Source organism: Leucoraja erinacea, chromosome 8, assembly GCF_028641065.1.
Source record: "Leucoraja erinacea ecotype New England chromosome 8, Leri_hhj_1, whole genome shotgun sequence".
NCBI classification, from domain to species: domain Eukaryota; kingdom Metazoa; phylum Chordata; class Chondrichthyes; order Rajiformes; family Rajidae; genus Leucoraja; species Leucoraja erinaceus.
In genome coordinates this window covers 68,714,910-68,938,058 of record NC_073384.1, presented here as the reverse complement: position 1 = coordinate 68,938,058, position 223,149 = coordinate 68,714,910, and the positions used below count along the sequence as shown (strand labels likewise).

The 223,149-nt window shown below is 45.8% G+C and overlaps 2 protein-coding genes across 3 annotated transcripts; one reads left to right on the top strand and one right to left on the bottom strand.

Annotated features, from left to right (window-relative positions):
* The first annotated feature begins 2,231 nt into the window (after window positions 1-2,231).
* ttc27 (tetratricopeptide repeat domain 27) lies at window positions 2,232-156,479 on the top strand. 2 transcript variants are annotated; one of them, XM_055639932.1, is made up of 20 exons: window positions 2,232-2,437; window positions 11,341-11,515; window positions 13,381-13,501; window positions 18,721-18,861; window positions 30,880-30,982; window positions 34,661-34,825; window positions 51,656-51,789; window positions 57,522-57,634; window positions 69,617-69,683; window positions 99,709-99,822; window positions 107,728-107,823; window positions 107,975-108,097; window positions 115,311-115,538; window positions 119,120-119,218; window positions 124,632-124,684; window positions 136,442-136,607; window positions 144,558-144,755; window positions 148,784-148,895; window positions 150,688-150,772; window positions 156,243-156,479. In XM_055639932.1, the coding sequence occupies exons 1-19, from the start codon at window positions 2,257-2,259 to the stop codon at window positions 150,726-150,728; spliced, it is 2,430 nt and encodes an 809-aa protein (XP_055495907.1). In that variant the 5' UTR covers window positions 2,232-2,256; the 3' UTR covers window positions 150,729-150,772; window positions 156,243-156,479. The 2 variants fall into 2 exon arrangements, with proteins under 2 accessions (XP_055495907.1, XP_055495906.1); XM_055639931.1 differs by having other exon boundaries at window positions 2,233-2,437; window positions 150,672-150,772.
* Window positions 156,480-185,821: 29,342 nt separating this feature from the next.
* preb (prolactin regulatory element binding) lies at window positions 185,822-206,191 on the bottom strand. The gene is made up of 9 exons (XM_055639930.1): window positions 205,924-206,191; window positions 203,557-203,761; window positions 203,197-203,414; window positions 202,347-202,427; window positions 194,771-194,895; window positions 190,907-191,080; window positions 189,378-189,450; window positions 187,189-187,348; window positions 185,822-186,227 (listed from the first exon to the last, which is right to left on the bottom strand). The coding sequence occupies exons 1-9, from the start codon at window positions 206,053-206,055 to the stop codon at window positions 186,133-186,135; spliced, it is 1,263 nt and encodes a 420-aa protein (XP_055495905.1). The 5' UTR covers window positions 206,056-206,191; the 3' UTR covers window positions 185,822-186,132.
* Between the last annotated feature and the right edge of the window lie 16,958 nt (window positions 206,192-223,149).

Below are 223,149 nucleotides of genomic sequence, written 5' to 3'. Positions count from 1 at the left end.
ACATTATTACTCTGGGCTATGTCATGGTTTGACTTTCATCCCCCACTACAATCAGTCTGCAGAAGGGTCCTGACCTAAATATTGCCTATCCACGTTCTCCAGAGATGCTGCCTGACTCGCTGAGTTACTCCAGCTCTTGTTTTTTGTTTCTCTGGAATCAAAAACATGTTCTTCTATAAGAAATACCAAATGCTGGAGTAACTCAGCAGGTCAGGCGTCATCGTTCGAAAGATAGATAGATGATGTTTTGGGTTGGGATCCTTCTTCCTGTCCAGAAATATCGCCTACCCATGCAACTCCAGCACCCACTGGCTTTCTTTGTAAACCAGCATCTACGGTCTGAAGAATGATCCCATCTGGAAATGTCACCTATCCATGTTCTCCACAGATGCTGCCGACCCGCTGAGTTACTCCAGCTCTCAGTGTGTGTTATCAGCTGTTCCTTGTTTCTCCATTTTACTGCCTGCTTTGAAGTTCCCTTGTGTGTGACCCTTTCTCACAGCTCCCTCTGTGACTCCTGCTGCTTTCCCGCGATATGACCGCTCTGACCAGACTCGCTACCACAGACAATGCTTGCATGTGCCTCCATATTGTACCTCGTGGCTCTCAACTCCGGTTCCAGGACCCCCAATTTGGATACAACCGGGAATTCAAGAACCTGTCATCAATCCAGCACTTCCCACAATAAGTCCCCTGCCCTGCGTTCTACACTCTTGCCACACGGCTGTACCTGTGGCCACTTCCTCCGTCTCACTCAGACCCGCAATGGATCTCAACTTCACTTTATTCCCCACCGGGTGTACGCTTTCAAGACGAAAGTCATCACCTGAAACGTCACCTATCCATGTTCTCCAGACACTGCTTGCCCGCTTGGATTTGCTCCAGCACTGTTTCTTTTTGGTAAACCAGCAACTGCAGTTCCTTGCTTCTGCATGATTTTCTAAACTTGTGAATAACGCCATGTTGGAGACTGAGGAAGGTAAATACAGTAAACACTCGTTATAATAGAAACATAGAAAATAGGTGCAGGAGGAGGCCATTCAGCTCTTCGAGCCAGCACCACCATTCATTGTGATCATGGCTGATCGTCCCCAATCAATAACCCATGCCTGCCTTCTCCACATATCCCTTGATTCCACTAGCCCCTAGAGCTCTAACTCTCTTTTAAATCCACCCAGTGACTTGGCCTCCACTGCCCTCTGTGGCAGGGAATTCCACAAATTCACAACTCTCTGGGTGAAAATGTTTTTTCTCACCTCAGTCTTAAATGGCCTCCCCTTTATTCTCAGACTGTGGCCCCTGATTCTGGACTCGCCCAACATTGGGAACATTTTTCCTGCATCTAGCTTGTCTAGTCCTTTTATAATTTTATATGTTTCTATAAGATCCCCCTCGTCCTTCTAAACTCTAGTGAATACAAGCCTAGTCTTTTCAATCTTTCCTCATATGACAGTCCCGCCATCCCTGTTATAATGGACCACGTGGAGGGAGGGATGGTGTCTGTCTATTATAACTAAGTAAGGGATTATCATTGTAGGGCAACATGGATAGATGATGTTTTGAGTCCAGACCCTTGGTCAGGAATTGGGCCTGGAATTCAGGTGAGTTGACGGTCCCGGAGGAGAGGCGAGGATTGGCGGAGTGTGGGTGAGGGGCGGGGGGTGGAGTGTGGGTGATGGAGGGGCACTGTCGGTGAGGGTTGGTGGGGGGTTGGGGAGTGTGGGTGAGGGGGGTGCGGGCGAGGGTGGGAGGAGTGTGGGGGAGGAGGGTGTGGATGAGGGGAGTGGGGGGTGGGGATGGGGGGGGCGAGGAGTGTGGGTGAGGGGTGTGGGTGAGGGAGGGGGGGGGGTTGTGGGGACTGTGGGTGAGGGGGGGTGTGGGGGGCGAGGGTGGGAGGAGTGTGGATGAGGGGAGCGTGGGTGGGAGTGTCGGTGAGGGTTGGTGGGGGGTTGGTGGGTGTGGTTGAGGGGAGTGGGGGAGGTGGGTCGTCTGGTTTTGAGGGGGCCGTGGAGAGCCAGTGTGGTGTCGGCAGCCAGTGACACTCTGCCAGCCTCTCCACGCTCCTCTGCCTTGCATTGCCCCTATTCCTACTTTGCTATCACTTCTCCTCTCCATTGCATTACTCATATTTCTCTCTCCTCTCTCTAGCATCGCGCCAGCTCTCAGTCCCTCCCCTCCCCTCTCTGTCTGTGTCACTCTCTGCAGCAGCAGCAGCCGCGGTTGGTCGGGGCCGCCAGTAGACGCCGCTGCTGTACGATGACGATGGCGACCGCGCTGCCGGGACCACATGGAGCCGCCCCGGGACCAGCAGCTGCTGCACCGGGACCGGGACCAGGACCAGGACCGTGCGGGCTGGAGATGGAGCTGGAGCTGCTGCTGCTGCGGGGAGTCCGGGCTGGGCCGGCGGCGGGCCGGGGAGAGGAGCAGCGCGGAGCAGGTACAGGCTGGGCCGGGCTGGGGATTGCGGGGCGGCCGCGCCGGCACGGCACTGGGTCCTGCACTGGCACCGGGACTGGCACTGGCACCGGCACTGGCACTGGCACTGGGTCCTGCACTGGCCTGGGACCCGCACTGGGTCCTGCACTGGCACTGGGACCTGCACTGGCACTGGGTCCGGCACTGGCACCGGGACCGGCACTGGCACCTGGGACCTGCACTGGCACCTGCACTGGCACTGGCACTGGGACCTGCACTGGCACCGGGGCACTGGCACTGGGTCCTGCACTGGCACTGGGACCTGCACTGGCACCGGCACTGGCACTGGGACCGGCACTGGCACCGGCTCCTGCACTGGCACCGGCACTGGGACCCGCACTGGCACTGGGACCTGCACTGGCACCGGGACCTGCACTGGCACTGGGACCGGCACTAGGTCCTGCACTGGCACTGGGTCCTGCACTGGCACTGGGTCCTGCACTGGCACTGGGACCGGCACTGGGTCCTGCACTGGCACAGGGTCCTACACTGGCACCGGCACTGGGACCAGCACTGGGACTGGCACTGGCACTGGGACCAGCACTGGCACTGCGCCGCTGGCCCGGGTTCTGCTCCATCTGACCTCCACCAGCTGCTAAACAGCACCAGTGCAGGCGGGCATTGCTGGGCAACATGCAACCCTAAACCAATGCAACATATCTCCCCACATCTCAAACCTCTCTAGTCACCGGGGTAGTCACAAAAATGCCCTCCTCCCTCCCTCCCTCCTCACCTCCTCACCCTCATCCTCTTGCCCTCACACCTTCTCACCCCCTCACCATGGTGAGATAGGAGCTCACCAGTAGCAGTGGTGGGTCAGCATGGTCTCTGCTGGGACCACTCACATAAATACCTTGGCTGCAGGAATAGGGGCAGAGACTGGGTATTTATTTCCTGTTGAGTGATTCTCCAGCTACACAGCAAACACATCTAGATTATGCTAGTGCGGAGTGTGCTGGATTAGGCCCCATTTCACTGGCTACAACAACTTTCAACAAACTTGGCCACCATCAAGAGAATCAATTGATTGTCTTTCTATCCACCATGACTGACCTACATTGATTGCAGTGTGTACAAGGAACAACACATTGCAATTATTCACCCAGGCCACTGCAATACCACCACACAAACCCCCCATAAGGATGGCACAGCAGTAGAGTTGCTGCCTCACAGCGCTAGAGACCAGGGTTCAATCCTGACTAAGGCTGCTGTCTGTAAGGAGTTTGTACGTTCTCCCTGCAACCACGTGGGTTTCTCCAGGTGCTCCAGTTTCCACGTACACTCCAAAGACGTACAGGTTTGTAGACTAATTGGCTTGGTATAATTGTAAATTGCCTTTAGAGTGTGTTGGATAGTGCTAGTTTGTGGGGATCGCTGGTTGGCGATGACACGGTGGGCCGAAGGGCCTGTTTCCATGCTGTATCATTAAACTACAGCATTGAGGGCAAGGGCTACATGCACATCTTCAGCTGCACTTTCAAGGTGCCTCCTTGACTTGGAAGTTTAGTTTAGAAATATGGCGTGGAAACAGGCCCTTCGGCCCATCGAGTCTGCGATCTGCATCACTCACCCATTCTCACCAGTTCTGTGTGATCGCACTTTCTCATTCACTCCCTACACCGACAATTTTACAGAGAGCCGGCCAATTATCCTGCAAACCCGCACGTCTTTGGGATGTAGGAGGAAACCGGGGCACTTGGACGAAACCTACGTGGTCACAGGAAGAACGTGCAAACTCCAAACAGACAGCACCCAAAGTCAGGACTTAACCCACGTCTCTGGCACTGTGAGGCAGCAGCTCTAACAGCTACACCACTGACATCCCTTCTTCATTGCGGGGTTTTGTATTCTGGATTTCCGTAGGAGTTTCTTCACCTGAAGGACTACAGTGGTTCATAAACAAGGGTCACCACCACATTCTCAAACACAGTAGGGATGGATAGTGTTGAGATTAAATCAACAATTGGAGAGATTTGGACAATGAGGCAGGTTGGTCAATGTCCTCAGGATACAGATCACTTGGGAATGTGGGCAAAGAAACAGTAGATGGTGGTTCATTCGGGCAATTGTGTGCTGTTATATTTTGAGAAGCCAAAGGATTCTCAGGAGCATTGATGCACAGAGGGATCTTGGAATGCAAATGCAGAGCTCCCAGAAAATGGCCACACACACAAGTAGGTGTGGTAGTAGAGAAGGCATACATGTTGTCATTGGTCGAGATATTGACCATAAAAGTTAGTAAGGCATGTTGCGGCTTTGTAAGACATTAGTTCGGCCACATTTGTAATATTGTGTGCTGTTCTGGTCGCCCCATTGCAGGCAGGATGTGGAGGCTTTGGAAAGGGTGCAGAAGACATTCGCATTCTCCACCCACTGTGTAAATAAACTTGCCCCGCACATCTCCTTTAAACTTTGCCCCTCTCACCTTAAAGCATCGCTCTCTGGTGTTTGATGGTTCTTTCCAGGGAAAAAGATTCTAAATGTCTAATCTATCTATGCCTCTCTTAATAGTATATACTTTAGATTCTATATATCAGGTCTCCCCGCAACCTCCGCCGTTCCTTTTGAGACGGCACGGTGGCGCAGCGGTAGAGTTGCTGCCTCACGGCGCCAGAGACCCGGGTTCAATCCTGCCTACGGGTGCTGTCTGTACGGAGTTTGCACTTTCTCCCTGTGACCGCGTGGGTTTTCCCCGTGTGCTCCGGCTTCCTCCCACAACCCAAAGACGTACAGGTCTGTAAATTAATTTGGCTTTGGCAATAATTTTAAATTATTCCTCGTACGTACGACAGTGTTAGTGTGTCGGGAAACGCTGGTCGGCACATTCAACCGGAAGGCCTGTTTCTGCTCTGTGTTTCTAAACTAAACTGAACTAAAACAAATCAAATCTGTCCCTCTTCCTGTAGCTAACCACCCCTTAAAACAGGCATCGTTCTGGTAAACCTCCTTGGTACCCGTTCCAAAGCCTTCACATCCTTCATGTAATGTGGGTGAACAGAACTGCACACATTCCAGAAGATTAAGATGTACGGTTTTGCGACAACTTGCTCATATAGATACTGAACGGGCTGCTTTGTAGAAGACAGACAGTTGAGGTGGAAGGAAGATATTCTGCCTTGTGTTCTGTGACCACTGCGTCAGAGGCTTAAGACTGTGAATTTTTAAAATCATGAAATTGTAGATTGGCATTTGAGGGAAATTGTCATGTAGTATTAAAACGCTTTTGTGCTATTTGAGTCATGGAAAGCTATGGGATGGATCTGTGTGTAGCTGATCAGCATTCCAGTGGTCGCTGCTGGAGGGAATACTCCAAAGCCTCTTCATCCAAGTCCATCCCAATTTAACACTTTAATATAATGATATGACTCAAACATTTATAGAATTCAGTTGAGTGCATAGAATGCCTACGTTATGTATGGAATGCATTGTCATAGAGTCGTATAGCAAAGAAACAGCTCCTTCAGCCCAACTTGTGATGCTGCCCAAGATGTCCCATCTACACTAGTTCCACTTGCCTACGTTAGGCCCATATACTTCTGAACCTTTCCAAAACATGTACCTGTGTCGGTGTCACTTTCTTCCAGTGATGGGTAGGCACGGTTGGTGCCAGTAACCTGAGTGGGGGTGACACCATGACATCTGGTGGATGTGCTCGCCCTGATAAAGGTGTTTGTGATGCAGAGTTTATTTTGTGTATATAATTCGGGGCGGCACAGTGGTGCAGCGATGGAGTTGCTACCTTACCACACCAGAGACCCGGGTTCGCTCCTAACTACAGGTGCTGTCTGTACGGAGTTTGTACGTTCTCCCTGTGACTGCGTGGCTTTTCTCTGGGTGCTCTGGTTTCCTCCCAAACTCCAAAGATCCACAAACCTGACTGTCCCGGTAGACCCATTGTCTCTGCCTGTTCGTGCCCTACCGAACTCATTTCCAAATACCTTGACTCCATCCTACTCCCCTTGGTTAAATCCATCCCAACCTATGTTCAAGACACCTCAGACACTCTACGTCGTCTCCGCGCATTCCATTCTCTAGGCCCTCACCCTCTCATCTTCACCATTGACGTACAGTCACTCTACACCTCCATCCCCCACCAAGATGGTCTCAAAGCCCTCCGGTTGAAGTCCTTGACCGGAGAAGCAACCTATACCCGTCCACTGACACTCTCCTCTGCCTAGCGGAGCTGGTCCTTACCCTCAATAACTTCTCGTTTGACTCCTCCCATTTCCTCCAAATACAAGGTGTAGCATGGGCCCCAGCTACGCCTGCCTCTTTGTCGGTTACGTCGAGCAATCCTTGTTCAATACGTACCAGGGCCCCATCCCCGACCTCTACCTCCGCTACATCGACGACTGCTTTGGTGCCACCTCCTGCACCCACACACAACTGACTGACTTCATCCACTTCACCACTAACTTCCATCCGGCACTCAAATACACCTGGACCATTTCCGACACTTCCCTACCATTCCTTGACCTCACCATCTCCATCGCAGGTGATAGACTTCTGACCGACATCCACTATAAACCCACTGACTCCCATGGCTATCTGGACTACACGTCTTCCCACCCTGCTTCCTGTAAGGACTCCATCCCCTACTCCCAATTCACCGTCTACACCGTATCTGGTCCCAGGATGAGGTGTTCCACACCAGGGCATCTGAAATGTCCTCATTCTTCAGGGAACGGGGGTTCCCCTCCTCCACCATAGATGAGGCTCGCACCAGGGTCTCTTCCATACCCCGCAACACTGCTCTCTCTCCCCATCCCCCCCACTCACAACAAGGGCAGAGTCTCCCTAATCCTCACCTTTCACCCCACCAGCCGTCACATACAACAAGTAATCCTCTGTCAGTTTCGCCACCTCCAACGTGACCCCACCACTCGCCACATCTTCCCATCTCCCCCATGTCTGCCTTCCGCAAAGACTGCTCCCTCCATAACTCCCTTGTCAATTCTTCCCTTCCCTCCCGTACCACCCCCTCCCCGGGCACTTTCCCTTGCAACCGCAAGAGATGCAACATTTGTCCCTTTACCTCCCCCCTCGACTCCATTCAAGGACCCAAGCAGTCGTTCCAGGTGCGACAGAGGTTTACCTGCATCTCCTCCAACCTCATCTATTGCATCCGCTGCTCTAGATGTCAGCAGATCTATATCGGTGAGACCAAGCGGAGGTTGGGCGATCGTTTCGCCGAACACCTCCGCTCGGTCCGCAATAACCAACCCGACCTCCCTATGGCTCAGCACTTCAACTCCCCCTCCCACTCCGTATCCGACCTCTCTGTCCTGGGTCTCCTCCATGGCCACAGCGAGCAACACCGGAAATTGGAGGAACAGCGCCTTATATTCCGCTTGGGGAGTCTGCATCTTGGGGGCATGAACATTGAATTCTCCCAATTTTGTTAGCCCTTGCTGTCTCCTCCCCTTCCTCAGCCCTCCTGCTGTCTCCTCCCATCCCCCCGCCCTCGGGCTCCTCCTCCTTTTCCTTTCTTCTCCCCGCCCCCCCACCCCCCCATCAGTCTGAACAAGGGTTTCGGCCCGAAGCGTGGCCTTGCATCACCCGGCGCGGCGTTAATGGCCGCGGGACAATTGCCATCGCCCGCTGGGGGGGCTTTGACTCTGACATCGGGAGGGGAATGGGGAGTGCAGGGGAGAGATATGTTTTTTTGCCTTCCATCACAGCGAGGAGGAGATGCGCTGTGATGAACCCAACCCACAAGGTGGTGGGATCTTGCTTGACCCATAGCTGGGATCTGCTAGATGGACGCCAGGATGGGCCGACACTTTGCTTGTCTGGAGGGCAACTATCTCCTCCGACAGTCCCACTCAGTGTTGCCCGGGACCAAAGGCGGTCCCAGTTACCATGTGTTGCCACGAGAGGACATTGCGGGAGTCATGAGGACGCAGAGGTTGTAAACTGACATGGGGGGGGCTCACATTGTCAGCAGATTTGCCAGCCAGCCGGTTGTGTCTGCATTACCACCAGCACACTAGACCCATGCTTCGCTCACCCTGTGGCTCACACAACCCATAGATAAATACTATAGATACAAATCTTCATTGTATTAATCTGTGGGATATCTGATCAGCAGATTTGCCAGCCAGCCGGCTGTGACTGCATTACCACCAGCACACTAGACCCATGCTTCACTCACCCTGTGCCTCACACAACCCATAGATAAATACTATAGATACAAATCTTCATTGTATTAATCTGTGGGATATCTGATCTGTGTGGATAGCGTGCAGTACCAAACTTGTCACTGCACGTCGGGAAATGCCGCTGCGGGCGACCAGAAGTTCAGACAAGATAAAGGCCAGATAAAGTCCAGGTAAGTCCTGAGTCGGTGCTTCCCCACCGGAGACCGCGGCTTCAGGTTGGCGCAGGCTGCAGCAGGGAGCACCGCAGAGCCAGCGGTCGAAGCTCCCCCCCCAGGGATCCTCGATGAGGGACCCCGCTCCTGATGGTAAGTCCCCGCTGCGCCCGCGGTAGAAGTTGGCCGCGGGCTGGCGGTCGGAGCTTCTTCTCCTCCCGGGTCCCCAATGAGGGATCCCAGGCTACGGACAGCGCGCCAGCTGGAACTCTGCAGACCGCGGCTTCAGCGGGCCAGCGAACGGAGCGCTCCCCTCCTGCGATCCCCGGCGAGGGCTCGCCCGCTCCACGCCGAGAGTCCACGCTGCGCCCACAGCTGAAGCCCCGGGCACGTCTCTGGGAAAGGCAGCACCGATCCTCGATGTTAGGCCACGAGGGAGGCGACATGGAAAAAGTTACCTCCCCACACAAGACACCCAGAGACACATCAAAAACACACAGTAGGACAAACTGAACTGATTTTAAATTTCAGGTTGATAGGCTTTGTGTTACTGATATATTCATAGCATTTGTGGAAAAGGTGGGTTGCACCTTTGGTGGGTCACAAATCAGTCATGATCTCATGAAATGGAAGAACAGGGTGACACGGTGGCGCAGCAGTAGAGTTGCTGCCTTACAGCACTTACTGTGCCAGAAGGTTCGATCCTGACAATAGGTGCTGTCTGTACAGGGTTTGTACGTTCTCCCCGTGACCTGTGTGGGTTTTCTCCGAGATCTTTGGTTTCCTCCCACACTCCAGAGGGAAGTGAATCAAAGAGTTTGTGGCCAGGGTGAGAGGGGTCAGAGATGATCTTGCCCGCTCGCTTCCTGGCCCTTGCAGTGTACAGTTCATCAATGGAGGGAAGGTTGCAGCCAATAACCTTCTCTGCTGATCGGACGATTCGCTGCAGCCTCCAGGTGTTGTGCTTGGTGGCTGAGCCGAACCAGACCATGATGGAGAAGGTGAGAACAGACTCTACGATGGCCGTGTAGAATTGGACCATCATTGCCTGTGGCAGATTGTGTTTCCTCAGCTGCCGCAGGAAGTACATCCTCTGTTGGGCCTTTTTGTCTGTGGAGTTGATGGTGGCCTACCATCTTTAAGGTCCTTGGAGATGATGGTTTCAATGAACGTAAATTACTCCACAGATGTGACTGTGGTGTTGTTGATGGTGAGTGGGGTAGGGGAGGGGGAGCTCTCCTAATGTCGACAATCAATTTCACTGTCTTAAGAACATTGAGCTCCAGGTTGTTGCAACGGCACCAGGATAATCAAGAATCTATCGACAGTATCTCTGCCTTAAAAATATCCAAGTAATTCCACAGATTCACCACCCAGTGAAGCTTGGTGCAACGTTCTGGTGCATCCCATTGAAACTAAATGGCACAGCTAGGTGGTTGGGTGCATAACCGATCCAATGGTTGTGATAGATACAAAAAGCTGGAGTAACCCAGCGGGTCAGGCAGCATCTCTGGAGAAAAGGAATAGGTGACATTTTGAGTTGAGACCCTTCTTCGGACAGGAGGAGAATGAAGAAGGGTCACCTATTCCTTTTCTTCAAAGATTATGTCTGAATGTCTGTGTTACTTCAACTTTTTTGTGTCTATCTTTAGTTTAAGCCAGCGTCTGCAGTTCCTTCCTCCACCAATGGCTGGATGCTTGTCAAGTTGACTGGTTTTCTCTTGAACATTATTGACCTTTTGTTGTGGCTTTAACCCGTTCAGACAGGTGATGAGTTATTCCACCATGTTCTTCATTGATAGTGAAGCTACTTCTAGGGGTAAGGAGATGAATCATTCACCACCTTCCTGACACTTAGTACATGGACAACACTGATAATATTTCCCACCAACTCAAGGACCAGAAGGAAAAGAAGCAGCTTGGGGTTGTGTCCTGATCCTTGTCCATTGATAACTGCATCCACTGTTCTATCTGTGCACAAACATAGGAAAATGCACCTGTGTGTGGGGTGGGGAAGATGAGTTTAGTTTAGTTTAGAGATACAGCACGGAAACAGGCCCTTCGGCCTATCGAGTGCATGCCGACCAGCGATCCCTGCACATTAACACTACCCTACGCACACCAGGGACAATTTACACTTGTACCAAGCCAATTAACCTACAAACCTGTACGTCTTTGGAGTGTGGGAGAAAACCGGAGCTCCCGGAGAAAAGCCACGTAGGTCACGGGGAGAACGTGCAAACTCCGTACAGACAGCACCCGTAGTCAGGGTCAAATCCGGGGCTGTGGCGCTGTGAGGCAGCAGCTCTACCACTGCGCCAAATGAAATTAAACTCGGCTACAATACTTCCTCAGTTCTTGCCACCTAGGCTGATCTGAGCAAGGTGCTTCAGTAAATGCCAAGCATATGTCATTGTGGGACAGGGCGAGAGAGGGTGTGAAAGTTTGTGACATTCCATATACGTATAAAATGCATGCATCCTGTAGCATCCAGATTACTGAGCTCACTACCTGTCTAACCTGAGTAGTCACAGTTGTTGTTCCACTTGCAGACTGCAACATCATGCTGCACCAATTCTTCGAGGGAAACTTTGAAAGAATACTGTTGAATCCTAAGATTCAGGACATTTTCTCTGCTCAAATGAGTGATGAAGAAATTATTGATCATTATTTGGAAAATCAGATCCTAGCATATCTCAGTGGGCGTTCAGAAGATCAAAGTGAGAGGTGAGTCTAATATCAAATGTTCAATGTTTTTCATATCAATTTAACCAATATCATTGTTTTATAATGATAATTATAGCGTAGAAGATCCCCTTGTGGTACATTTTAACGCTTGCCTATATCTAATTAGTCCCTCAATTGTAAATTCTTCCCCTTCCTGACATTTCTTACTCAAACGATCTAATTAAAAACATTTGGAATGCCATTCTCCTGATCTAACAGAGAAACCTTTTTCTTAAGCAATTGCTCGTGAACAAGGATAACTTGTTTCAGTTGAAGATCTTTGCATTTGTAAGGGCCAAGAATGACTTTGCAGCAGGTGGGACAGGTCATATGGTCTTGAGTGATAGGAGCAGAATTAGCGTCATCCTTGCCACCTCCACTCTATACAAGCCTTTCACTATTCGGTAAGATTCAATAAGGTCCCCCTTCATTCTTCTAAACTCCAACGAGTACAGGCCCTACGCCTTCAAATGCTAATCCGTACTAATCAAGAACCTATCTGTCAGTAGGTGATTGCTTGGGTGGGTGGGTGGGTGGGTGGTTTGAGAGTTGTGCGCTCCCTCTGCTCTGCGCTATTGTACGCTTTTGTCAATTGGTATTAGGATGAGGATTAAGATTCTCTATGCCATCCCATTATGTCATTTGTGCTATTTCAGATGTTTGCCAGTTAAAGTATTCATCAGTTTCTTGATTCATCTAAAAAACATAGAAACATAGACAATAGGTGCAGGATGAGGCCATTCAGCCCTTCAAGCCAGCACCGCCATTCATTGTGATCATGGCTGATCATCCACAATCAGTACCTCGTTCCTGCATTCTCCCCATACCCCTTGATCCCGCTAGCCCCTAGAGCTCTATCTAACTTTTTTTTAAATTAATCCAGTGAATTGGCCTCCACTGCCCTCTGTGGCAGAGAATTCCACAAATTCACAACTCTCTGGGTGAAAAAGGTTTTTCTCACCTCAGTCTTAAATGGCCTCCCCTTTATTCTTAGACTGTGGTCCCTGGTTCTGGACTCGCCCAACATTGGGAACATTTTTCCTGCACCTTCAGCCCTTTCAGCTTCCCAAGCACCTTGTCCCTAGTAATAGCCACTCCACTAACTTCCACCCCCTGACTCTCTTGAATTTCAGGCACGTTGCTGGTGTCTTCCACTGTGAAGACATGATAAAAGTTATCCAATTCCTCTAAGCCATTTCTTTTTCCAGCCTATAGTTCTGGCCTATAGTTTCCAACCTAGCTTGTCCAGTCCTTTTATAATTTTATACGCTTCTATAAGATCACCTCTCATCCTTCTAAATTCCAGTGAATATGCTTGTCTTATGCTGACAGAAATGACCAAAGCTCTATGTAGAATATAGATCTATGTATGTATTAGACAGCACACCGCCATTTTGCATTTGGGACAGTGAATTCAAATTTAGTACTAAGTACCCCTTTCCTTCCCTCTGTCTACATTGATAGGGTGAGTTTTCCAGCCTGAACTTCTTGGCACCAAATGCACTATTCCAACTATTCATTAATTGAGAGGATAGTTTAAACATTTTTTTTTTAAATTATTATTTATTTATTTCGAACAGAATAAAAGAATAAAAAGCAAGTGTGAAACAGCATACAAAAAACAAAACAAGAATATTTATAAAGTGTCATAAACAATATCTATAAATAAATGAAATTGTATGTTCAAATACCTTCGTTCATCTGGATTATTGATTCTTTGCTTTTCACTAAAACACTGAGAATTAAATGAAAGTGGCACTTCCATAATTCAAGATTGATCATTTAAAACATTCAAGCATCTCGACAGGAAAGATCTAAACGTTGGGATGACACAGACTTAACTCACTGTCCTCCTCTCATTGCAGGCAGCTGGTGGTGTTGCTCCTGGGCATTGGAAGCCTACAGCTGTTTGTGCAGAGTAACTGGACTGGACCTCCCGTTCCGTTGCAAGTAGAGGAGATTTTACCTGCGTTATCGACTGGCAAGGTAAGGGGGCATGTACGCAAATCATCTGAAGAAGGGTCTCAACCCCAAACGTCACCCGTTCCTTCTCTCCAGAGACGCTGCCTGTCCCGCTGAGTTACTCCAGTATTTTGTGTCTTAACTGGCCATTAGTTGCACATTCATATTTATCATAAGATTTGATATCAGTCACACATGAATACATAGGTCTTTTTAATCACTGCAAAAACCGGGCAATGTGAACTATAAAAAGCCATACGCATAGATCAGGAAGAAGGAAACATTACTTTTACATAGTCGACATAGGGCGCAGACACAGGCCCTTCGGCCCAACTTCCCCATACAGACCAACATGTCCCATCTACACTAGTCCCACCATTCTGCTTTTGGCCCCATATCCCTCTAAACCTATCCTAACCATGTGTAATTAGGAACTGCAGATGCTGGTTTAAACTAAAGATAGACACAAAAAGCTGGTGTAACTCAGCGGGACGGGCAGCATCTCTGGAGAGAGGGAATGGGCGACGTTTCGGGGTGTTAGGGGTAAGGGAAACGAGAGATATAGATGGTGATGTGGAGAGATAAAGAACAATGAATGAAAGATATGCAAAAACGTAACGATGATAAAGGAAACAGGCCATTGTTAGCTGTGTTGCTGGGTGAGAACAAGTAAGATGCTGGAGAATCGAAGGTTACAGAGAAAAGCTGGAGAAACTCAGCGGGTGCAGCAGCATCTATGGAGCGAAGGAAATAGGCAACGTTTCGGGCCGAAACCCTTCTTCAGACTGATCAGGGGTGGGGGTGGGTGGGGACAAGAAAGGGAAAAGGAGGAGTAGCCGGAAGGCTGGAGGGTGGGAGGAGACAGCAGGGGAGCTGAGGAAGGGGAGGAGACAGCAAGGACTAACAGAATTGGGAGAAGTCGATGTTCATGCCCCCGGGGTGCAGACTCCCCAAACGGAATATGAGGTGCTGTTCCTCCAATTTCCGGTGCTGCTCGCTGTGGCCATGGAGGAGACCCAGGACAGAGAGGTCGGAGACGGAGTGGGAGGGGGAGTTGAAGTGCTGAGCCACCGGGAGGTCAGCTAGGTTATTGCGGACCGAGCGGAGGTGTTCGGCGAAACGATCGCCCAACCTCCGCTTGGTCTCACCGATATAGATCTGCTGACATCTAGAGCAGCGGACGCAATAGATGAGGTTGGAAGAGATGCAGGTAAACCTCTGTCGCACCTGGAACGATTGCTTGGGTCCCTGAAAGGAGTTGAGGGGGGAGGTAAAGGGACAAGTGTTGCATCTGCTGCGGCCGCAAGGGAAAGTGCCCGGGGAGGGGGTGGACCGAGAGGGAAGGGAAGAATTGACAAGGGAGTTATGGAGGGAGCGGTCTTTGCGGAAGGCAGATATGGGGGGAGATGGGAAGATGTGGCCAGTAGTGGGGTCACGTTGGAGGTGGCGAAACTGACGGAGGATTATTTTTTGTATGTGATGGCTGGTGGGGTGAAAGGTGAGGACTAGGGGGACTCGGCCCTTGTTGCGAGTGCGGGGATGGGGAGAGAGAGCAGTGTTGCGGGGTATGGAAGAGACCCTGGTGCGAGCCTCATTTATGGTGGAGGAGGGGAACCCCCGTTCCCTGAATAGTGAGGACATTTCAGATGTCCTGGTGTGGAACGCCTCATCCGTGGAGCAGATACGGCGTAGACGGAGGAATTGGGAGTAGGGGATGGAGTCCTTACAGGAAGCAGGGTGGGAAGAAGTGTAGTCCAGATAGCCATGGGAGTCAGTGGGTTTATAGTGTATGTCGGTTAGAAGTCTATCACCTGCAATGGAGATAGTGAGGTCAAGGAATGGTAGGGAAGTGTCGGAGATGGTCCAGGTGTATTTCAGTGCCGGGTGGAAATTAGTTTTTTTTTGGCTGTGGTATCGAGTCTGGGTAAGAATGTGGTCGTACAGTTGGAGGGCAGGAGGGCTGTTTGTTGGGTGAAGCTGGTGCGACTTGGGTGGGGGAGGGATAGAGAGAGAGGGAATGCCGGGGCTACCTGAAGTGAGAGAAATCAATATTCATACCACTGGGCTGTAAGCTGCCCGAGTGAAATATGAGATGCTGTTCCTCCAATTTGTGTTTAGCCTCACTCTGGCAATGGAGGAGATCGATGACCGAAAGGTCAGTGTAGGAATGGGAAGGAGAATTAAAGTGTCTAGTAATCAGGTAGGTTCAGGTGGGCTGAGTGAAGTTGTTCCGTGAAACGATCGCCCAGTCTACGTTTGGTCTCACCGATGTATAAGAGTCCACATCTTGAACAAGGGATACAGTAGATGAGGTTGGAGAAGGTGCAAGTAAACCTCTGCCGAACCTGAAAGGACTGTCGGGATCCCTGGACACAGTCGAGGGAGGAGGACGAACGACAGGTGTTGCATCTCCTGCGGTTATATATAACTCTCGTTTCCCTTATCCCTAACCAGTGTGAAGAAGGGTCTCGACCCAAAACGTCACCCATTCCTTCTCTCCAGAGATGCTTCCTGTCCCGCTGAGTTACTCCAGCTTTTTGTGTCTATCTTCGGAAAAAAATGGGAGGGGGGGAAATGATAGCTCTGGCAGATAGCATTAAGCATAAACCCAAGAGTTTTTATAAGTAAAGGGAAATATCGAAACCCAAGAGAGAGTGGGACGCCTCAGGAATCAAAGCGGGACCTCTGTGTGGAGCCACAGGAGATGGGCAAGGTCCTCAATAAGTAATTCTCTCCTGTGTTTGCCGTGGAGAAAGACAGGAAAACTGGGGAACTTGGGGCAGTCAATGGAAGTGTCTTGAGAGCAGTCAGTGTAACATTTCAGAGAATCATTTATTTGAACTGATCATTTTGGATCAATTTGTACTCGCTAATTACATGTGGAAAAACCTTTCTTGCCGGTCGATCCAGAGTATGTCAGTTGATATAAAAAATACAGAAAGTAGAGGATACACAGCAGGTGAGGCAGCATCTGTGGGGAGAGAGTGTGAGGGGAACGACAGCAATCACAGCAAATCTGGTGGCCAAATGTCACAATACTGCATCATCTGATCTGATCATTTGCAGCAGACTTTAAATCAATACTTGATATGTCCCAGACATTACAGCAAAGCATCTTGCTAATCCTAGCGGCATCATCTGTCTTAACAACTCAAATGTAAAATTAGAATTGTTTCTGTCCTCTTGAAGTAACCATAAGAATGAAAGAAGAGCCACATAAACAATCGTTCCCAAATGCAACCCAAATCCACATACGTGTTTTGCAATCAATCAATCAATCAATCAATCAAATCAACCTTTATTGTCATCTTGCAAGCAACAGTTGTACAGTGCAAAATGAAAAGACGTTTCCCAGTGAATAGCGGAGCATCGCACATGAAATTTAAAACACTTCACACATAATAACACTAAAAAACAATCCAGTCCCTGATGGAACAGTATAAATAGTTAAAAGCAGGTAAAAACACAATGTTAAAATACAATAAACCAATCATAAAAAATGTCCGGGGCCGCTGATTTGAGTGGCCAGTGCCAGTTATTAAAGTGTCCGTGCCAGCCGCAGAATCAAGTCAAGTGACTGTGAGTGCAGAGTGACTGTTTAGCAGCCTCACAGCCTGTGGTAGGAAGCTGTTTAGCAGTCTTGTAGTCCGGGCTTTGATGCTTCGATATCTCTTGCCTGATGGCAGGAGATCCAGGTGTATGTGGAGGGGGTGCAGTTTGTCCTTAGCAATTCTCTGAGCTTTCTTCAGACAGCGGCTCTGGAACAGTTCTTGTACCGAGGGTAGGGAGACGCCAATGATCCTCTCTGCTCCCCTCACTACCCTCTGCAGAGCCTTCCTGTCCGAACAGTTGCAGGTGGAGTACCACGTATTTATGCAGTACGTGAGTACAGACTCCACCGTGCCCCTGTAGAAAGTCCTGAGGATGTTGGTGGGGAGTGAGGCCTGTTTTAGTTTCCTCAGGAAGTGCAGTCACTGATGGGCCCGTTTGACTAGAAGCATCTAAAAGCAAACACATAAAGTATATTGCGTGTTTATAAATCTTCTTCTAAATTTTGAGTACAATGAGGAACAAGATACTTGGTATGTAGTCCTTGCCCTGCAAAAAAACACAAGGATTGCTTTGGTAGACACAAAATGCTGGAGAAACACAGGGGGTGAGGCAGCATCTATGGGGAAAAGGAATTCCTTCTCTCCATAGATGCTGCCTCACCCGCTGAGTTTCTCCAGCATTTTGTGTCTACATACGATTTTACCAGCATCTGCAGTTCTTTCTTAAACAAGGATTGCTTTGTCCATTCACATTGCTAACATTGTAAGATTGCAGGATTTCATGATTTAATTTTCTGCTCCTGCCTGTCATTGTGTAGATGAAGCTATAACCATTAGCACAGTGCCCATTTTATTTTGTCACGATCTCTAAATTGTGAGCATTACTTGCAATGGCCACATTTAATGTTAAATGCAGATGATACTTGAGAGAATGAAAGAGGGCTATTTTGTGAATTGTTGGTTTCTGTATCAGTCAACATTATCAACAATACAAAGTTAACTATACTGGTACATTTTAGACTTGACCATTTAGACTCTGGAATAAGTAAGAATAGATAGGATTGCATCTGAATGTAATAGTTATTTTGCTGTAGAATCTGCGGACTGATGCCTGAAAAACAGAGGATTTAAACACAAGACGTTGCAGATGCTGGTTTACAAAATAAGACACAAAGTGCTGGAGTAACTCAGCGAGTCAAGCAGCATCTCTCATTTCTGGAGAACCTGGCTAGGTGATGTTTTTGGTGGGTAGCCATCTTCAAACTGTGGCATAGAGTTGAGAAAGAATTCCCAGCTGAGCAATGCTTTAAAGATGGTCACAAATTAGGGTGGCATGGTGGCGCAGCAGTAGAGCTACTGACTCACAGCGCCAGAGACCCGGGTTCTTGAATACCGGTGCTTGTATGTACGGGGTTTGTACGTTCTCCCCATGACCTGCGTGAGTTTTTTCTGGGATCTTCGGTTTCCTCCCACACTCCAAAGACGTACGGGTTTGTAGGTTAATTGGCTTGGTATCATTCTAAATTGTGCCTAGTGTGCAGGGATCACTGGTCGGCACAGACTTGATGGGCCAAAGGGCCTGTTTCCGCTCTGTATCTCTAAACTAAACTAAATTGAACTAAAAAAAAATTCAGGTGGAGGGATGTCAGAAAAGGTAAACGTGATTAGTAAATTTTTGTTGTTTCATTTCAGCCTCAAAACATACAAGCCACTTTGTTGAATAGCTTGATTTTGGACGGGGAATCAATTTACCACCTCCTCCACAACCCCATCCTGCTGATGTTAGCCAGGACAATTCTGGTGAACTGCAGGGATAAACTGAATCTTTTCCAGGTAAGAGTTCACCTGCCCTTGATGTTCCTGTGTTTCAGATTAACATACGATTCATACAAATAACAAGCTTGCTTGATCCATTGTACTTTTATTCAGGAATAAAACTGGTGGTCCAGTTCCAACAGTCTCGGCGTTTACTCTTGAACATAATTGTTTAGTTTCCATTATGCTATTAATTATGTTTGAATTTTCCAAAAACTGATTTTGAGTGATTTGGTAAATCGTAGTTCACTATTGTACATTTGCAAAGCACTGATTGTCTAAGTATGAACTCTCATGTTACCTGTATGACATAAGGATGAATTTAACAAAGGATAAATTCAGGGTGAATTTGTGGAGCAGAGGAATCTAGGAGTGCAGGTGCATAGCTCCCTGAAGGTGGAGTTGCTGGTGGATCGGGGTTCAAAAAGGCTTTTGGTACATAGACCTTCATCAGCCAGAGTATTGATATCGAAGTTAGGAGGTAGCGGAGTCAAAGGTTATGGGGAGAAGGCAGGAACGGGGTACTGATTGTGGATGATCTGCCACGGTGCTGGCTTGAAGGGCTGAATGGCTTACTTCTGCATCTGTTATCTATTATAGAGATGTATAAGATCATGGGAGGAATAGATCGGGTAGATGCACAGTGTCTTACCCAGAGTAGGTGAATCGAGGACCGACATACGTTTAAGGTGAAGAGGAAAAGATTTAATAGGAATCTGAGGGGCAACTTTTTCACACATAGGGTGGTGGGTGTATGGAATACGATACGATACGATATTACTTTATTGTCAGAACAAAGTCTGAAATTTGTTTTCCATCGCAGCAGCTCCATTTACAGCATCACATAAAAGAGACTTGGAAAGTCATGCATTAAGACATCAAGACAAGATCCAATATACATACATTCAACACAACATTACAATAACAGAAGACAACATTTGAGGCCCATCAGCGTGCATTTGATCTGGGATTAAGCGGCATATTTAGTTCGAAGATTGACTGGTGCACAAAAGAGTGCTTCAGTCTAACCTTATTAAACTTTGGAACCCTATATCTCCGGTTTGATGGTAACAAATTGTACTCACTGTTCAGAACGTGGTTTGGGTCAGAAACATAGAAACATAGTAAATTGGTGCAGGAGTAGGCCATTCGGCCCTTCGAGCCCTGCACCGCCATTCAATATGATCATGGCTGATCATCCAACTCAGTATCCTGTACCTGCCTTCTCTCCATACCCCTGATCCCTTTAGCCACAAGGGCCACATCTAACTCCCTCTTAAATATAGCTGATGAACTGGGCTCAATACCTTCTGTGGCAGAGTTCCAGACATTAGGATCGAGATGAGAAAAACATTTTTCACACATAGAGTGGTGCTCTCTATGTGAAAAATGTTTTTCTCATTTCGGTCCTAAAGGATTTCCCCTTTATCCTTAAACTGTGACCCCTTGTCCTGGACTTCCCCAACATCGGGAACAACTACCTTCTATGGCAGAGAATTCCAGAGATTCACCACTCTCTGTGTGAAAAATGTTTTCCTCATCTCGGTCCTAAAAGACTTCCTCCTTATCCTTAAACTGTGACCCCTTGTTCTGGACTTCCCCAACATCGGGAACAATATTCCTGCATCTAGATTGTCCAACCCCTTAAGAATTTTGTAAGTTTCTATAAGATCCCCCCTCAATCTTCTAAATTCTAGCGAGTACGAGCCGAGTCTATCCAGTCTTTCTTCATATGGAAGTCCTGACATCACAGGAATCAGTCTGATGAACCTTCTCTGTACTCCCTCTGGCAAGAATGTCTTTCCTCAAATTTGGAGACCAAAACTGTACACAATACTCCAGGTGTGGTCTCACCAATGCCTTGTACAACTGCAGTAGAACCTCCCTGCTCCTATACTCAAATCCTTTTGCTATGAATGCTAACATACCATTCACTTTCTTCACTGCCTGCTGCACCTGCATGCCTACTTTCAATGACTGGTGTACCATGACACCCGGGCCTCATTGCATCTCCCCTTTTCCTAATCGGCCACCATTTAGTCTACTTTCCTGTTTTTGCCACCAAAGTGGATAATCTCACATTTATCCACATTATACTGCATCTGCCATGCATTTGCCCACTCACCCAACCTATCCAAGTCACCTTGCAGCCTCCTAGCATCCTCCTCACAGCTAACACTGCCCTCCAGCTTTGTGTCATCCACAAACTTGGAGATGTTGCATTCAATTCCCTAGTGCAAATCATTAAAAGTTATTGTAAATAGCTGAGGTCCCAGCACTGAGCCTTGCGGCACCCCACTAGTCACTGCCTGCCATTCTGAAAAGGACCCGTTTAGAAGAAATATTGTTGGCCATCCTTAGTATGTTTTTATGGTAGGATGATTCATATAATTTCATACAACAAGCTGCCAGAGGAGGTAGTTGAGGCAGGGACTATCCCAACATTTAAACCTCTACAGATGCGCTGTAGAAAGCATTTTATCGCGATGCATCACAGCATGGTTTGGGAACGGCTCCATCCAAGACTGCAAGAAATTACAGAGTTGTGGACGAAGTTGCTAGCATGCAAACCAACCTCTCTTCCATGAACTCCATCTACACCTCACACTGCCTTGGCAAGCCCAGCAGACTGGTCTCACCCTGGCCACTCCATCGTCTCCCCTCTCCCATCAGGCAAAGGGCAGATAAGATTGAAAATACACACCTCCACATTCAAGGACAAGTCAACTGAACCTTCCTCCCACCAGCTAGAATGCTGTCTATTTACCTTTCCAGCAGTCCATGGTGCATTAGAGACACGGGAGGGGTGTAATTAGTGGGTCAGAGGAGTGAGTGATATGTGACCTCTGTTGGACCGGCAAAACGGATCATCTGGCAAGGCTCTGGAACGATGGGTACCAGAATATCGGTGGTGGACCTGTATTATATTCACTTTTGGTCACATGAAGGATGTCATTAAGCTAGAAAGAGTACAGAGAAGATTTACGAGGATGTTGCCAGGCTCCAGGGTTGAGCTATAGGGTGAAATTGGGCAGGCTAGGACTTTGTTCCTTGGAGTGCAGGAGGCTAATGAGTGATCATATGGACGAGTATAACATCATGAAGGGAATTGATAGGGTGAATGCGTAGAGTCTATTACCCAGGGTAATGGAATCAAGAACCAGATGACATAGGTTTAAGGTGAGAGGGGAAAGATTTAATAGAAACTTGAGGGGCAACATTTTTACTCAGAGGGTGATGTGTATATGGAATGAGCAGCCAGGGGAAGTAGTTGAGGCAGGTACAATAACGACATTCAAAAGACACTTGTACAAGGATAGGAAAGGTTTAGAGGGATAAGGGTCAAATGCGGGTCAACTGGGACATGCTTAGATGTTGCTTCTTGGTTGCCATGGACCAAGGTGGGTTGAAGGGCCTTTCTCTGTGCTGTGTGACTCAATCACACCAGTGTTGAGGTTCATGGTTGTTATATTCCGGACGGCAAAATGAATAACAACTTACATGCAGGTTGCCTGGATCACGAGAGAGAGGTTTATTACCCAACATTCCCTGCTTATATACAACACCAACTCATTAACATATACATGAATATGCATGAATACAGTACACTGCTCTCCTTTTTTTACATATTAAATCTAAGTAGACAGTTACAATTTTGTTGTTGTGATACTTGATTTAAACCAGTATTTATGAAATCTTAAATGATAAACATAATATATTTAATTTACACATTTTCATTTTACTTATACAGTAAATTACTTAACTTACAAACCTATCCTGACTACTGGTTTACGGATCCTGCCTGATCGTCTAACAGTAACAGGTGTAACAGGTTTAGGTGTTGACTCAACTGTAGGCTTGTTTGGCTCTGTTTTAGTACCCTGACTTTGACCAGAGGAATCTGTTTCTTTGTCTGCACTGACTGAACTTTGTGTTACAATCACAACTCACTTTCAGATAAAGACTCAGGGATAAGGACTTCATGCTCAGTGTTTGGTTCATCTTTGGCTGGAATCATTTGATTAACATGAACACTTTTGATTCTATCTCCAACTTCAACTAAGTATCTTTTTGTTCCACACACTTCCACTATTTTCCCAATATCCCATTTGTCTCGACTGGACTTGTTGGGAGGACTGAGAACACGAACCTGCTCATCTGGCTTGAAGTACCTCTCCTTTTTGTGGGAGTCAAAATGGCGTTTTTGACAACTGTTTTTGCTCAACTCTCAAGGCCAAATTGGGTTAAACTACACTTAAGGGCCTGTCCCACTTACGTGTCCTTGGCATGCAAATTACGCGACCTCGTGGTAGCGTTGAGCCGCGACGGTCCCGCGAAGGTTGCCCGTGATTTCATGCGTACGCACAGCTGTCTGGAGCGCGTGACGTTATTTGAAGATGGACTCAAAGCTGGAGTAACTCAGCGGGACCGGCAGTATCTCTGGAGAGAAGAAATGGGTGATGTTTTGGGTCGAGACTCTTCTTCAGTCTGAAAAGAAGGGTCTTGACCCGAAACGTAACCCATTGCTTCTCTCCAGAGATGCTGCCGGTCCCGCTGAGTTACTCCACCATTTTGTGTCTATCTTCAATTTTCTTGGCCCCGCTCTTTTTTTTTCTTTTTTTCTTTTCTTTTTTTCTTTTTTTTATGAAACTACTTTTATTCAAAAAAATTAAAATAAACATAGAGTATTAACACAATCAAAGACTGCCTATGTTGACAGTTTACAAACAAACGATCATCAAATTAATATAACATCAACTTTATCAACAAAACACTCGACCTCCAACGGCGACCAGCATTCACGGAAGGCCTCCAAAGTCCCCATGGACACCGCCTGTTCCCTCTCCAGGGACAGGCGGGCACGGACGTAGACCCGGAAGAAGCTCAAGCAATTTAAAAAACACTTGAACAAAATTATCAGATTAAAATATTAACATTTTTATCTATAATATATTCAACCTCCTGTGGTGACCAGCGTTCACAGAATGCCTCCACAGTCCCCATGGACACCGCGTGCTCCTTTTCTAGGAACACGCGAGCTCGGACCTAACCCCGGAAAAGGGGCAGGCGCTGAGGCATTTTGTGTCTATCTTCAATTTTCTTGACCCCGCTCTGGGAGTAGAAGTGGGGGCGGATCCGGACCGCAACGGCCGTGAGCCCCAGGCCAAGTTTGGCGATCATTTGCCTGCTTCTGCTGCTGTTGGAGGTGAGACGTTGCGTCGTGCCAGGGTCTTGGGCCCGTCCCACTTTGGCCGTCAGTTACGCGACAGGCCGTTGGTGCGCGAAGATTTCGTTCGCTACAAAAATTTCAGAGCCCCGTGCGATGTCGCGCACAACTCCATACCGCTCCGCGCTTCTCAGTAGGACCGGCCCCACACGGCCATACGATGCCCGTGCGCCTGCTCACATGATAATTTATGGCGTTGATTATGGAAAGGCTTCAGCTCTGAGTTCAGAACTGAGTTCAATCCACTATCGATTTCAGTCCAACCATTCAATGTCTGTTCATAGACCCACTTCAGCACAGTGTCTTTCTTTGTTTCTGCTGCAATTTCTGTTGCAGTCACTGGAAAGTCTTCATCTACAACTTGCAGTGTGTAGATTGAGTTCTCACTTCCCACGTCAGAGTTCTCATGGGACAACCGGGACAACGCATCTGCAACTGCGTTGTACTTGGAGCTTCTGTACTCCACCTTGTAGTCATACTGGGAGAGCAAAACTGCCCAGCGCTGCATCCTTGATGCCGCCATGGAAGGTATAGCTGACTTGGGACCAAGTATCACTAGTAGTGGCTTGTGATCAGTCACCAGGGTGAATGGTCTGCCGAGAAGAAACTGATGGAATTTCATGATTCCGAACACGATGCTGAGTGCTTCCTTTTCTATCTCTGCGTAGTTGCTTTCAATCGATGACAGAGTGCAGGATGCAAAAGCAATAGGCTTTTCCTGTCCGTCATTCATTATGTGGGTGATCACTGCACCTACAGTAAGTTTCATCTTGCGTGTCGTATCGTAGTGAACAAGGACTTTGTCACTTGTCAAGCTTTCCTTGCAGATGTCATATGCACGTTGCTGTTCCTTTCCCCACGTCCATTTCACATTTTTTTGTAGCAGATGATGTAGTGGCTTTAGCACAGTTGCTAAACCTGGAAGGAATCGTGCATAAAACTGCACCATCCCAAGGAATGATCGTAGCTCTGACACATTGTTGGGTTTTGGAGCATTCACAATTGCTTCAACTTTCGCCTTCACAGGGTGAAGTCCGTTGGCGTCTACTTTGAGTCCAAGGTAGACCACCTCTGACTGTGCAAATGCACATTTACTTTGTCGCAGTTTGACTGTGGCAGTTCAGTCGTGTGAGAACTTGCTCGAGGATTTCCAGATGTTCTACCATGCCCTCTGTGAATATCAGTAGGTCATCCTGGTTGCACACACAGTGCGGAATGCATTGTAATATTTGGTCCATTTTCGGGGAAGATTTTCGGGGAGGATTGCACACCATAGGGCAGCTTTGTATATAAATACAAGCCCTTATGTGTGTTGATAGTAAAGTACCGCTGACTTTCCTTATCGACATTGAGTTGGGCGTAAGAGTGAGACAAATCCAGTTTAGTGAAGATTCTTGCTCCGGTAAGTTCTGCGTACAGATGTTGCGAGGTTGGTAACGGATATTGTTTGTCATCAACAGCTTGATTGATTGTGACTTTGTAATCACCACATAGTCGAACAGTTTTGTCGGCCTTGGGTACGGCCACAATTGGTGTGGCCCAGTTACTCTGGTCTGTCTTCACGAGTACTCCTGTCGAGTTCTTCCTCCACTTGTTGCTTTAGTGCATATGGTACAGATCTTGGTCGACAATACACAGATCTCACATCTTGCTTAAGTCGAACGCTGTTAGTCCCTGTCAGAAAAAATGTTTGCATGTTTGCTTATGACGTTTTCAAGACGTGATTTGGACAAATCGACACTGAAAATGTTCTTCCAGTCTAACTCTATTCTACTCTGCCAAGCCTTTCCAAGGAGGGTTGGTTTATTTCTGTAGCTGGCCACTATGATGGGCAGTGTTACTGACTGACCATTATGCTGAACTTTGTAGTTCATTTGTCCGCATTTCTCCAAAACTTCGCCCGAGTAGGTTCTCAGCTTGACCTTACTCTCAAACAATGGTGTCTGTGGGAACTTTGTTTCGTACAGCTCTCTGCTCATGACCGAACAATCTGCTGCCGTGTCAATGCATATATCAATTAACTGTTCATTTATCAATAGTTTAGTTTGAAAGTCCTTGCCTTGGCTGGTTGTAGGCTTATCGATGTTGGTTGCATAAATGGTGTACAACCCAAGTTCATTTACATCTGGGTTCATCTCCAGGTGGTGAACTCCTCTCTGGTGTTGTCGCATGTTTCCCGCAGATTGTTGGTTTCCTGTTTTAAGCTTGGCCTGACATGCTGAGGCGATATGGCCTTTCTTCTGGCACTTGGCCATTTTGAACTGACAAAATTGGGTTGCGTGATTACCGTTGCAATGCTAACAACTGGCTGAACTTGGCTCCCTGCCATACTGTGGTTTTGGTTTAGCGCCTCTTGGTTTGGCCATAGGCACTGCCTTGTAACTGTAAACGGCCACTGCAGTCTGTGGTGGATGAAACTCGCGAGCATTCTTTGATGCCATCTCCATTGTGGTAGCAATCTTGCAGGGCCGGATTTAGATGAAGAGAGACCCTAAGCTATTTCACTTGTGAGGTGCCCCCCCCCTCCCAATCCCCCACCCCCATGACTAGAGGACCATGACTACCCCACAGTGACAATGTGACACTTTTAGATCCTACTGTATGTTGTCATTAAGCAGTTGGTTTTAAAATACATATTGGATTCACCGCGATGCGTTACCTGGATCGCCTTTTGAAGCTCGGGAGTGTTGGGCCTGCTGCTTCAACATCATGGAGCTGTGGTTTGCGGAGCTCCCACCCTCGGGCCGCGCTGATTTTAATATCGCGGAGCCCTGGGAACCCTTTGCCGAGGGCCGCCAGCGTGAATCTCCACCCAGCTCAGCCTGTGGACTTCGGGAGCCGCGATCTCCGGTAGGAAGTGGCCGATTCGGAAGTCCAAGCCGCTGAGAATGTTCTCCCATTCCGACGTCGGATGATGACCCCCAAATGTCATTGTACCAATGGCCATGAGGGGGGGTCCAAGAGGAGGGGGTCCGTTGGAGACGGGGAAAGGGATCATCAATGGGGGCGAGGACTCCTTCCCATGGAAGAACGCTGTGAGGCGGATGCGATGGAAGAAGAGCTCCAAATTGTGGTGTGTGCGGAACTCATTGAGGTGGGGATGGAGGGGGACAAATGTGAGGCCTCTGCTGAGGACAGACCGTTCAGTATCTGAGAGGGGAAGGTCAGGGGGGGATGGTGAACACACGGCAGGGATGGGGGTTGGGGCCGGAGGAAGGCAGGGTGAGTGGACTGAGGCCGAGGCGGTGTCTGGTTGGTGGGTGGTCAGGGAGGAGGGGGGTAGAGGACTGTAGTGTGGATGGGGAAGAGCTGGGGTCACATGGTTTGAGTGGAATGGGGACAACCCAATGGAACAGCCACTGAGGTTACCAGGGTTGGGGGGGATTGGCACTAGGACCCAGCGCAGTCAAACCCAGGGGAGTTGGAGTCTGCAGCGTGGAAATTTCAGGCCCGGTGCTGAGTCCAGGCTGCAGGTAAGGCAAGGCTGTGGGCTGCTGGAGGACGGTGGAGTGGCCAGGGTCAGCGGGCAAAGAGAAGGAGGTCCCGGTGGGCGTGTGTTCGGTGGGGCGGCGAGGTTTGACTGGTTCGGTGAGGCAGCGAGGTGTGCAGACCCTCCTCGAGGCCCTAAACTTAATCTTGTCTAGATTAGACGTAAATCCGGCCCTGCAATCTTGCATGCATTCTTGAATGTAAGATCTGGAGTGTTCATGAGTTTGGACTGAATTTGTTCATCCACTAGACCACAAACAAATCTGTCACGTGGTGCATGTCCGAGAAAGATTCCAAAGTTACAGTGTAAAGTTAAGTTTGTCAAGGCAACAATTTACTCATTGATTGTCCCATTTTGCTTCTGGTTTCTAGTGCCATACTTATAGCTTTCTGCAATTTCCAGAGACTTTGGGTTGAAGTGCTCCTCCAACTTCTTCATAATGTCATTGAATGGCACGTCTTTTGCCATTATGGGTGCAAGGAGATTCACGAGTGTGCCGTAAACTTCAGGACCGATCTCTGTGAGCAGAATCTCTTTCATGCTTTTGCAACCGGCCTTATTTGTTTCAGTCACTACCTCTCCTTCACCACTAATCTCCATTATGTTGTTTGCCGTGAAAAACATGTTTGCTCTCTCCATATAGGAGCTGAACGGCTCTTTTCTCTTGTCAAAAGTGCCAAGGTTTCCGATGTAGCCCGTGGACGTTGCCATCGTGTCATTCTCTTTTTTTTTAAAGTCCGTTCAAAAACCCCGAATTCCTGCTTGTTCTGGTGTAGCAATTCACCTAAAACTTAGCTGTACAAAGGCTATTCAGCTTAACGAACTTGACAAAAAAACTGTCGAAAATGTTATACAATCCCAAGGACGACATTTTGCCACGTAGACACAACATAGAGATAGCCTGACAAACTCTCGATGTTTTAATCTACAGTCCCCTGCATTGAAAGATCTGCAGCCTATCATGTCCAGCTCTCAAACAACTGAGACACAACTCTGTATTACTGTTTAAAATGTTAAACAATATTGCATGTTGCAAAACAGTCTTGCACTGGTAATTAAAAGATGAGTTCACAAACCCAATTTTGTTATATTCCGGATGACAGAATAACTAACAATTTACACGCAGGTTGCCTGGATCACAAGAGAGAGATTTATTACCCAACATTCCCTGCTTATATATAACACCAATTCATTAACATATACATGAATATGCATGAATCATTACAATGGTCAATAAATATGTACGATTACTGGAATAATTGCAGAGCAGAAACCGGGTCGGGTCGGGGGGGAGTTCCCCCCGCCACGGGTGCCATGTAATCCCGTGCTACCTGCTTCATGGTTTGATAGTTGGCGACTAAACCGTCTCCCCCACCTGGTTTGCCAGGTGCGGAGGGGGCTGTGGACCCCCAGTAGGACCAAAAACAAGACCTGTCAAAGGGCGGATGAGCTCCTAGCGAGCCAACGGCCATCCACACTTCAGTAGAAGTTGCGATCACTGTCGTACACAGCATTGTAAGGAATGATGATAGAGCACACACACCAAAATCCTACACTTCCAGCGGCGGAAGTCCACAGGAACTGGAGACAGAGATGTGTGGTGCGTCCGTCACCGTTCCCGTCGGAAACCAGCACCACTGCGTCGCTAATGTTTTCAACGATGATGAATGAATGAAGAAATGTAATTGTGATCCAAGTCCAAAGCAGATTTAAACTTTTGATCTGAAGAGAGACACAAAAAGCTGGTGTAACTCACTCAGCATCTCTGGAGACAAGGAGTAGGTGACGTTTCGGGTCGAGACTTTTGACCTAATTAGCACCTTTTACTGACTCCAGGTATCTCCTATTTTGAATTATGTAGGAAGGAACTGCAGCTGCTGGTTTAGACCAAAGATAGACACAAAATGCTGGAGTTATTCAGCGGGACATGCAGCATCACTGGAAGAGGGAATGGGTGACACCCTTCTTCAGACTGAAACCTTCAGTCCTTTCATGCCCATCGGTATGAAGAAGGGTCTGGACCTGAAACATCAACCATTCCTTCTCTCCAGAGATGCTGCCTGTCCCGCTGAGTCACTCCAGCATTTTGTGTCTATTTTGAAGCACTCGATTAAAGTGGTGAAGATAGCTTAATGTGAGCATTTGGCTGGGGCATGATCTGTGCTTGCTTCACGTGCTGTTGTTATGTGCCATGTCTATATTTCTATCATTACTGCCACTTGCGGAAGGGTTGCCTCTGCTGCATTACTTCATTTCAGTTCAATTACACTTTAATTTGATTTAATAAAAACTTTTTTTTAATTCACAGCTTTGGCTTTTCAGAATCAAAGCAAGTAATCAACAAGAATGTAAATAGTCGTGGATGACTAAATTAAAAAAACATTAGTTAAATGTTATCCTTGACATTACTACACTCAGTTTTCCCTACTTCTGAATATGAATTACACCCAGATAATGTGTTACAATGATCAACCAAGACAATTCAATATTTCAGCAAAGTTAGATTATTGTGATATTCCTGGCGCCAAAACGTGTGTTGCACAGCAGGTTAGATGCTGTCGTCTCATCTGAGGGACAAGGATTCATATCCACCCCAAATGGATGGGATGGAGAATTCCTCTGTGTACAGTTTTGGGAGTACAAGAACAAATGAGGTCCAATCTTCTTAGTCTAGTTCCATATTTTAATGTCGTTTAGAGAATCAGCATGGAAACAGGCCCTTTGGCCCACCGAGTCCGCGCCGACCAGTGATCCCAGCACATTAAGACTTCCCTACACACACAAGGGACAATTTTACATGTATACGTTCATACCAAGCCAATTAACCCACAAATCTGTACGTCTTTGGAGTGTGGGAGGAAACCCACGCAGGTCATTGGGAGAACGTGCAAACTCCGTACAGACAGCACCCGTGGTCAGCATGGAACCCGGGTCTCTGGTGCTGTGAGGCAGCAACTCTACTGCTGAGCCACCTGTATATGTGTTATATGATGCTGCATTAAAGCAAAGTGTAGGTACCCATACATTTAGGAAAAGGTTTGATCACTTTGTTGTTGAGAAGATACTTGCACTCATCAGAGAGTTCAGTAAGAGATAAGCTGTTCAATAAGAGATAAGATGTCATTATTTAAGTGTGGAAGTGAAGGACAGAGGAGTAATTTGTGTCCTGTATGACTCTATCACCTGCATGGAAGATTGCTGACTTGTGGATATGTAGAATCTAATGATTTGTAGTCTTGCCATGATGGAATGACTGGACTAAATGTTTGTAAAGGTGAAATAACTGTTTTGAAAAGAATCCATCTTTCTTGCTCTGCAGATGTTGCCGTGGTGGACAATGCGATGTGTAAACATTCACCAGCAGTTGCTGGCAGAGCGCTCCTCTCAACTCTTCACCATCGTTCAATGCTGTGTTGACAAAGGTACAGATTCCCTGCAATTACATATGTCAGAAAAATCCACATTATTAGTATGCAAAAGGAGGAGGGATATGATTTAAAATAAGAAGGGTCCCAACCGGAAATGTCACCCATCCTTTTTCTCCAGAGATGCTGCCTGATCCACTGAGTTACTCCAGCACTTTGTGACTCGCTTCAGTATAAACCAGCATCTGCAGTTCCTTCAAAACACTTGCCTTTATTTTCTTGAAGTAAAAGTTCACATGACATTTAACATTGCTCCTTCTGGGTTCCATTATACTTTAGCAGAAGACTAAATGAGTAATGCTGATTTTCATTTCCAATTTGATATTCACATCGTTTTGCTGTCATATGATCTAGTGTTGTAGAGCAGAGGGATCTAGGAGTGCAGGTGCGTGGTTCCTTCAAGGTGGAGTCGCAGGTAGATCGGGTAGTCAAAAAGGCCTTTGGCACATTGGCCTTCATCAGTCTGAGTATTGAGTATAGAAGTTGGGAGGTCATGTTGCAGTTGTGTAAGACGTTGGTGGGGCTGCATTTAGAGTATTGTGTTCTGTTCTGGGCACCATGTTATAGGAAAGATGTTGTCAAGCTGGTTCAGAGAAGATTTACAAGGATGTTGCAAGGACTAGAGGGTGTGAGCTATGGGGAGAGGTTGAGTTGGCTGGGTCTCTATTCTTTGGAGTGCAGAAGGATTAGAGGGTGATCTTATAGAGTGAAGTGATCAGAAAGTTGTGCAGAAAGGAACAGCCGATGCTGGTTTGAACCAAAGATGGATCCGGAGAGCTGGAGTAACTCAGCAGGGCAGGCAGCATCGCTGAAGAAAAGGAATAGGTGATGTTTCAGGTTGAGACCCTTCTTCAGACTGAGAGTCGGGAAAGGGAAACGAGAGATATAGACGGTGATGTAGAGAGATACAGAATAATGAAAGAAAGATATGCAAATAAAGTAACAATGAAACAAGCCATTGTTCACTGTGGCCTAGGTGAAAATGAGTTACAGATAATGAGACTCAACAAGACGGCTTTGAAGCTAGTACAACAACATGGCTGGGGGAGGAACGGAGAGAAAGAGGACCAGTCACAGCCTCAGAAAGAAAGGAGGTTCCTTTAGGAAGGAGAGAAGGAAAGCTGAGAAATTGTAAGGGTAAAAAGACCCTAATTGGAGTTATTTACAGGCCCCCAAACAGTAGCCAGGATAGAGGATACAAGTTACATCAAGAGATACAATTGGCATGTAAGAAAGGCAATGGTGCCGTGGTCATGGGAGATGTCAAATTCCAGATACTGGGAAAATCAGGTTGGTACTGGATCCCAAGAAAGGGAATTTGTAGAGTGTCTCCGAGATGGTTTCTTGGAGCAGTTTGTAGTGGAGCCTAACAGGGAAAAGGCAATTCTAGATTTAGTGTCGTGTAATGAACCGGATTTGATGAGGGAACTCGAGGTAAAGGAACCATTAGGAGGTAGTGACCACAATATGATAAGTTTTAATCTGCAATTTGAGAGGGAGAAGGTGAAATCGGATGTGTCGGTATTACAGCTGAGCAAAGGGGACTACAGAGGCATGAGGGAGGAGTTGGCCAAAGTTGACTGGAAAGGCACCCTAGCTGGGATGACGGTGGAACAGCAATGGCAGGAATTTCTGGGAATAACCCGGAAGATGCAAGATCTTTTCAGTCCAAAGACGAAGAAAGATTCTAGGGGGAGAAAGAGGTGACCGTGGCTGACAAGGGAAGTCAACGACTGTATAAAACTAAAAGAGAAGGCATATAACATAGCAGATTAGTGGGAAGCCAGAGGATTAGGAAACTTTTAAAGAACAACAGAAGGTAACTAAACCGGCAATACGGGGAGAAAAGATGAAATATACACAAAGATAAGCCAGCCAATAATATAAAAGAGGATAGCAAGAGTTTCTTCAGTTATATAATCAGTTTTCCGGAAGTGGCGGCGCTGGGAACGGCTGCGGCTCGCCTGCAGTCCGTTTGTCTGTGGTGGATGTTAATTTGTGTTTATTGTTGTTATTATTGTATCATTGTATGTATGACTGCAGGCACAAAATTTCGTTCAGACCGTAAGGTCTGAATGACAATAAAGGAAATTCATTCAATTCATATAAAGAGCAAGAAAGAGGCAAGAGTGGGCGTTGGGCCACTGGAGAATGATGCAGGAGAAGTGATAATGGGGAATAAAGAAATGGCAGAGGAGTTGAATAACTTTTTAGCATCAGTCTTCACAGTGGAAGACACCAGCAACGTGCCTGAAATTCAAGAGTCAGGGGGTGGAAGTTAGTGGAGTGGCTATTACTAGAGAGAAGCTGCTTGGGAAGCTGAAGATGGATAAGTCACCTGGACCAGATGGACTGCACCCTAGGGTTCTGAAAGATGTGGCTTTAGAGATTGTGGACGCATTGATAGTGATATTTCAAGAATCACTAGAGACAGGAGTGGTTCCAGACCATTGGAAAATTGCCAATATTAGCCCGCTGCACAAGAAGGGAGCAAAGCAGAATAGTGGGAACTATAGGCCGGTTAGTCTGACCTTAGTGGTTGGAAAGATTTTAGAGTCCATTATAAAGGATGAGGGTACGACGTACTGAGAAGTTCATGATGAAATAGGCCAAAGTCAGCATGGTTTTGTGAAGGGGAGATCTTGCCTGACAAATTTGCTGGAAATCTTTGAAGAAGAAATAGTAGGACAGACAAAAGAGAGTCAGTAGATGTTGTATATCTAGATTTTCAGAAGGCCTTTGATACGGTGCCACAAGTGAGGCTGCTAAGGAAGATGAGAGCCCACGGTATCAAAGGGCAGATACTAGCATGGATAGCAGGTTGGCTGGATGGCAGAAGGCAAAGAGTGGCAATAAAGGGGGCTTTCTCTGGTTGGCTGCCAGTGACTAGTGGAGTTCCGCAGGGCTCGGTGCTGGGGCCGCCACTCTTCACGTTGTATATTAATGATTTGTACGAGGGGATTGAAAGCCTTGTGGCCAAGTTTGCGGATGATACGAAAATAGGTGGAGGGGCAGGTAGTGTAGAGAAAGCAGGGACTCTGCAGAAGTACTTGGACATGTTTGGAGAGTGGGCAGAGAAGTGGCAGATGGAATACAGTGTAGCAAAGTGTGGAGTCATGCATTTTGGTACTAGGAATAAAGGCGTAGGCTATTTTGTAAATGGGGAGAGAATCCAAAAATTGGAGTTGCAAAGAAACTTGAGATTGCCAGCGCAGGATTCCTGTGAATAATTTGAAGCATCTTTCAGTGCCAGAGACTGCTCACAGAGTGCAGGAGGATGAGGGGGGATCTTATAGAGGTGTATAAAATCATGAGAGGAATAGATCAGGTAGCTGCACAGAGTATCTTGCCCATAGTAGGTGAATCGAGGACCAGAGGACATAGGTTTATGGTGAAGGGGAAAAGATTTAGTAGCAATGTGAGGGGTAACTTTTTCACGCAAAGGCGGGTGTATGGAACAAGCTGCCAGAGGAGGTAGTTGAGGCTGGGACTATCCCAACCTTTAAGAAACAGTTAGACAGGTACATGGATAGGACAGGTTTGGAGGGATATGGACCAAGTGCAGGCAGGTGGGACTAATGTAGCTGGGACATGTTGGGCGGTGTGGGCAAGTTGGGACTGTTTCCACACTGTATCACTCTATCTCTATTTGTTATTTATTCAATTTATTTTCAGTGCAATCAAATAAGACCTTTCTCTGCTCTGCGGAATGTGGAAATTTAGCTATTCAGTTCCACCTGGAGTGCGGATATGCGCTGCTGTACTACTATGACTATACAAGGGCCAAGGAGAATTTCTCTGCAGCCCAGAAAATGGCAAGACTCTCTACAACTGTGACAGGTAGGTCACATTCTCAAATGCTACATTTTGGAGTTCTTTTCATTCTGTAACTAATTAACTGAAGAGACACAAATCCAGCGACGAGTGTTGTCACAAAATAATATGAGAAGAAATGAGTTTACTGTGAATGTTAATGAGGGCGGCACAGTGCCACGTCAATGATAGTTTATTCAGTGTTCACGGTGGCGCAGCGGTAGAGTTGCTGCCTTACTGCGCCAGAGACCCGGCTTTGATCGCTGGTCGGTGCGGACCCAGAGGGCCGAATGGCCTGTTTCCGCGTAGTATCTCTAATCTAAACTAAAGACGGTAGTTAGACAAATAAAGCTGGAGTAACTCAGCAGGTCAGACAGCATCTCTGGGGAAAAGGAATACCTGACGTTTCGTGTCGAGATCCTTCTTCAGACTGAGAGTAAGGGAAAGGGAAACAGGAGATATAGACGGTGAGATAGAGATATAGAACAAACTAGACCAATGGCAGACCCATCTTCTCCCCCAACGCACCCGTCCCCTCCAGGTGGCCCCCACGGGAGGCGTGGGGGGCAGAGAGGGAGCGGAGGGGGGGGGGGGGGGGAGAGAGGGAGGGGGGTAGAGTTTGAGGGGGTGTCATCACAGAGGAGTGGTTCCCGAATGCAATACTTCCTCGCTCCCGGCTGGTGGGTCGCGGCTCCCGACTGCAGTTTGCAGACTCCAGGCGGCAGGGCCAGTGTACGGGGGCGGGGGGGGGGGGGAGGGGTGGGGGGGGGGGGGGGGGGGGGGGGTGGGGGCAGAGAGGGAGGAGAGGAGAGGGAGGGGGGAGAGAGGGGGGGGAGGGAGGGAGGGGAGAGAGAGAGAGGGGAGGGAGGGGGAGGAGAGAGGGAGGGGGAGGGAGGGGAGGAGAGAGAGAGGAGGAGAGAGAGAGGGGGGAAGGGGAGAGGAGAGGAAGAGGGAAGAGGAGGGGGAAAGAGAGGGGGGGGGGAGGGGGAGAGGGAGAGGGGGGGGGGGAGGGAGAGAGAGAGAGAGAGAGAAGAGAGAGGAGAGAGAGGACAGGACAGGGAGGAATTGAGGACAGGGAGGAGACCAGAGGAGGTGCTGAGAGGGAGGAGAGGAGAGAGGAGAGAGAAAAGAGAGGAGAGGGGAGAGGGGGAGAGGGGGGGAGAGATGGAATAGAGAGATAGAAAGATGGATAGATGGATAGAGACAGAGAGATAGATGGATGGATGGATGGATGGATGTAGAGAGAGAGGGAGAGAGGGAGGAGAGGGGGGGGAGAGAGGGAGAGAGAGGAGATATGGAGTGAATATATTTTTTACATATATATCTCTATAGATTCCAATTTATTAAAGAGAGGAGAGAGGGAGGGATGATAGTGAGAGGGAAAGAGAGAGAGGAGAGGAGAGAAGAGAAGAGAGGAGAAAGAGAGAGGGAGAGAGAGAGAGAGAGACAGAGAGGGGAGAGAGGAGAGACAGAGAGAGGCAGGGAGAGACAAATAAATAGAGGATGCAGAGAAACAGCAAGAGAGAGAGAAAGAGGGAGAGACAGACAGAGAGGGAGAGAAAGAGAGAGAATGGGGGGAGAGAAGGAGAGGGAGGGAGAGAGAGGAGAGAGAGAGGGAGAGAGGAGAGAGGGGAAGGAAGAGGGAGAGGGAGAGAGGAGAGAGGGGAGAGAGAAGGGAGAAGAGAGAGGGGAGAAGAGAGAGGAGAGGAGGAAGGGGAGAGGAGAGGGAAGAGGGGGAAGAGAAAGAGGAGAGAGGAGGAAGAAGAAGGGGGAGAGAGAGAAGAGGGGGGGGGGAGAAGAGAGGGGGAAGAGAAGAGAAGAGAAAGAGAGAGAGAGAGGGGGAGGGGGGGAGAGAGAGAGAGAGAGAGGGAGGGAGAGGAAGAAAGAGGGGAGAGAAGAAGAAGGAGGAGGAAGGAGGAGGAAGAGAGGGAGAGAGCAGAGAGAGAGAGAGAAGAGAGAAGAGAAGAGAGGGAGAGGAAGGAGAGAGAGAGAGAGAGAGAGAGAGGGGGAGGAGAGAGAGAGGAGAGAGGAGAGAGAGAAGAGGAGAGAAAGAGGAGAGGGGGGAGGGAGAAGGGAGAGGGGGAGAGAGAGGGAGAGAGGGGAGGAGAGAGGAGAGAGAGAGGAGAGAGAAGAGAGGGAGGGAGAGGAAAGAGGAGAGAGGAGAAAGGGAGGAGAAAGAGAGAGAGGAGAAGAGAGAAGGAGAAGAGAGAGAGAGGAAGAGGGAGGGGAGAAGAGGGAGAGAAGAAAGGGGAGGGAAGAGAGAGGAGGAAAGAAGGAAGAGAGGAGGGAAGAGAGAGAGGGGGAGAGAGGAAAAGAGAGAGGCAGAGGTAAAGGAGAGAGCGGAGGAGATAGAGGAGAGAGAGAGAGAGAAGAGAGGAAGAGGGAGGGGAGAGGGGGAGAGACAGAGAGAGAGAAGGAGAGTGAGAGAAAGAGAGAGAGAGAAAGAGAGAGAGAGAGAAAGAGAGAGAGAAAAGAGAAGAGAGAAGAGGAGAAGAGGGAGAGGAGAGAGAGGGAGGGAGGGAAGGAGAGAAGGAGAGAGGGGGGGAAAGAAAGGAGAGAGAGAGGGGAGGGGAGAGAGGGAGCAGAGAGGGAGAAGAGAGAGAGAGGAGGAGGAGAGAGGAGGAGAGAGGAGCAGAGAGAGAGGAGAGGAGAGGAGAGAGAGGAGAGGAGAGGGGGAGAGGGAGAGAGGGAGAGGAGAGGGGGGGGGGAGAGAGAGGGAGAGAGAGAGAGAGAGAGAGAGAGAGAGAGAGAGAGAGAGAGAGAGAGAGAGAGAGAGAGGAGAGAGAGAAGAGAAGGAGAGAGAGAGAGGGAGAGAGAGAGAGAGAGGGAAGAGAGAGAGAGGAGAGAGAGAGAGAGGGAGAGAGAGAGAGAGAGGAGAAGAGAGAGAGAGAGAGAGAGAGAGGAAGGGAGGAGAGGGAGGAGGGGAGAGAGAGAAGGAGGAGAGAGAGGAGGGAGAGAGAGGGAGAGGAGAGGAGAGGGAGAAGGAAGAGAGAGAGGGAGGGAGAGAGAGGAGAGGAGAGAGAGAGAAAAGAGAGAAGAGGAGAGAAAGAGAGAGGAGAGAGAGAGAGAGAAGAGAGAGAGGGGGGAGAGGGAGGCAAGAGAGAGGAAGAGGGAAAGAGAGAGGAGGGGGAGAGGGAGAGAGAGGAAAGGAGAGGAGGAGAGAAGAGAGAGAGGGGGAGGGAGAGAGGAGGAGAGGAGGGGAGAGGAGAGAGGGAGAGAGAGGAGAGGAGGGAGAGGGGAAAGGGAAGAGGAGAGGAGAGGAGAGAAGAGAGGGAGGGAGAGGGAGGAGGAAGAGAGAGAGGGGAGGAGAGAAAGAGAGAGAGGGAGAGAGGAGAGGGGGAAGAGAGAGAGAAGGGGGAGGGGAGAGAGAGGAGAGAGAGGAGAGAGAGAGAGAGAAGAGAGAAGTGGAGAGAGAGAGAGAGGGGGGAGAGGAGGGGAGAGAGAGGGAGGAGAGGGAAGGAGAGGAGAGAAGAGGAGAGGAGAGAAGAGGAGAGGAGAGAGAGAGAAAGGAGAAAGGAGGAGGAAGAGGAGAGAGAGAGAGGGGAAAGAGGGAGATAGAGGGCAGGAGGGGGGAGAGGGGGAGGGAGGGAGAGAGAGGGGGAGGAGAGAGAGGAGAGGAGAGAGGGAGAGGGGGGAAAGGAGAGAGGAGAGGAGAGGAGAGGAGAGGAGAGAGAGAGAAGAGAGGAGAGAGGGAAGGGGGAGAGAGGGAGGAAGAGGGAGAGGGAAGAGGAGAGAAGGGGAGAGGAGAGAGAGAGAGAGGAGAGAGGAGGAGAAGGAGAGGGGAGGAGAGAGGGAAGAGAGAGAGGGGAGGAAGGAGAAAAAGGAGAGGAAAGGAGAGAGAAGAGGAGAGAGAGAGAAGGAGGAGAGGAAGAGAGAGAGGAGAGGGAGGAGAGGAGAGGAGAGATAGATAGATAGAGGAGATAGATAGATAGATAGATAGATAGATAGGAGGAGAGAGGAGATAGATAGATAGATAGATAGATAGATAGATAGAGAAAGGAGGAGAGGGAGAGAGAGGGGGAGATAGAGAGAGGGGAGAGTGGGAGAGAGAGGGGAGGGAGAGAGGAGAAAGAAGAGAGAGAGAAGAGAGAAAGAGCGAGAAAGGAAGACAGAAAGAGAGAGAAAGAGAAAGAGCGAGAGGAGATACAGAGAGAGAGAGAAGGGGAGAGAGAGAGAGAGAAGGGGAGAGAGAGAAAGAGAGAGAGAGAGAGGGAGAAGACAGAGTAAAAGAGAGGCTGAAAATGAGAGAGGGTGAGTGCAGTGAGAAAGAGATAGAGAGGGAGACGGACAGACAGAAAGAGAGAAAGATAGGGACACAAAGCCAGACAGACAGAGAGAGATTAGGGAGAGAGGGAGAGGGAGAGAGGGAGAGAGAGAGGGAGAGAGAGAAGAAGGAGAGAGAGGGTGTGGGGGGGGGGAGAGGAGGGACGAGAGAGAGAGTAGGGGTGGGAAGTGAGAGGAAGGGGAGAGGGAGAGGAGTGTGGGGAGAGAGAGAGTGTGTGGGGAGAGATAGGGAGGAGGGGAGAGAGAGGTGAGGGAGAAAGGGAGAGAGAGAAGGGGAGAGAGAGGGGAGAGAAGAGAGAGAGGGGGGGGGAAGAGAGAGAGGGAGGAGAGCAGAGAGGGAGAGAGGGAGGAGAGAGGGAGAGAGAGAGAGAGAGGAGGGGGAGAGAGAGGGAGAGGGGGGGAGAGAGAGGGGGAGAGAGAGGGAGGAGAGAGGGGAGGAGAGAGAGAGAGGGCAGAGAGGAGAGGGGAGGAGGGAGGAATCCAAGATCAAAGTTTTAATAGTTGTATGATAAATGAAAGATATGCAAAAAAAGTAACGCTGATAACGGAAATAGACCATTGTTAGCTGTGGCCTAGGTGAAAACGACAATGAGATTCAACAAGATGACTTGGGTGGGGGATGGGTGGAGAGAGGGGGATGAAGGTTGGTAATCTTTGGAATTCTCTACTCAAGGTGACTGGACTTTGTTTGAGACAGATGAATAGATTTTTGGATGTTAATGAGTCCAGGGATAGGGGGTGATGCAGGGAAATGATGTAATAAGATCATAAGTGACAGGAGCAGGATTAGGCCATTCGGCCCATCAAATCTACTCTGCCATTCAATCATGACTGATCTATCTCTGTCTCTCAACTCCATTCTCCTGTCTTCTCCCCATAAACTCTGACACCCGTACTAATCAAGAATCTATATATCTGTGCCTTAAATATATCCACTGACTAGGCCTCCACAGCCTTCTGTGGCAAAGAATTCCACAGATTCACCACCCTCTGACTAAAGAAATTCCTCCTCATCTCCTTCTTAAAAGAAAGTCATTTAATTCTGAGGCTATAACCTCTAGTCCTAGACACTCCCACTAGTGGAAACATCACCTCCACATTCACTCTATCCAAGCCGTTCATTATTCTATATGTTTCAATGAGGTCCACCCTCATCCTTCTAAACTCCAGTGAGTACAGGCCCAGTGCCGACAAACGCTCATCATATGCTAACCCACTCATTCCTGGGATCATTCTTGTAAACCTCCTCTGGACCCTCTCCAGAGCCAGCACATCCTTCCTCAGATATGGTGCCCAGAATTGCTCAAAATATTCCAAATGCGGCCTGACTAGCGCCTTATAAAGCCTCAGCATTATCCCTGTTTTTGTATACAAGCCCTCTTGAAACAAATGCTAGCATTGAGTTTGCTTTCATTACCACTGATTCAATTTGCAGATTAACTTTTTAGGAATCCTGCACCAGCAATCCCAAGTCCCTTTGCACCTCCGATTTCTGGATCCTCTCCCCATTAAGAAAATAATCTACGCCTTCGTTCCTACTACCAAAACACATGACTCCACACTTTGCTACACTGTATTCCATCTGCCACTTCTCTGCCCACTCTCCCAACCTGTCCAAGTCCTTCTGCAGAGTCCCTGCTTTTTCTACACTACCTGTCCCTCCACATATTTTTGTATCATTCGCAAACTTGGCCACAAAATTAGAACAGACAAGGGAGAAACATTAACACTGCCTAAAGATATTAATGATAGATTTCTACAATACTACCAAAAATTGTATTCATCTAAAATTTAAAAGAATATCAGAACAAAGTTTAACACTCACAACAAACCAAAGAAATTTCCTCGACTACAGTATAATAATCGGGAAAAAATTAATATTAAAATTTTGGAAAGGACCTACAACCCCCACAATTAAAATGTGGATTGCGGAAATGTCGGAGACCCTATACTTAGAAAGAATTAGACTCGTCTTAATGGCCAAAGAAGATCTTTTCGATAAAATCTGGGCTCCATTCATTAACTATCTGAAGGGATAGATTGGCACAGCACGATGACCCAACTGAAACTTGAACTCAGGATCAGATGAAAAGCTATACTTTCTACGAACCTATCTCCATTGACGTATTACAGGTAACCCATTCCACCTCTTCCGTTTTTCTGTGTTTTTTTTTATTTGTAACTTTCTACCCTCTCTTTCTCTCTCTTTCTATAAAAAATAAAAACACTAGAAGCAGAAGTAATTGATAATTGAAAATTTTAATAATGTATGACTGATGTATATGAAAAGTCTTTTTACTATAATATGTAACTATACTTTATAATATGTCTACTTCTAATAAAAATATTATAAACTAAAAAAAATAAAAAAAATTAAAAACTTGGCCACAACGCCTTCAATCCCCTCGTACAAATCATTAATATACAACGTGAAGAGTAGCGGCCCCAGCACCGAGCCCTGGAGAACTCCGCTAGTCACTGGCAGCCAACCAGAAAAAGCCCCCTTTATTGCCACTCTTTGCCTTCTGCCATCCAGCCAACCTGCTATCCATGCTAGTATCTGCCTTTTGATACCGTGGGCTCTCAACCTCTTTAGCAGCCTCACGTGTGGCACCTTATCAAAAGCCTTCTGAAAATCTAGATATACAACATCTACTGACTCTCCTTTGTCTGTCCTGCTATTTACTTCCTCAAAGAATTCCAGCAAATTTATCAGGCAAGATCTCCCCTTCACAAAGCTATGCTGACTTCTGCCTATTTCATCATGAACTTCTCAGTACGTCGTAACCTCATCCTTTATAATGGACTCTAAAATGTTACCAACCACTGAAGTCAGACTAACCGGCCTATAGTTCCCACTATTCTGCTTTGCTCCCTTCTTGTGCAGCGGGGTAATATTGGCAATTTTCCAATGGTCTGGAACCACCCCTGACTTTAGTGATTCTTGAAATATCATTATCAATGCGTCCACAATCTCTAAAGCCACCTCTTTCAGAACCCTAGGGTGCAGTCCATCTGGTCCAGGTGACTTCTCCACCTTCAGCTCTTTCAGCTTCTCAAGCACCTTCTCCCTAGTAATAGTCACTCCACTAACTTCCACCCCCTGACTCTCTTGAATTTCAGGCATGTTGCTGGTGTCTTCCACTGTGAAGACTGATGCAAAAAAGTTATTCAACTCCTCTGCCATTTCTTTATTCCCCATTATCACTTCTCCTGCATCATTCTCCAGCGGCCCAACGTCCACTCTTGCCTCTTTCTTGCTCTTTATATAACTGAAGATACTCTTGCTATCCTCTTTTATATTATTGGCTGGTTTACCTTCGTATTTCATCTTTTGAATTGAATTGAATGAATTGAATTGAATTAAATTCCTTTATTGTCATTCAAACAAGTTTGAATGAAATTGCGTACCATGCAGTCATGACAGAAAAAAAGCAACAAAACACACAATGAACACAATTTCATGCAAACATCCATCACAGTGAATCTCCAGGCACCTCCTCACTGTGATAGAAGGCAAAAATTCTTATCTCTTCCTTGCTTGTTCTCCCGCTGCATCGCGGTGATCTATGTTGCAGCCTCTGCCGGGCGATGGTAAATCCCGCGGCCGATTTTAAGCTCCACGAACGGGCCGATTATAAGCTCCACGAACAGGCTGATTCAAACTGCGCGACTCAGGGCGGACGAAGTTGCCGCCGTGGGAGCTCCCGAAAATCGGACACCAACCAGGGACCTGCGAGCTCCCGATGTTGCCGTGCACAGGGCCCCGAAGCTCCGAAGTCGTGTCGCAGCCACAGCGCCACCACAGCCTCCGAAGTCAGCCAGCCCCGCGATGGTGAGTCCCCAGGCTCTGCCACCAGAGCCCCCAAGGTCGATTCCAGTTGGAGGCCCCCAGCTCCACGATATTAGACCTCAGCGCAGACGGAGATACGACAAGGGAAAGGTCGCATCCCCGTTGAAGGAAGAGATGAAAAAAATGTCCCCCCCCCCCCCCCCCCAACATATACACAACTAAAAATAGACTAAAACATACATCAACAAGATAAAAAGAAAACAAAAAAGAAAGACAGACAGGCTGCAGGCAAGCCGCAGCTGCTTGGGCAGCGCCGCCACTTCCCGATATTGTCCCCATATTGTCTTTTTAGTTAGCCTCTGTTGTTCTTTAAAAGCTTCCCAATCCTCTGGCTTCCCACTAATCTTTGCTATGTTATACGCCTTCTCTTTTAGTTTTATACTGTCCCTGACTTCCCTTGTCACCCACAGTCAACTCATTCTCCCCCCCTAGAATCTTTCTTCCTCTTTGGAATGAAAAAATCCTGCATCTTCTGAATTGTTCCCAGAAATTCCTGCCATTGCTGTTCCATCGTCACCCCTGCTAGTGTCCCTTTCCAGTCAACTTTGGCCAGCTCCTTCCTCATGCCTCGGCAGTATCCTTTGCTCAACTGCAATACCGACACATCCGATATCACCTTCTCCCGCTCAAAATGCAAGTGTTATCATATTGTGGTCGCTACCTCCTATTGGTTCCTTCACCTTGAGTTCCCTTATCAACTCGGGTTCATTACACAATGAACAATGTCGGGGTTGGGGTAAAAGCTATCATCTTCTGAACATAGCAGAGACTAGCAACTGAATGGCCCATCCCTGCTATTTCTTGGATGCTCATGTTATACATTTGCACTGGAGTGCAGCTGTTTAGTTTGGTGATACAGCACGGAAACAGGCCGTTCGGCCCACCGGGTCCGCTCCGACCAACGATCCCCGCACATTAACAGTATCCTACACCCACTAGGGACAATTTTTACATTTGCCAAGCCAATTAACCTACAAACCTGCACGTCTTTGGAATGTGGGAAGAAACCGAAGAACTCGGAGAAAACCAAGGCAGGTCACGGGGAAAACGTACAAACTCCGTACAGACAACACCCGTAGTCGGGATGGAACCCGGGTCTCCGGCGCTGCATTCGCCGTAAGGCAGCAACTCTACCGCTGCGCCACCGTGACTGCCCTATTTTCGACATCACCCGATACAGCAAGTTACAATGTCAGAGTGTGCCCTTGAAAAATCAGTGACAGTCAGCAAAAATAGCTTACGGTTACATCACCAGATATTCCAAATGAACGATAATCAGTATTGAGTAAATGTGGAAGGCAACTGTCCCACAACTGCACACATTCACCGTGTTGTATTCTGTCTTTAGATGTCACACTTACGAATGTACTCTGCTCATTAAAGGTTGAAAATGCTGAGTTAGTGGAAAAATAGCTATTAAGGTTGCCAATCATTTCAAAATAAAATTAATTCAAAATATATTTCCATCCTGCTAAATATTTTAATTTCCTCTTTACTTCAGAGATATCAAATCTGGTCTATTCTCTGAATTATTCTTAACATGTTTTTGCTCACTCACTGATTATTTGGTGTTCCAGTTCTAGAGGGTACTGCTGGAAGTTAATGGCAGGGATGTGAACTTTTAGCAGAACCTCTGCTTTTCTAGTTATTAAATTCTGACTTCCCTTGTCAGCCATTGCAGCCACTTTGAGCAACACAGTGGGCTGGGTATATCTGGCCTCACTGTGCAGATCCATTTCTTCCTGGCCTTTTAGGCACAACATGCTGGAGTAACTCAGCAGGACAGGCAGCATCTCTGGAGAGAAGGAATGAGTAACGTTTCGGGTCGAGACCCTTCATCAGTCTCGACCCGAAACATCGCCCATTCCTTCTCTCCAGAGATGCTGTCTGTCCCGCTGAGTTACTCCAGCATTTTGTGTCTATCTTTGATGTAAACCGGCATCTGCTGTTCCTTCCCACACAATTCTTCATGGCCTTTTTCCAGGCTTGCTGTCTCACTATAAGCTTGTATCCTGAGAATATTCCCAGGAATATGCATGGAGACTGGTAGCACTGTGGAGGATCTGGGTGAAAGGGGAAAGGGGGGAGGATAAAAGGGAAATATGGGAAATATCTCTCGTTACTCATCTCCCATTCCCGAGTCCCATCTTTCCCTTATATTCCCCTCTTTCTTCCCTGCCCCCTTCCATTCATGCCCCTCTCTCTGCTTTATTTCAGTCCTCCTTTCTTTAACTGGCATTCCTTTGTTTCCTTTTCACCTCTCACCTTTGTCACCTACTTCAGTTTTCTGCGATTTAAATCCCCCTCATGTATCCAACTATGACTTGTGTAGGAACCAAAGATAGAAATCAAAATCTGGAATAACTCAGCAGCTCATGCAGCATCTCTGACGTTTTGGTGACGTTTTGGGTCGGGTATGAAGCAAGGTCTCGACCAAAAATAGGTACTAGCATGGATAGCAGGTTGGCTGGATGGCAGAAGGCAAAGAGTGGCAATAAAGGGGGCTTTTTCTGGTTGGCTGCCAGTGACTAGCGGAGTTCCGCAGGGCTCGGTGCTGGGGCCGCTACTCTTCACGTTGTATATTAATGATTTGGACGAGGGGATTGAAGGCTTTGTGGCCAAGTTTGCGGATGATACGAAAATAGGTGGAGGGGCAGGTAGTGTAGAGAAAGCAGGGACTCTGCAGAAGGACTTGGACAGGTTGGGAGAGTGGGCAGAGAAGTGGCAGATGGAATACAGTGTAGCAAAGTGTAGAGTCATGCATTTTGGTAGTAGGAATTAAGGCGTAGGCTATTTTGTAAATGGGGAGAGAATCCAAAAATCGGAGTTGCAAAGAAACTTGAGATTGCCAGCGCAGGATTCCCAAATGGTTAATCTGCAAATCAAATCAGTAGTAAAGAAAGCAAACGCATTTATTTCAAGAGGGCTTGTATACAAAAACAGGGATGTAATGCTGAGGCTCTATAAGGCGCTGGTCAGGCCACATTTGGAATATTGTGAGCAATTTTGGGCACCATATCTGAGGAAGGGTGTGCAGGGTCCAGAGGAGGTTTACAAGAATGATCCCAGTAATGAGTGGGTCAATCTATGATGAGCATTTGACGGCACTGGGCTTGTACTCACTGGAGTTTAGATGAAGAGGGGGGACCTCATTGAAACATACAGAATATTGATACACTTGGATACTGTGGATGTGGATAGTAGTTTCCACTAGTGGGAGAGTCTAGGACCAGAGGTCACAGCCTCAGAATTAATGGACGTTCTTTTGGGAAGGAGATGAGGAGGAATTTCTTTAGTCAGAGGGTGGTGAATCTGTGGAATTCTTTGCCACAGAAGGCTATGGAGGCCGTCAGTGGATATATTTAAGGCAGAGATAGATAGATTCTTGATTGATACGGGTGTCGGTTATGGGGAGATGGCAGGAGAATGGGTTTAGGAGGGAGAGATAGATCAGCCATGATTGAATGGTGGAGTAGACTTGATGGGCCGAATGGCCTCAATCTACTCCTATTCCTTATGAACTTGTGACTTGTCAGGTATTGCTCCACCTCCACTTCTCATTTCCATTTTTTTCTCCCCTATTCAGTCTGAAGAAAGATCCCAACCCGAAACATCGCCTATCTATTCCCTCCACAGACGCTGATCCTGTATGTTCCTCTGTATTTCATTTTGTTGCTCCAGCAGGGATGAACTGGAGTTGTGACATCCTGGCTTGTGGCTTGTGACATCTCTTGTGACTGGCTTGTGACATCCAACACTATCATCGTAGGTTTAAACCAGTTCTATCAGAGTCCATTAATGCCAACTGTTACCTGATGTCAAGGGAGGTCACTCTCACCTCATCTCCAGAGGTGTTTGAACCAGAGCTGTGATGAGGTTTAGAGCCAGATAGATCTGGTGAAACCCAAACTGAACAGCTTATTAGTGAGTACGTGCCACTTGATGGCATTCGACCAGATCTTCCATTTTGATGGTGATTGTAAATAGGTGGAGATGAACTGGATTTATTTTTGTAAATTGTATGTATGGTATCTTCATTATTGAGTCGATGGTGGTGTTGTAATTGTATTGGAGCAACTTGAATAGAGGCCCAGATAGTTTCTGGGGGCAGGTCTTCAGTTCCACCGCTGGGCTGTTGACTGCTTCTGGACCATTTGCTATGTCCTGTCATCTCAGCCTTGCCTCCATACTCCTTGAGGTGAATCAAAGTTGGTGTAGACTGGTGGTGCAGCGGTAGAGTTGCTGCCTCACAGCGCAAGAGACCCGGGTTCAATCCTGACTCCGGGTGCTGTCTGTGCGGAGTTTGTACGTTCCTCCCGTGACCTGCGTGGGTTTTCTCCGAGATCTTCGGTTTCCTCTCGCACTCCAAAGACGTACAGGTTTGTAGGTTACTTGGCTTGGTGTAAATGTAAAATTGTCCCTAGTGTGTGTAGGATAGTATTAATGTGCGGGGATGGCTGGTCAGTGCAGACTCGGTGGGCTGAAGGGCCTGTTTCCTCGCTGTATCTCTATACCTAAACTGGTTTATTTAAGGTGGGGATCTCAGCAGAAAGCTGAGATGGAAGTTTTTTCTCTCGCACTGGGTTCCATTACTGTTGAGAATGGGATGTCCTTGGAGCCATCGCCTCCCATTCGCTGCATTGATTGTCCACCTAATGTGCTCACCCAGCGGCGTTTCAGATCTAATTTGTGAGAGGTTGCTCTGCTCTTTCTATTGTACCTTGCTGTTGCTTTTTGGATTGATGTGTGGCATCTTCAGCAGGCCGGCCTCTCATTATATGTAGGTGTGACTGGTTCTGCCCCCACAAGGCCTCCTCACTCGGCATGTAATGTAATCATACTTCACTGAGGGGTAAACATAGAACGTTGAATGTGGAAAACAATTTGTCCAACCTCTCTTTTATGGCGAGGCCTTCAGTCCAGGCAGTGTTCTGGCAAATGCCATCTGCTCACTCCCCTTAGTGGAAGGTCACACTTCAGAACCGCTCCAATCTTCACACGTTCTGAATCTTCAGTCATTCAGGATGTGAGAATCTAGAATTACTCGCTAGAATTTAGAAGGTTGAGGGGGGATCTTATAGAAACGTACAAAATTCTTAAGGGGTTGGACAGGCATATAGATGCAGGAAGATTGTTGCCCGATGTTGGGGAAGTCCAGAACTAGGGGTCACAGTTTAAGGATAAGGGGGAAATCTTTTAGGACCGAGATGAAAAAAACCTTTTTCACACAGAGAGTGGTGAATCTGGAATTCTCTGCCGCAGAAGGTAGCTGAGGCCAGTTCATTGGCTATATTTAAGAGGGAGTTAGATGTGGCCCTTGTGGCTAAAGGGATCAGGGGGTATGGAGAGAAGGCAGGGAAGGGATACTGAGTTGGATGATCAGACATGATCATATTGAATGGCGGTACAGGCTCGAAGGGCCGAATGGCCTACTCCTGCACCTAGTTTCTATGTTTCTAGTCGGAATGCATAAGCATGTTAATGCCACTTTGGCCAACTCTGTGCCACAATTATGAATTTGACGGGAACAATTGAATATGGAATATGACTAAAACTGCAATACATTCTTTGAAGTAATTGATAACATCATTATTTTAGTACCTTTGCTGGGCATGACTCTCCAAACTTCATTCCTTCTTTTTTAGTTTAGTTTAGAGATACAGCGTGGAAACAGGCCCACCAAGTCCACGCCAACCAGCGATCTCCGCACACTAACATTGTCCAACATACACTAGGGACAATTAGACAAGACAATAGGTGCAGGTGTAGGCCATTCGGCCCTTCGAGACAGCACCGACATTCAATGTGATCATGGTTGATCATCCCCAATCAGTACCCTGTTCCTGCCTTCTCCCCATATCCCCTGACTCCGCTATCGTTAAGAGCCCTATCTTCCTCTCTCTTGAAAGTATACAGAGAACTGGCCTCCACTGCCCTCTGAGGCAGAGAATTCCACACTCACAACTCTCTGTGAGAAAAAGTGTTTCCTCATCTCCATTCTAAATGGCTTACTCCTTATTCTTAAACTGTGGCCCTTGGTTCTGGACTCCCCCAAAATCGGGAACATGTTTCCTTCCTCTAGCGTGTCCAAACCCTTAATCTATCTATCTATATTACTATAATTCTGATCTTGACCACTTCCTGTTCTGTATATTGATTTTAGAAAAAACTCTGCCACTTACGGCTGTGATTTTTGACCATCTTACACAGAGTTACCCTCCGCTGTGCAGGACAAGAGGATTTTTCCCATCGATTAAAAATAAAGGAGTTATTAGTGTTTAAAAAATGTTGAGATTCTCTCTCCTGAAGGCCACGCCAAGAAGTGTTGAGTGCCTCAGTCAGTCTCTGCAAGATGGGGGAGCGAGAGGGTCACGTCTCTCAGTCTGAGCTGTGAATAACACTGAACACATGTCTACTAAACTGTGAGTGTGGTTTTACTGACCTTGAGTGCCCTTAATGTGGTTTGAAAATGAAAATGTGGTTGGTTTGAAATAAAGCACAACAAATGGTTGGTGGTGGTTGGTTTGAAATAAAGCACGGCAAATGGTTAGTGGTGGTTGGTTTGAAATGGTAAATGATTAAAAGTCTAAACTTGACAACTTCCTGTTTGCACTGTATATTGATTTTAGATAAAACGCTACCACTTACGGCTGCGATTTTTGGCCATCTTACTCAGTCCCCCACGGCTCATCAGGTGCAGAAGATTCTCCTCATCAATGAAAAGTAAAAGTGTTATTAGTGTTTAAATAATATTGAGAATCTCTCTCCTGTCAATCACGCCATGAAGGCCACGTCCCTTCCAGTGGGAGGGGGGAGGGATTATAAAACGTGGAAGTGTGGGTGTGGCTCAGTCTCTGTAAGATGGGGGAGGGAGAGGTCACGACTGTGAGCTGTGAATCAACTGAACACACTGAATGTCTACTGAATTGTGAGTGTGGTGTTTATGTGGTGTTTTGTGTAGTTTTATGGTGGTTTCACCTTACTTGAAATGGTATGAAACTGCATTTGAATGTGGTGGCCTTGCACTCAGCTTGCAGTGGTATGAAACTGCACTTGAATTTGGTTGTCTTGCACTCAGCTTGAAGTGGTATGAAACTGCACTTGAATTTGGTGGCCTTGCACCCTGCTTGAAATGGAATTTCAAGGAATAGCCGTGAGTCAACTGCCAGCCCACCAGCCGTGAGTGAGCTGCCAACCCACCAGGCCTGAGTGACTGAGCTGCTGCTCCAAGAATCCAATTGGCCCACAATGTCCATACTAGCCCTCTGGAGACCAGTCCCTTCAGCCCACAACACCCATACTAGCGCTCCAGAAAGCCCCCACCCCCCACTTACCACCAATATTGGAATTGGTGGAGAGGTGGAATATTGCGTTGGGGGACCAGCCCTCCCATGTGAACATGGGACCCAACTGGTCCCACTTAGTCTAGTAATCTTATATGTTTCAATAAGATCTCCTCTCATCCTTCTAAACTCCAGAGTATACAAGCCCAGTCGCTTTTAGTGTTTCTTTTACATTTTATATTGATACCAAGCCAATTAACGTATAAACATGTACGTCTTTCAACCGTGGGAGGAAACCCGAAGATCTCGGAGAAAACCAATGCAGGTCACGTGGAGAACATGCACAACTCTGTACAGCAACACCCATAGTCAGGATCGAACCCGGGTCTCTGTCGCTGTAAGATAGATAGATAGATATAATTTATTGCCACACAACCAGGGTCGGTGGAAATTTGGGTTGTCAGCAGCAGTACAATAATAAAGAACGCACAACCACAGTAAAACTGTAACACAAACATCCACCACAGCAATCATCACTGTGGTGGAAGGCGCAAAATGTGGCCAGTCCTCCTCCATTTCCCCCCCGTGGACAGGACCAGACTCCAGAGTCAGTCCAGGATCGGCTCTTCCTCACCGGAGACCGCGGCTTTAAGATGGTGTAGGCCGATCGGTCGAGATTTAAAGACTCCACCGCAGCCAGAAGCACCGTAGACTGCAGGGCCGGCGATCGAAGCTCCCTCCAGTGGTGATGGTGAGTCCATGCCGGCCCCGCGGTAGAAGTTGGCCGCAGGCCGGCAGCGATGGCTTCTTCTTCCCCCGGGTCCCCCACGAGGGATCCCGGGCTGTAGACGCCGCACCAGCTGGAGCTCTGCAGACCGCGACTTCAGGCTGCCGGCTGCCCCGGGCCAGCGAAACGGAGCACTCCCCTCCGGCGAGCCCCAGCGAGGGCTCACCCGCTCCACGCCGAGTCCACGCTGCGCCTGCCGCTGAAGCCCCGGGCGCGTCTCAGGGAAAGGCAGCGCCGATCCTTGATGTTAGGCCACGGGGGAGGCGACCTGGAAAAACTCGCCTCTCCATGGAGGAGGCGACCGAAGCGGTTTCCCCCTTACCCCCCCACACCACCCCCCACACAAAACACACGAAGGAACATTAAATACATACTTTAAAACATACTAAAAAATAAAAAAAGGTTGAAAAAAACTAACGCGCTGCTGACATGGCTGCTGCCAGAGCAGCGCCCCCTACACAAGGAGAAACATGATGTTGAGCAACTGTCAAGGCAAAGGCAGCAACTGTCTCTTTACACCACCGTGTCGCACAATAGATCTTAAATTCAGTGAGTATAATATCCTGTTTTTCCATCCACTGTAGTTTCTGAAAGCCTGCCAGCCTCGATGATCAACACTAAATGTAAACTCAGACTTGCTTGTGTTTAAGGTGCCTTGGGGAAGCGTACCCGATTCCAGGACAGATACTTGGCTCAGCTTATCTTGGATGTCCGGCGGGAAGGTGATGCCCTTTGTCAAACTGATCTCACGCTAACACCAACGCCTTTGGAAAACTTGCCGAAGGTAACTCCAGAATGAAATGACACTTTAAAAGTAGCATTCCTTTGATTCACTTCAATGTTTATAATAAACGTGTCCTGCTCAAAGTTGGTTCAAATGAGTATTTGCTCATGCCTGATTTTAACATGTGGTGCTGGTAGAGTATGGCACGACTCTTGCCCACTGTCTGTCTGTATAATCCTAGTCACCTTCCTCCTGTAGCCACAGATCAGCAGCTGGAGGGAGTCTTTGTGTAGCAATGTTACAACATTTTGAGATTTAAAAAATCAAGTCTGCAATTTATCCCATCAGATAAAACACAACAATAAGTTTAATTTGACACCTAATTCACTTCCATATCTTCAGTATTAAAAATGTTATGGCCATTTTCATACTCGGAAATTAACATCTTGTTGCCTATTGATTTTCCATTGACTTAACACAAAAGCTGTGATCAAGGACAGTGAAATGGCCATAACTTTATTAAAAATTAAGAGAACTGAAAGAAAATTTCAGTTATTATAGATTGAAGCATTCTGAAACAAATATTAAACAATCTTACTTGGATGACCTGAAATTAAAGCAAATAATTAGTTAGTTACCCAATTGTAGCTAATTCCAAACTTCAATTACTAGATCTAAACATCTATCCATTTCTTAAGAAAATATTAACATTTTTAAATAGCCTAAGTGTCCAAATAACATTCACAAAGAATTCACAATAAAACATGATTTTTAAATCTCATTTACATTAATTTATAGGCCAAATGGAAGCAATTTAGTGTTCAATTGCTGTAAATTAATGGCCATTTAAATCAGCTTTCGAGTGGGATCCTGTGGAACTCTGTGGAACGCGCTGGTTTGGAACGTACCCATTGCGGTTTGGAACGTACCGATTGTACCCCATATGCCCAGAAAAATACTGCAGGATTTAATGGCCCCCCAAATTAGCTCCTCGCAACATAAAATTTTGTATAAAGGGATCTTAAGAAGCGCTTTTTAATGTAAAAATAAACAACCTACCTTGCGTTGTTCCCTGCATGAGATCCGTCCCGTTGTCGGCGGTCGCGGGTTTAGAGGATGATTTTTAATCTACTATAACAATTAAATTAACCAATTAAGTTTAAAAATAGCTGCAGCGAACGAACCTCGCAGCGATTTTTCGTCAGCAACTAAGTAGGCTGAACAACCTCAATTTGAATAGCCGAGAGAAAATCGCGTTTTAAACCCGCCCCCCCTCTCGAAGGCGTCAAAATCGCGCACACGGGCGCGATCTGCAGCGCTGCTGAAGGTAGGTTTTGCAACATACCTACTTTGTAGGCAAGGTTGAATAAAAAGATGCATCACAGCTTGGTTTGGGAACAGCTCCATCCAAGACTGCAAGAAATTACAGCAAAATTGTGGCCGCAGCCCAGACCATCACACACCGTGGGGGCACAAAACTGCAACAATATTCCAAATGAGGCCTTACCAGCGCTTTATAGAGTCTGAAGAAGGGTCTCGACCCAAAACATCACCTATCCTTTTTTTCCAAAGACGTTGTCTGAACTGCTCAGTTACTCCAGCACTTTGTGTCTATCCTCAGCATTACACCCTTGGATATTCTAGTCCTTTCGAAATAAATGCTAGCATTGCGTTTGCCTTCCTTACCGCAGCCTCAACCTGCAAATTTATGTACATGCACTTCCGATATCAGAATCCTCTCCCCATTTAGAAAGTAGTCTGTGCCATTATTCCTACGACCAAAGTGCATGACTGTACACTTTGCTACACCCCACTTCTTTGCCCACTCTCCCAGCCTGTCCAAGTCCTGTTTCCTCAACACTAACTGCCCCATCACCTATCTTCATCTCATCCGCAAACATCCAGGTGGCTCCGTCAACAATGGCAGCCTCGCCTTCAGTCTGCCTGTCTTTTTGTCTTTTTTGTTATTTTAGTGTGTTTTAAAAAGTTTGTGTTAATGTTCTTTGGTTTGTTTTATGTGAGGGGGGGGGGAGGGGGGATTTTTTTTCAATCTGCTACCTTGGCGGAGATGCGATTGTTTTCCGGCTTGTATCTCTGCGGCCTAACATCATGGAGCTGGCGGCCTTACTCAAGGCTGACTGAGCCTCTGCGCCATGGACTTACCATTGGAGCCTGCGATCCCTTGCCTGGGATCTACGCTAAAACCGCAGCCTGCGGATTTCAACATCGAGGAGCTTGCAGTCTTGGGCAGAGACTGATGTTGGGCAGCTCCAAAGTCGCAGAAGGTTCGATCTGCCCTGACTCCGGAGTCCGATCGCCCGGAGCTGACAATAGACAATAGGTGCAGGAGTAGGCCATTTGGCCCTTCGAGCCAGCACCGCCATTCAATGTGATCATGGCTGATCATCCCCAATCAGTCCCTGTTCCTGCCTTCTCCCCATATCCCCTGACTCCGCTATTTTTAAGAGCTCTATCTAGCTCTTTCTTGAAAGCATCCAGAGAACCCGCCTCCACCGACCTCTGAGGCAGAGAATTCCACAGACTCACCACTCTCTGTGAGAAAAAGTGTTTCCTCATCTCCGTTGTAAATGGCTTACTCCTTATTCTTAAACTGTGGCCCCTGGTTCTGGACTCCCCCAACATCGGGAACATGTTTCCTGCCTCTAGCGTGTCCAAGCCCTTAACAATCTTCCTGAGATCCCCTCGATGCGGGAGCTTGATCGCCCTGATGCGGAGGGCTCGCCCGCCGGTTGCTGGAGCCAAGATCACCGCGACAACGGAAAGTTCGAGTGCCCCGACCGCGGGAGAACAAAAAAGGGAAGAAGATTGAACTTTTTTTTGCCTTTCATCACAGTGAGGAATGTGGGGTAGTCGCTGGGGTGGATGTTCATGTTAAAATATATTTTGTGTGTTCTGTTGCTTTTTATTGATACAACTGTAAATTTCAAAGATGGTTATAAAAAATTACAGCAGGATCTTGATCAGTAAGGTGGGTGGGCAGAGAAACAGTTAATGGTTTAATGCAGTTTGGAATAGAATAGAATGCCTTTTATTGTCATTCAAACAGCTCTCTCTCTCCTCCTCTCCCTCTCCCTCTCTCTCTCTTCCTCTCCCTCTCCCTCTCCCTCTCCCCCCCCTCTCTCTTCCCCCCTCCCGCCCATTCTATGCCGATGACTTATGAAGTAACGAAGAAGGTTGACAAGGCTGTAAACGTTGCCTCGTATAATTCAGCAGGAACTTCTTGAAAGTTAGATGACATGGGATCCAGGATGATACAGGATTGGTTTAGTTTAGTTTAGAGATACAGCACGGAAACAGGCCCTTCGGCCCACCGGGTCCGCGCCAACCAGCGATCTCTGCATATTAACACTATCCTACACACACTAGGGTCAATTTGTACATTTGCCAAGCTAATTTACCTAAAAAAACCTGTACGTATTTAGAGTGTGGGAGGAAACCAGAGATCTCGGAGAAAACCCACGCGTTCACAGGAGCACGTACAAACTCCGTATAGACAGCACCCGTAGTCTGGATCAAACACATGCGCCATGTGGTTCATCTCACTAACTTGGATGAAAATGCGTAAGGTGTGTTTGTAGACACAAGGAACTGCAGACAGACACAAAATGCTGGAGTAACTCAGCGGGACAGGCAGCATCTGTGAAGAGAAGGAAGGAATGGGTGACGTTTCGGGTCGAGACCCTTCTTCAGACTGAAGGAACTGCAGATGCTGGAATCTTGCACAGAACATGGTGTGCTCCAGCATTTTGTGGTTGTTAAGCCTGCAGATGACACTAAAGTGTGTGGTAGACTTCACTAAGGCCTCAGTCCTGGGATTGTCTTCTGTTTGGGTCATGCTGCTGTAGAAATACTGTTATTAAATGTTGAAAGGGTGCAGATATGTTGCTAGGGACGAGTCACTGAGCTTTAGGGAAAGGATGAGCAGGCAAGGAGTTTTCTCCTTGGAGTGCGGGAGGCTGAGATGTGATCTAATAGAGGTGTGTATAATCATGAGGGGAATAGATAGGATGCATGCCCAGGGGTTTTATAACATTTTTATAACCTTATGGAGTTTACTAATCTTGTTTTTAAAATGTCAGTATGGCTTCAAGAGTCCATAGACCAGGTTAGAAAGAAAGTTACAGCACATAAAACCCTGGTTGATGGAAATTAAATTGCAGTCCATGGGAATAATGTGAAGTTGCTGAGAGCTTTGGCAGAAGGAAGTCAGTCCACAGCAACAGCAAAGTAGGACATCAGCACAAACGTTGTTGTCGGTTCAAAGAATAAAATCCGTCTGATACTTTCCATGACTGGGGGTTAAGACACATGAACTGCAGACTAGACCACAAAATGTGGAGTTATCACGTCAGCTGGACATTCCAGCATCTTCTGTGAAGAGAAGGCAAGGAATTTGGTGGACGTTCGGTCAGAAAGGAGGGATAGATATGTTGCGAGGGACGATCACTGAGCGTTAGGGAAGGATGAGCAAGGCAAGCGTTTTCTCCTCGTCAGTGCGGGAGGCGATGACATTGGATCGTAATAGCAGGTGTGTATCAATCACTGAGGGGCATAGATAGGATGCATGCCGGGTTTTATATACATTTTTATAAACTTATAGGAGTTTTCTAATCTTGGTTTGTAAAAACTGTCAGTAGGGCTCCACGTTTATTAGTCAGAGGGAAGAGGAGAAAGGGGGAAGAGAGAAAAACAGAATCAAAGTGTTTCTAAAGTATCAACTTTTATCACCCTGTTTCAAAGGCAAGTCATTGAACACAATTTGAACGATGTAGTTTTGGTTAAGGAAGTAGATTTTAACGAGTCTCTTAAACGAGGAAGGTTATGGAGAGTGAGAGAAGATGTAGAGAGAAGAGAGGGAGAGAAGAATAGATTATATGGCCTCACTAGATGATGGATGATAGCTGATAGGCGATGTGAGGATTCTCAAGAGACGAGTATTTACGGAGTGCTGACAGTGATTTTATGGCTGAAGGAAATTAAAGAATTGTGAGACAAAGAATGTTTCTGAATGCAGAGTCAAGCCAGCAAATACCAGGACAGCGGTAGAGTTGCTGTCTTACAGCGCTTACAGCACCAGAGACCTGGGTTCAATCACGACTACGGGTGCTGCCTGTACGGAGTTTGTACGTGGGTTTTCCCCGAGATCTTCGGTTTCCCCCCACACTCCAAAGTCGTACAGCTTTGTAGTTCAATTGGCTGGGTATAGGTGTAAATTGGTGCTAGTGTGTGTGGGATAGTGTTAGCGTGTGGAGATCGCTGGTCGGCGTGGACTCGATGGGACCAAAGGGCCTGTTTCTGCACTGTACCTCTAAACTAAACTAAGCTAAAAAAGATAAAGGATGAATGGGACATTATGTGAATTAGAACTCGTGCTTCAGAGTTTTCGATAAACTCAGGTTTCTAGAGATTCAGAGTGAGGATGCAAGCGCACTGGAATGGTCAAGTCTGGAACAACAAGGATAGATAACGTTTGCAGTAATGGGGAGCTGAGAGAAGGCCAGCAAACAGCAACATTATCGTTCACTCTGCTCTTGCACACTAGTGGTCATGATGTCAGCGCAGATGTGTGCCCTATATTACACCATCTTTGCGAATTTTCTGTTTAAATCTTAGACACTTGTCCGAGAGATGGATGAACCAGTGATGAGGGAACAAAGGTTTTCGTTGATATTAAACTCTTTTGGTACCAATATGGAATAGATAAATAACTCAAATAATGCAGACGACATACATTCCTCACTGAGACGACATTTTCCTTAATTTGCCAACAGGATCTCGATTTGAGTGATGACACTTTGCTGAATTCAATTGAACTGGTGGATCGAGTGGAGGACGAGGCATTGGATCTGAGCGCAGTAGAGCTGGCTGTAATCCTGGCTATCTGGTGAGCATTTTTGGATCAGTCAGTGGATTTTTCCACGTATGCTCCTGTTCTATTTAGGCCCAGAATTTGCTGATTTGCAGAAAGGGTAGCACATTGGGACGACAGATGGCACAATGGGCTAAGTGTTCGGCTGGCGACCGGAAGGTAGCCGGTTCGAATCCCGCTTGGAGTGCATACTGTCGTTGTGTCCTTGGGGCAAGACACTTCACCCACCTTTGCCTGTGTGTAAATGTAATGTAATTATGTGAAGCACTTTGGGGTCAATGCAAGTTGACTAAAAATGTGCTATATAAATAAGATTATTATTATTATTATTGGTAAACTGCTGGTAAGGGATAACACCGATACTCCTCCACATGAACTCCATGCCTCTCAAACTCTCATTAAACCAGTTCATCCCTGGGCAAGGAAATCTCCTCCCAATTACCACTCACTATCCTCACTCAGCCGGTGAGACAGTGTTCCTCCTGATTGAAAACTTGTGAGAAGAACTTAAAGTATCTGTGACACTGAATGTATTTCTGTCTTCATCACCAATAGTGACAGTGTTTAGTTTATTGTCACGTGTAAAGGGACAGTGAAAAGCTTTTGTTGCATGCTATCCAGTCAGCAGAAAGACAATACATGATTACAAGCAAGCCATTTGCAATGTATGGATACATGATAAGGGAATAATGTTTAGTGCAAGGTAAAGACAGTAAAGTCCGAACAAGGATAGTCCAAGGGTCACCAATGAGGTAGATAGCAGTTCAGGACTGCCCTCTGGTTGTGGTAGGATGATTCATTTGCCTGATAACAGCTGGGAAGAAACTGTCCTTGAATCTGGAGGTGACTGACTGAGCTGGCCATGACCTGAGGTTGTTACTTGCCACAGTGGTTGAGGGGGTAGTGACAAAACAATGAGGGATGATATTTTTGACCTTGTCCTTGCTTGATTACGGATCTATTATCAGAATTGACCATTGCACAGTCCTTGTGAAGACGATCACTTTCCCTCTATAGTGCCAACCATCATGTTGTGTGGCACTATTTTGTGTCTATTGTCGAATTAAACCAGCATCTGGAGTTCCTTCCTACACATGTTGTGGCACTAGTTTAGTTTAGTTTAGAGAGACCCTTCGGCCCACCAAACCCAAACCCACCAGTGATCCTCGCACACTAAAGGGCCTGTCCCACTTACGCGACCTTGGCTCGCAAATTACGTGACCTCGTGATCGCTTGAGGTGTACGGGCACCGTATGGCCGCGCGGGGCTCCAAACTTCTGTTGTGCGGGGCTCCGAAATTCTGTTGTGTGGGGCTGGTCCCGATATCGCACGGGGCTCCGAAATTCTGTCAGTGGCCGAAATCTTCGCGCGCCAACGGCCTGTCGGAACGCAGGCGCATTGCGGTCGTACGCAGCGTCTTGATGGCGTCCGCCTAGCGCGTGGCGTTGCGCGATGACGTCACCGCCCGGTGTGGCGTCACGTGATGACGTCACTGCCCGACGCCATTCGCGCCCAAATTCAGTCGGCCTGCCTCCTGCCCAGCTGATTGGTCAGCAGGACGCAAATTACGTCACGCGCGAACTTCGCGTTAACTCCGCTTCCGTTTGGTCGCGCCAAACGCACGCAATCGCATGCAAGTGGGACAGGCCCTTAACACTATCCAACACAAGGGACAATTTTTACATTTATACCATGCCAATTAACCTACAAACCTGGACGTGATCGCTTTAGCTGTGCTAAATGGGTTAGAACAAATTGAATAATAATAATATTTATTTATATAGCACTTTTAAACAAAATCACTTTGAACCAAAGTGCATTACAGAGGTTGATTAAACTAATTGAATAGATTAAATGTCAATAAATGCATACAAAATAAAAAAAAGAAAAAGAAAAAAAGACACAGAACAGTACACTATAGAAATCAACAAGAAACGTCCCCCCACAGCAGAATTCACTGTGAGGGAAGGCACTAAAAATATCCAGTTCTCCTCCTCATAGTCCACCCGAGGTCGGGGTCTATATGTGGCCTCCTCAGCCAACCCGGTGTTTTCAGGCCCTCTTGCCGCGAAGCTGGATCATCGGCGTCGGGTGAACATCCTTCAGCGGCCTGGACTGAAGCGGCCGCTTCCTCCCCGAAGACTGCAATGTCCAAAGTTCTCAGGCCGCGCCGGCCGGACCTCCGACTCTGGCGATCTCGGATCCCAGGCTCCGCGGTGTTGTAAATCCAGTGCTGCCCGCCCGCGGCTGGACGCTCTGTAGCCGCAGCTCAACGATGTCGCAGTCGGCGGTCACAGTGCCCCGGAGCTTACCGCAAGGCGACCCGGTAAGGCATCGCCCGCTCCGTGTTGGTGTCCCAGCATCTGCACCGCCGGCGAAGCTGTAGTCCCGGCAGGAAACGCCGCTCCAGCGCTGCTCCAGCTTGATGGTAGGCCGCACAGAGAGGACGAAGATGCGGTTCGGAGGAAAACCGCATCTCCGACCAGGTAGTACTGGGATTAAAATAGTTTCCCCCTTCCCCTCCCCCCACCCACCACATAAAAGAAGACCTCCAATAAACATTTTGTTCTGACAGGACTAAAAATAAAAATAAAAAAGGGTGAAAGGACAGACTGCAGGCGGAGCAGCCATACACAAATGAATGGCTCAATGGCATCAATGGTGATGTTTCCGTTGCAATCGAGTGAGCAGAGCAGAAAGGCATTTCATCAGCAGCACGAAGCCAACCTTGACATGAGTCTCAACTGCATGCAATAGATGGAGGTAAACGAGCCAACAGGTCGATCAGATTGCAATCCTGCGCTATCTGGTCATAAGAGGCGGTGGATGATGGGGGCTGAGAGGAAGGGGCTGTAGAACACTTCCATTCTCAACAACTGTGGAGACCAACCATGTGAATGTCAACGACAAAGCTGAATAGTGTGTGGGAGCCGATGAGTTTATGACCTCTCTCGGCTTCTACTTTCACTGAAGCCATTCTTCACCAAATCTGATTCACTCCACTTTGGTAACACAAAATAGCTGTGAGCACTGGATATAGCAAAGTGTGAGATTGGACAACATCCCAACTATAGTATTGCTGCACATCCATCTGCATTTATCCGCTATAGTTGAAGCACCAGCATCCAGCCAAGCCTATGGAAAATTGCTCATTTCACAACAAAAGCAGACTGATCCAGTAAAACTCATCTCTGACCAAGGAATCCATCCCAGTTGATGGGATAACTCCCAGATATCAGTGAAATGATGGATGGTGTCACTAGCGATGCCAAACAACACTGAGTCTACAATAACTAGTGTTTGTGCAAATGAAGATAGTGTTGTTGGTGGAGATGAGACATCCCAGAATGTCAAAGATAGACACAAAAAGCTGGAGTAACACGGTGGGTCAGACAGCATCTCTGATGTCACCTATTCCTTTTCTCCAGCGATGTTGTCTGTCCTGCTGAGTTACTCCAGCTTTTTGTGTCTATCTTCTATTTAAACCAGCATCTGCAGTTCCTTCCCACATATCCCATAGAATATCATTGCAGGAATACCACAGGGCAGTGTAAAAGGCCCCGCCATCTTAAGCTGCTTTATCAATGACCACCTTCCATAATAAAGACAGAATTGAGGGCTATTTACTGATAAATGCACAATGTTCACTTCCACAGTAAAGCAAGCAGTTCTTGCAATACAGCAACTTCCAGACCACATTCAGGGCAGGGCTGAGAAGTAGCAAGTAACTGCAATGCCATTAATGGATGGAGCAATCGCCATCTATCCTTGACATTAAATCATAATACCATTGCCGAGTCCTACAACATCAGGATAGAGTGGATGTTGAGAGGATGGTTCCACCAGTGGAAGAGTCTAGGACCTGAAGTCACAGCCTCAGAATTAAAGGACGTTCCTTGAGGAAGAAGATGAGGGGGAAATTTCTTTAGTCGGAGGGTGGTGAATCTGTGGAATTCATTGCCACAGAAGGCTGTGGAGGCCAAGTCAGTTGATATTTTTAAGGCAGAGATAGATAGATTATTGATTAGTACAGGTGTCAAGGGTTTATGGGGAGAAGGCAGGAGAATGGGGTTAGGAGGGAGAGACAGATCAGCCACGATTGAATGGAGGAGTAGATTCAATGGGCCGAATGGTCTAATTCTGCTCCTAGAACTTCTGAACATAAATAATCTGAGCTATTTTTGACCAGATACTGAACGAGCCAAATAAATACTGTAAATGCAAGAGCGGGTCAAGTTGGGTATCCGATGCAAGACATCCAGTTTGTGGTCCTATTAAGCCTTTCCACCATCTCCAAGCCACGGGTCAAGTGGGGTGATGGAACACTGCGGAGTCTTGTCAAATGCTTTACTGAAGTCCATATTATACAACATCTACAGTTCTGCCCTCATCAACCTCTTTGGTCACATCTTGAGCTCAATCAGATTTGTGAGACACGACCTCCCACGTATAAAACCATGCTGACGATCCGTAATCAGCACTTGTCCATCTAAGTGCCTGTATATCCTATCCCTCAGAATACTCTGAGAATCAAAAATGTTGTGAATTTTATAACTGCCTATTTATGCAATGATATCCTGTAAAAAGCAGGGCATGAACAGTTTGTGACGTTGTACATCGTAGAAAGTAGCAATGTTACAAAATTTTGAGATTTTAAAAATCAAGTCTGCAATTTATCCCATCAGATAAAGCATAACAATAAGTTTAATTTGACACCAAATTCACTTTCATATCTCAAGTATTAAAAAAGTTATGGCCATTTTCATACTCGGAAATTAGCATCTTGTTCCCTATTGATTTTCAATGGACATTACAAAAAAGCTGTGATCTTGGATTGTCAAAAGCCCATTTCTTAAGGAAAGATTAACATTTTTAAATAGCCTAAGTGTCCAAAGATTATTCACAAATAATTCACAATATAACATGATTTTTATATCTAATTTACATTAATTTATAGGCCAAATGGAAGGAATTTAGTGTTCAATTGCTGTAAATAAATGCCCATTTAAATCGGCTTTCTAGTGGGTTCATGTGAACGCGCTGGTTTAGAACGTTGACAGCGCGCTGGATTAGTGCCCTCAAATGCCGAGAAAAATACTGCGGGATATAAAAAGCCCAAAATGAACTACTCGCTATAGATAACTTGATATATAGGGTTATATATATATGCCCCATTTAATGTAAAAATAAGGTACATACCTTTAATTGTTTGCTTTATAAAACCCTGGGGCTGCGAGAGGTTGCGGAATGAGACAGTAATTTTAAACTATTAATAACTATATTATCGAGGCCTATAAAACTAATAATACCTTTTGCGACCGGGTCTTGCAGCGATTTTTCGTTAATGATTTACTAGGCTGAACATCTGCGATTAGTACAGCCTAGTAAAAATCGCGTTTTAAACCCGCCCCCTCCAAACAGTGCCAAAATCGCGGACCTGGCTGTGGGCAGATTCCCAATGGCGATTCAGGTAGGTTTTGTTACATACCTATAGAAAGGATCTTTAAACCCACTGGACCTGTGCCAGCCACAAAGAACCAATTTATACTAATCCCATTTTACACTTGGATTTCTGGGTCAGAACAGCTCAAGCACTAATCAAAACACTACTAAAATGTGTGACTACTTGCCTCCATCGCTCCCACAGGTTTCAACCCTAAACCATCTCCACATGTTGTTTAACTCCCATGTCAAGACCAGTCATGTCTAGTTGAGATTATTTTCAAATGCACAAGTACAGTGAGGAATAGGCACAATGAAAATCTTGCTTGCACCATCATCATAGGCATATAGACTCAGACAGACTCAAAAATATAAATCACATGTAAATTAAACATAAATCATACATCACTTCTGCAAGGCAGTAAAAAGAAAATGACTGAGAAAGAACAAGATATCAGTAGAAAACAATGAGTACAAAACAAAGCAACAGCAAAAACATGACATGATAGGACAAGGACTGCTCCGTGGTGTTCCGTTGCTGAAATAGGATTAGGGTTGTGAGGATAGACACGAAATGCTGGAGTAACTCAGCAGGACAGGCAGCATCTCTGGAGAGAAGGAATGGGTGACGTTTCTGGTCGAGACCCTTCTTCAGACTGATGTCAGGGGAGGGGGTGGGCAGAAATAGAATGTAGTCGGAGACAGTAAGACTGGTGGGTGAACTGGGAAGGGGGAGGGGATGGAGAGAGAGGGAAAGCAAGGTCTACTTGAAGATAGAGGTCAGGGTTGTGAGGGCTGGTTCCAAAACCTGATTCGTAGAGTCAAGGAGGGTTCACTAGAGCAAATCGAGAGGGTGGGAACCAGAGGAGGAGGTCAGAAATTGGATGTAGTGCTGTGAAGGTAGAGGTTGGGACCACAGTCTCAATGGAAAGACAGGCAGGAAGAGGTGAAGGACTATGGTGACTCTGATGGGCTGCCGTGTGTTTATTTCAGTGCAAGGAGTATTGTGGAGAACGCAGATGATCTTAGAGTGGGGCTCGATGCTGGGACAGTGATGCTGTGGCCATTGTGGAAATGTGGTTGTGAGAGGAACTCGACCGGCAGCTCAGTGTTCTGGGGTTTTGATGTTTCAGATGTGACCAAGAAGGGGAACAACAGAGGTGGGGGAGTTGCGCTACTGACCAGAGAGACTGTCACAGAGGCAGTCAGAGAGGCCACACTGGAGGCCTTGTCCGCTGAGGCTGTGTGGGTCGAGCTTAGATATAAGAATGGTGCGAGCACTCGAAGGGATTGTACTAGAGGCCCCCATTATGTGAATAATTGTCTCTTGTGGCATGGTGGCAATGCATGTCCGTTGGTTTGTGCTTTATTTGTTGTCAACAACTTCAGAAGCAAACAGCTAATGGAGACAAAAGTGTGCTGAGAGATATCTGAGAATTAGGTTTTGCATGAAATGTAAGGGTACAGTCAACCCTCATTATAACAGACCATTGGGGGGAAGAGGTTGTCACCTTGTCGTGGTGGAGAAGCTTGTGTGGTCCTGAGATCCTGGGAGCGATGTCGACTGGAGCTATGCTCCTGGTAGGGCCACCCATGGCGGTAAGGTCGAGGGGGAGGTCTCTGACAAAGAGCAATCCAACCAAGACCTCAACGGTGCAACAGGCGGAGGACGATGGCTGACCTTAATGGAGCGTCACAACGGCTGGGAAGACGGATGGAGGCTGCAGCAGAAAAGGGTCTCCGGTCGTCTTGGACTCCATGCCACTGGATCCTGACCCAGATCTGTAAAGGATAGTGTGGTGGCTGTCTGTGCACCAGTCTCCCCACGTTAAACAAAGTCACGCACTGGCGTCCTCCCGTTTCGAGTGACTGTCGATGATGATGATGAGGCGAAGGGGGGGGATGATGTCCGTTGTTGCTGATTGGACTTTATATCCGAGTAAGGTATTATTGTAAACAAAGATGGTGTTTACTATACAAAAGGACACAAAGTGCTGGAGTAAACCAGCGGGCAGCACCACTGAAGAGCATGGATGGGTGACGTTGGGACCCTTCTTCTGATTCAGTCTGCTGATTTACTGCAACACTTTGTGTCCTTTCACCTTAAAAGTATGCACTGAGGCCACTGGTCTGCACCAGAGAGCCCTTCCTCACCCACCGCACGGCCCGGTGACACAGCCCGTTGTTGCGGCTCACATTGTCGCCCCTGGGGGCCGGGCTTTCTTCAGGCCGTTGCCACCGCTAGGACGCACCAGGTCATGGGTGCGGGGCAATCCCGTCTCACCAGCTGCCGATTACGAGGTGAAGTCTGTCGACAGCTTCACGGGAGGAGGGGGAGGTGATGACGGGGGGGGTGAGCTCGCGGTAACTGAGTGCGTCCTGTCCGTGGCGGTGGCCTGAACAAAAGAGCTGTCCCCCAGAGGCTACAACGTGAGCCACAAAAACAATCGGGTCAACGGACCGTGCAGCGGGTGAAGAAGGGCTCGCTGGGGCACCTCGTGAGCCAGGGGTGACGTTGGAAGCCGTGACTTCATGCGGCCGGGGAGATGATGTAAACCTTGGGGAGGGTCGGCAGGTCTGTCTGCTATAACCATCATCCATAAGAGCAGGGAGGTTCTACTGCAGTTGTACAGGGTCTTGGTGAGACCACAGCTGGAGTATTGCATACAGCTTTGGTCTCCTAATCTGAGGAAAGACATTCTTGCCATAGAGGGAGTACAGAGAAGGTTCACCAGACTGATTCCTGGAATGGCAGGACTTTCATATGAAGAAAGACTGGATAGACTCAGCTTGTACACGCTAGAATTTAGAAGATTGAGGGGGGATCTTATAGAAACTTACAAAATTCTTAAGGGGTTGGACAGGCTGGATGCAGGAAGATTATTCCCGATGTTAGGGATGTCCAGAACAAGGGGTCACAGTTTAAGGATAAGGGGGAAATCTTTTAGAACCGAGATGAGATGATCATTTTTCACACAGAGAGTGGTGAATCTCTGGAACTCTCTGCCACATAAGGTAGTTGAGGGCAGTTCATTGGCTATATCTAAGAGGGAGTTAGATGTGGCCCTTGTAGCTAAAGGGATCAGGGGGTATGGAGAGAAGGCAGGTACAGGATACTGAGTTGGATGATCAGCCATGATCATATTGAATGGCGGTGCAGGCTCGAAGGGCCGAATGGCCTACTCCTGCACCTATTTTCTATGTTTCTATTATAAAAGGCCCCCTTAAAACATGGGTTTACTGTATTGTTTCACCATTTAATACATTCAGGATTTACAATCTACTTAAGAGAATTAATTTAAAGCATTGGTTTTTCTCCCTTCTGTTGTCAATAAAGGGACAAAATTGAGCTCATGGGATAATATCTGAGAATTTCATTAGTAGAAATAAGTTGCTCACTACGTCTTTCAAAAAAATATTGGCCCATTTGTCAACCCCCCGCCCCCCTTCACTGGGTCTGGCACGTTCAACGCGGGCTCCATCGTCCTATGCTCCGTTTGTCACTGGCCCCTGCCTCCTCCCGTGTGTGTCCGGTTGCCTCTGTTCCCATCTAGCCTCCTCCACTCCAGCCTTCTGACAGAGCCATACGAGCTCTGGGCGGGTTCGGCCGTCCCGCCGAGCCTTGTAGATGGCACCGAGACTGCGGCGCCTCAATAAAGGGCCCCCGACCGCGATCCTGGTCCACAGCCATGGCTCGGCGGGAAGCCTTCTGCCCACCCCATCCATTCACTAACACCAGTAATCCTCAGCCCATCTGCCACTGTAAAAACGTGCAAGATCTGAGCATGTTCCTGCTGCAATCTTTGATAGCCATTTACTCCATCTACAATGCACTTTTGTATCATCTGAAAACTTGCTAATCTTGCATTGTACATTCTCATCCAAATCATTGATGTAGATGACAAACAGTAACGGGCCCGCACTAAATCCTGAGGCGTGTACACCACTAGTCACAGGCCTCCAGTCCGAGAAGCAACCTTCCACCATCACCCTCTGCTTCCTTCCATGGAGCCAATTTGCTATCCAGTCGGTTGGCTCACCATGGATCCCATGCAGTCTAACCTTCCATGTTAGGCCCAACCTTCTAACATGTGCAGTTTTATCAAATGCTTTGCTGTGGATCAACTATGTCTTTATCCTCATCAATCTTTTTTTGTTACTTCTTCAAAAAAAGTGACCAGATTTGTAAGACACGATCTACCACGAACAAAGCCTTGTTGACTTTCCCTAATCAGCCCCTGTCCATCTAAATGCATGTATATCTGGGCACCACATTACTGACATTTGTGTGCTGCATGTAGTTCTCGTATCATAAGAAGATAAGATCATCTTATCATAATTATCATATGGTAAGATCCCAGAACATTCAGCCATGATCAGGTTTCATGTTCCATCAAATTTTCATTGCAGTAAGAAAATTGATGCAATATACTGACCCATATGAAACATACAGACATTCTTATACAATCAGTTACAATCAGTTATTTTAGTTTAATTTAGAGATACAGCATGGAAACAGGCCCTTCGCCCCAGCGAGTCCAGGACAACCATCGATCACCCGTTCACACCAGTTCATTGTTCGCCCACTTCAACTCCATACACAAGAGGAACAATTTACAGAGGCCAAGTTACCTACAAACGCGAATGTGGGAGGAAACCCGCATAGACAGGGTGAACATGCAAACTCCACACAGACAGTATGCCATCACAGGGTTGAACCCGGGACTCTGGCGCGGTGAGGCAGCAGCTCTACCAGCTGTGCCTCTCCTGCCAGCCATGGTGTACTGAAAATGAGACATTAGTGGAAAATCTCACCGGATTTCTCGTTCAGTGTGCTTGATGTGAAGTATCCTTCAGGAAACAAAATGCCATGGAGTAGCAATGTTACAAAATTTTGAGATTTAAAAAATCAAGTCTGCATCAGATAAAGCATAACAATAAGTTTAATGTGACACCAAATTCACTTTCATATCTCAAGTATTAAAAAAGTTATGACCATTTTCATACTCGGAAATTAGCATCTTGTTCCCTATTGATTTTCAATGGACATTACAAAAAAGCTGTGATCTTGGATAGTCAAAAGCACATTTCTTAAGGAAAGATTAACATTTTTAAATAGCCTAAGTGTCCAAAGATTATTCACAAATAATTCACAATATAACATGATTTTTATATCTAATTTACATTAATTTATAGGCCAAATGGAAGGAATTTAGTGTTCAATTGCTGTAAATAAATGCCCATTTAAATCGGTTTCTGTGAACGCGCTGGTTTAGAACGTTCAAATCGCGCTGGATTTGTGCCCTCAAATGCCGAGAAAAATACTGCGGGATATAAAAAGCCCAAAATGAGCTACTCGCTATAGAAAATTTTAATTATAGGGTTATATACATGCCCCATTTAATGTAAAAATAAGGTACATACCTTTAATTGTTTGCTTTATAAAACCCTGGGGCTGCGAGAGGTTGCGAACTGAACGAGAGCTTTTAAAATTATTATATCTACTATTCGAGGCCTATAAAACTAATAATAGCTTTTGGGACCGGGTCTTGCAGCGATTCTCCGTTAATGATTTACTAGGCTGAACATCTGCGATTGGAACAGCCTAGTAAAAATCGGGTTTTAAACCCGCCCCCTCCAAACAGCTCCAAAATCACACACAAGGGGTGGGGCAGATGCTCAGCCACGATTCAGGTAGGTTTTGTAACATACCTACATGGAGCAGGTCAGTACAATGGCCATGTTGTCCATTCCAGAGCTGCTTCCTGGGCAGATTCCAGTTGACAATGTCTGGCTGCCACATGAAGCAATTGTTACTGCATTGTAGATTCTGCAGCATCTGACCCGTTCTCTGGTAGATCTGTCCAAACATCTAGCTTCCCAACTAGTTTCCATTCAGAAATGGAAGTGCATTAACTGTAGTAAAAAGATTCATAGCCGACCAGGTAGAATTTCTCCCCTCTCCCCCCTCCCTCTCTCCAGGTATTTTATCTTTATCAACCACCATAACCCACATATCCCTTGTAGCAGCTGTTGGACAGATGTGTTGCAAGAAGGTTTGGGGTCGTCTTAACCATTGTCTCCCTGCAGTTTTGCCTCGTGTAAGAGCAAATGGTGCAGAGACATTATATATGAGACAATAAATGCTATCTAGAGCATAATGAAAACCCCATAGAATGTGTTCGGTTTTAAACTGGGCCTATTTTAGCCTAGCTATAATAAGCTGAAAATCTGTCGGAAGAACTGCAGATGCTGGTTTAAATCGAAGGTAGACACAAAATGCTGGAGTAACTCAGCGGGACAGGCAGCAAATAAGCTTGACTTGAATATTTTCTTCATTTTGCTCTTTTCATTTTAGATTTCTAGCATTTACAATTTTATTTTTTGCTATTTGATTGCTGAAAATCTCAAAATAAAGCTGAGGCTAGATTTCCTTCAGATGGTTTTCAGAAGAAATATTTTTTTGCATGTAACTTTTTGTCAAATTGTTCGTTTCGGTGGGTGAACTTATCATTAAATGTTGTGTAAGTGCAAACTAAAATGTTGTCTCAACAGTGTGGATTTTCAGAAGAACAGCCCTGTTCATAAGCTGACTGAAGAGGAGCTATTGGCATTCGTCTCTGTAAGTGCAGTACTCGTTTGTTTTTTTCCTTTATTGCTGCATGCCCTTTTCACGTGAGATTCAGACTGGCCAAACACTGGGTGAAACATTTACAGTTTAGTTTTGTTTAGAGATACAGCCTGGAAACGGGGCCTTCGACCCATGCCGACCAGCGATCCCCACACACTAACACTAATCCTAAACACACTAGGGACAATTTACAATTTTTTTTTACCAAAGCCAATTAAACCTGCACGTCTTTGGAGTGTGGGAGGAAGCCGGAGCAGCCGGAGAAAATCCACGCAGGTCACGGGGAGAACGTACAAGCTCCGTACAGACAGCACTCGTGGTTAGGATTGAACCTGGGTCTCTGGCGCTGTGAGGCAGCATCTCTGTCGCTGTGCCACCGTGCCGCCCCTATCCTTCTCCATGTTCGATCGATACCCTAATTTAGTAGAGTTGGTCAAATCTGAAAAATGTACACCAACTATAAATGTGGTCATTGCACAGATGAAAACAGGATAAACAAGTATAGTTTTATTGAAGTTTATGCAGACATTATAAACTGACACAGACTGTGTGTGGCGTTATGGGTTTGAATGTGGCTAGTTTTTTTTTAAAGCAATCGGGGGGTCTCAAAACTTTGTTAACCTGTTCACTGCCAAGATTTGTTTTCACTTGTATACTCTGTCCCGAGGCTACTTAGGGGTGCCACTGAACAAGTTAAACAAAGGCTTTGCTCTTCAGTAAGATCGTGTTAAAAGGGCACTCTTTAAGAAAGGAGGTGAGGAGGAAGTTCTTTAGTCAGAGGTTAGTTAATGTGTGGAACTCATTGCCACAGAGGGCTGTGGAGGCCAAGTCAGTGGATATTTTTAAGGCAGAGATAGACAGATTCTTGATTAGAACGGGTGCCAAGGATTATGGGGAGAAGATAGGAAGATGGGATTAGGAGGCAGAGATCAGCCATGATGGAATGGCGGAGTGGACTTGATGGGCCGAATGGCCTAATTCTACTCTTATAATTTATGTTTATTTCCACAACTTTTTTCGTTTAGTTTCGGGATGCAGCTTGGAAACAGGTCCTTCGGCCCACCGAGTCCCCGCTGAGCAACGATCACCTGCCCACTAGTTCTGTCTCACACACTGGGGACAATTTATATGTTAATTAACCTACAGATCTGTCTGTCTTTAGAGTGTGGGAGGAAACCAGAGCACCTGGAGAATTCCACGTGGTCTCAGGCAGAACGTACAAACTCCGTGCAGATATCAACCTTAGTGAGGATTGAACCCGGGTTTCTGGTGCTGTAAGGCAGCAACTCTACTGCTGTGCCACTGTGTTATAATTGTTCCTTATCTGTTGTTAGTGGTTATCTTGGCAGACTACTTCTATCCTGCTAAACAAACATTGGTTGCATGTTCTGGGCAGCATCTGATGACCCCCATCTCAAGGTCTCATGGATCATATAGTACTGTGGATGAAGTTGCTTTTTTTTAATTTATTTTTTAAATATTTTATTTTATTAGAAGTAAGTACAGTCATATGGCACCAAAAGTGCCTAATATATATTTTCATAATACATTTTATGTACAACTTTTTTTTTGTTACATTGAAAAAAGAATAGCATAAGAAAAAGAAGTTAGATAGTAAAGGATAGAAAGATGTGAAATATATAGTGTGTGAAGAAAGAAAACGAGTAAATGAATAAAGTTGAGAGAGAAAATAGAGAAAATAAAATAAAATAAAAAAGAAAAGGAGATCATTATTTATAATCTTGACCAACCCTCGTCCAGTCCTGAAACAGTTATGTTTTACAATTGTGTTGCACCATATTATTCCAAAAAAACAACGAATGGAGACCAACTCGTTATGAATTGGTCTGATTTATCCATTAGGAGGAATCGCATTTCCTCAAGATAAGCGGTGTCCAACATACTTGCAATCCACATTTTAAGCGTTGGTATTGATGTACCCTTCCAAAATTTAAGTATTAATTTTTTTGCTATTATTAAACCGTAGTTAAGGAATAGATTTTGAGATGTGTTCAATTTATTCCCATCTTCCATTACACCAAATATAATCATTTCAGTATTAGGTTCCATTCTTGTCTTGAATAATTTTGTAAATATTTCAAAAATATAATTCCAAAATCTATAAAGTTTTATGCAGGAAACTAAGGAGTGTGTTATAGTTGCCTTTTGGGCTAGACATTTATCACAAGTGGCGGATATATTTGGATAACATTTGTTCAATCTTGTCTTTGAATAATATAATCTATGTACAATTTTAAATTGAATTAGATTATGTCTTACATTAATTGAACATTTGTGAATATATATCAGGTATTTTCCCCATTTAACCTTCGTAATTTTTATCATTAGTTCCCGTTCCCACTCTTCTCTAAGTACCTCTGTCGATGGTAGGTCTATATTTAGAATACTATTATATAAATATGATATTAATTTTTGTGAGTCAGCTTCAATATTCATTGCTTCTTCCAATAAGTCAGGAGTTACTTTTTGATATCCTTGTATATATTTTTTCACGGTCGCAAATCTGAAGATATTTAAAATATTGATTGTTTTTCAATTTAAATTTTAATTGTAGTTGTTGGAATGATAGTAGGTTTCCCATTTCGTACATATCCCCGATCCTTCTAATTCCGAGACTTTCCCATTGGTTATATGTCTTATCAATAAGAGATGGTTTAAATAAAGGGTTATTCGCTATTGGCATTAACAGTGATAGATTTCTTAATTTTAAAGATAATTTTATTTGTTTCCAAATTCTTATTGTACCATATATAATTGGGTTCTTGTTATATATTGTGTTATTCAGTTTTTTGGGGGAAAAGAGGATCGTTCCTATATTACAAGGATGGCAATCCTCCTTCTTAACAGGTGTGGGACCAGCATTCTGGCAGGCAGGTTTGCCACTGCTACATGGGTGGCTTTAAACTGAATAAGGGGGGTGGGGTGTCGAATGGGATAGTGGAGGATGGAGTTAAAGGGAAAGGGTTTCTTAAATGTGTGAGCGTAGAGACCGAGGGGTGTAAAATGAGGGTAGAAGCAATAGGTAGCAAGGTGAAAAGTAAAAGTGGCAGGCAGACAAAACCCGGGCAAACATCAAAAAGGGCCACTTTTCAACATAATTGTATAAGGGGTAACAGTGTTGTAAAAACAAGCCTGAAGGCTTTGTGTCTCAATGCAAGGAGCATTCGTACTAAGGTGGATGTGCAGATAGCTATGATATAGTTGGGATCACGGAGACATGGCTCCAGGGTGACCAAGGCTGGGAGCTGAACATCCAGGGATATTCAATATTCAGGAGGGATAGAGAGAAAGGAAAAGGAGGTGGGGTAGCATTACTGATTAGAGAGGAGATTAATGCAATGGAAAGGAAGGACATTAGTTTGGAGGATGTGGAATCGGTATGGGTAGAGCTGCAAAACACTACTAAGGGGCAGAAAACGCTGGTGGGTGTTGTGTACAGGCTACCTAACAGTGGTAGTGAAGTTAGAGATGGTATCAAACAGGAAATTAGAAATGCGTGCGACAAAGGCAAAACAGTTATAATGGGTGACTTCAATCTACATATAGATTGGGTGAATCAAATTGGCAGGGGTGCTGAGGAAGAGGATTTCTTGGAATGTATGCGGGATAGTTATCTAAATCAACATGTAGAGGAACCAACGAGAGAGCAGGCTATTTTAGACTGGGTATTGAGTAATGAGGAAGGGTTAGTTAGCAATCTTGTTGTACGTGCCCCCTTGGGCAAGAGTGACCATAATATGGTTGAGTTCTTCATTAGGATGGAGAGTGACATTGTTAATTCAGAAACAATGGTTCTGAGCTTAAAGAAAGGTAACTTTGAGGGTATGGGACGTGAATTGGCCAAGATTGACTGGCAATTAATTCTAAAAGGGTTGACGGTGGATATGCAATGGAAGACATTTAAAGACTGCATGGATGAACTACAAAAATTGTTCATCCTAGTTTGGCAAAAGAATAAATCAGGGAAGGTAGTACATCCGTGGATAACAAGGGAAATCAGGGATAGTATCAAAGCGAAGGATGATGCGTACAAATTAGCCAGAAAAAGCAGCATACCGGAGGACTGGGAGAACAAGGATATGGTGGACCAATTGAATAACTACTTTGGTTCCGTCTTCACTAAGGAAGACATAAATAACTTGCCGGAAATAGCAGGGGACCGCGGGTCAAAGGAGTTGGAGGAATTGAGTGAAATCCAAGTTAGTCGGGAAGTGATGTTGGGTAAATTGAATGGATTAAAGGCCGATAAATCCCCAGGGCCAGATAGGCTGCATCCCAGACTACTTAAGGAAGTAGCTCCCGAAATAGTGGATGTATTAGTAATAATCTTTCAAAACTCTTTAGATTCTGGAGTAGTTCCTGAGGATTGGCGGGTAGCAAACGTAACTCCACTTTTTAAGAAGGGAGGGAGAGAGAAAACGGGGAATTACAGACCAGTTAGTCTAACATCGGTAGTGGGGAAACTGCTAGTTATTAAAGATGGGATAGCAGCACATTTGGAAAGTAGTGAAATCATTGGACAAAGTCAGCATGGATTTACGAAAGGTAAATCATGTCTGACGAATCTTATAGAATTTTTCGAGGATGTAACTAGTAGCGTGGATAGGGGAGAACCAGTGGATGTGGTGTATCTGGACTTCCAGAAGGCTTTTGACAAGGTCCCACATAAGAGATTAGTATACAAACTTAAAGCACACGGCATTGGGGGTTCAGTATTGATGTGGATAGAGAACTCGCTGGCAAACAGGAAGCAAAGAGTAGGAGTAAACGGGTCCTTTTCACAATGGCAGGCAGTGACTAGTGGGGTACCGCAAGGCTCAGTGCTGGGACCCCAGCTATTTACAATATATATTAATGATCTGGATGAGGGAATTGAAGGCAATATCTCCAAGTTTGCGGATGACACTAAGCGGGGGGGGCAGTGTTAGCTGTGAGGAGGATGCTAGGAGACTGCAAGGTGACTTGGATAGGCTGGGTGAGTGGGCAAATGTTTGGCAGATGCAGTATAATGTGGATAAATGTGAGGTTATCCATTTTGGTGGCAAAAACGGGAAAGCAGACTATTATCTAAATGGTGGCCGATTGGGAAAGGGGGAGATGCAGTGAGACCTGGGTGTCATGGTACACCTGTCATTGAAGGTAGGCATGCAGGTGCAGCAGGCAGTAAAGAAAGCGAATGGTATGTTAGCTTTCATTGCAAAAGGATTTGAGTATAGGAGCAGGGAGGTTCTACTGCAGTTGTACAGGGTCTTGGTGAGACCACATTGCGTACAGTTTTGGTCTCCAAATCTGAGGAAGGACATTATTGCTATAGAGGGAGTGCAGAGAAGGTTCACCAGACTGATTCCTGGGATGTCAGGACTATCTTATGAAGAAAGACTGGATAGACTTGGTTTATACTCTCTAGAATTTAGGAGATTGAGAGGGGATCTTATAGAAACTTACAAAATTCTTAAGGGGTTGGACAGGCTAGATGCAGGAAGATTGTTCCTGATGTTGGGGAAGTCCAGGACAAGGGGTCACAGCTTAAGGATAAGGGGGAAATCCTTTAAAACCGAGAAGAACTTTTTTTCACACAGAGAGTGGTGAATCTCTGGAACTCTCTGCCACAGAGGGTAGTTGAGGCCAGTTCATTGGCTAAATTTAAGAGGGAGTTGGATGTGGCCCTTGTGGCTAAGGGGATCAGGGGGTATGGAGAGAAGGCAGGTACGGGATACTGAGTTGAATGATCAGCCATGATCATATTGAATGGCGGTGGAGGCTCGAAGGGCCGAATGGCTTACTCCTGCACCTAATGTCTATGTTTCTATGTTTCTCCATTTTTATCCATTCTGTCTGTTGGGTAGAACTATCCAACCAATAAATCATATTCTTAATATGCACTACCCAGTAATAATACATAAAATTCGGAAGTGAAAGTCCCCCGACCTCTTTTGGTTTACATAAGTGTTTTTTTGTGATTCTATGTGATCTATAGTCCCAAATATAATTTGTAATGTTAGAGTCTAATTTAAAAATATATATTTTGGTATATATACCGGTATAGACTGAAATAGGTATAGTAATTGTGGTAGGAAGATCATTTTTATTGCATTTATTCTACCTAATAATGATAAGGGAAGTGTTTTCCAAAATTTAATCAGCGTATTAAGTTTATTTAATAAAGGTATGAAATTAGCGTTAAATAATGCTTTATATTTTCTAGTAATCTGAATACCCAAATATTTAAATTTTTCTGTTGCGATTTTAAAGGGGAACTTCAATAAGTGTGTAGGTTCTTGAGGTTTTAATGTCATGATTTCACTTTTGTTCCAGTTTATTCTATATCCAGAAAAAGACCCAAATTCCTCTATTAAGTTTAATAAATTTGGTATACTCGTTTGTGACTTTGTAATATATAAAAGTATATCATCTGCATATAATGAGATTTTATTCTTTGAGTCCCTGGTATTATAGCCCTGAATATTCGGATGAATTCTTATACTTTCAGCCAGGGGTTCTATCATAAGGGGAAATAGCAGGGGTGATAGTACACATCCCTGCCTATTACCCCTTGATAGTTGAAATTTTTGAGATAACATGTTATTAGTTAAAATTCTTGCCATCGGTTTATCATATAATAATTTTACCCATGTTATAAAATTCTCTCCCATATTAAATTTTTGTAGTACTTTATATAAGTATTGCCACTCTACCTGATCAAATGCTTTCTCTGCATCCAAAGAAATAATTGATATATCTTCTTCCTCTACTTTATGCGAGTACATTATATTAAACAGGCGTCTCAGATTATTAAATCTTTTAGGTATAAACCCCGTTTGATCAGGGTTTATCAATTTACTAATATATTTGCTTAATCTTCTTGCTAAAATCTTTGCTAAAATTTTCTGATCTGTATTTAAAAGTGATATAGCTCTGTACGAGCCCGGATCTTCTAAATCTTTATCTTTTTTTGGAATAAGCGTAATAGTTGATTCTGTTAGTGTTTCCGGTAGTTTGTTTTCTTTAAAAGCATGGGAGTATAAATTACATAAATAAGGGGTCGTTATCTCCTGAAATTTTTAATAAAATTCACTATTAAAACCATCTGGTCCCGGTGTCTTACCATTTTTCAGCGATTTTATTGTTTCACCTATTTCTTTGATTGTAATTTGAGCTCCTAGTTCCTCTTGTTCCAAAAGGTCCAGTATTGGAAGATTACAGTTATCTAGAATTTTTTTTATTTTATTATCTTCTATTTTAATTTTAGATGTATATAAGTTTTGGTAAAATCCATTCTTATAGAAGGCACAATATTTGTATGTTGGACCCGGTTTAAAGTGATTCTGTATGAGGTACAGCTTCCGAGCATCTGAGAGGTTGGCAATAGCTTTAGCAGCTTCTTCAATGGTTGTGATAGAGTTAAGGAGAACTAGACCAAGTGGAGGGGGGGGGGGGAGAGAGAGAGAGAGAGAGGGGGGGAGGGAGGGGAGATGAGGGGGGGGGAGGGAGAGAGAGAGGAGGGAGATGGAGAGGGAAAGATAGAGGGAGGGAGAGAGAGAGAGGGAGAGGGAGAGATGGGGAGAGAGAGAGGGGGGGAGAGAGAGAGAGAGTGTGAGAGGGAGGGACGGAGGGGGAGAGGAGAAAGGAGAGGGGGAGAGAGGGGAGAGTGAGTGTGGGTGGGAGAGAGAGAGAGAGAGAGGGAGAGAGAGAGAGAGAGAGAGAGAGGGGGGTCGCAAGGTTTTTATCAAAGGACTTCGAGCGGTGCGACTGGCAGCGCGTTGTTTGCAGCAGGAGGGAGGGAGGGACAGCCATGTTCTACCATCGGGCGGGGGATACGGAAAGGATTCAGAAGCCGGTGGCCTCCGATGACCAGCTGTGACCTCCCGTTCTGCAGAACGCTCCTTCTTTCTGCGCATTTGTACGGGGGGGTGGGGTTGGCGCGAGCGTACTTGGGCTGGGCGCGGGCAGCGGGGGGAGCGGGGCCAGGAGCCAGGTGGGCCCCGATTGGTGGGCATGTGGGCATTGTGACGTCAGCAGCTCAAGCAGCGATTTAAAAAAAAAAATGTTTTAAGTGAGTTTTGTGAACAATTTTATTCAAAACCTGCGGAAATAATTGATCAAGGAGTGGATTTCTGAACTCTTGAGATAAATCCCTACCAAAATTGTAAAAATCTCTGCGTTTTTGCGTCTGGTTTTCGAAGAGATGCGTTTTAAAAGCAAAATGCCGTACACCCACACACACAGAGTTTTAAAAGTATATAGATACCAATGTCACTAATGCTGTTGAACCGAGGCACAGGAGGTGCTGGCTGGGTACATGTTGATCTAGACACAGGAGGTGCTGGCTGGCTATCTGTTGATCCAGGCGTAGGTAGTAATGGCTGGCTACATGTTGATCCAGGCGCAGGAGATGTGGTAGATATGGGTCTGGGTAACATATTGGCTAATGAGGGAGGCATGGCACTTGAAGTGGCTGGAGATGGCAGACAAGTTGGAGAGGAGGAAGGAGTCTGCCTTCGAATTTCTTCATCACAGTCAACCTTTTGCAATGGTACCTCCTTTGGTCCTAAAATTAAAAAAAAAACTATTATACGCATAATCTCTATAACCATACGCATGACTTCATAAGTAGGTCAGAGGTCATGGTCATTCCTCTCAGGCCATATCCAGAGTGAGAGAGTACTGTACACAAACTCCATCTGATTGCAAGTCACATATAATGTAATTATTCTCCTACAGCTTACCCCTTAGTCTAGTTCAGTAAAACACTGAGTCCAGCACTGGATCAACTAAAGGGCCTGTCCCACTGCGGGGACCTAATTTGCGAGTTTAGAAGAGTTTGTACTGGACTCAAACTCACAGCATGGTCGACACATGGTCCTAGGAGGTCTATGTAACTCTCCTTCAAGCTCGAGAGAAGTTTGAGCAAGAATTTAATTGTCCTATCTGGGATACATTACAATAAACTCTCTTGAATCTTGATTAGATTATAGCTACTGAATCTGAATCTGAATCTGGGCTATTGACAGTTCCCGAACCAATGACAAAATTCACCATTACATTGTGTCTACAGAAAGTTCTAGCAGGAAGCCAGTTTACAAAAGAATAGAAACATTTCTCCAGGTAGTATAAACAATTTGAACAAGGCTTCACACTTCACAAGATAACAGCACAAACACTCTGCCACATAATAGTAAGATTAAACGAGAACTTACCAGTTTGAAGTTTGATCTTTATTTTATGAGGAGTTGCGATGAGTGATTACGTGAAGAAGTCCCGCCAGTCCGCATGTGCGTCAATCTTCAAAGCAGCGATGTGAAATCACAGATAACAATAATTGAAGTAACATAGTAAGATTAGAAACATAGAACTTCCAGCCGACCTTTGTGATATGAGGGCTGGGAGTGGAGGGCACGTCAGCACTCATTGCAACTCCTCATAAAATAAAGATCAAACTTCAATTCAATTCAACTTTATTGTCATTGCACAGATACAAGTATGGGTACAACGAAATGCAGTTTAGCGTCTGTTCGTAGTAATAGTGCAATATAGAAATAAAAATACAGAATAAGCAAACAATGTGGACGGAGAGACTGGAGAAATCTATCGGCGGGACTCCGAGTTCAGCAATGTGATAGTGTTGATGAAGAAGCTGTTCCTCATCCTACTTGTACGAGAGCTGAGGCTCCTGTACCACCTCCCTGATGGGAGGAGGGCAAACAGTCCATGGTTAGGTTGGGAGGGGTCTTTAATGATCTTCCCGGCCCGTCTCAGACACCGTTTTCGGTGGAGGGCATCCATGGCAGGGAGCGGGGCACCGATGATGTACTGAGCGGTTTTCACCACCCGTTGGAGTGCTTCCTGTCAGCTACGGTGCAACTGCTGTACCATACCGTGAAGTAGGTGGTCAGGATGCTTTCGATGGTACAGCAGTAAAAGTTGGTCAGGATCTGGGGGGACAGGTGAGCTTTCTTGAGCCTCCTCAGGAAGTAAAGGCGCTGCTGCGCTTTTTTGATCAGCTTGGAGGTGTTGAGGGACCAGGAAAGATCCTCCGAGATGTGTACCCCGAGGAATTTGTAGTTGGAGACGCGCTCCACCTCAGTCCCGTTTATATGGATGGGATTTTGTCTGCCCCCTCTGTTCTTCCTGAAGTCAACAATAATTTCCTTCGTCTTCTTGGAGTTGAGGACGAGGTTATTGTTGGCACACCAGGCTGCCAGGTGCTGGACCTCATCCCTGTAGGCTGACTCATCGTTGTCACTGATCAGTCCTACTACCGTGGTGTCGTCGGCAAATTTAATGATGGCGTTGGAGCCATTCTTAGGGACGCAGTCATGGGTGAAGTGGGAGTAGAGGAGAGGGCTGAGCACACAGCCCTGTGGCACGCCGGTGTTCAGTGTTATAGTGGAGGAGGTGAGGTTATTGACCCTAACAGACTGTGGTGTGTTGGTGAGGAAATCCAGTGTCCAATTGCATAGGGAGGTGGAGATGCCAAGTCCGCTGAGTTTGGTGATCAAGCTGGCGGGGATGACAGTGTTAAAGGCGGAGCTGAAATCGATGAACAGCAACCTGATGTAGGTGTTATTGCTGTCCTGGTGGGTCAGGGCAGAGTGTAGGGCCGCCTCTGTAGACCTGTTGGTCCGGTAGGCAAACTGATGGGGGTCCAGTGTGGGGGTGAGGCTGGCTTTGAGGTGAGCCAGGATCAGCCGCTCAAAGCACTTTGCAATGACAGGGGTGAGTGCCACTGGGCGGAAGTCGTTGAGACTCCCTGTAGCTGATTGTTTGGGCACTGGCACAATGGTTGATGTCTTGAGGCAAGTGGGGACGACACCCTGGGCCAGTGACAGATTGAATGTCAGTGAAGACCAGGGATAGTTGTCCAGCACATGCCCTAAGCACCCGGCCAGGGATGCCATCGGGGCCGGCAGCTTTGTGCTCATTCACCTTGCTCAGTGCATCTTGTACAGCAGAGGTGGAGAGACTGAGGGGTTGTTCGTTCGGGGGTGGAGCAACTTTGATGGCTGGAGTTTTGTTGTCCCAGTCAAAGCGAGCATAGAAGTGGTTTAGCTCGTCAGGAAGGGAGGCGTTGTCTGGGGGGAGGGTGTTAACTTTATGGTAATCGGCAATGGATTTGATTCCTTGCCACATGCGCCTGGGGTCGGAGTTGTTTTGGAAATGCTCCTCGATCCGCCGTTTGTGATTGAGTTTAGCAGTCCTAATTCCCATTTTCAGATTGGCCCTGGATGAGCTGTATCCCTCAGCGTTGCCAGATCTGAAAGCGGCATCGCGAGCCTTCAGCTGGAGTCTGACCTCCCTGCTCATCCACGGCTTCTGGTTAGGGAAGGTCTTTATCTCTTTGTGGGTAGTGACGTTGTCAGTGCAGAATTTTATATAGTCCAAAACGGTTGAGGTGTATGAGTTGATGTCCACTTGGGAGTTAGAGGTGGCTGTAAAACAGAGACAGCCCCCTCAGGCCAAACCTTCACTGTCCTCACGGTAGGTTTCACACGTCTGATCAGAGGTGTGTATTTGGGGAGCAGGAACAGAGAGAGGTGGTCAGACTGTCCCAGGTGGGGGAGGGGGAGGACTTTTTAGGCTTCAGTAATATTAGTATATACTAAGTCCAGAATATTATTTCCTCTGGTTGGGCAGGAGACATGCTGGTGGAGTACAGTTTTAAGGTTGGAGTGGTTAAAATCACCCACAACAATAAAAGCCCCCTCTGAGTGTGTAGTTAGTTGTTTGCTGATAGCAGCTTGCAGCTCTTCCATTGCTAGCCTGGCATTAGCGTCCGGGGGTACATAGACTGCAGTGATAACAATCGATGTAAATTCCCTGGACAGATAGAAGGGTCTGCACTTTATCATCAGGTATTCCAGGTCAGCAGAGCAGTGACTACCAATCCTAACAACGTCCGTACACCATGAGTTGTTCACATAAATGCACAGTCCGCCGCCCTTGGTCTTACCGGAGTCCTCCGCTGTTCTGTCGGCCCTGAAGACAGTGCGCCCCTCCAGCTCGATGGCGTTGTCCGGGATGTTGTCGTTGAACCATGTTTCGGTGAAGACCATGGCGTTGCAGTCGGCGATCCGTTTGTGTGTGGTGATCCGCAGCTGTAGTTCGTTGATTTTACTCACCATGGACCGGACATTCTTGGCAGAGCTGGCTGGTGCGGGTTTGATTTCAGCCTAGCTCGATAGCCTCCCCGCTTCCCTGCGCTGCCTCCGGGTACTTCCTGTCGGGGGAGCTGGCCCGCTAGACCACTGTGTCCTGGCGATCTCCGGCGGCAGTTGAAAGACGCTTCTGGGGCTCGTTGTGTAGAGACGGCCGAGCTCCAGTAGCTCCTGACGGCCGTACAGAGTCTTCGCTCGAGTGCTCCGGGCGAAAACGAAGGTAATTATTAAGAGAAAAAAAACTAAATTGCAAAAACTACTGAGACGCAGAGCCTCGCGTTGTGCATGCGACGCCATCTTAGAAGGGAATGCGTCAAACTGGTATGTTCTTGTTTAATCTTACTATTTTACTTCGGAGTCACGTGAGTGATTCCGTGAAGATTTCAAAGCTCTGTAATTTCATGCCATAGATTTGAATCCAGGCATCTCGCTGCATCGATTGACTCAGGATGAGAGAATAATCAACAATTCATTAAACCATAACATTGATTTGAACGTATTAATGGTTTATTTTAATAAAGAATAAACAATAGCAACCTCTCTGGCCCAGGGGGAAGCTATAAAACAAAACTCAAAATGGCATGGGCAAATACCCCTGGTTCGGCAATCGGTTTGTGATAGAATTTTTGAAAAGTTAATTCACTTGACCATCCAGCGGCCGCGAGGATATGGTCGATGGGGACGTCCATTGCCCTGGCCGCTGACTTTGATGCCCTGGTGGAATGAGATTTAAAATTGTTAGTGTCAATACCTGCACAAACCAGAACCTGCTTCAGCCACCTTGAAATAGTCTGAACCGACACTTTCCTATGAGTTTTTTTGTGGCTGATAAATAATGCTGATTTCACACCTCTGAGGCTTTTGGTAACCTTGATATAATATAGCAAGTGTAACACCACACATAATCGTGAATCTGTGGGGTATGCCGAAAAAATGATCTTAAACCCTGTCACCCCTGGTCTGCTGTGCTTGAGTAGATCATAAATGTAAAACGTAATGGCATCTGCAGACGCTTCCATCCTGTCTAGCCGCAGCTTCTGCAATGTCTGCACCCGTTGTGCTGAAACCAGTGCCATGAGCATGACTACCTTCATGGTGACTTTGGCCAAAGACAGGGATGTGACAGTCCACTGACGAAGCAGCGTGAGTACCACGCTTACATCCCAGATTACCGAATACCTGGGCCTGGGGGGATTGGAATTAAAAATTGCCTTCATAAATCGAGATATTAGAGGGTGAGACCCAATAAAATATTATTCTGATCCCATCCACAAATATGAGGACAGGGCACTCCTGGCTGTATTGATTGCATTATAGCTTAACTGTTCATTGAAATAGAGTTGACAGGAATTCTAGCACATCTGAGATGCATGCCGTGTGATATGTAATATTCTCCCGTAAGCAGAACACCTCCCATTTCCTGACATGAGATATGTACTGCTTTTGGGTACTATCCTTCCAGGCCGCAATGATCACATCCACGGTTCGATCGGATAGTCCTCGCCCCAAGAATGGCCTCCTCAGAATCTGCAAATTAACAGATCAATACGGTCATGTAAAGGATGTTGATCGCCAGTTACAGAGTGCACCAGTAGGTCACTAAGTTTCGGAACAGTCATTAGGGGCTGTGTAATTATCTCCAAAACAAGAGGAAACATGGCTGAGTAGGCCAGTCGAGTACCACCAACACTCCTGAGGCGGAGTCCTGCTTGATTTTGAGCAGACACCGACTGATGAGGCAAAATGGAGGAAATGCATATAAAAACATTGCACCACAATGTAGCGAGAATGCATCAACCGCTCCTGCCCCAGGGTCTGGTTCCCATGAAACATATTTAGGTAACTGGTGGTTGAGTCTGGATGCAAACAAATCGATATCTGGCATCCCATATCGAGCAACAACGTCGTTAAATACCTCATGATTCAACATCCATTCTGTGTTGTCATTGAATTTGCGTGACCTGGTGTCTGCCACTATGTTGAATCTACCTGCTAGGTAGATAGCTGAAAGCCAAATGTTTCTGGTAATACACCAGTTCCAAATCAGATTAGCCAATCTATCACAAGATGCCGACTTGATTCCACCCATATGTTTAACATACGCCACTGCCGTAGTGTTGTCAATCTAAAGCTGAACATGCAGGTGACACTTGGTAGAGCAATAAGCCTTAAGCCCATAAAATGCTCCCAAAAGCTCTAAATAATTAATCCCAAGTGGAGGCATATTCCATCTGCCTCCACAGCAAGAAATGGTATCAGTAGCACCCCAACCTAGAGCACTGACATTAGTCTGTAAGACAATGGAAGGTTGGTCAACCAGAATTTTGCTGGAACAACGTGAGATGTTGATTATCCACAAATGCACTTCAGCAATGGCTTCAGCTGGTAATTGCATGGGCCTGTCATAATGACCTGTATGTATCCTGAGTGCCTGTTCGTTTGCACGTTGTAAATTTTGGTACAAACTGCACATCTGGAAAAGCAGCCACTAATTTGCCAATCAAGCTGGCCACCTGTCTAATTGAAAGTTGTTGCTCCTCTATGAGCTTGTTACAGCCTTCAATTAACTCTAGCCTTTTGCCCCAGGGCAGAGTTACTGACATGTGATTTGAGTTAATAGTGAATCCCAAATAATCAATAACTCTGACTGGTGTTAATTTGGATTGATCTGGATGAATGATAAACCCCAATCTCTCAAAAGTGAGCAACAACTGAAATGGATGATTCAGCTGTTTCCTGAGTCTTTCCTATGATTAAAATATCATCTAAACAGGCCATTACAATATTTATCTATCTATTTATTTATTTAATTCTTTATTTCGAACAGAATAAAAGAATAAAAAGCAAGTGTGAAACAGCATACAAAAAACAAAACAAGAATATTTATAAAGTGTCATAAACAATATCTATAAATAAATGAAATCGTATGTGTCCGAAAAGGAGCAGGATTCAATTCAATTCAATTCAATTCAATTCAACTTTAATGTCATCGCACAAATACAAGTATGAGTACAACGAAATGCAGTTTTGCGTCAGTCCGTAGTAGTTGTGCATAAAGAAATTAAAAAAAAAAAAATAGAAAGAGAGAAGATACAGAATAATCAAAAAATACAGAATAATTAAACAATGGGGACGGAGGGACCGGAGAAATCTATCGGCGGGACTCCGAGTTCAGCAATGTGATTGTGTTGTTGTAGAAGCTGTTCCTCATCCTACTAGTACGTGACCTGAGGCTCCTGTACCGCCTCCCTGATGGGAGGAGGGCAAACAGTCCATGGTTGGGGTGTGAGGGGTCTTTGATGATCTTCCCAGCCCGTCTCAGACACCGTTTTCGGTGGAGGGCATCCATGGCAGGGAGCGGGGCACCGATGATGTGCTGCGCGGTTTTCACCACCCGTTGTAGTGCCTTCCTGTCCGCAGCAGTGCAGCTGCTGTACCATACCGTGAAGCAGGTGGTCAGGATACTCTCTATGGTACAGCGGTAAAAGTTGGTCAGGATCCGGGGGGACAGGTGGGCTTTCTTGAGCCTCCTCAGGAAGTAAAGGCGCTGCTGTGCCTTTTTGATCAGCTTGGAGGTGTTGAGGGACCAGGACAAATCCTCCGAGATATGTACTCCGAGGAATTTATAGCTGGAGACGCGCTCCACCTCAGTCCCGTTTATATGGATGGGGGTATGACTGCCTCCTCTGGTCTGCCTGAAGTCAACAATAATCTCCTTCGTCTTTTTGGAGTTGAGGACGAGGTTATTGTTGGCACACCAGGCTGTCAGGTGCTGGATCTCCTCCCTGTAGGCTGACTCATCGTTGTCGCTGATCAGTCCTACTACCGTGGTATCGTCAGCAAACTTAATAATGGCGTTGGATCCGTACTTTGGGATGCAGTCGTGGGTGAAGAGGGAGTAGAGGAGAGGGCTGAGCACACAGCCCTGTGGCACTCCGGTGTTCAGTGTTATAGTGGAGGAGGTGAGGTTATTGACCCTAACAGACTGTGGTCTGTTAGTGAGGAAGTCCAGTGTCCAGTTGCAGAGGGAGGTGGAGCTGCCAAGTCCACTGAGTTTGGTGATCAAGCTGGCGGGGATGACGGCGTTAAAGGAAGAAGCCAAAGCTTATTAATTCTCACCCCTTATTCAACTGCTTATAATTATCTTATACAAATTTAGCAGCTATATGTACACCATATGACCCTGAGCCCGGAATAGCCCCAGTACTGGTTTTAACAGTTTCGTAAAAAATCTAGGGGCTGAGGTTTAACCATTAGGCAGTGTTTTGAATTGTCATTATTGACTCATCCAGCTAAATTTCAAATATCTCCTATCATCCCTATGAGCAGGCACTGAGTAATATGCATCTTTAAGGTCTATACATGTCATATAACATCTTCTAGAAACCAGTTGTTTGGCAGTAACAAAAGTTTCCATTTTGAAATATTTATACTCTACAAAGGGGTTAAGGCTCGTCAGGTCGAGGATGATTCTACATCATCCTTTTTTGACCTAGGAAAAAAATTAGACACAAATTGGTGGAGTTGGTGAACCGACTTCTCAATTACCCCTTTTTTGTATAATTTTTCAAGTTCTACCTGTACCTCCATATTCTCTTTTATTTTTGTTTTTTTTGGGTTTTTTTTGTTTATTTTATTAGAAGTTAATACAGTACAAAACAGTACAGTGGAACCTAATTTTAGATGCCAACTATGTAATACCGTAATCCATTTTATGTACAACCTCTAGTTTTATGTTATGAGAAGGATGTAAGCAAGACAAGAAAAAGAAAACAATAGAAAGAGGAAAAAGTGGAAAAATAGATGGTAGAGAGTAGAAAAACGTGAAGTGTGTATATAAAAAACAAAAAAGAAAAAGAAAAAGTGGAAAGTAAAAATAGAAGAGAAGGCCCCTTAAAAGAGAATATTTAAAATCTGTATTCAGAGATGTAGATCTATCCGCGTCATGAACTGAAATCAGCAATCTTTACGGTACCGCTGCATCACATGATTCCAAAAAGTCGATGAAAGGAGACCAACTCCTTAAGAATTGGTCATATTTATCTATTAGTCGGAGTCTCATTTCTTCAAGGCGTGCTATGTCCATCATATTCCTAATCCATATTTTAACAGTTGGTATGGTTGTATTTTTCCAAAATTTAAGTATCAATTTCTTTCCAATTATTAACCCATAATTAAAAAAAACATTTTGGTCTTTATTTAAATTGGTATCTTCTCCTATTATTCCAAATATAATCCATTCCGTTTTGGGTTCTATTCTTGACTTGAAAAGCTTTGTAAATATATCAAATATCACTCCAAAATCAATTCAACTTTGTACATCCTACAAATGAATGTGTTATATTAGCGTTTTGAAACAAACATTTATCGCATCTGGGAGAGACGTTTGGATAAAATTTATTCAACCTCGTTTATGAATAATATAGTCTATGTAATAATTTGAATTGAATTAAATTATGTCTTGCATTAATAGAACAGTTATGTGTATTCATCAAATACTTTTCCCATCTATCCTTCGAGATCTTTATCATTAGCTCATGTTCCCAATCTTCCCTTAGTGCTTCTGTTGAGGGTGATTCTCTATTTAATATATTATTATAAAAGTATGATATTAATTTTTGTGAATCAGCCTTAATATTCATTGCTTCTTCTAAAGGGACTAAAAATATAGTTTGAAATCTATGTGTATATTTCTTCATAAAGTCACATACCTGTATATATTTAAAATATTGATTATCCTTCAATTTAAATTTTAATTTTAATTGTTGAAATGATAACAGTTTGCCAACTTCATACATATCCCCTACTTTCCTAATCCCCAGTCTATCCCATTGTTGATATGTGTTGTCGATGAGAGAATGTTTGAATGCGGGGTTGTTCAATAGTGGGGTTAGTACTGATAAATTATTTAATTTCAAGGATACTTTTATTTGTTTCCAAATTCTTATTATATTGTGAATAATTGGGTTCTTATATATTATACTATTCAATTTTATCGGTGAGAGCAGGATCGTTCCTATATCGTGCGGATAGCACTCCTCTTTCTCCATTCTTATCCACTCCAACTGCTGAGTGGAACTATCCAGCCAGTACATTATGTTCTTAATATGCACTGCCCAGTAGTAATACATAAAGTTAGGTAATGATAAACCCCCAACTTCTTTAGATTTGCACAAATGCTTTTGTTGAATTCTATGTGTTCTGTAGTCCCATATAAAATTAGTGGTAGTGGAATCTAGTTTTTTGAAAAAATATTTTGGAATATATATTGGGATCGCTTGAAACAAATATATTAATTGTGGTAAGAAAGTCATTTTTATAGCGTTAATTCTACCTATCAATGAGAGCGGAAGCGTTTTCCAAAATTTAATCGTATCATTCAGTTTATTTAATAGTGGTATAAAATTGGTACTAAATAATTAATTGTGTCTTCTCGTAATTCGAATACCCAGATACTTGAATTTTTCTGTTGCAATTTTGAAGGGGAATTTTAGTAAGTGTCTCGAATCCTGTGGTTTTAAAGACATAATTTCGCTTTTATTCCAATTTATTCTATATCCTGAAAAAGAGCCGAATTCTTCAATTAATGTTAATAAGGTGGGTATACTCGTTTGTGTATTAGTAATATATAAAAGGATATCATCAGCATATAATGAAATTTTATTCTTTGAGTCCTTGGTGTTATATCCGTGAATATTCGGGTGATTTCTAATCCTTTCGGCCAGCGGTTCTATCATAAGGGCAAATAGCAATGGTGATAAGGCACACCCTTGCCTATTACCCCTTGATAAGTAAAATTTTGGAGATAGCGTATTGTTAGTTAATATTCTTGCCGTAGGTCTATCGTAAAGTAGTTTAACCCATCTAATAAAATTCTCTCCCGTATTAAATTTTTGGAGTACCTTGTATAAATACTGCCATTCTACTTGATCAAATGCCTTCTCTGCATCCAGCATGACAACTGAAATATCTTCATTGTCCTCATTATGAGAGTACATTATATTGAAAAGCCTTCTCAAATTATTAAATGATTGTCTTTTGGGTATAAATCCCGTTTGATCCGTATTTATTAAATTGTTAATATAATTATTTAGCCTTCTAGCTAGAATCTTTGCTAAAATTTTCTGATCCGTATTTAGAAGTGAAATAGCTCTATAAGAACCCGGTTCATCTAAATCTTTATCCTTTTTTGGTATAAGCGTTATTGTTGCTTCTGCTAGGGTTTCTGGTAGTTTATTTTCAGTATAAGCCTGCATGTATAAATTGAATAATCTTGGTACGATTGACTCCTGAAATCTTTTATAAAATTCATTACTAAAACTGTCTGGTCCTGGGGTCTTCCCATTTTTCAGTGAGTTTATTATTTGTTTTATTTCTTCACTAGTAATCCGTGCTCCTAATTGCTCTTGTTCTAAACTATCCAATTTTGGGAGCTTGTAATTATCTAAAAAATTTGTAATTTTACTTACATCTGTATTTATTTTAGATGTATATAAATTATGATAAAATTGGGCAAACCTCTTATTAATATCCTTAGGCAATGTTAGAAACTCACCCTTATCCGATTTAATTTTAGTAATAGTTTTTTTCCTTTTCTCGTTGCTTCAGTTGCCTCGCAAGTAGTTTATGTGGCTTATCCCCAAATTCGAAGTGTGCTTGTTTTGTAATTTGGAATAATCTTATTACTCTAGCCGATAGTATTCTATTGACTTTATATTTCAATAAAGTTATCTTATTATGTTTATTTATGGTTGGGTCAGTTGCATTGTCCAGTTCTAGTAATTTTATTTTCTGTTCTATCCGCTGAAGTTCTCTTTTATTTTCCTTATTTTGAAAACTTTGGTAAGAGATTATGACACCGCGAATATATGCCTTGAAGGTTTCCCATAATAGCGGTGCAGAAATACCCGGCATGTGATTTATTACGAAAAAAAGTTTTGTTTGTTCTTTTATATACTCATAACCCTGCGGGTTATTTAATATGTGTGCATTGAATCTCCAAAAAGGTTTTATACTCGGCATTCCCTCAATTTTAAGTATAAAAGTCAATGGTGAGTGATCAGAAATAATACTATTATGATATGATGGTTTATTCGTATACGGGATCAATTTTGTGTCCAATAAAAAATAGTCAATTCGCGAATAAGTTTTGTGAACTGATGAATAAAATTAGTATTCCCTACCACTTGGATTTGCTATTCTCCAAACATCAGCTATGTTATTATTTTTTATATATTTAAAAATTCACAGGTCTTAGTTTTAACAAGACGCTTCCCTAGCTTTATTGATTTATCTAAGTATGGGTCTATAACACAGTTGAAATCTCCCCCCATTATTATATTTTGAAAATTATGCTCTGCGATTAAATCTATTATTTTCCTAAAAAATTGTGGGTTATCAAAATTAGGCGCGTAAATATTTATCATGGTTAATGGTGTATTGTAAATTTCTCCCGTGACTATAACATATCTTCCCTCTTTATCAGATATGAATTTCTTTAATTTAAAAGGTATACCCTTTCGAATTATAATGGCCGTGCCTCTTGCTTTAGAGGTGAATGAGGAGTAATAGGTTTGACCTATCCAATTTGCCCTTAATCTGATCTGAGTTTGTTGTTTCAAATGTGTCTCTTGTAGGAAAGCAATATCCATATTTAATGATTTTAATTGTGCCAGAATTTTACCCCTCTTAATTGGCTCATTCGCACCTCTGATGTTCCAACTACAGAAGGTGAGACCTCCGATATTTATTCGACTATTATCTTGCATTGGCTATTATTACCAGACTGTATGATTCATGTGATGCAGCCAAGTACCTCGGAATCCCGAATCCAGAGTTGTCCTTCATAATTTCTACAGTAGTTCTACATCTCCTGACACTATTAAACATAATTAAGGGAAAGAGAAAAACATAAAATAAAGTGTACATAAAAATTATTGAGTCATACAACACATAATTGTGAATAACCAAAAAAGTGAATGTAATTTATCAAAAAAGCGATAAATTACAAAAAAGCCACCTAAGGTAGCTAGATTTGTTTTTAAATTGACCTCCGTCGATGAGATTATGCACTGGGCCTTATCCCTCTATTAGAATTTGACCCAACGTTAGTCGGTTCCCTCTAATTGTTACCAAAATTATCATATCAGGTCATCGCTGAACAGTTTAAAATAGAATAAAATAAAAGGGAAGGTAGAAGATTTGGATTAAATTAAAAGTAATTATGGGTTAAAATACCTCGTCAATAATTACACTTTTCATTTACCTGTATGTTAGTTAATTCATTATTAGTATTTAGTATTTAAAATATATGTCTAACCTCCCCCACCCTTCCTGCTATATAGTTAATCGTGTTAGTATAGGACATTACGCCTTTAACGTTGGTTGAGTTTATTGCGCGTAATTGGATAATAGGTCATATAGTGTGGAACAGATGCCTCGTATGGCCTTTTCAAAAGGAGACGGTCTCATAGTTCTCCGTGCTGAAGGGTTTGGTGACGAGCTTGCGACCTTGAGCTTTCATATGTGCTTTCAGTTCAGAAGTTTAATTCGGCCTGTGTTATTGAACAACACATTCTTACCAGATAAGCCTGTCTGGTAACCGTCTGAAGCGTTCTAGTGTCTTAATTGAAACAGAAAAAACAAAGTTCCACAGATAAAATGGCTATTATTCTGTTCCTCCTTGAATTTTGTTTAAAATCTCCTGGGCGTATTTGCAAGCAGAGTCCGGGTCCGTGAATGAGCGTTGCTTGCCCTTAAACGTAATTAGCATTTTTGCTGGACAGATCACGCCATAACGAACTTCAGAATGTCCATATAAAATACTGCTTGCCCTTTTAAACTCGCGTCTTTTTGCCAGAATTTCCCGAGGATAATCCCTGTAGAATCTTACGATATTATCAGCGAATGTAAGATGTTCTCCATAGGTTATCTTCTTTAATAGAGTTTCCACAGTTGAAACATCTAGGAACTTTACAATAATTTGCCTTGGTGTAGCATTATCATGTTTTTGGAAGCGGCCCACTCGATGAGCCAGATCTATCTTTGGTTTTTCAGGAAGTTTGAAAACATCTTTAAGTAGATTAGTAATAAAATCACGCATTTGAAGGCCGTGTTCAGCACCCTCTTTAACTCCTACTATTCTCAGATTTTGCCTCCTTGACCTGGCCTCTAAATCTTGACATTTCTCATTCAGTTTATTCGTTCTCCCAATTCGTATCGTGTTGTTTTTTCAGACCTGTTATTTCTTGGCTCATCTGTTCCATTTCACCCTCCATCTCTTCCATCAATTTTTCCGTGTCTGTTAATTGCTTCAGCAGGGTGTCATGTTTGTTGTTATAATCTCTCCGCATACTTTCCATTTCCTTCGCTGTCCTGGTCTCCAAATCTTTAAACTGCTGGTTCAGGGCTACATAAAGCTCTTTTACTTCGCCGCAGCTATTATCAATTTTCTTAGAAAGATTGCCCTCCATAGTGGAGACGTTATTCTGAATTGTAGAATTCATTTTGGCAAATTGCTTCTGAAGATCTTTAGTAATGTCTTTAAGAATATTAGCTCTTACCGTTTCTTCCCAGCTTTTCATTTCTTTCTCCTTTGTATCACTTCTCGCAGCCATATCGCTTGTAGGTTGTTGAGGTTCCAGCTCCTCTTCCAAACTTTCAAACGTGGGTTCAGGGGTGGTTTCAAGCTCATCCAGAGCTTTTTGGAGCTGGAAACTGATTGTAGTTTTCTTGGGTCCTCTCTGACCTCTTCTCTTTCTCATCCAGTTTTTACGATAAGATCGTTTAAAATCCCAAATCCACCAGTACCGTTTGATGGAGTCAGTACCCTTGACGTTCAGCAAACCTGATAAGAATTTTTAACTCGATCCTGGCATGAGAGTCGACTTTAAACACGATTTGTCTGGAGGAGAGCTCAGTGCAGCTGCCTTCACTGCTTCATAGCAGCCACCGGAAGTCCTCCATATTCTCTTTTTGTGAGAAAATGAGTGTCCGGCTTGGAACATGCTGAGTAGGTGGACATAAATTGGGAAGGAATTCAATTCGAAAACCTTGTACACTGCACAGTATAAACGGATCTGATGTTATCTCATACCATTCCTTTAGGACCAAGTGTAATCTTCCCCCAACTTGTAAGTGTTTCTCATTTAATATGTGCCTATAAGAACCAGACCCTCCTACATCCATGGTTACCGGTGGAATTTGCTGCCCCCGGTTTCTGGTGGGAAAAATCACGTTTGCTTGTGTCCTTGTTGCAGCACGCCAGCTGCGCATATTAGTGAAAGGCCGGCTTGTTCCTTGACCGGACCCGGTCTCTGCAACCCGTCTGTAGGGGAACTGCCACCGAACCGTTCTGCTGACCATCGGTGCTTTAATCTGTCCCACCGTTCTTGCCTCGTCGTCGAGCTCTTTAACTCTTTTTGCGAGGTCTTCCCTAAACAGCAGATTTGGTGGCTGAATGTTGCTGGGTTTTCACAGCGCCACAAATTTTGTGTTGATGGTAGGGCGGATGGCACTTCACCTCAAACAATTAATTTCTAAATGTGCATTGCACATGAGGGCTAAGGCATCCTGCTGTGTATCAGACAGGTGCCTCTCATCCACCGATCTGGCGAATGCAGTAATGCCCGAGGCAAGCAACTTCAGTACCCTCTGAAGCTTCATTTCTTGCGCTCTGATGCCGATGCCCATATGGCCCCATATAGCGTGATTTACCACCGGTACTTTAAGAAGCACACGGTTAGGATTAGTCTCATCCATAGTCAGGATCTCATATTGAAGCCAGATAGTTTTGGTCTGCCAATTCATCATCCATAGTCAGACTCTCTTTGCAGCTGCCATGTGAAGCCAGATGGGTATTATGGCTACACCCACAGACTGTCAGAATCCTGAATTCTCTCTCCCCAGCGTGATTCAGCCCGCAGGCGCTACTGGAGTGTATCTTGATGGAGCATCCTCTCCATTAGGAGCTCCATTTTGGACAAACGTGCAAAAACGGTATCCATTCCTGGAGGGAAACCCTCCTAGCCCGACTCGTCCGAGTCTGTGGACCGTGCAGATTTTCTAGAGGCCTTGCGCCCCAATGGCGCGGCCACGGTGCTCTGAGGCACCAAGTCTGCAGTCGCTGGTCGACCCGCTAGCGACTGAATAGATGAACTAGGTGGCCGCCCGCACTCCCGCGGTCTTCCATAGCTTTCCCAGCGGCTCACCTCGACTTCACCCTAGACGCTTTCTCCATAGTTGAAGACTTGATCCTAACACAAGAATTATTCCAACACAGAAAGTGACCTCCGATTAAGTTTTACACTTACCTGAGGTTTTTAAAACTTACCGCTGGAGGAGCGATGCACCTTCCAGCCGGTCACTGCGCCATGCGTCAGACGTAATGACCCGCATGCGGACTGGCGGGACTTCTTCACGGAATCACTCACGTGACTCTGAAGTAAAATTAACAGTACTTTACAACACCCCCTATCTGACCAATCCTATAATAATAAAAATAATAGTCTGTTGTAGTTCAGAGCTTGTTTGAGGTTGTAGTGTTTAATAGCCCGATGGTTGTAGGGAAGAAGCTGTTCCTGAACCTGGACGTTACAGTTTTCAGGCTCCTGTACCTTCTTCACGATGGCAGGGGTGAAATGAGTGTGTGGCCAGGATGGTGTGGGTCTCCGATGATGCCGGCTGCCTTGTTGAGGCAGCACCTCCGATTCCAAAAGGAAATTCCTGGAGTCTGGGTGGTAGGTTGATGGCAGAGTGCAAGATGAGGAAGAGCCCAGTATTGGGTGGTGCAGCAGAGTTTCAGCTGAGCTGGAGGTTGTAGAGGCCAATCACAAGAATTGGCAAAAAGGTCAGCAAATAAATACTCAGCCAGACTGCCATTACAGACGGTTGTTATAACACGGGTAAAAATGATATCTTTATTATTAGTCATAGAGTGATACAGTGTGGAAACCGGCCATTTGGACAACTTGCCCGCACTGACCAACATGTCCCAACTACACTAGTTCCACCTGCGCGCATTTGGCCCATATCTGGCCAAACCTGTCCTATCTATGTACCTGTCTAATTGTTTCTTAAACGTTGGGATAGTCCCTGCGTCAACTACCCCCTGGCAGCTTGTTCTATACCCACACCCCCCTCTGTGAGAAAGTTACCCCTTAAATTCCTATTAAATCTTTTCCCCTTCACTTTAAACCTATGTCCTCGATTCACCTACTTTGGGTAAGAGACTGTACATCTACCCGATTTATTCCTCTCATGATTTTATACATCTCTATAAGATCACCCCTCATCCTTCTGCTCTCCGAGGAATAGAGTCACAGCTTACTCAACCTCTCCCTATAGCTCAGTCCCTCTAGTCCTGGCAACATACTTTTAAAATGTCTCTGTACCCTTTCCAGCTTGACAACATCTTTCCTATAACATGGTGCACAATACAGAACTGAACACAATACTCTAAATGCAGCCTCACTAACTGCAACGTGACCTCCCAACTTCTACACTCAATACTCTGACTGATGAAGGCCAATGTGCCAAAAGCCTTTTTGACCACCCTATGTACCTGCGACTCCACCTTCAAGGAACATGCACCTGTACTCCTAGATCCCTCTGCTCTACAACACTACCCAGAGCCCTACCATTCACTGTTCAGTTTGACAACATCTTTCCTATAACATGGTGCCCAGAACTGAACACAATACACAAAATGTGGCCTCACCAACGTCTTCTATAACTGCATCTTGATCTCCCAACTTCTATACTCAATACTCTGACTGACACTTTCTTAATGTTCTGAAACTGTTGTGTGATGAGCAGGCATCTATCCAGCCTACATGTGGGTGCTGTAATCTGCAGGCTGGTTAGATGGTTGTTCTGCACATAACATAGGGCCACTTTGCTGTGTAAAATAAGCATAAACTGTGTCTATATGATTGATCTCTTTGTTCAGGCGAATGTTCCAAATGTAAGCAGAAACGCTGAGCAAGTTCCATTGTTGAAATAAGATTGCGAGTTTTAACTAAGCATGTCCCATGATTAGTTTCCCAAAGTCAACAATCCTAGTTCTCTTGTTTTGTTGTGACATTTTTGTTTGTTTGTTTGTGCCTCAAAAAGAACAGTGTTTTTCTAGTCCCACCTGCCTGCATTTGGCCCATATCCCACTAAACCTGTCCCATCCATGTACCTGTCTAAATGTTTCTTAAATATTGCGATATTCCCAGCCTCAACTATCTCCTCTGGCAGCTTGTTTCATACACCCACCACCCTCTGTGTGAAACAATTATGGGCCTGTCCCAGTTAGGCTATTTTTCAGGCAACTGCCGGCGACTGGAACGGCGACTGTCAGACTGGAACACACACAAAAACATCGCTTCCTTCACCAGCCCGTTACGCAGGCGGGGGACAGGGCAAGCGGGGGGAGCGCTGTCTGAGTGAAATTCACACGGTGCAAAGCCAATGTGATACAGACACACACCGCGATGAACAGGAAGGTTGGCGCTGTAATTAAGACAGTGAAAGCACAGTATACGGAAAGTCCTTTAAAAGAGGGGGGAGGAGTGGAGACAACATTTCACTGTACCAATTGGTACATGTGACAAATAAATGTATCTTGTAACTTGTATATAACTGTGAGAGTCGATAGGTTTGTAGTAGATGTCAGTCGACTTTTAAATAGCGGCAAAATATTAGCCACCGTTCTGTCATCTGTCACGGGTATAGTACGATCTGACTGGATACCTAAACTGTGTTTATCATTGTATCTCAGTACATGACAAAAACAAACCAATACCAATAATTCTGATCTCTTGCTCAAGATCAAATGTGATTGCTTCAGCACAGGCAGTCATGCCTTCAGCTGTACTAAAGCTTGGAATTCCCTCCCAAAACCTCTTCACCTCCAGCTGTGGTCACGTCTGGCTCTGAGGGTCAGCGGGCAAGGGAATAGAGTCAAGAGTGATCCCGGATAGAACAACAACATTCTTACTTGCAGGAGTACAACAGAACGTGTACACAGAAAACAATGTAATAAACGAGAAAATGAGTTCAGCGTGTGTATACAGGGCTCTCACTTAACTTTTTTTCCCTGTTGCCAGCCGGGCAACCATGACAGCTTTTTAGGTTGCCAAATGACAGTTTAGGTGGTCATTTAAGACGGCTTGCATGACACGTGCGATAATGTGCTCGAACGAAGTGCGCAGTTACCAGTCGGAATTATGCTCAATGAAACATTCACATATTATTTCTGCTTCGAATAAAGTCACAAACTAAACATATTCACCAATCAAGACATGATATATACCACAATGACATGCAGCAAAATTATAATACAGTATCTCAACTCTTTTTACACATTGCAGTTAATGCAATTTCTATTAGTTCTTTCCACTTCCAAACAAAAAATATGGTTGGATTATTCAGCGTATGATCAACCTGTGGCAACAAATCCTGGACCATGGTAACATATATGATAACCAGGCACGCTACAGATTGATGCAAGCATGTTCTCTGTGAAGGACCGAAAATTACCATGACATGGCCATACCATAGGTCGTTATTGCTATTGGTACAGAAACACTCAGGTTTCCCACATAATTTATCCATTACAAAATATACAGGTTACAAGGAAATTTCTAAAGGCATTTTATGATAATAGCTGTTCAAACCGACTATACCCATCTGACTGGTTAAACATTACACTAACTGACAAGAGATGGCCAAAGGACATAACTGCAGCAAATGTTCTTTTGGTAATATGTTTAAAGGTGTCAAAACACCACATTACCGGACATTCAGATTAGATGTATGTGTTGTGAACAGCAATGAAGATACCCAGTTTGAACGCACCAGATTAAAAAAAATGACTGATAAACGCTGTTTCCATCATTCCCACTTCAGAATTAACGTTAAAATTTCAACTGAAATATTTCCTGACCAAATATTGACCGACTGTAGAAGTAAAACTTGGATAAATCCAACGTATAGTTGTGAATGTTGCTCGTTAAATAACTACAGTACTGATATTCCATATTAAGAGCATTGATTTGCCGTTAAAATGAATTCTGTAATAACGTGTCAATGGTAGCAGTGACAATTGAACACTGCAGTTTTAATGTTTCACGTGTTCACAATTTTATTATATGGACTAAAACAAATAATAACATTGGGAATGAAAACACATTTGATTGCATTCCGTTATCAAACATAGTCAATGTTCGCTCTGAAGACATTTCCAGCACAATAGGGTCAGAGAGGGGGTGTGTGTGAATCAGTGCGGGTGGGGGTGGATAGATGGGGGGGGGGGGGGGGGGGGAAGGGGGGGTTGGAAGGGGGTTGAGAAGGCAATCTGTGCGGAATGGATGGATTGAGGCAGGGAATTAGTACGTGTTGGTTGGAGTAGGTAAAATTGCGAGGGGAGTGCACGGGGGATGTCAGTAGTGTGAATGGGGGGGAATGGGGGGGGGGTCAGTACAGGATGAATGGGGGGTTCAGTACAGGATGAATAGGAGATCAGTATGGGATGAATGTGGTGGATCAGTGCAGGATGAATGGGGGGATCAGTGCAGGATGAATGGGGGGGTACGGAATGGGGGGTCATCAGTACAAGATGAATGGGGGATCAGTAAAAGATGAATGGGGGGGAGGGGTACATTAAAGGATGAAATGGGGGATCAGTACAGGATGAATGAGGGGATCAGTACAGGGTGAATGGAGAAGTGCAGGATGGATGAGAAGGAGGGTAAGTGCAGGATGAATTGGGGGACCAGTGTAGGATGGATGGGTGGGTGGCAGGAAAATCAATGCGAGGTGGATAGGGTGATCAACGCAGGATGAATAGATTGGGGGGTAGAATGGGGAGGGGAGCACAGGGGATGTCAGTAAGGACTGAATAGAGAGCGGAATGGGGATCAGTGCGGTATGGAGGAGGGGTCCCAGGATAAGGGTGGAGGGGGGCATACAAGAGAGAGAGAGGGTGGAGGTGGGTAGGAAGGAAGGAAGGTCAGCGCTCCTCGGACAACATCCCTGTCCAACGGCAACTGCCTTGGCCGTCCCTGTCCAATGCCAAGTGCCGCCGCCAACAGGGGAGGCGGTTGGGATCTCCTCGCCACCGCCTCCCCTCCTCCGCCAGCCAACAGCAAGGTGCGGGACCTCTGCTGTTTGTGATATTTATATACTGTAAATGACCTAAATAAATGTGTAGGAAAGAACTGCAGATGCTGATTTAAATCGAAGGTAGACACAAAATGCAGGAGTAACTCAGTTGGTGAGGCAGCATCTCTGGAGAGAAGGAATGGGTGACATTTCGGGTCGAGACCCTTCTTCAGACTGATGTCGGGGAGTGGACGGGACAAAGATAGAATGTAGGTGGAGACAGTAAGACTGGTGGGAGAACTGGGAAGGGGGAGGGGATGGAGAGAGAGGGAAAGCAAGGGCTATTTGAAGTTAGAGAAGTCAATGTTCATACCGCTGGGATGTAAGCTTCCCAAACAAAATATGAGGTGCTGTTCCTCCAATTTGCGCCGGGCCTCACTATGACAATGGAGGAGGCCCAGGACTAAAAGGTCAGATTGAGAATGGGAGGGCGAGTTGAAGTGCTGATCAACCAGGAATGAACCCAGCAGTATCAGCTTAACTTGGCATCATGTTCAACACCAACATTGTGGGCCAAAAGGCTCGTTCCTGTACTGTACTGCCCTACATTCTATGTATTTTGATTTACAGCTGGAATTGGAATTGTGTGTGTATGTATGTTTTCAAACTATGCATTATCAAATTTTAGTTACCGGGAACATGCCTAATTTTTCAGATAATGATAGTATATATTTTGTTTCTTGATGTTTCAGTATATATTGTCGCAGCCAAAGTTCTGGGCCATTCAGGTAACTACTCTCATGATGAGGACAAAACTGGAGAAAGGCAATAGTCGGCGGATTGAGCGGGCAATGAAGCAGACTCAGGTAGGACCTCACTTCTGCTGTGTTTACAAATGTTTACCAGCTTCCCCAAGCTAACAATCATCCATTCTACATTTTCATTGAACTTCGTCCCCTTTGATGTCTCATTTTCACAACTTACCCGACCCTATCTCAAGTGTCTCCCTCTCCTGTGACTCTCAGTCTGAAGAAGGGTCTCGACCTGAAACGTCACCCATTCCTTCTCTCCAGACATGATGCCTGTCCCGCTGAGTTACTCCAGCTTTTTGTATCTATCTTCGGTGTAAACCAGCATCTGTAGTTCCTTCCCACACATCTCCAGCTTTACATACTGTGTGTGAAGAATCAGGAAACAAGTCAGAAAGAACTGATAATAGGGCAGCATGGTGGCGCAGCTGTAGAGCTACTGCTTACAGCGCTAGAGACCCGGGTTTGATCCCGACTACAGCGCTGTCTGTACGGAGTTTGTATGTTCCTCCCGTGACCTGCGTGGGTTTTCTCCGAGATCTTCAGTTTCCTCCCACAATCCAAAGATGTATAGTTTTGTAGGTTAATTGGCTTGGTATAAAATGTAAAATTGTTCCTAGTGCGTGTAGTGTAGTGTTAATGTGCGGGAATCGCTGGTGGGTGCGGACTCGGTGGGCTGAAGGGCCTGATTCCATGCTGTACCTGTAAACTAAACTAAACTACAAAGTTATAGCAGCCCCATGTCCTTTAACATGAGAGGAGGCGAAATTGGCACTTAGTTAAAGTGATCACTATATATTAAGAAGAATGACCTATGAAGAATATAAATGTCTGAAGAAAGAAGGGTCAGCCATCCATTTTCTCCAGAGATGCTGCCTGGTCCACTGAGTAACTCCAGCACTTTGCATCGATCTTTTATACTGAGAAGCATTCCCCTTAGTTGTGACCTGGAATTATAGATCCCACAGAGGACCTGCGCTATGAACACAACATCATAAAGGCGACACGGTGGCGCAGCGGTAGAGTTGCTGCCTCACAGTGCCTGAGACCTGGGTTCGATCCCGACCACGCGTGCTGTCGGTACGGAGTTTGTTCGTTTCTCCCGTGACAGCGTGGGTTTTTCTCGAGATGTTCGGTTTCCTCCCACACACCAAAGACGTACAGGTTTGTAGGTTCATTGGCTTGGCATAACTGTAATATTATCCCTCGTGCGTGTAGGGTAATGTTAATGTGCGGGGATCGCTGGTCGGCGCGGACTCAGTGCGTCGAAAGGCCTGTCTCCGCGCTGTGTCTCTAAACTAAACTAAACATCCTGCTTCACCGTAAATCTATGTGGCACCTAAGTGAAACATTTTGCTCTCACTGTTTATCGATAGTGCTTGATAGTCGTGCAAACGTAACATTCAGGAAGTTGTTTGATGAGATTAAGATTTCCTTTGCAATACAAATTACTTTTAATATCTAGAATTAGAATTTGGAGATTCAAATCAAATGGGAAGATATATCACTTCTGCTGGCAAATAAAGTTTATCATTGGAGAAAATAATGTCAGCATTGAAGAAGAATCTGTCAGGCAGCCACTTAAAATCTCTGTAAATCATTGTAATTGATGTAAGCATGGCAGACAACCCATTGAGAGGCGAATTTTCAGATACTCTTCTTTTGGTGATGTTGATTGAAAAATAATTCAAAACGAAGTAAATCAAAATAAATCAGGCTGGAAAGGGTCCAGTGAAGATTTGCGAGGATGTTGTCAGGACTAGAGGGTGTGAGCTATTGGGAGAGGGTCGAGTATGCTGGGACTCTATTCCTTGGAGCGCAGGAGGATGAGGGGTGATCTTATAGAGATGTATAAAATCATGAGATTAATAGATCGGGAAGATGCAGTCTTTTGCCCAGAGTAGGTGAATCGAGGACCAGAGGGCATAGGTTTAAGGTGAAGGGGAAAAGATTTAATGAAAATCTGAAGGGCAACTTTTCCACACAAAGGGTGGTGGGTGTATGAAGCAAGCTGCCAGAGGAGGTAGTTGAGGTTGGGACTATTCCAACATTTAAGAAACAGTTAGAACATGGATAGGACAGGTTTGGGGGGATAGGGACCAAGTGCAGGCAGGTGGGACTAGTATAGCTGGGACATGGTGGCAGGTGTGGGCAAGTTGGGCCGAAGGACCTGTTTCCACACTGTCTCACTCTATGACTATGAAAAGCTGGAGTAACTCAGCGGGACAGGCAGCATCTCTGGAGAGAAGGAATGGGTGACGTTTCGGGACGAGACCTTTCTTCAGTCTGAAGAACTGAAACGTCACCAATTCCTTCTATCCAGTAATGCTGCCTGTCCCGCTGAGTTACTCCAGCTTTTTGCGTCAATTTTCGGTTTAAACCAGCATCTGCAGTTCCTTGTGTCTAACATACATTAGGACCAGTATATGCCAAAGAAAAGACAGGCAGGGAAATGTTAAGGAATATAAGAAAGCTGAAAAAGTGTGTTTATTTCAATGAAAGGAGCATTGTAACTAAGGCAGACCAACCTGTGGCCAAATGATGTTATGGCCAGTGCAGAAATGTGGTTGCGAGAGGGACACGACTGGCAGCTCTTCGTTCTAGGGACTTGATGTTTCAGAAGTGATAGAGAGGGATGTAAAAGAGGTGAAGGAGTTATTAGAAAATATGTGCAGGAGGAGGCCATTTGGCCCTTCGAGCCAGCACCACTTGAACATTGAAAAATAATGCAACAGTGACACTCAGAAAAGACATATGAGTGGAGTTCAAAAATAAGAAAGATGCAAGCAATCTTACAGGATTGTAGTCAGTGCCTCACCAGAGTCAGCAGGAGATGGAGGAACAGATATGTGGACAGATTACCAAAAGATGCCAGAGCAACAGGATTGTCGTCCCGGGAGATTTTAATTTCCCCACTATTGACTGGGATTGGCTAGTGCCAAAGGCTTAGATAAGGACCAATTCATTAGGTGTATCCACGATGGAATTCTGGACAAAACCCTGTCTCGGAGATCTACGGACAATTCCTTTGGCTTCATGGCTTGGTTTTTGCTCTGACATGCACTGTCAACTGTGGGACCTTATATAGACAGGTGTGTGCCTTTCCAAATCATGTCCAGTCAATTTAATTAACCACTGGTGGACTCCAATCAAGTTGTAGAAACATCTCAAGGATAATCAATGGAAACAGGATGAACCTAAGCTCAATTTTGAGTGTCATAGCAAAGGGTCTGAATACTTATGTAAATGTGATATTTCAGTTATTTCTTTTGAATTACTTTGCGAACATTTCTAAACATCTGTTTTTGCTTCTTCATTCTGGGGTATTGTGTGTAGATGATAAAAATGAATTGAATCCATTTTAAATTAAGGCTGTAACAAAATGTGGTAATTTAAGTTTTGCAGTGGCAAGCTAGTGAGATTTCTGAGAATATCAGTGAGAATAAGACAGTGAGGAAAGAGATGGTGGGAGCAGGGCTAAAAACATTCATGAAGAATTAAAGTTGAAATATAGACAAAAATCAAAGTGAAGAAACCCATGAGTGAAAAAGTAAAGAGATGGAGGTGATGAAGAGAGCACAAAGGAGGAATATGCATGTAGCTGTCAATGGATCCCAAAATGTCAGTGTCTGAAGAAGGGTTCCCACCCGAAACGTCACCGTTCCTTTTCTCTGATTTGCTCCAGCACTTTGTGTCTATCTTCAGTATAAACCAGCATCTGCAGTTCTTTCCTACAGATTTCAGTTCCTGTTGGATTTCATCTGTTGAATCAATCAGATTTTGTGAAATTCGTCGAAATAGTGAAATCTAAGGAGTTTTTTTAAATGAAAAGTCGATATTAATCTACAATATCTACTTTAGTTTAGTTTACTTTAGAGATACTCGCGGAAACAGGCCCTTCTACCCACCGAGTCCACACCGACATGCGATCGATCCCCGCAGCAGTAGCACAGTTCTCCACACTAGAGAGAATTGACAGTTACGGTTTATTGTCACAAAGAAACATAGAAACATAGAAAATAGGTGCAGGACTAGCCATTCGGCCCTTCGAGCCAGCACCGCCATTCAATATGATCATGGCTGATCATCCAACTCAGTATCCTGTACCTGCCTTCTCTCTATTAAATATAGCCAATGAACTGGCCTCAACTACCTTCTGTGGCAGAGAATTCCACTGATTCACCACTCTCTGTGTGAAAAATGTTTTTCTCATCTCATTCCCCCTTATCCTTAAACTGTGACCCCTTGTTCTGGACTTCCCCAACATCGGGAACAATCTTCCTACATTTAGCCTGTCCAACCCCTCACATGTGCTGAGGTACAGTGAAAAGCTTTTGTTGCGTGCTATCCAGCCAGCAGAAAGACAATACATGATTACAATGTCACATCTTTACCGAAGCCAATTAACCTACAAACCTGTATGTCTTTGGAGTGTGGGAGGAAACCAGAGCGCCCGTAGAAAACACACGCGGTCACAGGGAGAACGGGCAAACTCCGTACATGCCATAGTCGGGATCGAACCCGGATATCTGCTGCTGAAAGGCAGCAACTCTACTGCTGTGCCACCATGCTGCTAGGTTCTTAGAAGCTACACCATAATTAATAAATCATAATGCAACAAAAATGAAGAGATTTGAAACATTGTTGGCCCTTCTCTAAACCGTTTACTGGCCCATCAATATCTTTCATCATGGAAGAGGAACAAACTCCAGGGGTGGTATTTCTTCATATTGAACAGCATTATTGTATCTCTTCAAAATTTTAAGGATGGATTGTATTCAGTACAGAAGGTAACAAAAAGGGCAATACTGGGTGAAAAGATGAAATACAAGGGTAAGCTGGCCAAGAATATCAAGAAGCTTTTTTAGGTGTGTTAAGAGAAAAAGATTAGTAAAGACAAATGTGGGTCCCTTGAAGGCAGGAACAAGTGAAATTATTATGGGGGAGCAAGGAAATGGCCAGAGGAGTTGCACAGGGTACTTTGGTTCTGTCTTCATTCTCGGTGGAAGTAACACAAACTATGTCGCTCCCAGATGTAAATGCACGTTGTAGACTGTACACTGACAATGACAATTAAAATTGAATCTGAATCTGAAATGGCAGAGGAGTTCCACAGGTACTTTGGTTCTGTCTTCATTCTGGAAGACACAAACAATCTCCCAGATGTACTAGAGGACAGAGGATCGAGGGAGATAGAGGAACTGAAAGAAATTTGCATTAGGCGAGAAATAGTATTGGGTAGACTGATGGGACTGAAGGATGATAAATCCCCAGGGCCTGAAGGTCTGCATCCCAGGCAGGCACATGCCGTGAGTAATTAGTCAGGATAGGCAGTGGCTTTTAAAAATCGTGAAAACCGCGCATGCGCAGATTATTCGCTCCCCGGCGAGCTGTCTGTCGGCTTTTTTTTTTAAATCTTGGAAACCGCGCGTGCGCACATTGTTCTCTCGACTTTTATCAAGTAATTTGTCTTCAATAGGCCCTATCTCTTAATAAAGTATTTAAAAACATATAGCTCAAAGAAATTTACTTACCATATTATTTGTAGACAAAATCCATTCTTCTCTCTTTGTTTCCTGTTGTACCAAGCTGTTTTAAATGTTCTAATTATTTTTGTTCCTTTGCGCTGTTGAAGTACTTTAAGTTCCGGCGTTGGTCTGCCATTTTCAATAATTTTGGTCTTTTCCTCGTAAGTTTGCTTAGAGAAATTCTTCAGATAATCACTATCCATCTTTGAAAAACCCGCCAAGAAACTTGCGCATGCGCAGTAGGCTGGTGCGCCTGTGCAGTGCGCAATGCTGCACATGCCCGCAGTCCACGGTGTAAAGGCAGAATTTCAGCTGCCTTTACGGACCGTTGCTACTGATGGCTTGAAGCAGCGTCGACGGCACGTGAGTAGCACTAACTTCCGCGTTTTAAATGTACTGCGGATGAAAGGCACGGGAGAATTATGCCTGCCTAAGAGATCGATCTCTTAAGGAAGCACAATTCTACCGTGCCTTTACTATTTATGACCATTTTATATATGTTTTATATATATTTTATATATATAAAATAATGGCCATTTTGTAATTTTAGTCAGGGTAGGCACTGCCTACCCTGCCTACCCTGACGGCATGTGCCTGATCCCAGGGTACTCAAGAAGGTAGCTCTAGAAATAGTGGATGCATTGGTGATCATTTTCCAATGTTCTACAGATTCAGGATCAGTTCCTGTGGATTGGAGGGTAGCTAATGTTATCCCACTTTTCAAGAAAGGAGCGAGAGAGAGAACGGGGAATTACAGACCAGTTAGCCTGACTTCGGTGGTGGGAAAGATGCTGGAGTCAATTATTAAAGACGTAATAACGGAGCATTTGGATAGCAGTAAAAGGATTAGTCCAAGTCAACATGGATTTATGAAGGGGATTACTTCTTGACTAATCTTCTGGAATTTTTTGAGGATGTGACAAATAAAATGGATGAAGGAGAGCCAGTGGATGTAGTGTATCTGGACTTTCAGAAAAAAAGCCTTTGATAAGGCTTCCCAGTAAAGAGGTCCCTCTGCATTAGTGGGCCAAAATTAGAGCACATCTGGTATTGGGGTCTCCTATTGACATGGATAGTAGAATTGATGTTTGGCAGACAGGAAACATAAGAGTAGGAGATTGGATAACGGGCGCCCTGTCAGAATTTAGATGGCAGGGCAGTGGCAAGTGGAGCTGATGCAAGGTCCCTCGGTGTTGGGGATCGATGAGAAACTATTTACCCAGATATATAATAATGATTCTTTACGATGATGGGCCAAATTGGAAAAGTAACATTAGGTAAGCTATAGCGGAATCAAGGGAAGGGGCAGGCACGGGATGCTGGTTTGTGGATGATCAGCCATGATCACAATGAATGGCGGTGCTGGCTTGAAGGGCCGAATGGCCTCCTCCTGCACCTATTTTCTGTTTCTGTATTTCTATGTTTCTACACTTTAGATAGGTGGGTGGTAATCTCACAGGTAGAAGCAGGGGTAGACAATTCAACCTGGTACCATGTCCAGTAAAAGTCACAAGGATAGGACTAGAATTGGGCCATTCAGCCCATCAAATCTACTCCGCCATTCAACAATGGTGATATATCTCTCCCTCCTAACCCCATTCTCCTGCCTTATCCCGATACCCTCTGACCCCTGTAACTGATCAAGAATCTATCTATCTCTGTAGCTGATCTTTTCCGTCATTGCCATTTTTCTGCACCAACTATTTCAATAGCATGTAACAATATTGGAGACGTCTTGGATATAGAAATGCAACGATTTATTCTGCTCTGGGTGAAGTTTTTTATCCTCTGTTTTGAGTGGCTAATCTCTTCGTTAGTGATTGTCCTGTGAGTTTGAACGGCCAGTTGAGAGAAATATCACTTCAGCAAGTACGCATAATCCTTCAGACTTCAGTAGATTTCAATGAGGTCATCTCATTTGTCTACGGTGGTCACGGTGGAGCAGCGGTAGAGTTGCGAATGCAGCGCTGGAGACCCGGGTTCGATCCCAACTACGGATGCTCTCTGTACGGAGTTTGTACGTTCTCCCTGTGACCTGTCCCCACATCAGTCTGAAGAAGGGGTTCGGCCCGAAACGTTGCCTATTTCCTTTGCTCCATAGATGCTGTTGCACCCGCTGAGTTTCTCCAGCACTTTTGTCTACCTCCCTGTGACCTGAGTGGGTTTTCTCCGAGATCTTCGGTTTCCTCCTGCATTTCAAAGCCGTACAAGTTTATAGGGTAATTGGCTGAGAATAAATGTAAATTATCCCTAGTGTGTGCGGGATATTGTTAATATGCAGGGATCGCTGGTCGGTGGGGACACGTTGGACAGTTTCTGCACTGTATCTCTAAACTAAACAAAACTACTGTCCTCGCTGAGATCAGCTTATGCATTATATTGTGAAAGTGGCTGAACTACTGTGGAATTAATTCTGATTTCCTTCCTTGTTTAGGTTCTGGCAGATCATTTTGAAGACAAGACCACATCTGTGCTGGAGCGACTAAAGATCTTCCACTGCTGTCATGTGCCTCCACACTATGCAGTTAAGGTGCGCCCACCAATGATTTGTCCATCTCCAGAAAACAGTACCTCTGGACTGCAGCAGCCCTTCTCGCTTGTGTTTTTCCTCCTCCCTTTATATTCCTCCTAAGCTCCGTCCGATTCCTCCCTTTGTAAAGAAGTTATGTTTTCCCTTTTAGCAACAGCTTGCCGCACTCCTGTTGGAATTGGGATGTGTCAGTTCAGCTCTGCAGATCTTCGAGCAGCTAGAGATGTGGGAAGACGTTGTAATATGCCATGAAAGAAGTGGAAAACATGGAAAGGTTAGACTACATCCAATACTCACGAGTCAAGAGTGTTTTATTGTCATGTGTCCTAGATAGAACAATGAAATTCTTACTTGCAGCAGCACAACAGAATATGTAATCATAGTACACTGTAAACAATATAATAAACGAGGGATAGAAAATGTTCAGTGTGTATATGTACACACACTAATAACGTGCGGTGAGGTCAATGGCTGGGGAGGCACTGGCTAGTATCAGTGGCCCGGCCCTCCCTGTATTGATCACCGCATCTCCCCGGGGAGAGAGAGGGGTGGAGCCGGGGCTGTGTGCGCGAAGCACGGCGACTGAAGGGCTGGAGTGTTGCCCCAGGGCCGTGAGGTAACGACCCACCTCCCCTTCTCCCCCTTCTCCATTCCCCCTCACACCCCCCTCCCCGTCTACCTCTTGCTTCCCCCTCCACCCCTCTACTCTCTCCATCCCTCTCTCCCCCCCTCCATTACTCCAGCGCGGGGCCCTCCAGGCGCGGGGCCCAATTGGGAGCTCTCAGCGGCCCAGAGCCTCCGAATCGGCCACTACAAATCAACGAATCAACCTACCAGTCAGCGCCGCCCGCGGCTGGAAAGTCAGCGCCGCAGCGGTGGAATCCAGTGCTGCGTCGCCGCTGCTGAAGCTAACTAACGTGGAGGGAGAGTGAGGTAGCGTCAATTACGTGGGCTGGGCCTACGTAATTGATGCTCGTTCTCCCTCCACTGGGCTCAAGACACGCCCCCTCAGTGAGGCAGATGTGATCGCTGCCTCCCCTGGTGTTTTTTCATTGCAGTTTTATGACGAGACCAGCGAGCCTAAATTTAAGGTACACAAAAATGCTGGAGAAACTCAGCGGGTGCAGCAGCATCTATGGAGCGAAGGAAATAGGCAACGTTTCGGGCCGAAACCATTCTTCAGACCTAAATTTAATATATTTATACGTGAAATAAGCTACCTGGACTATGGAAGGCGCAGACATGTAATGAAGGGGTTTACAAACATTACATTGGTGACATACATATATATAGTAACAGGCACACACTTATTGATCGCGCTCCATGCAGTTTCTGAGGGGTTGCCCAATCTGAGGGGAGGCTCAGCTCGCCGTTGCCTCACCTCTCATCTCTCCCTGGTTTTGCAGCGATATTGACTATAAAACATAATTAGATTCATATAGAAATGACATTTATAACACAGGTCAGTGGAAAAATCTTTATATTTATTTTATTTTATTATTATTTTTCTTTACTTTTCTTAACAGCTATTTTCATTGGGAGTATGACAGGTGAGGCTCTGCCTCCCCCCCCGCCTCCCCTGACCGCACGTCCCTGACAAACACACATCCATTAGAAATAATTGTCTGGCTGACCTATATGCTCATTATTTGACATGCCATTTAATGGTATTTGATGAATTATTATTTCAATCTGATTGTTCCTAGTAATCAGAAAGCATTTAACTTTGAAAATAAGAGAGGTTTCTGTACAATGTATAATCAATCTTTGACTTTATATATTAGAACATAGCAGGATACAGCTCAGGACCAGGCCGTATGGTCCTCCATGTCTGTGCTGCCTATGGTGCCCATTTAGTTTCAGTTTAGTTTATTGTCTACCGGGGTACAGTGAAAAGCTTTTGTTGCGTGCTATCCAGTCAGCAGAAAGACAATACATGATTACAATCGAACCATTTACAGTGTACAGATACATCATAAGGGATTAACATTTAGTGCAAGGTAAAGCCAGTAAAGTCCGGTCAAGGACAGTCCGAGGGTCTCCAATGCGGTACATAGTAGTTCAGCACTGATCTCTGGTTGTGGTAGGATGGTTCAATTGCCTGATAACAGTTGGGATAAAACTGTCCCTGAATCTGAGGTGTGTGTTTTCACAATTCTATACTTTTTGCCTGATGGGAGAAGAGGGAGTGGCCAGGGTGCGGCTCGTCCTTGATTATGGTGCTGGCCTTACTGAGGCAGCATGAGGTATAAATGGAGTCAATGGACGAGAGGTTGGTTGGTATTGCATCCACAATTCGCTGCAATTTAACTGCACATCTGCCTGCATGCAGCATTATGCCTCCTTTCCATGCCTGCTCATATATCTGTCCAAATACATCTTAAACATTTCTCTCTTACCTGGTTCCACTACTTGTGACAGTGCATTCCACACACCTACCACTCACTGTGTCAAAGAAAATAGCTTCATGATTCTCCTTCAAACTTCCCCCCTTTTACCTTAACGCACTCAAATATATGCTATTTCCATCCTGGGATAAAGCCATCCACCATGACAATGCCTCTCATAATGTTATGAACTTCCAGCTGTCTTTCAACACAAGTAGATAGAGTGGGAAAGAAGGTTTTCAATAAAAGCAGAAGGCATATGGAATGTGTAGGAAGGAACTACAGATGCCGGTTTACACAGAAGATAGACACAAAATGCTGCAGCGGGAAAGACTGCATCACTGGAGAGAAGGAATGGGTGACGTTTCGTGGTCGAGTGTTCTTCAGAATTTCTTCAGTATGTTTCCCGTCATTGGATAAGAATCAGGAATTCATGATGCAACTTTATAGGACTTTGGCTAAGCTGCATTTGGAATATTGCCTGCAGTTCTGCTCAACCTATTATAGGAAGGATGTGGAGGCTATGGAGAGGGTGCAGACGTTTACCAGAATTATGCTTTGATTAGAGGGTATTGGCTCCAGCGAGAGGTTGGACAGACTGGATTATTTTCTCTGGAACGCCAGAGGTTGTTGGCAGATGTGATAGAAGCGAATAAAATTATTAGGGTGGCACAGTGGCGCAGCAACTCTACCACAATTTCAATTCAATTCAATCAATGGGAGAGGTACAGACAGGGTAGACAGTCAGAACCTTTCACCCAGGATGGAAAAATCAAACACTAAAGGGCATAGCTTTAAGGTGAGAGGGGAAAGGTTAAAGGAGATGTTTGAGGCAAGTGTTTTGTACAGGGTGGTGGGTGCCTGGAATGCAGTGTCTCGGGTAGTGGTTGAGGCAGATACGACAGTGGTATTTAAGTGTTTGGGATACCCAAATCAAATGGCGATCACAAAAAGGCAATCCTCCCCCAGCTGCGCACGTGTGGATGGCGCAGCCAACTTACCATTGCGACGCAAGATCCACACGTAGGTATTAGATCAATAGGCCCCAACTGTGCAGGTGCGGACCTATTGGGATACTGTTGTGACGTTGTTGTGATGTCGATCGCGGCTGACGGGCAGGGCAAGTGGAAAAGTGTTTTTTGTAAAATTTCAAATGTTAATAACTTGTAAAATGTAACATCAATCTGAACGATGCACACCACAGGACAATGGTGAGTAAGGTGGGTCACAAATTGTAGCGCTATCGTGTACCATTTTGGCGGAGTTTCCAGAACACGCATGCACGCATACAAACAAACAAATAAACAAGATGAGTATGATATAGTTGAGATCACGGAGACATGGCTCCAGGGTGACCAAGGCTGGGAGCTGAACATCCAGGGATATTCAATATTCAGAAGGGATAAACAGAAATGAAAAGGAGGTGGGGTAGCGTTGCTGGTTAGAGAGGAGATTAACGCAATAGAAAGGAAGAACATTAGCTTGGAGGATGTGGAATCGATATTGGTAGAGCTGCAAAACACTAAGGGGCAGAAAATGCTAGAGGGAGTTGTGTATAGGCCACCTAACAGTAGTAGTGGAGTTGGGGATGGCATCAAACAGGAAATTAGAAATGCGTGCAACAAAGGTAAAACAGTTATAATAGGTTACTTCAATCTACATATAGATTGGGTGAATTAAATTGGCAGGGGTGCTGAGGAAGACGATTTCTTGGAATGTATGCGGGATAGTTTTCTAAACCAACATGTAGTGGAACCAACGAGAGAGCAGGCTATTCTAGACTGAGTAATGAGGAAGGGTTAGTTAGCAGCCTTGTTGTGCGTGGCCCCTTGGGCAAGAGTAACCATAATATGGTTGAGTTCTTCATTAGGATGGAGAGCGGCATAGTTAATTCAGAAATAAGGATTCTGAACTTAAAGAAAGGTAACTTTGAGGGTATGAGACGTGAATTGGCCAAGATAGACTGGCAATTGATTCTTAAAGGGTTGACGGTGGATATGCAATGGAAGGCATTTAAAGACCGCATGGATGAACTACAACAATTGTTCATCCCAGTTTGGCAAAATAATAAATCAGGGAAGGTAGTGTATCCATGGATAACAAGGGAAATCAGGGATAGTATCAAAACAAAAGATGAAGCATACAAATTAGCCAGAAAAATCAGCCTACCAGAGGACTGGGAGAAATTCACAGTCCAGCAGAGGAGGACAAAGGGCTTAATTAGGAAAGGGAAAATAGATTATGAAAGGAAACTGGCAGGGAACATAAAAACTGACTGCAAAAGCTTTTATAGATATGTCAAGAGAAAAAGATTAGTTAAAACAAATGTAGGTCCCTTGCAGTCAGAAACAGGTGAATTGATCATGGTGAACAAGGACATGGCAGACCAATTGAATAACTACTTTGGTTCTGTCTTCACTAAGGAAGTCTGCCGGAAATAGCAGAGGACCGGGGGTCAAATGAGATGGAGGAACTGAGTGAAATCCAGGTCAGTCGGGAAGTGGTGTTAGGTAAATTGAATGGATTAAAGGCCGATGAATCCCCAGGGCCAGATAGGCTGCATCCCAGAGTGCTTAAGGAAGTAGCCCCAGAAATAGTGGATGCATTAGCAATGATTTTTCAAAACTCTTTAGATTCTGGAGTAGTTCCTGAGGATTGGAGGGTAGCTAATGTAACCCCACTTTTTAAAAAGGGAGGGAGAGAGAAAACGGGGAATTACAGACCAGTTAGTCTAACATCGGTAGTCGGGAAAATGCTAGAGTCAGTTATTAAAGATGGGATAGCAGCACATTTGGAAAGTGGTGAAATCATTGGACAAAGTCAGCATGGATTTATGAAAGGTAAATCATGTCTGACGAACCTTATAGAATTTTTCGAGGATGTAACTAGTAGAGTGGATAAGGGAGAACCAGTGGATGTGTTATTTCTGGACTTTCAGAAGGCTTTCGACAAGGTCCCACATAAGAGATTAGTATGCAAACTTAAAGCACACGGTATTGGGGGTTCAGTATTGATGTGGATAGAGAACTGGCTGGCAGACAGGAAGCAAAGAGTAGGAGTAAACGGGTCCTTTTCAAAATGGCAGGCAGTGACTAGTGGGGTACCGCAAGGCTCAGTGCTGGGACCCCAGCTATTTACAATATATATTAATGGTTTGGACGAGGGAATTGAATGTAACATCTCCAAGTTTACGGATGACACGAAGCTGGGGGGCAGTGTTAGCTGTGAGGAGGATACTAGGAGGCTACAAGGTGACTTGGATAGGTTGGGTGAGTGGGCAAATGGATGGCAGATGCAGTATAATGTGGATAAATGTGAGGTTATCCACTTTGGTGGCAAGAACAGGAAAGCAGACTATTATCTGAATGGTGGCCGATTAGGAAAAGGGGAGATGCAACAAGACCTGGGTGTCATGGTACACCAGTCATTGAAAGTAGGCATGCAGGTACAGCAGGCAGTGAAGAAAGCGAATGGTATGTTAGCAAAAGGATTTGAGTTTAGGAGCAGGGAGGTTCTACTGCAGTTGTACAGGGCCTTGGAGAGACCACACCTGGAGTACTGTGTACAGTTTTGGTCTCCTAATCTGAGGAAATACATTCTTGCCATAGAGTGAGTACAGAGAAGGTTCACCAGACTGTTTCCTGGGATGGCAGGACTTTCATATGAAGAAAGACTGGATAGACTCGGCTTGTACTCGCTGGAATTTAGAAGATTGAGGGGGGATCTTATAGAAACTTACAAAATTCTTAAGGGGTTGGATAGGCTAGATGCAAGAAGATTGTTCCCAATGTTGGGGAAGTCCAGAACAAGCGTCACAGTTTAAGGATAAGGGGGAAGTCTTTTAGGACCGAGATGAGTTTTGTTTTTTTCAGATAGAGAGTGGTGAATCTCTGGAATTCTCTGCCACAGAAAATAGTTGAGGCCAGTTCATTGGCTATATTTAAGAGGGAGTTAGATGTAGCCCTTGTGGCTAAAGGGATCAGGGGGTATGGAGAGAAGGCAGGTACAGGACACTGAGTTGGATGATCAGACATGATCATATTGAATGGCGGTGCAGGCTCGAAGGGCCGAATGGCCTACTCCTGCACCTATTTTCTATGTGAGTTATAGTAATATACTAGACCAAATGCAGACCCGTTGGGTCTGCCCCCCAATGCACCCGTTCCCTACCTGTAGCCGCCATGGGAGGCATGGCCCTCCAACTCAAGTCATTCCCGAACGTAAGATTTAACTGAGCACAAAGAAGGAGGAGATGAGATTTATTGAAATGCTCTGTAGGATTTAGTAGCGTGGGGAAACTGGAGGAGTGTGAGCAGAAGGGAGAGGCTGAGATTGTTGTCAATGGAACAGAGGAAGTTAAGGGGGGGGTGTTCAGAATTGTAGTTTGCTTGATTCTTCTCCCCTGAAATCCATATAGTATAGATGGGCAAAAAGAATAGGTTGATGTGGTGGGCTGAATGGCCTTTTGTCTTGTAAAACACACTGGTCTTACTCAACAAATGAGTTGTTGAAGGACTGTAAATAGGAGTGTAAGGGGAAACTTGTTTATGTAGAATAACATTAGGGCTTGGAATCCGCTGTCTGCATGTGTAATGGAAATAGAATCAATTATAATTCTCAAATCTAAATTGGATATATATCTCTTTGGCAGGGTTATGGGGAATGTCTGAAGGGAAGAGTCTGCATGTGCAATGAATGAAATCATTATGTCATTGTGTTCTTTCTGCACGGATTGTAATGTAAATAGTTCACTATTAATGAGATAATAGTGATAATTCCATCAGCCAACACAATGGAGTATCGACAGCGAGAAACACACTCTGACTGACGAATTAATATCAATGTGCTTTGAAGGCAGACGCAAAATGCTGGAGTTCTCTGGAAAAAAGGAATGGGTGACATTTTGTGCCGGGACCCTTCAAACTGAATTCAGACTGAAGAAGGGTCTCGACCCGAACCTTCACCCATTCCTTCTCTCCAGAGACGCTGCCTGTCCCGCTGAGTTACACCAGCATTTTGTGCCTGTTTTGAATATCATATGTATTTTGTATTTGCTGAACTGATTGGATTTAATGTGGATTTGTTTTTCCTTGTGTGTAGGCTGAAGAAATTCTCCGTAGAGAACTGAAGAGGAATGAGACTCCCACCTTATACTGCCTCTTGGGAGATGTGCTGAATGACCAAAAGTGTTATGATAAGGCTTGGGAGTTGTCTGGGCACCGCAGTGCCAGAGCACAACGCTCCAAAGGGCTGCTCCACCTCCGCAAACAGGAGTTTGAACAGTGCGTACAATGCTTTGAACGATCAGTGCAGATCAACTACTTGCAGGTGGGAGACAAAATTAATTACTATTTCTTTAAAAATCTCACAATGAACATTTTATGAAGCGAGATTGTGTTGATTGGGTTGATACTGTCTAGAATGTAAAAAAATGAAAGGAGGTCTCTCTCGAAGCAAATGAAACTGAGGGGAGGTAGATGTCGCATCCTGTGGCGTGGATGTTTACAGCCAGAGATTAAGGTTGTACCATGAGGGGCAGCCGTTAAGACTGAGATGAGGTTGTGAAGGTTGTGAATCTTTCAGCTGTGGGCTGTGGAGGCTCACTTGTTGAGTAAATTCAAGAGAAGTCATTGGATTTGTGGATAGGAAGGGAATGAAGAGATGTGGGTTAGTGCAGGAAAGAAGCACAAAGATCACCGTGAGCTGAGTGAATGGGGAACCAAACGAGAGGCCAAATGCCCAATTCTGGCATCTATCTAGAATGTTGCTCGGGGTCAGAAGGTTTTCTTTTTTAGTTTAGAGATATAGCGCGGAAACAGACACTTCAGCGAAGTAAGTCCGTGCTGACTTGTGATCCCCGCACATTAACACACATAAAGGACAATTTATATTTATACCAAACCAATCAACCTACAAACCTGCACGTCTTTGAAGTGAGGGAGTAAACCGAACATCTCGGAGAAAACCCGTGCGGTCATGGGGAGAACGTACAAACTCTGTACAGAGAGCATCTGTAGTTGGGATCGAACCTGGGTCTCTGGCGCTGAAAGGCAGCAACTCTACCACTGCGCCACCATGCCAACGGAAAGTGGAGATCATTAATTAAATACTCACTGGAACATGTTATCTCTGCATCGCGGTACAATAATAAACCTATGCTTGTATCATCTATTAACTTAGAAATTAATTTAGAAACTTCCTGCACTGACCCTGTAATCATGTGATTTTTACATATTTGAATAACACACCCCAAGGTACTTCACAGTCACATCTTCCCACCCCTTCCTGCCCTCTGTGGAGATCACTCCCTCCACAGCTCCTTGGTTCACTCATCTATGTAGTCAGAAGGTGGTGAATCTGTGGAATTATTTGCCACAGAAGGCTGTGGATGCCAAGTTAGTGGATATTTTTAAGGCAGATAGATTCTTGATTAGTACAGAAGTTATGGGGAGAAGTCAGGAGAATGGGGTTAGGAGGGAGAGATATATATCAGCCATGATTAGGCTGAATGGTAGACGATAGGCCGAATGGCCTAATTCTACTCCTATCTCTTATGACCTTATGATCCCTCCCCACGTTAACAACCTCCAAACTCTAGGCACTTTCTCCTGTGAACGCGTTAATAGCGGTCCCTACACGGTTGAAATGTAACACTTTCCCTGTCCCTAATAACAGCATTTAAAAGACATTTGATAGGTAGTTCAAGTTCAAGTTTATTGTCATGTGTCCCTGATAGGACAATGAAATTCTCGCTTTGCTTCAGCACAACAGAACATAATAGGCATTGACTACAAAACACATGAATAAATAAACTGATAAAGTGCAAATAACAAATAATGGGTTATTAATGTTCAGAGTTTTGTCCGAGGCAGGTTTAATAGCCTGCCTGATGGCTGTGGGGAAGTAGCTATTCCTGAACCTGGTCGTTGCAGTCTTCAGGCTCCTGTACCTTTTACCTGAAGGTAGCAGGGAGATGAGTGTGTGGTCAGGATGGTGTGGGTCTTTGATGATACTGCCAGCCCTTTTGAGGCAGCGACTTTGATAAATCCCCTCGATGGAAGGAAGGTCAGAGCCGATGATGGACTGGGCAGTGTTTACTACTTTTGTAGTCTCTCCCTCTCCAGGCGCTCAAGTTGCCGAACCAAGCCACGATGCGATGCAAGCATGCTCTCTCGATACATGGATAAGATAGGTTTAGAGGATATGGGCCCGAATGACCTCTTTAGCAGTGATATCTCCCTCTCCAGGGCGCTCAAGTTGCCGAACCAAGCCACGATGCAACCGGTCAGCATGCTCTCTACTGTACATGGATAAGATAGGTTTAGAGGGATATGGGCCAAATGTGGGCAGATGGGATGAGCTTAGATGAGACATCTTGGTAGACATGGATGAGTAGGTCCGAGTTTGATGGACGGGTTTAGGCTCTGTTTCTGTGCTGTACGACTATGAATCTCTGTGATTCTACTCCTCCAGAGGTAGTTGGGGCAGGGACTATACCAACGTTTAAGAAACAGTTCGACAAGTACATGTATAGGACAGGTCTGGGGGGGATATTGCCAAACGCAGGCAGCCAGGACTAGTGTAGATAGGGTATGTTGGTCGGTATGGGCAAGTTGAGGAGCTTACTTGCAGCATAATCACAGGCACATACACTCAGGAAACATACAAAAAATATTAATATACATCAGTTACACATACCTTCTGCAAGACAATAAAACAAAAAAATATTGCAAAAAACATGGACATCGGTGCAAAATAATATGAGATAAAACAAATCCATGGTAGTGCAGGAGAAGTGCTGTCATTGGCTGCTCAGGAGGGAGATTACATAATACCATTGCCACTGTAATGAGGAAAATCAGTGCTTCTGATTTCATTCTGTCATTCTTCAAAACGAAAGGATGAAGGCAGGTCCGAGTTTGACCGAGGAAAGTACACCAAAGATAGACACAAACCGCTGGAGTAACTCAGCGGGACAGGCAGCATCTCTGGAGAGAAGGAATGGGTGACGTTTTCGGTCGAGACCCTTCTTCAGTCTTCAGACTGTCGTCACCTGTCTGACCTGAAACGTCACCTGCCTGACCGGCTGAGTTACTCCAGCATCCAAACATTTGTGTCTATCCTTGTATTCACTGGAGTTTAGAAGGATGAGGGGATATCTTATAGAAACATATAAAATTATAAAAGGACTGGACAAGCTAGATACAGGAAAGTGTTCCCAATGTTGGGCGAGTCCAGAACCAGGGGCCACAGTCTTAGAATAAAAGGGAGGCCATTTAAGACTGAGGTGAGAAAAAACGTTTTCACCCAGAGAGTTGTGAAATTGTGGAATTCCCTGCCACAGAGGGAAGTGGAGGCCAAATCACTGGATGGATTTAAGAGAGAGTTAGATAGAGTTCTTGGGGCTAGTGGAGTCAAGGGATATGGGGAGAAGGCAGGCACGGGATATTGATTGGGGACGATCAGCCATGATCGCAATGAATGGCGGTGCTGGCTCGAAGGGCCGAATGGCCTACTCCTGCACCTATTTTCTATGTTTCTATGTACACATCAAAGATAGACGCAATATGTAAACCAGCATCTGCAGTTCCTTCCTACACATAAAGTACACATCTCTTGGCTCAACAATATGAAGTGATGTCTACCTGCTGTGTGGAACTTCAACACTGCCGGAGTTGGCATCCTGACACAAGGAAAGAAGATGATTTGCATGTTTTTTAAATAGACAAATGACTCATTTATTGGAAATTATCATGTTTGAGTAATAGTTTAAAATTAAAGACCAAAATGTATAGGTGCGACTAATTCCAGTTGTTTATTACTATAGGGTTGGTAACAAAGAAATCATTTGATTTTCATGTGACATTCATGATAAAAATCCATTTAAAAAATCAACCTTTTCTTTTCAGCTTGGCGTTTGGTTTTCTTTAGGCTGCGCATATTTGAGCTTGGAAAACTTTGAAGGAGCGTCAAAAGCATTTCAGAAGTGTGTGATGTTGGAACCGGATGTGAGTACAACAGGGCAAATATATTGTCTAGCTTCATAGAGAGAGAGATACATCATGGACATGCCACTTTCATTTCACTGCACATCTCGTATGTGTATGTGACAAATAAACTTGACTTGACTTGGAAACATGCCCTTTAATCCATTAAAATCCGGTCCACAACAAACATCAAGCACCCATTTACCCAAATCCTGATCCCCAATTGCCAGCTGACAATCCCAGTAGCTACTGACCTGGGCAGAAGTAACACTGAGGGGGAGAGGTTAGCCCAAGATTATCTGATATTACTGGGTCTTAGAACAATGAATTGTGAGATATACAAGATTCCAAGAAGATTTTATAGGTTGAATATTTCCAATGAAGCCATTTTACCCCTTAGGGACTATGCCTTCCCACAGAGCATAGAGCATATGAACAGCACAGCAATAGGCCCTTTGTCCCACGATGGTTTTCGCATCCCATTCCCCACAAATCTTCCCTTAAACTTATCCCCCCCCCCCCCACACCCATCAGTGCCATCAAATTATATCACTCATTTACAGTGGCCAAATAACCTACTGACCCATGCATCTTCCAATTGTGTGAGAAAACCTCAACACTTAGATGAAACACACCCATTGTTTCTTCTGGTTGAAGCTTCTAGAACCTGGTATCATTACCTCAGAATAAGAGTTTGGCTATTTCGTTTTGAGGGTAAGGGTTGCAAAACCTTGTAAATATCGCAGAAGATGGTGGACGTTTAGTCATTAAGTTTGTGTAGCACGTGAGATCAGTAGACTTTAGGAAATAACAGATTCATAGATATGGGGACTGGACTGGAGATTGGAATTAAGTTACAGTTTAATCAGTGATCTATTTAAATGGCATTCCAATAACTCGAAGCTCTATGGCCAACTCCTGCCTCTTTTTTTCATCCTTATTGGAAACAGGATTCCTGTCCCCTACAATCATGAAATCCAAAGTTGGAAAATAGTTTGCAAAGTCATTTTGTGGAGAACTACTATAACTGGTGTTATATCTGAGCCATTCATAGATTCATAAATTACAGGAGCAGAATTGGCCCATACAGCCTTCTTCTCCATTCAATCAAGGCTGATCTATCTTTCCCTCCTAGGCCCATTGTCCTGCCTTATCCCCATACCTCTGACACCTGTACTAATCAATAATCTATCTATCTCTGCCTTAAAAATACCCATTGTCCTCCACATCCTTCTGTGGCAAAGAATTACACAGATTCACCACCTTCTGACTAAAGGACTTCCTCCTCATTGCCTTTATAAAGGTACGTCCTTTTATTCTGAGGCATTCACCTCTGGTCCTAGACTCTCCCACTAATGGAACCATCCTCTCACATTCACTCTATTCTGGACTTTCATGATTGGGTAAGTTTTAATGAGATCCCCCCCATCCTTCTAAACTCCAGCGAGTAGAGGCTCAGTGCCATCAAACGCTCGTCATAGGTTAACCCAATCATTCCTGGGATCATTCACGTAAACCTCCTCTGGACCAAAGATCTTATAGCGGAGCAAGATAGGCTACTCCTGCTAAATGCAATGGACTGACGTGTAGTACGCTATGGAGGGGATCATGGGCATTTTCCACGCCCATTTTAGCAACCTGAGCCTACCTAACCCGACCCGACTCGCACTGTAATCAATGTTGCGGGGCAACAGTTTGTGTGGGTCAGATTCATAAATCTGTCAGTTCAAACTTCTTGTCAAGAATAAAATTTGATTCTGGTAATTGTCTTTTTTAATGTTTTTTAAATCATTTCTTTTTAAATGGCTCACAAGCAGTGTTTGAGTTGATTTTGTAGTAACCGGAACCGACCCGACTCGCAGGGTGATTGACACGGGGGACTTTTTGTGCGTGATATAGGGTTAGATTCATAATTCAATTAGTTCATAATTCTGTTGATTCTTGTTAAGGAATAAAATGTTTATAAACACACATACATGAAAATTATATAAATGTATATAACACACACAATTATATTTCTTCTAAACCAATAATGAACTTTATTTCAGACTAGACAAGGGACATTAAATAAGAAACATTGTAAATAAGAAACATTGTCTTGGGGCACTCTCTCTCCCCGCTGCCCCGGGCCCCGCACTCCTTCTCCCCCGCACCTCTCTCCCCGCTGCCCCGCACTCTCTCTCCCCGCTGCCCCGGACCCCGCACTCCTTCTCTCCCCGCTGCCCCGGGCCCCGCACTCCTTCTCCCCGGGCCCCGCACTCTCTCTCCCCGCTGCCCCGGGCCCCGCACTCCCTCTCCCCGCTGCCCCGGGCCCCGCACTCCTTCTCCCCGCTGCCCCGCACTCTCTCTCCCCGCTGCCCCGGGCCTCGCACTCTCTCTCCCCGCACTCCTTCTCCCCGCTGCCCCGGGCTCCGCACTCCTTCTCTGCCCCGGGCCCGCACTCCTTCTCCCCACTGCCCCGGGCCCCGCACTCTCTCTCCCTGCTGCCCCGGACCCCGCACTCTCTCTCCCCGCTGCCCCGGACCCCGCACTCTCTCTCCCCGCTGCCCCGGGCCCCGCACTCTCTCTCCCCGCTGCCCCGGACCCCGCACTCCCTCTCCCCGCTGCCCCGGACCCCGCACTCTCTCTCCCCGCTGCCCCGGGCCTTGCACTCCTTCTCCCCGCTGCGGATCCAATCTTTGGCCGGAAGCAAGAAGGCGGGAGCAAGAAAGCGGAGCAAGATGGCGGAACAAGATGGCGGAGTCAGCTTGCTAAAATGTGTCCTATAATCACCCATGAAACCGCCCATGAGCGTACCTCACGTTTGCGTGAGAGTAACCTATCTTGCTTCGCTCTAAGATCTTTGCTCTGGACACTCTCCAGAGCCAGTGCATCTTTCCTCTGATGTGGGGCCCAAAATTGCTCGCAATACTGCAAATGCAGTCTGACCATCGCCTTAAAAAGCCTCAGCATTACATCCCTGTTTTTAAATTCTAGTTCTCTCGAAATAAATGCTAGCATTGCATTTGCCTTCCTTACTATCAATTTGACTTAGCAAAGAGTAGGAGTAAACGGGTCCTTTTCACAATGGCAGGCAGTGACTAGTGGGGTACCGCAAGGCTCAGTGCTGGAACCCCAGCTATTTACAATATATATTAATGATCTGGATGAGGGAATTGAAGGCAATATCTCCAAGTTTGCGGATGACACTAAGCTGGGGGGCAGTGTTAACTGTGAGGAGGATGCTAGGAGACTGCAAGGTGACTTGGATAGGCTGGGTGAGTGGGCAAATGTTTGGCAGATGCAGTATAATGTGGATAAATGTGAGGTTATCCATTTTGGTGGCAAAAACAGGAAAGCAGACTATTATCTAAATGGTGGCCGACTAGGAAAAGGGGAGATGCAGCGAGACCTGGGTGTCATGGTACACCAGTCATTGAAAGTAGGCATGCAGGTGCAGCAGGCAGTGAAGAAAGCGAATGGTATGTTAGCTTTCATAGCAAAAGGATTTGAGTATAGGAGCAGGGAGGTTCTACTGCAGTTGTACAGGGTCTTGGTGAGACCACACCTGGAGTATTGCGTACAGTTTTGGTCTCCAAATCTGAGGAAGGACATTATTGCCATAGAGGGAGTGCAGAGAAGGTTCACCAGACTGATTCCTGGGATGTCAGGACTTTCATATGAAGAAAGACTGGATAGACTTGGTTTATACTCTCTAGAATTTAGGAGATTGAGAGGGGATCTTATAGAAACTTACAAAATTCTTAAGGGGTTGGACAGGCTAGATGCAGGAAGATTGCTCCCGATGTTGGGGAAGTCCAGGACAAGGGGTCACAGTTTAAGGATAAGGGGGAAATCCTTTAAAACCGAGATGAGAAGAACTTTTTTCACACAGAGAGTGGTGAATCTCTGGAACTCTCTGCCGCAGAGGGTAGTCGAGGCCAGTTCATTGGCTATATTTAAGAGGGAGTTAGATGTGGCCCTTGTGGCTAAGGGGATCAGAGGGTATGGAGAGAAGGCAGGTACGGGATACTGAGTTGGATGATCAGCCATGATCATATTGAATGGCGGTGCAGGCTCGAAGGGCCGAATGGCCTACTCCTGCACCTAATTTCTATGTTTCTATGACTTGCAAATTAACTTTTTGGGTTAAGAGGGAGAGATAGAATTGCAAGGATTGAATGGTGGAGTAAACGTGATGGGGCAAATGGCCTAATTCTACTCCTATCACTTATGATCTTTGAGTTTGAACGCATCAGTTGCAAGAAAGCAAACAAAAACTTTGTTTAGAGATACAGCATGGAAACTGGCCTTCAGCCACCGGGTCCACGCCGACCATCGATCACCCGTACACTGGTTCTGTGTCCTGTACACTCGGCCCAATTTATAGAAGCCAATTAATTAATCTCCAAACCTGTACGTCTTTGTAATGTGGGAGGAAACCGGAATACCCGGGGGAAACCCACGCTGTACAGGGATAACGTACAAATGATAATGACATAATAAAATGTAGTTTCTCAACAAGCTGCCAATTTCTATTATTATTGATAAAATGTAATGCCAGTATAAATATTTTGCTATAAACCTGAGGCCAGTTATTAATCTGAAAAATTAAGGCTGTTAAAACAGTATTGATATATTACTTACTGTTATGGGAGGATACGTAAGCAGTATGACCATTTGATGCCCACCTGTGTAGTATGAAGATGAGTCCTGACCTAAAATGTCAAGTATCCATGTTCTCCAGAGATGCTGCATAACCCACTGAGTTGCTTCAGCACTTTAGAGTCACAGAGGCATACAGGCCCTTTACTCTAAATGGGAACACAATACTCTAAATGTGGCTTCACCAATGTCTTGTACAACCTCAACATAACCTCCCAACTTCTATCCTCAATAGTCTGATGGATAAAGGCTATTGTGCTGAAGGCCTTCTTGACCACCCCATCTACCTGTGATGCTACTTATGTTGGGGTTTTTATTGTGAAAACCAATATCTGTAGTTCCTTGAATGTCCATTTGAAGATTAAATATAACTATATAACAATTACAGCACGGAAACAGGCCATCTCGGCCCTTCTAGTCTGTGCCGTACATTTACTCTCACCTAGTTTCATCTACCTGCACTCAGACCATAACCCTCCATTCCTTTCCCGTCCATATACCTATCCAATTTAATTTTTAAATGATAAAAACGAACTTTCCTCCACCACTTCCACTGGAAGCTTATTCCACACAGCTACCACTCTCTGAGGAAAGACGTTCCCCCTCATGTTGCCCCTAAACTTTAGTCCCTTAATTATTAAATCATGTCCTCTTGTTTGAATCTTCCCTACTCTCAATGGAAAAAGCTTATCCACGCCAACTCTGTCTATCCCTCTCATAATTTTAAAGACCTCTATCAAGTCCCCCCTTAATAACTATAGTAAATAACTATTTGTTTTTTTGCTTTTAGAATGCAGAAGCCTGGAACAATCTTGCCACAGCATATATCCGACTAAAAGAAAAGTAAGTAATTGGCTGACCCTGTTATTTGTGATTTGCTACTATACCAGTTTGACTAATGGGAACTTCTTTGTCTTTCTTGCTGTTCATTTAAGTCTATATGCTGAGCCAGGTATACTTAAACAACAAATAGAAAATCTTGGAAACACTCAGCAGGTCGGGCAGCATCTGGAGAAAGCAAAGCAGAATTAACATTTCACAACCAAGATCTTCTGGCAAAAATTCTGTCAAGTGTCTTGAACCTAAAGCTTTAACTCTGTTTCTCTTTCCACAGATGCTGCAGGACCTGCTGAGTGCTTCCAACATTTTATGTCAGATTTCCAGAATCTACAGATAGACACAAAATGCTGGAGTAACTCAGCGGAACAGGCAGCATCTCTGGAGAGGAATGGGTGACGTTTCAGGTCGAGATCCTTCTTCAGACTGAGTCTGAAGAGGGACACGAGAGATATAGAAGGGTAAGGTGTGAAAACGAGACATCAAAGGGGACAAAGTTCAAGGAAAATGTAGAATAGGTCATTGTTAACCAGGGGAAGGTGACAACGAAGCATACAAAGATAAAATTAAATCAGGAGGACAGTCGACTAGTCGGAGAACTAGGATGGGGGGGGGGGGAGATGGAGAGAGGGACAGCTTGTTTAGTATTCATTTTAGTTTTCAACTCAGGCCCTGACCTTACTTGATACAAAACTTAAATTTGTGATTTGCCTTTAGAAACATTTGTTGCAGGCAAATACATAACATTATTTACATCAATTGTTCTTACTTTCGATGTGTTTTGGAAAATATAGTTTGAATACTGTAACAGTAAATTGAATGGTGTTGACTGTCTAGTCGTGAACTTTTTACATATTTTATCTTTCCATAAAACGTGAGAAGTTTAAGGCTTGTGTGGACTTGGGAATGCTGGTGCAGGATTCCCAAAAAGTGATTCTGCAACTCGAATCGGTTATAAAGAAAGCAATCTATTTCAAGAGGGCTTGTATACAAAAACAGGGATGTAATGTTGAGACTCTATAAGACGCTGGTAAGGCCACATTTGGAATATTGTGAGCAATTTTGGGCCCCATATCTGAGAAAGGATGAGGGATTACGTGAAGAAGACCCCGCTCGTCCGCATGCGTGTCAATCTTCAAAGCAGCGGTGTGAAATCACAGATAACAGTAGTTGAAGTGACATACTAAGATTTAGAGAAGACTAGAACGACCAGATGACCTTTATGAGAGAGGGTTGGGAGCGGAGGGCACGGAATCCCTCATCGTAACTCCTCATAAAATAAAGATCAAACTTCAAACTGGTAAGTTCTCGTTTAATCTTACTATTTTACTTCGGAGTCACGTAAGTGACTACGTGAAGATTTCAAAGCTCTGTGATTTCATGCCGTGAAAAACGAGCCTACATAACCACAAGTGCTTCATTGACAGATGAGGGAAACATTCATAATGCATACAGACATGACATAGATTTAAAACATGCTGATGCTGTTAAATGAAGTAATAATAATAGTAACACCTCTCATTCGGATGGAAACTATAAATAGAACGTAAAATAGAGTTGACAAATACCCCTGGTCTGGCAATGGGTTATTATAAAATGTTTTGAAATTCGTTCGTTTGACCATGCTGCAGCCGTTAGGATGTGGTCCAGCGGAACGTAAATAACCCTTGCTGCTGATGTTGTAGCAGCCCTGGTGGAGTGAGATCTGGAAATCAGTATCTACTCCTGCATAAATCAAACTCCGTTTTATCACATGGAAATGGTCTGAACGTATACGTTCTTATAAAGTTTTTTGTAACTAACAAGCATTGCTAGTTCAGAGCCTCGAAGGCTCTTGGTGACCTTGACGTATTGTTGTATATGTGTACCCTCACATAACCAAAGGTCCCTGGGTATGCCTTGAACTATTTTAAGACCTGACACCCCTTCTGCTCTGCTTAAGTAAATTATAACCATAAAATATATATATTATTTACAGATGTAATCATCCTGTCCCGTCGCAATTATGTAGTGACTGAACCTGTTGTGCTAAAACCAGCGCCAGGAGGATAACTGCCTTATGAGAGCCGGCCAAAGCTAAGAATGTAGCTGGAGCCCCCTGGTGAAATAGTGTTAACACAATGTCAATATCCCATACTGCATTGTACTTGTCCTGGGAGAAGGTGTTAAAGATATCCTTTACAAACTCGATATCCGGGGTGAACCTGACAGAATGGGTCCCGTTTGCTGCAGCAAATATGATGGGAAGGCACGTTGGCACAGTTAATGGCCCTATTACTCAATTATTGTCAAAAGACCATTTAAAAATGAACTCCAAGACGTCAGTAATCTGTACCATTTTAAATGTAACATTAGCATTAAACAAAACGCTTCCTATCTCCTGAAGAAGAAATGTACTACTTTTTTGGTGCTATCCCAGCACTCTGGAGTGAACACATACAAGGATAGGTGTGACAACCCAAGCCGTAGGGGCAGTCTATTCAGAATCTGCAGAACATAAATTAATTTTATCATGCAAAGGCTGATTTCCGGAGCCACAGGCTGAACCAGCAAAGTTTACGTTTAGAATAACCGTATAAGGTTGTATTATTATTCCCAACAAATCGGGAATCAAAGCTGCATAGGCCAATCAGACAGTAGGAAAAACCTAAAGTGGGATCTTGATGACTTTATTTGAAGACCTGACTGATGAGGCAAAATGGAGGAAGACATAAAAGACCATTCCTCCACCTTGTAGCGAGAATGTATCTTTCGCCACTGTTATGCCACATATTTTTGCAACCTATGAATAAGCATGAAAACCAACATATCGATATTCGGTGTTCCATTGAACCAGCATTTCATAAATACTGTGTGATCCAACACCCATTCTGTGTTGTCATTGATCTGTACTTGATCATACACCAGTGGCAAGTGAGATTAGGTAAACTATTACAGGATACTTTTACTTGATTGCACCCATCTGACTAACATTATGCCACCATCATAGTGTATCAACCTGAAGTTGAGCATGCAGATTATGCATATTCGCTCAAACACTCTTTAACCCATAGAATGCACGTAGGGTCTATAGATAGTTGATACCAATAACTGAAGAATTGGTAACACATGCAAATCTCCTCCACCTCCAAACTAGTGATGACATTCGCAATTTCCCTCGTTAGGGCCCTTAGCATCAGTTTGCAATATAACTGACATTTTTACTGACCAAACTACTGGAGCAATGCTGAATACTGTTTGTCCATCATTGTGACTTTGGTAGCTTCAGCTGGTTATTGCATAGGTGTGTTAACAATGACCTACATGGCACTTTATAGTTTGCCATTTAGCATGATGTCAATTCTCCGAGTTGCACAGCTGAATCACAGCTATTATATTGTCAATTAGTATTAATGAATAGAAGGCTGCTTTATAACAACAAGGCTGCTACAGGTTTCTATTAACTCCAATCTGTTGCCCAGGGCCAATAGCTAAAGATAAATCCCAATGACCAACAAGTCTATTTGATAACAACTTAATTTTAACTGGATAGAGGAGCCCAATTTCTCAAATATAGTTTGAGACAGAAACGGTTGATTTTAACAAAATACAGCGTCAAAATATCATCCAGACAAGACATAACAATTCTTTTTGAACTCTGAGTAGTCCACTTTGAATGCTTTATTGTCATCATACATCCTGTTATTATTGCCTCATTATAGCAATTGCCTCCTCAAAATATCTCCAATGATCGCTGTAAATGGGAACACCCTATGAAATTAGATGTTAATAAGCCACCTTTCATAATGAACAGGCCACGCCTGCCATCATTTTGTGCCTGCCTCGAACGACAACTCTGGCCCGATATCCGAGCCTGTCTTGCAAGACAATCCTGGCCATAATACTGAGCCTATCTGATAATTCTAACCTGTCTTAACAGACAACTCTGGCCATAATTCTGAGCCTGTCTCGAAAGACAATTCTGGCCATAATTCTGAGCCTGCCTGGAAAGACAACTCTGCCCATTTTTCCGAGCCTGTCTCGAATGCAATCCTGGCCAAAATACTGAGCCTGCCTCAAAACACAATTCTGGCCCAATTCCAACCTGCTTGGAATGCTAGTATTGTCCAGTTTTACATGGTTAGATGACAATGTCTTAATCATTTGTGTATTGTACAACCAAGTGTAAATATTACCAACTTGTAAGTGGTCCCTTAGTTGTAGAGTAGAACTGGTAGAGTGCTTGGAACCTCTGGCCAGCTTTCATGCTGCCACCAGCTTCAGTGAACCGCTTACTGCCAATGAAGACGCGGGGTGCGTTGTCGCCGAGACGATGAAGCTTTGCTCGTCGTTGGCCTTGATTGGTCCAACAGCTTGTGCTTCGTCCTCCAGGTTTTGCCTGTTGAATAGGTCTTACCTGAATAGAAGATTCGGCGGCTGGCTCCAATGTCCCCCTGATAGCGGTGTTCACTGCATTGTGTTGGGATGGCAAACCTTGCTGCCAGGAATGGTACCTCCGGCACGTGCCCTTCATCCCTTGGGGTATGCTCCACGGCTATTCCCTCAGACTCGGCATCAGATTTACACTGACACGGCATGCTCTCCTCCAAGAGGGAGACATTAAGCAGCCCTGTTACAAGGCGCTGCTGGCGCGGGCTCTACCGTAGGCCGGCGCTACCATAGATTCGGAATCAACATTAAGCAGCCCTGTCCAAGGCGCTGCTGGTGCTCTCGTATCCATAGGCCCGCGCTGACACAACTCCTGCTGTTGGAGTGTATCTAGATGGAGCATCCTCTCCATTAGGTGCTCCATCCTGGCCAACCTCCAAATGTTTATACATTACCGGAGGGGAACCCTCCCGGCACCAGGGCTGACCGTTCTGGTCGGTTTTACCCCATATCCTGGGGACCACTGCGGTCTGGATTTCCCCTCCCCGGGAACCACAGCGTCTGGAAGTCACTGACCGTCTTGTCAGTGACTGGGATCGCTAACCCGACATTCGCCAGCTACCCGCTTCCGCGGTCGGAACCGGGGTCTCCCCACAGCCCATAGCTGGTTCCCTCGCCGGCCATAGCGAAGTATCGGTCAGGAAACCTCTTTAAAAAGAGGTTCCTGCACGAAATCAAAAGCAGGTAAGAAATACTAAACTTACCTGTAGTTTAAACTTACCGCTGGCAGGTGCGACGCGCCTGCCAGTCCGGTGCTTCGCCATGCGAGCTACGATAATGACGCGCATGCGGACGAGCGGAGTCTTCTTCATGTAGTCACTCACGTGACTCCGAAGTAAAATTCTCCTTCCCATTCCTACACAGTCCTTTCTGTCCTAGGTCTCCTCCATTGCCAGAGTGAGGCTAAACGCAAATTGGAGGAACAGCATCTCATATTTCGCTTGGGCAGCTTACAGCCCAATGGTATGAATATTGAAGATGGACACAAAAGGCTGGAGTAACTCAGCGAGACAGGCAGCATCTCTGGAGAAAGGGAATGGGTGACGTTTCGGGTCGAGCCATTTTTTATTTATCTCACTTCAGGTAGCCCTCTCGATCCCTCCCCCACCCAAGTCGCACTAGCTTCTTATTTTCACCCTCCAAACAGCTAACAATGGCCTGCTTCCTTTAACATCCTTACTTTTTTGCATATCTTTTATTCATTGTTCTTTATCTCTCCACATCATCGTCTATATCTCTCGTTTCCCTTATCCCTAACCAGTCTGAAGAAGGGCCTCGACCCGAAATGTCACCCATGCCTTCTCTCCAGAGATGCTGCCTGTCCCACTGAGTTACTCCAGCTTTTTGTGTCTATCTACGTCAATTAAATATTGGACCCTCAACAGAAGCACTAAGGGAAGATTGGGACCATGAGCTAATGATAAAGATCTCGAAGGATAGATGGGAAAAGTATTTGATGAATACACATAACTGTTCTATTAATGCAAGACATAATTTAATTCAATTCAAATTATTACATAGACTATATTATTCAAAAACGAGGTTGAATAAATTTTATCCAAACGTATCTCCCAGATGCGATAAATGTTTGTTTCAAAACGCTAATATAACGCATTCATTTGTAGGATGTCCAAAGTTGAATAAATTTTGGAGTGATATATTTGATATATTTACAAAGCTTTTCAAGTCAAGAATAGAACCCAAAACGGATGGATTATATTTGGAATAATAGGAGAAGATACCAATTTAAATAAAGATCAAAATGTTTTTTTTAATTATGGGTTAATAATTGGAAAGAAATTGATACAAATTTTGGAAAAATACAACCACACCAACTGTTAAAATATGGATTAGGAATATGATGGACATAGCATGCCTTGAAGAAATGAGACTCCGACTAATAGATAAATATGACCAATTCTTAAGGAGTTGGTCTCCTTTCATCGACTTTTTGGAATCATGTGATGCAGCGGTGCCGTAAGGATTGCTGATTTCAGTTCATGACGCGGATAGATCTACATCTCCGAATACAGATTTGAAAAATTCTCTTTTAAGGGGCCTTCTCTTCTATTTCTACTTTCCACTTTCTCTCTTTCTTTTTTGTTTTTTATATACACACTTCACGTTTTTCTACTCTCTACCATCTATTTTTCCACTTTTTCCTCTTTCTATTGTTTTCTTTTTCTTGTCTTGCTTACTTCCTTCTCATAACATAAAACTAGAGGTTGTACATAGAATGGATTACGGTATTACATAGTTGGCACCTAAAATTAGGTTCCACTGTACTGTTTTGTACTGTATTAACTTCTAATAAAATAAACAAAAAAAAAAAAAAAGGAAACATCAAATACTAGAGGGCAGTTTTCAGGTGAGAGATGTAGGGTTTAAAGGAGACGTGTGGGGCAAATCTTCTTTACACCGAGGATGGTAAAGGGCCTGTCCCACTTGCCGATTTTTTCTGCGTCTGCCGGCATCATTGACTGACATATCAGGTCACCGGAAGATTTGCAGCGTGATGACGCATTGACGCGCGGTGTTTTTTCACGTGTCGCAACATTTTTTTGTCGCCGCTGGATTTTGAAATGTTCAAAATCTTTTGGCGACGCTGATATGATGCCGGCAGTCGCCGAAAAAATTGCCAAGTGGGACAGGCCCTTAAGCGACTGAAACAGGTTTCCGGGCGGGGGCAGTGGGTGAGGCAGATATGATAATGGCATTTAAAAGACCTTTGGAAATGCAGGGATATGGATTATATGCAAGCCAACTGCGGGACAGGCAGCATCTCTGGAGAGAAGGAATGGGTGACCTTTTGGGGTGGAGACGCCTCTTCAAACTGACATCCGTACACCTTTCAACTGGAAGATAGATGTTAAAATGAATCATTGCCACTGAATTGTCATTGTGTTCGCCTGTGTGAAAATCCTGATAATACAAAATTCACATGTTTCAGAATTTCTAAAGCTGTGAAAAGCACAAAAGCAGCATTGGCATCCGTACATCTCAGACCCAACATCACAAGAACACGCCATCCTCTGAATTAGGCAGATTCCTGGGTAGGCCTTGTAAATTTTAACTATGAAACTGCCCCTGTGCAGCTCAAGGCTACAAAACAAAACAAAAATCAGCGCCTTAAAGCTAACAAAAGAAACTTGATGCGTCCTACCTGTGCTTTGGTGGACAGGCCACGTAGGTTGAGCCGGGCTGACGTCAGCATCTGCACAGCCTCCTGAGGGTTCGTTTTGCTTTTGCTGCATTTAATGGACACTACAAATAAAATCCCACAAAAACAAACACAACTCATTAAGGCACAGTTCCAAGTCCAGTGTTAGATTGCATGTATATCAACCAGTATTTTCTAAGACACAGTACCCATATCAACTTTGTATTAAAAACTCTTCTTACTAAAACAAAATCCTTACCTTGTGTGAACACAATTTAAAACTGCAGGATGGTGCAAACTTTCAGCAGACAAATGAAACATTTTCTCTGGTTGGTTCAGACTGCACAGAATGGTGGGCAGGACCCGAAGGTTGAGCACTGACTGACCCTGAGATCACAGTGCTGCTGCTGTAGCACATACCCAGTGCTGGCTCCGAACAGAGCAGTGTCTTTAGGCTGCTTCCCCCTTCTTGTTCCGTCCGCACAGATATGCACAATATTCTCGATACAATTTGACTCCAATGCTCCTGATTCATACTGTTTATGCCACTTTGATGGACCTCAAGTTCTGGAACATAATCTCTATGCAAAGTTTCTCCCCACATTAGAACTTTTCCTCTCAATTTTAGAAACATAGAAAAATAGGTGCAGGAGGAGGCCATTTGGCCCTTCGAGCCAGCACCGCCATTCATTGTGATCATGACTGATCGTCCCCAATAAATAACCCGTGCCTGCCTTCTCCCCATATCCCTTGATTCCACTAGCCCCTAGAGCTCTATCTAACTCTCTCTTAAACCCATCCAATGATTTGGCCTCCACTGCCCTCTGTGGCAGGGAATTCCACAAATGGCAGGGAATTCCACACATTTTGAATCAGACTCCTGGCTCTTGAAGCAACAGCTGGCAGGAGCCGCTTTCCCCTACCTGGTCTTTACTGAAGGACTGGGGCCTATGGGCTGAATGGCCTAATTCTACTCCTATAACTTGTGGAAAAAAAAAAGGAATAAGTATTGGGCCAGTTATAATGAATAACTGCTCTGCACTATGAAAGTAGTACTCTAGGATCTTTGTATGGGAAGGAACTGCAGATTCTGGTTTAAACCGAAGATAGACACAAAAACCTGGAGTAACTCAGCAGGACAGGCAGCATCTCAAGAGAAAAGGAATAGATAATGTTTCGGGTTGAGACCCTTCTTCCGACTGAGAGTCAGGAAAGGGAAGCCAGAGATATAGACAATGATGTAGAGAGATATAGAACAGATGAATGAACGATATACAAAAAAGTAATGATGATAAAGGAAACAGGCCATTGTTAGCTGTGTGCTTGGTGAGACCAAGTTAAGCCCCTGTCGCACTTATGTATCCTTGGCACGCTAATTACGCAACCTCGTGGTCTCGTTGAGGCGCGACGGTTCCACAAAGGTCGTGCACGATTTCATGCGCATGCACAGCCGTCTGGAGCACGTAACGTCATTTGTAGATGGACACAAAATGCTGGAGTAACCCAGCGGGACTGGCAGCATCTCTGGAGAGAAGCAATGGGTGACGTTTCGTGTCGAGATCCTTCTTCAGTCTGAAAGAAGGGTCTTGACTCGAGACGTCATCCATTCCTTCTCTCCAGAGATGCTGTCGGTCCCGCTGAGTTACTCCAGCATTTTGTGTCTATTTTCAATTTTCTTGGCCCCGCTCTGGGAGTAGAAGTGGGGGCGGATCCGGACTGCAACGGCCGTGAACCCCAGGCTGAGCTCGGCGATCGTTTGCCTGCTTCTGCTACTGTTGGAGGTGAGACGTTGCGTCGCGCCAGGGTCTTGGGCCTGTCCCACTTTGGCCGTCAGTTACGCGACAGGCCGTTGGCGCGCGAAGATTTCGTTCGCTACAAAAAGTTCGGAGAACCGTGTGATGCCGCGCACAACTACATACCCCTCCACGCTTCTCAGTGGGACCGGCCCCATGCAGCCATACGATGCCCGTGCGCCTCAACGCAATGACGAGGTCGCATAATTTGCGTGCCAAGGACACATGTGGGACAGGCCCTTTACAGACAATGAGACGACTTTGATGCTGGTGAGACGGGTGGGGGAGGGGTGGAGATAGAGGGAATTCAAGGGTTATTTGAAGTTAGAGAAATCACTATCCAAAGATGTTTTTTGTACACCTGAGAGAGTTAACATTAGAGGAATATCAATGATGGTGCAGTACTCCTTTGATAATGCACTGAGATCTTGGTAAGCTTTGTACAGTGGAGATAAAAGCCACAACATTATGAGACAGAGTCAAGAGATTGAACAACTGAGCGTGATTAACATTGAGATGCTGTACTCCTACTCCCAAACATTGGGGCATTTCCATGCACAACCTGCACAATCTTTGCATTGTGTTGTACCTGGAGTATATTTAGTTGAGACACAAAAAGCTGGAGTAACTCAGTGGGACAGGCAGTGACAGAAGGAATGGGTGACATTTCGGGTCGCAACCCTTCTTCAGATTTAGTTTATTTTAGTTTAGAGATACAGCATGGAAACAGGCCCTTCAGCCCACTGATTTCCTGCCGACCATCAGTTCACACCAGTTCCATCTTTTCCCACTTTTGCACCCACTCCCCACATGCTCGCAGCACTTCACAGATGCCAATTCACACACAAACATGCACACCTTTGAAATGTGATGGGAAACCGGAGCATGCGGAAGAGACCCATGTAAGTCCATGTGCAAATTCCACACAGAGAGCACCCGAGCTCAGAATGGAACCTGGGTCCGAGGCAGCATCTCTATCAGAACAAAAATCTGCTTAGTGTAAGAAAGGTTCCCTTTGTAATGTTTGCTGATGATGGCCATGACTCCACTATTTGTGGGTGGCAAATACTGAATCAAAGCTGAAAAACAAAGTGTAGGGGGAACAGCGGAACAGGCATCATTGTGGAGGCAAGTGGAGAGACAGCGTTTTGCGTTAGGACCATTCTTCATTCTGATGGAGGAGAGGGGAGAGGGCAGGTGAGGGGAAGGGGTGGGGCAGAAAGTGACAAACGATAGGTGGATGCAGGTGAGATGGGATGCTTGTCTGGAGTACTCCAGGATCTTTGTATGGTAGCAAGGGCTAGAGATGAAATGGGGATAAAGGGAAGCCAGATAAGGAGGTAGGTGGGGGAGTGAAATGCCAAGCCAAAGAGGTGGATATGGGTGGGAGGGGCGAGAAGAAAGAGGGGCAAATGTGGATGTTGTAGGGTGGGTAGAAGATGAGAGGAATGAGTAGAGGTGAACAGGGTGACAGGGTAGTGGGAGAATAATGTGAGTGTGGGTGGGATGAGAAGGGGGTTTGGAAGTTTACTTGATATGGGAGAATTCAATGTTGTTGCCATGGAAGCTGCGTAATTGAAGCACAAGGTTCCTGCTTGTGTGGCCTTGGGAAGGAGCGTTAAGATGGCCCACAGCCGATAGTGCCAGGCCGCAAGTGTTGAACAATATGATCATCTAATCACGTCTCTGCCTCACTGATGTAGTGGAGACAACAGCTCCACTACATCAGAGCGCCAAATGCAATAGATAAAGTTACAAGAGATGCAAGTGATGTCTCTGTCGCACCTAGAAGGGCTGATGGAGTCTCCGAATAGTTGTGAGGGAGGAGATAATTGAAATAAGGCCTTCAACCCAGCTTGTCCATACCAACCAATTGAGAGCTGCATCTGCAACAGCAGGAGGGAAACCATGTCTGCTGAAGAAAGAGGACATCTCAGATGTCTTACAATAGAATGCCTCATCTTGAGTGTTGATGTGACAGATGTGGTAAAAGTGAGTAGGGATGGTGTCTTTGCTAGAGGCAGAGGAGGAGGAGGTGTAGTCAAGTTCCCTCCTTATCTGGCCCCCATTTGTCTTCATTGCATCTCTAGCCCTTGTTACAATCTCCATCCATCTACTAATCACCTCTCACCTGCATCCACCTCTCCTTGCCAATGTTGGGCCATACCAGGCTTCTCCCATCTACTCTCGCAGTCTGAGCAAGGCTCCCTCACCACACAGGCATCCGCCTGATCTGCTGAGTTCCTCCAGGATTTTGTTTTTACTCAAGCTGTTTTCTTGTGTCATCACTGCATTTCCTCAGATTCATTGGTTTAGTCCATCATGTAATGAGGATGATCCATAATATTGTGGATAATTTGTTGCATGGTTCCATTTGCACAGAAATAAAGCCCTGAGAACACTCCAAGAAGCCATTAAATGTAACTACGAACAGTGGCAGATCTGGGAGAACTATGCTCTCACCTGCATAGATGTTGGCGAGTTTGGCGATGCTATTAAATCATATCATCGACTCATGGACTTGAAAGACAATTACAAAGATGTTCAGGTGAGTTCTTTGTAAATTGTGCCTGCATTTGCTGAGTTTTGTGCTGTTACGTTTTGATTAAATATAACCCACTTGTGGATAAGGAGGAGGTATTTGGTTTCCTATTCATTGATTAAAATTTTTTTCAACTTAACTCATCCCACCTTATTATTTATATGTATTTTGAAGAACCGTATTTGACTACAAAATAGTAGTTGCTCAGTGAAAATGGAAAGATGTGTTCAATTGGTAGTTGAGAACAATAAACTAGGATGAATATTATGGACACTTGGATGGTGTCGCCCACCATTGCTAAGGCAGCGCCGCCACTCCCAAGTGGCAGCGCTGCCTTAGCAGATGCGGCTCGCCTGCAGTCCGTCTTGTTTTTTTCTTTTTTTTTTGTTTTCTTGTCCTGTTTAGTTAGTTAATTTTAGTTATTAGGTTGTGTGTGTGTGTGTGGGGGGGGGGGGGGGGGGGGGGGGGTGGGAGAAACTTGTTTTAGTCTCTTCCTTTGGGCGGATGCGACTGTCTTGCTGTATTCCCCCCCCCCGTCCGTCCGTCCGTCTCCATCTGCACTGAGGCCTAATGGCGGAGCTGGCGGCCTCCAGCGGGGACCGACCTCAAGGGTCTGGAGGCAGAGCCAGCCAGGACTTACCAGCGTGAGGCTGGCCGACTTCGGGGCTGTGTGGTGGTGTTCCGGCGGCGGCCCAACTTCGGGGCTGTGGCGGCGTTCTGGCGGCGGTGGCCCGACTTTGGGGCTGTGGCGGCGTTCCGGCGGCGGCGGCCCGACTTCGGGGCTGTGGCGGCGTTCTGGCGGTGGCGACCCGACTTCGCAGCCTCGGAAGCTCGGCCGTGGGCCAGTGGACGACATCGTCGGGAGCTCGCAGGTCACAGGTTGGTGACCTGTTTTTCCGGAGCTCCCGCAACAACAGCTTCGTCCGCTGGATTGGAGGGCGGCAGCTTCGGCAGCTTCGACCGCCCCGGGCCGCGGAGTTTGAACCGGCCTGTTCGCGGAGCTCGGATTCAGCCGCGGGACTGACTTACTTACCATCACCCGGCGGGGTCACAACATCGGAGGCCCGGATCGCCTCAGCGCAGAGGGAGAACCAGGAGGGAAGAGACAAAGACTTTAAGACTTTTGCCTTGAGTGGTGCCTGGTGGACTCACTCACTGTGGTGGATGTTGCAAGGCACGAAATTTCGTTCAGACTGGAAGGTCTGAATGACAATAAAGGATACTTAATTTAGTAGCAGGATTCTTTCTGGATAACAATGAGATATCAATGAGATATCGGTCATCTTGACCATAGAACTAAGGAGATACTGGATGGGCTGGGCTTGTTTTCCTTGGAGCAGAGGGAGTTGGGAGGCACTTGATAGAAGTATACAAAATTATGAGGGGGCCGAGATAGGGTTGATAATAAGAAGTAATCTAACCAAGAAAGAACGCTCGCTTAGAATACCAGGCCAACACAAATCAGGCAGCATCTGTGGAGGGAATGAATGGGCAGCATTTCAGGTCATGACCCTTCTTGAGACTAGTTTCTCACAACTGGATTTTTTGTATAAACTAAAATGCGTAAAATCAAGGATATAGAAAAGAAACTGGAATCATTTTTAAATTTCAATGGGAATTGAGAAGTGAATGAGCTTTGGTGTAAGATTGAAATGTTGCCCTCAGATCTGAGGATTTGAGTATAGGAGCAGGGAGGTTCTACTGCAGTTGTACAGGGTCTTGGTGAGACCACACCTGGAGTATTGCGTACAGTTGCGTACAGTTTTGGTCTCCAAATCTGAGGAAGGACATTATTGCCATAGAGGGAGTGCAGAGACGGTTCACCAGACTGATTCCTGGGATGTCAGGACTGTCTTATGAAGAAAGACTGGATAGACTTGGTTTATACTCTCTAGAATTTAGGAGATTGAGAGGGGATCTTATAGAAACTTACAAAATTCTTAAGGGGTTGGACAGGCTAGATGCAGGAAGATTGTTCCCGATGTTGGGGAAGTCCAGGACAAGGGGTCACAGCTTAAGGATAAGGGGGAAATCCTTTAAAACCGAGATGAGAAGAACATTTTTCACACAGAGAGTGGTGAATCTCTGGAACTCTCTGCCACAGAGTGTAGTCGAGGCCAGTTCATTGGCTATATTTAAGAGGGAGATAGATGTGGCCCTTGTGGCTAAGGGGATCAGAGGGTATGGAGAGAAGGCAGGTACGGGATACTGAGTTGGATGATCAGCCATGATCATATTGAATGGCGGTGCAGGCTCGAAGGGCCGAATGGCCTACTCCTGCACCTAATTTCTATGTTTCTATCATGCAAGAAATCCAGTTGTAAAGATTTAGTCTAACCAGATTTTGAGTGTTTGATACAATAATAAGTGACTAAGATCCTACTTGTTTAGAGATACAGCGCGGAAACAGGCCCTTCGGCCCACCGGGTCCGCACCGACCAGCGATCCCCGCACATTAACACTATACTACATGCACTAGGCACAATTTTTGCATTTACTAAGCCAATTAACCTACAATTAACCTATACGCCTTTGGAGTGTGGGAGGAAATTGAAGATCTCGGAGAAAACCCACGCAGGTCACGGGGAGAAGGTATAAACTCTGTACAGACAGCACCTGTAGTCGGGATCGAACCCGGGTCTCCGGCGCTGCATTCGCCGTAAGGCAGCAACTGTACCTCTGCGTCACCATAATCTGTCATTATTTTTTCTAACTTTATCAAATCTTTTAGAATCATAGACTGATATAATGTGGAAACATATACCCCCACACTGACCAACATGTCTCAGCTACACTAGCCCCACTGGCCTGCATTTGGCCCATATCCCTCCAAACCCATCCTATCCATGTACCTGTCTAACTGTTTCTTAAACATTGCGATAGTACCTGCCTCAACTACCTCCTCTGGCAGCTTGTTCCATACACCTATCACACTTTGTGTGAAAAGTTATCCCTCAGATTCCTATTAAATCTTTTCCTCTTCATCTTAAACCTATGTTCTCTTCTAGATTCACCTACTCTGGGCAAGAGACTCTGTGCATCTACCCAATCTATTACCATCATGATTTTACACACTTGTATAAGATCACCCTCATCCTCCTGCGCTCCAAGGAATAGAGACCCAGCCGTCTTGACCTTTCCCTACAGCTCAGACCCTCTAGTCCTGGCAACATCCTCGTCAATCTGCTCTACCCTATCCAGCTTTTATTGTCACTGTTTTGTTCCCGACAAGAAACTATTACATGACATAGGACAAGCATCTGAATGGAGAGAGTGAGTTGTACGGATGTTGAGATAGAGGTTCACGTGTACCTCCTCTCACTTCATCTACTGCATCCAGTGTTCCCGATGTGGGCTCCTGTACATTGGCGACCCATAGTATAAGCTCGGCGACTGTGCTCAGCCTACAGGACCTCCCGGCTTTAACTCCTCTCCCATTCCCACACTGACCTTTCTGTCCTGGGCCTCCTCCATTGTCAGAGTGAGGCTGCTCACAAACTGGAGGTACAACACCTCATATTTTGCTTGGGTAGCGGTATGAATGTTGAATTCTCTCATTTTAGCTAGATTCTACAAACACTCCCTTCCCCCCATCCCCTCACTCTGCCGCCCCTTGTCCCCCTTCTTCCACTAAAAGTCAGTTAACCAGTTCTACAATTCGCAATGCTGTGATCCTGGGGTCACCACATCCCTAGCCAACAATCAAGCTATTCCCTGCCTGAGGTCACCTGTTACCAGCCCTGATTTGTTCTGGGCCTTCCTTGCTCCAGCCTTCCTCCCCACCTAACAATTAGTCTAAAGAAATGTCCTGACCCAAAACATCACGTATCCATGTTATTCACAGATGCTGCATGGCCTGCTGAGATAGAGCTCTTAATAATAGGGGATATGGGGATAAGGCAGGAACGGGGTACTGATTGGGGATGATCAGTCATTTCATCATCATGTCATGATCACAGTGAATGGTGAAGGGCCGAATGGCCTACTCCTGCACCTATTGTCTATTGTGCAGCATTCTGTGAAATGCCACCTATCCATGTTCTCCATAGATGCTGCCTGACCCGCTGAGTTACTCCAGCACTCTGTGAAACGTCACCTATCCATGTTCTCCACAGATGCTGCCTGACCCACTGAGTTACTCCAGCACTCTGTGAAACTTTGGATTATTGATTTGCACGTCTCTTCCAAAATCTTTTACTTGTTTTGTCAGATTAATTTTTTCTGCTTGTGAATGTAGCAGTGGGAAAAGATTATTGACTAATATAATTCACGAGTGAGGCCGCATTTAGAGTATTGTGATCAGCCCTGGGCACCATGTTGACCCGACTGGGCAATAGGGAGTTGAGTAGGCTGGAGTACTCTATTCCGTGGAACGCAGGAGGATGAGGGGTGATCTTTTAGAGGTGTATGAAGTCATGAGAGGAATAGATTGGGTAGATGCACAGTCTCTTGTCCATAGTTGGTGAATCGAGAACCAGAGGACATAGCTTTAAGGTGAAGGGGAACAGATTTAATAGGACTCTGAAGGGTAATTTTTTCACGCTGAGTTGCAAAGCCTCCAGCATCGCTCTGTGTGTGCGCGAAACGTTTAGAGGGGACGGGTTTAAAATTGATTTTCCCTAGGCTGTTCTCTTCAGCCTAGTTAATTATAACGGAAAATCGCTGGAATTTCCGTCGCTTGCTATTATTAGTTTTAAAGGCTTTATATAATCGTTGTAGTTTTTAACCTCTAAACCCACGCCACTGGCGGCAGGGTCTCATACAGCAGCAGTGGTTTTTTTTACATTAAAAAGGGATTAAGATCCCTTTATACAAAGTTAATGTTGCAATAGCTAATTTTCACGAGTGGGCAGGCCACTTTTTCGCTGATCACTGAAAAAATCCCTAATTATCAATCTTTATTTTCCCCTGTACCCGACTCCCCCCAGCATCTACTCCACCACCTACCAAGGCCCCTCCTTTCAACATCTCCACTGACCTCCTTACCCCTCCTCCACACTGCTTCCTCTCCCAGTTTGACCTGGTCACCCCTACTGAAATCTCCAAACTCATCAGCTCTTCCAAACACCCTACCTGCTCCACCGACGCTCTCCCCACTCCCCTGCTTCAGTCCTGCCTCCCCGTTCTCTTCCCCCACCTCACTACTCTCTTCAACTCCTCATTGTCCCAAGGAATCTTGTCAGACCCCCTCACCGCTTTCAAAACTGCTGCTGTCCACACCAATCTCAAGCCTCGAGAAAAAGAAACCTGGTCTTGATCCCTCCTCTCTCATCTTAACTACCTACCTCCCCAATCTCAACCAAGGCCCCTCCTTTCAACACATCTTCTTTCAAAAACCCTGGAGCGTCATCGTTGCGTCGCAACTTCATGCCCTTCCCCACCTCCTTGCGTATAACCTACTTGACCTCACCCCTCTAACTCTGGCAAGGAATTGTCCCCCCCTCCATAGCACAGAAACTGCTCTCCTCAAAGTCCTCAACGACCCTCACCTCTGCTGACACTGGTCCTCAACCCTCACCTCTGCTGACACATCCTCAACATCCTCATCCCTCCTCGACCTGAGCGCAGCCTTCGATACAGTGAACCATAACATCCTGCTCACCAGACTCAAAGACCTCGGCATTGAAGGCTCTGCACTAAGCTGGCTCCTTTCCTACCTTTCCAACAGATCCCACTTCATCTCTCTCCACAACCACACCTCTGCTACAGCCACAGTCACTCAAGGCATTCCCCAAGGCTCCGTACTCTGCCCCCTCCTCATCATCATCTACATCCTCCCCCTTGGTCAGATACTCCGCCACTTCAACCTGGACTTCCACTGTTACGCGATGACACCCAGATCTACCTCGGCACCAAATCCCCCCCCCTTGGTCAGATACTCCCACAACCTTCCCCCCCCCCCCCCCCCCCCCCCCCCCCTCCCATATCCCATATCAACTCCTGTTTGTCAGCTATAAAAACCTGGATGCAACATAACTTCCTCAAACTCAACAGCGATAAGACAGAATTCCTCCTCATAGGCTCCAAAGCCACACTCAGCAAAATCAATAACCCCACTCTCACCATCGACGGCACCACTGTCTCTCCATCTCCCCAGGCCCGCAACCTTGGCGTGATCTTTGATTCCACCCTCTCCCTTGAGCCTCACATCCGCCATGTCATTAAAACCTCCTTCTTTCATCTCCGCAACATCGCCAAACTCAGACCCTCTCTCACACCTCCCGCTGCTGAAAGACTAATCCATGCCTTCATCTCCTCCCGACTGGACTATTGCAACTCACTTCTCCTTGGCATCAGCTCCACCTACATCAACCGACTCCCACTGGTCCAGAACGCAGCCGCCCGACTCATCACCCACACCAAATCCTGGCATCACATCACTCCAGTCCTCAAACAACTTCACTAGCTTCCCATCTCCCACCGGATCACCTACAAAATCCTGATCCTCACCTACAAAGCCCTCGACCATCTGGCCCCCCCATATCTCGCTGACCTCCTCTCCCCCTACCAACCCTCACGGTCCCTCAGATCCACATCAGCCGGTCTCCTCTCCATCCACAAGTCCAACCTCCGCAGTTTTGGGGACAGAGCCTTCTCCAGGGCAGCTCCCAGGCTCTGGAACTCCCTCCCCCAACTGATCCGCATTCCGTGCCCCTCACCATCTTCCAGTCCCGCCTCAAGACCCATCTCTTCACCTCTGCCTATCCTTAGCCCCACGTCCCCCTCTCTTTTCATCTGTGCATTAATTGCCTCATATTGTGTTTTGAATTGAATTCTGTCTTTACTTTGTGTACTAGTCATGTCTCTACTATTTACTTCATTCCCCTTACATGTTTTTCCTCTACATGCTAAATTTTTGTAAGGTGTCCTTGAGACTCTTGAAAGGCTCCCATAAATAAAATTTATTATTATTATTATTGTTAAGAAAACAATGCCCTTCCAGCCACTTCCAGCATTATACATGGAGCAAAAAGAATCATTTCAGATACATTTTAGGTTCTGGTCATATCCACCAAGGTGCAATAAATGTCCTTGTTCACAGGAAGTTTACAAAGTAAACAGAGTACATTACAGAGTAATGATGAAGCAATAAAAAACAGAGGACCAGCATTAGGCCAACTTGTCCAGAAGGTGATGAATGGTGATGAATATCCCTGGCCTCATATCCTGAGCTGGCTAGCGTTTCTGCTACTGCTCACATTATTGTCAGAGCTGAACATGTGAGAATGTGGATATTAGATATGGCCGGCGCGTACCTTCAGATTGTATTATCTATCACTTTTTATTTTCCAAAACAAACATGCTCATGAGGAAAATGACCTTTCGACAATGGCATTGGAGTTGTGGCCTTACAAGGCTGTTAACAGAGCAAGTTGCATGAAAAATGTTTTTACCTGTTCAGGGCGGGACAGTGACACAACGATAGAGTTGCTGTCTGTACGGAGTTTGTACGTTGTCCCCGTGACCTGCGTGGGTTTTCTCAGAGATCTTCGGTTTCCTCCCAAACTCCAAAGACGTAAAGGTTTGTAGGTGAATTGGCTTTGTATAAGTGTAAATTGTCTCTGGTGTGTGTAGGATAGTGTTAATGTGCAAGGATCGCTGGTTGGTGCCGACTCGGTGGGCAGAAAGGCCTGTTTCCGCACAGTATATCTAAACTAAACAACGGTATGGACACTTGTCATATTTATCCCCTCTATTTATCACTTCTTTCTCTGGCTTTAGAATGTTGAACCTAATGTTGAAAAAATGTAGTGCATCCGCCTGTGTTTTTTGTAAAGTTGACCAGGACATCTTAGCACATTAGAGTTTGAACATTCTACTTGAGGGACAATGTCCCTGCAGATTTGGTAAACTTTGTGGTTCATCTTTAAGCACAGACAGATGAGTGTTTACATCAAATGTCAAGTTCACCAAAAGTGATGATCTGCCTCATTCATGGTAATCTGGTTGTTTCAGGTCCTGAAAATCCTTGTCCGAGCGGTGGAAGAAGGAATCGCAGATCACAAAGGGGATTCTGCTAAACCTTTGGCAGGGAGATTGCGGGAACTATTCGGTCGGGTGACTTCCAAAGTAACCAACGATGCTGAGATTTGGAGGTTGTATGCCAAGCTTTGTGGAGATGGGCATACAGTAAAACCAGAAGATAATGAAAAGGTTGGTACCAAATGCCGCTGTGGATTTCACTCTGAGCTTAAGCATCTTGATAAAGTCCAACATGTCTTGCCCACGTTCCTCTACCCACTCAAGACTCTCTCAAGATAGGGGAGGAAAACAACGAGGTCCTCTTCACCTCTGCTATTGAAACAGTTCCAGGAAAATGTGTGCTAACCCCAGCTGTTTCATGTGTTCATTCTCTGATGTGATCAATAGCTTGCAGACTGTCAAATTTGTTTGTTCATTTTACAGATGCCTTGTGCTTTTGGGGTGATCTGCTTGCGATTAGGGTGCTCTAAATCAGCAACGTTTTACAGTTTTTCTCTATGTTAAATCGCTATGTGTATGCATGCAGTTACTACACACTCCTTTCAGTTTCACTTTAGTTTATTGTCACAGTGAAAAGCTTTTGTTCCATGCTACCCAGTTAGAGGAAAGACAATACATGATTACAATCGAGCCATTTATGGTGTATAGATACATGATAAGGGAATAACGTTTAGTGCTAGGTAAAGCCAGCAAAGTCCAATCAAAGATAGTCCGAGGCTCACAAATGAGGTAGATAGTTGTTCAGGACTGCTCTCTGGTTGTGGTAAGATGATTCAGTTAGAAACATAGAAAGTAGGTGCAGGAGGAGGCCATTTGGCCCTTCGAGCCTGAACCGCCATTCAATATGATCAGGGCTGATCATCCAGTACCCCGTTCCTGCTTTTCCCCCATAATCCCATGATTCCGTTAGCCCTAGGAACTAAATCTAACTCACTCTTGAAAACATCCAGTGAATTGGCCTCCACTGCCTTCTGCGGCAGAGAAATCCACAGATTCACAATTCTTTTGGTGAAAAGGTTTTTCCTCTTCAGTCCTAAATGACCTATACCTTATTCTTAAACAGTGACCCCTGGTTCTTGACTCCCCCAACATCGGGAACATTTTTCCTATATCTAGCCTGTGCAGTCTCTTAAGAATTTTCTATTTTCTATAAGATCCCCTCTTATCCTAAATTCCAGTGAATATAAGCCCAGTCGATCCATTCTTTCATCATATGACAGTCCCGCCATCCCGGGAATTAACTTGGTGAACCTACGCTGCACTCCCTCAATAGCAAGAATGTCCTTTCTCAAATTAAGAGACTAAAACTGCACACAATACCACAGGTGTGGTCTCACCAGGGCCCTGTACAACTGCAGTAGGACCTCCTTGCTCCTATACTCAAATACTCTCGCTATGAAGGCCAATATGTAATTTGACGTTTTGGTTCGAGACTCTTCTTCAGTCAGGGGAGTGGGCAGGAGAGATATAAATGTAGTCAGAGACCGTAAGACTGGTGTGAGAACTGGGAAGGGAGAGGGGATGGAGAGAGAGGGAAAGCAGGGCTATTTTAAGTTAGAGAAGTCTATGTTCATACTGCTGGGGTGTAAGCTACCCAAGTGAAATATGAGGTGCTGTTCCTCCAATTTGTGCTGGGCCTCACTCTGACAATGGAGGAGGCACGGGACAGAAAGGTCAGATTGGGAATGGGAGGGGAGTTAAAGTGCTGAGCAACCGGGAGATCAGGTAGGTTAAAGCGGACTGTGGAGGTGTTCAGCGAAACAATCGCCAAGCCTGCGCTTGGTCTCACCAATTTACAGGAGTTGACACCTGGAACAGCGGATACAATAGATGAGGTTAGAGGAGGTGCAAGTTGTGATATCTTGAGCTCAGACACAGAATAACAAATTAACTCACTGCTGACTGGAACTTCACTGCAGAGCTGTCTGTGGTTTATTCAATCATTTACAATCCTCCAACCAAAGGTGGCGCTATTACAACTCCTCCCACCTTAATGAAAACATTATCGCCTTGTTGACAATTTTGAATATAATATAAACGGTATGAATTTATTACAATCTTGTCTGATTACTTTTATATAACAATAAAATTAGGACATCAGGCATATATGTTGCATATACAATTGACAAAATAACTTTACAAATTAAACCGAACCGCTGGGTTTCTCCTTCTTTCTGGATATCTTCCCGTACCAAACGTTTCTGACTGTTTAGAACCACATGGACTCATTTTTGATCGAGTCAAGTCTTTCTTTTAACCTACATTCAAAGATTCCAGTCCATGAGTCAATTTTGTTTAAGAGGGAACTGCAGATGCTGGAGAATCGAAGGTTACACAAAAAAGCTGGAGAAACTCAGCGGGCGCAGCAGCATCTATGGAGCGAAGGAAATAGGCAACGTTTCGGGCCGAAACCCTTCTTCAGGCTGATCGGGGGCTTGTCCCCACCCACCCCCGCCCCCGATCAGTCTGAAGAAGGGTTTCGGCCCGAAACGTTGCCTATTTCCTTCGCTCCATAGATGCTGCTGCACCCGCTGAGTTTCTTCAGCTTTTTGTGTAACAGTCAATTTGTTTGACTGTCTGTCAACCACACTTGAACCTCCATTTTCTGGCTGGTTCAAACGCTCGCTATCTTGTGTACCTTCTTGTACCATTTCTGGTTCATCCGTTGGTACCGGTACTTGAGTGGTTAACAAATTATCTGACTCGTCTCATTGATCTGGTTGTAAACCTGTCTGTGTTTGCATAGGCATGACATGGTCAATCTGTACTTTTCTCACCTTCCCACTTCCAAACATCTTGACCACGTATGTCCGTGGTCCGCACTTTCTCACTACTCTGCCAGGTAACCTCTTCACCCACTTGTGATGATGGGTTTTCACCTGTGCCTTCTGATTCAACTCAACAGTCCATTCCTTTATTCTACTTCTGTCATGATTTGTTTTTTGTTTCTCCTGTTTGTTTCTACTGTTTCTCTTCTACTGTTTGAGCCAAGTTTGGTTTCAACAGTGAAAACCTTATTCTGGGTTTTCTTTTCAAGAACAGTTCAGCTGGTGTTCGACCAGCAGTGGTGTGAGGTGTGTTTCGATGTGTAATCAGAAAGTTAGCCAGTTTGTGAAACAGAGACAACTGTCTTTTCTTTGGATTTGGATCCAGCAGTTTGACTAAACTCCGTTTTACAATTTGTACTGTGCATTCTGCTGCACCATTTGAAGCGGGATGGTATGGAGCGACTCTAGTGTGTTTTACACCATTCCCTTTCATGAATTGTGCAAACTCTTGTGAACAGAATTGTGCTCCGTTATCAGACACAATTTCCTCTGGAAATCCATAGGACGCAAACAATCCTCGTAAAATGTTTATCGTTTTGCTGGATGTATTTTTGTTCATCGGAAACACCTCAACCCACTTGGGGTGACTATCAATCCCAATGAACAATTGTTGTCCATCTAACTCTGCAAAGTCAACGTGTAATCTTTGCCACACTCTAGCCGGCCATTTCCATGGCTGTAGCGGTACTGTTGGTGGATTCTTTCCAACTGCTTGAATGTGCTACACTCTTTCCCCATTTGTTCTATGTCCTTACCTAGACCAGGCCACCATAGATAGCTTCTAGCTAGAGTCTTTGTTAGACACATTCCTAAATGCTGATCGTGAAGATCTAGCAATTTTGGTCCATATTTTTCAGGGATTACCACCCTCGCTCCCCACATGACACAACCTTGGTCTCCTGAGAGTTCATTCTAACGTACAAAGAATGGTTTCAGTTCTGCCTCTGAATCCGGCAATTTGTTTGGCCATCCATTGTAACATACTCCTGTACTCTTGACAAAAGTCAGTCAGTGCGAGTAGCCTTCCGAATGTCTCCTGAAGTGATAGGTAACTCATCTACATGAGAGAAATAAAACTTGTCCTCTCTGTTTGGGGCAACCTCCGATTCCAAAGGTAATCTAGACATGGCATCAGCATTGCTGTGCTCTGCTGCCTTACGATACTGAATATCATACTGGTATGCAGACAATATCAATGCCCATCTTTGCATTCTGGCTGCTGCCAGAGTTGGTATGTGTGTTTTTGGATTTAGGATCACTGTCAACGGCTGGTGATCTGTCTCATTGTAAAACTACAAGATATTAAAAATGTAAGAATGTAAAAACATGTAAGAGTCTGCTTTATTCCAGTGTCCCACTTTTCCTCTCCAGGCCCTGCAGTATCTCAGTAAAGCGTATCGATGTAAAACACAATCGAGTGGCTGGGAAAAAGATGCAGAATCTTTCAAGGAAGTGGCTAAACAAGCAATAGAACTTGCACACGGTAAGTGGCCATTGGCTCGCATATTCAGTCACACAAGTTCACAAGTTATAGGAGTAGAATTAGGCCATTCAGCCCATAGGCCCCAGTCCTTCAGTAAAGACCAGGTAGGGGAAAGCGGCTCCTGCCAGCTGTTGCTTCAAGAGCCAGGAGTCTGATTCAAAATGTGTGGAATTCCCTGCCATTTGTGGAATTCCCTGCCACAGAGGGCAGTGGAGGCCAAATCATTGGATGGGTTTAAGAGAGAGTTAGATAGAGCTCTAGGGGCTAGTGGAATCAAGGGATATGGGGAGAAGGCAGGCACGGGTTATTGATTGGGGACGATCAGTCATGATCACAATGAATGGCGGTGCTGGCTCGAAGGGCCAAATGGCCTCCTCCTGCACCTATTTTTCTATGTTTCTAAAATTGAGAGGAAAAGTTCTAATGTGGGGAGAAACTTTGCATAGAGATTATGTTCCAGAACTTGAGGTCCATCAAAGTGGCATAAACAGTATGAATCAGGAGCATTGGAGTCAAATTGTATCGAGAATATTGTGCATATCTGTGCGGACGGAACAAGAAGGGGGAAGCAGCCTAAAGACACTGCTCTGTTCGGAGCCAGCACTGGGTATGTGCTACAGCAGCAGCCCTGTGATCTCAGGGTCGGTCAGTGCTCAACCTTCGGGTCCTGCCCACCATTCTGTGCAGTCTGAACCAACCAGAGAAAATGTTTCATTTGTCTGCTGAAAGTTTGCACCATCCTGCAGTTTTAAATTGTGTTCACACAAGATAAGGATTTTGTTTTAGTAAGAAGAGTTTTTCAAGATTCAAGATTCAAGATTCAATTTAATTGTCATTTGGACCCCTTGAGGTCCAAACGAAATGCCGTTTCTGCAGCCATACATTACAAACAAATAGACCCAAGACACAACATAATTTACATAAACATCCATCACATCGCTGTGATGGAAGGCCAAAAAAACTTATCTCTCCACTGCACTCTCCCCCCCCCCCAATGTCAGAGTCAAAGTCAAAGCCCCCGGCTGGCGATGGCGATTGTCCCGCGGCCATTAAAGCCACGCCGGGTGGTGCGAGGTCGCACACCGGTACTTGGTGTTAGAGCCCCCGGCGTGCGCTCGCAGAGTCCCGCGGCCATTCCAAGCCGCGCGGGGCGGTGATGTCAGGCCCCGCTCCAGGAGCTCTTCAACCCCACAACTTGGGCGGGAGAAGTCGCCGTTGCAGGAGCCCTGAAAAGCGGTCTCCCTCCAGGGACCCGCGGGCTCCCGGTGCCGCCGTCCGCCAGACCCGCAGTTGCAGCCTCCGAATCACCGGAGGTCGGGCCGCAGCAGCAGCAGCGCTCCACCACTGCTCCACCCGCTCTGGACTCGGCCAGCTCCGCGACGGTGAAGTGAGTTGTCAGCACCAGAGTCCCCGGTCTTCTCCTGTTGGAGGCCGCTCCTCGTTGCAGCCCCAACGACAACGGAGACCCGACAGAAAAGGTCAGGTCTCCCGTGCAGGGAGAGATTTAAAAGCTACCCCCTCCCTCCCCCACACACACACACCCCAACAAAAAATAACAAAAACTACATAGAAACATAGACAAAAAATAATAAAAACGCGGACGGGCTGCAGAGGCCGCTGCCGACGAGAGTCGCGCCGCCTACCGGAGCTTTTAATACAAAGTTGATATGGGTACTGTGTCTTAGAAAATACTAGTTGATATACATGCAATCTAACACTGGACTTGGAACTGTGCCTTAATGAGTTGTGTTTGTTTTTGTGGGATTTTATTTGTAGTGTCCATTAAATGCAGCGAAAGCAAAACGAACCCTCAGGAGGCTGTGCAGATGCTGACGTCAGCCCGGCTCAACCTACGTGGCCTGTCCACCAAAGCACAGGTAGGACGCATCAAGTTTCTTTTGTTAGCTTTAAGGAGCTGATTTTTGTTTTGTTTTGTAGCCTTGAGCTGCACAGGGGCAGTTTCATAGTTAAAATTTACAAGGCCTATCCAGGAATCTGCCTAATTCAGAGGATGGCGTGTTCTTGTGATGTTGGGTCTGAGATGTACGGATGCCAATGCTGCTTTTGTGCTTTTCACAGCTTTAGAAATTCTGAAACATGTGAATTTTGTATTATCAGGATTTTCACACAGGCGAACACAATGACAATTCCGTGGCAGTGATTCATTTTAACATCCATCTTCCAGTTGAAAGGTGTACGGATGTCAGTTTGAAGAGGCGTCTCCACCCCAAAAGGTCACCCATTCCTTCTCTCCAGAGATGCTGCCTGTCCCGCAGTTGGCTTGCATATAATCCATACCCCTGCATTTCCAAAGGTCTTTTAAATGCCATTATCATATCTGCCTCACCCACTGCCCCCGCCCGGAAACCTGTTTCAGTCGCTTAAGTGCCTGTCCCACTTGGCAATTTTTTCGGCGACTGCCGGCATCATATCAGCATCGCCAAAAGATTTTGAACATTTCAAAATCCAGCGGCGACAAAAAAATGTTTCGACACGTGAAAAAACACCGCGCGTCAATGCGTCATCACGCTGCAAATCTTCCGGTGACCTGATACATCAGTCAATGATGCCGGCAGACGCAGAAAAAATCGGCAAGTGGGACAGGCCCTTTACCATCCTCGGTGTAAAGAAGATTTGCCCCACACCTCTCCTTTAAACCCTACATCTCTCACCTGAAAACTATGCCCTCTAGTATTTGATGTTTCCTTTTTTTTTTTTTTTGTTTATTTTATTAGAAGTTAATACAGTGCAAAACAGTACAGTGGAACCTAATTTTAGGTGCCAACTATGTAATACCGTAATCCATTCTACGTACAACCTCTAGTTTTATGTTATGAGAAGGAAGTAAGCAAGACAAGAAAAAGAAAACAATAGAAAGAGGAAAAAGTGGAAAAATAGATGGTAGAGAGTAGAAAAACGTGAAGTGTGTATATAAAAAACAAAAAAGGAAGAGAGAAAGTGGAAAGTAAAAATAGAAGAGAAGGCCCCTTAAAAGAGAATTTTTCAAATCTATATTCGGAGATGTAGATCTATCCGCATCATGAACTGAAATCAGCAATCTTTACGGTACCGCTGCATCACATGATTCCAAAAAGTCGATGAAAGGAGACCAACTCCTTAAGAATTGGTCATATTTATCTATTAGTCGGAGTCTCATTTCTTCAAGGCGTGCTATGTCCATCATATTCCTAATCCACATTTTAACAGTTGGTATGGTTGTATTTTTCCAAAATTTAAGTATCAATTTCTTTCCAATTATTAACCCATAATTAAAAAAAACATTTTGATCTTTATTTAAATTTGATGTTTCCATCCTGGGAAAAAGGTTCTGACTGTCTCCTCTATCTATCCCTCTCATCATTTCATATACTTCCATTAGGTCTCGCCACAATCTCAAGTGTTCCAGACAAAACAATCTAAATGTGTCTAATTTCTATTTGTAGTTAATATTCCCAAATCCAGGCATCGTACTGGTAAACTAGCTCTGCACCCTTTCCAAAGCCTCCACATCCTGCAATGGGGCGGCCAGAACTCCACACAGTACCACAAATACAGCCTATAGATCTGTATCATGACTTTCTGGCTGATGCACTCAATGCTCTGGTGAATGAAGGTAAGGGGACCATATGCCTTCTTTCACACCCAGTCTACTTGCTTTGTCGCTTTCAGGGAGTTATGGACTTGGATCCCAAGATCTCTCCGTACACCAATGGGGTTAAAGGTCATGCCAGTAAATCTATATTAAAGGTACACAAAAATGCTGGAGAAACTCAGCGGGTGCAGCAGCATCTATGGAGCGAAGGAAATAGGCGCCATTTCGGGCCAAAACCCTTCTTCCTAATTCTATATCGTAATTCTATATTTTCCCCTTACATTTGACCTCCCAAAGTGCAACACCTCACACTTGCTCAAACTTAAACTCCATCTGTCATTTCTCCCCTCATTTCTGAAGATGACCTATATCACACTGTATGCTTTGGCAACCTTCCTGACTGATGGCAACCACAGCAATCTTGGTGTCAACTGCAAACTTACTAATCAACCCGTCTACACTTGCGTCCAAGTCATTAATATATATTACAAACAGCAAAGGTCCCAGCACAGATCCCTGCAGAACTCCACTGGTCACTGACTCCACTGAATGGCCCCATTCTGAGACCCCAGCCTGACCACCAACTTGTTGTCAGTCTCTCTCCCAGGGCCGCGGCCTCTGGCTTCCTACCAGCTCCATGCATCCTTAACAGATTGGCTGATTAAATATAGAAAGCTAGAAAGTGTGTACATCAAGTAGTTGAATGAGTCCCAGGGGAACAGTGCCTCTCATTTGCCACGGATTTCAGTACCAGTGAATGGCAGGGCTCTGGGGAGTGTTGTTGAAGGTTCCTTGAAGGTGGAGTGGTCAAAAAGGCATTGGGTCATTGGCCCTCATCATTTAGAATATGGATGGAAACATCCTTCACCCATGCCTTCTCTCCGGAGATGCTGCCTGTCCCGCTGAGTTACTCCAGCTTTTTGTGTCTATTGTCTTTCTGCTGACTGGTTAGCACGCAACAAAAAGCTTTTCACTGTACCTTGGTACACGTGACACTGAACTACACTAAACTCCATACAGACACTTTGTAGGAGAATTTCTAACAGGGGCACATGTCTATCACTAGAGGAACTCTACGGTTACCACAGGGAACCTCATTCATGCTATTAATACCAGCCTGACAAATAATCTTCATTCGCACTCGTATCACTGTGGTCGGCATCCTCAAAGAAACAGCAATCTCCAGCCATTGGAAGTGTGTTGTTGGTATTGTACCTGTGTCTCATAAAAAGCATTCTTCACAATCTTGCAATATTCAGAACGTACATCCTGAAACTGAAACAGTGTCCCTTGAAATGGAGAGCGGGAAAACATAGTTTTGTAAACCTCACAATGCAGGATCATGATCTTAATGACATTTATTAAAATGGCAAATTGTGCCACACTGCCATGTTTTTAGTTCAAGTTAAATATATTTGATATATATTCACAAATGTTCGATTAATGTAAGACATAATCTAAGAGATTTAAAATTTTACATAGATTATATTATTCAAAAACAAGATTGAACAAATTTTATCCAAATATCCAAATGTATCCAATTTGTGATAAATGTCTATCCCAAAACGCAACTATAACACACTCCTTAGTTTCCTGCATAAATCTTTATAGATTTCGGAGTGATATTTTCAAAATATTTACAAAATTATTCAAGACAAGAATGGAACCTAATACTGAAATGATTACATTTGGAGTAATAGAAGATGGGAATAAATTGAGCACTTCGCAAAATTTATTTTTTAACTATGGTTTAATAATAGCAATAAAATTAATACTTAAATTTTGGAAAAATACATCAATTCCAACGCTTAAAATGTGGATTGCAAGCATGTTGGACACCGCACATCTTGAGGAAATGCGATTCCTCCTAATGAATAAATCAGACCAATTCATAACGAGTTGGTCTCCATTTGTCGTCTTTTTGGAATCATATGGTGCAACACAATTGTAAAAACTAACTTTTTCAGGACTGGACGAGGGTTGGACAAGATTATAAACAATGATCTCCTTACCCTTTTTTTAAATTATTATTATTTTTTTTAATTTAATGTCTTATTCTCTTTTTTCTATTTTCTTTTTCTCAACTTTCTTCATTCACTCGTCTTACTTCTTTTTCTTCACACACTATATATCTCACGCTTTTCTATCCATTACTATCTAATTTATTTTTCTTATTCTAATCTTTCTTTAATATAACAAAAAAAAAAGAAGCTGTACATAAAATGTATTATGAAAATATATATTAGGCACTTTGGTGCCATATGATTGTACTTACTTCTAATAAAATAAAATATATTTTTTAAAAAAAGTAATTACTCATTGTAATTAATCCTAGTATTTCTACGGAGAGGATGAAAAATAGATTAAACAACTGAATGGAAAAGCTGCAAACTTATATATATATATATATAGATTATAATTATATATATTATGTATATATATATATATATTATATATATATATATATATTATAGATATATTATGTATATTATATATATAATATGCATACATATATATAATATATTATATATATATATTATATATATATCGTATTTCCCAGCAATGAAGAAGCACCTGCGTCTAAGACGCAACCCATTTTGAGTCGCTAAAAATTATGAAAAATATTTTTAAAAAGACATTCACCGTGGTGGCGGCCATTTCCATTCGCCGTGGTGGCGGCCATTTCCATTCACGGCCATTTCCAGTGCAAAACACAAATAATATATACACCGGTGCTGTAATTAAAAAAATACAGCGGTAGGAATAAAAAAACATTTAATTGTGCACGGAACAAAGATTACAAAATGGAAAGCATTCTAATCTTCAAATACCCAAAATTCACTGCTCCCATCCGAATCTTCAAAGCATAATACCGGTAATTCATCAGGGTCATCACTGCTGTTTGACAATTTACAGAGTTAAACAACTTAAACAGAATTTACACAGCTCCGACCTACACCAGGTGTTTGAAGTGTTTGAAATGGCGAAGATTGCCATTTTGTACTGAAACGCTTCCTATAGGCCAAGGGTGTCAAACTCGTGAACCTCGGGCCGCGAAGGAGTCTGTTCCGGCCCGCGGGATGATTTCCCTGATTACCAGAGCGGGCATGAAGTCGCATTTTGCCCGTGACCTCAAATGAGATAAAATGAGTTTGACACACCAGCTGAACTGCAGATGCTGGTTTAAATCGAAGGTAGACACAAAATGCTGAGGTAACTCAGCGGCTGAGGCAGCATCACCGGAGAGAAGGAATGGGCGGCGTTTCAGGTCGAGACCCTTCTTCAGACTGATGTCAGGGGAGGGGGAGAGATAGAATGTCTCCCTGTAATGTCAGACTAGTGCGAGAACTGGGAAGGGGGAGGGGATGGAGAGAGAGGGAAAGCAAGGGCTATTTGAAGTTAGAGAAGTCAATGTTCATACCACTGGGGTGTAAGCTGCCCAAGTGAAATATGAGGTGCTGTTCCTCCAATTTGCACTGGGCCTCACTCTGACAATGGAGGAAGCCCAGGACCGAAAGGCCAGATTGGGAATGGGAGGGGGAGTTAAAGTGCTGAGCAACCGGGAGATCAGGTAGGTTAAGACAGACTGAGTGGAGGTGTTCAGTGAAACGATCGCTGAGCCTGCGCTTGTTCTCGCTGATATAGAGAAGTTGACACCTGGAACGGTGGATAAATATACTGTATATACAGGAGTGGCCGCTAAAATCTTTAACTTTCTTGTGTTTTTCTTCCCCTCTTTGTTTCTTGCCTTACAGCAAGTTTATATTGACTTTGCTTCGGGTGAAATACAGAGCGAAGTAGCTGATGAGAAGAAGACGATGGACAATTTGATTCTGCAGCTTGAAGAGCTCGGCGACCAACTGAAGAAAACAAAGAACTGAATCAAATTTCATCAAGAAAATAACGTTGAGAAACATTTTCTATGAAACTTTATTGACATTGCAATTGTATTGATTAAATTAAATATTTCCTTTACATATTTTCAGCTCAAAGATGTATTTGATATTGTCCATATTTGTTTCTTCGGGAACTATGTGGTTGACCCAAAGATCCTATAGCAGAGCTCTGCTATGGGATCTTTGGTTGAGGCTATAACCATGCGTTTGGTCAGGAACTGTGGGCATCCTAGCTACAACAGCAGTTATTGTTGATTCCAGATTGTAGTGTCCTGAGCTGAACAGTTTGTTAGGCGATATCAGAAGGCAGTTAAAAATCAACTAAATCAATATGGCTCTTGAGTCCCAAACTTCTTCTGGAAGATTTAGTAGGTTTATTTATCTGAAGGACATCAATGAACTAAATACAATTATTTTTGATACTTAAGTAGTTTTATTTTATCAGAATGAGATTTTTAATTCCGATTTATTAAGCTCTTAAATACGAATTCCCTTACCAGTTTGATATTATTCCAAAGATAGACACAAAGTGCCGGAGTAACGCAGCAGGTCAGGCAGCATGGAGAACAGGGATAGATGGCGTTTCAGGTCGCCACCATGCTTCAGACTGATGTTGCGGGGCAGGGGGGGGGGGGAGGGGGGGGGGGGGGGGGGTTAGTTGGAAGCGAGAAAAACATTAGACCAAATCAGGGCCGGCAACAGATGACCTCAGGCAAGATGGTTCCATCAATAGGCCGATTATTGGCTTGCGACGGTGTGGGAATGGGAAGGGGAGTTAACATGGTTAGCAACCTCTGTATCACCAGCAAGGACTGGTGGGGTCGCTGGAAGGAGTCTCCACTCCTTTCCGTCTTCCATAGACACCGTTTCCACCCCAACTCACTGGTTCACTCAGCTCTTCCCACTCAAACAACCCCCTCCCCAGATACTTTCCCCGATAACCGCAGGAGATGTAACACCTGTCCCTATACCTCCCCCCTCGACTCCGTCCAAGGACCCCAAGTCCTTCCAGGTGAGACAGAGTTTCACTCGCACCTCCTCCAACCTCATCTACCACATCAGTGTTGCTGAAGTGGGCTGCTTTACAAAGTTAGACAAAGGGTGAATGCTGAACACACGCTTGGTCCACCAACGCCTCCTGGATCTCCTGGTTGCTAACAGGCAAACTGGAGGAACAACACCTCATATTTATTTTGGGTAGCTGACAACCCAGCGGTATGAATATTGAATTCTCAAATTGTAGGTAATTTCTATAAATACCTCCCTCCCTCAGCAACACAAGCTTTTCACTGTACCTCGCTACACGTGACAATAAACTCAACTCAAACCCTTCACAAGATTTGTGAACTCTGCCACATACTTGCGATGTCACAACACATTATAGGCGTCTGGTTTGGCTCGGTCACAAGTCTTTGGTTTTAAGTCTCGGGCTCTATAAGTTTGTGCCACACCAGGATTTGACACCAGAATCCAGATTAACAATTGAGAAAGTGATAAAGATGGAGGGACCATTTTTCAGATGAGATGTTAACTGCAGGTCTCAGATGCTTATTCGGTAAAAGATAATAATTACCGAGCATCACCAGAATACATAGAAACATAGAAATTAGGTGCAGGAGTAGGCCATTCGGCCCTTCGAGCCTGCACCGCCATTCAATATGATCATGGCTGATCATCCAACTCAGTATCCCGTACCTGCCTTCTCTCCATACCCCCTGATCCCCTTAGCCACAAGGGCCCCATCTAACTCCCTCTTAAATATAGCCAATGAACTGGCCTCAACTACCCTATGTGGCAGAGAGTTCCAGAGATTCACCACTCTCTGTGTGAAAAAAGTTCTTCTCATCTCGGTTTTTAAAGGATTTCCCCTTTAGCCTTAAACCGTGACCCCTTGTCCTGGAGGTCCCCAACATCAGGAACAATCTTCCTGCATCTAGCCTGTCCAACCCCTTAAGAAGAATTTTGTAAGTTTCTATAATACCCCCTCTCAATCTTCTAAATTCAAGAGAGTATAAACCAAGTCTATCCAGTCTTTCTTCATAAGACAGTCCTGACATCCCAGGAATCAGTCTGGTGAACCGTCTCTGCACTCCCTCTATGGCAATAATGTCCTTCCTCAGATTTGGAGACCAAAACTGTACGCAATACTCCAGGTGTGGTCTCACCAAGGCCCTGTACAACTGCAGTAGAACCTCCCTGCTCCTATACTCAAATCCTTTTGCTATGAAAGCCAACATGCCATTCGCTTTCTTTACTGCCTGCTGCACCTGCATGCCTACCGTCAATGACTGGTGTACCATGACACCCAGGTCTCGCTGCATCTCCCCCTTTCCCAATCAGCCACCATTTAGATAATAGTCTGCTTTCCCGTTTTTGCCACCAAAATGGATAACCTCACATTTATCCACATTATACTGCATCTGCCAAACATTTGCCCACTCACGCAGCCTATCCAAGTCACCTTGCAGTCTCCTAGCATCCTCCTCACAGCTAACACTGCCCCCAGCTTAGTGTCATCCGCAAACTTGGAGATATTGCCTTCAATTCCCTCATCCAGATCATTAATATATATTGTAAATAGCTGGGGTTCCAGCACTGAGCCTTGCGGTACCCCACTAGTCACTGCCTGCCATTGTGAAAAGGACCCGTTTACTCCTACTATTTGCTTCCTGTTTGCCAGCCAGTTCTCTATCCACATCAATACTGAACCCCCAATGCCGTGTGCTTTAAGTTTGTATACTAATCTCTTATGTGGGACCTTGTCGAAAGCCTTCTGGAAGTCCAGATACACCACATCCACTGGTTCTCCCCTATCCACGCTAATAGTTACATCCTCGAAAAATTCTATAAGATTCGTCAGACATGATTTACCTTTCGTAAATCCATGCTGACTTTGTCCAATGATTTCACCACTTTCCAAATGTGCTGCTATCCCATCTTTAATAACTGACTAGCAGTTTCCCCACTACCGATGTTAGACTAACTGGTCTGTAATTCCCCGTTTTCTCTCTCCCTCCCTTCTTAAAAAGTGGGGTTACGTTTGCTACCCGCCAATCCTCAGGAACTACTCCAGAATCTAAAGAGTTTTGAAAGATTATTACTAATGCATCCACTATTTCTTGAGCTACTTCCTCAAGTACTCTGGGATGCAGCCTATCTGGCCCTGGGGATTTATCGGCCTTTAATCCATTCAATTTACCCAACACCACTTCCCGACTAACCTGGATTTCACTCAATTCCTCCAACTCCTTTGACCCGCGGTCCCCTGCTATTTCCGGCAGATTATTTATGTCTTCCTTTGTGAAGACGGAACCAAAGTAGTTATTCAATTGGTCCGCCATATCCTTGTTCCCCATGATCAACTCACCTGTTTCTAACTGCAAGGGACCTACATTTGTTTTAACTAGTCTCTTTCTTTTCACATCACTTGGACTTGATCTAATTACAGTTTTGTGGAGCTTGGTTGGAAGATTTTGTACATTATAATGTGTAGGAATGAACTGCAGATGCTGGTTTACACTGAAGATAGACACAAAACGCTGGAGTAACTCAGTGGGACAGGCAGCATCCTTGATTAGGAATAGGTGATGTTTTGGGTCGAGACCCTTCTATAGACTCAGTCTCAGCCCAAAACGTCCCGCTGAGTACTCCAGCATTTTGTGTACGTCTTCAGTGTAACACTCTTAATAATTTATCATGAGTGTCAACGTCTTCAAAATGTAGTACATTCTCCCTGTGACTGCGTGGGTTTTCTCCAAGATCTTTGGTTTCCTCCCACTCTCCAAAGACACAGGTTTGTAGGTTAATCGGCTTGGTACAAGTGTAAATTGTCCCTAGTGTATGTAGGACAGTGTTAATATGTGGGAATTGCTGGTCTGTGAGAACTCGGGGCCAAAGGGCCTGTTTCCGTGCTGTATCTAAACAAGACTGAACTAAACTTTCTTCTCATCTCTTTCATTTTGAGCTAAATACCATCCAAACATTGGGATTTATTACTTTTAAGCCCTTTAGCTTAACTGCGGTTTGTATGCTAATTATGGCTAAAGCAAAATGATATATTGTAAAGAAAGAACAATGACTCAGCAAAAGGCAGTTCGTTGTTTGGCAGGACATGGGATTGGATTTTTCATTTGTTGTGCAAGTTTAGTATCAAGACTAGACATCGCTTGGGGACTTGGGGTTTTTGCAAGTTATGCAGAGTTTAACAGCTCGCTATTAATGGAAATCAAAATTTTCAGCAGGCAGACTGGAATGAAACTGAAATACAATTATCAAACACCTGTTTTAATACAAATAGATACAATTTTTGTTCAAAAACAACATGAAATATAAAGTTACATTTTTATAACATGTAAAAATCTAACAAATAGGTATGTTACAAAACCTACCTGAATCGTGGCTGAGCATCTGCCCTACCCCGTGTGCGTGATTTTGGCGCTGTTTAGAGGGGGCGGGTTTAAAACGCGATTTTTACTAGGCTGTTGCAATCGAAAATGTTCAGCCTAGTAAATCATTAACGGAAAATCGCTGAAAGACCCCGTCGCAAAAGGTATTATTAGTTTTTATGGCCTTGTATAATAGTTATAGTAGTTTAAAAATCACTCTCTCAACCCGCAACCTCTCGCAGCCCCAGGGTTTTATAAAGCAAACAATTAAAGGTATGTACCTTATTTTTACATTAAATGGGGCGTATATAACCCTGTATATAAAGTTTTCTATAGCGAGTAGCTCATTTTGGGCTCTTTATATCCCGCAGTATTTTTCTGGGCACTTGAGAGCACAAATGCAGCGCAATGTGAACGTTCTAAACCAGCGCGTTCACAGGAACCCACTAGAAAGCTGATTTAAATTGACTTTAATTTACAGCAATTGAACACTAAATTCCTTCCATTTGGCCTATAAATTGATGTAAATGAGATTTAAAAATCATGTTTTATTGTGAATTATTTGTGAATATTATTTGGACCCTTGGGCTATTTAAAAATGTTAATCATTTATTAAGAAGTGGATAGATGTTTAGATCTAGTAATTAAAGTTTGAAATTAGCTACAATTGGGTAACTAACTAATTATATGCTTTAATTTCAGGTCATCCAAGTAAGATTATTTTATATTTGTTTCAGAATGCTTCAATCTATGATAACTGAAAATTTCATTCAGTTCTCTTAATTTTTAAGAAGGTTATGGGCTTTTGACTGTCCACGATCACAGCTTTTTTGTTATGTCCATAGAAAATCAATAGGGAACAAGATGCTAATTTCCGAGTATGAAAATGGCCATAACTTTTTTATTACTTGAAATATGAAAGTGAATTAGGTGTCAAATTAAACTTATTGTTATGCTTTATCTGATGGGATAAATTGCAGACTTGATTTTTTAAATCTCAAAATTTTGTAACATTGCTATAACAAATGATTTAAAAAAACAGACCATGTAAATAAACCACACTCCGTTATTCACAGGTCTAATTTTTTGAACGTGGACTGGCCCAGTATTATTGCCCATCCCCAGTTTAGTGTAGTTTAGAGATACAGCACGGAAACAAGCCCTTTCACCCATCGAGTCCGCACCGACCAGCGATCCCCGCACATTTACACTATCCTACAACAAAATTTACCGTATTACCAAGCCAACTAACCTACCCTGTACGTCTTTAGTGTAGAAACTTTAGAGAAAATACAGATTACACGGAAACAAAGCCCAGACAGCACCCATCAGGATTGAACCCAGGTCCCTGGCACCGACTCTACCACTGTGCCCCATGCGCACATTTACATAAGGCCTATCCTACAACAAATTGCATCCCGTACTTTTACCAAGCATTAGTAATAATCTTTCAAAACTCTAGATTCTGGAGTAACCTGTATTGGTCTTAGACGTAACCCACTTTTTAAGAAGAACCAGGGGAGGAAAACTCGAGAGCCTAACATTGCGGGGAAAACTGCTAGAGTCAGTTATTATTACAGGGAGAAGCAGTACATTTGGAAAGTGGTGAGATCACTCAAATCAGCATGGACGAAAGGTAAATCATGTCTGACGAATCTTAGTCAGGATTGATGTGGTGTATCAGGTCCCTGGCACATATAAGGCAGCAAAACTAAACCACAGTATTGATGTGGATGTGGCCACCATGCAGCCCATCAGTTTGTGGGGACCGCAAGGAGGAACGGCTATTTCTACAATTGAACATCTCCAAGTTTGCGGATGACACACACTGCTAGGAGACTGCAAGGTGACTTGGATAGGCTGGGTGAGTGGGCAAATGTTTGGCGCCGTTTAAGATAAATGAGGTTCTCATTTTGGTGGCAAAAACGGGGAAAGCAGATTATTATCTAAACGGTGGCCCCACCTTGTTTAATTATTGCAGCAGGCAGTAAAGAAAGCGAATGGCATGTTGGCTTTCATAGCAAGAGGATTTGAGTATAGGAGCACGGAGGTTCTACTGCAGTTGTATAGGGTCTTGCTGAGACCACACCTGGAGTATTGCGTGCAGTTTTGGTCTCCAAATCTGAGGAAGGACATTATTGCCATAGAGGGAGTGCAGAGAAGTTTCACCAGACTGATTCCTGGGATGTCAGGTCAGGACTGTCTTATGAAGAAAGACTGGATAGACTTGTTTTCTAGAATTTTATTCTTAAGGGGTACAACTAGGGGTCACACGGACTGACGGAAAAGGCATTTCGTTGTATCTCTAGAACTCTCTGCCACAGAGGGTAGTTGAGGCCAGTTCATTGGCTTGTAGATGTGGCCCTTGTGGCAAGGGGATGACATTAAAGTTGGATGATGAGCCATGAATTAAATGAATTGCAAAAGGTGCCGTGGTGAGTTTCTATGTTTCTATCAGTTGCCCTTGAAAAGGTGGTGGTGAGCCTCCTTTTGGTCCTTTTCATTAAAATACCTCCATGGTAGCAGAGTCAGGGGATATGGGGAGAAGGCAGGAAATGATTGTGGATGGTCACGTTAAATGGTGGTGCTGGCTCGAAGGGCCGTGTGGCCTACTCCTGCACCTATTGTTTATAGTCTATTGTAATGTTGGTTGGTGAATTCCATGATGTCGACCAAATGGCAATGAAGGACCAAGAACTCTTTTCTAAGACAGGATGGTATACAACAGAGGGGACTCAGCAGGTGATGCCTGCCTGCTGCCCTTGTCTTTGGTGGCGGGTTGGTGAGCTGTTGTTCGTTGTCATGGTGAGTCGAGTCATGGAGCTAAACAGAACAGAAACAGCCCCGACTCTTCCCCTCTGACCAAGTTTCCCAACGAGCCACTACCACCGCCATATCCCTCCAAAACATTCCTATCTATGTACCTTTCCACGTGGCTTCTAAATGTCATAATTGCACCTGCTCCATAACTGTCTCTGGTCCATTTTCCCACCCCTCTGTGAAAAGGGTATTTGTAAACAGAACCTCTGGCCCTTTTAAATCTTTTCTCTCTCACCTCAAACATATGTTAGCCTCCCATACGCTGGGGAAAAGACGTTCTATTCACTTTATCAATGTTCCTCATGGTTTTTCTGAACCGCTATAAGCTCTCCCCTCCTACGCTGCTGGGACAAAAAGGACCCAGCCTATCCCTGTGGCACGCCGCATGTTAGAGGCCTCTAGTCTGAAAGACAAGGTTCTGCCACCACACTTTGTCTCCTACCTTCAAGCCAATTTTGCAATTAACTAGTTTGCCACAGATCCCACATGATCTAACATTACTGACCTCCCCAGCCACTCCCTGTAGCTTAGACAGGTATTCAAGTCCTGGCAACACCCTCGTAAATCTTTTTCTGCACCATATGCCTATCTAAAAGCCTCTGCAACATCACTATTGTATCTGCCTCCACCACCACCCCTGGCAGTGTGATCCAGACCCCCCCCACCACACCCTGCGTGAAAAACTTGCCCCACGTACCTCCATTAAACTTTCCCCTCTCACCTTATACCTACGCCCTCTAGAGTTGGACATTTCCACCCTGGGAAAAAGGTTCTGACTGTCTCCCCCATCTATGCCACTCATCATTTTATATACTTCCATCAATCAGACTCAACCTCTGCTGTCCCAGTGGAAACAAGCTAAGTCTACCAACTTCTCTCCACAGCTGAAACCCTCTAATCCATTCTAGTTTAAGTTAAAGAAATGAAAATTGAAAGTGGTCACAGGTAAAATTCTGGTCATGCTAAGAACATACTCAGCCTGAGACACAAAGGACTACAGATGCTGGGATCTGGACTGTGGATTTTCTACTTTTCTGAGCTAAATGTCCAAGACCAGAGGGCATAGTTTGATGGCGTCGGGGTCAGTTCAGCCATATATTTCATATATGTTTCCATATATATATACAGTAAGTACATAGGTTAATGGTCCAATACAGTCCTGGAGTAAGTTCCTGTCAGAGGAACTCTTCTAATGGGACTTTAGTCTGAAGTCTGGCCAGCTCTTTATACTGCTTTGAGAGCATCACTTGGCGATCACAGACACAGCTAACGTTCAGGAGATCGTTCCTATCCTATCTTCCCATTTCAAATAATTGGCTTTGAATTTTGGCTGGACATACTGTAGATGCAAAATAATAGTTCAATCATTGAAATACAGATAGAAGCCTGGCATGGTTTAGATGTAAAAAATGGGTAGGTGGTCTAGTGCAGTTGGGGCATATTGGATGAGTTGGGCCGAAGGGCCTGTTTCCGTGAATCTATGACTCTAAAATAGTGGGGGTGATCGTTGACCAATTTACTTACATGACGAGGCTGTGAGAGCTACCATGTTAAAACAAATATCTTAATGGTCACGTTGTGTCATGCAGCATGGAAACAGGCCCTTTGACCCAACGTCCATTCCAACCGAGATGCTCTACCTGCGTGAATTCCACCTAGCCCTCGAAACATTTCCCATCCATATACCTGTCCAAGTGCCTTTTACATGGTCTTCAGACTTTAGAGATACAGCGTGGAAACAGGCCCTTTGGCCCGCCAATCTGCCCCTACCAGCGATCACCCCATACACTGGCAATATCCTACACTCTAGGGATCATTTACAATTTACAGAAACAAATTAACCTACAAACCTGTATGTCTTTGTAGTGTGGGAGGAAACCGGAGCACCCGGAGAAACCCCACGGTGACAAACAGCATTTAGACAGCCCCATAGTCAGGATCTCTGACATAGTCAGGACCATAAACCGGGTCTCTGGCAGCAACTCTACCGCTGGGCCACTGTATTTGTAGTACCTGCTTCAACTACTTTGTCCATCTGCTTGTTTGTTGTACCCACCTGTGTGAGGATGTTGCCCCTCAAGTTACTATTAAATCCTTCCCTCCTCACCTAAGCTAGATGCAGGAAGATTGTTCCCGATGTTGGGGAAGTCCAGGACAAGGGGTCACAACTTAAGTATAAGGGGGAAATCCTTTAAAACCGAGATGAGAAGAACTTTTTTCACACAGAGAGTGGTGAATCTCTGGAACTCTCTGTCACAGAGGGTAGTTGAGGCCAGTTCATTGGTTATATTTAAGAGGGAGTTAGATGTGGCCCTTGTGGCTAAGGGGATCAGGGGGTATGGAGAGAAGGCAGGTACGGGATACTGAGTTGGATGATCAGCCATGATCATATTGCATGGCGGTGCAGGCTCGAAGGGCCGAATGGCCTACTCCTGCACCTAATTTCTATGTTTCTATGTTTCACTTCAAACTTGTCCTCTGGTTCTTGATTCCCAATTGTGAGTAAAAAAAAAACGATCTATGCCCTTCATGATTTTATACGCCTCTATCAGATCATCCCTCAGTCTCCTGTGCTCCAAGGTAAAAAAGCCCTGGCCTGCCCAACCTCTCCCTGTTTCTCATGTTCTGGCAGAGAACTTCTCAAATATTCTCTGCATTATTTCCATCTTAATATTATCATTCCTATTACAGGGTGACCAAAACGGAACACAGTCCTCCAAATGCGGCCTAAGCAATATCTTGTACTACAGTAACATAGCATCAAAGATAGAAACACAATGCTGGAGTAACTCAGCAGGACAGGCAGCATGTCTGGAGAGAAGGAATGGGTGACGTTTCAGGTCAAGACCCTTCTTCAGACTAAGACTCAGGGGATATGGAAGAGTAAGGTGTATGACGCCAAAGAGGAAGAAGGTTAGTTTCCTAAAATTGGAGAATTCAATAGACAATAGACAATAGGTCCAGGAGTAGGCCATTTGGCCCTTCGAGCCAGCACCGCCATTCAATGTGATCGTGGCTGATCACCCCCAATTAGTACCCCGTTCCTGTCTTCTCCCCATATCCCCTGACTCTGCTATTTTTAAGAACCTTATCTAGCTCTCTCTTGAAAGCATCCAGAGAACCCGCCTCCACCGCCCCCTGTGGCAGAGAATTCCACAGACTCACCACTGTCTGTGAGAAATTCAATGTTCATACCGTTGGGTGTAAGCTGCCCAAGCAGAATATGAGGTGTTGTTCCTCCAGGTTGTGTGGGAAAGAGGGGAGAGGGGAGGGTTCATGGCTGCTGGTTTGCTACTGTTAGTTCTCAGGGCATCCTTTGTGCACAGTGCAGTTGGCCCAGTGGTAGAGTTGTTGCCTCACGGCGCCAGACACCCAGGTTCAATCCTGACCTGACTACTGCCGCTGTCTGTGTAGAGTTTGTACGTTCCCCCTGTGACCCACAGGTTTTCTCCGGGTGCTGCGGTTTCCTCCCGCACTCCAAAGACATGCAGGTTTGTTGGTTAATAGGCCTTCGGTAAAATTGTAAATTGTCCCTAGTGTGTAGGATAGTGCTAGTGTACAAGATGATCGATCGCTGGTCGACGAAGGCTCGGTGGACCGGTGGTCAATTCTAAAGATGACTTGGTGCTGCTCCATTCCTGCTCGGGTCTCGTGTGGACCGGGCTGACCCTGCCTCGAGCGATCTATTGGAGCCGGGTGGGGCGGGCAGTTCACTAGGTGTGCATGTTTCACTTCACTCTGCACAGACCTGAAGCCTTCACTGACCACATCAACTCTTCTCCAAATCTTTGAATGGGCTGGAGAATACCGTGAAAACGTTTTGCCCTCCCGAGAAGGTTTTGGAAATATTCTGGAAACCGTGAGACATAGGAGCAGAATAGGCCATTCCGCCCATCACGTCTGCTCTGCTATTCGATCATGGAATTCAAGTCTTGAAAAACCCTTACTTCTTTAACCGCTGGAGTGGATTGCTAGTCCCAGTGATGCCAATGCATTATGCAGCACAGAGACAGGCCCTTTGGCCCACGTTGTCGATGCCAACCAAGTTGGCATCTAAGCCAACCTGCCTAGATTTGGCCCACAACCCTCTAAACCGTTCCTATCCGTATATCTGCCCAAATGGTTTTTAAAGGTCATGATTGTATCTACTTATTTAGCTTCATCTGGCAGAAAACAATCCAAGTTTGGCCAACCTCTCGTTATTGCTCTTCTTGTAAACGGTCGGCCAGAACTGCACGCAATGCTCTAAATGCCTCTGTCTCATTATAGCTATGCCCACCAGTCTTTGATAATTCCACCCTGAACAAATACATAACTTACCTAAGCAATTAAAAAAATATTGTGCAATGTGCACAAAAGACAGATAAAAGTAGTTATCAGTGATCCTTAAAATGCCTGTTGTGATAACCTGTCAACTGACCAAGGCCTCCATTGCCCAGACCAACATCCTCTTCAATTCGGGTCACAAGCCGAAACATCACCTATTCCTTCTCTCCAGAGATGCTGCCTGACCCGCTGAGTTACTCCAACTTATTGTGTTGGTTTTCTTCGGTTTAAAGCAGCATCTTCAGTTTCTTCCTACGCTCCTCTTCAATTTCCACCAGCTCTTCAATATCTAAACCCAGCTGGACAATGGGCCAGGAAGGAGCAAGAGGAAGAACAAGGTTAAGATCTTTTCACTAAAGTTATTAATTTGGACATATAGCTCACAATGCAGAGCAGTTAGATCCATTAGACTTGATGAAAGTATATACTGTAATTATGAGGGTAGGTAGAGTAGGCAGAACGTTTTCCCAGGATGGAAATGTCAAAGACTAGGGGGCCGAGTTTTAAGGCGTAAGGGGCAAAGTTCAAAGGAGATGTGCGGGGCAAGTTTTTGTTTTACAGAGGGTGCTGTGGGCCTGTAATGCACTGCCAGGGGTGGTGGAGGCAGATACAAGAATGATGTTTAAGAGGGTTTTAGATAGGCACATGGATATGCAGGGAATGGAGGGATGTGGGTTACATGGAGGCAGTTTGGCACGGACATTGCGGGCCTAAAGGCCTGTTCCTGTACTGGACTGTTCCATCTACTATGTTCAATATTGTGTGTTTTGGCATTTACCCTCATATGAGAAAGAGCTGCCTGCTGGGAACTAGCCATCCACGTTCACCCTTTGTCAAACTGCTGCCAAATGCAGGTCTAGATCTCCATGGGAAGACCCTGCAGCAGACTATAGGGCCAGAACAAGCTTTGTCACACAAAACTGCAACTAACTACATAACTAAAACACATCCTTTGGCTGATGTCTATTTTAAAAAAAAGGCAAACTATTTATAATTCTTTGATGTGGAGGCCATTGTTAAAACTCGGAGCACAGGCACCAAATTCAGGGCTTCTGTATCAACGCAATCATGGAGTCATCCAGCATGGAAACAGGCCCTTCAGCCCATCTTGTCCATGCCGTTCAACAAGCTCGCCCCGTTTGTCCATGTTTGGCCCATGTCCTTCCAAATCATCTAAGCCTTTAATAATCGTGAACTTAATGAGCTACCAACGCTTCCACAGTATTGCCTGCATTTCCTAGCAAAATTAGTACCAGTTCAGGCAACCACTCGGCCCATTGTTACTGTGCTACCCCTTTGATGCTTGAATGCACTAGTGACAATTTACAGAAGCCAATTATCTTACAAACCTGTGCATCTTTGGAGTGTGAGAGGAATTCCGAGCACCCGGAGAAAACCCACAAGGTCACAGAGAGAACGTACAAGCTCCGTACAGACAGCACCCATAGTAAGGATCGACCCGGGTTTCTGGCACTGTAAGGCAACTCCACCTCTGTGCCACTTTGTCACCCTAAGGTGATAGGTTTAGACTTTACTGCAGTAAAGAGCACTGACTGTGTTTGGGCTTCATACCTGATATATGGCCCCATCTGTGGTATTGAATATATGTGGTATAGCCTCTGAGAATGTCGGAAGATGTTTTTTTGCACGGTACATGTATTGCATATATTTATTACTTGAATAAAGTCTATTTTGGAAAAAATTCTCCAGTCCCAGGTTGACCATAGTATTCTGCAGGGTGTGTAGACCTCCCATGTAGACCTCCAGCGACAGTTAGTATATCTGCTGCAACACACAGGGCGTTTATCATTACAGAGCAGCCAGGAGCAGCAGCACCTGCCCTTCAATTCTCAGCTCGGGACATGGTGCTGTCTGTCAAATGAGGAATAGTTGAAGTGTGATCCCTGACACAAAGTGGAAACATGGCAGTCAATGTATGTTTGAAAGGGACAACCAGCAAACAGGTTCATGTTTCAAGATTTACAGAACGTTAATGACAAAGCACCATTTCTCGGACAGGGTACTGGGCTGTGTTACCATGAAACATTGAACAGTACAGGTAGCCACAAAATGTTGGAGTAACTCAGCGGAACAGGCAGCATCTCTGGGGAGAAAGAATGGGTGACTTTTCGGGTCGAGACCCTACCTCAGACTGATGTCAGGCTGACATCAGTCTGAAGAAGGGTCTCGACCCGACATCTATCCAGAGATGCTGCCTGTCCCGCTGAGTTACTCCAGAATTTTGTGTCTACCTTCAATTTAAACCAACATCTGCAGTTCTTTCCTAGACATAGAACAGTTCAGCACAACAGAATCATCTCAGATTATCCCATTTTTATCAGCGATTTGGACAGAGGGTGCTGTGGGCCTGTAATGCACTGCCAGGGGTGGTGGAGGCAGATACAAGAATGATGTTTAAGAGGGTTTTAGATAGGCACATGGATATGCAGGGAATGGAGGGATGTGGATTACGTGCAGGCAGTTTGGACTCTCAAATCTTGCTAGGTGTATTTAAATTTTACTTTGGGGTCACGTGAGTGATTCCGTGAAGATCCCCACCAGTCCGCATGCGCGTCATTACGTCTGACGCATGGCGCAGCGACTGGCTGGGAGGAGCATTGCTCCTCCAGAGGTAAGTTTTGAAAAGCCTCAGGTAAGTGTAAAATTTAGTTGGAGGTCATTTTCTGCGCTTGGTAATTCTTGTCTCAGGATCAAATTCAAGTATGGAGAAAGCGTCGAGGGTGAAATCAATGCGAGCCACCGGGAGACTAACCATGGAAGACCGCGGGAGTGCGGGTAGCGGGCGGCCGCCTAGCTCACCTACCGAGTCGCTAGCGGTATGACCAGTGACTGCAGACGGTGTCTGAGAGCACCGTGGCTGCACCTGTGGAGTCGAAAAGCCACTAAAAAGTCTGCACAGCCCGTTGACTCGGATGAGTCGGGCCGGGAGGGTTCCCCTCCGGTAATGGAAAACGCCTTTAGACGGTTGTCCAGGATGGAACTCCTAATGGAGAGGATGCTTCAGCAGGAGGAGGAGTTGTGTCAGCGCCGGCCTCTTCGAGAGCCCACGCCAATGGCACCTGATTCAGGGCTGCTTAATGTCTCCCTCTTGGAGGAGGAGAGCATACCGGGTCAGTTTGATTCTGACGCCGAGTCGGTGGGTGTAGCCGTGGAGCATACCCCAAGGGATGAAGGGTACGAGCCAGAGGTACCAGTCCTGGCAGCAACATTTGCCATCCCAACAGAGTCAGGAGAGCTGCTGGGTCAAGAGTTGGCCGCAAGTATAAACTACCTGGCTTCACACCAGCTTCAAGAACTTACTATGGATGAAACATCCAAAAGGTATGAGACCCCGGCTAACTGTGTGCTATTTAAAATACCGGCAGTGAACTACGACATCTGGGGTCATATGGGCGTGGGCATCAGAGCTCAAGAAATGAGGCTTCAGAGGGTGCTCGCTTTGGGCATTACAGCGTTTGCCAGGCCGGTGGATGGAGGGCACCATCTGATGTACACGGCTCGCGGCTCTGTGCAAACCCAGCAATATCCAGCTACCAAATAGAAACATAGAAAAACATAGAAACATAGAAATTAGGTGCAGGAGTAGGCCATTCGGCCCTTCAAGCCTGCACCGCCATTCAATATGATCATGGCTGATCATCCAACTCAGTATCCCGTACCTGCCTTCTCTCTATACCCCCTGATCCCCTTAGCCACAAGGGCCACATCTAACTCCCTCTTAAATATAGCCAATGAACTGGCCTCAACTACCCTCTGTGGCAGAGAGTTCCAGAGATTCACCACTCTCTGTGTGAAAAAAGTTCTTCTCATCTCGGTTTTAAAGGATTTCCCCTTTATCCTTAAGCTGTGACCCCTTGTCCTGGACTTCCCTAACATCGGGAACAATCTTCCTGCATCTAGCCTGTCCAAACCCCTTAAGAATTTTGTAAGTTTCTATAAGATCCCCTCTCAATCTTCTAAATTTTAGAGAGTATAAACCAAGTCTATCCAGTCTTTCTTCATAAGACAGTCCTGACATCTCAGGAATCAGTCTGGTGAACCGTCTCTGCACTCCCTCTATGGCAATAATGTCCTTCCTCAGATTTGGAGACCAAAACTGTACGCAATACTCCAGGTGTGGTCTCACCAAGACCCTGTACAACTGCAGTAGAACCTCTCTGCTCCTATACTCAAATCCTTTTGCAATGAAAGCTAACATACCATTCGCTTTCTTTACTGCCTGCTGCACCTGCATGCCTACCTTCAATGACTGGTGTACCATGACACCCAGGTCTCGCTGCATCTCCCCCTTTCCCAATCGGCCACCATTTAGATAATAGTCTGCTTTCCTGTTTTTTGCCACCAAAATGGATAACCTCACATTTATCCACATTATACTGCATCTGCCAAACATTTGCCCACTCACCCAGCCTATCCAAGTCACCCTGCAGTCTCCTAGCATCCTCCTCATAGCTAACACTGCCCCCCAGCTTAGTGTCATCCGCAAACTTGGAGATATTGCCTTCAATTCCCTCATCCAGATCATTAATATATATTGTAAATAGCTTGGGTCCCAGTACTGAGCCTTGGGGTTCCCCACTAGTCACTGCCTGCCATTGTGAAAAGGACCCGTTTACTCCTACTCTTTGCTTCCTGTTTGCCAGCCAGTTCTCTATCCACATCAATACTGAACCCCCAATGCCTTGTGCTTTAAGTTTGTATACTAATCTCTTATGTAGGACCTTGTCGAAAGCCTTCTGGAAGTCCAGATACACCACATCCACTGGTTCTCCCCTATCCACGCTACTAGTTACATCCTCGAAAAATTCTATAAGATTCGTCAGACATGATTTACCTTTCGTAAATCCATGCTGACTTTGGCCAATGATTTCACCACTTTCCAAATGTGCTGCTATCCCATCTTTAATAACTGACTCTAGCAGTTTCCCCACTACCGATGTTAGACTAACTGGTCTGTAATTCCCCATTTTCTCTCTCCCTCCCTTCTTAAAAAGTGGGGTTACGTTTGCTACCCGCCAATCTTCAGGAACTACTCCAGAATCTAAAGAGTTTTGAAAGATTATTACTAATGCATCCACTATTTCTGGAGCTACTTCCTTAAGTACTCTGGGATGCAGCCTATCTGGCCCTGGGGATTTATCGGCCTTTAATCCATTCAATTTACCCAACACCACTTCCCGGCTAACCTGGATTTCACTCAATTCCTCCAACTCCTTTGACCTGCGGTCCCCTGCTATTTCCGGCAAATTATTTATGTCTTCCTTAGTGAAGACGGAACCAAAGTAGTTATTCAATTGGTCCGCCATATCCTTGTTCCCCATGATCAACTCACCTGTTTCTGACTGCAAGGGACCTACATTTGTTTTAACTAATCTCTTTCTTTTCACATATCTATAAAAAACTTTTGCAGTCAGTTTTTATGTTCCCTGCCAGTTTTCTTTCATAATCTATTTTTCCTTTCCTAATTAAGCCCTTTGTCCTCCTCTGCTGGTCTTTGAATTTCTCCCAGTCCTCCGGTATGCTGCTTTTTCTGGCTAATTTGTACGCATCATCCTTCGCTTTGATACTATCCCTGATTTCCCTTGTTATCCATGGATGTACTACCTTCCCTGATTTATTCTTTTGCCAAACTGGGATGAACAATATTTGTAGTTCATCCATGCAGTCTTTAAATGTCTTCCATTGCATATCCACCGTCAACCCTTTTAGAATTAATTGCCAGTCAATCTTGGCCAATTCACGTCTCATACCCTCAAAGTTACCTTTCTTTAAGTTCAGAACCATTGTTTCTGAATTAACAATGTCACTCTCCATCCTAATGAAGAACTCAACCATATTATGGTCACTCTTGCCCAAGGGGGCACGTACAACAAGATTGCTAACTAACCCTTCCTCATTACTCAATACCCAGTCTAAAATAGCCTGCTCTCTCGTTGGTTCCTCTACATGTTGATTTAGATAACTATCCCGCATACATTCCAAGAAATCCTCTTCCTCAGCACCCCTGCCAATTTAATTCACCCAATCTATATGTAGATTGAAGTCACCCATTATAACCGTTTTGCGTTTGTCGCGCGCATTTCTAATTTCCTGTTTGATACCATCTCCAACTTCACTACTACTGTTAGGTGGCCTGTACACAACACCCACCAGCGTTTTCTGCCCCTTAGTGTTTTGCAGCTCTACCCATACCGATTCCACATCCTCCAAACTAATGTCCTTCCTTTCCATTGCATTAATCCCCTCTCTAATCAGTAACGCTACCCCACCTCCTTTTCCTTTCTGTCTATCCCTCCTGAATATTGAATATCCCTGGATGTTCAGCTCCCAGCCTTGGTCACCCTGGAGCCATGTCTCCGTGATCCCAACTATATCATAGTCATTAATAGCTATCTGCACATTCAACTCATCCACCTTATTACGAATGATCCTTGCATTGAGACACAAAGCCTTCAGGCTTGTTTTTACAACACTCTTACCCCTTATACAATTATGTTGTTCGGGGAAGATCTTGGTAAAATTGAAAATTTATACAAAAAAGGGGTAATTGAGAAGGCGGTTCACCAACCTCACCAATTCATGTCTAATATTTTTCCTAGGTCAAAGAAGGATGGGGAAATGTCAAATGATCCTTGACTTGACGAGCCTTAACCCCTTTGAGCAGTATAAAAATTTCAAATTGGAAACTTTTGTTACTGTCAAACAACTGATTTCCAGAGGATGTTATATGGCGTGTATAGACCTTAAAGATGCATATTACTCAGTGCCTGTTCATAGGGATCATCGGAGATATTTGAAATTTAGCTGGATGAGGCAATTATGGCAATTTAAAGCACTGCCTAATGGGTTAACCTCGGCCTCTAGATTATTTACAAAGCTGATAAAACCAGCAATGGGGCTACTCCGGGTTCAGGGTCATATTGTAATGGCTTATTTGGATGATTTCTTAATCATAGGAAAGACTCGGGAAGCAGCTGAATTATCTGTTTCAGTTGTTAAACTCATGTTTGAGAGATTGGGGTTTCTCATTCATCCAGTTAAATCCAAATTGATACCAGTTAGAGTTATTGATTATTTGGGATTCACTGTTAACTCAACTCACATGTCAGTGATTCTGCCCAGGGGCAAGAGATTAGACTTAATTGAAGGCTGTAACAAGCTCATGGTGGAGCAGCAACCTTCAATTAGACATGTGGCCAGCTTGATTGGCAAATTAGTGGCTGCCTTTCCAGCTGTGCGGTTTGGACCCTTGCATTACCAAAATTTACAACGTGCAAAGGAACAGGCACTCAGGATACATGCAGGTCATTTCGACAGGCTCATGCAATTACCAGCTGAAGCCATTGCTGAAGTGCACTCGTGGATTATTAACATCTCGTTGCTCCAGCAATATTTTGAACCTTCAGTTGTCTTACAGACTGATGTTAGTGCCCTAGGTTGGGGGGCTACTGATACCATATCTAGCTGTGGAGGCAGATGGAATATGCATGAGGCATTTATCCTTCAATCACATGGGATTAACTATTTAGAGCTGTTGGGAGCATTTTATGGGCTTAAGGCTTATTGTACTACTATGTGTCACTTGCACATTCAGCTTCAGATTGACAACACTACGGCAGTGGCGTATGTTAATCACATGGGTGGAATCAAGTTAGAATCTTGTGATAGATTGGCTAATCTGATTTGGCATTGATGTATTACTAGAAACACTTGGGTTTCAGCTATCTACCTACCAGGTAGATGCAACATGGTGGCAGACACCAGGTCACGCAAATTCAATGACAACACAGAATGGATGTTGAATCATGATGTATTTAATGATATTGTTGTTCGGTATGGGATGCCAGATATCGATTTGTTTACATCCAGACTCAATCACCAGTTACCTAAGTATGTTTCGTGGGAACCAGACCCAGGGGCAGTAGCAGTAGCTACCTTATCGCTACACTGGGGTGGAATGTTTCTCTATGCATTTCCCCCATTTTGCCTCATCAGTTGGTGCTTGCTCAAGATCAAGCAGGACTCCGCTTCAGGAGTGTTGATGGTACCCGACTGGCCTACACAACCATGGTTCTCTCTCGTTTTGGAGATAATAACACTCTTATGGCTATCCTGAAACGTAGTGACCTACTGGTGCACCCTGTAACTGGGGATCAACATCCCGTATTGAAATGTTAATTTGCATATTCTGAGGAGGCCATACCTGGGGCTTGGACTATCTGATCGTACCGTGGATATGATCACTGCGGCCTGGAGTGATAGTACCAAAACACAGTACATCTCTCATGTCAGGAAATGGGAGGTGTTCTGCTTATGGGGCAACATTACATATCACACGGCAGGCATCGCAGATGTGCTAGAATTTCTGTCAACGCTATATTTTGATGAAGGGTTGAGGTATAGTGCCATCAATAGTACCAGTAAAATGCCCTGTCATCATATTTATGGCTGGGGTCAGGAACAACAGTCTGTTGGAACTCACCCTTTACTATCCCGGTTTATGAAAGGGATTTTTAATCCCAATCACCCCAGGCCCAGGTACGCTGAAATCTGGGATGTGAGTGTAGCACTCACGCTGCTTAGCCAGTGAGCTCCAGCCACATCCCTGTCGTTGCCCAAAATCACACTTAAGGTGGTCACGCTCATGGCGCTGGTCTCAGCGCAACGGGTCCAGACATTGCAGAAACTGCGGCTGGACAGGATGGTATCATCTGGAAATAATATTACCTTTTATATTTATGATCTAATTAAGCAGAGCAGACCAGGGGTGGCAGGGTTCAAGCTTATATTTTCGGCATACCCCACGGATTTACGATTGTGTGTAGTGTCACACTTGCAATATTATATCAAGGTCACTAAGAGCCTCAGAGGGGGGGAATCAGCATTATTTATCAGGCACAAAAAGCCGCATGTAAAAGTGTCCGGGCAGACCATTTCAAGGTGGTTGAAACAGGTTCTGGTTTGTGCAGGAATAGTAAGTAAGTAAGTTTTATTTATATAGCACGTTTTAAGTCAACTCGCATTGACACCAAAGTGCTTTACATAAAATAGCTAATAAGTTTCCATACCATAGAAAAAGGTTAACAAAAAAATAAAGAAAATGAACACAACACATTATAGAGTTCAACACAAACGTCCCCCCACAGCAGAATCAACAATTTCCACTGTGGGGAAAGGCATCAGAAAGTTAAGCCCTCTTCCTCTGAAACACCCGAGGTCGGGAATAGACACTGACAATTTTAAATCTCACTCCACCAGGGCGGCATCAACATCAGCAGCGAGGGCAATGGACGTCCCTCTTGACCATATCCTCATGGCCGCCGGATGGTCAAATGAACTGACTTTTCAGAGGTTCTACAACAAACCGCTTATAGAACTAGGGGTATTCGCCCATTCCATTTTAAGTTCTGTTTTATAGTTTCCCCCTGGGAGAGAGGGGTCACTATTGTTTTTGTTTGTTAAATAATCCATTAACATATTCAAATCAATGCCATGGTTCAATTAATTGTTTATTATTCACTCATCCTGAGTCAACTGAGGCAGTGAGATGCCTGGATTCGTATCCACGGCATGAAATCACAGAGCTTTGAAATCTTCACGGAATCACTCACGTGACTCCGAAGTAAAATAGTAAGATTTAAGAAGGAATTGAGAAGTTTCTCCCTTTCTCTCTCTCTATTTTCCTCTCTCTCTCTCTTTCTGTCTATCTCTCTTTGTTTTCTCTCTCTCTCTCTACAAAGGGCTCGTTGGCCTTGTGGTTTGTCGGGTTGAGATACTGTAGACGAGGTGTGCGCCTGGCTTGTTGAGACATCCGAGGAGTTATCGGGTTGAGAAATAAGCGGCGGGGTTTTTTTTAAAGAGTTAAGAAGTCTGCCAAGTTGAGAAAATGGGGTCTCGATTAACGAGTCTGCCTGGCTGAGATATTTGGGATGATGTTTTTTAAGGGATAAGGAGTCTGCCAAGTTGAGAAACCGGGGTCTCGATTAGCGGGTCTGCCTGGTTGAGTAATTTGGAATGGTGTTTTTTTTAAGAATTGAGAAATTGCTTTTTTTTTTTTTTGTTTTGACAGTATCTCTTCTTTTATTAGGCGTTTTACAACCTCATAGACATCAAATTCAACAATTTTGGACAAACACACTGGTCTCATGTTTGCCGACATCAGCCAATTTCTGATAATGATTCTGTGGCCATTTCTGCTGGCCATTTTTGTCACTTAACCTCTTTCTGGCTCTCTCTGTCTCTCTCTCTCTCTTTCTCTGTTTCTCTGTCTCTCTGTCTCTCTGTCTCTCTCTCTCTCTCCATCTCTCTCTCTCTCTCTCTCTCTCTCTCTCTCTCTCTATCTATCTGTGGAAAATGCTCTGGATAACAGTGAAGGGGAACCCCCGTCCAACATATGTGTTATTTGAATCCTAAGTATAATAAGAAATTTAGAATGTTAAGTTACAGGTTGACCAAACGGTCATGGAATGTAGAGACAATTAAAAAAGCAGAGATGTTGATATGGGACAGGAAGGCAGGAGAGAAATGGAAGGAAGGAATTAAAGCATGGAGAGCGGAAGCAGAGAAGCACGAGGAGAGTAGAGGACGGTTGGATGGATACTGCATGTAAAAAAGGGATAGTTAAGACACAAGGATAGTACTAGGAAAGGATGGAAAGTATTGCAACTAGAATGCCAGTGGGCAGAGGGACAAGAGAAAAGAATTAAAAGACAGGCAGGAGGTGAGAAACAGGTGATGGTTAGTAAAAATAAACCCAGTGCTGATAAATCCTCCCGAGGAGACTTCATGTCTGGCACGACGACCCTGTTTGGTAGTGAAGATGAGGAGTTTGATATTCTTGGGAGATGTCCATCTCCCTACGTCCCACCAGTAGCGATGGCATCCTTACCTGTGGCAGCTCCGTCAGTAACATCTCTATACATCGAAGTTCCAACCTTACAAAGTTCCCCAGAATTGGGAGCATGGAAATGCCCTTTCTGTGCGTAACTTGCTTGAGGCATTGATGCTCCCAGAACAGCTGGCCATTATAAAATGTGCTGTCCACACTGGTGCTGGGGACCCTATAACCAAGGGCAATGCATTTGCCAATAGAATAGCCAAATATGCAGCCTATGCATCCAAATGCTTAGTGACAGCAGGTAAACAGATGCTAGCAAATAGAACGGTCCTGCCAAACATGAGGGAGGTATGTACATTACAGAGGGACGCCTCTCATATATAAAAATAACTATGGAAACAAGAGGGCTGTGCCATTGATTCGGCTCACCCCGCTTGGACAAGTTTGTGTATACAATGCATTTTTTCCTGTCTTACTAACACATTCACTCTCTTACCCATGCTGGTAAGGAGGGAATGATAAGCCAGAAATCGAGTTAAAAAGGTTGGAAACTGTTGCAGTTGGTGGACAGACAGTAAAGAGGAAAAAATTGGGGATAAAAGGATTGGGTCGCAAAATGAAGTGACAAGTTTAAAAAAAAGAGGGGGAAGATATTGCGCAAAACAAAATTACCCCGGGGGAATTCTTTTTCTGACAAGCAACTATGTTATAAAAAAATTGGGGATGAAGGAAAATTCGGTGGAGAAATGAGGATAGGGTGGGGAGACTGAAAAGTCACAGGGAGTCTGACTAATCACGATCTGGATCAATGTCCAATCGCAACATACAAGTTTTTCAAACTTAACTCTCTTGCCTCAGTCCTTCCACTGCAATGACTATATGTGACCCGACAGAACATCAGTCTCCCTAGGGAATGTCTGAGCTAATAAAACATGGCAGCTTTTAAATTTTTTCTTGTAAATTCTTGGTAACCAGGATTCTGGTAAACAAAAGTCTTGTCAGCGAAAGGGAAAGTAAATTACAAGGAGACATCTTTGAAGATGAAATATTATATACTGCTGGTAAAACAATGTGTTTTGTATATGTACTGCTTGTAAAACAATGTTTTTTGTAAGTGGAATGTGTGAAATTTTAAGCAAAGCTCTTTGCTTAAAGTTTCACACATTCCACTTACAAAAAACATTGTTTTACAAGCAGTACATATACAAAAAACATTGTTTTACCAGCAGTATATAATATTTAAGGTGTGTGTGTCCCTTTAAGAACAGTTTGTCCTTTAACATGCAAATGAACAGAGGATATGGTGTGTTCAAGAAGGAACTGCAGATGCTGGAAAATCGAAGGTACACAAAATTGCTGGAGAAACTCAGCGGGTGCAGCAGCATCTATGGAGCGAAGGAAATAGGCAACGTTTCGGGCCGAAACCCTTCTTCAGACTGATGGGGGGGGGGGGGGGGGTGGGGGGGGGGGAGAATGAAGGAAAAGGGGAGAGGAGCCCGAGGGCGGGCGGATAGGAGGGTGGAAGGAGACAGCTCAAGGGTTAAGGAAGGGGAGGAGACAGTAAGGGCTAGCAAAATTGGGAGAATTCAATGTTAATGCCATCCGGACGCAAGGTCCCCAGGCGGAATATGAGGTGCTGTTCCTCCAATTTCCGCTGTTGCTCACTCTGGCAATGGAGGAGACCCAGGACAGAGAGGTCGGATTGGGAATGGGAGGGGGAGTTGAAGGTTATGGTGTGTCCCTTTAAGAAACTGCCATGAATGGGGGCAGAGCTATACTAGAATGATAAAATGTGTTGGTTGTTATAAATCATTTGAGCCAAGTTCAAAAAGAGACTCATCCCAATTAAAGTGTTAAATGAGATTGGAAATGTCAAAATTACAGAGAAAAAGAAATGTATTATTGATTACTGATTCTGAGTGAGTTAATTTGGGAAAGATTGTTTTGATGTGATAACAGAGGTTGTCCTTTAAAATGCAAATGAAGCAAGATTACTGTCTGCAGACAAACAAAGGTGTTGAAGCATGTGCTGCGTGAGGGAAAAATGAATGTACATGCAAAATTGTCTTATGGCTTACAGATTCAGATTCAGATTCAGATCAGATTCAATTTAATTGTCATTGTCAGTGTACAGTACAGAGACAATGAAATGCATTACAAAAGGGGGTTTGAGGGAACTCACAATGAGGGATAAAAGGTGAGAGAAGATAAAGTAGATTTGGGAAGAGAACATATTTGGAGAATTGAATATTTAGGTGGGGTGAGCCTCTTCAGAGATAATCGGATTAAAGAATAAATTGACAGGGAAGTGTTTAAGAAGGAACTGCAGATGCTGGAAAATCAAAGGTAGACAAAAGTGCTGGAGAAACTCAGCGGGTGAGGCAGCATCTATGGAGCGAAGGAAATAGGCATCGTTTCGGGACAAAACCCTTCTTCGGTTCACAGGGAAGGTGATTTCACATTTCCAAATCACCTGTAGAGTTTTGGTGGAGGGAATGAATAGAATAGGTCATTCAACTGCAGCTAGAGAAACAGGATTTACTTTTTTTATTGATACAGGAAAGGCTGCTGTGCCCACCCCCTGGAGAGTGGGGGGAAGCCACCTACAGGCCCTGGGCAATTAACTAATTATGTATGGACAGCATTTAACCCATGTCTTGCCATATCTGTATTCCCAGGTTAGAGGAGCTGTGCTGATAACCAGTGAGCCCAGGGACAAGTCCATAAAGGCTACAAGATGACTATGTGCTGGGACAAGAAGAAATTGAGACTGTTGAAAGGAACAACCAAGTGCTACCAACAACATAAACTGCCGTGAAGATTGAAGATCATCGTCTTTGGACACATTTGATTGACTGTGAACAGTTTGTAGAAACAAGAAAGGACAATGGGCTATTGACCCTCCTTTTATTCTGGGGTGGCCCACATGGACTGGACTTTCTTCAGAATGGCAAACTTGAGGACTAACCCACATTTAAAGGGTGGTGCACACCTCCCTTTAAACAAGATTGGAATCAAACATGACAAGCACAGCAGAGATACCCCGACTACAGACAGTAAGAGATCCGCAAAGGCCAGTTAAATCTAGCTGTTTTTGCCACAACCAAGGCACAGGTGTATTTTTGGGAAACAGTATGTTTGTGACAGGTCATTGTTATGTTGCATATGCAGTGCCACTCAAGAGAAGCATGAACCAGTTACACCAGCACACGGGGAGTTCCAAGCAAAGCCTAACGAAGGCTGAGCAATTTTGTATGATCCTCTTCCCATCCTATGGTAGTACAAGTGTCACAGGAACTAATTACTATGGCCTCCGCTTTAGACACTTGCTAATGCCACTGCTGTCTCCTTGAGTGCAACCCAGGAGGAGGTAGAAGGGGTGACAGCTGCGATGGTAGCTATGAGAACTGTACTATTACAAAACAAAATGGCCGTAGATTTTATCCAAGCAGGAAAAGGAGGGACATGTGCAATAATAGGTTAAGAATGTTGTACTTTTATTCCCGTTGCTTTCTCCAACATTACCAACTTGGCTGCCCATATCAGAATGGAAGTAGCTAAAATAAGGAAGGTAGGGGCTGAATTCCATGATATAGCTCTGGGAGAGGTTGGTGGCCATTTAATATGTTTGGAGGGACTTGGGGAACAATTGTCCACTATGGATTGATTGTATTACTAGTTGTACTATTAATTTGTCTGAGATGCTTATGGTCTTTCGTATGTACTCGGCAAGGACTGTAGTTGTTATCAAAATGTTGATAAAAGGATGGAATGATAAAGCTGAATTAAGTTAAAAATATAAGAAGATATTAAATTGGTCCCTGGGCTAGCTTACAACTTATATTTAGTCTCAAATCAGGCTTTTCTCCAGTAGATTAATACAGAAAGGCAAGTTTAGGCTTGCCTCAGGTTGCTGTGTATTGAGATAATGAATGACTATAACATTTGTCTACCATTTGACGAGAAAGGAAGCAGAGGAAGCTAGATTGATCTAAGGGGTATTGACAAATGGCCGATGTCTTTAATATGTAAAACACCTTGCACCAAATGTCAGATGCCTTTGATATGTAAAGTCCTTGTACCATATGACAAGATGCCTTTGATGTGACGCATCTTATAGTAACCTTTATTCCTCTGACCATGACTAATGTTTGTGGAATGTGCTAATGTGACAAAAAAAAACACTATATAATACAAAAAAGCTGGAGAAACTCAGCGGGTGCAGCAGCATGTATGGAGCGAAGGAAATAGGCAACGTTTCGGGCCGAAAAGTCTGAAGAAGGGTTTCGGCCAGAAACGTTGCCTATTTCCTTCGCTCCATAGATGCTGCTGCACCCGCTGAGTTTCTCCAGCTTTTTCGTGTAACCTTCGATTCTCCAGCATCTGCAGTTCCCTCTTGAACACTATATAATACGATGTAGTTCTGTTGTTCGGGAAGTGGACTGTGGACAGTGAAGTGTCTGTATTGCTCACTTGCCTGGAGTTCCTTACCACTTCCATCGGCCGATAATAAGTAAGGTTTTGAACTGGTCGACCAAACGTTTGTGAGTTGTCTGTTTATTAAGAAGCGAACCTGTTTGATTGTTATAAAAGTAACGTTTTCACCTTCATGTCATGGGGACTGCCTGACAACTAGATGATGTTCTTCTTGTGCAGATCTCTGCCTTCTAAACTACGCTGCCTTTCGCCTCCTCTGGGAGCGGCTTCTTTAGGCAGTTTATGTAGGTTTCCTTGCTGCCTGCAATTCTGTGTTCTCACTACGTTCTTGTCAATTTGTGAGCCGATCAATCGCTTCTGAATATTCCACAAAGCTACTCCTCAACCTGACTGTAACTCAGATCCACACTCAGGATCTTTGGGCACTTGGTACAGATCTCAGCGTGTTGAAGACTTTCTTGTCTGTCTGCTCTTGGGTAAAGCAGCAATCACCCCAATGCCGCCCTTTGTCCAAGGAAGGCTATCTTCATGCTCAGGTGTCGCTGGAGAGGGACATTCAGTGTCCACTGCACCTCCATGACTAGCGATAGTTACAGGTGCAAGTGCAGCCTGGACAAAGATAACATTTTAAGCTTTATTTAACTTTTTTGACTTTGATAACATCATTTTATAATATCCCATGCCACAAGACAGACGGGGTCATTTTAGAAAAATCACTCCCTGTCTCCCCAAAAACAACAGGTTGGACATGAAGGAAAGCTCACTCTATCTACACTGTCCCATCACATATTCCCAGAGCATGCACACCACATACAGAGTGGTGCTCCTTCCACACTGTTCCAACAAACACATTCCAGAAAGGTAGAGCACATGGGAAAACATAGCAAAGGAACAGGCCCTTCAGCCCACAATGTCTGTGCTGAACATGATGACAGGTTAAACTAGTCTCCTCTGCCTGCACGTAATCCACATCACTCCAGTCCAAGCATATCCATGTGCCTATCTAAAAGGCTCCTAAATGCTACTATCATAACTGCTTCTACCACCACCCTTGTCAGTGTGTTCCAGGCACCCACCACTCTTAGTGTAAAGAAACCTGCCCCACATATCACCTTTAATTACCCCCTCTAATCTAATCGCTACGCCCTCTAGTCTTTGACATTTCCACCCTGGGAAAAAAGGTTCTGACTATCTACCCTATCTCTGCCTCTCGTGATTTTATAAACTTCTCTTTGACTAATGTGGAGAGAGGTAAATTCTCTCTAAAATAGAGTCTGAATCATGTAGCACCGATACATTCCCTTTGGCCTAACTCGTCCATGCCGACCAAATTACCTACCTGAGGAGCTGTTCTATTTGCCCGTCTTTTGCTTCTATCCCTCTAAAGCTTTCATCTATGAACTGGTCAATTTGATGCACTTTACCCGTTGCAGTCAGAGCAGGAGATTCTCACCGGCTAAACAGGGTTTTGACATCATGAAGAGTGACCCTGACCTAACCTATAATTCTTTCACCATTGCCCCTTCAGTGTAAGATTGACAAAACCCCACAAAGATTGTTTCATTATTAACGCGTGATTAAACAATGCATTTTAAAGTAAGTTAATATGGTGTCAGGGGCATTTCAAAAGTTACATTGAAAAGTATGAACATGTCTGATAACAATCAGGGCATGATCTCAAACTTGGAGATGCGGTGCTCAGCTAACAACCAAAGAGATCTACAGAGTGCTGAACACTGCCCGGTCCATCATGTACTGACCTCCCCACCAACAATGGGATCTGGAGGCGCTGCCTCAGCAAGGCAGCCAGCACCATCAGAGACCCACACCACCCTGGCCACTCTCATCTCGCTGTTACCATCGGGAAGAAGGTACAGGAGCCTGAAAACCTTGACCTCCAGGTTCAAGAACAACTTCATCCCAACAACATCAGCCTCTTGAACTGCACAACACTATGATCTTCTATGGACTGTGACTTTGGTTGCACTAGACATTTTTTTGCAATAGTATTACGGTTATTCATTTGTTGAAATTTTTGATTATTATACATTGATCTGTTTGTGTTGTCTTTACGTGCATGTTATGCTGCAGGAAGTAAGCATTTCCTTGTTCTGGCCTGAGTACGGATGACAATTAAACACTCTGGACTCCCGAATACCCAATGTCTGCTCCTGGTCTCCTCAGATGGCCCTTCCTGATCTCTCCTTTTTCTATCCATGGGCTTGTTCGTCCTCACATTTGCACTACTTTCTGGGAAAAGTAAAATTGACAAGGGCAGAGAGCAGGATGGTGGGGAATGTGGTAGCAAGATGACGATGAGTGTATGTGGGGAGAACTCACTCCTGTTTGTAAGCAGTTTTTTTTAAATCACAACAACTGATGCGCCTCTGCTGCGATCATTCAGCATGATTACTTCCACGTAAATAGGGGTTTAACTGAACCGTGGTGTCTCTGCCGCCTGATGCTGCAGTCTGCACACAGAAACATACATTGCACATGTGCCTGCATCAGCCCTGGCACTAGAGTCAGTCACTGGCAAGATCTACACAACTCAGCATCGACTGTGTGGAAGTTCTCTTCCTGTATGTGTCAGAATCCCACTGATGTTATGGTTGACATACAAAATCAAGAGCTAATTTAATGACAGTGAGAGAAGGACCACAGAGAGGGATTGGTTCATGGAAAGATGCACAAAATCAGAGGAAACTTATTTGGATCTGGAGTTTACTGCTGAGGGGGATTTAGTGTGAACAGCAGATCCATGCTGTGCAGACGGTGAAACCTCTCCCTGGACACGGGGTTGACCAGTTCACAGACGCCCGGCTGCACGAGGAGTGTTGAGGGGCCACAATGTGGCTGCTCCAGCCCAGTCATACCAAGATCACATGAAAGTCAGGCAGCACCATCCTTTCAGGAAGGAAGATTACAAGAGTCCAGGAAACAGGTGCTGCAAGAGGAGGATTGTCATCACGATGATCAGTCCACACAGCAGCAAGACCACCCAGACTGGGAACATTTCTGCAAAAAAAAACCCAGTATCATTATTGGACCATCGTCACAGTAATATGCTGCAAAACTGTCAACCTAAGAACCAGTTAAAACACATTCACCATGACCATCGCTGGAGGAATGCATTGCCAACATAGGGCAAAGCGACAGGGAGAGTCGGGTGCCTGGGGGCCAAGGCAATGAAGCAGAGCAGTGCTTCAATTGACGTCAGGAGGGGAAAGTGGAGGGTCCATGGCCATCTTCATCAGCAGTAAGGTCACAGAGAGTGCATGTCTCAGCACATCAATGCAATCACACAGAGAAGCTCAATGTATCTACCTCCTCAGAAGACCAAGGAGATTTGATATCCTAATGCTCTATGGTACAGGTGTACGGCCGAGGGCACACAGACTGGGTGTATCACGGTCCAGTACGGTAATTTAAACACCCACAAACAAATGTGGCCACAGAAAGTGGTAGACACTGCCTGGTCCATCACAGCCACTAACATCCCTACCATCGAAGGGATCTACAGGGGGCACTGCTCCAAGAAGAGAGCCTATATCAAGGACCCATACCTCCCTGGCCACGCTCTCCAGTCTCTATCACCATCAGGAAGAAGATACAGGAGCCCGAGAACTGTGACCTCCAGCTTCTTCCCAACAACCATCAGCCTACTGAACCACATTGTACCATCCCAACCATAACCTCACCTCAGCAACGATCTACAATGGATTTTTTGTTTGGTTACACCACCTACTTTGGCTTTTGTCATTGCTCTGTCTCCAATGCATATGGCAACTAAATACACTCACCCTGATGTGTAAACCAACACAGTGGAGAGTGTACACTCCCCATAGACAAGAGCAGCCTATTCTGCCAAAGAAAACTATTAAACCAACATGCAAGTTGCAAATTTGGGTAAGAAAGCACAGCGCAAACAGCATGTGGGAGAGCAGCGAGACATGGAGTTAATAAAGCTGGGACTTACGCCGGCTTGGAACCAGATGTAACTTGCATCGGCTGTCCACAGCCACACTCAGCAATGCAGCCTCAGTCTCTCCTGTCACCTCCCTGGTTTGGCGAACATCAGGTAAAAAGGCCAAGTCCGTCACCACAATCCCATGCGTTTCTTTCACATAATAAACTTGCTGTGTTCAGGAAGAACAAAAAAGAAAGTAATTCTGATATCATTTACTGGCTCTTCCCTTGCAGGCTCTTTTACCAATCATTGTAACTACAGGGTTATTGATCATATTCTTTTAATATCTGCAATTGTATTGTATTCGTATTGTATTGTATTCAAATTTATTGTCATTGTCTCAATTTGAGACAACGAAATGAATTTCCCTTACAGGCAGTATCATAAAAAAATCACAAAGAAATAATAAAAATAAATAATAAATAAATAATAAAACATATTAAAAATAAAATTGAAATTGAATTAAAATTTAAATAAAGCACAAACACAGAAAGTCCACGACACAACATAACATAAATGGCACCAAGGTGAGGAAGGCACCATAGTCCAGCCAGCCTCCCCTCCGTGTTCATCCGTGGTCGGGGCCTTCCGAGCACCCGCAGTCGCCGCCCCGGGTGGCCCGATGTTCAGGCCCTCACGCCGGGCTGGTGGAACGCCGACGCCGAACCCCGACAGTGAGCATCCTCCTCCTCAGCGGCCCGGACCTTCTGATCAGCCGCTTCCCACTGCCGTAGTCCGCAGGTCCCGAGTCCGCAGGTCGAGCCGGGCAGAGTCACAGGACCCCGCGCTGTCCATCAGCCCCGCCCGCGTTGGGAGCTCCACAAACCGCAGCTCCATGATGTTGGTGCAGCAGGTCCAGCACTCCGGGCTCCAGACGGCGACCCCCGGTAAGGCATCGCCAGCCCTGCGATGTTCCAGCGCTGTCCCGCCGCTGCTGGAGCTCTGGTCGATCCCGGCAGGAAAGGCCGCGCCAATCCAGGTAGGTAGGCCGCTGGGGGGGGAGGGGGGGGAGCGAGGACGCGACTCGAATAATAGTCGCGTCCTCACCAGGAAGCGGCTGAAGGAAGGTATCCCCCGCACCGTGCCCTCTTCCCCCACATAAAAACCCAAAAAACCCCACAAAAAAACACACTTTTACATAACTAAATAAAAAAAAAAAAAAAAAGATACCGGGCTGTAGGTGGAGGCTGCTGGCACCAGCGCCACCGGAAGTACAATACTCTTTTACATCAATCCCATACATCTAAAACTTATGCTATCTAATGTTAGACACCCCCAGGGAAAAGACTCTGACTCTCCACCTTATCCACACTCATCATGATTTTATAAATCTGTTTCAGGTCGCCCGTCACCCCAAGCACACCCTGTCTCTCCTTGTAACACTCATCCTCCAGTTTTGGTAACATCCTTGTGAATTTTCTCTGCACCCTTCCCAGCTTAGCGGCACCTTCTTATCACGAGGTAACTGAACTATGCATAGTATTCCAAATGTGGTCTCACCAACAACTTGTACAGCTGCAACATGATGTCTGACTCCTGTACTCAATACCCTGGCCAATGAAGGCCATTCATAGAACAAGAACAGGCCCATCACCCCACAATGTCAGTGCCAAAACATGATGCCAAGACTCTTATCAGCCTGAACGAATCCCTTATCCCTCGATTCCCTGCAAATCCATGTGCCCAATCAAAAATCCATTCAAACATCATTATTGTATCTGCTCTGCCACTACCCGGGGCAGTGTGTTCCGGGCACCCCCCAACCTCCTGGATCCCAATGGCTACTTCACCCAGGATCTTGCATCCCAATGGCTAGCAGGATAAAGATCTTTAAGATCATGAGTGGAATAGATAGGGTAAATGCACCAGGGGACATAAGGTGAGGGGAAAAGTCTTAATAGGAAAATGAGGAGCAAACATTTTACACAAAGGGTAGTAGGTGTGTGGAATGAGCTGCCGGAGGAGGTAGTTAAGGCAGATACTATCAGATGGGGTATGTTGATTGGTGTGGGCAAGTTGGGCCGAAGAGCTGTATGACACAGCAAGTCTACTGCTATTTCTCTTATGAAATCATTGACCTTTATTCCTTCCATCATCCTTGAAGTTTCATACCTTTCTATCAAAAGACCCGACATTGGTCAGACCAAGATTTAAAAAAAACAGATCAAAATAATCAGAGGAAACCGTTGTTATATTACCTGTAGTGAGAATGCAATGTAGATAGCGACTGATCCAGTCACGGTGCCAAGACCTACAAATGTTCCCAGTTCACTGAAAAACAAAACAAAAACAGAACACTGTAAGCAGACAGTATCTTATAAAGAGTATGAAAGAAAACACCAAAAGGCCAACACACAGAGCAATGAATCAAAGACCTGCAGCATCTTAGTCTCTGCCCACCCTGCACTGATTCAGTCAAATCCCCAGTCACTGTCCGTCTCTCACTGTCAAATCCCCAGTCACTAACGCACTGTCAAATCCCCAGTCACTGCCTCTCACTGTCAAATCCCCAGTCACTGCCTCTCACTGTCAAATCCCCCAGTCACTGTCCGTCTCTCACTGTCAAATCCCCCAGTCAGTAACTCACTGTCAAATCCCCAGTCACTGTCTGTCTCCCACTGTCTGTCACTCTCACTGTCAAATCCCCAGTCACTGTCTGTCTCTCACTGTCAAATCCCCAGTCACTGCTGTCTCTCACTGTCAAATCCCCAGTCACTGTCTGTCTCCCACTGTCAAATCCCCAGTCACTAACTCGCTATCAAATCCCCAGTCACTGTCTGTCTCTCACTGTCAAATCCCCAGTCACTGCCTCTCACTGTCAAATCCCCAGTCACTGCTTCTCACTCTCAACTCCCCAGTCACTGCCTCTCACTATCAACTCCCCAGTCACTGTCCGTCTGTCACTGTCAAATCCCCAGTCACTGCCTCTCACTGTCAAATCCCCAGTCACTAACTCACTGTCATATCCCCAGTCACTGCTTCTCACTGTCAAATCCCCAGTCACTGCTTCTCACTGTCAAATCCCCAGTCACTGCTTCTCCCTGTCAAATCCCCAGTCACTGCTTCTCCCTGTCAAATCCCCAGTCACTGCCTCTCACTGTCAAATCCCCAGTCACTGCCTCTCACTGTCAAATCCCCAGTCACTGCTTCTCACTGTCAAATCCCCAGTCACTGCTTCTCCCTGTCAAATCCCCTTGTCACTGCCTCTCACTGTCAAATCCCCAGTCACTGCTTCTCACTGTCAAATCCCCAGCCACTGCTTCTCCCTGTCAAATCCCCTTGTCACTGCCTATCACTGTAAAATCCCCAGTCACTGCCTCTCACTGTCAAATCCCCAGTCACTAACTCACTGTCACATCCCCAGTCACTGCTTCTCACTGTCAAATCCCCAGTCACTGCTTCTCCCTGTCAAATCCCCTTGTCACTGCCTCTCACTGTCAAATCCCCAGTCACTGCTTCTCACTGTCAAATCCCCAGCCACTGCTTCTCCCTGTCAAATCCCCTTGTCACTGCCTATCACTGTAAAATCCCCCAGTCACTGCCTCTCACTGTCAAATCCCCAGTCACTGCTTCTCACTGTCAAATCCCCAGTCACTGGTTCTCACTGTCAAATCCCCAGCCACTGTCTGTCTCTCACTGTCAAATCCCCAGTCACTGTCCGTCTCTCACTGTCAAATCCCCAGTCACTGACTTTTGCCAGTCATGATAACTGAAGACCTGGCTGTACCTGACTGACATTGCGGAGATCACTTCGTTGCCACAATCGCGAGTGAGAAGCGGCAGGAAGGTATTTCCATCCCATTTGCTGATGTAGCACTGAAGGGGCTTTCGTTCTCGTTTATGTGGGATCTGCACAGTGTAAAGGCGGAGAGCTTCCTTATTATCCTCAACCTTCCCAAATCTGCAAAACAACAAGGACTCAGTGAGCAGCCATAGAGACGTAAACTAGCTGAAGTGCACAGAATGTAATAACACGAAATATAAATTACCAGTCAGAGTTATACGACAACGAAGTAGGCCCTTCACCCAAGATGTCCAGGCGCTCAAGATGTCTTGCTGGGCTGGTCCTATTTGCCACTAACCGTTACTAGGCATGAACCGTTTAAATGTTGATTGTACCTGCCTCTATCCTCAGGCAGCATCTGCCATGCCCACCACCCATGTATGGAAAAGCTGCCTCTCAGGATCCTTTTATAAGGCCGAGCCAGTCTCTCCTTACAACTCAAGCTTTCAGCCCCGAAACGTGTTTGTTAATCTTTTCTGCAATAGGTTAGTGACCAAAATGTGTATAATACTGCAAGTGTGTTCTATCCAATGCTTTGTACAACTTTAATATGATGTGGACTCTTGTACTCGATGCTAAGCCGACAAAGGCAAGTGCAACATACGCCGTTTCACTACCTAAGCCATCACTTTCAGGAAAGTATGTACATGTATCGCTAATGTCTCTGTTCAACAATACTCCCCAGAGACCTGGCAGTCACTGTGTATGTCCTCCCCTGGGATAAACTCCCCAAAAGGCCTCACTGGCTGAGTTAAATTCTATCTGCTATTCTTCCACCAGTTGATCTGGATCCTGCGACAACTATATCACCCATTTTGGTGTCATCTGCACACTTACTAATCATGCCACCTGCATTCTTATCCAAATGATGAACATAAATAAACAACGGGAAGCCAAGCCTCGATCCTTGCAGCATACCACTGGTCTTGATTCCAGCATTACATCTGCACATTGTCTCTCTATAATCGGTGTTGGCCCATCCACACTGAAGTTATGGCTAAGGAAGCACACCTTTACTTCCTCAGGAGATTGAAGAAGTTCAGCACGCCCCCCACCCCAATGACTCAACAATTTCTACAGGTGCACCATAGAAAACAACATAGTAAGGGGATGCATTGCAGCTTGGTTTGGTAACTGCTTCGCCCAAGACCCCTTAAGAAATTGCAGATAGTTGCGGATTAGCCCCATCCATCACACAGACCAGATTCCTCACCATCAACTCCATCTTTACTGCATGCTGCCTCAGGAAAGCAGCCAACTGTGTATATAATTAAAGAGCATTTACACCCGTCATTCCCTCTTCTGCAGTTGGGCAGAATAATCAAAAGCTTTAAAGTATGAATTGTTAAATCACCAGATTATGGAACAGCTTTGTCTCCACTATTATCAAACCCTTGACCGGACATCTCAAGAGATATACAGCACAGAAACAGGCCCTCGGGCCCAACTTGTCCATGGCGACCAACATGACCCATCTAAGCCAATGGCATTGACTCGTTTGGCCCTTTTCCTTCTTAAACCTCTTGTGTGACATGGAAGTATTCCTGATCATCCAATCTACATTATTGTGGCCCTTGGCTTTTTACATCAGCACTTTCTCTGTAGCTGTAACACTGTTCTGCAATATGTTTATTTTCTCTCTTGCATTACCTGTTGTCCTCATATGTGGTATGATCCATCTAGATATCACCCAAAACATGTTTTTCACTGTATTTCTGTCAGCATGACAATAAAAACCAATAATAAACCACATAGATAAATGTGACGTTATTCACTTTGGCGCCAAAAACTAGGGGGCAGATTACTATCTCAAAGGGGTTAGGTTAGGTAAGGGCGAGGTGCAGCAAGACCTGGGTGTCCTTGTACACCAGTCACTGAAAGTTGGCGTGCAGGTACAGCAGGCAGTGAAGAAAGCATAATGGAATGTTGGCCTTCATAACAAGAGGATTTCAGTATAGGAGTAAAGAGGTTCTTCTGCAGTTGTATAGGGCTCGTGTAAGACCACATCTGGTGTATTGTGTACAGTTTTGGTCTAATTTGAGGAAGGACATCCTTGTGATTGAGGCAGTGCAGCGCAGATACACGAGATTGATCCCTGGGATGGCGGGACTGTCATATGAGGAAAGATTGAAAAGACTAGGCTTGTATTCACTGGAGTTTAGAAGGATGAGGGGTGTCTTATAGAAACATATAAAATTATAAAAGGACTGGACACGCTAGATGCAGGAAAATTTTTCCCAATGTTGGGCGAGTCCAGAACCAGGCGCCACAGTCTTAGAATAAAGGGGCCATTTAAGACTGAGGTGAGACAAAACTTTTTCACCCAGAGTGTTGTGAATTTGTGGAATTCCCTGCCACAGAGGGCAGTGGAGGCCAAATCACTGGATGGATTTAAGGGAGAGTTCGATAGAGCTCTAGGGGCTGGTGGAATCAAGGGATATGGGGAGATGGCAGGCACGAGTTATTGATTGGAGACGATCAGCCATGATCACAATGAATGGCGGTGCTGGCTCGAAGGGCCGAATGGCCTCCTCCTGCATCTATTTTCTATGTTTCTATGACATGTGACGTGTAAAAGAGTGACCTGTCACTACCTTTATGGGACTATGTGCTTGTACACCTTGGTTTATCTGTTCTGCAACTCTCACCAGGGTCCTGTGTATGTCTGCCACAGTGTATGTCACACTGTTCTGAGTTATTGCCATATGAAATTCCTGTCCTATTTTTACAGATGATAATGATCCTGTTGTAATCTTAGATAACCTCATTCACTGTCCACCACGCCACCATTTTTGGTGTAATCTGCAGATTTAAAAAGCAGGCATCCTACATTTCCATCCAAACCATTAATACAGGGTGGCACCGAGCTGCTGCCTTACAGCGCCAGAGACCCATGTTCGATCCCAACCTACGGGTGCTGTCTGTTTGGAGTTTGCATGTTCATAAATCACAGGAGAATTAGGCCATTCAGCCCATCGAGCCTACCCCGCCATTCAATGATGCTGCTCTCCCTGTGACCACGTGGGTGTACTCTGGGTGCATCCGGTTTCTTCCCATATACCATAGACGTGCAGGTTTGTAGGTTAATCGGTTTCAGTAAAATGTCCCTAGTGTGTAAGATAGAACTATGTACGGGCGATGATTGATTGATGAGGACTCGTTGGGCAGTAGGACCCGTGTATCTTTAAACTAAACTAAATATATGACAATCAACAGTGAACCCAGGCCTGCAGCACTCCACGGATCATAGGATCTGATCGGCAATCTGAAAAATCACGCTCCACTCCCACCTCCTGACTCCTTGCACCAAGCTAATTTTGTATCCAATTGTCTAGTTCACCCTTGATTCTATGAACCTAATCTTCCTGAGCAGTCTAACATGTGCAACATTATCAAGGCACTTTCTGACACACTTTCTGCAGCTCTGCCCTCAGTCATCTTCGATACTTCTTCCTGGATTCTAAAGATCTATCCACCTATGTGTCCCTCAGGACCACTAACACCGCTCCTTCATAATATCAATATGTTTTACAACCTTCTAGGTTCAGAGAACTTCAACATTTCTTGCCTCTCCACATCTCTAATCCCATAAATCTGGAATCTTTCTGGTGAGCCTCCTCGTTACCCTACCCAAAGCTTTGGCATTCCCACTAAAATGCAGTGCCCACAAATACACGACTTAAGTTAGCGTAACACTCTGGATTCTAGATTCTGTCTCCATCTTAAAGCGGAGTTTCTAGTGCCCACCAATCCTGATAGCTACAGTTTATGGACCCGGGATGGGAGATGGAATGTGTAAATACTCACCTGCATGCCTGGTATCGGTACATCTTCTCAGTAATCTGAGGCATGTTCTCATTCCAGCATAAGCTTGTCACCAACTGGTCATTTTTCCAGACACAGCACTTGAAGTCTCGTCCCACCGTCACTATCTATCCGGGGAAACATCAATGAATAATAGTTATTCCATAATGCTGTCAAGTCAATGCAGATCTGTATTGTGCAACGATGAAGGAATGGCAATTGTTTTCTCAGGTCAGGAAGGAGGGGAACCTGCAGGTGGTGGTGTCTCCAGTGGGCATCACAAACGAGAGGCTCTGATTTACAGTGTGAGGAAGGTGCTTTACAGGAGATTTGAAAGCTTGTTACACCAAGAGTGACTGATAGCTGGATCTTGTTGCCAGATGAGGTGGTGGAATCAGATATAATCACTTGGTTTAAGGCGCAGGAGAAAGATCCTGTGCGATCAAATGCGCTGTCTAGTTGGGCAGAAAGGTCAGCATGGAAGTGGTGGGCCAATGGGCCTGTTTCTGCACTGACTGCATTCAAAAAGGTGTTTTGAAGTAGTTTGTATAAAGTCTAACTTGGGAGAGGGCTGCACTTGACCTTATCCTACGGAACGAGGAAGACAAATGACTGTGGAGGAAAGAGTTACCATAACCTTCAAGATAGTCATGGGCGAAGATAAAGCTGGTCTTCAGTCAGAGCCCTAAACTGGGGAAGGTGGATTTTGACAGTGTCAACAGGTCTTGGGAGAGGTAGACCAGCAGCAGCTGGAGAGGAAAACAACATAAGTTCACAAGTTATAGGAGGAGAATGAGGTCAGTCGACCAATCGAGTCTACTCCGCCATTCATTCATGGCTGATCTCTGCCTCCTCATTCTGTTTTCCTGCCTTCTCTCCATAAACCTTGACACCCGTTCTTTTTTTTTAATTTTATTTTTATTAGAAGTACGGTAAATTACAATACTACACAACACATATATCTTAATACATTTTTTGTACCGCTTCATTTTTTTTTGAGCTTTAAGAAAAAGATAGAAGTAAAGAAAGTAAAGAAAGTGCGCAAGTCGTGAAGTGCAAGAGTGTTGGGAAAAGAAAGCCCCTTAGAAAAGAAGTTAGAGAAGGAAGTAAAGTGAGAAAGTAGACCCTAGAAAAGAAAGAAAAAGAAAATAGGAACAATCGCTCTATTATAACATTAAACTCCGCAGAAAGGGGAGTTTTGAGACACCCGTTCTAATCAAGAATTTGTCAATCTCTGCCTTAAAAATATCCACTGACTTGGCCTCCACAGCCCTCTGTGGCAATGAGTTTCACAGATTAACTACCCTCTGACTAAAGAACTTCCTCCTCACCGCCTTTCTAAAAGAGCGCCCTTAAATTCACAGGCTGTGACCTCTGGTCCTAGACTCTCCCACCAGTGGAAACATCCTCTCCACATCCATTTCACATGCCTTTCATTATTCGGTAAGTTTCAAACCCCCTCAACCTTCCAAACTGCAGCGGGTAGAGGCCCATTGGTGTCAAACGCTCATCATATGCTGCTAATCCACTCATTCCTGGAATCATTCTTATAAACCTCCTCTGGTCCCTCTCCAGAGCCAGCACATTCTTCCTCAGATATGGGGCTCAAATTTGCTCACAATATTCCAAATGCTGCCTGACCATGCCTTATAGAGCCTCAGCATTACATTTCTGTTTTTATATTCCAGTCCTCTTGATATAAATGCTAACAATGAATTTGCCTTCCTTACCACCGATTTGACTTGCAAATTAACTTTTTGGAAGTCCTGCATGAGAACTCCCAAGACCCTTTGCACCTCTAATTTCTGGATTCTTTCTCCAATTAGAAAATAATCTACACCTTTATTCTTATTACCAAAATGCATGACTCCCCACTTTGCTGCACTGAATTTCATCTGCCACTTCTCTGCCCACTCTCCTAACCAGTCTAAGTCCTTCTGCAGAGTCCGTGCTTCCTCTACACCCTGCCCCCCCCCCCCCCCCCACCTATCTTAGTATCATCTGCAAACTTGACCACAAAGCCTTCAATCCAAATCATTAATATAGAAGAGAAGCGGTCCCAGCACCGACCACTATTCACTGGCAGCCAACCTGAAACAGCACATTTTATTGCAACTCTTTGACTTCTGCCACCCAGCCAACCCGCGCGATCCATGCTAGTATCTCCCCTTTAGTAGCATAGATTCTCATCTTCCCTAGTAGCCTGACGTGCGGCACCTTATCGAAGGCTTTCTGAAAGTTTAGGTAAACAACATCTACGGCCTCCTATCTGTCTGTCCTGCTATTAACTTCCTCAAAGAACTCCAGCAGATTCGTCAAGCAAGATATTCCATTCACAAAGCCATGCTTCTTCTTGCGTATCATCCTAAAGCACAGCCTAAAGTTGTAGGACAACTATTTGATCTTATTTGATTGTGCACGCCAGGTTGATTGCATTCGTGAAGGTTGCAATCTCCCACCCCACAAAGCCATGTTGGCCTATTTTATCGTGAAACTCCAAGTATCACGTAATCTCACCCTTTTTAATGAACTCCAAAATATTACCAATCACCGAAGTCAGGCTAACCGGCCTATAGTTCCCACTCCTCTGCTTTGCTCCCTTCTTGTACCGTGGGGTAATATTCACAATTTTCCAATCTTCAGGAACCACTCCTAACTTGATTCTTGAAATATCACAACTAATGCCGCCACAATCTCTGAGGCCACCTCCTTCAGAACCCTGGGGTGCAGTCCACCCAGCCCAGGTGACTTATCCACCTTTCCGTGTTCCTAGCACCTTCTCCTTTGTAATCGCCACTCCATTAACTTTCACCCCTTGACTCTCTAGAATTACAGGCACACTGCTGATGTCTTCCACTGTGAAAAAAAGGTATTCAATTTCCCTGTCATTACTTGATTCCTATTATCACTTCTCCTGCATCATTCCCCAGAGGCCCAATGTCCACTTGCCTCTTTTTTACTCTTTAAATGTCCGTAGAAACTCTTGCTATCCTCTTTTATATTATTGGCTAGCTTACATCCGTACTTCATCTTTTCTCGCCGTATTGTCCTTTTAGTTATCTTTTGTTGTTCTTTAAAAACATCCCAATCCTCTGGCTTCTTTGCACTAATCGGTAATCTGACTAATCTTTGCTATAATGTCTTCTCTTTTGCTTTTATGTTGTTCTTGACCCTTTTCAGCCCACGGTCGTCTTATTTTCCTCTTGGAATCTTTCTTCCTCTTTGGAAAATATCTCTCTGTTCCTACCTACCTCACTAGCACGAGGTACTGGAAGCAACCCAGAGATATCTACTCTGGAGGTCCTGCTTTTCAGCCCTCTACCTCATTTTTTATACTCGTGTTGCAGAACCTCCTTCCTCCTCTTACCTACGCCTACATGCACAACTACTTCCAGCTGCTCCCCTTCCCTCTCAAGGAAGTTCTGCAATCGGCCTGAGACGTCTTGGACCCTGGTACCAGGGAGGCAACGCACCATCCTTGAGTCTCGCTTGTTGCCACAGAATCTCATGTCTGCACCTCTGGTGGTCACCCACCAACAGCACAAAAACCTCAAATTCCTGGGCGTGCATATTTCCAAAGATCTTTCCAGGACCCAGCACACTGATGCAATTACAAATAAAGCATATCAGCGCCTCTACTTCCTGAGAAGATTACAGAGATTCGTTTTGTCAAAGAGGATTCTCCTGAACTTCTACAGGTGCACAGTAGAGAGCATACTGACTGGTTGCATCGTGGCCTGGTTCGGCAACTTGAACGTCCAGGAGCGGAAAAGACTGCAAAAATTTGTGAACACTGCCCAGTCCTTCACCAGCTCTGACCTCCCCACCATCGAAAGGGATTTATCGGAGTCGCTGCCTCAAAAAGGCAGCTAACGTCATCGGAGACCCACACCATCCTGGCCTCACACTCATTTCACCACTGCCATCGGGAAGAAGATACAGGAGCCTGAAAACGGTCATGTCCAGGTTCAGGAACAGCTTCTTCCTTTCAGACATCAGGCTATTAAACAAGTCAACAAATAAGCTCTGAACTAAAACAGACTATTATTATTATTACACTATAGTCGTTTGGTTTTTGAGTATGTGTGTATGTGTATATACACACACTGAACTTTTTTTCTCTCGTTTATGTACTATGTTTACATATTCTATTGTGCTGCAGCAGATAAGAATTTCAATGTTCTATGTGGGACATACGACAATAAAAACACTTGACTCGATCAACAAGGAAGCAGGTTCTTCAGTCCAACTTGTTCATGCTGACCAAGATGGCCATCCCTAACCTCAACTACTTCCTCTGATAGCTTGTTCCATATACCACCAGCCTCTGCATGAAAAGGTTGCCTCTCAGGTTCCTATTAAATTTTCCCCCTCTCACCTTAAACCAGTGTCCTCTGGTTCTTAATTTCTCTACTCTGGGTAAAAGACTGTGCATTTACCCTATTTATTCCTCTCATGACCTGATACACTTCTATAAGATCAATTCTCATCTTCTTGCGCTCCAAGGAATATTCCTAGCCTGCCCAGCCTCTCCCTATAAGAAATATAGAAAATAGGTGCAGGAGGCCATTTGGCCCTTCGAGCCAGCACCACCATTCTTTGCGATCATGGCTGATCGTCCCCAATCAATAAGACGTGCCTGCCTTCTCCCCATATCCCTTGATTCCACCAGCCCCTAGAGCTCTATCTAACTCTCTCTTAAATCCATCCAGTGATTTGGCCTCCACTGCCCTCTGTGGCAGGGAATTCCACAAATTCACAACTCTGTGGGTGAAAACGTTTTTTCTCACCACAGTCTAAAATGGCCTCCCGTTTATTCTAAGACTGTGGTCCCTGGTTCTCCTCGTGTCTATCATAAATCTTTTCTGCACTTTCCAGCATCTTTCACATAACAGGCTGACCAAAACTGAACACAATACTCTGGGGCCTTACTAATGTTTTGAATAACTAACCCAGCTTCTAAATACAATTCCTTGACTAACGAAGGTCAGCTCGCCTCAAGCCTACTTCACCACCCTATTTACCTGCAACTTTGCTTTCAAGGAAGTCTCAGTCTGAAGAAAGGTCTCAACCAGAAACGTCACCCATTCCTTCTCTCCAGAGATGCTGCCTGTCCCTGCTCAGTTACTCCAGCTTTGTGTCTATCTTCACTTTCAAGGAACCACATACTTGTACTCCACATCCTTCTGCTCTACAGTATTCCCCAGGTCTCAATGTGAAGGTCCTGCTCTGGTTTGACTACCCAAAATGCAAGAGCTCACACATTGATTAAACTCCAATAGCACTTCCTCGTCGCACTTTCCCAACTGATCAAGATTCCTCTGTAATTCTTGATAACCATTTTAAAACCCGGTGAAATCTCCGCTTTCGCGAGGCAGTGGGGGTGGGACTGATGATCGAGGGTGCCGATTGGACGAGCGAGACGTCGGTCAGCAGGCAATGGGGGCGGGACATGATGATTCAGCACGATGATTGGAGATTGGAGTGGGTGGGATTGAGGATAAAGTTCGGTGATTGGAGATAGGAGACATGGCACAGACCTGCGCTTCATCCGCAGCCAGGATCGATCCTGGCCGGGTCTCCGGCGCTGTCCTGAGTGCCCCCCCCCCACGGGTGGCCAGAGAGGTCGGCAGCAAAGATCCTCCGCTATAGGATCTTTGGTCGGGGGTCAGACGGGCACGGTGCCCCTAGGCCCACAGCCAGCGCAGAGAAGCTGCGCTAAACCCAGCTAAACTCTGCCTGTCCCGCCAGGTGAGCTTACAGCCTTTCCTGGACTTGCGGGAAATATGGCCAGCGCGGAGAAGTGGCGCTGGTGTCCCGTCAGTCCAGGCAGGGCTGCAGGTTAACCCGGTGAGACAGGCAGAGTTGAGCTGCATTTAGCGCCGGATTGAGCCTCCGAAGCCGCGCGCTCATGTGAGCGTGTGTGAGCGCATGCGTGCGTGGCCGCCAAAAAATTGTGTCCCCCAGTCCCCTCCATGTTTTGATAGCGAGTTCTGCTGTTGCTAATGATCACAGGCCACCTTCCACCACCACCACCCACTGTTTATTTCCATGAAGACAATTCTGCAGCTAATTTTCCCTAGATCTCATAAAATCTAACCTTCCTGCAGCCTTTCATGTGGAACCTTATCACAGACTATGGCCTTGCCTTAGGAAGCCGTATTGGCTAGTTCTTCATAAAACTCAATTAAATCCGTTAGACATGATCTGCCGCACACAAAACTATGCTGAATGCTGGTGTTTCTAAAGAGCCTGTCCCACTTACGTGCCCTTGGCACACTAATTACGCGACCTCATGGTCGCGTTGAGCCTCGACGGTCCTGTGACGGTCGTGCGCGATTACATGCGTCCCCACACCCATCTGGAGCGCGTGACGACATTTGAAGATAAGACACAAAATGCAGGAGTAACTCAGCTGGACCGGCAGCATCTCTGGAGAGAAGGAATGGATGACGTTTCGTGTCGAGACACTTCTTCAGTCTGAAAAGAAGGGTCTTGACCCGAAACGTCACTCATTGCTTCTCTCCAAAGATGCTGCCCGTCCCGCTGACTTACTCCTGCATTTTGTGTCTATCTTCAATTTTCTTGGCCCCGCTCTGGGAGTAGAAGTGGGGGCGGATCCGGACCGCAATGGCCGTGAGCCCTAGGCCGAGTTCGGCGATCGTTTGCCTGCTTCTGCTGCTGTTGGAGGTGAGACGTTGCGTCGCGCCAGGGTCTTAGGCCTGTCCCACTTTGGCCGTCAGTTCCGCGACAGGCCGTTGGCGCGTGAAGATTTCGTTCACTACAAAAATTTCGGAGCCCCGCGCGATGTCGTGCACATCTACATACCCCTCCGCGCTTCTAAGTGGGACCGGCCCCGCGCAGCCACACGATGCCTGTGCGCCTCAACGCGACCCCGAGGTCGCGTAATTTGCGTGCCAAGGACACGTAAGTGGGACAGGCCCTTAAATGCATGCAGAATCCACTGCAGTAACTTTTATTCCACTGATGTTAGGCTCACTGCTCAATATGTCCTATTTTTGTATTTGCAGCCCTTCGTAAATAAAGCACTACGCTAGCCACCATCTTTCCTGCACCACCCATGTCTAATGGGACGCATATATCTCAGCCACAGCAGCTGCAATGTTATAGATAAAATACATTAAGCTCATTTGGGTAAACGTTAAGGGTAGTAGAAGGATGCCAAAATAATGGGTTGTTTTGTCTTGATGTTATTGGAGCACCACACCCAGAACACTGGGAAATATTTGATAAGATTCCTGATTTGTAAATGTTGAATTTATAACACAGTGGACTGACTCTCAGGGTAAACAGGGTGACTCCAACGGTATAACAAACTGCACTGACACCCAGGGCAAAGAGTGCCAGGATTTGCCACTGTTGTGCCTCGAGTTTAAACACCAGCACATGGGAACCTTTAAAATCACTAAACAACGATGGCAAACCTTACTGCTCGTTTCATTTTTAACACAAAGTTGGGAATACTCTGAATAAACAGGGGAACAGGCAAGTCAAATAAGTCTCTGCTATGAACAAAATTCAATAAAGCAACAAAAGAGGTTAAAATAAAAAATCAAACCTTATTGTCAGGACTGATGTCCAAGTCTTCAACCTCTGCTTCATGAGCTTGGAAGTCAAAACACTTCTTCATACTGGGAAACTGGAAGAGGCAAAATATGTTTTTTTTTATTTAAACCCTATTAACTCATTTATATTTAAACATTTCCTTATTTAAATACTTCATCAAAATAATGCAATCAAGTGAAGACCATCTTGAAAGTCAGAGGAATATCTCTGGTACAATTTTCCAAGTGCACAGAAAAGTTGCTCACTCACTCTCACCCTGTGGAGCGGCCAGGGAAAGCTGGGACGTATAACATACATCAGTACTGCACTGCAACAGGCCCTTTGGCCCACAGTGTCTGCCACATACCTATCTGTGCCCTGTCTGGCAACAACCCCAACCTGAGATGAAACCCAGGCCAACCCACATTAGGCAGCCCCTGGGTAGGGGTGGGAGCAGGGACATAACCTACGGGCACAACCCTGGTGGGAAGTGGGGCAGGTAAAGGTCTGGGCTGCTGGAACCAAACTTAGGGAATCATTCCACAGTGGGAGGAGGGAGGGGTTGCTGGTACACACCTGACCCGAGGTGTAGATAGGAGGTGGAACAGAGAAAAATATAGAATTGTTGCAAACAGCAAAGCCTATCTTGGGGGTGGCCAGGGGGTTGTGTAACTATCTGGTGTGTGGTCTTGGATATGTCACAGAGCCCTGGCATCGTACCATGTAGCAGAGTCGGATGTCCTTAGGCATGCGCCTCCCAATGTAAGGGCGTGACTCTGACTTTACACATCAGTTAGTCAACGCATCCAACTTTCCAAAGTCATGCACAATGAGCACAAATTAAAGAAAAATAAAGTTTATACCTCCCACACCCGAATGTATCCATCCACACCACCGGTTGCGAGAATGGAGTGGGCCTGGTTAAACCGAACACATTTCTGCAGGGCATCTGTGCTTAGGTCCGTGCGCACAACATGAAGTGCTTCCACCGTTATCTCCGACGTCTCCTTCTGCGTGTCCCCACCTGCATTACATGCCGTTTTATTGGCTTGTCTCCGTTTCTTCGTCTCTGCCTTCTTCACTGCACAGAGGAAACCAAACAGGAATTAAGATGAGGGCAGATATGCCAAAGTCTACAGAGGTGGGTGTGGAGACACCAGCAAGCTTGGTGGGGGTGATGGGGGACAGCGAGGTGTAGTGTAGTGTGCTGAATGACATGTCACCTGTGTCATCTTTTTTGCTGTTCTTTCTCGGCGCAGTTTTCTCTTTTTCTTCTTGGAAGCGAAGTACATGACAAGTGGCATCTTGCCCCACGGCCAGAATATTTCCGGCTACTGCCATGTTCATGGGGGCTCGTGTTTCCGTGTCATGGCAATGGATCAGTGTGGCGGACAAGCTGCCAGCCACTCGCTCCAACCGCAGGAAATGCTGGCAGGAAAGCAAAACAGTAAAAACCCCACCAAGCAAATTATCCCAGAAATAAAGGTGTGTAATGAGAACAATTACAGTCATTCAATAGGGAAAGAGGGCTTTCAGCTCATTGCGTCTATCAAGTTTCTAACTATACTAATTACATCTTGCAGCACCCAATCCCTAGCCTTCACTACCTTGATTTTTCAAATATTCAACTAAATATCTCTTAAATGTTGTTAGAGGTGTTCTGTGGCTGCACACAGGACCCCACGATGTAGTAAACAATGGTACACAGTGCTGGAGTAACTCAGTCGGTCAGGCAGCATCTCTGGAGAACATGGATAGGCGGATGTTTCCGACTCTCTTCAGATTGTTTGGCCTTTGTTCACCCATCTGACAATCAAAACTCCCCTCATGTACCCACACATCACTTGCCTGGTTTTATCCCACCCCGCACCCCTATCACTCCTTCAGCATTCCCCCCCTCCCCCCCACAACCACTACAATCGGTCTGAAGAAAGGTTCCAACTCGAAAATGTCACCTATCCATATTCTCCAGAGATGCTGCCTGATCTGCTGAGTTACTCCAGCACTTTGTGTCTTGTTTTGTAAACCGGCACATGCAGTTCTTTTGCTGAAGTCGAAAAGGTTTTTGGCACATTGGTCTTCATCAGTCAGAGTATTGAGTAAAGATGTTGGGAGGTCATGTTGCAGTTCTATATGTTGGTGAGGCCACATTTAGAGTATTGTATTCAGATTGTGCACCATGGTATTGTAACGATGTTCGAGATTTATGAGGTGTTGCTAGGACTCAAGTGCCTGAGCTACAGGGAGAGGTTGAGCAGGCTAGGACTCTATTCCTTGGATGCAGGAGAATGAGGCGTGATCGTATAGCGCGGGTCTACAAAATCATGAGAGGAATAGATCGAGTAAACCCACAGAAAGTGGGATTAACGGACAACACATGTACATGGGTGAAGATGATGGTTGATGGTCAACATCAATGTGGTGCTGCCTGTTCCCGTGTGGTACATACAATCATCAGGGCATAGGATTAAGGTGAGAGATTTAAAGGGGCTCAGAGGGGCATTATATGGAACAATACTGCCAGACAAAGTGGTTAAGGTGGGCACAATTATAATATTTAATTAAAGGGCATTTATTCAGTACATGTATAGGAAAGGTTTAGAGGGACAACGGTCAAATGAAAGTGGCAACATAAGTAGGAAGAGTGGTAAAGAAGGCATATGGTATGTTTGCCTTAATAGGGCATTTGAGTACAAGAGTCAGGATGTCATAATGTAACTTTATAGGACTTTGGTTTGGTCACATTTCGTATATAGGCTGCAGTTCTGGTCTCCCCATTACAGGAAGGATGTGGAGGCTTTGGAGGTACAAAGGTTTACCAGAATGTTACCTGGATTAGGGGCGAGGTTGGTCAGATTTGGAAACCTGGACATTGCAGGGAGATCTGATAGTGGTATATAAAATTATGAGAGGCATAGATAAGGTAGATAATCAGAACCTTTTTTTGCCAAGATGGAAACATCTTTAGAGGGCACAGCTTTAAAGTAAGAGGAGCAAAGTTTTAAGAAGATATGCAGAGTATCTTTTTTTTTTTTAAACACAGATTGTGGTAAAAATACAGATGCATTGCCAGGGATGGTGGTTGAGGCAGAGAAGACAGGGGCATTTTGGATAGGCTTATGTAGGTAACATAAGAGATGGTCGGCATCATGTTCAGCAGAGAACTTGTGCTGGATGTGGAATCAGGGAAATTAGATGAATGTACAAAGATTGTGGTGGATGGTGAACGTTGAGTGATCTGTTAAAATGCAATGTCCTCAACGATATATTGTTCCTTTGCAAGGATTCAATCAATCACTAAAATCTTGGATGTTAAGATCATTTTTCCAGGGATGCACCATCTGCGTTGGTGAATGTTGCCGGCTACTCCCCTGGATTTACCAGGTGTCGAGGGCCGGGGTTGGGGTCACGGATCCACCCGTCACCCGGCAGTGGGGGCCGGGGCTGGGGACCGGCAGTGGGGGCCGGGGCCGGGGACCGGCAGTGGGGGCCGGGGCTGGGGACCCAGGTCCAGCCGGCACTGACCGACGCCGGGGCTGGAGACACAGACGGTGCTGATCCCGGCCGCGGTGACCTTCGCTGCCACTTACCACCCCGTTGCTGATGCCGGTCTTGGAGGCGCCTCCGCCGCCCGCGGTCACCACCAGGCCAGCCCGCGGGACGCTGACGGTGTAGAGCGGGAAGGGCGCGCGGTACAACTCGGCGGCTCCGCGGCGGCCCATCGTCCGTCACAAGCCTGCGGCCTCCGCTCAGACTTTCGCCCAACCGAGCGCAGACACATCAGCACAGAGCGACGGACAGGTGACAAGCCGAGGGCGGGGCCTTCTACCGCTCCGCCTCAACGGCAAATGGAGGCCCCGTCTATGCCAAAGATCTATGTAGGGCAGAGGTTGACGGGCGCCATGTCTGTGCGGGGGAGGTTGACGGGCGCCATGTCTGTGCGGGGCAGAGGGTGACGGGCGCCATGTCTGTGCGGGGCAGAGGTTGACGGGCGCCATGTCTGTGCGGGGCAGAGGATGGCGGGCGCCATGTCTGTGCGGGGCGGGCGCCATGTCTGTGCGGGGCAGAGGGTGACGGGCGCCATGTCTGTGCGGGGCAGAGGATGACGGGCGCCATGTCTGTGCGGGGCAGAGGACTGTGCGGGGCAGAGGATGGCGGGCGCCATGTCTGTGCGGGGCAGAGGGTGGCGGGCGCCATGTCTGTGCGGGGCAGAGGTCTGAGGGTGAACAGTGCCATGTTCATATTTAGAGCAAATTTATTGTCACGTAGAGCAGTGTGAAATGAAATTCTTTGTTTGGATGAAGCTTCCAGACTGGCTGGGAAGCTAATGGAATTGGGGCTCAACACCTCCCTGTGTGCCTGGGTCCTGGACTTTCTCACCGCCAGGCCCCAGGTAGTCAAGATGGGAGGGAATACATCGGAGTCCCTCACCCTGAGCACAGGATCGCCCCAGGGTTGCGTCCTCAGCCCCCTATTGTACTCCCTGTACACACATGACTGTGTGGCTAGGTTCAGCTCCAATTCAATAATTAAGTTTGCTGATGACACTGTGGTGGTGGGCCTGATCTCAGACAACGATGAGAGGGCCTACCGGGAGGAGGTGGCTGATCTAGCACTCTGGTGCCAGGATAACAGCCTCCTCTTGAACATCAAAAAAACGAAGGAGCTGATCGTGGACTTTAGGAGGGCACATCATCCGAGGACGTACACTCCATTGAGGATAAATGGGGATCCTGTGGATAGGGTGAACTGTTTTAAATATCTGGGAGTCCACATCTCTGAGGATATGACATGGGCATCACACGCCTCAGCACTTGCGAGTAAGGCAAGGCAGCGCCTTTACCACCTCAGGCAATTGAGGAAATTCAGAGTGTCTCCGAGGATCCTCCAGTGCTTCTACGCAGCGGCGGTGGAAAGCATCTTGTCCGGGAACATTACCATCTGGTTTGGGAATTGCTCTGCCAAGGACAAGAAGGCTCTGCAGAGAGTAGTGCGTTCGGCCGAACGCACTATGGGAACTTCACTCACCCCCCTGCAGGAACTATACAACAGGAGGTGCAACTCCAGAGCAAACAAAATCATGGGAGACCCCTTCCACCCCTGCAACGGACTGTTCCAGCTGCTACGGTCAGGCAAACGCCTCTGTTGCCATGCGGTGAGAACGGAGAGGTTGAGAAGGAGGTTCTTCCCAGAGGCAATTCGGACTGTAAACGCCTATCTCACCAGGGACTAACTCTACAGAACGTTTTTCCTTCCATTATTTATTTTGAATAAGAATATGTGTGTTATGATTGTGTTTATAATTTGTTTGGTTGTTTTGTTGTTTGTCTTTTGCACAAATGTCCGCGAGCATTGCCACTTTCATTTCACTGCACATCTCGTATGTGTATGTGACAAATAAACTTGACTTGACTTGACTTGACTTCAAGTCGAATTAAATGTATTGACAAGTACACATACTGAGAGGCACAGGTTCAATTGAAATGGTTGCTAACCATTGTGTATGCAACCAAAAGAATCTCACTGTGCCCACTCACATGTGACAATAAAGTATCCCTAACCATTTAAAATCCCATTCCCACACTGATCTTTCTGGCCTGGGTCTCCCACGTTGCTTGAGTGAAGTCACGCGCAAACTAGAGGAACAGCACCTCAGATTCTGCTTGAAAGTTGACAAAAATGCTGGAGAAACTCAGCGGGTGAGGCAGCATCTATGATGCATCTATCAGCGGCATACTCGGGTATGTCGCCAGTTCAGGAAAAAGTCCTCATACCCGGGAATGTCGCCAGATCCGGAAAAGTCCTCATACCCGGGTATGTCGCTAGATCCGGAAAAGTCCTCATACCCGGGGTATGTCGCCAGATGGGAAAAGTCCTCATACCCGGGTATGTCACCAGATCCGGAAAAGTCCTCATACCCGGGTATGTCGCCAGATCCGGAAAAGTCCTCATACCCGGGTATGTCGCCAGATGCGGAAAAGTCCTCATACCCGGGTATGTCGCCAGATCCGGAAAAGTCCTCATACCCGGGTATGTCGCCAGATCCAGATCCGGAAAAGTCCTCATACCCGGGTATGTCGCCAGGTCCGGAAAAGTCCTCATACCCGGGTATGTCGCCAGATCCGGAAAAGTCCTCATACCCGGGTATGTCGCCAGATCCGGAAAAGTCCTCATACCCGCCAGATCCGGAAAAGTCCTCATACCCGGGTATGTCGCCAGATCCGGAAAAGTCCTCATACCCGGGTATGTCGCCAGATCCGGAAAAGTCCTCATAAGGGGGTCACGTCGGTTAAAATCCGCCAAATTCCTGAAAGGATCATACCCGGGTATGTCGTCCCATCCGGTAAAAGTTGCCTCATACCCGGGTATGTCGCCAGATCCTGGAAAGTCCTCATACCCGGGTAAGTCGCCAGATCCGGCAAAGTCCTCATATCCGGGTATGTCGCCAGATCGGGAAAAGTCCTCATACCCGGGTATGTCGCCAGATCCGGAAAAAGTCCTCATACCCGGGTATGTCGCCAGATCCGGAAAAGTCCTCATACCCGGGTATGTCGCCAGATCCGGAAAAGTCCTCATACCCGGGTATGTCGCCAGATCCGGGAAAGTCCTCATACCCGGGTATGTCGCCAGATCCGGAAAAGTCCTCATACCCGGGTATGTCGCCAGATCCGGAAAAGTCCTCATACCCGGGTATGTCGCCAGATCCGGAAAAGTCCTCATACCCGGGTATGTCGCCAAGATCGGGAAAAGTCCTCATACCCGGGTATGTCGCCAGATCCGGAAAAGTCCTCATACCCGGGTATGTCGCCAGATCCGGAAAATAAGTCCTCATACCCGGGTATGTCGCCAGATCCGGAAAAGTCCTCATACCCGGGTATGTCGCCAGATCCGGAAAAGTCCTCATACCCGGGTATGTCGCCAGATCGGGAAAAGTCCTCATACCCGGGTATGTCGCCAGATCCGGAAAAGTCCTCATACCCGGGTATGTCGCCAGATCCGGAAAAGTCCTCATACCCGGGTATGTCGCCAGATCCGGAAAAGTCCTCATACCCGGGTATGTCGCCAGATCCGGAAAAGTCCTCATACCCGGGTATGTCGCCAGATCCGGAAAAGTCCTCATACCCGGGTATGTCGCCAGATCCGGAAAAGTCCTCATACCCGGGTATGTCGCCAGATCCGGAAAAGTCCTCATACCCGGGTATGTCGCCAGATCCGGAAAAGTCCTCATACCCGGGTATGTCGCCAGATCCGGAAAAGTCCTCATACCCGGGTATGTCGCCAGATCCGGAAAAAAGTCCTCATACCCGGGTATGTCGCCAGATCCGGAAAAGTCCTCATACCCGGGTATGTCGCCAGATCCGGAAAAGTCCTCATACCCGGGTATGTCGCCAGATCCGGAAAAGTCCTCATTACCGGGTATGTCGCCAGATCCGGAAAAGTCCTCATACCCGGGTATGTCGCCAGATCCGGAAAAGTCCTCATACCCGGGTATGTCGCCAGATCCGGAAAAGTCCTCATACCCGGGTATGTCGCCAGATCCGGAAAAGTCCTCATACCCGGGTATGTCGCCAGATCCGGAAAAGTCCTCATACCCGGGTATGTCGCCAGATCCGGAAAAGTCCTCATACCCGGGTATGTCGCCAGATCCGGAAAAGTCCTCATACCCGGGTATGTCGCCAGATCCGGAAAAGTCCTCATACCCGGGTATGTCGCCAGATCCGGAAAAGTCCTCATACCCGGGTATGTCGCCAGATCCGGAAAAGTCCTCATACCCGGGTATGTCGCCAGATCCGGAAAAGTCCTCATACCCGGGTATGTCGCCAGATCTGGAAAAGTCCTCATACCCGGGTATGTCGCCAGATCCAGAAAAGTCCTCATACCCGGGTATGTCGCCAGATCCGGAAAAGTCCTCATACCCGGGTATGTCGCCAGATCGGGAAAAGTCCTCATACCCGGGTATGTCGCCAGATCCGGAAAAGTCCTCATACCCGGGTATGTCGCCAGATCCGGAAAAGTCCTCATACCCGGGTATGTCGCCAGATCCGGAAAAGTCCTCATACCCGGGTATGTCGCCAGATTCATACCCGGGTATGTCGCCAGATCCGGAAAAGTCCTCATACCCGGGTATGTCGCCAGATCCAGAAAAAGTCCTCATACCCGGGTATGTCGCCAGATCCAGAAAAGTCCTCATCCCCGGGTATGTCGCCAGATCCGGAAAAGTCCTCATACCCGGGTATGTCGCCAGATCGGGAAAAGTCCTCATACCCGGGTATGTCGCCGGTATGTCGCCAGATCCAGGTATGTCGCCAGATCCAGAAAAGTCCTCATACCCGGGTATGTCGCCAGATCCGGAAAAGTCCTCATACCCGGGTATGTCGCCAGATCCGGAAAAGTCCTCATACCCGGGTATGTCGCCAGATCCGGAAAAGTCCTCATACCCGGGTATGTCGCCAGATCCGGAAAAGTCCTCATACCCGGGTATGTCGCCAGATCCGGAAAAGTCCTCATACCCGGGTATGTCGCCAGATCAGGAAAAGTCCTCATACCCGGGTATGTCGCCAGATCCGGAAAAGTCCTCATACCCGGGTATGTCGCCAGATCGGGAAAAGTCCTCATACCCGGGTATGTCGCCAGATCCGGAAAAGTCCTCATACCCGGTATGTCGCCAGATCGTCGCCAGATCGGGAAAAGTCCTCATACCCGGGTATGTCGCCAGATCGGGAAAAGTCCTCATACCCGGGTATGTCGCCAGATCCGGAAAAGTCCTCATACCCGGGTATGTCGCCAGATCCGGAAAAGTCCTCATACCCGGGTATGTCGCCAGATCCGGAAAAGTCCTCATACCCGGGTATGTCGCCAGATCCGGAAAAGTCCTCATACCCGGGTATGTCGCCAGATCGGGAAAAGTCCTCATACCCGGGTATGTCGCCAGATCCGGAAAAGTCCTCATACCCGGGTATGTCGCCAGATCCGGAAAAGTCCTCATACCCGGGTATGTCGCCAGATCCGGAAAAGTCCTCATTCCCGGTTATCCTCATACCCGGGTATGTCGCCAGATCGGGAAAGTCCTCATACCCGGGGTATGTCGCCAGATCCGGAAAAGTCCTCATACCCGGGTATGTCGCCAGATCCGGAAAAGTCCTCATACCCGGGTATGTCGCCAGATCCGGAAAAGTCCTCATACCCGGGTATGTCGCCAGATCCGGAAAAGTCCTCATAACCGGGTATGTCGCCAGATCCAGAAAAGTCCTCATACCCGGGTATGTCGCCAGATCCGGAAAAGTCCTCATACCCGGGTATGTCGCCAGATCGGGAAAAGTCCTCATACCCGGGTATGTCGCCAGATCCGGAAAAGTCCTCATACCCGGGGATCCGGAAAAGTCCTCATACCCGGGTATGTCGCCAGATCCGGAAAAGTCCTCATACCCGGGTATGTCGCCAGATCCGGAAAAGTCCTCATACCCGGGTATGTCGCCAGATCCGGAAAAGTCCTCATACCCGTGGTATGTCGCCAGATCCGGAAAAGTCCTCATACCCGGGTATGTCGCCAGATCCGGAAAAGTCCTCATACCCGGGTATGTCGCCAGATCCGGAAAAGTCCTCATACCCGGGTATGTCGCCAGAGCCGGAAAAGTCCTCATACCCGGGTATGTCGCCAGATCCGGAAAAGTCCTCATACCCGGGTATGTCGCCAGATCCGGAAAAGTCCTCATACCCGGGTATGTCGCCAGATCCGGAAAAGTCCTCATACCCGGGTATGTCGCCAGATCCGGAAAAGTCCTCATACCCATGTCGCCAGATCCGGAAAAGTCCTCATTCCCGGGTATGTCGCCAGATCCGGAAAAGTCCTCATACCCGGGTATGTCGCCAGATCCGGAAAAGTCCCGGAAAAGTCCTCATACCCGGGTATGTCGCCAGATCCTGAAAAGTCCTCATACCCGGGTATGTCGCCAGATCGGGAAAAGTCCTCATACCCGGGTATGTCGCCAGATCCGGAAAAGTCCTCATACCCGGGTATGTCGCCAGATCCGGAAAAGTCCTCATACCCGGGTATGTCGCCAGATCCGGAAAAGTCCTCATACCCGGGTATGTCGCCAGATCCGGAAAAGTCCTCATACCCGGGTATGTCGCCAGATCCGGAAAAGTCCTCATACCCGGGTATGTCGCCAGATCCGGAAAAGTCCTCATACCCGGGTATGTCGCCAGATCCGGAAAAGTCCTCATACCCGGGTATGTCACCAGATCCGGAAAAGTCCTCATACCCGGGTATGTCGCCAGATCTGGAAAAGTCCTCATACCCGGGTATGTCGCCAGATCCGGAAAAGTCCTCATACCCGGGTATGTCGCCAGATCGGGAAAAGTCCTCATACCCGGGTATGTCGCCAGATCCGGAAAAGTCCTCATACCCGGGTATGTCGCCAGATCCGGAAAAGTCCTCATACCCGGGTATGTCGCCAGATCCGGAAAAGTCCTCATACCCGGGTATGTCGCCAGATCCGGAAAAGTCCTCATAATGTCGCCAGATCCGGAAAAGTCCTCATACCCGGGTATGTCGCCAGATCGGGAAAAGTCCTCATACCCGGGTATGTCGCCAGATCCGGAAAAGTCCTCATACCCGGGTATGTCGCCAGATCGGGAAAAGTCCTCATACCCGGGTATGTCGCCAGATCCTGAAAAGTCCTCATACCCGGGTATGTCGCCAGATCCGGAAAAGTCCTCATACCCGGGTATGTCGCCAGATCGGGAAAAGTCCTCATACCCGGGTATGTCGCCAGATCCGGAAAAGTCCTCATACCCGGGTATGTCGCCAGATCGGGAAAAGTCCTCATACCCGGGTATGTCGCCAGATCCGGAAAAGTCCTCATACCCGGGTATGTCGCCAGATCCGGAAAAGTCCTCATTACCGGGTATGTCGCCAGATCGGGAAAAAGTCCTCATACCCGGGTATGTCGCCAGTCATCCGGAAAAGTCCTCATACCCGGGTATGTCGCCAGATCCGGAAAAGTCCTCATACCCGGGTATGTCGCCAGATCCGGAAAAGTCCTCATACCCGGGTATGTCGCCAGATCCTGAAAAGTCCTCATACCCGGGTATGTCGCCAGATCCGGAAAAGTCCTCATACCCGGGTATGTCGCCAGATCCGGAAAAGTCCTCATACCCGGGTATGTCGCCAGATCCGGAAAAGTCCCCTCATAACCGGGTATGTCGCCAGATCCGGAAAAGTCCTCATACCCGGGTATGTCGCCAGATCCGGAAAAGTCCTCATACCCGGGTATGTCGCCAGATCCGGAAAAGTCCTCATACCCGGGTATGTCGCCAGATCCGGAAAAGTCCTCAAACCCGGGTATGTCGCCAGATCCGGAAAAGTCCTCATACCCGGGTATGTCGCCAGATCCGGAAAAGTCCTCATACCCGGGTATGTCGCCAGATCCGGAAAAGTCCTCATACCCGGGTATGTCGCCAGATCCGGAAAAGTCCTCATACCCGGTTATGTCGCCAGATCCGGAAAAGTCCTCATCATACCCGGGTCTGTCGCCAGATCCGGAAAAGTCCTCATACCCGGGTATGTCGCCAGATCCGGAAAAGTCCTCATACCCGGGTATGTCGCCAGATCCGGAAAAGTCCTCATACCCGGGTATGTCGCCAGATCCGGAAAAGTCCTCATACCCGGGTATGTCGCCAGATCCGGAAAAGTCCTCATACCCGGGTATGTCGCCAGATCGGGAAAAGTCCTCATACCCGGGTATGTCGCCAGATCCGGAAAAGTCCTGATACCCGGGTATGTCGCCAGATCCGGAAAAGTCCTCATACCCGGGTATGTCGCCAGATCCGGAAAAGTCCTCATACCCGGGTATGTCGCCAGATCCGGAAAAGTCCTCATACCCGGGTATGTCGCCAGATCCAGAAAAGTCCTCATACCCGGGTATGTCGCCAGATCCGGAAAAGTCCTCATACCCGGGTATGTCGCCAGATCCGGAAAAGTCCTCATACCCGGGTATGTCGCCAGATCCGGAAAAGTCCTCATCGCCCGGGTATGTCGTCGCCAGATCCGGAAAAGTCCTATGGTATGTCGCCAGATCCGGAAAAGTCCTCATACCCGGGTATGTCGCCAGATCCTGAAAAGTCCTCATACCCGGGTATGTCGCCAGATCCGGAAAAGCCCTCATGCCCGGGTATGTCGCCAGATCCGGAAAAGTCCTCATACCCGGGTATGTCGCCAGATCCGGAAAAAGTCCTCATACCCGGGTATGTCGCCAAATCCAGAAAAGTCCTCATACCCGGGTATGTCGCCAGATCCGGAAAAGTCCTCATACCCGGGTATGTCGCCAGATCCGGAAAAGTCCTTCATACCCGGGTATGTCGCCAGATCGGAAAAGTCCTCATACCCGGGTATGTCGCCAGATCGGGAAAAGTCCTCATTACCGGGTATGTCGCCAGATCCGGAAAAGTCCTCATACCCAGGGTATGTCGCCAGATCCGGAAAAGTCCTCATACCCGGGTATGTCGCCAGATCCGGAAAAGTCCTCATACCCGGGTATGTCGCCAGATCCGGAAAAGTCCTCATATCCGGGTATGTCGCAGGATCCGGAAAAGTCCTCATACTCGGGTATGTCGCCAGATCCGGAAAAGTCCTCATAAGCGGGTATGTCGCCAGATCTGGAAAAGTGCCTCATACCCGGGTAGTCGCCAGATCCGGAAATGTTCTCATACCCGGGTAGGTCGCCAGATCCAGAAAAGTCCTCATACCCGGGTATGTCGCCAGATCCGGAAAAGTCCTCATACCCGGGTATGTCGCCAGATCCGGAAAAGTCCTCATACCCGGGTATGTCGCCAGATCCGGAAAAGTCCTCATACCCGGGTATGTCGCCAGATCCGGAAAAGTCCCATACCCGGGTATGTTGCCCGAAAAGTCCTCATACCCTGGTATGTGGCCAGATCCGGAAAAGTCCTCATACCCGGGTATGTCGCCAGATCCGGAAAAGTCCTCATACCCGGGTATGTCGCCAGATCCGGAAAAGTCCTCATACCCGGGTATGTCGCCAGATCCGGAAAAGTCCTCATACCCGGGTATGTCGCCAAATCCGGAAAAGTCCTCATACCCGGGTATGTCGCCAGATCCGGAAAAGTCCTCATACCCGGGTATGTCGCCAGATCCGGAAAAGTCCTCATACCCCGGTATGTCAGATCCGGAAAAGAGCCTTATACCCGTACATCGCAACCCGGGTAAAGTCTCCCAGATCAGATCCGGAAAAGTCGTACATACCCGGGTATGTCCGCCAGATCCGGAAAAAGTCCTCATATCCCGGGTATGTCGCCCAGATCGGAAAAGTCCTCATACCCGGTATGTCGCCAGATCCGGAAAATTCTTCATACCCGGGTATGTCTCCAGATCCGGAAAAGTCCTCATACCCGGGCATGTCGCCAGATCCGGAAAAGTCCTCATACCCGGGTATGTCGCCAGATCCGGAAAAGTCCTCATACCCGGGTATGTCGCCAGATCCGGAAAAGTCCTCATAACCGGGTATGTCGCCAGATCCGGAAAAGTCCTCATACCCGGGTATGTCGCCAGATCCGGAAAAGTCCTCATACCCGGGTATGTCGCCAGATCCGGAAAAGTCCTCATACCCGGGTATGTCGCCAGATCCGGAAAAGTCCTCATACCCGGGTATGTCGCCAGATCCGGAAAAGTCCTCATACCTCATCGCCAGATCCGGAAAAGTCCTCATACCCGGGTATGTCGCCAGATCCGGAAAAGTCCTCATACCCGGGTATGGCGCCAGATCCGGAAAAGTCCTCATACCCGGGTATGTCGCCAGATCCGGAAAAGTCCTCATACCCGGGTATGTCGCCAGATCCTGAAAAGTCCTCATACCCGGGTATGTCGCCAGATCCGGAAAAGTCCTCATACCCGGGTATGTCGCCAGATCCGGAAAAGTCCTCATACCCGGGTATGTCGCCAGATCCGGAAAAGTCCTCATACCCGGGAATGTCGCCAGATCCGGAAAAGTCCTCATACCCGGGTATGTCGCCAGATCCGGAAAAGTCCTCATACCCGGGTATGTCGCCAGATCCGGAAAAGTCCTCATATCCGGGTATGTCGCCCAGATCCGGAAAAGTCCTCATACCCGGGTATGTCGCCAGATCCGGAAAAGTCCTCATACCCGGGTATGTCGCCAGATCGGAAAAGTCCTCATACCAGGGTATGTCGCCAGATCCGGAAAAGTCCTCATACCCGGGTATGTCGCCAGATCCGGAAAAGTCCTCATACCCGGGTATGTCGCCAGATCCAGAAAAGTCCTCATACCTGGGTATGTCGCCAGATCCGGAAAAGTCCTCATACCCGGGTATGTCGCCAGATCCGGAAAAGTCCTCATACCTGGGTATGTCGCCAGATCCGGAAAAGTCCTCATACCCGGGTATGTCGCCAGATCCGGAAAAGTCCTCATACCCGGGTATGTCGCCAGATCCGGAAAAGTCCTCATAACCGGGTATGTCGCCAGATCCGGAAAAGTCCTCATTACCCGGGTATGTCGCCAGATCTGGAAAAGTCCTCATACCCGGGTATGTCGCCATCCGGAAAAGTCCTCATACCCGGGTATGTCGCCAAAGTCCTCATACCCGGGTATGTCGCCAGATCCGGGAAAGTCCTCATACCCGGGTATGTCGCCAGATCCGGAAAAGTCCTCATACCCGGGTATGTCGCCAGATCCGGAAAAGTCCTCATACCCGGGTATGTCGCCAGATTGGGAAAAGTCTTCATACCCGGGTATGTCGCCAGATCCGGAAAAGTCCTCATACCCGGGTATGTCGCCAGATCCGGAAAAGTCCTCATACCCGGGTATGTCGCCAGATCCGGAAAAGTCCTCATACCCGGGTATGTCGCCAGATCCGGAAAAGTCCTCATACCCGGGTATGTCGCCAGATCCGGAAAAGTCCTCATACCCGGGTATGTCGTCAGATCCGGAAAAGTCCTCATACCCGGGTATGTCGCCAGATCCGGAAAAGTCCTCATAACCGGGTATGTCGCCAGATCCGGAAAAGTCCTCATACCCGGGTATGTCGCCAGATCCGGAAAAGTCCTCATACCCGGGTATGTCGCCAGATCCGGAAAAGTCCTCATATACCCGGGTATGTCGCCAGATCCGGAAAAGTCCTCATACCCGGGTATGTCGCCAGATCCGGAAAAGTCCTCATACCCGGGTATGTCGCCAGATCCGGAAAATCCTCATACCCGGGTATGTCGCCAGATCGGGAAAAGTCCTCATACCCGGGTATGTCGCCAGATCCGGAAAAGTCCTCATACCCGGGTATGTCGCCAGATCCGGAAAAAGTCCTCATACCCGGGTATGTCGCCAGATCCGGAAAAGTCCTCATCCGGGTATGTCGCCAGATCCGGAAAAGTCCTCATGGGTATGTCGCCAGATCCGGAAAGGTCCTCATACCCGGGTATGTCGCCAGATCCGGAAAAGTCCTCATACCCGGGTATGTCGCCAGATCCAGAAAAGTCCTCATACCCGGGTATGTCGCCAGATCCGGAAAAGTCCTCATACCCGGGTATGTCGCCAGATCCGGAAAAGTCCTCATACCCGGGTATGTCGCCAGATCCGGAAAAGTCCTCATACCCGGGTATGTCGCCAGATCCGGAAATGTCCTTCATCCCCGGGCATGTCGCCAGCGCCGGAAAAGACCTCATACCCGGGTATGTCACCCCATCCGGAAAAGTCAACATACCCGGGTATGTCGCCAGAGCCGGAAAAATCCTCACACCCGGGTATGTCGCCAGATCCGGAAAAGTCCTCATACCCGGGTATGTCGTCAGATCCAGAAAAGTCCTCATACCCGGGTATGTCGCCAGATCCGGAAAAGTCCTCATACCCGGGTATGTCGCCAGATCGGGAAAAGTCCTCATACCCGGGTATGTCGCCAGACCCGGAAAAGTCCTCATACCCGGGTATGTCGCCAGATCCGGAAAAGTCCTCATACCCGGGTATGTCGCCAGATCCAGAAAAGTCCTCATACCCGGGTATGTCGCCAGATCCGGAAAAGTCCTCATACCCGGGTATGTCGCCAGATCTAGAAAAGGCCTTCATACCCGGGTATGTCGCCAGATCCAGAAAAGTCCTCATACCCGGGTATGTCGCCAGATCCGGAAAAGTCCTCATACCCGGGTATGTCGCCAGATCCGGAAAAGTCCTCATACCCGGGTATGTCGCCAGATCCGGAAAAGTCCTCATACCCGGGTATGTCGCCAGATCAGGAAAAGTCCTCATACCCGGGTATGTCGCCAGATCCGGAAAAGTCCTCATACCCGGGTATGTCGCCAGATCCGGAAAAGTCCTCATACCCGGGTCTGTCGCCAGATCCGGAAAAGTCCTCATACCCGGGTATGTCGCCAGATCCGGAAATACCCGGGTATGTCGCCAGATCCGGAAAAGTCCTCATACCCGGGTATGTCGCCAGATTCGGAAAAGTCCTCATACCCGGGTAGGTCGCCAGATCCGGAAAAGTCCTCAATACCGGGTATGTCGCCAGATACAGGAAAAAGTCCCTTCATAACAGGGTATGTCGCCAGATCCGGGAAAAAGGTCCTCATACCGGGTAGTCGCCAGAGTTCGGTGAAAAAGTCCTCATACACGGGTATGAGTCGCCAGATCCTAGAAAAGTCCTCATACACGGGGGGTATGGAGTCGCCAAGATTGAGGAAAAAGTCCTCATACCCGGGTATGTCGCCAGATCCGGAAAAGTCCTCATACCCGGGTATGTCGCCAGATCCGGAAAAGTCCTCGAACCCGGGTATGTCGCCAGATCCGGAAAAAGTCCCTCATACCCACGGATATGTCGCTATGATCGGGTTATGTCGCTCATAGTACGGTTATGGAGTCAAGATCGGGGGGAAAAGTCCCTTTTTCATATCTCGGAGTTATGTCGCCAGATCCGGAAAGAAAAGTCCTGTCTATACGCCGGGTATGTGTCGCCAGGGGCCGGATAAAAAAGTCCTCATGCACGGGGGTATTATGTCGAAAGATTCACCAAAAGTGGCATCATACCCGGGTATGTACCACAGATCCGGAAACGTCCTCATAACAGGGATCTAGTAACGGGTAGTCGCCAGGAATGAGCCGGGGAACATTGTTTCTTTCATATTTACCCGGGTGGATGTCATGACGGCCCCAATAAGTCGGATAGAAAAGGTGTCTCTGCGATATCCGGGGGGTATTGGGTTTCGGCTGTATGTTGACCGAGCGTCGGGGGGAAAAGTTTTCCTACAATGGTTAGGTCGCCACACGGTTTGGTCAGTCTTCATACCCAAGTATGTCGCCAGATCCGAAAAAGTCCTCAGTACGTTAGGGTTAGTCGGGCCTAAGGATTCCCAGGATAAAATAAGTCTTCTTTACCCGGATGTTTTATGACGGCCCAGATTCTAGAAAAAGTCCTCGTACCCAGGTATCCTTACACCCGGGTTATGTCGGCCCGATTCCAGGAAAAAGGTTTCACTCATTACATGGGTATATGTCAGACCAGAATCCGGAATTAGTCCCTCATTAACGCTCGGGTTTATCGCCAGGTGCGGAAAGTCCTCATACCGCACATGTCAGGAGAACCTGAAAAGTCCCTTCATACCCTGGAGTGATGGTTCACCAGTTTTCTAGGAAAAAAATTGCGTCTCTACCCAGGTATATTACACCCGGGTATGTAGCCGATCCAGAACAGACCGCGCCCCTGGTATGTCCCCAGATGGGAAAAAGTCCCTCATCCCCGGGTATGTCCGTCAGATCCGGCAAAAGTCCTCATACCCAGGGGGTAATGTCGGCCAGACTCCGGGGAAAAGTCTCATACCCGGGTATGGTGTCGCCAGATTCTGTCCGGATAAAAGGTTCCTCAATAACCGGGGGTATGTAGGCAGATCGGCGGAAGTCCTAACAAGGGGTCCTCATACCCGGGTATGTCGCCAGATCCGGAAAAGTCCTCATATCCGGGTATGTCGCCAGATGCGGAAAAGTCCTCATACCCGGATATGTCGCCAGATCTATAGGGCTATGTCGCCGAGCCGGAAAGCCTTCCTCATACCTGGGTATGGTCGCACAGGGTATGCGCCGATCAGAAAAGTCCTCATTACCCGGGTATGGGTCGCCAGATCCGGGAAAAGTCCCTCATACGCCGGGTATGTCGCCAAGAGCCGGGGAAAAAGGTCTTCGCAAACCGGGGTGAATGTCGCCAGAATCCGGAAAAAGTCGCCTAAATGTACCCGGGTATGTCCCAACCAGATCCGGAAAGAAGGTCTCCTCCGGGTATGTCGACAGATCCAGAAAAGGGGTCATCCCATGTCGGTCGATACCCGGGTTTATGAAACAGATCCAGAAACGTCCTCATACCGGGTATGGTCGGCCAGATCGGAAAAGGAATTCCATACCGGGGTAATGTCGACCCAGAGCGGGTAAAGTCGGGTCGATACCCGGAAATGTCGCCAGAGCATTGAAAAGTACTCATACCACAGGGCTATGTCGCCAGAGATCAGAAAAGTCTTCTTAACCCGGGTATTTCCGGGTAGATGGGTAGATGTCATCACCAGGGGTTATGTCGCGTCTGAGCTGGGGAAAAATGTTCTCATACACGGGTATGTCGATATGTCGGGAAACGGTCCGAAGCACGGGTATGTCGCCTGAGCATCAAAAATTGATCATACCAAGAGCATTGTCACCAGCAGATTTGGAAGTGTCATCAAAGACGGGTTTGTCCCCCGATCAGGGAAAGTAATAGTACCGGGTTCTCCACCCGAGTTGTCGCGGGATCACGAAGGGTTCCCTTAAGTACCCGGGGTTATCTGTCAGATCATTTTAACCCCGAGTCTGATGGATTTGTCCAGATCTAGAAGAGAAGGCGCTTCCATTACTCCGTGAGGTATGTTGCCAGATCACGGAAAAGTGTCTACCGGAATAGCGCCAATCGGGAAGGGGCGTTCTCCGCATACCACACGGCGTCGCACGAAATCCACCACGATTCCTCCTACCCGGGTATGGCACCAGATCGGAACGAGTCCTCCCTACCCGGGGTTATGTTCGCCCAGAAGGGGCCAGAAGGAAAGTCCATCATGTACCCGGGTATGGGGTTTCGCCAAGGCAGGTGTCGGAAAAAGGTCCTCTTTACCCAGGGTTAAGTCCGGCCCGATCCCTGAAAAGTTTTGGTTTCCGGGCCTACCCGGTAGCCAGATCGGCCAAATTTCTCTAAAAGGTTGCGTTCCATAATCCGGGTTATGCCGGCAGGTCCAGAAAAATTACGGAAAATAAAAGGGTCGCAGATCATGATAAGTCTCATCCCCGGTATGTCCGGCCAGGAATTCTAGATAGGGAAAAAGGCTCCCTTTTCATACTCCCGGGTGGTTGTCGGCAGATTCCACAGGAAACAATGGTCCTTCAATAACACCGGGGGGTGTAGTGGTCCGCCATATCCAGGAAAAAGTCTTCTCATATCCTGGTATGTCGGGGGCCAGTTTGGGGAAAGGTTTCTCCTTCATACCCGGGGTATGTCGCCAGATCCGGAAAAGTCCTCATACCCGGGGTATGTCGCCAGATCCGGAAAAGTCCTCATACCCGGGTATGTCGCCAGATCCGGAAAAGTCCTCATACCCGGGTATGTCGCCAGATCCGGAAAAGTCCTCATACCCGGGTATGTCGCCAGATCGGAAAAGTCCTCATACCCGGGGGTATGTCGCCAGATCCGGAAAAGTCCTCATACCCGGGTATGTCGCCAGATCCGGAAAAGTCCTCATACCGGGTATGTCGCCAGATCTAGAAAAGTCCTCATACCGGGTATGTCGCCAGATCCGGAAAAGTCCTCATACCCGGGTATGTCGTCAGATCCGGAAAAGTCCTCATACCCCGGGTATGTCGCCAGATCGGGAAAAGTCCTCATACCCGGGTATGTCGCCAGATCCGGAAAAGTCCTCATACCCGGGTATGTCGCCAGATCCGGAAAAGTCCTCATACCCGGGTATGTCGCCAGATCCGGAAAAGTCCTCATACCCGGGTATGTCAGATCCGGAAAAGTCCTCATACCCGGGTATCCTCATACCCGGGTATGTCGCCAGATCCGGAAAAGTCCTCATACCCGGGTATGTCGCCAGATCCGGAAAAGTCCTCATACCCGGGTATGTCGCCAGATCCGGAAAAGTCCTCATACCCGGGTATGTCGCCAGATCCGGAAAAAGTCCTCATACCCGGGAATCTCGCCAGATCCTGAAGAGGCCTCATATCCGGGTATGTCGCCAGATCCGGAAGAGTCCTCATACCGGGGTATCCTCATACCCGGGTATGTCGCCAGATCCGGAAAAGTCCTCATGCCCGGGTATGTCGCCAGATCCGGAAAAGTCCTCATACCCGGGTATGTCGCGCCAGATCCGGAAAGTCCTCATACCCGGGTATGTCGCCAGATCCGGAAAAGTCCTCATACCCGGGTATGTCGCCAGATCCGGAAAAGTCCTCATACCCGGGTATGTCGCCAGATCGGAAAAAGTCCTCATACCCGGGTATATGTCGCCAGATCCGGGTATGTCTCGCCGGGATCCGGAAAAAGTCTCTCATACCCGGGGTATGTCGCCAGATCCGGAAAAAAGTCCTCATACCCGGGTATGTCGCCAGATCCGGAAAAAAGTCCTCATACCCGGGTATGTCGCCAGATCGGAAAAGTCCTCATACCCGGGTATGTCGCCAGATCCGGAAAAGTCCTCATACCCGGGTATGTCGCCAGATCCGGAAAAGTCCTCATACCCGGGTATGTCGCCAGATCCGGGAAACGCCAGATCCGGGAAAAGTCATCAT

Coding starts and splice junctions, on each gene's coding strand:
- ttc27 (XM_055639931.1), top strand. CDS start 2,257: ATGACGATGGCGACCGCGCTGCCGGGACCACATGGAGCCGCCCCGGGA. Junction 34,826..51,655: donor ACTCTCTACAACTGTGACAG/GTAGGTCACATT, acceptor CTTGTGTTTAAG/GTGCCTTGGGGAAGCGTACC. Junction 108,098..115,310: donor GAAGTGGAAAACATGGAAAG/GTTAGACTACAT, acceptor CCTTGTGTGTAG/GCTGAAGAAATTCTCCGTAG.
- preb (XM_055639930.1), bottom strand. CDS start 206,055: ATGGGCCGCCGCGGAGCCGCCGAGTTGTACCGCGCGCCCTTCCCGCTC. Junction 189,451..190,906: donor ATCTCCGCAATGTCAGTCAG/GTACAGCCAGGT, acceptor TTTGTTTTTCAG/TGAACTGGGAACATTTGTAG. Junction 187,349..189,377: donor ACATTGCATTCTCACTACAG/GTAATATAACAA, acceptor TCCTGAACACAG/CAAGTTTATTATGTGAAAGA.